Source organism: Manis pentadactyla, chromosome 3 (assembly GCF_030020395.1).
Source record: "Manis pentadactyla isolate mManPen7 chromosome 3, mManPen7.hap1, whole genome shotgun sequence".
Lineage (NCBI taxonomy): Eukaryota > Metazoa > Chordata > Mammalia > Pholidota > Manidae > Manis > Manis pentadactyla.
In genome coordinates this window covers 187,857,333-188,145,690 of record NC_080021.1, presented here as the reverse complement: position 1 = coordinate 188,145,690, position 288,358 = coordinate 187,857,333, and the positions used below count along the sequence as shown (strand labels likewise).

Genomic DNA, 288,358 nt, shown 5'->3' with positions numbered 1-288,358 from the left:
CTTTCCTTGGCCTTTGTCCACTTTCAATAATTTTGTAAGCACTTGATTCCTTTATTAAATTCCTTCCTACTTGAAATACCTTGAGCTGTCTTGTTTGTGACCACACCCTAACTGATACATGCATGCACCCAATGGTAGACCGGGGATGGGGGGGTGTGGGGGGGAGGCTGGTCACTCTAAGGAGGAAAGAGGAAGAAGAGTGTGCTGGTAGCCAAAACAAGAGTAATCGCACTTTCCTTGGGAAACAATGGGAAGTAAATTCAGTTAGGTGGGATGGGGTCAGACTATGAAGGTGTTGAATACCAGGCATTCAGACTTAATGTATGAGGAAGAAGGAAGCCTGGTGAATGATAGCAAGGGCCACATTTTAGGGCAACCAGTGGTGGTATGTACAGGACAGATTAGGGCACAGGCAACAGAAAGGAGGCAGTGAGGTGTCCTAGAATAGAGAGATGTGAAAGCACAGAAAAAGGTGCATCTGAGAGATGTGTGAAAAGAACATACAGGATATTTTGGTATATTGTATTTAGGGACTTAATAATAGCTATTGTTTATGAAGTTACAATGAATGATACATCAGATAATGTTAGGTCCTTTACTTATATTAGTTAAAGTCCTGCAAGGCAGAAATCATCTACATTTACAAATGGGAAAACCAGGATTTAGGAATGTTAATTGATATGCTCAAGGTCAATCAGCTAGAGATCAAGAGCCAGGACTTGAACTTGTTTCTGTTGCCCTTCAAAGTTTGAATTCATTCCAAGTTCTGCAATTTGTTTTCCTACCACTGATCCTTTTAACAATCCAAAGGGCAAAACTGGATCCTCAACTGGCAAGAAGGGGTGACAATCAAAAGGGCAAAGCCTTTGTCCCTCTGACGTGAAGCTCTAAGAAGAATACAATCACAAGGAAACAATCTGACAAATCCAAATAGAGGGATATTCTGCAAACAACTGGCCTGGTCTCTTAAAAAATGTCAATGCTGTGGAGAAAAAAGAGACTAGAATACCATTCTAGATGGAAGGAGACTAAAGATGAAATGTGACAACTAAATGCAGGGAGTGACCCTGGATTGGATGCTAAACTGCCCTTCCCCACCAAAAAAGCTATAAAGGACATTTCAAAGTAAACTAGATATTAAATAGCAATGTATTAGTGTTAAACTTCCCAAATGTGATAATTTATTGCAGTTTTGTGGAAGAATGCCCTTGTTCCTTGGAGATGAGCTGAAACATTTAGGAGTAAATCAACACACTGCTTCCAAGTAATTCTGAAATAAATTAGCAAAATTAGAGTGCAGATGTGGAAAAATGCTAACAACTAAAGGGTCTGTAAGGTTGACTGTACTATTCTTGCAATTTTTCTGTAATTTGAAATTTTTCAAAATAAAAAGTCATGGGACTAACAGCACAATAAATGTTAATTGGTATTATAAAAAAAAAATTAAAAAAAAAATTTAAACCAACTAACCCAAATTTTCATTTAGAGTGTGATAAAACATGCCTGTGCTTTAAAACATGCCTGAAAATTAATAATTCTGGAATAGAGTTTTGATTTGTAATAAAATTTGATTTTGATGCAAAAAAAAAAAGTCATGGGGAAATTCTGATATGTACCCACTCCCCCACCCCCCAAAAAAAGACAAGAAAAGAGGAAGGCCTTTAAGTGGAACATACTTGAGTCTACCACTTGCTAGCTGTGTGACCTCTAAGCCCTCATTTCCTCAGCTGGAAATGGTGGTGTTAATGCCCACCATGGACATTTCCATGGGACACTGGGAGATACATTGGTGTGAAGCCTGGAGCATGGTGGTCAGCCTAGCATTCTCAGTATTCACATCTGTTCTCCCTAACTCCTGCCTAACACCCATTTCTTTTCAGAATCCATTAAACTGGCCACTAAGGGAGGTTTGCTCAGGACAAATAAGAACTACCACATGTCTTATAGAGTGCACAGGTGAGGCAACACGATGCCTTGTGGGGACACTTAGTGCAGCCTGCCTGCCAGCCTGCCTGAGATACAGGCTGGCTGACTATCTGAATATTGGACCAAGGGGACAAAAGTCAGAAATGTCTCCTCCCACAACTTGGTAGTCCATGCCACAGATCAAAGCTCAGAGACTAGCCAGAGCTTCTCAAAGTGAGATCATTGGGCCTATCTGAGCAGAATCAGCTGTAGTTCACATAAAATGCATATTCCTGGGCCCCAGTCCGATCTAAACTGGATTCTCTGCAATAGTTCTGGGGATGTGCATTCTAACATTGTTTTCTACATGATAATGAGGCATACTCAAGTTTGAGAGCCCTGACCCACACCATGGACATGGTAGATGTGCTATTTTATAGTAAAATTGGTCTACTGGGGAAGTAAATTCCTGTGGTTAGAACCTAATAATAAAATTAAAAGGGATACATGCCACAAAAATGTCCACAAATGGGAGCAAACAGAAATATAAATCGAGCGGTACATAAAGATAAAAGTGTGAAACTCAGGAAGAAAGCAACGTTTCTCCTCTGGGCTTTGCTAGTGCCAGACTCAAAGTATGAGAACGAAATGCTACCCCAGCTGTGGTTGAGGAGGGCTCGAGTCTAGAGTCTTCAAATCCATCACTGTTTGCACCTTAGAACTAAAATGATCAGAGCTCTGAGGCCCTCACAAAAGGAGGCCCTCCAGTCCCCACGACTCTGGGAAGCTATACAAACCAACAATTCCCTCCTCTGGACATGTGCAATAAGTGGAATTGATCCCATAGGGTCTTGTAAACTCCAAGATCTTCAGAAATTCTAGTGACTGAGAGGCTCCCTTACATTCTGCTTAAATCTGCTTAGCGCCTTCCCAAGCTGTGCCCACGGGCCTTACAGGACTCTCTCTGGGGTTGCTCACTCTGGTTTCTCACTGGGGCAAAAGCAGCTGACAGCGGTCACCTAGTTTCCCTGTAGCCTGGCAAGGGCTTGTTAGTGGAAGTCTGATTTAGAAGGAGGCTCCTTTCTCTTTCGGCCCAGGAGACAAGATCATTTGGCCATGAAAGTTATCCTCTGATACTGAGAATCCTATATTCTAAACCAGCTCCTGAAAGGCATTTACCCATGGGGTCTGAGTTATTTTGGGAGACTCAACATCCTGCAATCAACCCTAGGGAGGGGAAGGGAAGGACAGACAATTGGGTAGCTCCAACCTCACCCAACTCCCAAACTGAGACACAGGACAGAAGGCCATTTGCAACTTTAACTCTTTCCTGGCTCTGGCTAAGACCAATGCATTCCACTTCAGAAAGACTCAGATGGCAACATGGTAACCATTTTAGTTCTAGAAGAAACCAAAATGTAGCAGGATAAAATTATGCATGGAATATGTCTTTAAAAAATTGTCTTTAAATATTGCAGCCTAAGTAAAAGGATGGAAATTGCATCAGAAGAACATTTTGTGTGTGTGTGCTTTAACACTGAAGAAATAAATCACTTTTCCAACTAAAGAGTTTAAAGTAATATTTCACCTTTTCAGGAACTCCAGAGTTTGTTTTGGAGATGAGGAAAATCAAAGTAAACCTTCAGATTTATGATTTTATACACTTGCACACAAAGTCATTCACATTAGAACTCAGTTAAGTGTAATATTTGAGTTATCAATGCCTGCTGCCTTATGCCTTCCTTTTAAATTGTTCTCCACAGTTTGCAAAGCCCTTGTGGTAGAGCAGGGTTGGGCTAACATCCGGCCTTGCACAGGAGAGGTACTCAGTGGAAGGAAGGGAGAAAGGGAGGCAGCAAAGAGGAGATTCTGCCATGATTCTACAAGAGTGGCAAGTGCCCTTTTGCGTGTGGAACGTCTAGGGTTTCTCAGTGGTATGTTTTATGAAGGCCTGCAGTGATAACTCATATTTAAGAACCATGATTTGTTGGATCTCTATTGTATTCAATTCCACACACATTCACTCAGAGCCTAGCATTTGGCAGGCACTGGAGAATCCTGGGGGTGGACAGAAATGAATAATGCACAGCCCCTACTACCTGCCTTCCAGATGTCTCTCAAGGACAGGAGAGTCACACATCCTGGATAGCTGGCATCCCTGAAACCAATCAAATTATGACTGTGAGACTCCCGTTGCAGAAAACCTGATGGTGCTGGTGGGCTTGTATTTAAGTCCTCCTGGGCTGCAGAAACATGCTGCTCTGTTCTTGATCACCTCTTGCTTCTTAACACAAAACAAAGCAAACCGAAACAAATATAGACTTCCTTCTCTACCTCTGACATCACCTTATCCAATGTGCCTCAGCTCTGGCCTTCCCTGGTCCTGGCTCCTCACAAAAGCAGTCCCTGACTCTACCTAACCAGCCTTGGAGATACTCCTGATTCTCACTGACCCCAGCCTCCTTGGTCCCTGGGCTGACCTACAGCCCCCAAGCCCTATCTGGTTCCTTTCTACCCCACTTTCCACTTCCTCCTTGCCATGGACTCCACAGCCCCTTCTGCTGGGCCTTCAGGCTGCCTGACCCAGAACTTTATGTCCTCAGACCCCTCTGACCCACTTCTGGCTCTTACTGGCCTAATTTGTCCTACTGCCAATAAGGTCCCCATGCCAATGGTAGTCTTGAAGACTGCCATCAGACTGGTGTTTGGGACTGAAAAGCTACTGCACTCAGTGGGTTTGCAAACCACAATTTATGCTGCAATTGCCGGAGGACAGGCAGTTTGACCATTAAGATGCATCACTGCAAAACAATTCAACTAATTTGCTTTCCTTGCACTCACTTGTAGACCAGGCCTCAAAAGACAGGGCCCTATTGTTATCAAAGGAACTTTCAAATTGCTTCCAAATTTTAGCTATAGCAGAATCACCTGGAGGGCTTACTGGGCCACAACTCCCAGTTTCTGAAGGTCTGGAAGTCAGAAAGACAATTTGTATTTCTAACAGGTTCTCAGGTAAGGCTGATGTTTTGATCCAGGGACCCCAGTTTGAGAACCCCTGGTCTAGTCCAGTGGTTTTCAAAACTGCCTGCACATCAGACTCACCTGAGGAGTTAAAAAAAAAAAACTACAAATGCCTGAATCCACCCTCTGAAATTCTGATTTAATGGGTCTGGAATACAGACTGGTCTCCAGGAATTGTATAAGCTCTGTAGGTGACTCTAATGTTCAGCTAGGGTTGAGAATTCTGCTCTCATTTCATCAGCAGAGACTGGGCTAGGGGTGGGGAGCTCTCCTAATCCCTAGCAGGGACCCTTGAGTAAGATCATCAGATAAAATATAGGGCACCCAGGTAAATTTGAATTGCAGATAAACAATTAATATTTTATTATAAATATGTCCCAAAAATTGCATAGGTGTCCTTTTTTTCTTACTCCTGTTTTGTTTTTTCTAAATCTGGCAACCCTACCCTTAGACGCTTCCATAACACAGAATGAAAAACAATGATCTCGCAGCTCCCATTTCATAAACATTAATACCGAGACCCCAGAGGTCACCTAGGAAATCAGAAGAAAGCCAGGATAAGAACTCAGGAATCTCAACCTTACTCCAGAACTCTTTTCCTTCCATCACACTTAACTGCGCTAAAGACATTTAAAGCTTTCTCTTGGTGGGGGGTTATTGTCTATTGCCTGGAGGTGACTTCAAAGACGTATGATTTCTGCCCTCTCTACTCCCGCCCCAGTCCTCACCTCTACACCCTCTTTTTACTGTTACAGGTATCACAGAGGCTGTCCTGGAATTTGGCCATTCTCACGGCCATATTGTTAATGCCACCTCAGAGAGGAAGTGGATTGGAAGTGGTACCAGCCAGAGACAACTGTGAGGGAGAGCCCATAATTGGGTAACACAAAGAGAAGTGAGATTTGGCACAGGCAAACTATAGGCAAAGCATGTTGGGAGAGGACTGCTTAATCTGTAGAGACACTTGCAATTGTAAATTCTCTGGGAAAAGATCAAGGCAGCAGCATAAACAGCTCAATTAAACTGTCGGCTCAATGCTCAATGTGCCATAATGGTCACAACACAGCCATTAATCTAGGTATAGAGGATTATCTTTTGACCCATAATGAGATTTCTAAGATTAGTTGTACCTGAGGTGGAGGGAACAACAGAGCTGGCTCATTGACACAGGACAGGCTTGTATGTGTGCATGACTGGGACTTGTGTGGAAGGGGCTATCTGGATGCCACAACTTTCCTGGAGTCCCCTCTGGATGATGGGAAGCCAGGGATGAACCTCATTCTGCTTCCTCTGCTTAAGAGACACGGTCTAGAACAGAACCCCAGGACACATCTATTTTAAAAATGCAGCAAGCCCGACAAGCTCCTGCCTCCAGACCAAAGCTAACAGACACTAGCACCACGTCTGAGGCAGATAGAGATACCAAGCTTTAGTTCTCTGCCATGCTACCCCCTATGATCAACAACTCACATTCACTCATTCATTCCACAAATAGTTACCACGTGCCTACTAGGTGTCAGGCACTGTTCTACACACTGGATATGCAGTGAACAAAAAGCAAAGGTCCCTTGCCCATTATGGAGCAAGACAAAGAATAAACAAGGAAAATAGTGAAATGTGCTGTGTGTGTGAAATAGGACTGAGTGATACTCAGAAAAATAAAGCAGGGAACAAGGAGAAAAGTGTTGAGTGGGGAGAACAATTCTAGTTTTGGTGCCCAGGGGATGCCTCACTGAGCATGTGATGTTTAAATGAAAACCTTAAGAGAGTGAAGGGTGAGCCATAGGGACAGCTAAGGGAAAGAATTCCAGGCAAAGGAGATGTAATATAAAGGCCCCAAAGTGAGAGAGAGTGTTAAAGAAATAGTAAAGAGGCAGCCTGGCTGGAGCAGGAAAAAGGACAGTATAAAATGAAATTGGGAATTTAAGGGGACAAGATCATTTAAGACCTTACCCATCACTGGAAGGATTTTGGCATTTACTATTAGAGAAATGGGGACTTAATGGGAGATTTGAGCAGAGGAGGGACATAAACAAATTAATTTTTAATAGGATCACTGGCTGCTGTGTCAAGACATAAGCAGGAAAATGGGTAAGAGGCGCCTGCAATGATCCAGGCAAGAGATGAAGGGTATTAGACTGGGGAGGGAGCAATGGAGGTGGTGAGAAGGGCTAAAATTCTGCATATTCCTTGCTGATGCTTTGAGTAGAGTTGGAAGGAAAGGTGTCAAAGATGACTGAGGGTTTTTGCTTCAGATCTTCATTGAGCATTAATGACTTCCAAATCCATACTTCTAGCCCAGACTCTTAACATTTGATGGACTGAACTGAAAGAAGTAGATGCTTCCTTTGGGTTGGTGGCACCATGTTTCCAGGCCTCCTACCAGTGGTAGAATCTACCTCCAGATAATAGGAGGATGCAGAGAAAAGAGTTGCCATGTCCCCACCTTGCTCTAAAATGAGAATGTTAGACAGGCAGAAACAGAAACCTTCCAATAAGAAAATTGAACACAAAGTGGGGTGAGGGTCGGAGACAAGAAACTAAAAACTGCTGAGAATGATGGGCATAGTGTTGAGTTTGTGATGTCAAGACTGGGTGCCAATCTCAGCTGTGCCTCTTGACTCAATATCTTCCTTCACTGGTCCCAGTTTTCCCTCTGTGAAATCGAGTAGCTGGCTCTCTGAAAAAGAGAGATTGTCCAGTTCTAACCCTCTGTAGTGCTCTGATTCTTTCCCTATAAGTCCCTGTCTCCTTAAACCATGCAACACACATACTGCTTCTCCAACATCGTCCTTAGGAAACTTTTCTGGTTCCCTTCAGAATCTGAGTCTTATAAGGTGTGTTTCTACTAGTTTCCAAAGAAAATACCCATGCTTTTTTTGCCTGCTTGAAATAAATACTACCTTAGTCCAGGTACCCCATCTATAAACTGGAAATAACACCATACTGCAGGGATGCTGAGCAGGGTTAATTATATACAGAATGTGTAGGGGGTGAGCAAATACACAAGTGCTCTGAAAGTTCTTGGCATAATACTATAGCATTACAGTAATTTTGTCTTGCAAATTATACCCCAGCCGAGGCATCACATGGAAAAGTGGGTCTGACCCCATGGCCCGCTGAAAGCAAAATGGAAAAAATAAGTTATGAAATATAACTTCTCTTCCCAAACCTTTGGAAAAGGAAGAGATAACTCTTCCATGTGCAACCCACATGCAGAGAACAAATTTCCAGATCCTGGAGAGGACTTTCTTGTCCGAGTGGCCTGGCCTGTTGCCAGGATCTAGTTGTTCCTCCTTCCAGAGCACAGAAGCAGAGATGGAAAGGGAGGAAGCCAGACAGGATTTGTGGTTGGCTGAAAGGTGGGGCTTATGATGAGGATGCCTTGCCTTTCAGGTTTTCTATTTGGGCCTCCCTTACTTGAGGGATAATTAAGTGCTTATGTAGCAGAGTAGTGATTTAAAAGGTAATTTGAGATATTTAAGTCTAGGGATACCCAAAATAAACTTCTTAGCCCAGCTTAACTTCTGGGTCCCCCCCACGATCTGCGAGACACATTACTCTCTCTCTTATACACACACTCCCTAGATTATTTCCTATGAAATGCTAAATTAGATCTCAGGCAATGAAGGGGCTGTGTAGTTGGTGATGGTGTCTGTGACTGTGGCAGGTCATATTGTGCATTCGGAAAATTTAACTGGCTCATAGAGGATGGCAGTCTTGTCTGACCAGAGAGAGAGGGCAAATAGGTTGATCCTGAAGAACAGTCTGCAGTCAATTCCACTGCATCCCCCACATACCCCCACCCCATGTATCTATGGGTCAGAGCACAGGCTTCAGAGTAAGACCTGAGTTGGAGTCCTGGTTCTGTGTGGCCTCAGGCACAGGAAGAAGCAAGTTTTCCAGCTCTCCATGTCCAAAGTCTGACTGAGTTTGCCCTGCACCTCCAGCATAGCCAGGGTTGTGTCCTGGCCAAAAAAGCCTCTGGCCTTGCTACCCCTCCCCCCCCAATAAGTCCCACTTTTCCTTTACAGGATACTGGGAAAAAATAGACTCCAAAACCATCCATAATATACAGATGGCAAGTGAAGATTACTAATGATTTGGGATACCATTAGTATATCAGCCTTTTTAGAGAATTTCTCAGATCTCAGGTCTTAGTTCTCACACATTAGGGTAAATGATGTTCTGGGACTTGCCCAGCCAAATTCAAAGGAGCAACGACTCTACTGGCAGTTACCTCATTTCCAGACAGCTCTTCTGTCTCAACCGGGCATGCTGCCTGTCAGGAAAGGCTTCACTGAGCAAGCTGTGCCCCCCTGCCTTGGCCTCAGTTTCCTGACTTTCGCTTAATAATCAAAGGCAGTAGCAGGCAGGGAACTGGCATCCAGGCCCACCTGGGTGACCTTCCTCCGGGTGTTAGGTTGGTAGTGAACAGGGATAAGTCCCGACTTCCTCAGAGGTGAAATGATAGCAAACGTACCGACCTCCCCTTAGCTTAGCTCCGGGGTTGGTGAGGGGCGGGCCCCTGCCGCCTACCCAGGCCGCGTCGGTCATCCGGATTGCTCATGCACTCAGCATAGATTCCTCCGAATATCTGGCACTGGGGGCTCGAACCGGAGTCTCCGTCCCTTTAAGAAGGGGATAAACACCCTGTCCTTAAAGGGTCTTCAGCACCGCATTTCCTCTGCGCAGGCCACGCCGTGAGCTAGAAATGTTTAGTGTTAATCCACCTCCGCACCTCACCCCAACAGCGGGGATCTCTGAGGTGCTCCAGCGCGCCGGCCTCAGGAGATGCGGACGGGTTTGGCCTCTGCGCGCTGCCGGCTCATGCTAGCAACCTCTCGCCCTAGGCGGTGGTGGGCAGCGAGCAAGGCGGGGCCCGCAGCGCCGCGGGACCCTGGCGCTCTCAGGCGCGACCCGGGGGCTGGCGCCAAGGCGGCCGCGGGAGGTGGCGAGTGCTGCTGCGGAGCGGTGAGCGGGAGGAGGTCGCGAGCGCGAGGAAGGCGGGGCCTGGACCGGGGTCTGGCGGCAGGGCCCGTGGGGCGGGCGGGGCGGGGCCTGCGGGGGCGGGGCGCGCGCGCGGGCCCGGAGGGGGCGGGGCCGTGGCGCGGGGCGGGCCCTGGCGGCCGGAGTGTGACACACGCGGCGGGTCGGGAGGCGGCGGCAGCGGCACGGCAGGCGCCGCCGGGACGGGCACGGGCGTGCGGTCTCAGGCGGGCGCCGGCTGCCTCCCTCCGTCGCTCGCTCGCTCTCCCACCCGCTTGCTCGCTGGCTGTGGGGCCGGGCTCGCCCCGGCGCTCTCTGGAAGGAAGAAGGGGGGCCGAGGAGGCTGACAAGTTCCCGCAGCAGCCGCAGATCCCGGCCAAGGCAGAGGCTGTGGCTTCGACGGGGCAGGAGGGCGCTCCGCAGCTAAGCGCACGGCTAGAACGTCGGAGGAAGGGGGCACCTGAGCCTTTCTCTCTCCGCGGAGCCGCGGGCCGGGATCCCATGAGACGCGCCCGCGCGGGGCACGAGATCCGAAGCCCGGGCGACGCGCGACGGAGGCGGAAGGCGGGGCTGCAGCTGCCGGAGCTCGTGAGCGGCCGGCAGGAGGCGGCGGAGAGAACTTGAACTTGGCGTCGGAAGCCGGCGCCCCGGACGCCCCCAGCCGGGGCAGGGGCGCCGAGGGACCTGGGCGGCAGCGCTGCCCCCCGAATGGCCGCGGCGGCGGACCGGGCTCCCGCGCCGCGGCCCTAGGCGGCCTCTCGCCATGGCCAAGTGGCTGAACAAGTACTTCAGCTTGGGCAACAGCAAGACCAAGAGCCCCCCGCAGCCCCCGCGGCCAGACTACCGCGAGCAGCGGCGCCGGGGCGAGCGGCCCTCGCAGCCCCCGCAAGCTGTGCCGCAGGCCCCCGCGGCCGCCTCGGCGTCCTGCGGAACGGCTGCCGCCTCCTGCTTCTCGGCCTCGTCGGGATCGCTGCCCGACGACAGCGGCAGCACCAGCGATCTCATCCGCGCCTACCGCGCACAGAAGGAGCGTGACTTCGAGGACCCCTACAATGGGCCCGGCTCCTCGCTGCGCAAACTGCGCGCCATGTGTCGCCTGGACTACTGCGGGGGTGGCGTGGAGCCGGGCGGCGGCCAGCGCGCCTTCTCGGCTTCGTCCGCGTCGGGCGCCGCGGGCTGCTGCTGTGCCTCCTCCGGCGCGGGCGCCGCCGCGTCCTCGTCCTCGACCTCGAGCTCCCCGCACCTCTACCGCAGCAGCAGCGAGCGGAGGCCCGCCACGCCGGCCGAGGTGCGCTACATCTCCCCCAAGCACCGGCTCATTAAGGTGGAGAGCGCCGCGGGCGGTGCGGGAGATCCCCCGGGGGTCTCCTGCTCGGGCGGCCGCACCTGGAGCCCGACGGCCTGCGGTGGCAAGAAACTGCTCAACAAGTGTGCTTCCTCGGCCGCGGAGGAGAGCGGGGCCGGCAAGAAGGACAAGGTAAGGCACCCTTGGCCTCTCCCGATGTTCCAGAGCCATTGTTGTGCACAAGGAAACTGAGGCACAGCTCTGATTACGAGCCCCGTTTCAACTTCAGGCTAGGACCCTGGAGTCAGGGCTCCCACGCTGCTTCCCTGTTCTGCCCCCTTGCACGCGCTTTCCTCTGGATCGCGGGCCTTCTGACAGTCTGTTTGCTGCTGCTCCCAAAACGTCCCATCTCTGAGCCCACAGTCAGGTGCCCTCTTCGGAAGTAGCCTGACGAGCGCGTCCCGCCCTGCCTCGTCCCGGAGACACCCAGCCCGCCCTTAACCTCCGCCCCCCAGGGGTTAAGTCAGAGTCAGAGCTATAACGGACTTAAAGGAGAGTTTACTCTTCTCTGCCCTTCCTCCCCCAACTTCTCCCACTCTGTAGATGGGAAACTGAGGTCCAGGAAAGGACTCGCCCGCTGTTACACAGCATTCTAGGTGGCAGATGCGGACCGGCTCTCTCTAAACGTGTATAATGTAAATCCCTGGCTTGCCCTGCCCCGCCCCATCCCCAGCGCCAGGTTTACAAATCCAGGCGGCCTATTGTACCCGAGCTGCACTGGGAACCCCCCCACGCGTGCTTTTCCGGTTGAGATGCGCTCCTCTGTCAGTTCCCTCCGTCGCGCACGAGGGGGTCCGTCTTTCAGTCTGGCTGGAAAGAAACCCACCCCTGCAATCCTCACCTTCTTCCTTCCTGACCCCACCACACCCCATGCTGTCCCAGGGTTAAGGGGGGCGACTTTGTGACAGGTCCTCTCCCTGAGGTATCATGCCATCTTGATCCCCCCAACCTTTGAAACAGGCCAGTTAATTAGAGACAGACTGGGCCCTCTCCTCCCCCTTCACACTCCTGTGACACCGTCCCTTCCCCCATAAAATAGTACTTGTTCTGTCTACTTTGGCGGGAGGTGGGGGGGAAGTGTTTTGATTACATCTGAGGCCCAGTGCCCTGTGATGGCTGTCAGGCCACTGTCCCTCTTGTTCTCCCCACCTACCGCCAGCCTCCCAGAGGTAAACTTTTGCCCAGGTGTTGGCTGGGAGAAAACTGATAAGAGTCTGAGTTCCTTTTAGAACTGGATGTCCAGACAGGAGGGAGACAAGCTTCTACCTGCCAGCTGGTGCTTGGAAAGGGATCTTTTTTGTTTTCCAGGTAGGAGGAGTAGGGATATGTCCCTCCTTTTATTTTTCTGCCTGGCTTCCTGCCCTGGAGTTGCCATATTCCTGAAGTATCCCATCCCTACTGGGTCTGCTGAAGGTGAAACGGGCAGTGTGTGGAACCTCCCTCTGGGGCCACTTTGGGGAAGCATGGACTCTGGGTTTCCTAAGCATCCAGGATGCCTCCCCTAGATGAGGAGCTGGGAGCCAGGTGGCCACCCAGGTACTGCCTTGGGGAAAGGGGTGATTTTCTCTGGGAGTGCCCAGGATCATGAGCTTAAGGTTGATCTATGAGGGAAACACCAAAAGGGCTCCCTGCTGTCTTACGTATGGCTTAGGCTTGGCTAGGTGCTGGCCTGAAAAACCCTGAAGTTCTTGGGTACGGAATATGTGAGGTAAGCCTGGCCTAGCAGTGAAGGATTCATAGCCACCACAGTGCTGAGCTCCCTGTGTCCCCCCATTGTTACTCCATGACTACCTCCCAGGTGGGCAACTCTTTCTTTCCCAATGCTTGTGGTTCTGCCTGTTCACTAAGCCTTCTTTTATGGTTTTCAAAACTTTAGTAATTATTTATCCTAATTACAATTCAAGTTATTTCAAATACTGAGGAATATTATGTTTTATAGCTGGAATGTTAAGTGTGTGAAGACTTGGCTTCGGTTTGCCCTCAGGTATTTCTCATAGGTCTTCTCTGTGTCCTTCCCTGCTGGGTGCTGGAGGGCCTCTCAGTGAATGCCCTGGCCCAGCTACAGCATGCATGAGTGCTGTGATGGGGACTTGTGTTAGAGGAGGGCTGAAGCTGGGGGTGGTCAGGGAAGCCCGTTATTCTGGGGGAGGAGTGGGGACCATTGTTGACTGCAGAAGAGAAACTGGCACTTCAGGGGACTGCAGGTCCCTGTGGCTGGAACTGAGGGGTTAGAGTTGGGTAGGATCCCAGAGAGGCAGCAGGACCTGGGTCAGGGAAGACCTTGTAAGCTAAGCACAGTGAGGGCCAATGAAGGCATTTAGCTGCTAAATGATGTGAGCAGGTAGGGTTTTTCTGAAAAAGATCTCTCTGGGCTGCATTCCACTTATTAGGTTATGACTTTGAGCCCTTTGATCTTTTGAGAAGTTGTTCCAATCCCAGAGATTGAGATATTGTGGCTACCAGATGTTCTTTCTAACAAGGAGTGGAGACAGTCAGCAAGAGTCACACTACACAGTTGTTCTCAAACCAGCACCGGAAGGGCTGGTTAAAACAGATTGCCAGGACCACACACCAATCACAGTGGCTAGTATCAAAAAGCCAAGAAATAACAAGTGTTGGTAAGGATGTGGAGAAAAGAGAACCCTGGTACACTGTTGGTGGGAATGTGAAGTGGTGCACACACACTGTGGAAAGCAGTATGGAGGTTGCTCAAAAAACTAAAAATAGAAATAGCATATGACCCAGTAATTCCACTTCTTATGTACCTGAAGAAAAGAAAATCACTAATTCAAATAGATAAATCCATTCCTATGTTTATTGCAGCATTATCTACAATAGCCAAGATAGGGAAGCAAACTAAGTGTCCATTGATAGATGAGTGGATAAAGAATATGTGATATATATGTATACCATAAAATATTACTCAGCCATAGAAAAGAATGAAATCTTGCCATTTGGGACAACATGGAATGGACTAGAGGGTATTATGCTAAGTGAAATAAGTCAGACAGAGAAAGACTATTACCATATGATTTCACTTACAAGTGGAATTAAAACAAAACAAAACTAATGAACTAACAACAGAAACAGACTCATAAATACAGAGAACAAAATTAACAGTTGTTAGAGGGTAGGGCAGGAACCCATAGGGCTGTTGAATGCCCCGCTGGCTACCAGGCCCTTTGTTTGTAACATTGGTCCTGAGTGGAGAGTTTCTGTGACATTGAAGAGAAGCTGCTTTCCACAAATCTCCATTCATGGCTTCCACTGCTCCTGCCATGGCTTATCTCCTGCCTCCCTCAGTCTCTGTCCCTCCCTCTGTCACACACTTAAGCATCTTTCTGTTCTCTCATGTGAGTCCTGAGGTGTACATGCACGTTTCCTCAGCCACCACTAGCATCCAGTCTTGGGCATTTCCCTTTTAGAATCATGTGCAAGAGGAACCGTGTTTTCATTTAGGCAACTTGATCCTGCACTTATTTTGTGCCCAGAGATCTCTCGGTATGAGGGTGAGCTAGGAGCAGAGGGAGATAAGGGCTACAGAAGACTTGTCAGTGGTCTCTGGCCTAAGCCTCTGGAGGAGATCGACACACATTGTCTTTTCATCGTTTGTTTCCCAGTGTTTTTGTCTTGGGGAGTTGATTGAGGTCCTCACCTAGAAGACAGCTTTGAGCTGAATGTAGACATGGGAGTGGAATCCCAGTGCAGGGGGAGGGGTGACAGTAGCCTGCAGTAGCACTTAACGTGTCAGGGCTGTATGTGTGCCCACATGTGTGTGTAAGTGTGTGCATACATGTATATGTGGGCATACATGTATGTACGTGTATATACTAAAGCTCAATACAGAGTGTGTTCTTGGAATTCAGAGCTTTTTTGCAATGGGCCTCACTTGGGGAATGGGAGATGACAATATGAGATAAGTGGGGGCTGAGTTTGGACCCCACAGTGGAATTCTTAAAGACAACTGAGCCAGGAAAGAGATGGACTCAGTCATGGTTGAGGAGCATCAAGACTGTAAACAGCTGCCATAATCTGGGAGAGATGGGGTCAGAGTTAGGGGACAACTGCAATACAGTCCACATGAAAGACAGGGCCTGAGCTCCTGGGAAGAGAAAACAAAACTTTAGTAGGTAGAAATGTTATTCTTTCAGACTGTCTTTATAAAAAAGTAGTGATGACAAAGAGGCTAGTGACTTGGTAGGTCCCCTTTTGTGCAGCCAAACAGCTCTCATCCAGTTTTATTTTCTGCTGAAGTCTTGTTTCTTTTATCATAGTTGTAGTTAACTAAGAAAGTCAGGATGCATCATGACATCAGTTTCCTGAGTTTTGAATACATGCTAATGTGCACTAGCACTTTATATTTGTCAGCATCCACAGAGTTAAGTTAAACAAAATGTTTCCTAAGGAATAAATAATATAATGTCTAATCTTTTTTTTTTTTTAAACATACAGCAAGTAGGTTCTGAGAGAACTGCTAAACAGGAGGAATTCAGAGAGAGAAACTGGTGGCCCCCTTTCCAAGAAGGAAGCTTCTTAGTTTGCCTTTGAATACATCATCTCAAGGTCCAGTCTGGGAGAATGATACAGTTAATGAAACAATATGGCAACCTGAGGAATACTAGACAGAAATGTAAGCAAAGGGCTGGGAAGGTATCATCTCTGCTTGGGAAGTCAAAGAGGGCTTTCAGGAGGAGGTGACATTTAAGCTGACTCTGGAAGGATGAGTGGGAATTTCCCAGGCAGAGAAATGAGGAGGAGGAATGTCCATGCAGAAGGTGTAGAACAGTTTGTGTCAAGGCCTGGGGGCTTGGGAGAGACTAGCAGGAGGCTCAGCAGCGCAGGGCAGTTGGGGTGGAGGACTGCAGAGTGAGGCTGGAGCCACAAAGGTACGAGAGTGCCTCATGCTATGCTGGGAGTTGTGGCTTGTCTTTTGGTCCTTTTCTCATAAAATCATTAATGTGTGGCTTGACTGAACTCAAACATGAGTTGTTATTCATTTCCATTTGGTTAATGGCCACATTCTCCAGTTCTTAGAAAGTAATTGGAAAGGTAAAAACCAGACTTGGGAGCTGTGGTTTGGCTTGGGACACTTTCTCCTTTGAAGACCTGTCTCTTGAAAGTAGTGCAAGAGAAATGCTGCTTATCAAATCCAGTTTTTCCCACTGATTTCCCAGAAGACAAAGATATTCCCCAGGCTTCATGCTAACCATTTAATTGTAATTTAATGCTCACAATCACCCTAGAGGAGGTTTAGTTACTTTATCAGTTCGCTATTGTTGCAGGCCAGATTACCCTAAAACTCAGTGGTTTTAAACCAAGGGTTAGCAAATTTTTCTTAAAGGGCCAGATAGTAAATATTTTTAGGCTTGCAGGCCAAACATCTCCATCTGTTCAACTCTGCCACTGTATCTTGAAAGCAGCCATGGACAGTATAGAAATTAAATGGCCTTGCTGTGTTCCAATAAAACTTTATTTAGAAAAACAGGCAGCCTGTGGTCTATAGTTTCCAACCCCTGCTTCAGACGATAAGCCTTTATTATTGTCCATGAGCCCACATGTCAAGTGAGTAGTTTTTCTGTTTTCAGCTGGGCTCACTTAGGCATCTGTGGTCAGTGTGGGGTGGGTGTGCAGCCCTGCTGATCCTAGTGGGGCTTTCTTACGTATTTGGGGGACAGTTGCTTTAGTATGGCCCTTTTTCAGGCAATTAGGCTCTGCTCCATGTGGTTGTTCATCTTCTAGCAGGCTAGACTTGTTCATCTGATGGTGGCAGGGTTCCAAGAAAGAACAGAAGCCTATAAAGTGTCTTGAGGTTGGAACTGGCACGCTGTCCCTTCTGCTGCATTCTGTTGACCAAAGCAAGTCCCAGGGCTGGCTAGGATTCAAGGAGAGAGGAGGGGCTGCAAGACCCCATGGCAAAGGGCAAGCATACAGGCAGGCCATTAATCAGAACCTTCAGTGCCATCCACCTATCACAGGTGGTATTACCCCCTTTTTACTGATAAAGAGACTGAGCTTAGGGATAATGACTTGCCTAATGTTACATAGCTACCAAGTGACAGAGCCAAGGTCACACCTGTGCAGCCTGAATTTGAAGCCTATATGCTTTTTATCAATTTGTTCCACTATTTTCCACAGTCTGAATGGAGATCATAAGACTGATATTTTCTGAACTGTGTTGTGTGTCTCCTCTTCCCCTCTCTTAATGTCCCTCTTGCCTCTCTACCCTAATTCCCATCCCTTTCATTTTAGTCTTCAGTGGTCCCCAGAAGAGGCCCCAGTGCCAGCTTTTCTCTCTCCCTCCCTCATCTGCCTCTTAGTTCCATAAATGAGATGTTAATGCAGCACTTGAGTTATTTTATAGAGAAATTCTGTGCACAGAGTTGGCGTTTCCCAAGGGACAGCTGCACAAAACATGTGTCTTGTAACTGTCATGTCTTCTCACTCTAACACCAAGCATTCTCTCCCTCCAAGGATTGGTGAGGCTGTATGTGCTGTTTTAGGAAAAAATTGGTGGTACTTTGTCCCTTGTCAACAAGTAACCTAAGTTTCCTTAAAGTAGATAGGTGACTGTCCTCTAATCTAACAATGTCTGATTTCCCTGGATTTAATCCCCTAGACTTGACCCTGTCCTCTCATGCCCCCAAAGCATTTCTGACCCATAAAATGGGCATTAAAAGGCAAATTTGAAACACGTGTGGCTTCCTCTGGTTATTTAGCAGAGCTGACCTTGCCTGTGGTCAAGTACTCCCCTGGATATTTGAGCTTGGAGCTGACTTTCACGCCTTGTGCTTGAAGAGCCAAGAGGTAGGAGTAGTCTACATGGCAGGGTTAGATCATGTTTGGCCCTAGAAAGGAAATTGGAATTTGTGGCTTTGAAGCAGAGAGCTGGGATACTGACTGGGTGATGGCAGCACCCCTACCTCCAGCTTTCTAATGTTGGATAGAGGAGTGGGAATTTTCTCAAGGGGATGGAGACAAAAGCTGCAGTGGTCTTTGCCACCTGACTTCTTAAGTTCTGTTTGGCCTTTGTTGACTGAGGAATTGCCATAGAGTGATGTGAATATAGGGATGAACCAGGAGTGGGTAGTGCCTGCCCATAAGCAGCTTATCTTCTGGTGAGGACACAGGAACCAGGGTTGGAACAGATCGTTATTTATCTATAAACAAAGTGGTGTAGATAAGCTAAGAGCCATCCTGGTACAGAGGCTGTTCTGGGAAGAGCCTTGGTTCCATAGAGCCAAAGGAGAAGCACAGTGAGGAGTGTTCATTTCAACTGAGGGAAGCAGAGAAGGCTTCCTGGAGGAGGAAGCATTTGATTAAAGAAAGAGTAGTCACTTGAACTGAGGGAGCTTTCCACAATATTAGCCAGTAGTGCCATTGCACATACTCTGAGTCAGGCTTTATATTCATCAACTCTTTTACTCCCCACCAAAGAAGCCCTTTGAGGTAGGTGCTACTATCTTTACCATTTTACATGTGAGAAAACTGAGGCACAGAGAGGTCTAACTTGTCTAAGGTCACACTGCCAATAAGTGGCAGAGATGAGATTTAAAGCCAGTTCCAGAGACTTTGTTTTTAACCACCTCACCATGCCACCTCAGACTGCACAATCTGATGCCTGAATTTTCTCTGCCTTATTTGTGGCTAGACTTAATCTTACAAAAATCTCATGTTAGCATTGTAGGAATGACTGATTGTTACATTTATGTAAGTATTCCACATCTTGAAAGGGCACTTTCACATCCATAATTAATTGGATTCTCAGTCACTCTTTGAGGAAGATATTGTTAAGCCCCATTTTACAGATGGAAAAATTGAAGCTTCAGGGAGGAGTAGAGCATGTCCTGTCACAGCAGGTACTAGCTCAGCCAGTGGCAGTTATGCTGGGGTGGTGTGGAGGTAGCTTGGCCAAAGCTCCAGTCCACAGGAAGGGTGACAGCCTGATTGATTTCCGGTTCTTTCCATGTTTTGATTCTGAAATGCTTTACTGAGACCATTAAGGAGCATCAACAGAGGACCTTTCTTCCACAGTGGAATTTTCCTTCTCTTCCTGTTTGGTATTTTCCAGTAATATTTCTATTAATGTTTCACTTTCAGAGTCACTAACTTCCTGAGAGTTTGTGCTTTCTCAACTGCTGAGCCAGAAAGAATTGAATTTTCCTCTAAATTATTCAGTTCCTTTCCATTTTCTCCAAGGGGAGCTCCCTCTGGATTTCCCATTATGCCGTAGAGGAAGGATCTTGGAGGTGGGCAAGGGATGAAGACAGAATTAGTCAGGGCTCTGGGGAATACTCAGGCTCCAAGTTTTCCAAACAGCACTTAGAGCAATGGTCAGAAAGGGGCTTCCCCAGGGCGATGAGGGGAGAAGTGACTTGACAGGTGGGTGGACCGGGCCACTGATGGGTCTTTACTTACCTGCTGGGCTCTGACAGCCCATAGATACCAAGTCCTTCTCCGCATTCATCCATTCAACAGACATTGTTGAGAGCTGGCTACATGTTGGGTATTGTTCTGTTTAGGTGCTGGGGTTATAGCAGTGAACAAAATAGAGCAAAATGAGTTTGCCCTCTCATGGGAGAAGCCAAGCAAATATAATATGTCAGGTAGAGAATGTGGAGAAAAGTAAAGCAGGCTGGAGGTTAGGATGGGCCAAGTTTGGGGTAGGATGCTATTTTAGATGCGTGGTCAGAGAGGCCTTTGCTTCTGGGTGCGATGGCATGCTTCAGGGAGGTGAGCAGAGCAGGTGGGAAGGAGGTAGGGCAGAAGAAGTCTGGGAGGTGGGCCACTGAGACACTGAAAGGGTCTATCACTTAACTCAGGGTGAGACAGGAAGTCGGTGGAGGGTTCTGAGCAGAGAAATGACAGATTCTGACTTGGGTTTTGAGAGGATCACCCTGATTACCTAGTAGAGAATAGACTGGAGGGGATGAGTGATGAGACCAGTTGGGGGACCTGCAGCCACAGGGACTGGGACACTAGCAGTGGGTGACGCAGAGACCAGAATGAGGATGTGTCCTGAAGGTAGAGCTGCAGGATTTCCTGACAGATGAAATGGAAGTGTGAGGGGGGAGGTGAGTCAAGGATAAGATAATTCCAAGGTTTTGGCCTGAGCATCCAGAAGTATGAGTTGCCATCAGCTGAGATGGGGATGACCCCAGGAGTAGTCACAGTTCAGCTAAGAGGTTTGATCCAGCAACTGAGTCCTGGGACTAAGAGCAAGACATGTTCAAGCTGTGAGGCTCCTGAGAACCCAGAGAAGGCATGGGTGGCTTCTGTCTGGGGCTGGGAAAACCACCCAGAAGTGGAGGCCATATAGGAGGTGTATCCAGAGGAAGGTGTAGATGGTGTATCCCAGACAGAAACAGTCCTGTCTGCAGTGCCTGAGATTGGAAGGGGGTGCTGCTGTGGGCATGCAGGCATGCCCAGAACATATAGGTATTGCCTTGGTGTAACTTCATGTGATAGAGGAAGGTGGCAGAGGGTGGGGTGTGAAGGACCTCATCCGCCCCTGGTCTGAAATTGTCCAGTTCTCCAAATTCAAAAGAGGCAGCCTGCTGTGTTTGTTGCATGCCTGAGCTGGGCACCATGGAGGGTGAAGATGAGTGCCATGGGTAAGTCTTCAGAGAATGACTAGAGGCTGCCTGTTGTACTAAGTGCAGAGCGTTTCATCACTGAACACTTGTGATTGCTGGGGAAGCTCTCCCTTATATGGGGCTCACCAGTACATGGGCTACAGTGGGGAGCAAACAGAAGGAGGAGGAATGGAACTTTCTTGGCTAACTTCTAAAGCTGAAAATGACGAGAAAGTTCTTAACAGTGGAACTTCACTGTTTTGTCGGATGTGCACTCCCAGAGAACCAGACAGTCCCATAATCCCTCCGGTGCATTCCAAAGCCATGCATGTGATTTGGGGCCCGTGTGGCATTTGTGGAATGGTGCAGCCCCTACCTGCCCTTCCGTTTGCGGCAGTTGTGAGTTGGCTGTCTACTTAGGCAGTTGTTCAGTACTGCAAGCTTGGATTTTTCAATATTATTTCAGTGTTTATCTCAGTGTTAACTTTTTTCTTTTCCTTTTAACAAAACTAACAAATTTGGTATAGAAAATGCAGATAAACAAAAACTAGGAAACCAAGTCTAATTCTGTAATTCAAAGAAACCACCATTAACATTTGTCTTTTTCCACTTAGCCTTTTCCCAACACACACACACATATGCACACACACACACACACACACACATATACATTTTTTTCTCCACAAATATTAAGTAAAATCGTATCTCTTTTATTTTTACTTAAAAACAGAAAGATGTCTACATTATCTTAAACATTCAATAACAGTAATTTAATATCTGCATAGTATTCTGTTTGCATATTTAGGCTCTCTCTAGTTTTCAGCAATTTAACAGTGCTGTAATGAATATTTTTGTAACTTAATTCTTTACATAAATCTAATTATTTCTCTGGGATTAATTCCCAGAAGGAGAATTGTTGGATAAGAGGTAAAAATTTCGATGCATACTTTCAAATTGTACTCTAGAAAGACTTTACAAGCTTATGCCTGTTTTACACTAATGGCATTCAGTTTAATTTGCAATTTATTGGGTTACTTGTATATATGTGCATTGACCATTTGTTTTTCTTTGCTAAAATTGTGTACTTATATCTTCTGTTTGTTCTTTCTACTGTGGGGTGTATCTTTTTATTGATTTGTAAAAGCTCTTTGTGGATTAAGGGTGGTAGCCCTTTGCCTGCCATTTAGGTTGCAGAATATTTTTTACAAGTTTATAATTTGCCTTCTGGTTCTGTGTCTGGTGACTGTTGTTGCTTACACTCAATTGTTTTCCGTAGTTAAATCATTCTCAATGTTCATCATGATTTTTTTAAGTGCTTTGCTTAGAGGAGTCTTCCTTACCCCAATGTTTACCTATTTTTGTCTTCTTTTTAATTAAAGTATCATTGATATACAAACATATTAGTTTCAAATACATAACACAGTTCAACAGTTACTCATATTATTAAATCCTCACCCCCTCTAGTGCGGTTACTGCCTGTCAACATAGAAAGATGTTACAAAGTCATTGACTATATTCTCTATTTACTACTATCCCCATGACCAACTTACATTATGATTGAGAATTTTTGTGCCCCTTTATCCCCTTCCCCATCTGGCCCCTACCCCATGGTAACCAGTAGTCAACTTCTCAGTGTCTATCAGTCTGCTGCTGTTTTGTTCCTTCTGTTTTGCTTTGTTTTTATATTCCACAAATAAGTGAAATCATATGATATTATCTTTCTCCACCTGGCTTATTTCACTGAGCATAATAATACCCTCTAGGTCCATCTGTGTTGTTGTAAATGGCAGGATTTGTTTTCTTTTTATGGCTGAATAATATTCCATTGTATATACGTCCCACGTCTTCTTTATCCATTCATCTATTGATGGACACTTAGGTTGTTTCTACATCTTGGCTATTGTAAATAATGCAGTGATAAACATAGGGGTGCATGTATCTTTTCAAATCAGAGTTCTTGTTTACTTTGGGTAAATTCCTAGAAGTAGAATTACTGGGTTGAATGGTATTTCTATTTTTAGGTTTTTGAGGAACCTCCATACTATTTTCCACAGTGGCTGTACCAATTTACATCCCCACCAACAGTGTAGGAGGGTTGCCATTTCTCCACATCCTCACCAACACTTGTTATTTCTCATCTTTTGGAGAGTGGCCATTCTGACTGGTGTGAGGTGATATGATACCTCATTGTGGTTTTGATTTGCATTTCCCTGATGATCAGAGATATGTAGCATCTTTTCATGTGCTTGTTGGCCATCTGTATGTCTTCTTTGGAGAAATGTCTGTTCAGGTCCTCCACCCATTTTTTTTAATTGGGTCTTTTTTTAATTTTTGGTGTTGAGGTATAATTTCTTCTAATACTCTGATTGCTTCTTTCTTTCTCTTTCTCTCTCTTTTTCTCTCTCTCTCTCTCTCTTTCTCTCTCTCTCTCTCTCTTTCTCTCTCTCTCTCTCTCTCTCTTTCTCTCTCTCCCTCCCTCCCTCCCTTCCTTTTCTTTTTTAACACTGAGGTTTTAATCTGTCTGGAGTTTGATTTCAGAATATGAGGTAGGGTTTTAATTTTATTTTTATGAATGACCATTCTGTGTCTGGACGTCTTCTCCTCATTGCTTACTCTATGATCTGTCTGTATTTCTTCTGGTGCCTTCATAGACTTAAATATTTTGACTCTGTGTCGCCCTGACTGTGTTTAGATCTAATTAGCTATTATGATAATGATGATTTCACCTTGTCTTTATGAAATGACACTTTTTATCTGCAGATACCCATGTGCTTATTACACATTCAACTCTTGACACCTGAGGGAAGTATTAGACTTCATCTTTGGATGCCAGACCTGACACTGTGGGTGGAATATGAGGCCAGGAAAACCTCAGCTTACTGCCAGTGGACTTGGCTTCTCTCTAGGATCAGTGGGCACTGTCTGGATATATTTGGGGCAACCACTTACTGTGGTCTGCCCTGTCTCTGTGGCCTTATCTGGGTGTGTCTGTTTCAGCTTTCAAGTGGTAACCTTTGTGGAGAAGGGGATGCAACATCCTATCATCTGTGCAGAAAACGTTTTTAGATACCTACCATGCTCCAGCACTGGCCTGAGTCCCACAGAAAATCGGATGAGTAAACCCTGGTGCTTTAACTCAGAGCGCAGGAGAGGATGTTAAAAAAAAGCCCAGAAATACTTCTGAGGCAAGACAGAAAAAGTTCAAAGCCAAGATAGAGAGATAGGTAAATGATTAAGGAGAAAAGAGAAGCACTGGAGCCTGAGGTAGTGGGGAGACTTGGCGTTCAGACTTGAAGGATGGGTAAGACTTGAAGATGTGCTATGTGGACACTTCATTATTTTGGGCATTTGAATTTTTTCCACACCTGACAAAGTCCAATTCAAGTGATACAAATTTACAGAATTCTTCCCTCTCGCCCCCACAACCTTTTCTGTCCTGCATCTTCAATCAGTGAGAGACCCTTTCTGAACCCCTGTTGTGTGTTCCTCTTTTTCTGGCTCAGGCCAGTGTCAGGGTAATCCATCCTGCAGTGTCTGCTGTGAGGTTTGTGACATTAATGAATTGGTGTTGACAGAACAGATTAAGTCCAGGAGTGTTCATGAGGAATAAATCAAGGGAAAAAAATGCAGATTTTTGAACACTGGTGAACATTTCTGTGTTCTAAGAGGCTGAAGGTGTTTACCTAATTCACTGTGTGTCACATCGTGTCACTAAACCCTAGACCAGCTTAGGTAGCATATTAGAATCACCTGGAGAGCATTTTTGAAAATACTCAGTTCCCTGGTCTCTACCTAACTACGGTTTCTGGGCATCAGTATTTTTGGAAGGTCCCAAGATGTTCTGATATGTAGCCAAGGGTTAAAGTGGCTGTCCTGGACCTTAGTTTGGGGTTCCAGGGAAGCCTGGGGATCACCCAACCCAGCCCTTCTTCATCCATGCTTGTAAACTTATAGTGATGAGGGGATTTGTCACCTCCCAGGCTACATAACCACCCACTCCTTTGCAAAGCTTGGCTTGAAAGTTTTGTCTACTGTTCACTCCAGTTTAATACAGGTTTGTTGAGTACCTGGTGTTTACAGGAGTTCTGCTGGCTGACTTCTTTCTTTCTGTAGATTCTTCTGTTGGACTCTCTGAGGTCAAGTAGAGCCGGTCTAACTTTACTTCTACATGGGGACCCTCAGATGTGTGATCTTATCTTCAAAGGCAGAGGGAAGCTGCAGGCTGTAACATTTCCCTGCAGAGCCAGATTCCCAGATAGGACAGCAACTGCAAAGGGCAGGACCCTCCAGTATTACAAGTGTAGGGGGCACTGATGGACCCCAAGCCCAGGAGTTCCCTGGGCAGGCATTGGCAGGCTGGAGCAGGTTCTGAGTGGGTAGCTAAAGGTGGCATTAAGGAGTTAACCATACCTATGCATGACTGGAAGGGGAGCAAATTTAGATTCCCAGGTGGATTTTGGGGTCTCAGAGCAAAGAGAATTGGGGGCAGTCAGGAATAGATTCCAGTGGAGCAGGTGGGATCTTGCCATCCAGGACCTCTAGCCCTGAGCAGGTAGCAATTGGAGCAGAAGTTGCCTGGCTGAGATAGCACATTGTTGGGGGGCCAGGCATTCTTTGTCCTGGTTCTTTGCCCTTTTTGGAGAGTAGCCAGTGAAGCCACACACTACATGTCTGTCCTAATGTGGGTGTTATAATAATAGATGGCATTTCTGATGACTAACTCTGAGCTCACATCTATGTAACACTTTGTATGTATGATCCTTACAGCAGGTCTTTGAGGTGGTCCTTTTCTGGCCATCATCTTCAAAAAGTGGTCCTGTCTTTATGTTGATGGTCAGTCTGTGGTTGACCCATGCTTCCCTGCAGTGGGAGAGTAGAAATGAAAACTCTACCTGGATCACTACTCTGTTCTAAGTGCTTTATGTGTAACTCACTGAAACCCACAACACTCCCTAGAAGTTCAGTTTTATTAAGAGTTAATTTTACAGATGGGGAAACTGAGGCATTTTGTTTTGTTTTGCTTTTAGTACCTTGCCGTAGGTGACACAGTTAGTAATGAGCAGGGCTGCAGATGGTGGGGTCAAGCCCCAGCAGTTAGTCTGGCTTCAGTGAGAGGGGTCAGTTCTGTATCACCTAGTGGTCCCAAATCCGTGAGGCTAGAGCCATTTAAAAACTGTTGTGAAAAGGTCTGGTTTGGACCAGGCATTCTCCTTATGTGTTCTCAGGGTAATGCTGCCAAAGGAGCATCAGGAAGGCTTCATGGAGGAGGTGGCATGGGAGCTGGGTCTTTAAGGATAGGGGAGACTTGGATATTTAGAGATTGGTGGATGTGAAAAAGGTGTCCCAGGAGGCAGCCCTGTGAATGGTCTCGAGTGATGATACAAGATGACTGTGAGCAAGTACAAGGAAAAGGATGCTGGAATGGGAGATGAGGCCAGGTGTTGGAATGCCTGAGGGCAGAGGCCACAGAGTCTGGTCTTTATTCTGTAATTAATGAAATGTGGTGGAGCAGAGAAGTGGAAGGGCCAGATCTGTGCTTTAGGAAAACCTGTCTGAAGCCTGAGAGGGTGGGGGAGGGGCGGCCTAAGCTGTGCCTGGAGGTGGGGGCCCCCAGTTAGGAGGACGGCAAATGCTTTATGCAGAGGCAGCAAGGGCCTGACCCCAGTATGCATCTTACGCTCTGAAATTATGTGACTGACTGCTCAGGGAGCTCTCAGGTGACACTGGTCAATGGAGGGAAATTGACCAAATACTTGTTAAGGGGATAGATTTTTCTGATTCACTGTTATCAGTAGCTGAGATGCCCTTTGTGGGAGTTGGTAAGTTACCCAGTCTACCAGAGCATTTGTCCACATTTTGTTAGAGACAGACTGTGATTCTGGGGGTACCAGGGCCTGGCTCAGGAATGGAGGTATGTCTCCACCTGCAGTCCTTCTGGTTGGAGAGCTGGGCAGGAGGAGGACTCCTCAGCTGTCTGTTCTGCAGAAACATGCAGCAGGAAAGGGCAGAGCCACCAAACAGCCCAACCATGAGAGAAGTTGTGTGGGTGAAGGAGATGGGGGAGCGGGCAGTGTTTGTTCTGGGCGTGGGTACCACATAGCTTGTCATCTGACCTTGAGACCAAGGCTCTGCTCTCCCATCTGATAGCACGACACGGAGTTGGAGGCCTTCTGTGATGTCCAGGCAGACCATAGCAGGTAGAAGGAAGCTACAGTAAAGCTGCTGGTGGTGTAGTCGGGGCCTCAGAAGAAGGGAGTGTGGTATTCTGGCTGATGCTGGGATGCTGACCTTTAGAGGACATCCTTCACATGGAGAAGCTCTTTGAGAGGCGGTAAGTGCTCAGGAGCCTTCAGGTCCCTAGAGGGGAAGAAACATTAGCCTTGATGAAGATGTTTGCTGGGCCCAGTCGAAGAGCCCCCAGAGGATCCCCAGCCAATTGCTTCCTCATTCACTGCTGAATCAAAAAGACCCCTGTGGCTGGCAGAACATGCTTTCCAAGACCAGAGGAGATGCTTTGTAAATAAAGATCCAGGGATAATGTGTCATCAGTCCAGCTCAGGCCTCTTGCTGCACCGCTTGGGGCACGTGCTTGGGAACTTCGGCTGTCAGTCGGCTCCTGCTTATTGAGCTTCTGCAGAGCTCAGATCCATCTGAAAGCCATCTGTGGTGTGACTGTGAAGTGACAAGAGGGTGGGAATCAGTGTCATCACTTCCCAGTCACCCACAGGACGGCTGAGAACATTGTCAAGGCCCAGATCACTCATGTAGGCCTTGGGCCTGAATGTTGTCAAAGTGCAGACACCAAACCTGGGCATGCATCTGGGTTTGTTCTCCCCACTGCTTTGCCCCATCCCAGTCTGCCCCTTTGATTCTGATTCTTTATCTCTGCAGACTAGGGCAAAAGTGGGCCTCTTTTGAAAAAGCTGAGGAATTTTTCTTCATCTAGGCAAAAGCTTTGTTTTGAGGAGTCCTTAAAGATTATTAGACATGAAGCCCCTAGAGGAAGCAGAAATTTCTGACAGTGACAGCTCATAGAGAGATGCCCATTAAGGAGTTTGGAAGTAAGAAGTTGTAGTCAGTGGATGGGGGTAAGGGCACATCCTTGATTTTTTTTTTTTTGTACTATTTTTCTCTCCCTGAATTAGAAATGCCTTTTTTGTACCTGTCTGATCCTTTGGGGTTTGATTATTAGGCCAGAAAATACCATAACCCCTTTGCTTTTGATGGTTTCAATAGGTTTTACCTATTTATTTCTCTACAGCCTAGCAAGCACCACACCAAGAGTATTGGATTCCTTCAAGTTCAGCTGCTTGCAGTTCTGTTTGTGCTCAAACATTTCTTATTCTGAAAGTAAATTTTAGTTGTATACTTTCATTCATTCAGAGAGTCATTTTATCTTGGACATTCTGACAATCGCCTTCTCACTAAGGCTGGAAAAGAGACTTTAGATCTGTACAGGGTACCAAAACAAAGACATTAATATGTTCTTGTTTTCCCCAACCTTTTCTTTAAAATATTCAAAAAAGGAAATCAGAGCTTTCCTTGTAAGAAGAAGCTGCCCTTCCTTAGAAGACCTGTATATTTGAATTTCAAAGGCTTGTTTAAATGTGAAATATAAGGTCATTTTACATTCACAGTCTAAAAATCAGAGACAGTGAGACTGTCATTATTAAGTTTATTCCTGTAGCCATTAGAGGCATGGCATTTTCTCTTTAGTTCTTTAGTGGTAAAAGAAAACCTTCCCCATTGCTGAATAAAAGACACTTGAACCTGTTCAGTGAAGGACTGTGGCATTTCCCTTCGGTGGTCTGAAGTTGGATGGTCAAAACATTGACAAGCATTGGCAGGTGGGTCCCAAATCACAGCATGCTGTGTGTACTGAAGATTGTTCATGCACTTCATTTGGAAGTACCCTCCCAGTACCTGCTCAAACACTGGCCTAGGGGCCTATGAGAGAAGCAGTGTGAGCCAATGAAGGAACACTTCAGGCTAAGTCTGGGTTCAAGTGGAGAGTGCATGACGTTGGGTAAGTCACTTAACCTCTCTGAGCCTATTTTTTGATCTTTAAAATGAGGGTTTTCATCCCTATCATGAGGTCAGCCAATAAGGCTGCTGTGAAAAGACTTTATAAGTCAGAATTGCCCTAAAAATGTTGTAGTCTTGGTTCCAGGTCACAAAGAGTGACAGGAAACAGTGAGGGAACAACATGGAGAAGTTTAAACTTTGTAGCTCAGTGACCCAGTAGTTCTCTTCCTAGGAATTTATCCTAAGGATAGAGCAAAGAGAGTTGCAATGATTTAGTTACCAGCAACCTGCCGCATCTGGAACAATGAAAAACTGGAAATTACCTAAATATCCAGCCATGGGAAATGGCTAGTGTGTGGCACATGCATATAGTGAAAAGGAATGCAGCCAACTAAAACTGAGTTGATAACCGCAGAATAGTCAAGAGGGGAAATTCTCACTAAGAATACTTTTTAAAAGTAGGACATAAAAAACAATATTTGTATACTCCCTCTACCCCATTCCCATCTACATATGTAGAAAAAAGCCTGGAAGTAAATTGGTTGAACCAACTGTTGAATGGTGGTTATCACTGGAAGGTTGGATTTTATTTTTAAACAAACATTACTTAATCCCAAAGGTATACTTTTTTCCCACCTAGTGATATGTCAAGCATAAAGGGAAATGAGAAGGTGAGCTAGTGCAGGCTGTCTGCCTCCCAGCTGAGCTCTTGCTCAGCCATCTGAATGAGTTATTGAGCTTCAAAGCCAGGGCTGAGAGTGTCTCATTGTGTTGGAATGTAGGCAATGAGGATCACAGGAAGTGGTGACAAGCCCTTTGTTATATAAGCTCACCAGTCTTGCTCATTGGTGCCAGTGCTGGCCCTCGGTGCTTGGTCAGAACATCATCTGTCTGTGTACATGGTCACAGCCTTAGCCTAGGCAGGGGCCTGTTATCGGAACTATGTAACCAGGCACAGGAAGCACAGTTGCACAGTCTCTTGCTTAAACTTCTACTGTCGCATTGGGCTATTCCATGAAAGGTTTCTCCTTTCAGGCCAGAGTGGAGGTATTTACTGGAGTTATTCTTGACGGGGGAATATAACAGGGATTTTCCCTCACACCCTTGGGAAAAATCTATCCTGCCTGCCTCCAAAAGCCAAAGCGTTGTGCTTTTCATATGCTTCTTGTTTCTCCATTTCTTTTTGTCTGTGCTGTTTTCAACTGTGGTCTTGCCAAAGGAGATAGCCAGGAGGGGGTCCATTCCCTCGGGCTGGGGATGTTGCTGCTCCAAAGGCAGATTGCAGTTTTTCCCCTCTGTTAACTTCCCTGTAGGAGGCAGGCAGAACCGGGCCTTGTACATGACAGGTGCCCAGTGATGCCTTGCAGTCTTGAAGAACTTCCTGTAGGGAAGGGTGTGTGTGTGCATGTGCTTATGGGTAATAATAGTGGAATAGTGGAACTAGAAAATACCTCACTCTCATGTCTGAGATTATAAACTCCTTTTTATTGATCACCCATTGTATGCTATACCCTGCTGGGTGTTTTAGCTGTATCATCTCACTGTTATCCTCCCAGGAACTCTGCAAGGAGGATTTTCCCATTTTTACATATGAGAACAGACTCAGGGCAGGGGACATGGCCAAGACCTATCAAACCTCCATGCTTTTATTGACATTCCTATCTTACTGGATACCAGGGACTCCAGTTCTTGAGAACTGGTACTCATTTTTTATTGACCTCTGCAGCTCCTCACTCAGAACCTGGAACATTGTAGCCACTCTGGATTAATTAAACCTTGAGGTTCCAAGGCTGGGTGACTTTGGACTAGTCCCATCCCCTCTCTCTGGTCCACAGTGCCTCCATTTGTAAAATAACCAGGTGTTATTCTGTCATCAGACCCTATCTTTTTCAAAGTGTTTACAAGACAGCCAGCCCCAAAGAGCCATCCCTAGACCACAGGTTCCTGTGGAATGCAGCTGGTCTTGTAAGAAGTAGTCACAAGTCACTGAGGCTTTTTTTACTTTCAGGCTGAGGTCCAAACATCAGATGACTGTTGTCCCCAATTAATAAGACATTAGAAATAAAGTTGAGCAACTTCATATTGAAACTGTATTTCTCACTGCAATTTCAATTCAGTCGTGTTTAAGGCATGTGTCCTGCCTCTGGCAAGTTTGCATATTCATTCCTTAGTGTGATCACCCACCTTTTCACCTGAATTGGTTTGGAAAAGCCTTGGGCAGTTTCCAGAAATTAAATCTGCTGTGCAGGATGGAAGATTTACCACCCCAAGATGTTCATAGAAATATGTGACCTCCAGGGGCCCTACTCAGAGGAAGCGCAGAAGGGCTTTGGGAAAAAGTATGTTGCCTCCCAGGGTGGCCACTTATTCTTGTTTGCATATGTAAGTAAGTTCCCATGGGCTTAACACAGGGGTCAGTGAACTTTCTGTAAAGGGCCAGATGGTAAGTATTTTAAGCTTTGGGGACAACATGTTTTCTGTTGCAGCTACTCAGTTCCACCCTTGTAGTGTGAAGGTGGCCATAGACAATACATAAATGAACAGGAGTGGCTGTATTCCAATAGAACCTCTGGTCTAAAACTTTAATCGTATCTCTTCATAATCACAGCCCATGTTGACTTGTTCTCTGTTTTATACATACCTGTTTTGACCTTCTTATTGTATGGAAGTCCCCCCATTCCTGCCCTTTGGTTTCTTGCAAGCTATCTCTGACCTAGACGTGCTATAACATCTTTAATCAATACTTAGTTGCCCAGAAGTTGCCCACATTCTCATGTCAAAAATTATATCTTTTAAAAATGCACCGTTTTTTCCCTACAACTGTTGTCCTGTATAGGATCCCTTATATAGTCTGGTTCATTATAAAGGTCTAGGAAGTTGGTATAGTGTCAGATTGCTTACCGTTATTACTTTTTCAAATGCTGTCAGAAGAAAAGCCGCACAGCAGATACCCCATAGTGCTTGAGTCTCGACTTTTCTGGTTGCTCCTTTATCTTCTGTCTTTCAAAAGTGACTCTGAACATGTCATTCCTTAAACACTCCTCATGGCTTCTGTCGTGTCTAAATTCTTTAGCGTGATGTTCAACTGACCTTGACCTCTCTGAAAGGCCAGTCAGTTGAAAACCTCTTGCCTTCCCATTGGATTCAACCTACATGCCCTTGTGTCCTTACATGTATAGTACCTTTTTCCTCTTCACCCTTCCCGGTGCATCTCAGCTCTCACCCCTTTCAGGAGGCTTCCTGATCTCCCACCCTTCCTTTTTCCATGTGCCCATGCCTCTGAGGCAGGAGCAGCCTCACATGCCATGGCTCCCAGAGAGCAGCAGTGAGGGCGCCTCATGCAGGGCCTGACCTGGCAGGGGCCCAGGAAGGCTTGTCAGAGTGGCCTCACAGAGGTTGGTTGAAGGCCCAGTGTCCTCTGAAACCCCCAGAGTTCCCAAGCCTCTGGTGAATCCAGCAGAGGGAAACACCTGAAATCTCAGTGCCCTCTGGAGCAGCCAGCACACTTTAAATTATAGGCACCTGTAGGGCTTCCACCAGGCAAGTGGCTTTGGTGTGGTGGTGAGACTTGTGGGTGAGCAGACAGGTGGGTATCTGGGAAGAGAAGCTTCCTCCCTCTTCAGGAGCAGGAGGGAGAGATGAGAGTAACAGTTACCAAGTACTGAGCACCTCCTGTATGCAGAGCTCTAAGCTAGAGACTTGTATGTGATCTGCACAGGCTTCAGGCTAGTTATGACTCCTTCAGTATCATAACTGGCACATAGTAAGTGTTCAACAAAAATTTTTTAATTAATAAACCAATTAGGCTAGAAGGAGGTTTTTCTAGGAGGATTTGTTGTAGACAGATTGAAATGCCACAAATGCTATACTAAGGAATTAACTGAGCCTTCCCCTGTAGGCTTTAGGGACTCAAGGACAGGTTTGTGCAGGGAGGGATGTCTGCACCACCTGTGTCGTGCTTACCCCATTATTTGCCCTTTCCGGTGTGGCTGAGGTGCCAGATAATGAGGTGTTGCGCTGCATAAAGCTTCCTTGTGCCGGAGAGGCAGAGCTGGCCTTGAAGCCAGTTGGCCACCTGCCTCCTCCCTGTAATTTATGTTCAGTGACAGGTTGGAGTAGACTGCTAGGCAGACCAGGGCTTGCCTGCCTCTCTAGGTCGCCGCCTCAGCTTGCTGGCTGCGGCATAGGGGCTGTGGCCCTGACGCAAGGCCTGCCCCTCTGAGCTTTCCCTGCTGCCAGCATGTTCTGAGAGGATTAAAGGCAGTGGCCTGGCTCTTCCCAGAACTTGCTGCCTCAGTTGATGGTTCCTATGGCAGGGGCAGGGGAGTACCCTTGACCCTCGATTTCTCTCCCACCATCACCCCCATCCCTGCTGCACTGTCCCAGTCTGTGTCACCTTGGGCTTCTCCTGTCTAAAGGCAGCTGGCCCCACAGCTAAGTGGTTTTGCACCCTCTACCCCCAGAGACCACTTTCCACGGAAGATGCAACTCAGTTTCAGATTGGGAAATGCAGAATTAATATGTCAGTTTCTGGAATCTAAAGTATGCAGATTCATAGGCGGATATTCTAGCAGTTCATAGGTGGGTATTCTAGCAGTTCAGTACCCTGCTCGTGTACTGGGTAAGACCCCTGGCATGGGCACAGTGGAGAAAGCAGATGGCCTTGTGGAGTAGGTGGGGAGCAGCTGGAGGGCAGGACAGCAGCCACAAGGCGTTAACACACCACAGCCAAGTGATCCGGGTTACAGAGACATCTGATTGATTGGTCCCGGGTGGGGGATCTGGGCGGGTTCCTTGGAGGAAGTGGGGGTAGGTTTTAGTCTGGCCCTGAACAGTGGCTGGGGCAAGAATGAAAAGAACTCTGAGCAGAGGGAGCATCTTGGCCAAAATCATGGAAGTTGGCCAGTATAGGGGAGGTCTGGTGGGAAAGTCGTGGGCCTGGAGCACACCGTGGGAACAGGTTGGGGCTGTGGGCGATCTGGCAGAGGGGTGCGTTTGAGTGGCCAGAGAGTGAGGTGTGGGGTTCTGTAATGTGATAATGGATCTTAGGGGCCCCTGGCCAGGCCTGTCTCACAACAGGGACCCAGGGAAAAACGCAGGGCCTAACTCATGGTGGAAATTAACAGGAATCTGACGTCTAGGCTGGGCCACGTTGCCCCAGGAAAGCCTATGTTTGGCCAGGCTGGAAATGAGCCCCTGCTGCTCTGGCTGTGGCATCTGCTACCTTGGGCTGGCCTTCGGAGGGCCTGTCAGCACTTTCTGAGGGAAGCCAACAGATGGGCAAGATGGAAATGCCTCTCTCGTGGGGACAGCCCCTCCTGATACTCCTGGCTGAAGTGGGAGGCAGAAGAACCTGACCCCTCACATGGGCACTTTATAGTCTGCTCTGGGCCCTCACACTGGTATTGTCTCAGCTGCCCCAGGAGGCAGAGATTGGGGATTCCCAGTTCCCATTTGAGGACAGAGAAGTGAATTGTTTGAAGTCACCCTAAAGTCAGGGAGCCTTTGAGCAGAGCTGGGCCTCCCCACTCCCAGCCAGTATATTATTAGTCACCACACAGCATAGCCCCTCAGTAATTAAAGGGCACTGCACAGTTTGGAGGTGAGGACAGCTGAAGATGGTGGTTGATTCCTGGCTTCACTAATACATGCTAAGCTCCTACAGCATGCCAGGTGCTGTGCTAAGCTCTTCTTTGCTTCATTCTTGTGACAGCCCTTGTTATTCCCAGTGAGGAGACCAGGGCCTAGGAGTTTAAGTAACTTAAGCAACAGGCCAGCACGGGACAGACATGGCATTTGATCCCAGATTGTCCCACCCTAGGGCCTGCTCTGACCCAATACTCCTTTGTCTCTATGAGGCCAGACTTGGGCACAGTCCCCTCGTCTGCCTGGCACTTTTAACATGCTTTATAATTAGAACAGACTGCAGCTCCTGCTGATGACTTCCCCATGAGCTCCATACTTAGAAACTCAGGAGAAAATTGAAGCATGAGAAAGGAAATAGGTAGAGAATGAGGTTTTTCCACTAAAACTCAAAGCACTCTTTATGAAAAATGTGTTTGAAAGCAGACTTCAGCTGGCTATGTTTTTGGCAATTGGCAGACTCTCACCAAAATGCTTTCTCTGCTGTGCTTCATGCATTCAGTACCAGGCCCCACCTATGAACCTATTGTGGAACACAGCTGACATCGTATTCCTCTGGTAAAAGCACAACTCTGATCTGGTCACTTGGCTTCTCAGAACCTATGGGGCTTCCCACCTGAGCCCAGGGGTGGTGTGCCATCTCCTCTGGGAGACTGCCCAACCACCACGGCACCATCCGCCTGCCCACTCTCACTGGCCGGGATAGCCTTTCAAGAGACCATGTCTCATCTCCTTCAGCAGAGCGGCCAGAGCTTGTGGGCCACCTCACCCCCTCTGAACTCCCCTCTGCTACCCCACACTGGGCAGGTGCTCATGCATGTCGGAGGAAGCTGCCCTTCTGCAGCTCTGCTTCAGTAATGTTGGCCTCATGACATTTGTGTGGCTTCACACACATGGTATCCTTTACTCCTAACAACCCTCAAGTGCCCATTGTCTATGTTTTTCCCCATGAGGTTGCTGAGAGTTGCTCACGGTCAGACACATTGCCCGCCTTATCAGACCCATCAGACCGTCGCCCAAGCAGAACTACAACCTGTCCTTTGCTGGCTCTCTCTGCATCTCTCTCTGAACCTGGAAATTCAGCCACTGTTTGCATTTCCTTGAGGCAACTGAGCCTGTGGGGAGAGAACTGCAGGAGGGGTTTTAAAATTTCTGAGGGCAGAGAACAGGCCCCATCCTTTGCAAACAACTACACTATAAGAATCAGGCTGCTACTAATAGTCTTGTCTGCGGTACAGCCCTAGAACGGGCCCTCAGAATCTGAACCAATGATTGTGGCTCAAAATAAAACTGTGGCCCAGGGTTTGGTGGAGGGCAGGCACAGGCTGCCAGGTTCCTCTGACAAGAGCTGCCTGGCAGAATTCTGCCATCTCTCTCCCGCCTTCAGCTGCAAGCTTACCCTGAAGAGGGCTTGTCATGTCAGAACCATAGCCCTCGTCAAGGTGGGCAGTCAGTGATCGGCTGCGGGCCCGGAATATCTTGGACTTACAAGGAAGCTGAGCTTCCCTGAGGTGTTTCTTAACATTAGAGCTCTTTCCGGGCGACTCTGGGTTGTGCGGTCAAGTTAAAGAGGTTGTTGAGAAAGCCAGATTGGCATCTACAGGAAGTAGGATTACAAGAGGACCTTGTGGCTTTGTGACCTCTGCTCTGTGGATAGAGGAGGGGGAGGGGAGGGCACAGGGTCGTAAAATCAGTGCTCAAGCCAAGAATCACGGAATCCATTCATTCACACACTCCTCTGCCGCAAAATAGGATAGAATCCTCAGCCCCCCTCTCTTCCATTCTTGCAACCTTGAAATCTGCGGTAGTACAAACAGGCAAATGGCAGAGTGATTCCTGTATGGTAATAAAGTCTTGCACTTGGCTTTCTCTTGGACTTATCATTCAAAGGGCACTTTTTTGTAAAAGAGCCCATTATGTCAGTTTTCTTCTGATTTAGATGCAGTGACAAATCAGAATAAAGTTTTGAATTTTTTTTTGACTCCAGTCACCTGGGTTGGGAAGATGTTGGAGACAGAAAGGTCTTACAGCATTTGACAGAGCACTTTTTATCTTAAGAATGCTTTCCATCATCCTAACAACAAATTATCCACATTTTTAAAGGGAAGAAAACAGTCTCTGGCAAACCCTTTTCTGCGTTGTATTGTCCTGGGGCCTTCATACCCTCTACCAGTCCAGCCTGGTAAGCTTCAGGAGTTGAGAAACATATTCTTCACGGCTGACAATCCGTCTCAAAAACTTCCATCTCCTCACTTCCTGTGGCCCCTTTCCAGCCTGCTCTCTCTGCCTGTGTTTGTTCTCTTTTGGTCGGACACTCCCGCCCTGGTGCTTTGTCTGCCTTTTTCTCCTCTTCTTGTCACCTTCCTGTCACCACTGCCCAGGGTGGCCCCTGCCTGCTGTCACTCTTGTACACTGAGTTTCTTCTTGTTCCCAGGCAGACCTGCTGTTTTCCTTCGCTGCATGACCTTGGGAAAGTTTCTTAACCTTTCTGAGCCAGTTTCCGTGGTTGTAAAATTCTTTTTTTCATTTACCGAGCACCTTACTGCATGCCTGCCCTGCATTAGACACAGGTACCAGAAGGATGAGTGGACGTAGGTCCTGCCTTGGAACACCCACTTTAGGAGAGCTTAATAATAAGCATAGCACAGATGATTTCATGAGTGTTTGGGAAGAGCAAGTGGCACTCTGACTTGGAAGGGTTTTATAAACTGTAAAGTACAGTGCACATGGAAAGAGTGTTGGTTACTGGGGCTCCTGGGTTCATTTTATGATAGGACAAGACTTGCCTTGTGGCACTTTTAAATCTGGAGGTCCCTTCAGGTCTGTGCCCACCTTGTTCTGTGGCCGCAGAGCTCTGGCAGGCATAGAATGCAGATCAGGGCATAGGGTGGGATCTGTACAGCGAAACCCAGACTGTAAAGTAAGGGAGGAGGAAAGTCCTGGGAGCTGTTTAGAGTTCTCCAAATGTGGTTTGACCTGATTTTTAAAAACTCTTATACAGCTTGTTAGGAGTTAGTGAAACTGCTTTTAGTCAGCGGGAAACGAGCCAGATTTTTTTAAAAATCTTGTTAAAATGTGACAGGATGTGAAATGTCACTTCTTAGCCCCTCACAGCTATTTGTGAGCCTGTGTCTGTCCTCATGACTAGCCTGGGATCTCCTGGAGGAGTGCAGTGGTGTCTCAGTCTGCTCCCTGTCCCAGAGCCCAGCCCAGGACCTGCCCCAAAGTGGGCCCAGCAAGGCTGAGTAGAGGTGCAGACAGAACTACAGGGCTCAGAGGAGGGAGAGCTCACTTCTAGCTGGGGTGGGAGTCCCAGAGGTCAGTGCGTGGGGGCCGAGTCAGTGATGATAAGGTAGCAGGAGACCCTGTATTGCCAGATACTGAGATGGGCTCTGTTATTATTCCCACTTTACAGATGCAAAAACCGAGGCCCAGAAAGGTTAAGCAAGCTTCTTAAGGCAACACGATCAGCATTTGAACTCAGACCCAACTCATGAGCCAGAGCCCCTGTTCTCAAGCCCTGTGCCTTGGAGACTAGGTAGAATTTGAGTGAAGAATAGAGAAGGGAGTACCCTCGGAGGGCCTGCCATAGGCAGGGACCCATGAAGGAGAAGCTGGGGGCTAGTGACCCCTGCCTGGAGGGGGGCCAGGGAGAGGATGAAGTCAAGACCACAGAGGTGGGACAGGAAATTCCTGGAGGACATGGGGCCTCTCCTAGCAGCCGTTTCTCATATAGGCTGGCAGACGTGAGCCCCATGAGCTGGCTCTTCCTCCAGTTCAGCAGGACACTTCTCTGAGAAAAGAGAGGGCTCTCTGAGGTGTGGTAAATAGAATTGATTTTTCCCTGACCCCTAACTCTCTGGATCTGCTTCACTCTCTCTGCAGGGAGGCCTTCCATTAATAGTCACTTAAAAATCCTTTGAGCATGACAGTAAGAGCCAGACTCTGGGACAAAGCAGCTGAGCTTGAACCTGATTGAAACTCACTGCCTTGGTGACCTTGGGCAAGTTTCCCAGCTGCCCTGTGCCTCAGTTGGTGCATCTGTAGAATGGGGACACTAAGAACTACTCCATGGGGGTTTTCGGGAGCATTTAAAGAACTGAGCATAGCCTCTGGTAGCTGCTCTCAGTGCTTATTGTTATCATGCTGCTCCCATCCTTGCTCTCAGGAGCTCTGACTGTCCCTGTGGCTTCTTGGAGAGGAGGGAGGGTCTGGGACACAGGCTCTCTGGCCACCTGCACAGCTGCTGGAAGGCCAGGGGTGCCTGGGTTTGCCTTGTCTGCCAGAGTGAGTTTACTCTGTAGACGTTGAGATCATCGCTGCCAGTGGCTGCCTAGCCTCAGCCAAGCTCTTGCAACATTCCCCAGGGCTCTGGGGGGGTTCCTGGTGCCCAAGTCTTGCGTGTTCAGAGCTCTGAGAAGGCAGCACGTTTTGGCAGGTCCTTAGTGGTGTCATTGGTAAAGAGTTTCCTGTGGCTGCGCTTGCTAGGACTTAGGAAATACAGTTTTTACAGTCCTCTTTTGTTCCTCCCAGATGCTAATAAACTGTTTAAACTTTGGTTAAAATTCTGCTTCTCAAAAGAAAGGGAAATGTTTTGGGAATTCTGGTCTCATGTTTGAAATCATTGAGCATTGGTCTGGGGAGAGGGCTGGGTCTCGTGCATTAGCGTGGTTCGGGTGAATGTGGTTGGTATTTATTTCTCCAGGTTCCTTGTCTTTCTGGGACAATGAGCATGAGCTAGAAGGCACCGTCAACCGAAGTTCTGGGATGGCAATTGGGCCCATCTGTGTCTGCTGTGGTGCAGAGGAGAGCTCATGGGCCAGGATTCCTTACTTCTTGACTCATTGTATGATCTTGAGCGAGTCACTTCCCTTGGGCTGGGTTTGTGAAATCTGTGGGTTATTGTGAGATACCAGTGAGATCACACATGCTTCCCTCCTGCTGGAGACCAGGGATTCTTAGTCTTGGCTGCACAGTACAGTCACCTGGGGAAGCTTTCAGAAAGTTCTGGTCCCAGGCCTCTACCTTGGAACATTTAAATTGGATTTAGGTCAGAGCTCAGGCATTGTTGTTTTGTGAAAGCTCCCCCAGAGATTCTAATGTACAGCCTTTTGAGAACCACGGGACTAGACCAGAGGTGGGAGACTGCAGCCCTTGGGCCAATTCAGGTTGCTGCCTATTTTTGTGAATAAAGTTTTATTGGCACATGGCTGTGCTCATTCATTTAGTTGTGTGTACGGCTTCATTTACATTACAGTGGCAGTTGAGTTGAGTGGTTGCCACAGAGACTATGTGGCCTGTGAACCAAAATACTTACTTTCGGGCTCCTTACAGAAGAAATTTGCTGACCTCTGTCACTCAGCTTTCCTCTCCTTGAGGGCAGACACTGAACTATGTATTTGTCCTTCTATCCCCAGGACCTAGCCCACCATGGGCATTGCTGAATTCTAGGACAAAAGTGGTTTGGATCTGATTCTGTGCTGCTCACACCCAGACCTATCAGATGCTCTTGGGGGAAGAGGCCCTATCTATTTTAGCTTGGGCTGATCTGGGCCCCCCACCCCCGCCTTTGAGCTGTCCTGGAGGTGCTGAGATCACACCCAGCTCCCAAGTCTCATCTCTACCCTGATGGTGAAGCCACCTCTCAGAGGACAGGCGTGTCTAGCCTTCCACCCTCACACACTTGGGAAATGAGCCAGTTGTACTACAGAACAGCACCCTTTGGGTCCTAAAGCCAGGATAGCTTTGGGGCTTCTTAGGGAAGTGTGAGAGAGAAATATACTTTTTACAAGGTTGGTCCAACCCCTTCAACGTCACTCCTATGCTTTGGGGTACCTTAAAAATCCCAGGAGGAGCATAGAATTTCCAGTGACAAAGTATCTTGGTCTAGGTCCTTCTGCTGACTGAGTGTTAACCCAGGTTCTGCCTGGAGATACCTGTGGCAGGAAGCCCAGTGCCTCCCCAAATACCCTGTTTGATTTTGAACAGCTGTCTGATCAAATATTCTTCCTAAAACTGAGTCAGATTCATTTCCATAACCTCTATAGATTGGTCCTCATCCTGTCCTCTCTGACCCCACAAAACACATCTGCATCCTGTTCCAGCGATTAAGTGCCCATCCTACACTGCACACACACACCCCTGAATCTTTAAAAATATAGTTCTCCTTCGTCTCTTCAGTTATGCTCATGAGACATGGAATCCAGGCTCTTTATTATCTTGGTGGCATCTCTTGATTAAAGTACAGGGCCCAGAGCTGAATGTGACTCTCTAGTGGCCCTCAGATTTGTGCAGACCGGAGGGAGACAGTCTCCTCCCTACTGGTGGAAGTCATAAAATCACACCACTGTCAACACAGCCAGTGAGCAGGTTGGCTTTTGGGAAGCTGTGTTAGACCATGTGAGCACAGCACCACTTTAATAAAGGTCCCAGGCAGCTGAGATCCCTGGGTTCTTGCATACCTATGGCAAGTTATGGCATTATTGCTCCCTCCTGCCCACCTGCAGTTGTCTCTGTGGAGTGTCAGAGGATTTCCCAAAGAGCTCTCTCTTCCTTCCTGGCTTACCCCAGTGTGAGAGGCACACACCCAGCCCAGCCTTCACCTGGCAAATGGGAAGTGTGGTTGTGAGAGAGCTTTGTGGGCCCTAGTTTTATGACCCTGCTGGGCCAGGAACGAGGTTAATATATTTAATTGTGAAGGGTGAGCCCCATTATTACTCCAGCTCATTAATCAATGGTGGAACCTGTTTTACCTGTTAGTCAGTGTGGGGAGTTCATGAATGGGAATCCAGTTTTCTCTTTAAAACCCAAGCTACCTCTCCCCTTCTTAAATCCAAGAGGTGGTTCTGAGGAGGGTGTTGGTATTTTACAGCAGATTTTTCTTAGGTGGAAAAGGCTGGGGGCAGTCGTTAAGGGCCCTCCCTGCCTTACTCACCAGAATAGGGGTGTGGGGAAGGTGGTAGGAGCTGTGTAGGAGCCCAGGCCAGCCCGTACACCTGAAAAACCAGGACTATAGCAGCTCCAGTTACAGGACCCAGGTTTGATGGGGAGCTGGAGACCATCTGTTTAGACTTGTCCATAGATCAGAGGGTAGGCAAGACAGAAATGTGGGGAGAGGTGGGAGTATAGCCAGACCAGTCAGGTGGACCAAGTCTGAGCCCTTCCAAAATGGCTTGTCAGCTGGGGCATTGGTTTAAATGTCTCCATGGAGTACATTCTTCTGGGGTCTGTGGGCTGAAAATACCCCTCACTCCCGGTCAGGTGGCCCAAATCACCTGTGTTATCCCCAAGAAATGGGCATCATGGGACACTCATAAAGGTGATAAGGTGCTCCCTTATCTTAGGAGAGCGCTGCTTGAAGTTCTTCTTGGAACCCCTCAGGCCCCCTCACCGCCCCCGCTGGCTGTGAGGGCCCAGCGGTATTTCATGCCGCTGCCTTGACTCCGGGGCCCCCTCCTCTGCAGGTGGAACATTGCCAATTTCTCCAGTCCTTTCTGTATGTGTGGACACACTTGGTTCTTTCAAATCCAGCTGGGCCCCTAACAAGATGAAAAATGAACCAACTCTTCCATAAAATTTCATCCCACTTTACAATGAGAAAAATGAGACTTACTTTACAGTCATCTTTGAAAATAGCAGTAACTTACTGCATGCTGGGCACTGCGCAGGCACTGATTTGTTAGTGAAGCAGGGGCTGAGGTCTGGTCACCTTCCTGTGCCCACTCCCTGCTTATGCTGAGTGACATTTCTATGTGCAGAGGCTCAGGTACATGGGAGGGGAGCCCCAGGGCCTCTCCACTGCCTCATGGCTGCTATGAACATCTTCAGAACAACACTGGAGTTCGTTCCCTCTAATGGAAGGATTTGGCCGTTGCTGTACTGTACTATTTTTGGTGGTGGGTTGGAGGGAGTAGGAGGAGGTGGGATCCCCCAGGCAGGAAGGATGAGGCAATAGAGGGAAATAATTGCTAGAAGCCTCGCTTGCAGAGCACAGGCTGCATGCAGACGGAAGTGCTGCTTCCCTAGGTGTGGCCCAGGCAGGTTGCAGGTGTGTTCCAGTCACAGGGCAGCTGAGGATGAGGAAGGGAGACTTCCAGCGCCCAGCTGACTGGGGAGTGTCAGCCATCGCCCTTGCCCAGGGTTGGCACATCTGAGCCAAATTGGCAGAGCTTTCCCTTCCTTTCAAATCTCCCTTCAGAGATTTCCTTCTGCTGCAGGAAGGAACCCAGGATATTAGAAAGTCGTGCAGCAGCTGTGGGTGGCCTAGAAGAGCCAGTTCTGGAATGATGCCGGCCAGGGTTGAAACCTGCACTGCCTTGTGTGCTCTGAGGCCTTGGGGAAACTACTAAACCTCTCTGAGCTTTGATTTTTCTCATCTGAAAATGATGTGTTAGGAAGATGGAATAAGACGCCATATATAAAAGCACCGTCAAGTGCCTGGTGCACAGTAGGTGCTCCCCCATTCTCAGCATCACCTCTGAGCCTCTTGCCAGCCCTAATCCTCTAGAGTGCTCAGGCACCTGGAGGGGCTGTCCAAGGTTCTTGGGTCCTGGAACCAGAGGGCCCTAGTCTCTAGGAATCAATCCCTGTGAGGCATGCATGGCCACAGGTCCCAGTGGGGAAGTGTGAGAAGAGAGGAATGTCTCGTGACAGCTGCGTTATCAGCCAGGAGCCAGGCTTCCCGATCACTTGATTACAGCAGCAGTGGATCAAAGTTCGCTCTTTTGAAATTGATAAGCTGGGATTCTATTCAAGACACCTTTGCCTCCCTTGAAGGATAGAACATTTCCGGTGACAGGTGGTTTATGACCTTCCATTTGGAAGGGATTAATAAATTCGGTCTACTTTGGGCCTAATTCACGAAGCTGCTACTGTCGAGTGCTGCGTTGGTATTTCATAGAGACTGTCCCCAGTGGTGGTCTCAAATGTGCCCTTGGAGAGAGAGACACTGGGAAGGGAAGAGGGGCAGAAAAGCCAGCACCCGTACGTAAGTCGTAGATGTGCACTAGGCTACTGAAACCCAGTGGAGGGCATAATTTTTTAAATGTTGGAAGGACTGAGATGCCTATATTATCCAGTGCTTGCCCCAAAAGCATAGTGATCTCCAGAGGAATTAGAAAAATGTAAGTTAGGGAGTTTTTTATAAAGCTAAATTCATTCACTTAAAAGGGCTCTTCTTTATTCTCAATTTCCTTTTTACTATTTATTGTTGTTGCTCTTTCCTTAGAAAATGTTGGTGAGGACAGATGGTAGCTGGGTTTCTTTTAGTGTTGTGATCCTGTGTCTCTCTCCCTTTTCTGTTTTGTAATTTTAGTGGTCCATGAAATCCAGAATTCTGGCCCTTAGGACCCACTCTACTCTTCCCATTTTGCAGTTGGGGAAACTCAAGTCCTGGCAGGGAGTGTGACTTAGCTGATGATGCCTGGCTGGAGAAAGATTAGATTTTAAGCCTCAAGCTCCGCATGGAAACTCACGGATGTGGAGGGATCCCATCAGGATCAGCTCCATAATCTGTGAGGCTCCCCCAGTGCACAATTAGAATGCCCAGGGCCTCTGGTTCAAAAATTCTTAATAATTTCAAGATGGTGACAACAGAGCATTAAACCAAGTGCAGAGCCCTGTGTGACTGCACAGGCCACATGCCAGTGGAGCTGGCTCTGGGCAACACATAAAGCCGAACTCCCTGAAGTACTGGCATGTTAAATAAGAGCCTGGAGTACTTAACCCAGGAAATGAAGTGCATCGGAGCGGGCCTTTGAAATTCCCTGAAATCCCCACTTAGAGCATTTCCTCTGCTCTCCACCGCCCTCTGTGAGGAAGCTTGAGGTTGGAGGAAGAAGCCAGAGGGGGAGTTATAGAGGCGGGGCCTCTTACAGAGGGGCGGGAGGAGGCAGGGCAGGCCGTGTTTAGCTGGGCTCTTTCTGCCTTCTCACTTGTTGAGTGTTTGCTGTGGTGGCTCCATATCACCAGGGAAGGGTGTCGCCCATCACTGAGGACCAGTGGGTCTGGGTTCACCTGTCAGGATCCCAGGACGGACCTGTAAGGACTAGGGTAGGCGGGGCAAGTGCTATCTTACTGGAGCAGCCTGGTGTGGAAAGGGTCTGGCAGGTAACTGAATTGGTGCAAATGACCAGAGTTCAAGGCCGTGGCTGTTGGTCCTACCCTTGCTGAGCTCCACTCACTGGACCTTTGTTTGGGGAAGACTACAGCCCTTCTCTCTTTGCCCACCAGCCGTCGTGGAAGCATGCATCTGACCTTGCAGTACATCCGGGAAAAGCCAATGAAGCACATGTGGGTCTGTTTGCCTTTGTGAACAGGCATGTCTAGGTACAGATGCACATGCTAGGCATGTATCTATATACTTACTTATTTTATTTACTAAACATTTAAATGATGCTCACCTTGTGCTATGTGCACAGTTCTAAGTGTTTGACAAATATTAAGACACTTCTTCTCATAGCAACTTTATAAGGTAAATTTTAATATGATTCCCACTTTTTAAGTGAGGAAGCTAAGGACAGAGAGGTCAAGCAGGTCATGTGACTTGCCAAAGGTCGTGTGGTCAGGAAGTGGCAGGTACTTGAGTGAAAACATGCTGGTTTATGGTGCCCTAAGCACAAGAGGCTGCTCATCAGCATGGACAACAACAGGCTTCCCCTTGGAGAGAAATAGCCCAATAGACCCTCTGTTGATTCATTAACTCACTGACTCATCCACCATTTACTTGTACTTCTTTTTGCCAAGCTGGGACTGGACAGGGGGTGTGAGGTTGGGCAGAGCCAGTGGGACCACCCTCGGGCAGCACCCCAGGGTTTTTGGGGCAGAGACTGCCATGGTCTGAAACCATTCACGTGTTTACAAATGAGGCATCTGGGTAAGGAGCAGCAAAGGTTCCAGGACTGTCAGAGGGGAGGCTTTAGGAATAGGGAGGGTATGGAAGAATGTGTTCCCTGAGCCTGGAAACCTCATGGTCCTGTGCCCACCAGTTCATCTCCCAGGTGCTGAAGCTCTTGATCAGAGAGGAGCCCTTGTGGGACAGAAGATGACAGAGAGGGAGAGAGCAAAAGTGCATGTCTACATGCACTGTACTTTGCTATATAGATACACCTTGGAGAGGTGGGTGTTACATTTTAGAAAAATGGAACCCTCCGATAAGTGCTGTTTTGAAACCTGGTTTTTGTCAATTGCTGAGGTGCCAAGAATAATTTTTTTTTTAATCAATGAAGATTCCGTAACCTCTTTCATTGGCTGCATAGAGGGTGTCCTCAGGTAACTCACTCCATCCTAGAAAGGGCATTGCTGGGTCAGAATTTTCTCCCTGCTGCACTTCTGGTTGTGGCCTGAGCCATAAGTGTCTGCACAGAGGAGATTTGTTTTTAGATCATGGTAGGAAAGGTGTCATTGAAGGCTATTTGCTTCTCTGTCTGTGGGGTTGTAAGCCAGCACAGGTTGCCAGCATCCCTGGCTGCAGAGTGGGTGAAGTGGGGACATTGTGGTGCTCTGATACTCAGCTAGCCAGTGGTAAGAGGCTGCAGCCTGTCCACACGCAGACTCACTGTGGTTCAGTCTGCGCCCCCCAAGGCCTTCGCAGGTATTCATGTGGTGCAGTGGCCCACCCATTGGACAGCAACCTTGGGCTGTCCCTAAAGCTGCCACACTGGGATTGCAGGCCTCTGCAGGGACTAGTGGTTCATCAGGGTCCCCATTTGCTTTTGTCCAGGTGCTTCTTAAGGGGCTGCCCACTTTATGTCTAGGCCAGGGGCTCCAGACCAGGAGAAAATGGCCCACAGTGTGGGGAGACTGCCTGTACTAGGGAGGGTGGCTTCAATGGATGGCCTAATTCTGTAATTCTGTATAGTCCCCTTTACATTTGCAAAGCCATTATCTTCTTGAAACCCAGGAGGGTGATGGGATAGGGAGCTCCTTCTTCCCATTTCACAGATGAGGAAACTGAAACTCAGAGGGGAGTAGTGGGAAGGCTAGGGCCCAAGTGGGACAGGAGCCTGGGTGGGTCTGGCTGGCCCTCCTATTGCTTCAGTTGGGGTAAAGTTATCAGATGGGACCTCTTAGCTTGCCTCCCCCGCTCTCCATGAGGCTCTTCCCAGCCCCAGGCAGTCAGTTTGGTCAGGCCCCACCAAGTCCCTCCTGCCTCACCAATCTGGCCATCTCCAGCTGGCTTGAACCCACACCTCTGCCTGAGGGCTTTGTGCAGAACCAGGGATAGGGACGGCCTCCCTTCCCACATATGCAGGCAGGGAAGGCGCAGCAGAGAGCAGCCTCAGCAGCAGCCCCTGGCTGTTGGTTGGTGTGAACTTGCCCAGGCTCCTTCACCCTTGGGGAAGTAATTCTGAGAGATGGGCTGTGCGTGGCTTTCCAGAGTTCCCCTGGTGGATGAAGCTCCAGTTGCCTACCTTGTAGCTGATTTGATTACACAACTTTCTGCTGCCATCCCTTCCTGGCCCATTTTCCCACCCCTCGAAAGTGTCAGTTCTCAAACAAATCACTTGCACCTGAAACTAGGCATCAAGGTCTGCATCTGGAGGACTGCAGAGTAAGGTGTAAGGTACACAGCCTGTGGCATCTCAGAGATGAAACAGCATCCTTTCCACATTTTCCAGCGCACTAACCCTTGCCAACACAGAGTGCCCACTGTTGTTACCTCTTGGTCCATTGACTCAGTCTCCTCCTATCACAGGAGGAAGATGTTTTCCCAGTGACAGTCAGAATGCTCAGGCTCCAAAATGGTAGGAGACATTTCCAGAGCTCCATAGCTGGTGAGAAGGCAGGAAACACTGAAGCTCATGTCTCTGAGTCCAGTCCCACCCTGTTTGTCCCTGCCTGCCGGCTCCCAGCCAGGCCTGTGCATAGCTAGGATTCCGGGCAGGGAATGAAGGGGCCCTCACCTGTGCACTCACTCCTCTTGCCTGCCTGGCATGTGCCTGCTGAGTAAGTCCCACCCTTAATCATGCCTGCCTTCCCCAGGGAGCTGGAAGAGGGCCGGGGAGCAGGCCCACCTTTGTTTACCAACGCAGCATCCCAGTTCAGAGCTCGTTGCCTGGCATGTTTGGGTAGATATGATTGAAGGCCATTGACACCATTACAGATGGATGTGACATTGCAAAGCTCTGTCCCCAGCAACTTTCCTATTTATTAGATGTTGCCAAGTAAAATGAGAAAAAAATGCTTTGGGGTTCAGGGATAGTTTCCTAGCTTAGAGGACTGCCCATGATAAAGTGTTAATTGAGGCTTGGTTACTGGAAGATTTGAAAAGATGACATTATTTTTAAAAGCGAATCACCATTTGTTGAACACCCACTATTAAGCTGAACATAATTGAGAACGCTTAAATACAATGGTGGTAATTATGGCCAATGCTGCATGTTCTCAATAAAAAGGCAGTGACTTTTGGGGGAGGGCCACTCTTCAGGCTGCTCATGTCTTAAATATGCTCAAGCCTGCCTTGCAGCTCCCATGTTGGAAATGCACATGAATCATCCTAATTGGCCCTGTTTGGAGAGAAATGAGCCTTCACTTAGTAACAGGGTCCTGTGCCATTGTCAGCGATCACATGGGCTGCACCAGGCCCCAGTCCCTTCTCCCCTGAATTTCAACTCTGAGCATGGAGCTGGTGCAGAGAGAGTCCCCCTCTCCCAGCCACTCCTGCTCACTCCCTGGTCCTGTGTGGGCCATGGGGACCTGGTTTTTAAAGACACATAGCCCTCAAGAAGGCCTTTGGCTTGTAGGCTCTGCTGTTTTGCCTTACATACTTTTCCTGTGAGTACACTGGAGAAGTTGTTCTACAGTACAGTCTTTGGTTTCTGTGAGAACGCCTAACGGGCATTCCCAATCCTTTCTTGGAAAGGGAGCGGCAGACAGGCCTGCTATCAGGAACAGAAAAATGACTTGAATTCAGCTGTCCAAAACCCATTTCAGAAGCAGGCAGGCTATAAATGCATAAGTTGCCAAATGACTTAGGTTCTTCTGGGGTTGAGGTTTGGTGGGAGTCTGGCTTTGTCACCCTGCTAATGAGCATTCTGTTCCTGGATAAGGTGACTTCCACAAGGCCCTTCCCCTCTCCAGGCTTGGTTTCCTCCCCGGAAGGTGAGGGTATCCATCAGGCCGGATGATGGGGTTGAGATGATGATAGTCACCCCTGACACTTTTTTTTTATTGGAATATAGTTGATAGGCAATATTATATTGGTTTCAGATGTACAACATAGTGACTTGATAATTATATACATTACTAAATGTTCACCAAGGAAAGTGCAGTTTCCCCATTACCATACCAAGAATTACAATATTATTGGTTATATTCTCTATGTTGTACTTCCATTTCTCTGACTAAGTTATTTTTATATGTCTAACATTTCTTGAGCACTTGGTATGTGCTGGATCCATTCTAAGTAAGTATATCACTTATATTGGCTTACTTAGCCCTTGCCCCCATTGTCTTATTAGAGGAAAGGAATCTGAGGCCCAAGGAGATGAATGACTTGCAGAGCCATTTTGTGTCTCTGCTTTTGATGATACTTTCTTCTACCTTTCCAAAGTGCCCTGAAAAGGAAAGAAGAAAATTTGATTCTATCCTTCTTGACCCAGGGCTGGTCTGAGAGCATTTTCTAGGCAGTGGCTGCAAACCCCAAAAGGAGCACAAGCTCCTTCTTGAGCAAGAAGCTTGAAAGAAAAGTCTGTCTAGTAACGGGTCCTGCGCCATTGTCAGTGATCACATGGGCTGCACTAGGCCCAAGTCCCTTCTTGGGCAGGTGGGTGGAAGTTGAGGGGCTTTGCAGGGTGGTTGGGCACTGCTGAGCCAGTGTTCCTGGGGGGGATACAGGGAGGCTCAGGGGGTTACCCACAGTGGACCAAGCCTGGCCTGGGGCTCGCCTCCCATTGGGAGCTGTCCGTGGGGATGGGTAGTGGGCCTTGCAAGAGGTTCTAGGGGGCTTTTCCCAGGGTGGATGATTTTGGTGGAAATGCCCTGAAATTTTTAGAATGACTTTAAGAGAAAAATTAGGTAGCCATACAGGTATTGCAAAACCAGTATGGATCTGTAAGTTAGGAAACATTTGGTTACCTATTTCTGGCATTGACATTTAACCATTCCTCACTCCCCATTTCCCTATCTTGGGGCCTCCTGCTCCCCAGTGGATTCTTGCTTTTCAGATTGTGAATGGTGGTGAATGTTGGGATACCATGTGAGATTTCCTTTGCGCAAATTACACACGTAGAAGTCTGAAACTCACCAGATTAGATCATCTCCCAGGGCCCTTTTGGCCCTGACTTCACATGTCATGATTTTTCTGTCCTCAGGAGAGATGCACTGAATTCTCTGTCCATAGGCCCTGGTTGAAACTGTAGGATTGAGCTATTTCTGAATTCAAAATAATACCTCCTGCTGCTTGAGAGCTGCTGAGAAGCCTTTCCCTACCACTTACCAGTGAGGTTCTGGGATAAATAAAAGGCCAGGCTCTGCGCCAGCAGCCTCCCACCCAGGACCCACAGCCTTCTCCACAGGGATAAGCTGAAGGAGGGTGGGGTGTGTGTGAGTGAGCAAGAAGAGGGGTGCCAAGCAGGCAGGACCAGAGAGGAACTGACAGAGGCTGTAATTTGGGATGCATTTTTCCTGACATGTTGGAGCCTGCAGGTGTCTAGGCAAGCAGCTGTGGCCATGGGAGGGGAAGGACTGGAAAGACCAGTGAAGACCACTTGAAACACCCCTTGCCTCCTGACATGCAGGGCAGGTAACTGGCTGGTCTGTAAAGAAGTGTTTCCAGTAGAGCACCCAAGGTCTGCTCAAAAAAAATAGATGGCAGCTGTGGGTGGAAGGCTGCTTTAGTAGTGACGGATTTTCCAGGTGACTGAATTATGAAGTTGTGAGCTCCCTGCCACTGGAGGCATGTGGGCAGAGCATGCATGAAAAAGAGGGCTTAGAACTTTGAGGTCACTCTGCATAGCTGGGTCAGACCTTAGAGAAGAGAAGGGGAACTAGTCCTAGGTCCAGGATGAAAAGTGTCCCACCCCCAACCCCGCCCCTGCCCATCTAATTCCCAGGAGTTGAAGCTGAATGCATGAATGTAGCTAATTAATCTTCCCCAAATTAATTTCCTTCCCATGTCAGAAATGATATATTGGCATATGTGTAAGGAGAGTTGGCCTATGATGGTCCAAGCAGGGGACAGAGAGGCAAGCAGAGGACGCTTGGTGGTATCTCCGCATGGGGTGTTGTCCCCACAGTTTGCAGGTGTTACAGACCAGTTCTGTGGACCCCTCAGCCCTGGACATGGGCTGCCCACCAGGAGCACCCTGCCGGCTCAGCACATAGCTGGCATGGCCCTGAGGATCCCAAGAGGTTCTGCCTCTTAGCCAGGTACCCCAACAGGAGATGCAGCTTACATAAAACATGCAAGGGGAATAAAGGATCGTTCCCAAGAATTTTTCTTTTTGTGGTTGAGAAATATAACAACTATTGTCATCCAAATGGCAGCCAGGTTTTTCTGTGTAATCACTGAGGCCCTCTACTGGGGTTTCTTCTCAGGTCTTTGTTTTGTCTTCCCCACTAGATTTTCAGCTTCTTGTGGGCAGAGACCCCACTTGCTTCTGGGACCCTGGAGGTGTCTTTTCTTTATAAACCGTGGACCCGTTTTCAAATCATCTCATTATTTGCTCCTCACGACATGCATGTGAACCTGAGAAGGCAAACAGTTTTGCCCCATTTCGCAGATGAATCGCTAAAGCTCAAAGAGATAAAGCAGGTTGCCCAGAGTCCCCCAGCGAGGGTGTAGTAGAGCCAGCTCCGCTCAGAACTCTGTCTGGGCTGTCTCTGGGCTTGGCGCTACCACCCACCTTTCTGTGTTTGCATAGCCCCGGGCAGCTGCTGTAGCTCCCCTGCCACTGGTCAGCCTTGGGGCTTTGGAGATACCACATGCCTTCTCACTAGGGGTCCTGCAAACAGCCACCCACCTGCCTGGGCATTCCTTGAAGCTGGGGTTCTGCCATGGGGCAGCTGAATCTGTGCTAACAGCACAGACAGTTATTATCCAGTTAGCTGACCTCCACCTAAAGCCTCTGCTCAGACACCCAAATGGAAGGCGCTCCAGTTCCCAGGCAGCATGTCCCTTTGTTGGCTGTTAATGCATTCCCTGACTCACCGAGTTCACTTCTGTATAGTTCCTGGGTCTGTGCAGAACATGTGCCCATTGCCTCTTACCCAGGCAGCCCCCTGGTCATTTGAGGCCCTCTCCAGACCCCAAATCCATGTTTTGTTAATGCCATCTCTTGGTCAGCATGGCAACAGAGCCTCAGTTGTGGGGACATAAGCCTTATAGGGCCTGTATCACAGTGGGTCCCAAAGGAGGACCAGGCCTCCAGCCTGCTCAGTCCCCAGATGAAGGACAGAGGCATGGAGCCTTCTGGCTGCAGCTGCCACCTCATGCCCCTCATGGCATTTGCTCACCTTCAAGGAATCCTCCTGGCCTCCATAGTGAGGGCCAGGGCCAGGTTGCCTGTGCTCCTGAGGGCTGTGTGGCTTCTGGGTTTCAAGCAGGCAAGCCAAAACAAAGTGCCCCAGGCCATCCTTCTCTTTAAACTGGCTTAAATGCAAGGGGGCTTAGTCTTAACCTGGGGTTCCTGACCTTTCTGAAGCGTGTCAAACTCTGTGTGGGCATATGTAAATGTGACAGAGTCACAGCTTCATCAGTTACCGGATTCCCAAAGAGATCCATGACCCCCAAACTGTTAAGAAAACTAATATACAGTCTTAAGGGTGAATTGATGAGGAAATGGTCTAACTGGGACAATGTAGAACATTCCCAGGTGTGTACATATGCAGTTCGTTTTGGAAGAGAACAGAAAGAAGTCATGGGCCTCTAGAAAGGACCCAGGAACTCATGGGATGCCGCTACCTTGCTTTTCAGAGAGTGAGGGAGATTATCTTGCCTCATCCAGGAAGTGGCTGAATTCCTACAGACAGCAGAGCCCACAGAGATGACCATATGTCTTGAAAGAGCTGCCCGTAGGTTGGTGGGATGGTGCAGGTCACCCACTCCTGGAAGATGGTGGCTGCTTCACCTCTCTTGTCCCTCCTTTGTAGCAGTTTGAGTGATTTGAGCAGGGATGCTCTGTATTTCAGCAGTGGCTCCCCTCTGCAGCCCCACCAGCCTTACCTGGAGCTGGGAGATCTTCCTGGAGAATTTGCTGAGAGCCAGCTAGACTTAGCCTAAAAGGGTCTATGCTTTTGAACGGAGAACCATGCAAGTCCTCACAGCCAGGACCAGTGTCAGGCCCGGGCTCCCCACATGGGCCAGCACAGTATCTTGCCTGCATATAGCCCTCCCCTCTCCTGCCCAGGCCATATTGCTCAATCCAGGGCCAACAATCAGGATTGCACAGAGGAGGCTATTACCTTTGAGTCTTAGATTTTGGAGACAGACCAATACATGTTGGGTCATCTCTTAACTCCAGTTGACCCCCAGGGAGGAAGGCAAGAGAGAGTTGTATTTAGCACTTAACGTTCTTGCTTCACTTTAATGAACAAGGCTGAGAAATATCTGGAAAAAGTGAAATTCCAGAGTACTATTTAGAGGCTTAGCTTTAGACTGGTTCAGTAGAGGGCTCACTCTAGCTTAAAGTTTCCCAAACTTTCCTTGTAAAAATCACCTGAGGTGCTTATTAAATTTACAGGTTATTTGGTCTAGGAATCTGGCTTTTTTAACAAGCATTCCAGGCCATTCCTTTGTTCAGGCAAGTTTGGAAAACAGTTTATCCACTGTAACAGAAATTACCTGTTAAGAGGAGTACCTTTTTAAAAGTTCAGTTTTTATTATAACACATTAGTATCTTTTCTGTATTTGAAAAATGTGTAAACACTACAGACAAGTCTCCTTTAATTTCCTCTAAGCACCCAATCACAGCCCTTCCTTCCCCACAGAGGAGATATCAGTTTGAAGTGTTTATCTCCCGAGACTTTTTCTTTAAATATAGATAAAGGTTTCTGTTTCATTTTTTCATAAAAAGGTATCATATTGTAGTTATCAATATACATTCTCCTTTCCATTCAAAGCTATCTTGGGGAGAGCTATATTAGTGCATATAGAGTGACTGCTTTTCTTTTCAACCTGCTGCATGATATTCCATAGTGTGAACCTGGCATGGTTTATTTATCAATTCCCCTATTGATGAATATAGCAGGTGCTTGCAGTTTCTCATTATTACTTGTTCCAGTGAGTGTCCTTACCCATGTCTCCCTGGACACGTTTGGGAATAAATAATGAGAGGTGAGTTGCTGGGTCAGGCCGTGCGCATTTTTGGATTTTAATAGATTCTGCCAGAAGTGATCCTTCAGAGTGGCTCTGCCAATTTGCCTTTCCACCTAGAGTACATGGAGAGGATCCAGGCCTCACACAGGTGCAGCTGTCTCACAAAAGCATATGGCTGTGTGGTCAAGTGGCAATGGCCACCTTGCTCTAGTACATCCCTTTGAGGATAAGCAGGAGGACTACTTCCTGTCATAAAGCTAAATCCCCAAGATAAAAACACCTGGGCCACAGACTGCTGGAAGGGAGGGACCAGTTCTGCCCATCAATGTGTGCAAACCAGCCAGGAGGCATGTGGAGCCAGCTCACAGCCTTGTCAGAGAGGCGGTGAGCATGGTGGAATTCTAGAAAGCTCTGGGTTGCAATGGGCCATGTATGAAATAAGGGGAAGTTGGAACAGGTCTCTCAGGAATCCCCAGTTCTGCTGCTTTATGAGCCTGTGAAAGGCTTTTCAAGGCATTGCGCTGACCTGGGGTCTAGTTTGTTTGGAAGCAAGAAAAGGTTTGCCTGGGGTTTAACCATAACCCTGCTTCTTTTTTGGAGATGGGCCAGAGCACCCATCCCAGGAAGCCAAGAAAGTGAATGTGGCCCATTGGTAAGGCAACTGCACTCCGACAGCTTGTCTTTCTGCTGTGCTTAGCTCCACGGTGGCGTGGTGGGACCAGCGGCCTGCATTCCCTCTTATTAGCTCTGTTCCTGCCCCCATGGAACCACAAGTAGGCCACATGGAGTCCAGTGCCCTGTCAGATCCTTGCCAATCCAAGATCAGAATCAAGGAAATCTCATGTGTCCCGGTGGCCCAACCTGCAGGGGAGGCTCAGCTGGATCGCTTTTGGTTGAATTGTTGATTTGAGGGACTTGTTCACTACTTGGGATATTTTAAAGCAAAGCAGAATCAACCCCAATGGAATCCAAACTTACATCTGGGGAAACTCATTCTCTTTCCTTTTAACTCAGAAAATCAGCAGCCTTCACTCAAGCACCCTGCGCTGCAACCCTGACTTACAGTGTGCCCTGGTCTGCCTGGAGAGTGTCTCACTGCTCAGTGCTTGTGGCTAGAGCCTGTGGCATGTTGCATGGCACTCTGGTTACCTGCCCCCTCAGCTCTCCTAACACTTGGTTAAATTTTTACTCCCAAAACCAGGACATGATTTTACAAAGGTCAAACAGCTCTGTGAGTGTTTGCTGAGTTTCAGGTTGCTCAAACCTCAAATTCCCTCCCCTTCACCAACCTTACTTTGAAGCTGGAAAGCAAATTGATTAAATATACATTTTAGGAACCTTCCGATTTGCTTCTTAAACTAACAGAATTCTAAACTTTTTTTTTTTCTTAATGGAAGGATTTTCAGCTGTCAGCAGGTATAACTGGAACCATATGTCTGCAGAGACCAGGGGCTTTTCCTGGTTTTAGGATTTGTAAATTCTTATTGAAACGGAAGTAAGCAAGGCAGGCAGCTCGGGGCCTCGTGACAGCCCAAGCTCAGATCTCATTTTAATTAGAAAATACTGATAGTGCCTGCTGAACCGAAGGCCTCCCAGAGCTCCTGTCCCAGGGTGAACAAAGATTTGGTTTATATCCTGCAAGCCTCCGTGTTTGCACATTGCAGAGCACTTCCGAGAGGAGCTGGAATGTTGATTTCTAGATTATGGAGACTGCAGCCCTCTCCCTTCCCAGCTAATCCCCGAAAATGATTTTGTTTTCTTGGAGAAATATTTGCTCCCTTCCTTATTGCAGAATAGATGGAGGATGTTCATGTTGCAAAGAGACAATAAGGAAGGCAGGAAGGCGGGAGAGAGAAATGAGATTAGATGTCACCCACAGCAGGTTCGTCATTTTCTCCTTTTGGACTCCTGATCCCTTGGACTCTGAGACACAAAACCCTATACCGGATCAACGACTGAGCTGTTCTGTTTGACAGTGGTTCATGTGTATAATTTTCTCTCTAATGTGTTCTGCAAATGGTAGGGTGGAAATATCAAATGAAAGCCATCACCAGGCCTAGCTCCCCCCCACCCCCATCTGTCCCCTGCCCAGTGTCATCTGAGCTCACAAGTCTCAAGAAAGGCCATGGTTACAATGTCAGCATCAGGCAGCAGCCCCTCTGGGACTCAGAGCCTGACCCACAGCGTGATGAAGCACTGACAGAGCAGTGGCCGCGGGGCGCACATGCTCAGTTGGTGGGGACTCCAGCCTTGGATCTTTCACCAATAAGCATGCTCTTCTTCAGGATGCAATGCCCTGTGTGCTATGCCTCCCATCAGCTTCCGGCCACACGCCAGTGACAGTACTGCTGCCCACTGTCCCTCTGGCATCACATTCCTGGCAGCTGGAGGTCACTCGCTCACCCTGCTGGGGCTGCTGCCACAAGCTGCCATTTACCAGGCAGACAAAGGGGGGTTTTCCCTTCCTGTGGGTTTACTGGCTGGCCCCTAAGATGCCTTACATTCCAGGAGCTGGGAGAGAAAGGAAGCTCCTGTGGTTTCTAATTAAACCCACAATTTAAATAACAATTCATGTAGCGCCAAGGGTGGAGAGAAAGGCTGACCTGTCCCCTCCCAAAAGAGGCAGCTGGGTGGCCCTGGTTGGGAGGTGAGGACTTGCTCGTGGCCAGATGTAAGACCAAAGGGGCAGGTAACTCAGCAAAAGTCACAGCGAGTTTGTGGTGAAGCTGGGGTGCTTCGCAGGGGAACAGGCTTAGTGGGTTCCTCTCCTTTACCCTCTGGTAAGCACGGCCCTTGTGAAGGTTAGGAAGTAAGAAATGGGAGGAAACCTTGCAGTACTTCATTGTAGCCTCCAACTGAGAATTTGCAACCCTTCTCCAGGGAAAACATGGCAGTTTTTTTCTGAAGTGTTCGGCTCTCACATACATTCTCATACGTCTCCCTTCCCTCCCCCACTATGTACCCCCAAGTGACTTCCTCTGTTGTGGAACCTCAGTGTTTTCTGGAATACACACAGGTTAAAGAGGTCAGGAAGGGCCCTGGGAGGCAGAGGACCTGGCAGAGGGTCTTGGCTGAGCTCCTGCCCCTCTGGACCTCAGTTTCCCCACCTTTTTTTGAAATGTCTTCCCATTTGTTGCTTCCAAAGCCCTTTCTGGCCCTGGCAGTCTATCCAGCCATCCTGAGCTGCTGTTATGTTTTCATTGGACCTGTCTGGGGCCACAGCCATCTTTGTGGTGCATTGATCTCATCAAATTGTTGTCTTATTACCCACAGCATGATTGTGTTCCAGATTTGGAGAAAATGGAACACTGAACATAATCATCTCTAGAGAAGCTCTTCTATGCCTCAGCCAGCACCAGGAGTGTTATCAGCATTTCTAGGCTTTCTGTGATCTCATTTCCAACTTTCCTCCATTTTCATTCCATTAGATTGAGCAACTCACATTCCCCCAAGACACCCTCCAGGTTCTTGCCTCTGTGCTTCTCTGCCCAGATGCTCTTCTGTTCTCACTTCACTGTGTCCAGAGCAGGCCCCACTGCATGCACAGCCTCAGAGGCCCCTCCCTGTCAATGCGGCACTGACAGTGCGGGTTCTTTTATAACCCCTACAAGAATTGGAACTCCCCGAGGGTGAGCACTAGTGCCCCCTCCTTGCTGGTAAAGCACAGGCTCCGTTTATGTTTGTTGGAAGAAAGCCTGCCTGGCTGTGAACAGAAGTGAAGCAAAAAAGCCAAAGGTGGACTCACACCCCTGCCATCTTCCTCCCTGCAGGTGACCATTGCTGATGACTACTCAGATCCCTTTGATGCCAAGAATGATCTCAAGAGCAAAGTGGGAAAGGGGGAGAGTGCCGGCTACATGGAGCCCTATGAGGCCCAGAGGATCATGACAGGTAAGCAGAGGTGCTAACACAGGGACTCGCATCTTGGCAGGCAGTCCCTGGCCACCCTCAACAAGGGAATGTTTGTGCTTTCCAGGTGGTGGCTGGGGACAACACGGTGTTGCATCTGCACCCATTTTACCAGTTCATGTTTCACCTACTACAGGAAGAACCTGGAAGGGTGCAGTGAAAGTCCAATACCAGGGTACCAAGTATAGTTAGCCAAAATAGGGACCAAGAAGGAAATGGGGAGAAGAGCAGGGAAAGTTCTAACAGGAATTTCTGACTGCAGAAAGATACAATACTTGAGATAAACACTTAGCATGGAGCTTCCTAGCAACCAGGGCAACAAGAGAAACAGGCTGGGTCACCTTGTTTTCATTGTGTAGTAGAAGGGGGTGGACTAGATCAATTGGAATAAAATTATCCCTGACCCCGTACAAGGAAATTTTTGTTTTGGGGATGGAATCAGCATAAAGAGCCCTGTTTCTACATGGCAGGTTTATTGGAAATACAGAAACTTTTTACTATGGCTGTTTTCCTATTGGCCCTTGATGGTAAAGTCTTGTCAGAGCAATTGTGTGGGGCCCAGAAGAATGTTGCAGGGTATCCTGAGGGCCTATTTTCACCAGGATAATACTTGGAGTATCTTCAAGTGAACAGTTATCAGATATCACCCATCTCGGACAGACCTGGGGCCTGGACAGGGCTGTGGGGATAAAGCGCCACCATGGGGGTCCTCCTGGCTCAGGAGGACCCGTCCAGGGACAGAAGAACAGCTGTGTGGGTTGGCCCCCTCTGATCCTGCACAAGGCAGGAATGTGAGCTGGGGCACAACATGCTGCACAGTGTGGGAGGCTGACCAGGAGCAGGTTGAGAGTCAGCCCAAATTTTGAGGCCTGGTGAAATGGTGTCCTGTTATGTCTTGGAATTTGGGATACAGATGCCTCCTTCTGTGGCCCACTTACTGTTTGTTTGGTGTTCATGTCTGAGTACTTCCTCTTGATTCTTCTTGAGTTAGACTAGGAAGGGAAAGGAAGCAACATTTACTGATCACTTAGTATATGCTGACCTCATGCCCAGTATTAACTCACAGGGCTGTGGAGACCACATGGACAGCTGCTGAAGGATCTGGGTGCAAGTCCAGCCTCTGCTTCCAGTACTCTGCCTCATGTTCTGCTCCTGGACAGTGATCCTCTGGCCACTAGTGTGCCCTATAGAATACTTAGCCACTTGGTGAAGGGCCAGGGCGGGACCGATTGACCAGAGGGACTTAGGCCAGACTTCTGTAGGGGCACGCCTCATGCTCACTCCCATTTCCTGAGCTCTCCTGGCAAAGCAGCCTTTGTGGGAGGCAAGAGGCAGAGAGCTGAGCATGTGTCTGGGGCTGGGCTCCCAATGAGGGTCAGCCTGCTGTCCTCCAGCAACTCAGAGAAGCTGGGGTGCTGGTGGAGTCTTCACCTCAGGACTGCAGTTACATCTGCTCCCATTGCCACATCCCATCAACCCAGCCCACGTCCTGTCACCTCCACCCACGTCCCATCATCACCCACCTACATGCCATCACCACCTGGCTTGGCGAAACACCAGCTCTGTGGGAGCACCAGGGGCCATGCCGGTCTGGGCCCAGCTCCCGCGCTCAGGGCTGGTGGTGGCTGTGGTGGTGCTGCAGCTGTGGCCAGTCTTAGCATTCAGCAGGTGTCAGTTTGGTCTTAAGGAGTAGTGGATACGGGAGACATTTCAGAACCCTGGCACTTTGAGGGCAGCAAACTATCTTTGAGTTCATCCAAACCCAACAGCCTCACTATGTGGATGGGAAAACTGATATTAGGGAGGGAGAGGGACTTGCCCAAGGACACATGGTAAGTTGGTGGCTGAATGGCAAGTGTGGCCTGTGCTTGGCAGGGCAGTCTTTGGGGTGGAGTACTGAAGGAAGTGTAATGTTTGTGTTTGACTCTAGGGTATCCGGGACATGAGGAAATGGCAGGAGCCATCTGAGGCTGGAGCCCTTGCCAGGTCCCAGGCTCTGCACTGGGCTCTTTGACATACATACTTATTAAGCCTCACCACTGTCCTTGCAAAGGAGGCATTGTCTCATTTTACAGGTGAGGGAAACAGGACAGGTCACTTCCCTGGGGTCACACAAGTAGAAGTGAGGGTCTCAGACTTACATCCAGGGAACATGGGTGCAGGGGCTGAAGCATGGGAGGTGAGGAGGGGACACTAGCCTTTGCAAAGGGCCCACCACTCCCTGCTGTCTTTGGCGTGGAGCCGGTTTCGTCCCGGGTGCTGCCTTGGACCTCAGTGTTGTGGAGCCGATTAGCTAGGTAGAACTGTCCTTGGGACTTTGGCTTTTTAATGAGGGACACCCAGAGGGGATAGGTCCAAGACAAGACAGTTTGATTTAGCTGGAAACCTGTTAAAGATCTCATGTATTCTATCTCCAAAGAAGCATCTTTCCATTTGCTGCTCTGGGCTTTCTTCCTCGCATGGAGGCTATGCCCAAATTTACCCATGTTTTTTGTTTCTTAAGGAAATAGGTGATTAAACAGGACATTTTCTAGTTGTAATGACCTTGTTACAGCTCCCTTTGACTTGGAATTCTTTGTGTATAATGTCACTGAGTGACTGATGGCAGGGCTGGGGGCTGGGGTGAGCCATTGACATGTAAATGTCCCAAGAAGCAGCTCACCAAGGGGCATGAAGCTCCTGGGGGGGGGCACAAGGGCAAGATGGGGGTGGGGAAGGAAAATGTGGGAGACAGAGTGTAGCAAGGGCTGGCATAGAACACATTATGTTCCATCTTTTAGGGTGACCTTTTTTTTTGATGCTGTAACATTTATGTGTATGTGTGCACATAACTTCTAGTAACAGGACAGGCATCCCTGGTACATAAGGATAACACTGCCAGGAAGAGCATGCCCTCTTGGCCTGAGACAGTGTGCCTCTCTGTATGGATGTGGAAGGAGCTCAGGCTGGAGTCAAGCAAATCTGGGATGGCCACTTGCCCCCTGAGCGACCTTTAGGCCTCAGTTTTCCCCTGCAAAGCACTAGCCTTAGAGCGGGCAGTTAGTAGTACTCCTAGCTGCTTTTGACTGTGAACTGGCTGTTTGACGTTGGGTTGCACGTTCTGTGCCTCTGTTTTACCTGATTATGGAGTTAGAGGTCAGTAGCAGCAGCAACAACATGGAGGCAGCTGCTGAGTTCTCTCGTATCTGTTCATAGTACTGGTCAATTCTCACTGAATCCTCACCATCCTTTGAAGTAAAGGTGCCCATTTTACTGATGAAGAGAGTATACTGAGGCACAGAGAGGTTAAGTAACTAACTAGCCCAAGGAACCCAGCTGGGTAGTCAGCTGCGGGGCTGACTGCTGAGGACTTGCTTTAACCACATGCAGGACATTCTCTCTAGGCCCCGTGCAGCTCTGGCACACTGTAGCTTGGTTGTCAGCCCTGGCATGGCCAACATGGCCTGTGATTAACTAATGAGGTTTTGTTCTCTGTGCCCCTGGCTCCATGCATCAGGTGGTAGGGAGCTTTAGGGGGAGGTATGCTTTTTTGAACAGAGAACCTGGCCTCGCCCTGTGGGCTATGGCTGGGAGAGGGTGGAGAGGCACGGGCTCCCATCACCCCCTTTCCTTTGTCTGCCTCAGTTTCCTTCTCCACAGACCTGCGTCACCCACAGGAATTCAGTTCTGGCTAAGGTGGAGGCTCAGCTCTCCCCACAGAACCTCACAACCCAGATACCCATGGATTTCCTGGGCCCCACTCTCTGCCCCCACTACCCCTCTCACCCCACAGGTGAGCTCTTCAGGTACCTCCTTAATGCGTGAGGGCTCTATGAAACCCAGTTGGAGAGTTAGTGAAAAACTTGACTTTAATAAGGAGGGAAGCTGAGGCTCAAAAAAGTAATAATCCTTTTGAACATTCTTTTAACTTATTAAATGTGAAGCTCTCTTGTGAGGCAGTGAGTTGCCCATCCCTAGAGGTATCCAAGCAGAGGCAACAACCAGCATTGCAAGACGACATAAAGGTAGTTAAGTCTCAGGTGGGTGGTTGGCTCAGGTGACCTCTGAGTTTGGTGTCAACTCTGAGCTCCTAGATGTCATGATTCACTGTGTGTGCCTCATAGACATGCAGGACCAGCCCCATTAAGGGAGCAGCTGAGACCAGCTGTGAATAGGAGAGGACACGGTCAGGACTGGCAGCTCCCTCTCTCGGTGCCAGCCTGGCTTGCGTTCACTGTTTAGTTCCAGCTCCCCTTTTCATCTTGCTTGGCCCTTCTCTTGAGGTCAGATTGTGGTCTGGGCCTTCTCTGTGCTACATGGGCCTCAGTTTCCTCTGTGTACATTGAAGAGGAGGAATCAAAGCACTCCTGGGTTTCTTTTCAACTCTTGTCCATGTATTTGGTGGCCCTGGGTCAAGCCTCCCTTTGAGCCAATAGAATCATGCAGCTTCTCTCCAAAGCCCTGCCTGGCAGCCCATTTATCCTTCTTCCCTGTGTCTTGATCCTAGGCCCAGATGTGTGGAGACCTGCTTGTGCAGTGGGAAGGGCTCTATGCTCCGAGGCTGACTCGGGTGCCTGAGTGGGTCGGGAGGCCCAGCCTATTGAGGGCCACAGTGTCCTCAAAAGAGAGCACAGAACGCAGATGAGAGTCTTGGGTGAAAGAAAAAGCCTTGTACATGTGCATGAGATCATTGTTATTAGGGGGTAGAGGGCCTCTTTGTCCTTCCTTGGTATTCTGTGCTGTTGAATCCCTGGCCAGCCCCTGCAGGGAGCCCTGCCCACCTGGAGGTAGGTGGGCAAACCAGCAGGACTGTGGGGCAGGTGGTCCTCAGGCCTTGGATGGCCTGGCCTGGAGTGCTAGCTGTGCCCTGTTGTGTTGAGGACTGGACCGGGGCAGCTAACTGCCACTGCCTCAGGAATACCCATGAAGCAGGGCGAAGGGCTAGGCCCCAGGTGGTTAGTGGTTGGTGCACGGAGGTGAGTGGGTGAATCTCCTGTCGAGGAGGGACAGTGATTTCCAGTTTGGGCGATCCAGGTGGGATGGGAGGCAGGTGGTAGCGGTGGTAAGAGGTGGCTTTGGCAGTCCAGGCAGGAGGAGGAGCTTGAACCAAGGCAAGGAGGTGTGAGACCTTTTTGCTGGAGAGGAGTGGCAGGAGATGGGGCTGTGATAGGATAATGGTAGGAAAAGCTCATGGGGCAAGAGCTTGTAAAAGCTGATTGGATCATCAAGCCCTCATCAGCCTTAAGGCATGTAGTATTTCTCAGCTGGGGTCCTTTCCCCCCCCAGGCCTTCAGCCCCAGCAGTTCCCAGCAGCACCCAGGGTGGTGGGGCCGGGGATGGTGGGCATGAGTTTTTGTGGAGGGCTTCTCTGTGTGCCGGGCACTGCTCCAAACACTTTTCCATGGTGAACTCATTTAATCCTCAGAAGAATCCTGTGAGCTGTAAATACTTCTATCTACCCCATTTTACAGATGAGACAACTGAGTATCAGAAAGGTTAAGATGCAAGACTAGGGAAATGAGTGCTCTCTGGAGCCCTCGCCTGCAGCGAGAACCCCCACATCTGTTCCTGTACTCCCGGAGGGTCTGCAGAAGTACTCGGGAGTCTCGCAGTTCCTTCACACCCCTCTCTTCGGGTGACTACCTCCCCTGCCCCCCACACACACCCTTATAAGATTGTTCAAAGAGCCATCTCACAGGATGAATCACATAAGCATTAGTTGAAAGTGTTTTCACATAATTTTTAATATATAAGCAATTATACATTAAAAAGTCCTTAGCATGTTTTTATTATTAAATAAACTTTATAGCATAATAAGAGGAAATTAAAAGAAAGCCAGTTCATACAGAACACCGCTACCCTGACGTGGCCTTTTTCCTTGCTCACAGCTTGCCTTCTGCCCTTTTTAATTCTTATGTGCTAGTAGGCCTGCTCCAAGCAAAGCCCAGGCACTGGTTTTACAGGCAAGGGAGGGACACCATTTTGTATCATCTCATCCCCTGATGTGGCCTCTTCTAGTGGCAAACTTTTTTCTGAGCGAAGGGTGGTATGTACCATGTTGGAGTCTCTGTTCTAATTGTGGCCTTTTTCAGAAGGAAGGAGGCAGGAAATGTGGTTCTAGCTCTGGCTCTGCCCTGGTCTGCTGTGTGGCTTGAGGCAGGTTGCTTCCCATCACTAGGCCTCAGTTTCCTCAACTGGAAACTCAGATTTTGCTTTCTTCCCTGGGTACCATGAAGGTCCCTGCATCTGTCATCACCTTGGGCTTTTCCAGCTGCCCTAGTCAGAACTGTGCCTCTTCCCGCCTTACCCCCACCCCTCCACGTGGCGCCAGCCCAGGTTTTGTCAGGTTGTAAGGAAGAACTGGCCCTGGCACCCTCCCAGGAGAGTGTATGCTGCCTTCTCTGCTCTCAGGACAGGTAGGGTTGGAAGCTGCAGGTCTGGAGCATAGCCAGGCTCCAGAATTCCATTCAAATGCTTCTCAGAGAAGGGGGCCTCGGAATCTTGACTGGGTGTCAGGAGGCAGTCTCTGGCCACCCTACTTGAGATTTTCACCCTCATCGCATTTGCCACCACCTCTGCCCTCTGGTTCGAGGCAGCCCTGTTCTCCCTGTCCTCCTGGTAGCTGAGAAAGTAAAGGGCCTTTCTGTCTGGGCTTCTGAGACCAGGCCCTTCCCAGCTGCACAGTGCCCATGGACTCCGCTCCCAGGATGTCCGTGCCTCTTCCTTCCTCACCTGGCCTGCTTGGCACAACTCTGCTCAGCTCTGCTCCCCTAACTACCCTGCATCCCTTCTCTCGCCTCCTCCCTGGTCTGCCCTCCCCCAAGTCTCCTCAGGCTTCAGCCTGTCTTGATGGTCACCCCTCTCCCCTGGACTGGGGAGGTGTTTGGAATGGTCCTTGAAGAGCAGTCCTTTCCACACAGGAGCCCAGAGAGGGGTGTGAGCTGGCCACGGTTACATAGCAGCAAGCCTAGAGCAGGTCTCCTGACTTCTAATCTTGGGCTCTTGGACTTGTTTTGAAATGTTTTGAAAGCTACGCTTACGCCCTCTTGCCTGGCAGATAGAAAGCTTGTCATGGGCTTGCAGAGTTCCCTGGCTGGTCTATCATTTACCAGAATGACTTACCTACCAGACAGGAAGGAGATAATCAAGTGTAAATAGATTTTGTATTAGTCACCCTATGACTTTCCTGTTCTTGAGAAACAGCACGGCTCCCACACCCAGCCCAGTGGTGCTTACCTGCTCAGCTCCTGGCCCAGGGAAGCCAGGCAGGAGGGGAGTAGGTTTCCATGGTGACCAGTGGGCCCACTCTGGCAGTGCGTCCTATTCTCTCACCCCATATGCCTCTTCGCCTTTTGACCCTTGACACTGAGCTTGCCCAGCTTTTCAGGGAAGTTGCAACAGGACTGGGACAGGCCACAGAAAGCTGACAGTCACCGACAGCACACCTGTTATGTGCCAGATGTAGGTGCCCCATCTCATGGGGGAGGCTGACAAGGACCCAGACAAGGACTGACGTCTGTAGTGTAAAACAAGCCAAGGAATGATACCATCATGGCCTACACGGAGAGCAGAGCCACACTTCAGGTCATGACTCAAAGTGGCCTTCTCAGCAAGGCTTTCCCCAGCCACTTACCTTAAATTTCAGCCCATCCCAAACACTTGCCACCCCCTTCTGTCCTGAATTTTTTTCCTTAACACTGATCACTATTTAGCGAATGTATATTTTACTTAGGCTGTATCTTGTTCATAGTCTGTCTGCCACTATGTTGTGGGCCTTATAAGGTTAGAATTTTGTTCCCTGCTAGAGTCTTACTTAGTACCTAGCACAAAGGAGATGCTTGGTAATGGTTGTTGAATGCATGGGTATATTAATTAATCCCAGGGACCCAGGGCTGGTGGGCAGATGTGCTGTCCCTTCAGGATCCCAGAGACCTCCCATCCTCTGACAATCACTAGATCTGGAAAGTCCAAGTTTAGCCAGTTGCTAAATGGCTGAGGGTGGTGGGTGGAGGGGAAGAAACTGGCTTGGCCTCTGGATGAGAATTGGATGGGAGTCAAGCCAGAGACTCTTGTGCCTTGCTCTGTCTGGAGACTAGTTCTGTCTCCACACTGGGGGACTGCGTGGCGGTAACTGGTTGTGCCTCTTCCCCCCACCTCCCTTCCTGAGCTGAGAGCTCCTTGAAGGAAGGGACTGGGTCTTACTTATATTCATGTCTCCTCCGGGCCCAGCAAATATTCACCAGTTGGATGACTGAGTGTAGAATACAAATATATGGTGAGTAAGTGAAAGAAAAGGGAGCCAACAGTAAAGGGCTACCCATTGGAAACAGCTTTTCCCGTTTTGCCTGGTCACAGGGCCTTGGTCAGGGAACAAAGAGGGATGCACTCATTCACTGGATGGGTGTTTGCGAGCATCTGCTCTTTGCTGGCATTGTTCTGTGCTTCAGGACGTAGGATGGTCTCCCTGCTGTCTTTCGGGGCTAAGAGGCACAGCTGCGGCCCAGTGGCTGGCAGCGTGCTCCTCCTCTTCTTGGCCTTGGTGCAGGAGCACAGACTTGGGGTTGCCATGGGTTTCCCTAGAGCAGCAAGCACTGTTTTGTGCTGCTGGCGCCCAGCCTCATAGGTGTGAAGGCTCAAGAAGCTGATGGGAATATCCTGCTGAGCACTTGGCAGCAAGGGCCCAGGCCCCCAGGAGCACAGCCCCTAACTCCTCTTTTCCTGGCAGCTCTGGGAGAAATAGTCATTCTCCCAAAGGCAGAGATAAAGGAACAGGAACGTGAAGTAGAGGAGCTTACCTCCCCACCCCTGCCCCTTGCCTTTCAGAACCCCAGAGAGATATTAAAAGACCTGAAGGTAAGACACTGAGGCAGATGGCTGTCCAGAAACAGACTCAGGGAGACTCCAGTGGCATCCAACATCCACCCAGCAGCACCCTGTGTGGGGCAGAGCGTGCAGGCTGTGGGGAGGCACTGCGTGTTCCTTAGCAGGCGTGTGACACAGTGAGGAAGTTGTTAGGAAGTCATGCCTTCCTGGGTGTGTAGGATGGATTAGAGCAGAGAGAAGAACGAGGCAGGGAGACCGGTTCTATGTCTACAACAGTCATCTAGGCCAAGGGGCTGAGGCCAGAGCCAGGGCCAAGGATGTGGGGTGCTGGAGGAGGGAGCAGGTAGGTGCGGTGGAAGAGCTTGCCAGCAATTGTGGTGCAGTGGGAAAGAGAGAGAAAGTAGCTGGGATCCTGGTGAGTGGGAATATGAGAGGTTATCCAGATCTGAAGGTTCTAACCCAGGAGTGGAAAGAAGGTTCTTCCCAGGAAAGAGTCAGAGGGTTCAGATGTGGGTGCCTTTGCAGTCATGTGTTGAAGAGGGTGCTGGACTCGGCTCAGAGAAGGGCCCTGAAGTGCCCCAGTGCCCATGGGGGTCCTGGGGAGAGGAGCTGGTTTGCAAGGTCTGTCCAAGGAGACCACCAGCCACAGTTCCTGCCCCTCCAGAAGTCTGAGAAGGAGATTCAGTGATTTTCCCTATACCCTATTATTTGACTAGGTAATTAGCACCCTCCTTTATCTAGGGCTCAGGCTGGATTTCTGGAAGCTTATAGAGAGGACAGAAGGCTATATTTAAGTGTGCCTTTTGTAGATTATGCCAGGAATCTCCCTAAAGCTCTGGGAGGAAGCAGTGTGATTATTTCCATTTTGCAGATGAGAAAGCTGAGTCATGGAGGCTGACTAGAACAGTGTTCCATTCCAGGGCCCCCTCTCCCTGTGGGGTCTCTGCCTGGCAGTAAGAGGAGGGGATGCTGAGTAACAACAGGTTTTTATTTTTTGATGCAATCTTTCCACCTAGGGGGCAACTTGGCAGGTGCCCGAGGTTCAGTCCTCCTTCTGGGTAGTCCTGCCTTTCAAGAACTCTCTTTTGGCTTGGTCCATGTGTTTTCATGTGATATGCTGCCTCCAGTCCTTTTCCAAAACAGGCAGCATTGAGCATAAATAAATAAAATGCCACTTCTCTTACCCTTTTAGAACACAGGCCCATAATTGTACCTGGCAACCTAAAAAATGATACACTGAAAGAAGGGTCATCTGCCAAGGCCCAAGCTTTGCTGTGGGGCCTCCCTTTTCTAGCTGCCACATCATTCCTTGGGCAGTCTTGCTGATACAGCACTTAACACGTTGCATCGTGATTTATCTGCTAGAACTGGGGGCCCCTGGTGGGCAGGAACTTGCCCTCAGACTGTCGGCACCCTGTGTTTGAGATTTTGGCCCAGAACTTTCCGGTGAAGAATTTCCCCAGGTCAGAACTTGCTGGGTTTGGTGGAGTGTTGTGCAAATTAAGGGCAAACTCTTCCCCAAAGAATAAAGGTTCTCAGGTCCTCAAACTAGATCTCATCGTCTCCCTGGCTGGCTCACCTCTCGGTCCTGCCCAGTGGGTCCACATGTCCCCCTCTCTGATTCCGGGCTTAGGGCTGTTTGCCCATCGCTAGGTTCACTCCCATCGCTAGGCCTCAACGTCTGCGTGTGGGAACTGGCACGTACACCCAGTGTCGATGAACCCAGCCACAGAGCCCTCCAGGAAGCCCCCCTCTCCAGCACCCAGTCGCCAGACCTGGGTTCCGTTCAAGTCTTTGCAGTATCCTTGTGCCCCCTTCACCTACTCCATCTCTCCCCTTCTGGCTGGTGCCTGAGCCTCGCCCCCCTCACATGACCAGCCTTCATCATGCCGTCTCCAGTACTAGCCTCTTGCCTGCCAAAGCTGGGACAGCCTCTAGCCTGACCTCATCTGACCTTTGCAGCCAACGCAGGCCTGGTAAAGAGTGGAGCTGGGGGGGTCTGTCTCCTGTCAATTTCTTCCTCACTCAGCTCCATCTTGGCACCTTTGCTCATGCTCTGGGCTCCCCTTTGAACCCAGCCTGGCCTGCCAGTTCAGGGTCACCTTCTCCTGAAGCCTTCTGCCAGCGTCTGTGACCTGCTTCTTTCCCCAGACTTCCACAGTTCTGTAATCAGAACTGGACCAGTCAGCATTCAGTCGGACCCCTGCTCTTCACAGCTCCCCTCCTCAGCCTCCCTGAAGTCTACGGAGGTAGTACATGGGATTGTTTGCATTTTACTGGTGAGAAAACAGTAGAGGCTAGCAGCTCCCAGACCATGAGGGAGAATTTCTGGCATCCTGGGAGCTGTGTCCCAAAGGACAAGCAGGAGCAGGTCATGTGGTTGGAGGGTCAAGGGGAGGACCCCCAGGCTAAGGGAGCCCCATGGGGCTGAGGATGGTGGAGACTGAGATAGATGGGCAGCTGTGGGGTCAGACTAAATAGGTCCATGGGGCCAGCTCCTGCCCTCCCCAGTAACCACAACAAAAAAAGCCAGGGTCACCCCAACAACAACTTTATACCCCATCAGAACTGCAGATAGCCAGTGGGTGACAGCAGCCCTCTCACCCTCTACCCCCACCTTCCTTGTACTCTTTCAGGGTTTTATTCCCATTCCCTCCAGAGCTGCTTCTGCTGACAGCCTTTGCTAAGCCACAGAGTTAATACTGAGCCCAGCTGCCGTGGGGGAAGGGAGGTAGGATAGCTGGGAGGAGGGGGCAGTATCAGCCAGGTAAGGTGAAGGAGGGGCATCCCCACCCTTCAAGGTGAAGCTGAAGAGGGGGCTTTGCTGGGCCTCAGTTTAGCCCCTACTGTGCTGGGAGATGGAGCCCCCTGGGCCTGTCCCCAGGAAGGTCATTCTAGTGGGAGGTGCCCATAGGACCTGTAACTGCAGTCACTGAAGTATGTCAGGTGTGGCCATAGAAGAGTGTACCTGTGGGCTGCCAGGGAGGGTGTGGTTTGGTCTGCTTGGGTGGGATCATGTGGGGTACTAGTCGGGGAAGGGTGGTAGGAGCAGAGGTCACATGGGGTGAGGCCCAGACCCATGCTCTGAAGGTGGGCTTGAAGGAGAAGCTAAAGGATGGTGGGGTCCTGACAGACCCCCAGGAAGGCCCTTGTGTTTTGGTTAGGGGGTTAGGGGTCCTTAGAATTGTGAGCAGCACCCCGCCCTCCGAGCAGGGCCGTAGGCTTCTGCTTGCCCACCTCTACCCCAACCTCGTCCCCACCCCAGCCCAGCCCATTGTGCAAAGCAAAGGAACCTTGTTGACTTAAACCTCAAAGAAAACTAGGTGGTGTTTCCATTATTTTCATAATTTACACCCAGAAATTAAGAGGAAGAGTTTGTTTGTTATTAATAAACTCAGCCTTTTACCCCCAGACTTGAAACTAATTTTCGTCTGGACCCAGTTTTGCTAAGTAATTCCCAAGGCTGTGAGTGCTAATGAAAAGCTTCGGGCTGCCTTTTGGGCCCCAGCCCACGCCCCTCACTCAGTCCCAAACATTCACAGAAGTGTGGGATCTCGGGGCTGAGACCGAGGTGGAAGCTCAGCTCCACCTCCCCAGGGCCTCACAGCCTCTGCAGGGACTTGCTGCCAATTCCTGGATTCAGGGCAAGTGGTGCTGCTGACTTGGACCTGTACTTTGTGTGCGGTGCTGTTTGAACTGCTCCAACTCGGGTGTTAAACCTTTCCCCTCTCTGGAAATCTTCCTTCACAGAGTGAGGATTTTAGAGCTAAGCAGACTGGGGGACTGTGTGGTTACCCCCTTATTTTATAAGTGAAGAAACAGAAGGCATGTAGGGGTGTGTGGGGACTGCCCAGTGAGTGGCGGCCCCCTTCCAATCCTTCCAGTCCCCACAGTGTGGTTCAGCAGCTGTTTGAAGGCTTCCTACAGACAGTGTCCCCTTGTTTCTGGGAGTTCGTCACCTATACATAGCCCATCTTCTCTCCTTCATGTGCTCCTCAGGCTTTACAGTGGACGGCACCCTTGAGAGCTGTCATCTCTACCCAGTCATGGGGGAGGTGGAAGCAGGCCCTCCCCCTGACTTCCCTGGCTGGACCTCCATTGAGGTGGGGCCATTGCTCTGCCTCCAGGGTCCTGTCTTTTCCTTCTCAGGGGCTAAAGAGTCCCCAAGGAAAGCATCTTTATTTCAGGAAATCTGTAGGTTTGTGGAGATTTCTAATATTGTCAGATTACTTGGCCCTTCTCTAATTTTTTCCAGGACTTTAGTTATCAGTCGTATGTGCAGGGTTATTGTCATAAGTTAATAGTTACATCTCCTTTTACTGACTACAAAGTGCTTTCCCAGACATTATCTCATTTCATCCTCATAACAACCCTGGAGGCAGCCCTGTTCTCATTGTTAAGATAGAGACACCGCAAACTGGAGAACTGCAGCAGCCTGCCCAGGGTCACCCAGCAGCAGTGCTGGGCAGGAGCCCCAGTTCAGGACTTCAAATCGTGGTGCTTGTTTTGCTGTGTCACCTCAGTCCTTGTTCCCTGCCCCTTTCTTCACTGCTCAGAGCCTGTGCTCTGAGCCAGGTTCTGTGGGAAGGAGACATGGACAATAAAGATGGTCACAGCAGCTCCTGCCCCCTTGAGCTCACAGGCTGGAATGGGAGGGGACCTCTTATGAACAGAGGCTTCAGTGGGTAAGTGTGGAGAACTGCTGAGTGCTTGAGTCCTTGGTGGATGCTGGGAGAGGAAGCCCTGTGTGCTGTTGAGTGTGTGGCCTCTAGGGGAGTTAACCAAATTTTCCAGAGCCAGCCAGCCCTCCTTTCTACTCTTGGGCTGCCTGTTGTCCCCTGTGTCCCCAACACCTCATTGCATCTTACAGTGAGGCAGGACTGCAGAGGACCCAGCTCAGAGTGTCTGACTCAACTCTCTTAGATGAGGTTTCCAGGTCAAAACATCCAAAGGGCTTGGCCTGCAGAAGCCGCCTTGGCTACAGGATGGAGCTGCCCAGGCTCTCCCCCATCCACAAAGAGCCTTGTGGGTTTTTCACACACAGGGCGAGAAAGGCACAATCATATTTGGAAAAAGCCCTGGGTTTGACACTCGCTGCAGAGCTATAATTATCGTCTTTAATTACACGACAGGGCCTCTGCCAGGGAGACGTGCTTGACGATTATCTCCTCTCCTGACAAGGGTGGTTCCATCTCCCTTTGTAAGTACTGACATAAACACACATGCTCATTTGAGATTTCAGAATTATGAAAGAGCTATTCAGAGTTGCCTACCAAGGACCCCTGGCTTCTTTTCCAGGAGAAATGGGTGAGCCAGCTATAAGCCATGCAATAGCGTTCCTGCCTGCAGCTTAAAATGACACCCATTTACCTCTGAGTTGACTTGATCTCTAAAAGTGGAAAATCAGTTTGTTTCTGATGCTAAAAAAAAAAAAGGAGAACAAAACTCTTATTACCAGGGAACCTGTATTTAGAATACAGATATAACTTTCTCAACTATAACAATGGTAAAAGATAATGCAACTAAGAAATGGGTAAAAAATCTAAACAGATATTTCTCCCTGACTCCTTGCCTTATTCTCTTTCTGCCTCTGTTGCAGGGTTGTGGACATCTATTTTCGTGTCTCCTTGACATTCCCCACACAAGTCTTGAGTACCTGGGGTGACAGAGAGGAGCAGAAACCCCCACTCTGGGAGTGTGGATAGTGTGAGGGCCTGGCTAGTGAGGGCCCAGCCTTGAGAGTTCATCTCCCTAGCTTTGCAGAGCTGGGACTTTACAGCAAGAATCTTGTAAATCTTTGAACAGCCAAACAGAATAGGGCTGGGGTGGAGGATGTGGTAGGGTTAGGGGGAAGAAGCCTGGGCTAAAGGACTCATGAGCTGTCCCCCTGGGGCCTCAGTTTCTCCAACTCTAAAGTCAAGGCTCCAACCTAATCCTGAGGTGACGTCAGTGCCACTCCCTCTTGTAGTGGTGATAGCAGCAGTAAGACACACTAGAAGGGCACGGATCCCACAAGGCTCAGGGACACGAACTCCCACAGACGGAAAGCCTCCCATGTGCTGGCCGTTGGGGTTGCCTGAGTCTTCAGGGGCCTTTGTGAACAGACCTCTGCAGACCTCTGCATGGCATGTGGTGCTTGGTGTCAGCATCTGCCACTCAGCACCCTGGAAACCTGTTTGTGAGCCGAAGTCATGCTAGACTCCCTGGGGGAATGTCTGCAGGGAGGCTGCTTCCGAATGGAGCATAATTTCATTGTGCTGAACTCTCTTTAAAAACACTTTTTTCTAATGCATTTTACAGGATTGTCATTTTTGCTCATGCATCATGCTAGTGGAGATGGACAGCCATCGAGCTCCTGGGTATTGGGGAACCTCAAATCTGCGGTGCACTTTCCCCCTCACAGGGGGGAGCTCTCGGGGGATGGTGGAGCCTAATAGGAGGTTCAGGGACCAAGGGAGGGGCCACGTGCCAGTCCCCACTCGCCCTTCACTCCCACTCTCACCAGATGATTCTCCCAGGCATAGCCTGTTGGGGTTACTCCTGCTCAGAGACCTTCCCTGGGTCCCACAGATCCAAGTCCAGACTTTCCAGGCCTTCCTCCAGCTGCATCTCCCTCCACACTCCCCTCTGAGGGCCTCCGGCAGCACCTCTAGCACTCGTAGCTCTCCTGTGATGCTCCTCACTGTGGCCTCCTCCCAGAAGCCTTCCCCTAAGCAAGCCTCTGTCTCCTCCAGCAACCAGGGCAGGGCCCAGGTGACTTGGGTGGTTCTCCAGAGCCCAGCACAGGCTAGGACTCAGAAAGAACTTGTTGAAACAGGATGAAAATGGGCCTTTCCTCTGCATCCATCTTAGCCTTAGCTTGAAGTTGGTTTAATGACTGCAAATGTAATAATCAGTTGGACTGCTAGATCTCCTGTTTGTCCTTGAAAAATGAGTGGCGCACACACACAGAAAGATGTTTTTTGAGGCTATTCGAGCATATGGCCTCCTGAATTTGAAAACAGGCGACACAGAGACTACCCGTCTGGCTCTGGGGGGAGATGTCATAAGTCTCTGGGGCGTCTGCAGTTCTGGGAAGTCTGCAGTCTATGGAGCCATTTGAGGGCGGGAAGCCCAGGCCAGCAGGGTAGCAGTCTGGTCTGACCCCGGCCCCAGAGCGTCCCTCCTTCCTGCCTCTGAGCTGCGGCTGCCTGCTGCTGGTCACTGGTGCCTTGGAATCGTAACTGCGATCTCAGAGCAACAGGAATGCTATAAATCCCCACTGTATTTCCCTTTACAAGGTGGGAGGTGAACAGGGTGTCACTGTACAAGGGAAAGAAGCTCTGCCACAGCAAAATGCAGCAAGTGCCTGTCACATGGCTTTCCTGCCTCCAGTCTGTTGGCTGTACTCAGTGGGTACCATGAGCCAGGAGGAACGTGGCTTGTGTTCACCAATACACCACACCACCACCACCACCACCCCATTTCAGGGCCCTCTGCCCCTCAGCAGGATCTCCTGCTGTGATCTCAGTTTCCCAAGACCCTGTTATTCTTTGTCCCGCTTGCCTCTGTCACACAGTGAGAAGCTTCTCTCCACCCCAACATTCTGACCTTTAGCCTTGGGATAAAGAAGCAGGGATGCTGCAGCTTCCGTCTCTGTGGCTCAGGCGAGGGCTGAGGGACCTCTCAGGTCAGCCTCAAAGATAATATGATTAGGGGTAGGATGGCAGTGCTCCAGGGGAGTTTTGTCCATTCAGCAGTCACTTTGCAGCCCGCTGTGTCAGGCACCAAAGACACTGGCATAAATGAGAGCCGGGGATGGAGTTTAGGATCCAGATCAGGCACCAAAGTACCTTGGACTCTACTTCACGGGTTGGAGGTCCCACAGAGATGGTGTGCTCACGCAGGTTCTGAGGGAAGAAGAGGCAGGAAAGGCTTCCTAGGATTGCAGTTTGACCCAAGTCTTGAGAGAAAATCAGGCCAGGAAGAGGGGACAAGCATGGTGGCCCTGGGACCCACCAGTGATTTCACAGGTGCTGAGCTGGTTCTTGAGGGAGCTCAGAGGTGGGGTGCTGTGTAAGGGAGGGAAAGGGGTGGCCTTGCAAGGGGTGAGACAGCCTATGCCATGCCCAGAAGTGAAGACAGCAACCCTGAGTGGCCTACGTGGCTGCAGCAGCATGGTGTGTAGGAAGGTGTGTGGCTGCTGGGTTGTTTCACATCCAGTTGATGGGGGGCTTTCTGAGCCCCTGGAAGGAGTTTGGCCTTTATCCCAAGGACTACAGGAGTTATTGAACATAAACTACCCCATCCACTACTCACCTCTCAGCTTATCTTTTCCCTGAATCAAATCATTGAGTTCATTGAGACCCCACTGGTACCAGGCAGGCACTGGGCCACTTGGTGCACATAGATCGGCCCATGATAAGAAGTTGAGGACAGAGAGTCACATGGTAGTTAAAGCCAGAAAGAAAGAAATGTCTTAAGGCCTTATGTGATTAATTGACGTGTGATTTGGATGGATAGTCAGGGCTAGAGGGGGAGCCTGGTACACAATGCCTCCCCAGGGGGGTTAGGGTGCTGCAGTTGAAGGAGGTGAGATCAAAGCCTTGGGGTGTTGAAAGGAGCTGAAAGGAAAGGTTATTGCTGGGGGGGGGGTGGGGGGGTAGGAACCTGAGGGGGTGGGCAGTGGAAGCAGGCCCTGACCTTGGCCCGGGGCCTGAAAGAAGGGACATGCCGACATTTGTGACTCTGAATCTGCCCAGCATTCAGGGGATGGGGAGCCTGCCAGTATTGTACAGATAAGGGTTTTAGGCTCTTACTTAAGTGCTAGTTAACCTACTGAATATTTTTAAGAACTGCTGCATTGTTTAGGTCCTTAAAGCAGGTCTAGGCAGTCAGGACAACTACATCCTATGCAGCCCCTATGCTGCTCCCTCCTGATCCAGCGGAGCCCCTGCTGAGCTCTCAAATCACATGCAGGAAGCAACCTGGGAAGCTTTTCTCAGTTGTAAGGACAGAGGTGGGTTAAGGACAGAAGTGGGCTTAAATCTGAAGATCCTCCTAAAAACTGAGATGCTCAGTTGAGCCTGTGGAAACAGGAGGCCCCCTGCATCCATGCCCACCTGCAGACAGTGGCAGGCTATGGGCACAAAGAATGACTGCAGTCATTCCAGCTTGGACAGTTTTCAAAACAGCCATTTCAGGTTGTCCACCATATAGAAAAATCTCCATAAAGCACCCCAGTACATCTCATTTTAAACAGCAGGAGCTTCCTGGTGAACCCTGGAAGAGGAATTAGTTGCAAATTAAACCCTTAGGAAACAGAATGATTTGACCTATTGTATAGAACTGTTGGATGTGAGCCAGTTGGATGTTGAAAGACATCTGCCTAAGATGAAGATTTGGCTCTTAGAGTAATTGATCTTAAGCCATTCCTTCTGGCAGATCTAACAGAGTGCAGTTGAGGGTCTTAATGACAGCGACCTTCTCCATGAAGCAGGTAAGAATGATGGGGAATCAGCCAGTTCTCTTTTGGTGTAACTAGGGCCTCTGCACGTGCTTGTGGGTTTTCCCGATATGTTTGTTCCCCCCCTGGTTCTGAGTACCCCTCTTTTCTCTGCTGCTCCTCCCCATTCCCTTACAATATTACTCCCGTTATTAGTGTACTTGATGTTGTCAGTGAGGAAAGCAGGCTTGGCAGAGGGAGTCTTCCTCCGACTGGAGGATGAATATGATTTTGATGGGCTTTAGTGACAGGAGGCTCCTCAGCAGGACCCCCGAGGTCCTGCCCTCCCTTAGGCTTGGAGCATGCTGTGACCACCACCTTCAGAGGAGCATTTTTATAGACCAGCAGCCAGTGGCCAGGGGCCGCTGGAGGTCTCTATTGCCTGCCCCTCTGAACTGGCAGCCGAAACTTCTCCCAGTCAGTGGTGGGCAGGTGGTTGAGATATCAGTCCCAGAGGCCAACAGGCTTAAACAAAGAGGCAAGCTTGCACCGAAGCGGAGTCGAGAGATTCCTAGGCAGGATGGGACCTCCCCTGGGAGGCACGGCCTCTTTGTCACACCAGGATGAGCGGAGCCCCCAGTCATGTGGCCTGTGGCTGGTGCCTCCCGACATCAGGAGGACGTGAGTGAAATCTGAAGTACGTGTCTGCATGGCGCTGCTGTAATGTGACAGCTGCCGCCTCCCCCCCCCCCCCCCCCCCCCGCCTCCCCTTCTCCTTGCCGCAGCTCTTGCCACCCCTCCCCCATTTCCGAGCAAGGAAGCTTGTCTTGCAGCGCCGACTCAGCTGTCATACCACATCAGTTTTTGTAGGTTCCCAGATAGTGGAAAAGTGCCAAACTCAAGCAGATGATATAGTGAAACACTCAGGAAGAAAGCTTTGGTTCCAGTTATTAGGGGTTCATACAGAACATAAAGGTACTCCTTTTCCCAGAGCATTTCCAAGTTGTTCAGTGGTGGGTGCCATACAAAAAATGGATCATGTTTCTGAACCCTGGAATCAGATCATGCCTTTTCTGAACCTTGTCATATATTGCAGGGTCCTTCCTTTTGGGGGTAAATATTGAGAATATTGAATAGTGAGATGCTGTTTGTTCAGCATCAGTGAAAGACACTATACACAACTGATATTATGAAAGAAATGAAATGAGATGTCCTCTCCTTGTGGACATAAACCTATTGAATAGCAAGTCATTTATACCAGCAGTCAGCTAGAAATAAGGTTGTGTGTCTATCTGTTCATATGTATGCATGTGTCACTCTAATCTGTAACATCTGCATAGGGTTTTATGGTTTACAAGGCTGTTTTATATCTTTTGTCTGGTTTTATTTTATAACAGGCCCATGAAGTTGATATTAGTATTCTCCCCACTCCACAACAGAGGATGCCAAGTTGGGGCAAGTCACTGCCTATAGGGTGTGAGCTGGTAAATGGCAGAGCCAGGGCTTGAACCTAAGTCTTCCAAGTCTGGTTCCAAAATGTGCATACCGATTGCTAACATATTTGGCACCTCGGATTGAAGTACTATATTATTGGGGGAAGTGTGAGGTTAATAATTTGAATTATATTTGCATTTATACCAAGATGGCCAAGGTCTGAAGTGAGGGATGGGGCAGAAGACAGTAACATTCAGTGCCCAGGGCTCAAGTCTAGTGACATCAGTTGGCTGTTGAGCTAAAGGCCCAGAGAAGTTGGAGGACTCACTGAGGTCACCCAGCTCAGAAGTGGCTGGCTGATTCCATGGATACTTGCTGCTCTCTCCCATTGGACTTACATATGGTATAGCCATATATAAATATAAAATGTAGAAACATTTTATAAGGGAACAACCTGAAAAAGGGTGATTGAGTAAATACGTGAACAACTGAGGTCAATCGGCCGCCTAACATTTAATCACTTTACAGATGAAGAAGCTACCAGGAGAGGCCGGCCCAGGGTCTGCTGGCAGTGTGTGGGCCGGGCTCCTGCGTCACAGCTTCAGACAGGCCTTTGGGCTCTGTGTTTTCTACAGGTCTTTGAGCCAACAGATAGGAATGCTCTTGGGGTCGAGCTCAGTGCTGTCTTGTCAGCTTCATGGTTGGAAGAGAACCTTCGATTCCAGATGACAGCAACCCCTCCCTACCAAGTGAGTCTGCAGCCTCAGGCTCACATCAGAAAGTCTGTATTTCTCAATGGTGAGTCCACATGAGTACTCCCAGTTATTTTTAGGTGGGACCTTTACATTTTCTGTTTCATACCACTTCAGTTTCCCTGCCTAGCTGGGGTTCTATTTTCTGTCTAGCAGTAATGTTGGAGCTGCCTTATTTTTAGCTTGGTTCATTTTTTTTCTGTGTGATTTCCTCTTTCTTCCAATTTAAGACACACTCAAGTAGGCTTCCTTTCCCACCCCACCCACCCCATCTCTCATTCACTGGTCATAAGACTTAATCCAAAAGGCAGGTGCTACGCCTCATCTCCTTCCAGGCAAAAGGAAGAGGAAGAGTCTTGAGCAAGCCTCGATTATCTGTGGCGACATGGACTGCTGCTTGTCATTTTATTAACGTCTCTTCACCGGTCCCTCAGCCTGTGGCACACATGCATCTGAAAAGAAATGTTTCTGACCCCTACACCCTACCCACCTCCCAAACTCCAGCAGAAGAAACTGCTGACCAGGGTGGGTGGGAGGCTGTGAGGTGTTAAGGCATTAGGCTGCTAGAGGGCCTAACATGTGACTGTGTGATTGTGCATGTGTGTACCTATATTTGTACATGTAAGTGTGTACATACACATTCAGACTCTGGTGCTTCCAAGACCCTGTTTCCATCTCTGGCACCTGTAGCATTTGATTCTTGCTCTCAGGGACCCTACAGATAACACTTGCCATAGGGCCTGTGGTTGATACAGTATATTGTCATCGTTTGGTTCATTTATGCCACCCTGTGTGCTCTGGCATGGTAGCAATGAGAAGGCAGCCTACAGTTTGAGGAAATTGGCTAGGGGGGCTAACTGGATCATCCCCAGGCACAAGGTTAGGTGTGGTCCAGCAGACCTGGGGTCCCTGCTCACTCCTTGGCCTCTTTAGAAGCTTTTGATAGCTCCCTGTTGCCTTACCAATAAAGTGTTAGCCTCTTAGTCTGGCAGTACTAGAGCAGATGAGACACTTAACTAAATAGCCAAAAGACTGTATTTTTACTCTGTGAGTTTCTCTAAGGGCAGGAACCAAGTTTGATTGATCAGCGTTTACCCATAAACCAGCAACACGGCTGCTTAGGAGGGCAAGTGAGTGAAAGAATGAACTAGCAAAGCTAGTTGCCGTTTCTGGACCTCCTCCTTCACTCCCTGTAAGCCCTGTGGGTTTCCAGAGTTAGGGTGCACGGTCCCGTCCTGAAGCACATTTCTTATGTTAGAGTGTGGAATCCTGGTTCAGTCCTGTGGGTAAGAACTTGTGCTGCTTGTAATTCCTTCGGATCCCCTCTGCAAGGAGCCTCCTTTCAGGAGGCAGCCTCTTCTGTAACTGGGCATTAAGGTCTAGATCCCATTCATCCCTGAGTACTTGCCTTCCCCAAAGGGCATTGCTATCATCATCATCAGGTTGATTTTTAGTTCACAGCTTGCTGATCATCATTGGTTGATGGGAATTACCTTGATTTGTGTCTCAGAAGAAAAGGTACGAAGCCCAGGGAAGAGTGGGGACCCATTGCAGTGAAACCGTGGGTCCCAAAGACTGATGAGGCCTGTCCTCATAGCTGTGTGTTTTGGGAAAGCTTTTGTTGTTTATGGTGCTGAGACCATAAGTAACAGTTCTTTCACATGTCTTTAAAAATTGAGTGCCTCCACAGATGACCAGGAATATGCTTGGGGTTATGTTATAATTAAAATGTACATCTTAGAATTAAAAACCAAAGCATAATTTCCTCCAAACTCTATTTCCTAAATTTCAAATGTGTAAACATGACAAGAAATGGAAATTGTTTAGAAACAGTCGCAAAAGCAAAAGCTGTTGCTCTAAAGCCTGTTCCACCGGTATTTTAAGTAGATGATGAAGGAATTCCACAGGCTCACTGCTTCTCGACAGCAGCAGGGAGGATACAGGCAGTGTGCACTGATGAAAGCAGGTGTGGCACATCCCAGCTCCTCCATACGACTTCCCTCACCGACTTTTCCTGTTGCTTGCCTCAGTTCCTCATCTGTCCTGGAGTTAATATAAAACTCCTGATACAATGCCTGGTGCAAAGTAGACTTTTAATGAATGCTGTCACAAATCGTAGTAATAAAGAGGATGGTTTTCTGTGCCCAGTCAGCACATGAAGCTTCCTTCTACATTTAAAAAAATTTACTGTGGGCAAGAATATTCGACATACAGGCAGATAGAAAATAAAAACTAAAATATCTTGCCAGAGACAGAAGTTGTTAATAATTTGTGTATTCATTTAGACCTTTTCCCATTCACTTATAAAAATATATATCTCTACATACTACAGAAATTTTTCTACATAAATGCTATCATTCTAAGTATCATTTCACGTCACAGATCTTGTCCTAGGTCATTAGTTTCTTTGAATGGTTCTATGATGTGACTAGCACAGTACATTCCCCTCATCACAGACTTTTAACTTGTTGGCAGATTTTCATTCCATTTTATAACAAACATCCATGTACATTTATTTCTGCATGTGGATCTGAGTATTTCTGTAGAAGCAATTTCCAGAACTTCAAGCCATAAGGTATTTAATTTTTGTTAGAGCCACCAATTTTATCTCTGAAAAGGCCATTTCCAGTTCATACTCCCTCCACCAGCCTATGCATACCCTTCCCTTCCTAAATTAATATTTTTAAAATATTTTTTTGTTTTGAAAGCTAAATTTGCAAAAGGCTGTCTATGTTGTTCCTTCAACCATTATTTACAGAGCATCTGTGGAACCTGGTTCTGAACTCAGAATCACAGGAATATATCAAGATGGATTGGATTTGAACTTGGTCTTCAGAAGCTGTTGTGGGTATGGGAGCTGAGCTTGTAAATGGCTAGAATGGTAGTAGAGAGTCTCAGGGTCCCTGGGCTGACCACTAACACTGAGGACCTGGGGTTAGTAAGAGATGTCAGGGACACCTTCCTAGCTTCTTGAAAGGAAGTGCTAATGAGGGTGTTGGATTCATCTTGAGCCGCTGTAGCACCACTAGCACGTTTTCGGGATTCAGCATATGGTGTCCCCAGTGGAACAGAAACCTGGGACTTGGAGCTCTGGGGCAGCAGCATTTCAGGCTGGGGCACCACAGAGGGAAGCCCGTTGGAAAAGGGTGAGATGGCTGTCCCCACCGAGAGTCTCAAGGTGTCTCTGCTTGCATGTCCCAGGCATTGATGATCCCTTTCACATGGAATGGAATCTCTTCAGGACACCTTTTTAGGGGCTGTTCTTATGTTTTCCATCATAAAGCATTCATTATCCAGATGTTTCCTCCCAAATAATTCTTGAGATGGTTGTATGGATGGTGTAATCTGTAATTGCTGTTGACAGGAAAGAGCCGCTTAAAAGTAGTTCTGAACAGTGGCAGCTTTCAAGTTCCTAATTCTTATGTGTAGCAGCATCCCACACACACCTCCCCCTTCCCCAGTCCTCTTTTAAACAAACAAAAAGATTTCATCGGGTATTTTCGTGCTGTGTCACTGAGAAATTTAAGACATGACAGTAAAATTGGAAAGACCGATAGGGTAGGAATCATGCTGATTTCTCACTCTGTGACTTTGTCAAGTCTCTTCAATGCTGGATTTCCCATTTGCCCATAGGGCATGCCATCTCTGCCTACCAGGCTCTGCCTACAGTTCAATGATTATAAGAACCAAATAACTCAAAGGGTTTTGTGAACAATAAAGTGCTATATAGAATAAGGAAGTCTTGCTATTGGTCTTTTTGTTAAATTTGGGTTGGCCTGTGGCAGGTGGTCACAAGTGGGCCAGGTGGGAATCCCCACCGAGATCCCTGATCTCAAGTTGGCTTTGCTGCTGTTGTCTCCTGAGTGTGGGATCACAGGTTCCTCTTAGGGGGTTGGTACTTGGCTGCACCCCTGTTCTTCAGGGTCAGGAAAAGTGTTAAATGCCCTCTGTTTGTGATAAAGAGGTTTTCTTACAGACCCAGCTGTCTGTGTTGATGCCCAATCTTTGCAGGAACTGTTTCTTGAGAAGGGGAATTAGACAAGTAGCCTGTCTTAGGACCACATGCTAGGCATGTGGGGAAGGACTCCTCATAAAGGCATGTATTAGTCAGGGTTCTCCAGAGAAAGAGAACCGATGATAGAAATTTATTATGAGGCCTTGGCTTACACAGTTCTGGAGGCCAGTGAGTCCTAAGATCTGCAAGGTGGATCGGCAAGCCAATGACCCAGGAGAGCCTCTGGTGTAGTTCCAGTCTGAAAGTCAGCAGGCCCAAGAACCAGGAAGAGCTACTTCACTTGAGTTCAAAGGCAGGAAAGAAGACAATGTCCCAGTTCAAATGCTGTCAGGAAGGAAGAATTCTCTGTTAATCGGGGGATGGTGAGTCTTTTTGGTCTGTTTGGGTCTTCAACTCATTGGATAAAACCCACCACACAAGAGAGGGCCATCTGCTTTACTCACTCTACTTATTTAAAGGTTAATCTCATCCAAAAACACTCTTATAGAAACACCCAGAGCAGTGTTCTACCACATATCTGGGCATGCTGTGGTTCAAATCAAGTTGGCACATAAAAATCAGTCATCATAGGCCAGAAAGCACAACTTTGTATTGGATAGAGCTCATACAAGCGGCTTCTCATTGTGTATCATGGTTGAATTTGGGAGGAGTTTGCTGGAAGGCGGTTAGGATGCTGAAGTCAGGGACCCCACACAGGCTGGTAGGATGGGTGCTCTTGTGTATGTCCCCTTATCCTTCACATGCTGGAGCCCCAGTGCTGGAACAAGAAGCATGTGTAAATGTCCACTCTTAGTACAATCAGACTGAGGGACTCTGGAGCCAGAAAGGCCTTTGAGATCATCTGTTTCACCCTCTCCTGCCTCACCTGTGAGGAATCTCAGCCCCCATGGATCAAGCAGCTGTCCAGGGTCACAGCCGGTGAGCGGAGGGCCAGGCTGGTCCTAAGCTGGCAGCCTCGTCATCACCACCCAGAAGGCTGGGGTTGTCTACAAGTCCCTGGGGGGATTAGTTCCTCTTGAAGCAGTTCCAGAGCAAGGAAGGCTGTGGCTGAGAGCTTGCCAGACCTCAGCAAGTTGCTTCCGGCTGGGCAGCTGCACCAGGCATGGGGCACAATGCCAGCAACATCCCTCAGCATGAGGCAGTGACCTCATGACCAGCCCAGGGCTGCCACCACCACCAGATGGGCACAAGTGTGGTGTGACCAATTCAGCTGCAAACCTGGCATGTGCCAAGTCGTGCTGTCAGGTATGGATTGGGGAAAGGACCATGCCTGGAAGAGGGTCCTGGCTCTGCCCTGGGAAGCTGGCACCCTGCACCTGATGCCAGTTTGTAGTCAGTCACATGCTTAGGGCCAGCCCACTGGGATCAGCAGCATGTGTTGGCTGCCCCTCTATAAAGATACAGAATGTGCTTGAATACCTCCAGCTGATCAAATCTCTTCCTCATGATATCTCCCTTTGCTTTCCTCCCAGACCGCCTAACCACAATGATTCCTGTAAAGATCTGTATATGGTCCTAGTCAGATAGACCCCAGAAGACTCAAGTTACCCTCATGAGCAAACTCATGACCAGAAGGAGGAAGTTACCTACCTGCTGTCATTCGTCACAGTGGAGCCAGGACTCAGCTCTTCTAGTGCTAGCTTCTCTTGTTGAGCTGAACACACTCATGCTATTTTGGACCTGGTCGAGTGGAGGGAGCACCAACTTGGGTTGGAAAGGTGGTATAGACAGCAGCATGGCTAGGAGGTTGGGCTGCCTTTCAAGTGCCAGTATCAGTGGCCCCACTAACAGAGTTGAGAAAGTTAAATGAGGAACTGAGTGTAGTGCACTTGGCATATGCTGCCCCCGACAGTGTGGACTCGGCCCTCAGTCCTTCTCAGCACACACTGAGAGCTGAGCCTTTGAGACTGCCTGAACCACTCAGCTTATCTGAGCTGCAGATTTCCTACCGGTCAGTGTGTGTGTGTGGTGGGGGTGGAGGCGGTGAGGGTTTAGGGGCAGTGTTGGGTGTGGTCTTGGCTCCTCCAAGCCTTGCTCTATGGTTCAGTGAGAACAGACAGGTGACACTGCTTGGTGAGGAGTGTAGCTGTGACTCATCCGGCATGAAAGCCTGTCCCCTGTGGCTTTATCACATTAGTGTGACCTGAGGCCTCTCCGGAAGCTGAGGCCTCACCATGTCCAGCAGACTGGAAGATAGCACCAGTGGGGTGGCTAGCCCTCTTTAGAAGTATGGTCAGTCAATATTCAGAAGATACAGGCTGGACTTGAGTCTGGCTCTGTTTGCTGAGGCCTGGGGCAATCCCAGCTGGGCCTTGGCCTCTGTCTGCAGTGCACGGGACACCTGCCCTTCTCAAGGGTGACCTGAGGATGCTGGTGCCACCCCAACCTCTGCCCCTCATGCCATTGGAAAAGCTCACGTTTCCATGTTTGGGTGGGGGCTGTCTGCAGGAGTACGTGTTTCTTTCTAGAGTGCTTGGCATGCTTTGTCCACATGTTGAAAGGGTGGAGCTCTAATTGTTTGGAGAGTCAACCTTCAGTTCATCAGCAGCTGATTGCCGCACCCTGGTATTTCCTGCTGGCCTCTAAAAAGGCCTTTTTTCGTCAAAGCACAAACCTGATCAAGGCTCCTGGTCCACATTTTCCAGTTTCCTCCCCATTCGAGTCTACACCCCTCCTCCTGGCATACAGGGCCCTCCAGTCTCCTTTAAGTAGCCACTCCTCACCCCCTCTGGGCCCAAGGCAACTCACCCTACTTGGTTTTACCCCAAACCCCACAAGCTTCTCTCTGTCCACGACTTTACTTGTGCCTGTCTTGCCTTGTTGCCCTCACTCCTGATGCCCTTGTCTTCACCTTCTGTCCTTCCCTCGAGTGCACTCTGCACCTGGCCTGCCATTTGCTAAGACACCAGGTAGGTGAGGAGCCTCCTTGCAGTAGGAGTCTGTGAAACGCCACCTCCCTGAAGTTTCTCATAATTCCTGGGACTACATTTGCTCTCTGCCTCTACCAAGCTGCTCTGTCCAGTATGGACAGGGCACTTGGGCCCATTAAGAACTGGTTCAGTCCCTGTGGAGCCTCGGAACCTGTCTGAGCCTCAGTTTCTGCACTGTAAAACTCAGTAGCACTTGCCTCTCTGCATTATAGGGATGAAGAATGATGGACGGCCCAGGCCCAGGCCAGGCCTGTCACAGACAGCTGCTCAGTGACTTATGACTGTTACTCAGTGCTTGGGGAGCGTAGTGGCCCCATTGTGAGTTCTGTGCAGGAGTTGGGGCCTCATCTAGCACCACAGGAGTGCTCAGCCTTTGGCCTGCAGTGCACCTTAGCACACAATAAAGGCTCAGTGGATGTTTGAGAAAGAAAAGCAGGCAGGTTCCCCCTTGCCTGTGAATTTGGGTCTTGCAGTTTACATAGAGTCAGAAAGCTGTCTCCTGAGAAAGTTGCTGCTCTAAATGGAGACTCATTTACACACCGGCTTGAGCCTGGGGGCAGCGAGTTCACCTCTGGGAGTCTCCACAGGGGATGGCAACAGAACTCAAGCCTACAGCTGCTCAGAGGCCTTCGCACGCGAAGGCAGTCCCTGGTGGAGTACAGAGGGACAGGCAGGGCGGACACTTTGGGCCATAATTGCAGATAGCACCCAGGAGATCTGTGAAGAGGCCCGAGTGCCTTTTAAATTGTGAGGAAAGCATATGTGGTGTCATCGGTTGTGCAGGCTCATCTCCCCTCTGGTGCCACAGAACAGGGGAGCCCAGGGGAAAACCCTATCAGTGGACCGATGACCAAGAGAAGGGAACAAACTGGCCTCCCTGACTCAGACCTAAGCCTTCCCCTTGCCCTTGGGCTGAGCATAAAGAGCAAGTGGTACCGGTTCTGTGGGCAGTGACAGGCCTGCTCTGCTCACTCCCGTGCGACCGATGTTCTTGTCCCACACCCCCAGCTTCTGCAGAGCTCACCCTCTGTTCCTTGGGTGTTTCTGTGCACACCTGGAAAAGAGATGGTAAGAGAACTCCAATTAGTGCCCTGGCTTCTAGGCAGCTCCGGAAACGGAACTAGATAAAGGAGGAGGTGGGACCTCCTGCTTGTGTTTGGTTGGAATCCATCTCTAGGCTTCGTCTCTGACTCTCCCTTCCATGCCCTTGCTGGCCTGCAGCGTCCGCCCAAGGGGACCCCTGCTGCCGTGCACCAGCACCTCGGCCTCTGAGGAATACCTGAATCTAGGCATCTGTTGAAGCCCCCCAGCTAGGAGGAGGGTCTTTCTCCAGCAGCTGTTTTAAGAGGTCAGATGGGGAGAAGAATGTCCCTGTCTTCCCCGTGATGTTGTGCTGGGTTTGGATGTGTGTCTGATTAGTAACAGCCACCCACCATTCCTCTGGAGCTCCTAGCTCAGTCTCTGGTGCTGGGTGTGCTTTTTAACGCCACTGTCTGACCAAAATAGATGCCCTGGCAACCAGAAGATTAAAAACAAGATGGTCTGATAAAATTAGAGGTGACGGGAAGCATCTGGGAAAGGCAGGAGGGAGAGCCCTGTTCCCAGAGTTAGGGCACCAGAGATCTCTATCACTTTCTTCTCCTCCTCAGGCCTCAGTTTCCCCACCTGTAAAATGTAACATTTAAATTCCTGGTCACTGAGACCTCCCCCATGTGTTTCATGTTGCACACAAGAGTTGACTGACAGCGGGGCTCCCAGGCGGAGGCGTGAGATTGCCAAAGCAGCAGCTACAATCGCAAGTTGTGGATCCAAAAATGGAAGTAGACTCAGAGGTTGTGTTGAAACTCTTCCATTTCCAGTGCACGGTTGGCCTGTCAGATTTCAGTAAGCAGGCCTTCTGTGGCTCTGGGGGACAAAGGGCGATCTCAGAGGAGGAGGGGTCTTGGGACGACCCAAGGAAGCCCCAGCTTTAGTAACTGGATAATAGTGACATCCCTGGAGTACCCTTGGTGCCCTTACTCCGGCGCTGTCCTAAACACAAATGCTTGTGAATAAATTTAATCCTCATAACATCCTTCTGAGAGATGAGGAAACTGGGACAACTTGCCCTGGGTCCCCTGTTGGAGCCAGGATTCAGGTCCAAGCAGGCTGGTGGTATCAGTGTTTTCAGCTACCACACTGTGTGCTGTTGAACCTGATGCTCACCTGGACCCAGGGTTTGCCTCTTTCCAGGTGGCCAATGCATCATTCTAGTAACACGGTCCTAAACTCTGAGTCTAGTCCACCTGCATCCCTGGCATCTTGCGCACAGATGCCGGTGACTTCAAAGCAGTGTGAGAGAGGTCTGATGGCACAGCTGGGCACACCCACCACTGGCTGAATAGATGTATCTTGGGCTAAGAGGTGGCAGGGCCTGGGAATAGAGGCCTCCTTAGACCACACATCCCTACTGAACTCAGCCACCCTGTGATTTGGGATCTAGTGTGGATTCTCAGACAAGCCCAACTGGGAAAATTAGAGGTAAGGGGCCTACAGGCCAGCGTCTGTCATTTCCAGTTAGGCTTCTACATGTCTGTGCCAGTCTCTCCCCACCCAGCTCCACCCTGCCCAGAGGTTCTAGGTACCAATCCTTAGACACTTGTGGGTGCTGTCCTGTGGCATTCAAAGCATTTCCACCTGCCTTTAGCTTCCTCTCCCACTGGGTACCTGGACAGTCTACCTTCCCCGTGTACACCTCATGCTTCCTGGCCCTTTGCCTCTGTTTCTGATTTTTCTCCATCAAATGCCTGTTTTCCCTGCCACATCACTGTGCCGTAACTGCATGTCTTAATTCTTTAAGGCCTTCCCAGGTTTCCCCAACTGAGCTGGGGTGTCATGTCCACTCCCTGTTGAGGAACCTGAGCCATCTCTGACTGTGTTGGGAGGCTCTGGCCCTCTGTCACTGAGGGCTCACGGAGGCCCAGGACTGTGTCTTACCCATCTCCATCTAGCTCTCATGCTGGGCCATTCAGTAGATGCCTGGCTGGCTTGGAGGACGAGTGGACGCCGGTGCCGCTGGAGGAGGCTGGGTACGCCGGGGGTGCACACTTATTTCCTCGACCTTAGTCTCCCAGAGTGAAGCCAAGCACTGCCCTCCTTTTTCCTTTCCTGAAGGGAAGGTAAAGAGGTAAAGAAATGGTTTCTTCTAGACTTCTTACTAGTAAAACATATTTACCATAAAGAGTGTTAATGTATTTTATCATTTAGATGTGTCCATCTGCTTTCAAGTTAAAGATCTGAGGCTGTCCATAATAAAAAGAAATGTATCTAATGAGGCTGTTCATCATAGTGATCAGAATCCTTGTAGAAGGAAGGTGACTGAATCTAGCAGTATCTAAGTTAACATAGATAGCTATTAAAGTTAAGCATCAAAATTAACTCTGAGCTTCCAGGTAGCCAAAGCAGAGGAAAGGGGGTGGGGATTTGGGAGGCACGGAGTTGGTGGACACTGGAGTAGAGGGCAGCTTGTTGCCTGTGGACTTTGGGAGCTCTAAATCCTGGTTAGATCCGTTCAGGAGGCCCCTGGTTTATGCCGAGCTCCTTCCCGGTTCCCCGCCCAGGTGATGCCCTACTCGTTTGCCAACACCCTGACCCTTGCCTCTTCACACGGCCTCAGTCCTTGGTCACCACACCTGCCTCATTCACCTGGCTCTGTGCCCTTGGTGAATGTGCCCAGGGTCCCTTCCAGTCCTAACATTCTCTGTTCTAAAGAAAGTGCTCTGTTTTTGTTGTTTCTTTCCCCACATGTAGTTCCACTTGAGAACCTTTCTACTCCAGAGGACAACAGAATTCCCCACCCTGTCAATTTAATGTTTCTGTTCCCTGCCTAAGAGGCATGAAATCACAGCCTGCCAGCTGATATTAAAGGTCATTTTCCATGAACTTATAGACGGTGATGTCCAGATAACATGTGACTTAAAACATACGGTGCCAAGCTCCCGTATTAGCTCAGTCTCTGGACCATCACAGACCGGTCCGAGTAATAAGGAGGAATGGCCTGGTCATTAAGCAGGAGATGGCGAGCTGGGCTGGCACAAAGGCCGTTGACTTCCTGGGGCTCTTGGCAAACCTCTCCTGGGAGAAAAGATGCTCTCTAATGGGCATTTTCTCAGGGAAATGCAGCTGCTTCCAAACACTCACAGCTCCTTTACAGGAGCTTAAAATTGTACTTACTTTCATGTGTTTCAGTCTTAATTACGTTTTTTCTTTACTAGCATCCTTATTCATTTAAAACAACTTTCAAAAAAAATTATGCAGTAATCCCTTCCTCTGTACACAGTAGCAGTTTCCTGTATCAGGTTTTTGGCCTCTGATTCACGTACATCTGTACTTAAACATGGCTGTCATCAGAGGTTAGATATTATGGGCCAAGTGTGCAAGTGGTGATGTTATTAACAATTCCTCAGCAAGGAGTAGAATTCCTTTGGGGCATTGTTCACATTTCCCGGGACTTGTTTAGAAAGTCCACATTATACGGTTTGCTCAACACATAAACAATCTGTATTTTCCTTTTTAATTTAGCATAATGTCATGCATGCTTTTCCATGTAGCTATTCAGATTTATCATTTTAATGGCTGCTTAATATTCCATCCAGTTAGCGTGCCATAATTTACTTAACTGTCCCCTATTGTTGCAGCCTTAATGAAAATTTGAATTCACCATGCACTACAGGAGGAAGCTTGTTTTAATGATTACCATTTTAACATCCCCTGCCTTAACTGCATGCCATTACTAACCCAGCTTTGGTAAGGCACAGATGCTCCTGGAACAATAAATTCTGTATGAGAGGTATATGCACAAGTCCCTCTGATTTAATAGCTAATCTGTTCACTGCACATGTTTTCCTTTCAGTCTGGTATTTATGTAGAATATCCATCTCTTCTGAATAATATGTAATACTAAACTATGTGCATTTGGCATGTTGTTCCAGGTACTTTATCACTGTTGTCAGGGACTTTCATAAATTAAGTAGAATTTGGGGGTAAACAGGGGTTTCTGGCTATCAGTTGCCATTCATTTATCCCTACATTCACTCAATATCCATTTGCATCCAGGCTCTGTGAGGGGAAGAGAACAAGAATACTCCCCTTCATTGGGACCCCACAGAAATGCATCTGTGAGTTGCTTTGTGGTGCCCAGGATTAAATGGCGACTTGCACGCAAAGTACTTCATAAACTGTAGAGTGCATGTTAGTGGTTGCTGCTTCTGCTTGTGAAGTAGGATGAAAAGGAAGTGGTTTTCCTAGGTCAGTGCCTCCAGGTACATTCCCGGTGTCCTCAACCCTCAGAATTCTACAGGGACAGGAGGCTAAACTTCAGGCCTTAGAACCAGGACAAAAGTGACATGGATGATGACAACTCCACAGAGCAGATCAGATAGTTTGGTAGAGTTAGTAATTTACTGAGTTGTCAATGGTACTTTACATTTGGTCTTCACCTTAAAGTGACCATGTCCTACTTTTTATAGCTCTTGTCTTTTCCTATTCTCCCCCATAAAAAGGAAAGCATCATCCTCAAAACTAATAAATGATCCCAGTGTACTCGTAGGACCCAATAAAGCCATGTTTGGCCAAAGTATGTTACATCTTCTTAGGGGAGACAGGACTTTAGGTGGCTGGAGAACCAAGTAGTAAGAAGGTTTTCCCTTTTCTTTTTCTAAAAAGAGAAAGTCATTACTTGCCAGAGAAAGTGACTCCATTTGCTGCTTGCATCCTCTACCAGCAGTTTCAGTATTTGCACATGTCCCTTTCTGCAGAGGGAAGGCAGGCCTTAGGCTAGCCACCCAGCAGGGAACAGTACCTACCTCCTTGCTTCTGTTCTCATTTGTTCTTGTTATGTTGGTCAACTATTTTTGACAAAGAATAATGGCTTATGGATGTGATGTGAAGTTTCCTTTTTAAATGAATTTATTGACTCTAAAAATGAGGCAACATAACTAAAAATGGTAAATAACTCAGGTGGTACTCAGAAACGGCAAAATCATGAAGTTGGTATGTGACTAAAGTGAAGTTTGGGAAATACTACCATAACTTTACCTAACGTAGCACTGACAATGGCTGGCGCAGCATCAGTTGGCCTGTGTTGTATCAGGGCATGCATATGGGGTGGGATTTGTGTCCTCCCCACGAGCTGTCCTAGGGTCAGGAAGCCCAGCCTAAAGGCAATGCTCTTGGTCGGAAGGGCTGACATCCCTCATGTGTTTTGTCAGCTGCTCTTCAGGGCACACGACTCCTGTGGATTTCTACCATATCTTTATGCCATTAGAACTGTGATTTGAAGAATGCCTTGAGTCCTTTTAAGCAGATCACTCTCAGTGACCCTTACCCCTTTTGTATCCAGCCTCACCTTACTCCCACCTCCCTGGACCCAGTGCTCCAAAAACTACACAGTGAAAAGGCATTCATTCAATGGAGTATTATTCGGCCTTAAAAAGAAACAAAATTCTGAACCATGCTACAGCATGGAAGCCCCTTATTATAAACACTATGCTAAGTGAAGTAAGGCAGTCAGAGAAAGACAAATATTGTATTGTCTAGGTACCCTACATAACGGTACCTAGAGTAGTCAAGTTGTGGAGATAGAAAGTTGAATGGTGGTTGCCAGGGGTTGGGGGAGGGAGGAATGAAGAGTTAGTGTTTATGGGTTCAGAGTTTCGGTTTGGGAAGATGAAAAAGTTCTAGAGATGGATGGTGGTGATGGCAGCATAACAATAGAAATATACTTAATGCCACTGAATTGTATACTTAAAAATGGTTAAAGTAGCAAATGTTATATTTCATATATATACATATATGTATTTCACACACACACACATACACACACACAGTAAAGCAAGAAAGTAGGCAGTGAGCACGTTCTCTATAGCCTCAGTGTCTTGGCTTGCCCTGGTCCTACCACAGCCGATGCCATCCCTCTCCTGTTTGCACTTGCCAGAGCTGTCAGTTCAAAGGTCATCTCTCTCTACTCCTGCCTCACCCCTCACAGGCTCTGCACTGAGCCCCTTTGCCGCAGAGTATTATGGTGATTTAGGTGCCTGTTGTATTTCTTTTAGAAACAGTGGACTTCCTGAGAGCAGCCTCTGAAGTGAACCCTCCCTTCCCCATGCAGACCCACACACAGTTTGTATTTATGATCAAAGCAAGTAAAGTGTCCTAGTTTGACTAGGACGCACCTGAATGCAGCATCCTAGCATCTGTCTTCCATCCACCATTGGCCTCTTGGAGATGAGCAGCCGCTGAAATGAATGTTCCGTCTGGGGCCTTATCTGGACCGGCAGTCACCCCTCAGCCCACACTGGGGCCAGGCAGTGGTGTCCTCCCCCGAGGATTAAGAGCTTTCCCTTCTCAGAAGAAGTGAATGTGCACATCTGCTCTCAAGTTCCTGAGATGTGCTCAGTGTGTTAGCAGACAGGCAGGCTCTGGGGGAGGTAGAAACATAGGGAAGGGGTTGCTAATGGAGCTTTGTAGGGGAGGAAACAGTGAACCTGGGTCTCCTGGGAGGAGGCTCTTGGCTTGTTAGGCCTTTGAAATGGATATATGAGCTGATGAAAACTTGAGGATCGCTTGGCCCAATCTCCTCATTTTTCAGATGGGGAATGAAAGTCCACAGGATGGGGAACAGACCTAGTGGAGAAGACCCCCCACTTGCCTGTATTGCTAGGTGCTGAGAGCTCTTCTGAGCTGGTGTCAGAACACACCTGGAATATCATGTGCACCTCTGGATCCTGCCCTTGAAGACTGCAGCGAGAAGGCAGATGGCTGCGAAGAGATTTCTTCTGTCATTAGGTCCAAGAACCTGAGATCTTTGTGAGGAAGCCTTGCCTAGTGAGAGCAGAGACACTGCCTTCAAGGGGTGGGGGAAAACAAACACGGAAAGGGGGCCTGTTCTTCTGCTGCCCTCAGCTCCTTGGCTGGCGGCTCTGAACTCCTGTGGGTGTCACCTGGCAGATCCCAGGTGAGGAAGTGTGTGTTGCACACTCGTTACATCTCTGCTTCCGTTCTTTTTGCCTGCAGAATTTCAGAGGCAGGAAAGTGTCCGGTCCCAGCACAAAGGCATCCAGTTATATGACACCCCTTATGAACCAGAGGGCCAAAGCGTCAACTCGGACTCAGAGAGCACGGTCAGCCCCCGTTTGCGGGAGAGCAAGCTGCCCCAGGATGACGACAGGCCTGCTGATGAGTACGACCAGCCATGGGAGTGGAACCGGGTCACCATCCCAGCTCTGGCAGGTAAGGTTTCAGTGGCTCTGCTCAGAGGTGACCTCTCATCTGTATTTGACATTCAACTTTGGTAAAAGGAGTAAATGCACTGGTCTCTGGCATGCTCAGTGAGCCAGGGGGCTTCTGATAATGTGCTTGGGCTATGCTGTCTTCTCGTACAGCCAGGCTCCTCATAGATGATGAGAGTCTTAGAGGGAAAGGAAGCCAGGCCAAGGGGAAATACTGGGTCTGGCTGCTAGGGTCTCAGTTCCAGTCTCCCCGTTATTCAGAGACAGCCCAGATGATCTCATTGCCTGGCTCTGTTTTGGTCCTTCTGGGGATGCTTTAGCTCACTGAGGCCAAAATTTAAGATTGCAGAAGCAGCTTTCTTAAAAAAGAAAAGAAAACCCATCTGCTGAGCAGCTCCCATTGGGCCTGAGGGAGCTCAGTGCTTCCATCCAGTCATATGGTTATGATAGGCTGGCACGCAACCAGGGCTGCTGTGTTCTCCCAGCTTTAGCACTCATAGAGTATAGTCCATGGGCACATCCTGGACCTCAAGGGCTGACCTTTCCCCTAGCCAAGAGCCCCTTGAGTGACTCAGGTACCTCCCCTCCACCCCACTCTGAGACTGGGTGTCTGAAATCTGGGTGTCCGTCATGGTACATAAACTCCTCTCCCAAGGCCTTTTGGAAAGCTACCTGCCACATGCATTACAGGTCTTAAGCTTATGTTCATACCCTTTGATGCTAATCCCAGTCCCGAGGGTCCATGCCAAGGTTATGGAATTCAGAAAAGGCATTGTTTATGATCTTGACCGATGGGGAACAACCTGAATGTCCAGGAAATAGGAATTGGTTAACTGGAATATGTGCAGCCACTAAAAAGTGAAGCTGACAAGGAGTTTATAACAACCTAGGGAAATGCTTATGTTTAACGTGGAGAGGTGAAAAGCCAGATGAAAAAATTTCTTATGCATCTAAGAGTTTAGCCATGTGAAAAGAGAGACATAGAATAACTAATTCTTACCACATTAGAAGGAAACTTTTATTTTTCAGGTTCATTTTGCCTCAAATCTCCCCGCTTTCATGCACAACTAGACTCTTCCTCCCTTTATGGTCCCCAAGAGTGAGGCCTCTGCCCCACCCCCAACCTGGTCCCCCCAACTGGTGGTCTAGCAGCTCCTGCACATACTCCTCGCAGTTCCCTGGACAGTCTGTGCAGATCCCATTCCTTCTGCCCTCCTTGCCATATCCTATCTGGAAAAATCCTGTGCCTCCTTCAAGGCGCAGCTAAACGGTGCCATCTGTGAGCCCTCCCTTGTTTGTAGCCATGCATCCACGGGCTTCCTTACTACCTGTCTGGGCCTCTCCAGCTTCCTGCACTCAACGCTCGTGGCACTTCTCTCACTGTCCAGAGTTGGTTCTGTAGGTGCTGGTCTTGCCCGCAGGCTGTGAGCACCTGGCTGAGAGCCAGAGCTGAGAGGCGTCCTATGGCTGAAGGTCCTTGGTCACCTCAGGTCTCCCCCTGTATTTCACAACTCCTGTTTTCCCTCACCGTGAGGGAATCCAAGGACAGCCCCTGTCCCCTGGCATCAGAGGCTGTGCTCCTGCTAGGTGCAGGTGAGGAGCACCCTTCTGATTCCTGGCCCAGGGTGACCATGGAGTGAGGTGGATGGGTAATGAAGACAAGTTGAAACAGCTTGATTGGATTGCTAAGGTGCTGCCATGGTCCCTTTTGTAAATCCAGAAGTGTGGCTGCTGAGGAATGAGGGGAAATGTTCCCACCTGAGTCACTCGTGTGTGTGCATGCCTGTGTGTGTGTACCTGTGCACACACTGTAGCAGGTCATTGGTATTTGTCATGGAGCATAGCAGTACTTGGCTAGGCCCTGTCCTCCTTATTACAATACTGTTTGAAATGCCCCACCATTTTTCTGGACCCCCAGGAGCTCCCTGTAATGGATCCGGGGAGCCTGAAGTACAAAATACGTAACTAGGGATTGTCTGTGGGGGGCAAAGTTGGCTGGGCAAAATCATTACCATCCCTTTCTACCGCTTGCATTCTCTGCTTCTGCATGGTTAGCCTGGAGGAGGAAACCTGGGCAGTGTTTTCAAATTTCCAAAGGGTATGGAGTGTGAGGGACCCCCAAAAGGCAGAGCAGAGCCCACTAAGGAGGAGTCATAGGTATTTGGGGTCCAGGTGAGTGCTAAGAATTTACACTTGGAAGCATGTAATGAGCTTCCCCTCCCTGGGCATTTGCAAGCAGAAGCTCAAATGATGACTGAGGAGTTTGCCCAGCATGTCAGGTTGGGCTCCAGCCACCTCCAGGGATGCTCCCATGCTTCAGGACCCCAGCATGGTGGTCAGAGCCCAGGAGCAGGAAAGGCCTCTGAGTTGCTATCACAAGTGTCATCTGCTCAGTCTATGAAGCACTTCCATCTGTGCTTGCTGCCTCTCAAAGTGCTGGCCTGCATGTGCTCATGAAAAGAGGTGCTTCTCAAAGGGACGCTTTGGTGCTCCCCACTGCACCTCCAAGCGGCCTTCGTGGAAGTCAGACCTTTCCCATCTCAGCCAGACTCTGGGGACTGCAGGCTCAGGAAGGCTGGATTATCACTTCCTGATTGTCATGAAAATAGCTGTGGCAGGTATGAGGTGGTCCTAGCTTCTTGGGATGAAATTCTTCCCTCTCTCAGAATTCTGCGGCTAGGTGAGTGAGAAATAGCATAAGCTTTCCAAAAAACCCTGGGCCTTCACCACCTGCTTACCCTCCAGGAAGCTGATGGTGGCTTCAGCCAAACCCCCGCCCTCCCCGACCCACCCAGGCCAGGGTCCCAGCGCACACATAGGGCCTTTGTTGATCCCAGCCCCCAGGACAGATGCTCAGTCAGGATTCACTGCCCACTGCGAGGAACAAGCTGCAGCCCCGCCGTCCACAGAAAGGTGGTGTGGCTTCCATCAGGCTGTCAGCCCCCTTCCCACCTGCCTCCAGAGCTGGCTGGACTCAGTTCCTGGCCTGCTTTGACTCATCCCCCTGGGAGTCTTTACAACAATAAATTGCAAGGTCAGCAGGTGAGTCTAGAAATGGTGTTCCTGCCTGGGCCCCATATATAGCTCTAGGCCTACACAAGGGCTCTGTGGAGCTCCCTGCCCAGTGTGGAGCAGGAGGGGCAGCGTGGGGTGGTGTTCGGGGCCTGACCAGCAGCCCCTGGGATTTGTGGCAAAGATTGTGAGTTGGACAGCTGGAGCCCGCACAGGAGGTGGCCATGCAGGGAGGGGCCACAGACCTGGATGGACAATCCGGAGAAGCTGGCCTGGGCTCATGGTGGCACAGATATTGGTGTCTTCACTTCTCTGAAGAGCCATGGGGAGGACAGGGATTGAATCTGTCCTAGGAGTCTCTGCTCCTGCACCCAGGAAATGCATCCACTGCAGATGGTCCAAGTGAGGCTTAAAGGGAACTGCACAAGGAAAGTGCTGGCATTCCCTGAGCACATTCTGTGTGCATTATCTTATTTCATCCACCCAGCCACCCTCTGGGAGATTAGATTCCTCCTTCTCCAAATAAGGAAACTGAGGTTGCTAGAGGAGAAGAAGCTTGCCCAGAGTCCCGTAACAGTGAGCTGCAGAGGTGAGATTTGAACGTGCAAGGTCCGACTCCAGAGCCTAAACCCTAACCCAGTCGATTTCGGGGTTCCCTGCTGCTATCCAAGATGCTGCCTAAAATATGATTGGAGCCCTCACCCTCCCAGAGCCCAGAGGAAATGTCACATGCCTTTCATCGCCCTTGCACCAAATTCTCCTTAAGTCTGTGGCTGGTAGGATACTTTGCTGGAATGGTTCCAGCTGAGGATTCTGCAGGAGCCCAAGTTCTGGAGGGTCTGCCCCTGCGTGGAGGCAGTCAGAGCCATCCCACAGGCTGGTCATGCTCTGCTGCCTCTCAGCTCAGGGAAAGGCCCCACACCATCGTATCGCATTCCCCCTTGTCCATCTCATGAAACTGAGGCCCAGAGAGGGGAGGAGAACTGCCAGGCCTCAGCGTAGAGCCCATCGGGCCATACACAAAGGATGGATCAGCAATTCCTTTCAATCCAGTAGGTTAACTCCTATTAATGATTTGCATTGCCTCTGAGAAGCCAATGATCAGAGTGCTTGCTGGAGGAGTGGTAGGAGAGAGTGTGAAGGGCACCCTTGAGATGCTTTAGAGAAATAAAGTTATTTCACTTTTTTGACTCACCATCTGAAAATTTGTCTCCAGTGAAGCTGCTTTTCAGGCAATGTCCTGGGTTCAGCCAGTGACAGGTCTGCCTCCCGGCAAAGATAGAAGACAGACACATGACTCAACATAATTAATTCACGTACTTTTCTGTTCCCCACTAGCTCCTTGGCGAATGTCTCTGTCCTGGAAAGCTCAGGACAGTGTCTTGCAAACCGGGAACCAGTGTGCCAGAAGGAAGGAGTCATATGATCCCAAATTCACATGCCAGCCCCACCACTCACCAGCTGTTCAGTCTCACCGAGCCTTCATTTTCCCATCCATAAAATGGAGATAATCACACTCCTTGTCACACTGGATCTCTGTGATGATCAAGGGAAAAGATCTAGATGAAAATACTGTAATCCCTAAAGGGCCACACATGAGAGAATGGTTATCAGTGTTCAGGGAAGACTTAAAATTGTTAAATTTAAATTAAAACAGTATTGCATAAAGAGGTCCTTGGCCCAGAGAACCCACTACAAAGCTCGTTCCCAGTATGCCCGGCAGGGAGAAGCAGAGAGGGCAAGGAAAGCCACGCCTCTGTATGATGTCCTGGATTCCAATCCCAGGGATAGTTCTCACCATGAGCCACCAGCTTCTCCATTCTTCTTTTAGTCCCTCCTGAGGATTGGGCCACTGGTCCCTAGGTGTGAGCAAGTTCCCACTGCTTTGCCCCTCTCCCCATTCCAGCTTTGACATATTTGTAGATTGGTAAGCGTGTGAGATGGAGTCACCTGCAGGAAGCATTAAACACATTGCTGGGTCCCACCCACAGAGTTCCTGATTCAGCAGCGTCCAGGATATGAAAAAATTTGCATGTCTAACAACGTCTCAGGTGTTTCTTATGCTGCTGATCTGGGGATGCCACTTTGGGAACCTAGAGTGTAGTCAGTGTACACTGTGTGTTAGGTGCTGGGGTCAGGGTGGAGCCGGGGAGGGCATGTTACATACAGTTCAGCTAGGGTGGTAGGAAGCCTGCCCTGGCATGACCAGGCCCTTCCCCAGCCTCATCCCAGGTTGGGCTGGGACCCTTCTGTGCTCCTGCCACATCCTGTGTGGGTGGACACTGACTGGTTGATTCTGGGACAGCCACTTACGCACTTGTCACTGTCAGCTTGGGTAGTGCTAATACTATGTTGGTCACCCCTTAGGCAGGCACTGTCTTGAGTTTTAATGCCTTCCCAACCTCATCAAGGGAGGCTAAGAGTAGAGAAAGAAAAGGTAGGGTCTTATTTCCTAAACAATTGTGAGTCATCTCTGAGCCAGCTCAGCTGACTAATAATCCTAGATAAGGTAAGGGGGGATTGGACAAAGGGCAGGAAATTTACATCAAATGAGCACCAGTTATGAAGCTGGCATGGCTTAGCTCTATGAAGCCCTACAAGCTGGGGTGCTCTCATTGTCATCACCCAGATGACAGTACTCAGGCCCAGAGAGGGTGAACAGCTTGCTCTGACTCACAGAGCTAATGCACTTGGGCCAGTCTGAGTGCAAAGCCTTTGCTCTCTCTACTGCCGCGTTGCCATCTCCAGTGTGGGAAGAGCCGGTCTGAATATTCCCTTTACCTTGTGCTGATGCAAGGCAGCTTGGGTTGCTGCTGAGCAGAAGCAGTTGTGCCTATTCTGTGCTGACCTTGTAACTTGTCACTATCCCATCAAATGCAAATGCTTCGGAGCGGGTAGCGCTGTTGTTGTGCACATCAGACACTCCTCCAGGCTTGCTGTTCCCCCCAAGCCCCATGACCTGTCCATCTGCACTCAGAGTAGACAGGATTGGTCTCTGCAGAAGGTTTTCTGGGGACTCTTAGACCTGCCACCATCACCTAGGGAGCCCAGTCTCATTCCACTTTGTCCGTATCAGTGGCCCCCTGGGGGTCCCATGATGCTTCCTGCCTCCTGCACAGCTCCCAGAATGCCTTGGGCCTGCAAGGAAAATTAACAATTGTGTTTGTATCAGGAGCTTTTTGCTATGTAATGAGTAACAGTTGTAATTAATGTTTAACATGTGTGAACAGCAGGTCTGTGGAGAAAGGGGGGGTTTAAAGGAGAGAACTGGGATCACTCTTCCTTTAGCTAATATGTTACTGAGGGGCAGGTTTTTCCAGTTGGGTTTTCTCTTTGACATATGAATAGATTTATTTAGTAACCAAAACTAAAAAGAAAGAAAAATACCAGTGTTTAATAGTTTTGATTCATCTGCTAATTTTATTGATAGAAATGTTCTTCCAAGTGCCTCTGTTGCCTGTGTGGAAAAAAACCCACAAAGATTTGATAGAATATCTTTGCTTTTCTGTTTGGCACATCAGAGATCTTCATGTGAATGGAAATTTTTAAGTTCTGTGAGGCCAGAGACTCCGCCTGCCTGGCCCCCACCTGGGTCCCCACCTAGGTCAGTGCTTGGTACATAATGAACACGCAGGTATTTGTTAAATTATCGAATAAACAAGATCTCAGGAAAACCAACGTCAGGGTCTCTTCAGGACACTGAAATACATAGGTAATCGTGCAGCCTGCTCACATAGAGATGGTTTGTTTTCACAGCACTCTTTGATGCTCTACCTGTCTTCTCTCCAAATGAATCTGGGGGTCTGCATGCAGAGTGGCACTTTTGAGTGGCTGTTGACTGCCGTCATAGCCATCTCTGGTCTGACTCCCCGGGAGCAGCTGAGAGTGTGTCCCTGCCTGTCGAGAATTGGTCCATGAATCAGCATGCCACGTTGTCGGTGAGGAGACTGGTGTGCCAGTGGGTTGCAAGTGGCCCTGTGATAGGCTTGTCCCCTCCTGTCACTCCTCCCTTCCCTCACTGCTGTCTGCAGAGGACTGGCAGCAGAAACATACAAACAGCTGGGCTGAGGCTTTGGGGCTCCCGATGGGGAGAATGTTTTTCCGTAAATGCTCAGCCTGCTCCCTGCAGGTCCTCTGAGGCTTGTGGATGGGAGAAGAGAACCTTTCCCGGGCCCTAGGATTCTAAGCAAGTATCTGTAGGTGTCTGCAGGTGAAAGTGTCTGTGGACATGTTGCATCAGGCATTCTCTTTGTGACAGGTGAGCCCAGCCCAAAACTAGCACAGTGCTCATAAACTCAGGTGCCAGAGTCATGGGGTCAGAATTTAAAGTCCTGTGCTGCCACTTGCTAGCTGGGTGACCTGGGGCATGTTGCCCTGCTTCCCACATCTGTAAAATGGGGTGGTAATTGCTGCTGAAAATCAGGGGCACAGTGGGTGCTCCATGGATCTGGCTTTTGGTAATTGGTATCATTGAGCACATGTTGCACCGTAAACAAGATTTGTGCTGAACTCGTTAGAGGCCTCTGGGATTCAGAAGACTTGGGTTCAAGTACAAGTTAAGTCTGGCTGTTGACTTGGAGTAAGTAAGTCCCTATTCCAGCCCTCCATTTCTCATCTATAAAATGGTATGATTAGTGAAGATGGCTTGCTTCTGAAGCTGTGAATTTAGGCCTCTGTATTTGGGTCATTTCTTCATTGTCATCAGGATTTATCCTTAAATTTCCTGTAGCCAAACCCGGCCATTGGGGTAGGATTTTTACACGAGGCAGTGGTATACCTGGTTCCTTTTGGGGTGCAGAATAAGAGGGCAAAGCCATGCCCCTTGTGCCAGGCCCTCCTTCCCTAGCCCAGGTGTGGGTGTATGTGCATATGGGTAGTGTTCCTCGTGCCTGCCACACAGCCTGCCAGGTATTCTGCTTCTCGGGGAGTCACCGCTGCCTACCCTTACAATGAGGACCTCTGTTCTCAGGCACCTCCCACAAGATGTGGCAGCGTGGTGCCCTGGGGCCTACATGTGTCTGTGAGGTGAACACAGCGGCCTCTTGTTGGTAATCCTAGAAACGCAAATCAAACATTTGCTGGGCAGTTTGTTGTCTTACAGCCTACCTGGAGGCACAGTTCTCCCTCACTGGGCAGGAGGAGGAGAGGGGAGAGTGAGGCCTGCTCTTGAACTGGATGGGACAAGGGGGCTTTACCTCTCTGAGCCATAGTTTTTCCATCTGTAAAATGGGAATTCTTAGAGTTGTCTTGCTGTGAGGAGCAGGTGAAGTGACAGAATATGTTTAGAAGGCTGAAACAATGGAGGACCATCCTCATGGGAGTAGAGTTTTAGGCAACTTGTTTGTTGTAGATTCTGGGGCTCCTGTGGCCCACCCTGCCTTCCCAAACCAGTGCAGTCTGCCCCCTTGCCTCCTCTCAGGAGCTCACAACTGCCCCAGCAGGAGCCCCTCTGGACCTTTAACCCCTGCCCTCCCTTCTTCCGTTTTCCCCACAGTAACACACACCAGAGTTGTGGACTGGCTGTCAGCAATGTGGAGAAATCAGCCCCAAGGACTGTGCACAAGGGGCCTTGGACCTCCATTCTGTTGTGTGCCCTCGTGTTCTCAGAGTAATAGCACATCTGTGAACAAACACCAGTATGGGAACACTGTCCAAGCCCCTCCTGTCAGCCCCATATGGTTTACAAACGTGGCCCATTTTCATTTCTGCCTCATCCACAGAGGGCCTAAAGAAGCCTCTTCACTGGGCCAAGAGCTCCTTGGCAGTTCTCAGCAGGCAGGATTGGGGGAAGCCTTGCGGGGGGGTGGCCTTTGTGCCAGAACTTGGAAGATTCTAGATGGCATACAGATGGAGCAGGAGAGTGGTCACTGCAGGCCTAGAAATGGGAAGCATTGGAGACAAGGTGAGTGAGATACAGCCCCCACCTGACCAACACTGCCAGTGTTCCTCCCCGGAGAAGGAGGACCCAGGGGTGGGTGAGCTGGTCCCCGTGACCCACAGTCCACTGCTCGAGCCTCAGCCATGCTCCTTCGGTTGTGAGACCCTGGAAGGAGTTCTTTCTTACCTCCTCTGGGTCCTGATCCCTCACCCATCACCCCTACAGTGGCAGGGTTATTACAAGGATCAGAGCTAGCGGGGTGCCTGGGTCACCACTTTCCCTCATTCGCAGTGACTGAACTTAAGGACTGATGGGCATAAAATCTGTAATGCAAGTAGGAAAGGGACCACCAGCATCAGAGGCTGATCTGGACGGAGGCAAGACCTCCCAGAGAGTGGGGGGCACCTGAGTTGCATCTTAAAGGATGGTCATCAGAAAAAGATAATCAAACCAGAACTTTTGGGAGGACATTTGGGGCATCACAGAAGGGCCTCCTCACCAGGCACAGACTGGTGAAGTCGTTAAGCCGGCCACTGTCCCACCGCCACCAGGGTGTGGTCCCCATCATCACAACTAAGTCAGAAGGACTCCCAGGGCCTGGTCCTGCCCACCTGAGTCCCCCCTCTTTCCACAGAACTCTGACTTCCGTTTGTAATTGCCTATAGGTGGAAGTAATTAGGTTCTGTCATTCTAACGACTGGCAAGGGTGGGCTATTTCTTTTCTCTAAATGCAGATACTCTTCTGAGGGCTTGTGCCTTCTTTTATCTTTTGCAGAAAATCACTAAATTAAAAGAATTGCCGTTTGAAATTGCAGATTAAAGAGAAACTTAATTAGAAAGAATGAAAGCAGTTGTGTTTGGAGCTTTTGTTCTTAACATTACCCCCCCTCTGCTGCTGAATCACTGCACTTGGAGTTTGTATATTTTTATTTTAGGTGAAATGATTTGCCTAATTAAGCCTGTCATTCATCACCACCTGTTCCCTCTAAAATATATGGCTATATTATTAAGTTTGCAAGTGAATGTATAAATTAATTCTTCAGGGAATTACAGTGTTGACTGGGATGTTATTAGGTTTTATCCAATTTATCTGGTATGAAAATGGATATTTTTTCCCAATAAAGTGAAGCAGGAACTCATTAAGTTTCATCATTCCGTCATTGGTTGGGCACCTTTTGTTATGGGCATGTGCCAGGCATGGGGAATATGGAAACAGGTGGCACAACTCCTGCCCTTGAGGAGCTCATGGGGAGCCAGACAAGGAAACTGGTGATTAGGGTACCATATGCTGGACTGAGGTGAGTCTGGAGCAGGGGGTGGAGTGAGGTCAGGGAAGGCTTCCTGGAAGAGGTGACACTGAAGTGCAAGTGGCGTAGGTCAGGTGAAGAAGAGGCTGTTAGAAGAGGAAGGGAGGCATTATGGTAATTCAGGCAGAGGATGCAGCCTGCAAGGGAGTGTGGTGAGGCTGGACAGGGCGTTGCTTGAGAGGAGCTTGGGTTCTTTCCCCAGTCAGTGTTCCATGCTCCATGCATCTCGAGTTCTCACCTTCTGTGTAGTGGGACTTTATGTTGACAGAAATCCCTCAGTTCTGATTTTAGCCAGTGGAGCCACAGGTTGTCAGAGGTGAAAGTGCCTCCCAACTCATCGGTTTCTCCTCCTCAGCCTGTGGCCAAGCGAAGCCTAGACCCTCACATTCCACCTAGCCCCTTCCCACACTGGGCCACTCTGCTGCCCACCTTGGCACAGTTAGCCCCTAGGAACCAGAAGGCCTGTGAGCTGCCTCCTGTCCATTCCTGACAACCGGAAAGTTAGCAGAGGGGACGCCTGGTGGAGAGGTGCCCGCTGACCCCATCCCCTGCTGGGCCCCAGATTGCCATCTCAATGGGGCATCACACATGGGTCTGCCTTGACTCAGCTAGGAGCGATCGAGTCCTGTGGCAGTCACCTCCTACATCCATCCCTCCTATCATTGAGGGATTTGGCCCCCATCACCTTCCCAAACCGGTCTTCCTGCCTCCAGGGTTGCCTCTAAACTCACCCTCCATCAGTAGTCAGAGAGGTCTCCAAAACCCATCTGAGGATGACATTCCCTAATTTCACCATCCACAGGCTCAGGACAGCTCTTTAGAAAGGGCCTCTGACCGGTCCTCACCTGTCTACCTGACCCCTGTTGTTCACCCCTACCCAAGGTCACCCATCCAGGGCTCTGCAAGGTAGGTGGCTTAGGTCAGAACAAGCCTCACTGCCTCTCCCTCCCCCCCTCTCCCAAGAACATATACCCCACTTGACTGGTGCCATGAGTGCTGGTGTGGCTCAGCAGAAGCCCCGCTGGGAAGCCACGGAGGGTCCCGTGAGGATGTGTACCAAGGCCCCAGCTCTGGGCTTCACCCCCTCAACCCCACTAGGAGAGCTCGGCTCATCAGCCAGATGCCAGAGGGCTTTCTCAGATGCCCAGTCCCAGCACGGGCTCCCCAGAAGGGCCTAGTGGTCACTGCTACCCTGTTCTCTGTTCCTTTGGTTGGATGCAGGTCAGAACTATAGCTGGAGAGGAGGCCAGGAGCCCCTGCTCCCCGCCAGACCTGGCATCTCAGGCTGTGGGTGTCTCTAGGTTGGAGTTTGGCTTCCAGCCTGCTCTCTCACGAAGCCTGATTGGAGTTTTCCTGAATAATGCCGGTCTCATCGTTCTGGTGCCCAGGCCAAAAGCCTGTAGTCTCCTCCATCCTCTTGTTCCTGCATTCCACACTGAATACACATACCAGTCTCTGCCAGCATCTGACTGCCTCCTGTCACTGCCATCCACATTTCCAGTGCCAGCCTGACCTGCAGAGGCTTCCTCACTGCTCTCCCTGCACTCGCACTCTCTCTCTCTTAATTATCTTTTTTTTTTTAACAGCAGTTTTAAGTTCACAAGAAAATTGAACAGAAAATGCGGAGAGTTCCCGTATACCCCTGACCTCCATCTCTTTCAGCACAGCAATCCTGTTACCATGTGCCAGGTCAAAATCTTCTTGATGAACATCTGAATGGCTCTGCATTTCTCAAACTAAAACCAGAGTCGTTTCCAAGGGCTTGACCATTGGTCCTTCTTCCTCCTGCTCACCTCCAGGCGCCCTGGACTGTTGTTCTCAGTCACCACAGGCATGTTCCCACCTCAGGGTCTTAAACTTGCTCCTCTTTTTGCCTGGGAAGTCCTTCTCAGAGATGTCCGCATGGCTTGTCCCTCCTTTCCTTCAGGTATTTATCCAGATGTCACCCTTCAAGAGGCCTTCCCTGCCCTGCTTCCGATATTTCCACTGCACTTGTCACCAGGTGAAGTGCTGTAGATGTGGTTGTTTCATTCCTTGCTTCTCTCCTCTCTCGGACTCTGAGCTCTGTAGGCAGGGATTTCTGTCTGTTTTGCTCACTGCTGTTTCCCCAGCCTTGAACTGTCCCTGGCACATAAAAAGGAATGTTCAAGAGTGAGACAGATGGGTGGATGGCCTGCTGGACCCGTTACATCACAACAGTGTCCACACACACACGGGTCCAGCATGTCTTCTATTGGCAGGAACCTCCCTTCTCACTGTTTCCTTACTGGTTAATAGAGTGACTTGGAAGGTTGGAAATGCTTCAGAGTGCTGATGGATGATCTTGCTCAGTGGCTGAGACATAGAACGAGTTCATTCGCATTCCTTGGTCCCTGTGGACAGCACATCCCCGCAGTTAGCTGGGCTTTCCCACCACCCTCATGAATGTTGAGGTTGATTGCTGTGTGTCTAGTGAGGGTCAGAGGGTAGCTCTCCATGTCTGTGCTTGCCTAGTTAGGAGGGAGATTTCTGCCACTGCACGTCTGTGGCTCTGCAGCTGGACATGACTTTGGGAACCTCGTTCTGTGGGCCCTGGGCCAGGTTATTCAGCATGTGTGTGTGCTGGGCCCTGGGAGGTATTCTCTCATCTGGTCTAAACAGTGGCCTGGTGAGGCAGGAAATGGGGCCTCAGAGAGACTCAGTAATTCAGACACACAGCTAGCCACTGGCAGGCTTAGGAGAGGAGCTTAGGCCTGTTCTGAAGCTTATGTGAAGTGCCTAGTACTGTGTTGAACAGACATAATAAAATAAGTATTTATAATAACAGTGAGCATAGACATGCCAGGCACTCTGCTAAGGGTTCTGTGTGTGTGTCACCTGATTGAATCCTCACAGCCAACCCCTCATGTGGGTAAGGCCATTATCCCCTGTTTTTGTCAGAGGAGGCAACTGAGGCCCAGGGAGATCACTTGCAGGATAGACCAGCTGGTGTCCAGGAACACTTCTGGCAACTGTACTTTAGCTCAGTATTTTCTGCTCTTAGTTGAGTATCTCCGGGGTCCTGCCCTTGGGAGGCATCCTCCCCACGACTGCAGGTGTGAACAGCTCATCAGTCCCAGAGCAGGAGAAAAGCAAATGGGAGGGCCCAGGACCCATCCCCACCCCCACCCCACCCCACTGTGCCAGCAGTGCCCCAGCCTTGACCAGGTCCTGGGCCCAGGACAGGGCTCACTGCATGGGACCATGCAGGGAACCTGAAGCAAGAGGAGCAAGCAGATGGGGGATGCAGCAGCACCCTTGACTGGAACTCTGTGATTCCCCAGGAGGAGGGGGCAGATGGAGCCAGTGAAGCCCCAGGTGGGGTGGGAGAATGAGAGGAGGAGGAGAGCAACTTGGAGGCAGGTTTTTGGTACAAAATGAAGAACAGCTTTCTCCCCTGAAAACTGCACAGAGGACTGAGCCCCTCAGGAGTGCCATGTGCACCCCTTGCTGGAGGATGTGGGGGGATTCCTTTGGGGTTAAGACTGAGTTCAGTGGCCTCTAGAGGCTCATCTAGCACCTTGAATGCACTGCCAGGCTCTGATGCCACCTGCATGTCCTGTTTTAGGAAGTCCAGATCCTTTGAGCTGTGTGTGTTCATTGCCTGAACTCTTCCTGCGAATTGTAAAGCCCTAACGGGAGCGGTCAGCTTATTACCTCACTCAGTAACTCCTGGGGCTGAGCTCCGGGTGACCGTGAACTTTCTCTCCCCCTACAGCCCAGTTTAACGGCAGTGAGAAACGGCAGTCATCCCCCTCGCCTTCCCGGGACCGGCGGCGCCAGCTTCGAGCTCCTGGAGGGGGCTTCAAGCCCATCAAACATGGGAGCCCTGAGTTCTGTGGGATCCTGGGAGAAAGAGTGGATCCTGCTGTCCCACTGGAGAAGCAAATGTAAGTTTTAGAGAGCAAAACCCAGCCTTAGCTCCCACTGTGTAGAGTCACTGTTAGGCTCACAGAAGGTCAAAGCCACCATCAAGTCAGTGGCAGAATGGCATCAGAGTGCACATCTCCTGATTCCTGTGCCTGTACTCTCTCCCTCCACACTGTGCCACCTCCCTTTTGATGATTAGCAGAAGAGACTGCAATATCATCCACCGCTTCACCCCTCACCCTTACATCCTAGTTTCTATTTTATCATGGCTACGAATGAGTTTTTGAAAAGCTAAGTCTATAGTAAATCCTGTCCTCTAATTGTAAATTAGATTTGTTTTCTAGCTACAGTGATATTTTTGCTCCACATCTGCTTGCTATTAGTTGGGCAAGGCCTTGACACTCTTGATTGGGGTTTTCTTGGCCCCTTTGTTCAGAGATTTCCCACCTCCAGTTGGTTGCAGAGTCCTGTCCCTGCTGCCCCCTTTTGTCCCCACTCTCCCCAACACTGCTGATCAGGCCCTCCTTTGCCGCCCCCGCCTTGGCGGTGATGATCATCTCCCTCCTCTCTCAGGGTCTCACTGTGTGCTGGTCCCTGCTCTGCTCTGACACCTTCAGTGGCTTCCAGTCACTTCCAGGATAAAGCCCTATCTCCCCAGCCTGCCAATTGCTCTATGAATTGCCCCAGACTGAGTTTTCAGTTTCTCACCATTCCACAGACCTGGACTAGAGCAAGCTTCTCCAGGAACTAAAAGGTAGTCCTGGATCTTGCACTAGTACCCTCAAGTGTATCATCCCCCTAACAAGGGAATGTGCGATAAATAGGGTTATCATCCTCATTGCATAGATGCAAGGTGCAGAGTGTTGGCTAGGATCTCATGGCTCAGTGCAGACGTAGGATTCGAACTCCAGTCCTGCGACTCAACCCTTAACTTCCCTTTCCTCCTACACATGCTTATTCCCCACCCTTTGCACACACCTGGTACACAGTAGGCACTCCATAAAGTCAAGAGATGAGCTGAACCAAGCCAGCTCCTCATAAGACTCTCGTATGTATCACATATTATATTAGTCTCTCCCCGGGGGATTCTGGTCTCAGCACGGCCAACAGTGCATCCTTCACAGGTCATGCTCACTCGATGAGCAGGATGCATGTTTTCCAAATGATGTCATGTGCCCCTTTTTAAGCATATGCTATCACTTGGGAGCTGCAGGCTCTGTAGTGATAGCCTGTGCCTGCTGTGCCAAGCACACAGCGGGGAGCACTTCCAGCGGGTGTCATGTTAATCATTTTTCACAGCCAGGCAGTCTGGGTGGTGGGGTTTTCTTATTTCTGATCAAACGCTGCACTTTGGAATCTACAAACACATATGATCCAGAGACGCCTGAGAGCTGTTCAGAGGGCATACTAACCCAAGGTCAGCTGGCCCACCTGCCCTCTTCCCACCCCTGTCTTCTCATCTCCCCAGGATTATTCTGGCCTGCCCAAGGCCCTGACTCGTCACCCAAGAAGTGTCCTTAGGTAAAACCCCACTTTCAGCACAGCCTGATGACCCAGGCAGAGGATCGTCTAATCCCTGACCTGGGTTGATGATGCCTCAGAGTTCAGGAGGCAGCTCCACATCCCAGCACAGGGGACAGGGAGGGGGCTTTGATGCACTGAGGGCGCACCTCAGGCCTTACAGGGTTGTTGAGGATGGGCAGTCACACAGCTGCCCCGGTGACCATACCACCTGCTTTCCCTCCCGAGATAGTGGAAAGGTTGCTCAGAGACACTCCCCGGGTCCCTGGGGGCAGCCCACCGCCCCCTCCGTCCTACATCATTGTTACCATAGCATATGTTCTAGTCACAAACTAATTAAAAGCAAATAAATAAAATAATTTTGACCCAGTATCTCTAGTCCTTGCTCCTAAGAGAACATAAGCTCCATCAGGGCAGGAACTTGTCTGGGTCACCACCATGTCCACAGTGCTGTAGTGCAGTGCCTGGCATACAATAGGTGCTCAGTAAATAACCATCCAGTGAATGGACAAACTTCCCAAAGAGCTGTCAGCAGCCCTTTCCTGCCTTCCATCACCTCCCGTTCTCTCTTGCCCACCACAATCTGCTTCCCTTTTCCACCCAGGTCACCAGGTGCCCTCTCTTCCCTCCATGGCACTCAGCCTGGTAGATTACGCCCTTCCTTTGAAGATACTCTCTGCTCTTGGCTTTTCTGCTGCCTTCCTGGCCACTCCTATCTCCCTAACTGGCTGCTTGCCTCAGCTTGGCCTGAAGATTAGACTGTCCAGGACTCATTTTCCAATTATGTGCTCACTCTGGGTAGCCCCTCTGGGTCCTGGTGGTGATTCACCAGTGCGAATGTCCTGCCCACACCTCTCCCGAAACTCCCAAGTCCTACATCCAGCTTCCTTGGCATCAACCCTTGGCTGACGAATGGGCATCTCACACTTTGGCCAGAACTGGGCTCCCGATCCTCTCCTGGATGCTCTTCTCTCCCAGCTTCCCACCTTTGTAAACGGCATTTTATCTGTCCAGCTGCTCAAGCTAAAACCTGGAGTTGTCATATTTCTTTCTTTGCCATACACCAGCATCGATTTCATTCTAAGTCCTGCCAGTTCACCATCCAAAATAGAGCCCAAATCCATCCATTGCTCTCATTTCAGGGGCCACCTCCCGTCTGGACCACTGCAGAAGCCTCCTAACTTGTTTTCTGCTTCACTTCCTCTCTACCCCTCTTCAGGGCAGCCTGGTTGACCTTCTGTAAGACCATCCAGACCATCCAGAGCAGTAACAGCTCTGTTTAAAACTCCCATTGCCCTCCTCTATACGTGGACTGAAATCAGACTTCTTCCCTTGGCCCACAAGGCTTCAGGGAACTGGGCTCTGCCTCTCCTCTACCCTTGCCCAGCACCACTCCCCAGGCTCATAGCGCTGGACTATTCTTGCTGCCTTTCTACTCTGTGAACTCCCCAAGTTCATCCCCACTTCAGGACCTTTGCACTTGCTGGTTCTTCAACAGAAAACATGTTTTCTTTTGCTGTTTATGTGATTGGCTCCTTCTCACAATGCAGGTTCTCAGGTCAAAGGTCATCTCCTCGGGAGCTTCCCCTGCCCATTCATTCTAAAACAGGCACCAACCCCCACTCCATCACTGCCTTAGCACAAACCCAGAATTCCTATATAGCACTTGTCACTATCAGAAATTGTTTCCTGAATCTGTTTGTTGACTCTCCATCTCCCAGCATCAGCCCCATGTAGTAAATACTGAGTAAATATTGGGTGAGCTAATGGGCATTGGATGGACTGGATGGCAGTGGTTAAGTTTTCTTAATCCCCGTGATTCTAGCCTGACTGGCCAGCTCCTCAGAGGCCAGCACATCATCAAGATGGCCTCCTGCCTAGATTCTCTTCTCAGTCCAGGCAAAGCCTGCTCAGAACAAGCAGTTGGCCCCCAGCCCCAGCATAGGACCACATAGGCCCACCCTTTCTCTTGGTGGCCAGGCTCCTGACAGGGTGGCCAGTGGCTGGTCCCAGCCCCCCTGACGTAGTGTCCTTTGGCCCTGCCCCCGCAAACTCGGCCTGGGTGTCCTTTGATCCCCAACCCCAAGTCCCCTGCCTTTCTCTTGCATGGCACAGCCAGAGCAGCCACGGAAGGAACCGGCAGCTTGTCCTGCTTCCCTACCAGGGGTTACCCTCCCCGGCATCCAGAGCCCCCAGAGGCCCACCTGCCACCACTCCTCAGAGCCGGCTCGCGCCTGTGCTTGGGCTGGACGCCAGGCAGCACTTCCCTGGAGACCACTTCTAGGCCTTTCCCTGAGGGCAGCGCTGCTTCAAGTTGCTGGAACTTGTTTCCTAGTAAACCGTTGTCGTCAGCTCCTGGGGAGTGTGTTACACAGGTGAAATTCCCTGGGAAACAACCTTGCCAAGTCTGTTAACTCTTATTTCTAAAGTTGGCTCTGTCCTTGTGCAGCTTCATTTCCCAGTCACAATCCTGTGTTCCTTCTAAAGCAGAACTGGAGCCTTCATGTCTCTGAAGTGGTTTAATTATGGCAGCCCATGCCATCCTCCACTTCACATTCCTCTTAATTTCTGTGTAAGTTCAGAAGGGAAGGCGGGCCTCTGGTCTGCGTGCTCACCCGCCTCTCCCCTCCAGGTGGCTGGGCCTGGGCCAACCTGCCGTGAGCGGTCACCTCCTGGGCAGTCGGCATGCTCCTTGGGCAGGGACACACACATCTGCTTCCTAGTCCTTGCTTTCCTGAAGCTGGTTGGGTTTTTTTAGCTTATAATTATGTTGTCGCCACTGCTGCTAACTGTTGAGAGCACTGCCGTGTGAATGCCAGAACACGCACAGCAGAAGGCAGTGTGACATTTTTCTCTAAGCAGGGCATCTGTCACAGAGCTGTCAGAGGTACTGTTTGCTGGGTGCTTCTGGGTCAGGGCTTGGGGCAGCGAACCAACATAGGCTTAGGAACTGAAAATGCAGCCTATGGGGCAGGGGGTGGGGCAGCAGCCTGATGGAATGGGAGCTGGGGAAGTTACCCCCAACCACCCTCTGCAAGGTCAGTCTTCCATGGGTGCTCCTAGCTGCCATTGATTGAAATCCACTCCATCCCTGGCTCAGACTAAGCCTCCTGTGCATCATCCCATTTAATCCTCACTCAACCCCAAAATGGTGGTAGAGTGACCCTAACTTGGTAGAGAACAGATGCTTAACCAGGTTCAGTTGCTTTCCCAGATCACCCTGAAACATGACCCAGCCTCGACCGCCCACTGCCCCTGCTTCTCTTCCTGGCCTGTCTCTTGCCACCTTCCCACTTCTCCTCAGAGACCGTTACACAAACAGAAACACATCCCGAGTGTATACCCACAGACCGGTGCCTTATGATCTTCACTGTTCCACTGAAACTGTACCTTCAACTCTTCCATTCTCAAAAATCAGTGTTCCTGTTCCCCTTTTGCCCTGCAGTTGGGGACCATCAGCCGTCTGCCACTGTGCCTCCCTCTGACTGTGCCACTCACCATGTGTTGCTCAGAAGGGTGGTACTGGGATTCCCACAGCCTGATCAGTATGGATTTTCTTGGCAAGAGCACTGGTGTGGCCACCCCATCCAACTGCCTGCTTTCCCGAGCAGTGACCGCCTCCCACTTGTCCTGCAGGTGTCACAGAGAGTCAGCACATGTCCTTCCTGTCAGCACCTTCCGATGGCTTCCATGTCACTCAGACAGAGAATGCCAGAGCCCTTGCATGTGTGCAGGGCCCCCTGACCCCACCTTGCCTTACTCCAGCCATGCTGGCCTCCTTATTGTTTCTAAAACATTCTGGGCCCTCTTGCCTCAGGCCTTGGCCTTTGCCCTTCTCTCTGCCAGACACGTTCATTCCAGCTGCTTTCCTTCATGGCTTCGTCCCCTACCTCCTTCAGGTCCCCACAGAAATGTCACTCTTTCTGGAGGGCTTCTCCAGCCACTGCCTTAAATAGCAGTCCCTAGCACAAGCTCCAAACCACACAGCCCTGCTTCCTTTCCTCCACAGCACCTACACTAGGATGTGAGCTTTGTGCGGGAGGAGACTACGGGTTTGTGCACGGTTCTCTCCCCAGGATCTGGCATGCAGCAGGCACTCGGTAAATATCTGTTGAATGATGGAGTGCATGAACACACATGCACACATGAACCTGCCTTGTAATGAGGAGGCCTGGGACGTGACAGCAGCCCTCTGAGGGGGCTGAGCCTCCTCACGGAGGAGTGGATTTCAGAGTGTCAGCTGTGGGGGTCCTATCCCCACTGGGTGTGACCGTCTCTCTTCTCCCCAGCTGGTATCATGGAGCCATCAGCAGAGGAGATGCAGAGAACCTGCTACGGCTCTGCAAGGAATGTAGCTACCTTGTCCGGAACAGCCAGACCAGCAAGCATGACTACTCCCTCTCCCTGAAGTGAGTACAGCCTTGTTCACCTGCTAAGCCTGCTACAGCAGCCGCAAGCGAAGCACCTCCTGGCCCTTGTGTCTGTGGCAGAAAGACCTGCCAGTGTCCCCCTGGGATATTTGCCAGCATGAGTTATTTCAAGCCTCGGTTTTTCAATTTGATCTTATTCTCCCGAGATACAGAGGAGTTTTTATGTGCTCTGTTTCTGCCTTCCTAGAAGAGGAGGGGCATTTTTCTAGGATTTGTATTAAATAACAAAGAAAAGCTTTCACATCTGCTGTGAGCTAGGGGCTATATGATGCTACCTCATCCCTCTCTCAAATCTCACAACAGTTCTTTGATGAGAAACATCCTGTCCCCATTTTGCAGATAAGGAAACTGAGGCTCAGAAAGGAGACATGTCTGGCCCAACAGGCAGGGAGCATGCTATTAAGACAAGCTGTTTTCTTTCCCATGGTACTGCGCTGTGAGAATGACCCTTTCCTTATATTCTAGGTTACTGTTTGGCAGATCTGATCTTTATATGCCCCACAAAGGCTGTGAGGAACACTGGGAAGAACCAGAAGGAATCCTACTGGTGTTATCCCTGTGGCCTCTTTGTGAAGCGTCAGGTCTTTCTGACTCACAAGGCATTGGGATAGGGAACCCCAAAATAAGACAAGGGTTTTTTGGTTGAGCGCTTCATCATTTCGTGCTGTTACTGGATGGGACCTAACAAATTGTCTAAAACTGACTTTTCAGATAGGAAAATGGAGGCCCAGAGAGAGCAGGGATTTCCCAAGGACACACTGAGAGGTAGTGACAGAACTGGGGAGTAGACCCAGGCCCTTCAGCGAGCACGACCACCAGAAACAGTGAAGCCCGCTGCCTGGCTGCCTCTGCTGTGCTCATCATTATTAGAGGCCATGTGATAAAGAGAGGGCCTGCTGGGGTGCAGCTGTCAGGAGAGCCCATGTGCAGGCCAGCCGTGTGGGGAACAGGATCAGTGCAGCCCAGGAGCGAGAGGTTGGCCTGTGCTGCCTGCTCAGGACTGACCCCACATGGTCTACTGGGCTCTGCCCTGAGGGGGACGGTGACAAACTGCAGAGCACAGGCAGGACCCAGAGGCACTGGAGCCCTCCTGGAGAAGACAGGGTGTGCAGAGACATGGTAGGAACCACAGGCCTCTCAAGGACTGTCGGGGCAGAAGGAGCAGACACGGTTGGGGTCCCAGATGGGGGTAGTTATGGGCAGGCGCATTCTAGCTCAGTCTCAGCAAGAGAAGAAGCTTTCTAACAGTCAGAGCTGATCAAGAATTAGAGCGACCAAAGCGCCTGCAGAGGCAGTGGGCATCTCTTCACTAGGGGTGAGCAGCCAGGGGCTGGACGGCCGCCTCGCTGGTGAGGATGTCGGGGGGATTTCTAAGCAGGGCACTTGGGACAAATGGCTCCCGCATACATCATTATTCACCATCAGACCTCATGGCTTAAAGCACCAGTCCGGTTATTGCAGCTGAGGAGAATCCGGTACTAAACCACTGCTGGCCTCTGGGATGCTGATATGGAGGTAGCCAAAGCCAGAGGGCTGCCACTGTATTGAGCAGAGGGTAGTGGAGGGGGACAAGTGCACACTGCTGGCTGTGCAGACAGGGCCTAGAAGGTCCTCGACTCCCCGCTGCCCCAGGCAACCCCGTTTCCTCCATTCCTCTCTCACTGTCCAAGGTAACCTAGCAACTCCCATCTGCACCTTCCTGCCTCACAGTGAATTGCACTCTTCCTGGGCTTCCAGAGGTGAGGGAAGCAGGTGACGTAGGGGACAGGGCGCCCGGAACACCACCCTCTCCTGCCCACCCAGGCAGCCTGCCCAGTCCTGGCCTTCCTCAGCACAGTACTCATCACACTGGCAGTCTCTGAGCTCCTCAGTGAATCCCCTTCCTCCTGGAATCCCTTTGTCTGGAGGGGTCTTCCACAAATACCTGATTGAACACAGCAATGAGTCGGGGATGAAGTGCCCCATTCCAGGCCTAGCTGTTCCTCCACAAGGGCCAGGGCCCCATCAAGCACCCTGTTTATTCACTGGGAAGTGCTGACTCCCTGCACTGGGCAGGCCAGCCGGACCCTGGAGCCACATGGTGACCCCCGCACGGCCTACCTGCAGGGGAAGAACAGCCTCCCGAGTACCCCGGATGTGCCAGGGCTAAGGCACCAATGCTGAGCACAGGAGTCTCGAGCCAGTTGAGGAAGTAATCAGACCAGTAATACCTGGAGAGTTCATTTCTTAATCCCTTGGGCAGCGCGCCCTCCACCATGCAAACCGGCCCAAATGCCCCTCCCGGGTGGGTCTCAGGAAGAGTGTTTCCATCACAGCCCCAAGAGTGTAGTTCCCTTTGGTCCCCAGTCAGTAGGCCCCCTCTTGAGCTATGGCCAGCACCTTGAATCTGTTTTCACAGTAGCGGGCTTGTAGTCCTGAGGGCCAGGCTGCCTGTAGTAAAGGAAGAAGGGGCTGGGCTTCCCCATGCCCTGACCCTGTGGCCTTGCCTGTCACATGACCTTTCTGAGCATATGAGTCACAGCCTCATCTGTGCACAGGGGGTGACAGTGCTGCCCTTGCAGAAAACATCTTTAGCCCAACCAGTACAGTATAAACATTATCTTATATTATTCCCACCCTGCCTCTGCTTTCCTGGGTTAGCCCTGTAGTTTCATCGAAGGCCACCCTTAATGGCCACAGAAAGGACCTGTTGTCCAGAGTTCTGGGCAGAAGTCCTGTCCTGCCACCTGCAGCTCACTATGTGACCTTGGATGGGTTTCTTTCTTCTGGGGCACAGCATCCATACCTACCCAGTGAGCCCTCGACTCTGATGGTTGCTAAGGATGCCTCTACCCTGGTATCAAGGTGTCTGTGACCCTCCTGGTTTCCCCTGTCCTTGGGCTCTGCCAATCCCCTGCACCTCCCAAGCCAGGGGAGGAGGTGGAGGAGACCGTGCTAGGAACCCAGATAAGAACATTCTGCCTTCAGGCCTAGGTTTTATCTTCTTGTGTCCATCCAGTTGGATTTGGTCATCAAGAACTGTGGTTTGGATGATGGGTCTCTGCCCATGGGTGCTGGGGGTGGAGGGTTTAGCTTTGCATGCTGGTCTAGAGCCATTAGATCCCACGGATCAGACAAATGGTCTCATCCGGTCAGCTTCCCCTTGAAGCCCAAAATCAGCTAGGCCATCCTGTGGCTGGGCATGGCAGCCTACTAAGGGGATGTGAGCTTATTTCCCAGAGCAGCCCCAGTTGCCACTGACCAGACCAGCTGCCAGCCAAGGAGAGACACCTGATATTAATCACCTCGACCACAGCGGAATGGCCCTGGTACTGAACATCCCAGCTTCTTGGGGCAAGTGCCAGCTTTGCCAGCCACTGCAAGGTGCGAGGTCTCTCAGAGGCCTGCCTGGTGGGGCAGGGTGGGGATTGGTGTTCCCCTCTCATGGTGTCGTCAGGAACCTGGTGCACATGGACATTGGAATCCCAGCTATGTTTTCATATGAGCCTTGGGTCCTGCTATGAAAGTATTCTAGGGTGGAGAAAGGATTTGGGGGAGTCTGACCTCAGAGGACAGGGCCCTCCACCCCTTCCATCCTTCTCTCAGCAGGTGTTTATGAGAGCCCTCTGTACCAGGCACTGGCAGGGAAGCAGAGAGAGAGCTGAGGTGGGAACAGCTCGGTCCGGGCTGCAGGTGCTCATGTCTCACCCGGTCAGCCTGGGCCCCGTTGCAGGTCTATACCTGAGAACCGTATGGACTCAGAATTGAATGGGTCTGGGCGGTCCCTGCCTCAGAGGGTGAGGAAAAGCCAAGGGGGAGGTGTATGTGGGCCTTGAGGAGAGGGCAGGGACAGCAGGTGGGATCTCAGGTGGAGGGGCCTCCCAGCAAAGCCCGGGGATGTGGAGGAGCCAGGACAGCTGTCATGCGTCATAGGAGCTGAGACTCAATTCTTAGTGATGGGGCCACGGAAGTGCAAGGTCCACTCTCAGACACCCACCTTCACATGTAAACCCCACTCCCTCCTGACCCTGCTTCCCTGCATATCCCCAGCACCCTGTATTTTAGAGGCCTGCGTGTTTTCCCTGGGACAGCCCCGTGGTGTGGCTAGGGCAGAGGTTACGTCCTCTTCCACACCTCGGGAGAGGCAGCTGAATGCCCTGCCAAGACCAGGGTGGGGGCAGTGGACTCCTAGCCCAGCGTCTTCTCACCCCTCCCAAGCACCCCTACCACTGGAGCAGAAGGTTGTCAATGTCAAACCTGGAAATGACCTGAGAGGCCCATCTAACCCAGGCTCCCTCCTGCATGGGTGGAGAGACTGAGACCCAGGGCGTTGACCTAAGGCTGCCCGGCTGGCAGCTGACCTTACTGACAGTCAAGATGGTGATTGCTTCATTCTGTGGGGACCAGACAGATCCTTGCAGTGGCCCAAGCTGCCGCCCACCTGCCCCTCCACCTCCTACACCCATGGCAATGCAAGGTGGTGCCCACACTCCCCACCCCATCACCTCTCAGAGTCCCCTCGTGGCAGATACTTCCCACCTGGAAAGCAATCTTAGAAAGATCCTATCTAATTGCTTTTGAATACTGCCCTTTTCCCTTCATCCCTGCAGAGCCCTCCCTCTTCCACACCTACAGCCTGACCTGACAGGGCAGCAGGTCCTTCGGCTCTTGGCTGCTAGCAGACACGTTGGCCCTGGCACCAACCACTGACTCCTGGGTGCACTCACTCTAGCCTTGGGGAAGCAAGGGTTGAGCCTTTAGAAACTGACAAAAAAATTTCACACTAACACAGTTTCCTGTCTGGAAAGGCAGGCAGTGGGAGAAAGGGATGAAAAAGTCTTGAAAAATCTCATTAAAAGGATTCTTCAGGCATTTTGGACAATGAATGACTCTGCAAGTTCTAGTTTGATGAGTTTTTGCAAAGGAATCTGGACAAGATGAGGGAAAATGGACTTCAAAGACTGGAGGGTTTGCAGCTGTGGGGGGCAAGGAAGCAGGGAGGGTGCCAGGGCCACTCTCCCCATATGCAGAGCAGAGTCTCTGTTGGGCCTAGCCCTGGGAGGGGGCTGGTGGGGTGGCACTTACAAGGCCCTGCAGGGACACAGCTGCTCCTTTGACAAGGGCCTAGCCCAGCTTTTTTGGGGGCAATTAGAGTCCCAGTAGGGGACGTGGCCCCAAGGAGCCCCTCACAAAGGGGCTTTCAGCTTTTACGTCCCTGAAGGCAAACTGCACTGCATGCCTACAAGTATGGCCCAGATTCTGACCTCAGGAGATGCTTCTAGGGTCTGGCCTGTTTCCAGGCTGTGACTCAGACTTGATTGTTCAGGAGCCTTCCTCAGCCCCCATAAGCTCTGCCCCATTCAACCTCATTTCCTGGGCTTCAGCCCTCCTGGAGCTGATAGCCAGAGGGGAGAGAAGTTACTTACATCTGTAACTCATATACTCCTAGACATGTTTAGGGCTATAAAAAAGGGAAGGAACCAGAGAGCGGGTATTTGAAGGAAGATTAGGTCTTAGAACTGTGCACAGGGCAGAGGGGGGATGAATGGAGGCAGGGAAATGCAGGGTCTGTGTAAGGAGAACAAACACTGGTGGGAGCCAAGGAGAGGTGCAGCCCCGGTCACCAGGCTGAGGATTTGGGGCTCTGTCCTGTAGGGCAGCGGGCATCCCAGAAGGTGTTGAGCGGTGTGCAATCATGTCCTCAGAGCTGTATTCTAGACCTTTGGTGAACCAGGCTGCCCCATGAAAACTGTCAAGGAAGCAAGACCATTTCTGTCTCCCTCTGCCCCCAAACATGCCACTCAAGCTAACAGTCCAAGAGGTGGGGAGGCACGCAGCATATGGGCAGACGTCCCAGAGGGAGATCCAGGGCAGCCCTTCCAAAATGCAGAGGTAAAAACACAGGCTCTGCAGTCGGAGACACCTGAGTTTGACTCCTACCTCCATCTTTTACCTGCTGGCTAATGCAGGTGACGTCAGCTCCCTGATGATCACCTGGAAAACCATGTAGGCCACTCTCATAAAGCTGTTTTGAGGAGTCATACAGCTTAGCAGGTAAGCCCCATGCACGGCCTGAAGCTGGTCCCTGCTCCTCCCAGCTTTCCCCAAGCCTTGAGGGATTGCTGTGGGGGCACACGAGCTATGTCCACTGCTGGATGACTTGGGCAAGTGCCTTTCCCCTGCACCCACAGAATGAGGGTTTGGGGTTCTGTCAGTAAATTTGCTTCCTGGTTAAAGCTCCACAAACAGGGCAGGGTGCCTTCCCCCTAGGTCCCAGGGATGTGGGAAGGCTTCATCTCCTCCAAGCAGGGGAGGAGGCTGCTGGACAATTGATCAAGAACACACCGGCTGCTCTGATTGCTTAGTGACACCCTTCTGGTTCTTGCTCAGAGCTCCAGTTTGTGCTGACTTCCGGGCAGTCAGTCTTCACCCACCGAATGCTTCCTTGGGCTCCAGCGGAGGGTGGTGGGTGTAGTGGGGCCGGGCGGGGCTGGTGGGATGCCTTCCAGGGGCACTAGAGACACCTTTCTGTTAGAGTTGTTTTTCTTTCTTCCCTTCCCTCATTGATTTATGTAGTAAAGGAGAGAGTTTTCAAATGGTAGGCATGTCTCCGTCTGGGCAGGTAGGCGAGTGATTAATCTTAGTTTGTTGCGGCTGACAGCCAGGAGCAAGAAATAATAAAAGTTTGCAGGGTAGGGAGGGGTGGGGGGTGAGGGAGGGCTGCTTGCCCTTCATCCATCAGCAGAGAGCAGACTGCTTCCCTCCATCTTCTGCGCACCCCTTGTTGGGTCAGTCTGAGGCTCAAGCACTTGGCTCCGTGGTAGCTGCCCTCTCCCTCATGTGAGCCCCCACGGCAGCCTCTCAGACCACAGAGGGACCCCCCCTGAAGTTGTTGAATTACCTGCACAGCATCACCTCCAGCCCCAGAACGCCTGGACTCCCATCATTGGTGTCCCTTTTCCCCAGCCCTGCCCCTGAAGGCGAGAATTCAAGGAAGGCAGGGGTGTGCAACCCGGGGCTCTGACTGTGCCTCTGTGAGCCACCGGGTGGTATGAGGGCTAAAGGAAGGAGGTATAGGAGAAAGAGGTGGGGGTCAGGCTGGCTCAGGGTTAGCTGGCTTTGACCCTGGCACCCAGCAGCAGCAGGAGGCAGTGGGGGGCAGTGGTTAGCCCTTCCTGTGGGAGAGATAGGGGCTTTGACATGGGCCTTGGAGTATAAGGAAGATGAGGCAGCTGGACTTCGGCAGGGTAGGAGCTGCCCATGCTGAGGAAGCAGCAGCCCAGGAGACGAGAGAGCTTCCTGCTTTCCAATCCACAGTTTCCAGTATCTCCCACCACCAGCATTCACCCTGCCCCCAGAAGAGAGGCTCTGAAGCAATCTGGCTTGGCATCTTGCATTCCAGCTCTGCCACTTACTAGCAGGATAGTCTTGAGAAAATGGACTTACCATCTCAGCCTCAGTTTTCTCATCTGTAAAATGGGTTTTACAGGTGTAGTAACAAAGAGGCAACATACATGAAGTGTTCAGCATGTACACAGCATGCAGTTAACTGCTCAGTCAGTAAATGAGTTTGTTAGAGACTTTGGAGAGCCACAAGTTGCTAAGTGGAGAGCTTGGGGTAGGCCAAAGCCTTGCAGGTTATCTGGGTCTGACCTAGAAGTCTCTGTCCATGCCCACATTCATTCTTCTTATGTGGTGGGATTCTAGAGTGCCTTCAGGCTACAACTCCAAGTCCTGCATTATTACTATGACTGAGACTTCAAACCACACAGAGCTAGAGTTAAATCCAGGCTGCCCTCTTCCTGGCTGTGTGACCTTGGGTAAGTCCCTTGATCTGTCTGATCCCCCAGCTCCTCATCAGTAGCTGCAGATGATGACCATTTCAACAGGCATTCCTTTTTGTCCTCTTCATTGTCCTGCTGCCCCTCTAACTTTCCCTGTGCTTCTTGAGACATTGTGAGTTGAATGTGGGTTGTCATCAGAACTTGGTCTGCTCCTTCATTATCTCATAGGGGAGCATCTTGGTGGGAAGCCAGGGCAGCAGCTCTGGTACACTGGCCAGAAATCTTGGGATTTAGGGAACAGAAAGAGACTTTTTTAGATCACCTGACCCAATGCCCTATACAGGTAGAGAAACTGAGGCCCAGAGAGGGGAAGAAACTTGCCTACCACCTCCTTGCTTCCCAGCCAGGCCCTTTTTTCTGGATCATTTGAGTCAGCCTGAGACCAAGAGCTCAGTGGGTGGGGGGATTTACATCTTTTTTCCCAATACTTGGAGGATTTCACATCTTTTCAGGGCTGATGGAGCAGAGCAACAATGAATTTTCTGCTCAATTAGCATGCAATGTGTTTTCTCCTTCTAAAAGCTTTAAAAGAAATGCTGCAATTAGGAGCTGCTGCTCTAAGCAAAGCAGAGACTCCTGAATGTTCTTTGCAGGGGACTAAATGATAACAGTGAACTTTAGAATTTGCAGGATAAAAGGCCATACCATCAAGAGACACCACGAGAAATAATGGACAGCATTTCCCTTTATTCAAAATTACTGAGAAAATATACCGTGCCAATGGGAAGACACTTCCAAGGACACTGCCCTTGTTGTTAATAGGGTGCCTGGCCTGGACTCTGTGCCTGGTGCTTTGGTAATGCTTGGAGCAGTGGGGGTGGGAGAAGGTGGAAAGGGCCCTGGGTTGGGCCCAGAAGACCAGGTTTCAAATCCTGTCTCTGCCTCTGATTAGCTGGGGGGCCCCAGACTAGTCACAGACCCCATCCTTTCTCAGAGGCAGCCACAGTTTGGGGGTGCCCCATGCTGTTGCAATTTCAGAGTTGTGGGGCCTGGGTTCTGGTTGCTGAGATGCTTTAGTGAGATGATGCTTGTGAGGGTGCCTGGCATGCTTGCTGATACTCAGGAACATCAAGCATCCCTGCTGTACATTCATGTGCTGAGAAGGATGGTAACATTACCCTCATTTTACAGATGCAGAAACTGGGGCTCATGCTGTCACAGCAAGTGAGTGAAGCACTGTGCATTTAATGCAGCTCAGTGGCCTCTTTCTGCCCTCTGGAACTTCTCCAAGCAGAAACACCACACACCCCCACCACCACCCTTCTTCTCCATCTGGGTCCAAGAAGCCCAACCAGGGCCCAAGCAGGTGTCTGGATAGGGTGGCCCCATAGCTGAAGCCTAATTTTCTAAGCAGGTCATGAGCCATAAGCCTGTTGCCAGGCATTTCTCTGACACCTTCCCAAGGTAGTGATGACATATGGAAGGCCGGAGACCCCAAAGTTCCTTGCATTGGCTTGTGGAACCCTGAAAATGCTGAAGTGTTCTCTGGCTGTGAAGTGATAGTGTCAGGCTGGGTGACCCAACTCTGGGAGTCCCACTTTCTTCTCTGGGTTCAGCCCTCAAGGAGCAGAAGCTAGGAGCATCTGGGGATCTGTTGGCAGAGAGGGAGGCTAAGGCCAGTTCAGAAGGGACAGTGGTGGCCTCCATAGCTGGCAAGAGAGAGGTTTTCAGAAACCCTCTTTGACCATGGATGTGTCTGGAAGGCAGGTCAGGAGTGAAGAACTGGCTGCTAAGGAGGCTATAACAGCTCAGCGAAGGTCTGGGCAGCGAGAGTGGGTAAGAGAACGTAGTGGTGCAGCTGACGAGGTTAAGAAAGAGTGAGGGCTCAAGGTCCACTTCCAAGTTTCTGAGCAGCTGGGAGAGTGGTGGCACTACCCACTGCAATGTGGACATGGAATGATCAGTTTTTTAGTTTTTTTAAATTGTCATTGATATACAATCATATGTTGGCTTCAAAAATACAGTTACCCTTATTAAATCCTCACCCCCACTAATGTGGTCGTCATTCTGTCAACATAGCACGATGTTCCAGTCATTAACTGTGCAATGGTCGGTTTTGAAAACACCCAGGAAAGCTTCCCTCCCTAACTCTGCTGCCCTCTTCCTACTGCCACCCAGAGCCCAGAGGCCAGAGGCACGTATGCTCACACTGCCGGCCTGCTCTCTGGAGCCTGGCGGCGCCCAGCACGCCCATGAAGGGCTGGGGTCCCTTCTGGCCCGCCTATTCCCTCCTGGGCAGACATGCAGTGTGTCGCCTTTTGCTCCCCTGAGAGCTCACTGGTCCCCTCCAGTGCCTGAGTCACCCTGATTACACTTCCAGCTGGTGTTTAATTAGCTCATATCAGCCTGCATAAATCTGCCTGTGTGGTTCGCCAGCCAGGGGAGGCATTCCAACTGCCCGTCCGTCGCCAGGAAACCTCTCGTGCCCCAGGACAGCTTCCCTTCTGAGGCACTGGGTGGTCTCTCCAAATGAGAAAAACATTTCTTTCCAATCACATTTCTAACATCTTGTTAATATGCCTTATTTAATAATATTTTTGCAAAAGCCATCTGCGAATGACTTGGTTGGGGACTTGGGGAGGGCAAATGGAGCGCTGCAGGGACAGGCCAGGGTAACAGATACAGACCTCGTTATCTGCCATCAGTGAAGGGGCAGCAACATGGAGAAGGGCTCAGAGGACCGGGGCCTGAATCCCACCACTAACACCAGCCATGAGGGTCACCCTGCAAGTCGATTCACATCTCTGAGCCTCTCTGCCCTGAGGCTCAGGGACACAGTGGGAGTGAAAGCTCTTTGTAAACTTTGAGAGGCTGTACAAATGTGGTGGGATTATTTGCAGAGCTTTTGTGCTTACCTCAGGAAAGTATTTGTGGTCTTATTTTGCAAAGCTTAGGTAAATAACTCAAAGGCCCCCAGAGGAAATACGACCAGCCTCCCGGCCCCCACCACAGAGGCATTGGCGGGGCTTGCACGACCAGCCTCATACAGTAAAATCCCAAGATGCGGGGTTTGTTCTTCCCCACGGCATCAGGCTGTTCCAACCAGAAGAAGGATCTTGAATCACCTGGGTCAAGGCCCTGGCTTTCAGATGGGAGAAACATGTACTGGAAGGGGAAAGGACCTTCCCAAGGTCCCAAGGCTGATTGCTGGCAGTCCAGATGTCTCAACTCCCATCCCAGGGTTATTGAGCCCCGTAGCCCTGTATCTTCTTCTCCATAAACATTCTTGATAATTGAGGCAGATTTATAAAATCAGATGTCAGATTTTATAGCTCTTGTTTGCTAAAGCTATAAAAATGATGTTTTGCTGTATATGAGTGTACGTATGTGTGTCACTCACATACTTTTCACTTTGCTGGGGCGGAGGCCACTCCACTCCTGGTTCTTAATGCCTCCAAGCTTCCCTTTCCAAGGAAGCTCCCCCGGTGAGCAGCCACCATCCTCCTTCCAGCTGTGGGTGCTTTCTGCAACTTCTAATGCTTTTTTTAAAGATTACTTCACCCAAGAGGAATATTAGAAAAAATGGGTTTGGCAAAGCTGGCTTATTAGAAATGCTTTAATTAGAACTTTTTTTTTTTTCTGATTTCCTTTTGAAAATCCACATGTTGCTCCTGGCCCCAAGGGGCTTGGGGACCAGCCTGCCACATTTCAACACAGACTTTCAAGACAGGCCTGACAAACAGGTTCACATGGCAGTTACCACCACTGCGTTCCTACCATGCACCGGGCCTTCACCTGGGCAGAAAGACCAAGGCATATCAGACTAAGCTCGTGTTCTGGGCAAGGGTACAGGCGGATTGTTCACTGCTATGATGGAGGGAGGTGTGGCAGAGAATAAGTGAGCAGAGAGGAAAGTAAATCTGATGGGGCATCTTGAAGACTTCCTGGAGGAGGTAACATTTGATCAGGGTCTAGGAAGATAACAAGTTATTAGGAAGTAACAACAAGGTAGAAGGGTGGTTAGGTTTAGGATGGAGTACTGCTCTCTGTGCTGTCTTTCTCCCTGTGGCCCCAACTTTCAATTCTCCCTTTTACATAAGCCTCCATTGACCATGTGACCAATAATATCATGGGCAGAGATGTGCCTTACAAATGCTGAAGTCCTGCTCAGCACTCTCTGGTTCCCCACAGCATCCCCACTTCACTCTTAAGGAAAAAGGCTTAGAGCAGCAATGGGCTTACCTGTGGCCATATTTGCCCATCATTTATAGCCTGACAGGTGTATACCCCTCCCGGGCTGAACATAGGTTCCAAGTGGCAAACACATTTACATGGTGCCAGGCAGGCTGTTTGCAGTCCTAGGTAACCTAGTGATACAAATTGATTTGAACAGACTTCTACAGTGTCCTCTGAGGCAGGTAGGATTATGCCAATCACAATGATTAAAAACTTGAGGCAGTACCTGAGTTCTGACATAAATGATGATAAAACCACCAATGTGACGAATGGAGGCAATAGTGGGATACAGGTACATCAAAATTTCAGATCCAGTCTCCAAATATTAGCATAATCCCGTTTTGAGTTCAGGTCTTTTAGGCTAGAAAAATTGTTTTTCTGTCCTGAATTGTTTTAATCTTAACCAAAAAAAATCTTCTGTAAAGAAATTAGGGTTGAATGTTGTAGTATTACAGGGGCTGTGCTTTTAAAAAGCAATCAGTTCCAATAGTAACTTTTTGGAGCTCAATTACTTGCAGCCATGCTGAAAAAAATTATAATTAATGTGGTTAAACCCTAGCCAAATAATAAAATGAAAGCTTTGTTGTGTATCAAGGCAGAAATCAATTTCATTAGAGAGCAAAGAGCCGGAGATTTAATATTGAGAAAATTCTCCACCCTGTGGACAGAGGTTGTCAAGAAGCTGCTGGAATGAATGCCCAACATGAGTCGATTCGCCCTCCAGAGCCCAGATTCCTAAGAGCTGTCAGTGACCTTTGAAAATTGCATTTTCAAACCTTCTGAGTATGGTCAAAGCCAGTGGGCTTTTGCTTCTTAATATTCTTGGACCCATGTCCTTTTTGTTTTGATCAAGAGGTGAGTGTTGTCTGCATCTGATGATACTGGCATGTCAGTAAGATCCTGTCCTTTGGGCTCCGGGAGGAGGTGAGAGAGTGAGATGGACCCAGGAGGTCAGCAGGTACTGAAAAGGAGTGCATCAAAGACTTGAGATGTCCACATTGATGGTGGAGTCATGTCCAGGACAGCAGGACTGATGGCCAAGCAGGACAGACCCACCAGGGACACTGCCCAGTTGTAGGCCCCCTGTGTATGAGAAATAGCAGCAGGGGTGACCAGGATGGGAAAGGACAGGAACGTCTGCCCTGGGACAGCTGTCTCCCATTCTCTAAGGGGCTTCCCAGGACAGAAGCAGGAGCTGGGGCCTTCAGGAACCAAAGCTTGGGGCTGGGGCTACCATCAATAAGCTGCACTAAGTCATATTTCAGCTCAGAACCTGGAAGGACTTTCTTATGGGCAGAGCCATTGGAGGGGTTGTCTTGGTGGGAAATAAGCTCACCGACATTGGGGGTAAGCAAAAAGGCTGGACCCTAAATGTTGTGAATACTACAAGGGAATTTCTATCATGAGATAGAACTAGAATGGTAGTCCTCAAACTTGAATGTCACCAGAATCTCTAGGAGAGCATATTAAAAGCAAATTCTGGTTCCAAAGAGGCCCATGGAGCCACAGGCCCAAGTGCCCAGAGACTCTGATGTGGGCATTTGGAGGCATATTTGAAGAAACTGTTTTTGAGAAACCTGGACTCCTTTACCGGCCCTGCAAGTCCGGGGCATAACGGAAGTCAGTCCTTTTGTTTAATCCCTGAATAGTCTTTCCTCTCTCACTCTGCAGTGTGAGCATCCCCTCCTGTGTGCCAACCTTCAAAGGTTCAGAGTTTGCAGGACCTCAGGGGTCATCTAGTCCTGTCCCCTTGTTGTACAGATGGGGAAACTGAGGCCTGAGAGGGCAGGAGCCAGGACTGGGACCAGGTCCCTGATGTCCAGCTCAGAGCTCTTTTCATATGTTTTCAGTGGACTTCAGGGAACATTGTAAAACTACTCCGCATTTCACAGATGAAGAAAGTGAAGCCCAGATTCCTAAAGACTCGGGAATTTTTCTACAAAAAATCACTATTACTTACAGGATTTGCAAAAGGCCAGGATGTCTGGGTAGCTTATAGTCAACCATGTGCCTTTGAAATTCCAGGGAGGAAAACACTCCCCTCAGGTTAGATGCAGGGTTGCTGAGCAGATCTGTTTTAACTTGCAGTTTTTAAAGGCCCCTCTGGATTTTCCTTCTTCACTTTTTTTTTTTTTTTTTTTGGTAAGTAAAACTCTAAGGTGAATCAGGTGCTCTGTGGGTAAGTCCCCTTCCTTGCTGTGCTAATGAAGCCCTTGCTCAGTTAGCAAAGGAAGCTGCCCCACCAAGACAGGAGCTGGGCAGGAGGATAGTGCCAGCAAGCTCTGGGCTTTAAGGCTGCGGGTGAGAGGGGGTGGGAAGATCGCTGCTTCCTTCCCCCTGCCTGCATGCCCCCCAACACTGCCTGCACCTGTCTCAGCCCATCACTGCTCACTCAGAGTATACAAAGACTACTGGTAGTGCCCGAGAATTCCCTACGACTGATGGCGCAGGGGGGAGGAAAGAGGGGGGCATTCTGACCCCCGATTCACTGGAGAATGGGAGCAAACTGTACCCTTACTGGTCCTGTGTCATCTATGAAATGAGGGCAGGAAACCAAGTGATCTCAGAAGACTGCCGTTGCCTTGTCTCCCTCCGAAATATTGAACAGAGTGACACATACAGCAGGTATTTCATAAGTGCCATAGACCATCTGTGATGAGTATTTTTTAAGCAAACTTCTTTCCTCATCTTTCCTGTTCTGTTTTCATGTGGACCCTACTGAGTAACAATATGCTTTCAAGAGGGTTGTGAAATACCACTTGATGTTTGAGGAAATTGATCTCAGGGTCACCCGGTGACAGAGCTGGGGTCAGAACCCAGGCCACCCACCCCAGCCAGGCAGGCTGGCCATCCGTGGCTTCTGGGCTGCCAGCATGGTCATGAATGACAGACCAGACAGACGGGGAGACATGCTCGGTGCTCAGCCCGGACAGCAGGGAGCCAGCAAGACAAACCAGATGGGCAGCAACTTGTACAAAAGTCCCTGCAGAGCGGGTGGGAACAGAGCCATGTCAAGACCCTGAGCCCTGCGCCTGCTGGCCTTGCTCCTGCCCTGCCCAAACTCAGCACAGCCCTTGGGGTGGGTCCTTGCAAGCACCCTTGCACGGGTGGGGAAGCTGAGGCCCAGAGAGGCACTGCTCAGCAGCAGGGTGGGGATTCGGGCCAGGCCTGGGTGACCCTGAGCTGAGGTGATGTTTGCTTGGCCCTCATGTCCTTCATTGCTGTCCTGCCTCCTCACCCCGGGGTACTCCCCTGGTCTCCCTCTCCAGCCTCACCTGGGCACCCCCACCCCCGCAGTTTCCAGCTTCCTAGCTTTGCCTATAAAAGCCATCCCCCCCCATGTCTTCTCCTGGCAGCTGGTGCTTACCCTCCAGCCCCTGCCTGGGGCCACCTTCAGGGGTGCCATGTACCGCCCCCATCTGCTGGTTGGGAGTGAGTCGGGGCTTGGTCCTTCGAAACAGCCTGGAGCCCTTTGCAGCCAAGTTTGGCAAATTCTACTTCTCCAGCAATGGGAGGCTCACTCCCTGCACTGTCAGCCTTGATCATGAAAACCGTCGTGTCTGAAGCAGGAGGATTTTAATCATCTCCTGTGATTAGTCTTCTGAGAAAATTGGCCAAAGTGGGTTTGTTTTGACCTACCTGCTGTTTTGTATGGCACAAAACAAGTCTTAATGCCTCTCCATGTTTGCCAGAGAGGTATCTGCCGACTTTCCTGCCTAGAGATGGCCTTTTTTCATGATTTACTGAAGACCCTCACCCTGAGCCGCCAGTTCAGAGCTTGAGAAATGCCCACACGTCTCAGGAAAGCTAATCGCTGCCGACGCATTTATTGAAAGTCTAATTATTTGGTTGTAAATCAAGCCATTTAGCTCAGCAGCATTTACAGTTAGATGTTTGTTGGTAATAACTTGGTGTGCTTGTCACTGTGAAAGCCATTTCAGAAGGCAGTGGGCAGCATCCAGGTATTTGCCATGTGACCTCGTAAGCCTCTTCCCCCAGCTCCCCTGACTGCTAGAACATCTCAGCAGGAGGGGACCTCCACGCCCCCCACCCATGCGCTGCACAGTTGGAGAACCCTGTCACACAGCCAGAAGGACTCACATCCTGGTCTCCCAGTTTGGAAAGCCCTGATGTCCTCTCAGTGACCCAGGCAAGTTGCTCCTCCCTCTGGCCCTCGGTCTTCTAATCTGTACAGTGGGTGTCCTGCAGGTAATGCCAGCCCTCCCAGCTTCTTTTGAAGCCACAGGTTGGTCTAGTCATGGACCAAGGGCAACAGCAGCTATCAGTGTTTATGTGCCAGGCTTCCAGGCCCTGAGCTGGAAGCTCACAGCACATGCAGATGCTAACCCGCACACAGTAGGACCCTTGGGATCTGTGGACCAGATTTGTATCTCCAGAAAGCTCCCTCACTTGAGATCTGAGTATTTCTTTCCTGCCTCAAGTCCAGGGCCCTCCTCGGAGCATGCTTCTCTGCAGGCTCTCACCGGTGTTTCTGGAGCGGCTGCAGCTTGCTCACAGGTGTGGCGAGGAAAGTTTCTCTGTAGACACATAACCAGCAAAATACCCTCTCTCTCTGGAGGTCAGAGAATGTGGGAGGCAGAGCCCACGTTCCGAATCACACAGCCATCTGCCTGCGGAGGCAGCAGTGCTGGCCACAAAACGGGGTGTGGCAGGAACGACCTGTTTTGCAGACCCCTGGGTGACCATGGAGGTAGGACACATCTTGTAGTCACCCTCCAAGCTGGCTCCCTTGGGGTGTCCCACAGTCACAGCAGGTTGGCATTAGAGCCAGGCCTGGAACTACACCTCTCCTCCACCACCACCACCACCACCCCATTAATTCAGCACAAACACCCATGTCCATCTCTACCCTGACTAGAGAGCGTGCCTGTGGGGACAGAGGAGCCCATTGGTGGTCTCATCCCCTCTCCATGCTGAGCACAGGGGACCAGTGACACCTTCCCTCCCCAAGACTCATTCTGCAACCAACTGAAGGCATTTCAGATGCACGTCTCATTCTTCCTCTTCTCTTCCCAATCCAGCCCAATGTAAGATTCAGATGCTGTCTTTGCACAATGTGAGATTCAAATGTTTAATTAAAATGACCCCATAAGAACAGGAAGAGTTGCAGCCACTTAGAGATCTGCTGGGCCTCAGAGCAGGGAGGGCCTAGGTCTCTCATTTGTGTTTCCTTTATTTAGGCCTGGGCAGGGGACACTGGCTGGCTCAGTGGCCCCAAGAATGATTTCTTTTAGAATCCCAAGGAAAGAAGGTTTGACCCATTCCTCCCTTAGGCAAGACCCGAGTGTGAAGCAGGCACTTGGTACAAAGTACCTGCAGGGGTGACCCTCTGGGCATTCCCCCTGGCCCTGCCCTCCCTAAGCTTGCTCTGCTGCCCCTCCAGGGCTCGTGTGCTGGATCAGACAGAGGGACCAGTGTGTCCGGCCATGGAGGAAGCAGCTTCCCCTGGCTGGGCTGCCCTGGGGAACAGGGTGGAGTAGACATCGGCCTGCCCTTGGGAGTTAGTCCCTAGGGGAGGGTGCATGGGGCCTATTTCCCTGGCTCAGGGAAGACTCTCACTGGATGGGTAGACAGGTGGGCAGAGTGCCAAGCTGTGTGCCAGGCATGTGCTGAGGGCTCAGAGCAGGCAGTAAGGCTTGGCCTGCTGAGAAATGTCACAGTGAACAGAAAGGGTTCCAGACCTTGGCAGTCACGCAGGGCTACAGGCAAACATCACTCAGGGCCGAGCAGTGGCACGTGAGGCTGCGGTGGTAGCTTTAGAGTCACTGAAGTCCTGGCCGGGTTGTGTCCTGAGGGGTGAGGCACAGAACCCCCCCACCCCAGCCTCAGTTTCCCCATCTGTACACTGCTATGGGCTTAAATGAGGACAAGTGGCAGCAGGTCAACTGGGCACCTGTGCCCAGGGCGGGGGTGGGGGTTGCTCGAGCAGTGTGTGGGTGCCATGCATTCTGCAGCGAAGTGGAGAGCCGTGGGTGGTTGGAGCTGAGGGACGATGTTCTGGGGATGCCGGTCAGGAGAGCAGCTCGCAGTCACCCTTCAGCAGACGTGAACCGGAGACACCTCTGTGTTTGGGTTCCTGTCGCCGGGTCCTACACACCAGTCCCAGAGGGCAGTTTCATTGCTGCCTTCTGCATAAATATTATATGCAAGTATTTTTAAGTCATTTCATCATGAAAAGAACCAATTTAACATAACTATTACCCAGGATTCTTCATGAAATATGCATCAAGCAATTAGGTCTAAAAGCGAGAGGTGAGTCCTCATACTCTGCTCGGCCCGGCAGCTGCGGGCTGAGTGATGTTTTATTAAAGCCCATGATTATGAGACGAGGTGGGGCCTGTTATTAGGCCCCACGCACCAGGCATGTTTGATAATCCCGGTGATGAGGAGGTGCTTTTTGTGATGATAATGAGCGATCTGAACGCCGTGACAGCCCCAGCGCTGCCAGCCTTACAAGGCTCATTAGACAGGTCACCCACCGGAGACACCCCTAACTGTGACTCTGCCCTCACAATATGTCCTATCAAAGGAGACAGGGGCTTGGCAGGTGGCTGCAGCCTGTCTGAACTCCCCAGGGGCCAGTGCCTTCCCAGAAGGATTGCGGGGGGGTGGCATGGCCTGGGACCCAGCCCACCTTGCTGTGAGCTTTGAGCCAGAGTGTTGCTCTCTGACCTCAGTTTCCCAAAGGCACCAAAACGGTGAGAGGAGGTGGCTCCTGGGTTACTTGTTGCTCCAGAAATGCTCTGTCCAGAGCAGCTCCAGCATCCTTGTGCATGCTGGGCATCTGATGCACCCTCTGCTCTCCCTAGAAATTTTAGTATTTTCTCTTACACTGGGTGTCTTCTGTGTAGGATTGGGAGTCATTCAAGTCACCTCTGGCAGCTGCTTTTAAATCTTCAACTTGTTAGGTGGCATCTCACTCATGGGGATCTCGTGACCGATGAGGATATATTATTACAACACTTCTCTTGGGTGTGTGTTGACAGGGCTTTACCTGACCTTTGCATCAATCAGGGTTTGACAGATTGTCTCAAAAAGAAAGCCTGCTCATCTCCCAGCACCCGCCAACCCCATGTGATGGGCCACCATCTGCAGTCCCTGGGGTGGCCCTTCAGTGCTAGCCTCTGTGCTGCCTCTGATGCACTGTCAGCCCTGTGGGTCAGGCATTTTGGGGGCAGGCTCAGGGTCAAGGAGTCACCTGCCCAGGGTCTGAGGTCCGGGGCCCAGGCTCTGTGAGATGCCTGCCAGGGAGGGATCTGGAGCATGGCTGTTGACACTGTGGGGTCCCAGGTCAACCACCCCCCCATCGGAGCTGCAGTGCTTGGCACACAGCCTGGCTCACAAGGAGTGCCCAGCAAACACTAGCATCCAGGCCAGTGCCCAGTGAGAGCAGGACTGGGGGCTGGGGGCAGCAGGGGAGTGGGGCATGAGGCTGCCTCCAGGCCCCTTCCTTCGGGAAGCCTTCATGGAGTGGGCAGCAGGTTCTGCTTATGCACACACAATCCAGCACCGTGGGCCCAGAAGTGCCATGAGAGGCCATCTAGTTAGCCTCGCCAGGATCCACGAGGGGCAAGAACAAAGCCCAGTGCCACTTAAGGATGGCCTGAGGTCCAGAGAACTACAGGGCACAGTGCTAGAGCCCAGGGGACGGGCCATTCCTGAGAGCGTCTTCCTGTGTGGGGGCCAGCCTGTGGGCCTTTCTCCCACTGCCGAGGAACGGTCAGGCACTGGCCTGGGAGGGGGGAGTCACAGGGCCTGAGTTCTCTGTACCTTGTGACTGGCCTGCCCTCTCAGCACAGCCCAGCCCGGGGGGCGATGTGTCCGAGGAACAAACAGTAGGCCTGGAGAATCCGGAGGGATGTCAGGGAAGTGCTGACAGCGCGTATCTGTTGAGGTGGAGATGGCAGTGTGGGGTTGCTAATACCTGGTGGCCATTCCGAGCCTGTGGCCTGGAACAGAGGAGCCTCAGCTTCCTCCCCTGGCCCTGTCACCTGCTGCAACCATCCCAGCCCACTTCCCTGGCTGGATGTCTTAAGAACAACTGGTGTGAAAACATCCTGTTACCCCGTAAAAGTTACTTTGCTTAACCTCCTTAAAAATTAAAATCAGGTCCCTTGCAACTTCAGTGGTGCAGCAGAGCTCTGGAGGTCAGACCCTGCCCCTGCTCTCCCCATACACACCCCTTCTCCGGACACAGCTGCGTCCATGACCTTCAAGATCACAAAGCTTCTAACTATTCCCCGTTTTCTTAGCCACACAATTTCAGTACTCCGTTCGAGCAATTACAGCCCTTTCCAAACCGGCACAGATTTGTGAGCTCTCCAGTGTGGTGGGTAGCTGGGTCTTCACTCACAGAGGTTGTACATTTTTCACTTAATGTGCACATCGTTTCCTTTCTTAACAGCTTAAGCAAGTGCGCCTCCTGCTTCTCAAATGTGTCGAAGCAATTCCCCAATGAAATGACCCTTCATTGAGGAGCAGAACTTGCCACAGGCTCTGTAATTAGAACATTGTCAGCCTTAAAAAATCTTGATTTAAATTTCAGTTCTTTACAGAAATTATTCTCTCTTGAAATGTAATTGCTCTCCGAATGATTTCCTTTAAGCCAAGGGTGACATCTCTAAATACATTATTATGAACAGATGTATTGCTCAGTGCCTGCACTTCATTAAGCATTTGCTCTGCCATTTGAAAATGGTCCTGGAGTCCAAATTGATGCATTAATAGAGCAGGCGCTGGTAAGCATGGGGAGCCCAGTTCTGACTGGCAGGGATGCGTGTAAGCCCTCCAGTGCCCCTGCGAGAGCTGCGGAAGCAACAGGAGCTGAGCTCAGAAAAGGCTGCAAACCTGTGTCCTTGTGGAGTTCTTAGCTTCCCTGTGGGTGGGCAAGAATCTCCTGGAAGTGAGGCCTCTAGGGCTGGTCACAGTTATCAGAGCCCAGCTTTCTCACTAAGTGGCAAACAGTAAATCAGACTGTGCTTTGGAGACCAAAGCTTCCACAGGTGTGGCAGCGAAATCCTAAAAGGCCAGGCTTGGAGGTGAGTAGGCAGGGAGAGGGGCATCTGGGCAAAGGCAAGTTGACCGAGGGGTGAGTGATCCACCATGCCCGGAGCCCTCGGTGGGAGGTGGGCCACTGATGTCAGTGGCCTTTGCTGACCATGAGCTGTGCCCCCCAGCACACTGGTGCAGGTGCCAGGTTACAAAGGTCATGAGGACAAGGCTCTGCTCTGCTCTCCAAGGAACCCACCCACTGCCCTTTTCAGCAGACAGCGGCCATGGTGGGCACATGGCTGGGCCCTGTGCTTTGGAGCTCTGAGGGGAATTGGGAAGATGGAGAAGAAATTACAATTCAGGAAGGCAAGTGCTCACAGAGGTTTCAGTATCTGAGGTGAAGTCAGAGAAAGGGAGGGCCTCTGCTTGTGGGAGCCTGGAAGACTTCCTGGCAGAGGAAACACTCAGACTGGGCCTTGGAGAAGGAAAACAGGGTTCAGTGCAGGGATGAACTGCTGTACAGAATACAGTGTCCCCACATTATATTGTCTAAAACCAGTCCCATGGCTCATGAGGATACAAGGGGGGCTGGGAAATGTCATTCATCCCTTGCTGGGCAGCCCCTTAGTGACAGTTCGGTGCTACTGAAAGGAGGCACCAATTTTTGGAGAACAGTTCACCTGTCATCTCTGCCTCTGTTTCCTCATCTGTAAACCCCTGCTCACTTGGCAGGGCAGTAGGTACTTACACTTTTCCACTGCCAGGCAAGGATAAATACTTGTCTACATCAGGAACAGGCAGAAGAGTCAAGTTTGGAGGGTGGTTGGTTGGTTTACCTGCAGGAAGCCGCCTGCAGCTCTGGAGGTCAGAAGGCACAGCAATGTTTGCTGCTGGTCCCTGGGCGGATGCTGGGACTCGGGGAGCAGCTCCTGGGTGCAGCTGCATTTCAGCTGGCCCTGGGCCATGGTCCTGGCTTGGACAGGTAGCACTCGCGGCTGCTTGCAGCTGGCACCGCTGCTGTCCCAGGCAGTGAGGAATCCTCGAACCCGTGCAGGATTTGGTCAGATGGAAAAGTTCTCTGGGGTAATGAATATGAATACATGCCACATTCCTGTTCAGTGCAAGACTGAGTGGCTCTGAGAAATTGCTCTCCTGCTCCTCGCCCCCTGCCAGTCACCTCTTCCTGAGCAACGCGGCCGCCTTGGCCATTCTGCAGATCCTGATAACCTCTGTGTTTTGTTCACAGGAGCAACCAGGGCTTTATGCACATGAAACTGGCCAAAACCAAAGAGAAATACGTTCTGGGTCAGAACAGCCCCCCATTCGACAGTGTCCCAGAAGTCATCCATTACTACACCACCAGAAAGTTGCCCATCAAAGGCGCTGAGCACTTGTCCCTCCTCTACCCTGTGGCTGTGCGGACCCTGTGAGCAGACCAGCCCTGGGACAGGCCCCGGACTTGGAGGAGCTGGAGACCCCCTCTCACCAGCCCGGCCACCGTTGGAGGCCGTGTTCAGTTTGTGTCGTGTGTATGGTACTGGCACACCACTGCATGTCTCTAGAATGCTGTTGCCACATGTGGGGGCTGGAGAAGGACAGAGGGATAGCCAACATGCCAGCCAGCCCCCTTCCCCACCCCCTCCTTGAGTTTCTGTGAATTAAAATATTTGCAAATCCAAAGAGATGCCTTCCAGGATGAACAAAGGAGAGCAGCTCCAGAAGGGTGAGGGGCGGGCCAGAGCCCCTGGGGTGCAGCTCTTTGTTCTACAGCTGTCGTGAATTCACACCTGTGTGTGGGGCGCAGTTTTCCCACCAGGGTCTCACTAATGCTGGGAGACAAATGCGGGTTCTCTGAGAGCTCAGCAGGCCCCAGAGTCCTGCCTCCCGTGTGAGTGTGAGCGCACAAGTGAGACAGGTGTAAGTAAGCCCACTGATCAATCTACTTTTAGTCACTCAGTGTAATCATTAGGAGATCTTCAAGGAATCATTGTGCAGCCACGGAGGATTCAATTATTTATGAATAGGGTGTGTAAATAAAATAGTCATTTAATATATATTCTTATCCTTTTTTATATATATACCACAGAGGATCTCTGAGGCGGGTAGTGCTAACCTGCTGGTTTCATTCTGAGAGCAAGGTGTGTCTCCTCCCCTGGGCATTTGGTGTGGCAGGCCCTGGAAGGCGGGCAGGGGAGGAAGGCAGAGCGCCCAGCTCAGGGCTGAGGCACAAGGGTTTTCTTTGCCCCCCTGAGAGTCATCCTGCAGGCCTTGAGCTCCATCCAGATGCTTCATTCAGGTTCCAGCAATGGCAGCTTCAAGTGCCAACCTGTGACCCAAAAAGCAGCCTCTTCCTTCTGCCTACAGCAGCCTACAGTGATGCAAGTTGCCGTTAACCCCTTAGGTGCACAGCGCTCAGTCTACAAAGGGCTCTCCCCATTATCTGGTCCTTGCCCCCCAGTGAAGCATTTAACATGTGGGGAAAGGGGGGCTCAGAGAGGGAAGGTAACTTGCCCAAGGTCACACAGCTCATGAGTAGAGGAGGCTTTTAAGCCCAGAATGGCAGACCCATGCCAGTGCTTTGGCTAGGCATAGCCTTGCTGTCACCCTGCACCTGCGGGAAGGCAAATCTTGACCCCTCAGGGGACATGGAGCCCTCTCCATCATCCATACTGCTTCCGCCAGGTAAAAACCCCACAGAAACACCCATAATCCTCTTCCTCACCCCAGTCCTTGACAGGAGCAGAGGTTCATAAGGCTGTGAGGTTGCTGTTCAGTTCCCCTGCCTCTCCCACCCACCACCATGCTACAGTTAAATGTGGATGGAAGGAACAGAAGAATCCCACCCAGACGCATGAAAGGCCTGGCTTCCATCTCCTGCAGGAGGTGCGAGGGATCTAGCTACAGCACGGGTTTCAGCACCTTTGCCAAGCACACGTCATCCCACCTGCCCAGGTGGTCTGTCCGAATGGAATGGAAGTGTGGTGACCACTGTCCGCAGCACGAGGGGCCAAGTTTGAACATCACTAGCGGGTCTACATTCAGCATTGCCAGGGCTTCAAAGATGATTCAGGCTCACTGTGGAGGTGCAGAGACAGAGGCCTAGTAAAGGGAAAGAACTTGCATGGCCAGCTGGCATCTGTCAAGCCCAGGCAGAGCAGGACTGAAAGCCATGCCCCTCAGCCATGGCCGCTGTGGATTTCAGCAGTTTGTGGCCAAAGCTGTTTCTTTGCCAAACAGTCTCTCTGCCCGGTGCGGCTCTGGGGTCATCCTGGGTGCTGGTGGATCTGACAGGCCGACTGGCCTCGTGCTGACCTCACTGGCACAGCCTGGGCCTAGTCTCCAAAGACAACCCTGACCTTTCTCCTGTTTGCATTTTCCAAAACAGTCTGAGGTGAGAGTACCTGGAGTGATTCACCACGTCCCCTTTTTTCTTTTTCCTTTTTTGTTATTGTGAATGAGAAAATGAGAGAGGAGTTGGCACTTGTCTTAACAGAAGTGCCAAGGAGACTGGATCCAGGAGTCCCGCTAGAGGCTGGGGACATGGGTGGCGGCCCCCTGCGCGGGGTGGGCAGGGTGAGACCGCAGTAGTCGCCTCTCCCAGCCGACCCCGACTCCCACACGGCCCTTACTGGGCTGTGCGCGGGGCAGTGCAGGAGCCACTGGCCTTTCTCAGTAGACAGTCTTCTGGAGCAAATTTCTCTTTAGAGAAGGCTCTGTGGTCTCAGGAAAAGGGAGACCGCTTTGCCCTCCGGCCCTGCTTTTGCTCTTTTAAGGGATTCCTGGGCCCTCCTTCCTTCCCCTGCTTCCATCCTCCTGAAGTTTTCCTTGGAGGTCCAACCTCCAGCTGCCCCTTAGGGACTGAGGCCGGCAGAGGAGCCGGCTTACAGGATGGGAGCTGCTGAAAGGAATTTTTTCCCTTAATTTTATGAACCTCTCCCTCTTCTTCCTCTAATTGTGACTGTTTCCTCTGTCGGCGTGTATTCATGTTTTCTTGGACATCTAACAATTGGAACAGCTTTTCCCTTTCAGAAACGTTTGCATTCAGGTTACTGGCGTTGGTTTGGTTTTTGTTTGGGCTTTTTTTTTTTATCTGCTGCCAATTAATGGGGGAAAAAATGAGCTGTATTTCTCTGAGGCAAAAAAAAAGGTCCCTGCCACACAATGCCTCGCCCGCAGCACTGCGTCTCAGAACACAACCTCCAGCCACTAGCAGACCATGTTGCTCAGAGCCACAAGAGTGGTTTTTTGTTTTATTTTCCTTTCTTTCCCTTCTTTGCCGGCTTCATTATTGACCATAAAGCCCCAACCACTTCAGCGGCTCTGTCCTTGAGCTGAGGAGTCAAGGGCTTTTTTGGCACCCCTCCCCCCAAACAAGATGGTGTGTCTATAGAAAGAAAGGAGCCTTTATGGAGAGAGAGGTTCACAGAATAGCCCTTCTAGGAAAAGTAGAGAAAGGCTCCCGGTCTTCAGGAAAGCTGGGCCGATTTGAGCTGAGCTGTGCATCTCACCCCAGGGCAGCCGTGGTCCGGTGTCCCTCAGTGGCCCCCATGTGAGCAGAGGGGCCTGATCTAGCTTCCAGCCAGGGTCTCACATGAACAGGTTGGAGCCCTTGGCACACGCTGTTCCTACTGCAGTCACAGGACCCAGAGATACCCTTTTTTAATATTTTGAACACCAAACCTGACTGACTCCCCAGGATACTCAGAAGTGAGTGGTTGACATCGCTTGACCAAGGGATAGACATCCGGGCTCAGCATTTGCTCTCAGACTCCAGGGACAGTGTGAGCAGAATCCCAGCAGACGGGACAAGCCGGCATTGGGAGTCAGCCTGTGCTGCCCACGAAGTGTCCCGGCTGGATCAGGCAGGCCTCTGGCAAACTGCCATGTCTGTCTTTCCTTCATCCCTTCCAGAACTGGTGACCAGCAAAGCCCAGATGGGACAAGTTCAGAGGGACCCAGCACAGCCCAGAGCCTTAGATACAGGAGCCCTTTCCAGAACACCCCAGAGACCCACTCAGGTGCCCTCTGGACACGGGTGGCTGCCCTCAGCCTCTCCTTCCCCTCTCTTCACTGTCAGGAGCCTTGTGCTAGCCACCAACTGCTAAAAAAAGTGTCCTGAAAAGCTCTAATCCTGTGTGATAACCTGTATAATAACATATGTTTAATGTGAAGCTTTTAATATACAACTGTCTTGTTTAAGTGCACCTCACTGAGTACTCATGTTTCATTTCTTTAAAGCTGCAACCGTGTGCCTCAATCTAGTTTCTGCTTGTAGAGGCTGAGGTTCTGCCATCATACCCCAGGTGGGTTGTTACAGGAAAAATGGAACCTTCCTGCTTCCTAATTATGAGGAAGGCAGAGCCCTAATGAGCTCGTTAAATGAAAACAAGGTAATTCATTCAGCAACATTTGTTGAGTGCCCACTGGTCCTCAGGCTTGGAGGGTGCAGAGAATGGGACCCAGTCCCCTGCCCTTAGGAAGTTTTCAGTGTCAGGAAAAGCAAGCAAGCAACTACGTGATACAGAGGGGGCCCAGGGCGCTGTGGGAGCCCAGGGGAGAAGGAATGGAGGCTGCACACAGGCGGCAGGAAGGATGAGCACTGGGTGTTCTGGGCAGAGGAACAGGTGGCGGGCCCAGCAGGGAGCGTGGACAGGCCTGGATGGTGTAGCCTGCCGCAGTCCATGGCAAGGCTGCTGGGCCTCCAAGGGCTTCTGTGGATGCAAAAGAACAGCAGGGCACACAAGGAGGAGCCATTCACCTCCGCCAGCCAGGAAGCAATTCTTGGTCTCGCTGAAGACAGGAAGACGTGGGCCTCCGGTTTTCTGGAGGGGTGAATACTGAGGTGAGGGCACAGCCGGCACGCAGCGCCCTGAGGATGCCCTGTGCAGCCTGAGGCAGGGAGGGCGGGAGGGACGCAGACCCAGCCCCTCACACAGATGGCACCTGGGCCGCGCAGGGTTCCCCAGCACAACAGGAAACCTGCTCCCTGAGCGTCGCCCACCCCCACCTCATCCCAGAGGAACTCGCTGCCTGTCCCCTCCCTTCCCCACTCCCCCCCGGGACTCAGGCTTTGGTTTTCCTCTCCCCTCCGATATTCCAAGGACCAGGAACCCACACCTCCGACTCCCACGCCCCTCAGAGCATGCCCCCCACCCACACACAGAGGGCTTGCGTGGATGCCTGTGTTCGAGGGGATGCAAAGCCCTGGCATGTCCCTGGGCCCACCCAGGGGCCAAGACAGGGCAGTGCCGAGACCAGGAATCTCCTGAAAGGGAAGGAGAAAATGGCTTGTGGTCACCTCTAAACGCCTGTCTCGTATTCCGGGGAGTTTTTAAAAATTTCTGTTTCAGTTCAATTTAACAAACACTGAGCATGAAATGGGCCTGGGATGAGCCGGTGACCTGGAGTGGGAAGCTGAGCACAGGAAACATCTTCCTCAACCAGAGTCAACAGGAAATGGTAGGCGGCCAGACCCTTGCCCCACTGCATCTCTGCACAGAGACCCAGCAGCACAGGCCAGAAAGAGGTCCAGAGAGGGACAGACTTGCTCAAAGCCACACAGCCAGTCTGTCTCCACATGTCTCAGGTGCTTGAGGGTGACCAACTCAGAGGGTCACCTTGGCCTTGGCAGCTCTAAGAAGACAGGGGTAGGGGTGGGCATTCTTCTTAGACAGAGTTTATGAGCCAGTTCCTTCTTGCTGGCTCCCCCCTGAGTGGGAGCGTCCCAGGCCTGCAGTGAGTGGTGTGATCTCTATTTTGGGGGGTTAATTTTAAAGGGCCTGGTCTAACCAGGCTGATGTCACCCGTGTGGTTCTGGCGCCCTCATGTGGTTCTCTTCAGCATTGCAGCCAGCCCCAGGGGAACCCGAGGCAGCTCCAGGTCACCTGGATTGTCACATAAAGAGACACTGAGGCCCTGAGAAGGAATAGGCAGACATGTAAACAAATAAGTGGCTGGCCAGGTGGCGTGGTGGAGGATGGGTGCTGGAGGAGAGGAATGGACAGTAGAGGAAGTGACCTGAGCCAGGCGTCACATGCAGGGAGTAGGAGCATCCCAGCGAAAGGAGCCTGCGGAAGGGAACGCTGGGAGAGGGGCTCCCTCCGGTTCCAGTCCAGTGCTTTCAACTGCCTTCTAGCTAAAGCCCCACTAGATCATGCTGACTGACAAAGGCCAGGTCTTCTCAGTACAGAGCAATGGTATGCAGTACTTTTATAAATTACTGACTTACGAAAAAATTAATATTTACTTACTGAACCAAATCACATTTCAGGAAGATGTAAAGAAGAAAATTAAGATTACCCTAAACTCAAAGAAAAGCACTATTAACATTCTGAAGTATCTCCTTGATCTTTTTTTCTCTATGCTTATGTACAATTTTTCCCCAGCTTTATTGATATATAATTTACATACAACATTGTGCAAGCTTAAGGTGTACAACATGATGATTTGACACATGTATATATTGCAAAATGATTACCACAATAAAGTTAATTAACACATCCATCACCTCACATAATTGTAATTTTGTGTGTGTGGTCTAAGAACATTGAAGATCTACTGTTTTTCAAGTATATAATACAGTACAATTAACTATAGTCACCATGTTGAATATCAGATCCCCAGAACTTACTCATTTTATAACTGGAAGTTTGTGCCCTTTGACCAACATCTCCCCATTTCCTGTCCCTGCCCAGTTCCTGAAAACCACCATTCTACTCTCTGTGTCTATGAACTGGACTTTTCTCAGACTCCACAAACAAGTGATTTCATACAGTATTTGTGTTTCTCTGCCTGCCATTTTATTTAGCATAATGCCCTCAATGTCCATGTTGTCAAAAATGGCAGAATTTCTTTCCTTTTATGGCTGAATGATATTCACCATATACATACATACCACATTTTCTCTATCCACTCATCTGTTGGACTTAGGTTGTATATGTTGTTTTAAATGAAATTGAGCTCATACTGTGTGTTTACGTAGTTGTATACACTCCATTTTCCATTTAAAATAGTGTCATGTGTTTTCCCTCATGTTATTAAATCTCCTAGGTTATTATCTTTTTTTCTTAGTTGCATGATATACTACTTTAATTTATTCAAATTTTTGTATAACCATCTCAGCAGAAATCACTATCCATATTTCTATTTTTTTTTCTTAAGGAGAAACTTATAGATGTAGCATTATTGGGTCAGAGGCTAGGTATATCTTTAATACTTCTCATCCTCTAGAGAGACAAATTTATCTTCCAACCCCATGTTTGGAAGTGCCTGCAAAGAAAAGCCATTTGTTGCATTAGAGGACTTTCAGCAATTTAGACTTTGCCTACTCCATGAGACATAAGCTAAGCAGTTTCCTTTCATCAAAGACAGCCTGAGTTTAGGCATGAGGGCCATGGGGGCAGGACAAGAGGCTGCCTGGGTCCTCTTGGAGGTGAGCAGTCATCCTAGTCTGCCCAGGACTGAGTGCTTTCCAGGATGCACGACTCCCAGTGCCCAAACTGGGAAGGCCCTGGGCAGACCAAACCAGTTGGTCACCTTTGCTACCAGATCTGGCATAACGCTGAGCAAGCTCCTTGCCCTTTGCCCCTGTCAGAGTGACATCCTGGGATGGGGGCCTGGGATGGGGGACCCAGTGAGACTCAGAAGGAGCCCTACCCTCCTGAAGTTCAGCAAGAAGAGGAACAGCTGCCACCTGTGGGAGTGCAGAGGATGGCCCAGGCTCACATGCTAACTCCATCCTTTCCAGCTGTGTGACTTAGACAAGATGCAAAAAACTTCAATTTCCTCTACTGTAAAATGGCATGAGAACTAACCTCATAGGAATATTATAAAGATTATATGCAGTGTCAGATGAGCACCTTAGCTCACCTTATCTTCGTCAACTCTCAGGTAATGTCAGCCAGATAAGCTGAGTTTTCATAGGAAAATCAAGGGCCCTTACTGTCACAGAATTTTAAAGAAAAGAGGATCTGGAGTTCTGGGAAGGCTTCCTATAGGAGGTGAAAGTGGAGTCCATTTTACAAAATAAAAATGCCCTAGCCCTACCGAGTGTCTGCTAAGTATCAGGGATTAAGATAGTCTTCCCAGTGATTGGAGCCCAACACAGTCCCCTCTGTTCCCCACCTGGGCATCTTCTGATATCCCATCTTTGTTGTTTAAGTTAACACTAATTGTGGATAAAATGAGAGTTCCTGTGGCCAGGATTCTCACCTGGCCATGGTTGACTAGCTCACTGCACACCTGTGGGCAAAACATGGCTGTTGACTCTATAAAAAGAGCTCTGCCCAGTGCTCTGGGCACGACATGGTGGCAGGGTTGCTAAGGCTGCAGAAGAGCAGAGCAGAGGCCAGAGGCCCAGAGGACGGCAGTGCGGACAGAGGGGCCCGGAAGTAGAGACCAGCTTGCTGCACGCAGACTCGCTCTGAGTGAAGGGGATTTTAGTGACTGACCTGCCACCTGCAAATAAAGTTGGGTATAACACTTTCACCCCAAGAACGTTTTGCTATCATTTTCTTTGGTCACACTGAATCCATAGCGGACTTGCCTGGGGCTGAAACCCATTGGCAAGACACTAACATATTATAGTTATTATTTAAATAATAAGCACCTGTTGTGTTTACTACTTTAAAAATTACATTTGTTGTTTACTTGTATATTAAACCTGCTTATTGTCTTTATTGTTTAAATATGAAGTCTCTGCCATGTCATTCCTGTTTAAATATGAAATATGTATCATGTTCATTATTTGTCTCCTCACTAGAGTACAACTAGAATGTAGATCACATAGGTAGGGACCTAGGGGAGCTCCTGGCACATAGCAGGTGTTCAATAAGTATTTGTTAAAAGATGTAACAATGATAAAAATTTACATTTATAATGGGCTTACACTGTGCTCCCTTCACATTGTGCATGCATTGGTCTCCTGTAGTGAGACACCTACTGTACAGACAAAAAACCAGGGCTTGGAAGGTGAAGTGAGTGCTAGGAAAAGCAGAAATTAGATTTAGCTGTGGGGGCCAGAGCTCATGTTCTGTACCTCACACCCCAGAGGAGGGGCACGGCCCATAGTGAGTAGGGTCTAGAGGGAACTGCCTGGTCCCTTCTTAGAGCTTTGGATGGCCCAGTTGCTGAGCTCCCTCCACACCCCCATGTGACAGACATGAACCTCCATCATGCCGGCTCTGACATCCCTGGCAGCCTTCCTCAGGGACTCAGCAGGTGGGCACCAGGAAGGACCCTCATTCTGAAGAAGGGGATATTGAGGCTCAGGGAGGAGCTTTGCACCAGGTATACAGCCAGGAAGTGGTGGGTCTAGGATTCAAACCCTGGCATTGTGGACCTTCCTACATCTAGTTCAGTGCTTCCCATATTGTGCATCATAAGCCTCACACATGCCCCTTGTAAACTATAAATTCCCAATCCCTTCCTCTTGAAGGTTTTGATTCAGTATACCTTGAGTGGTGCTGGGAACCTCTCTAGGTAACAACCTTCTCATGGGGGTCTTATGATCAGGGAGTCCCAGGTAAAGGGCCAGTCTGCCTGCTGCCCTGCAGTTCACCATCCACAGATCCTTTTCCCAAGTGCCAGGCACCAACTACTAACTGTTCTCAAAGATGGTGGAGGTGGTGGGGTCCTAACCTCACTTCTCACTAGGTACTAAAACATAAACAGGTCATGGGGCTTCTCTGAGCACACAAGTTATCTGAAAACAGAAGAAATAACTATCATGCAACTGCTTGGAAAACCCAGGGTATTGAGCAAATGTTTGATGTTGTTTTATTGACTTGGCCTTTGCTAGATAAAAACCTGTTTGTATTTCACAAGTATGTGTCATTTAGCTACCAAGCAAAGTGTCCCATGATCCCACCCAGAGGTCTGAGCCCTGACAGCTATCAGGGAACATAGGCTCTGCCCATAGGTATGCTTGGGACAAAGGAAAAGTTGGGAGACAGGAACAAGGTCAGGAATAATGAGAATCCTGGTGTCTCCTTCCTTAGTCCTTCCTGTCCCATGCTTTTTCTGAAGCCCAGCTTGTTGAAATGTTAGTCAGTTTTTGTGGGTAACCTCTCCCAGGTAGTCTTCCAGGATTGCAGATAATGTATTTTCACTCTATGGACACTCACAGCCTTAGTATGTGCCTGTCTCAAGCGCCGAACGTCTCTCTTTAGGACTGGATCCCAGTCTCCCCTCTGGGCTGCAGGCTCATTCATTCATACATTCCTGAGCCCCACAGACACCCCGTGTTTCAAACTTTAGGTCACTATTATGGGTCAGTGTCTTGTGAATGGGTTTCAGCCCCGGGCAAATTCACTATGGATTCAGTGTGACCAAAGAATTGACAGTAGAATGTTCTTGGGGTGAAAGGGTTATACCCAACTTTGTTTCCATGGTGGCAGGTCAATCACTAGAATCCCATCCACTCAGACAGTCTGCATGCAGCAAGCTGGGCTCTGCCTCTGGACCTGTCCTCGGCGCTGCCACCACTCCAGCCTCTGTCCTGCTTTCCTGCAACCTTGCAGCAGTGCCACCGTGTTGCCCAGAGCACTGGGAAGGACTCTTTTATATAGAGTCAATAACGACGCATTGCCCACATGTGTGTAGTGAGCTAACCAACCAGGACCAGGTGAGAATCCTGGCCACAGGAACCTTCATTTTATCCACAGTCAGGATGTCAATTTAGAGATATTGTTTCCCAAAACTGCCTGAGAAGAATTGCCTGGGGCTTGTGTTAAATACAGGTAGGCCAACTATCCTCTCCCTGGAAATTCTGATTTCATAGTAGGTCTGATTTGGGACTGGGGAGCTATTTTTTAACCAATCTTCCAAGACCTATGATCTAGCTTCTCATTCTGTAAAATACATACAAATCACCTGGTGATCTTGTTAAATACAGATCTTAGTTCACTAGGTCTGGGGCAAGCCAGGAAGAATCACTTCTAATAATCTCCCAGGTGATGCCCACGTTACAGGTCTAGGATCACAGCCTGCTTGGCCAGGTTTGGGTGATTCTTATCCTTAGGCATGCTGGGAGAAGCAAGGATTTTGTGCTATTCTCAACCTCAGCACACCTGGGAGCTTTTAAAACTTACTAAGGTCCAGGTCCCACTGCAAATCAATTAAATCAGAATCTCTCAGGACTTTTGGTTTGCTTTGCTTTGGTTCTTAAGGCTTCTCAGATAACTCCGATGTAAAATAGAGCTGAGACTCACTGACTTAGTGGGTCCCCATCAGCATGAAAATAAATTAACGAATAAATGGAATAGAACCTCCTATAGCCTTGTGGTGTAAAATCTGACTCAGCTATGTGTTTCATATACGCAGATCATGTGACTTGCTAGAGGAACGTGGGTTTGCCAATGAGCGGAAAAAGGGAGCACATCCTGGAGTTCGCAGACCAGCCCTGGGGACAGAGAGCTTGAATGAATTCAAGGACCCCTGCCCTGCCCCCCTCCCAACACCGGCTGACAGCGTGGTGAGGAAGCTCTGCAGCATCAGCTAGTGAGATTGGGGTCAGGGACATCAATAGCAAGCCTCTGCGTAAGCTGAGCAATGAAGCGTGAACAGGACTTTGTCATGAAGCAGGCAGGACCTACGAGCAGCAGAGGACAAAATGTACACAGTTTGGGGACATGTTACCTGCCCCACCCCTGCAGCAAGCAGTGGGGGGCTGTATGGCTGGAACCTGGGGGTGTGAAGGGGAGTGGCAAAAATAGGCCCAGATGATTGCAGAGGCTTGGGAAATGTAAGCTAAGAGAAAGGAAGGTCACTGACCCCTTGTAGGGTTCGAACCACCGCAGATGACTTTATCTGGGCAGAGCCACTCACAGTAGCTGGAACGCCACTGACAGCTTGCACAAAGCTGTTTCTGTGGACATAAGGGAACATGGAGCCTGAGGGCACGAGACAACTTTCTAGAAAGCATTTTGGTGAGGGGAGGAGTGGAGGGTGCTTAATCCAAGATCCATCAGCAACATTCCCATGTCCCTTTTCTCAAGATCCAAGACCCCCTCCACCAGAATTTTATTTGGGCAAATATCCATTTTGCCAAGTTCTGAACAGGAAGGCCAGAAACAAGTCAGACAGCTTTGCCCTTGTGAGCTGTCTCACTAAGGAGAGGGAGACACCTTCATGGATTACTGTAACATAAGACAGGCTGTTAGAACTGTCCCAAACTTTGTGCTCTGGGAAGACAAAAAACAAGAAATCAGTTTTGCTTGGGTTAATTAGAAAAGGCTTTTGGGAGGAGGAGGCGACATAGGGTGATTGGTGAAGAGACATTGGTGAAAGGGGGATGTGGATAAGGTGAAGGTTCCTATGGCCAGGAGTCTCACCTGGCCCTGGTCGGCTAGCTCACTACACGTGTGGGCAATACATTGTTACTGACTCTATGTAAAGAGCTCCGTCCAGTGCTCTGGGCTATCACGGTGGCACAGCTTCAAGGCTGTAGGAGAGCAGACTGGAGTGGGGGCAGCACCGAGGACAGAGACTAAGACGGCTGTGGGGGTAGAGAGGCCCAGAGGCAGAGACAGGCTTGCTGCACACAGACTCGCTCTGAGTGGATGGGATTCTAGTGATTGACCAGCCTCCGTGGGAATAAAGTTGGGTATAAACCCTTTCACCCCAAGAACATTTCATTGTCATTCCTTGGTCTCACTGAATCCATAATGAACTTGCCCAGGGCTGAAACCCATTGGCAAGACAAGGGAGAAAGGCTGAAGGAACACAAAGATTTGCAAACCTTTGAGGGTTTGCACATGGCTGAAGTACAGCAAGTGGTTGGGGATAAGGTGAACAGATGGGCAAAGGGGCCAGAACACAGACAGCTCTTGGGCCAAGTTCAAGCGTTTGGATTTATTCGGGAGGCAAGTGGGAACCACTGGAGGTTTTTAAGCTGAGGAATGAGATGATCAAAGTTGGGTTAGAGGATGTTATCTGGCAGCTGACGTGGAGGCAGGAGGTATAGAGGGCAGTTTAAGTGACTGAAGAATGAAAGAGTGAGTGGATGAGGACAGAGAAATGTAAGGCTAACTTTATGATGAACCTCTGAATTAGAAGGTAGAAGGTTTTGATCTTCACTATTGATATACCCAAAAAAGAGCCAATTAAGGGCCTGGGGGTTTCTGACAAGGAGTTTGAGGGGCAGCAGCCTGCACTGTAGCCTGCAACATAAAGGAAACGGACTGGCTCAACTCCACTTAGTGCTCCTGTTGGCTTGGCATTTCCTTACTCTTTTGAGTATTGTCCCAGTTTGGACTTAGCTTAAATATTTTCCTCCTCTTCAGGATTCACCACAGGACAGTAACTTCTCCGTTCCTATCTGAAATGAATTATCTATGCTTCTGAACATGATGGATGCCTGCCTGATTTATTCATATTTTGAATAATACATCTGAACATAACTTCACCCAAGACAGGGCAACCACAAATTTGAGGTGAATGCCTTGTCATTATCCTGTGGGGCCCCAAATCTAACCTGCACACTTATTAGATGTCAGGTGCTAGTGTCTGACAGTGAAAGATTTGCACTATCAGCCCCCAGGTGACCTTTACAATCTTATCTCCTGCTTCTGTGACTTTCTCCACTAGTCCAAATTCTGTTCATGCATCCTCCACGGCCCAGTTCAAACCCTTTCTGCCTCATGAATCCGTTCCTGGCTCGCTCTCTAGGGGAAAGCTCTTTGTGCTTCTAAATGTCCAGAGTCCTTTGTTTTTATATCTTTTATTAGACTCTCAGCTCCTTCAAGAGAGCTTAGGCACAGTAGCACACAGTAGGTACCTCAGTAGAGTGTGTGATAAAATTAGGTAGCATGTCTCCCATAGCCCAAGAAGCAGTTAAACAGACCACCTCAAGCAGACCACACATATTTTGAAGTCAGTATCTACGAAGTGCTCTTTGGGGGAAAGGGGCAGGGAAAGCTATCCAGCTACAGCTTAAGCTCTAACACTTCACTCCAGTGGAGTTGCCTATCCAAGTAAAGTCTATACACTGCACATATTTGACAAACTGACAAACCTCCTGAAGAGCCTCTCCTCTTCAGGCTGACCTTTCCCTTTCCCTCAACCCCTCCCATCCATGTTGTGTGCCTTCCAGTTTGCAAGTTAGTCAGATCATTCCCAGTGGTTCTTATGAGGGCAGAGGGATGCATGCAAGGCAGGTGTTATTTTTCAGACAGAGATGGGGGGGGCTCAGGGACAGTGACTTGTCCAACGCCATTCCCATGAAATGTCGGGACTATGACTTGACCTAACTCCGGGTCAGTGGAGTCCAAAAACCAAACTTGTCTGAGGTTGGAAACAGGGTTTAAAGTCATTTGTATGTCCTAAAGCACACACACAGGTATTCTGAAAATTGCGGTATCGGTAGCTGACAAAAGGCCACTCCGAGGGTTTAATGGAATCTAACCAAGGCTACAGAGGGGAGTTAGACGAGGCACTTTTAAAGTGTTAAGCTCACGCGCTGGCCACCCACAACCGTGAATTCCCATTGTTCCTCCCGCAGATTGCACAGGGGAACGCGTTGCCCGCTTGTGGCAAGGCCAGGCCACCGTACGGCACCAAGCGTCTAGTACTGCGACTGGCGGAGCCCCAATGCCTCACGACAGATGTGATGGGTGACCCTACACCTGCCCCGCCCCAGTCAACCGTAGCCCGCAGTAGGGGCGCCGTCCTTTGACTCCGCAGTAGCGCAGAGGCGGCGCGGCGGCGTCTCCCTCACGTGATCGCACTCGGACACCTCCCAGCGCGTCTCGCTACGCCCCGCGCACTGGCTTCGGTCAAGGTCTGCGCCTGCGCGGCCGCAGGCTCGCGGGCTCGCCGACCTGCGGGCTGGCGGCTACTGAGCACCCGCGGCGATGGGTGAGTGCGGGAGGCCGGCGAGGGGGAAACAAGGGGTGAGTGCGGAGGCGGGAGGGAACTCCCTCTGCGTTGAGGTTGTGGAAGTATCGCTCCGCCGCCCCCGCGCGTGCGCCGTCCGGGAGGGGCCGGCGGCCGGGGCCGGGGAAGCTGCCCGCGGGGGCGCGGGTCCGTTCTCGGCTCCCGGCTGTCCCGCCTCCGCGGGGCTTCGCTGGTCCCGGGCGCCGTCTGGCTGTCGGAGCGAGCTTCCCGGGCGGGGAGGCAGCGCGTTCATCTGGGCGCGCCCCGGGCGGGGAGGCGCCTCCTGGCGCTGACGAACCGCAGGGCGCGGAGGGGCCGGCCTGTGCCTGCGCTCGGGGCCGAGCGGCTCTGACGGCGCTGGGACGGCGGAAGGGCCCCTGCCCCCCGTCCCCCGGGTCTGGGGTTCCGGCATTCCCGAGTCTATTTCAGAGTGTGGGAGGCGAAGGGGGCCCTTTCCCCTCCCCGCTGTTGTCACAGATTGGGGAAATGGTCTCCTGGAGAGCGGTAAGTGCAGCCACTGCTAGGTAGGGCTTATTCTGCGACACCATGTTGCATCGCGCTGTAGGCGACTCAGTTGTAGGCTTTTTTGGGGGGAAGGGGCGGTGTTGTTAATTGTAAATCTCTGTGCCGATTTTTTGGTATTAAGCTTAGCTGGACGGAGCATGTCGATGCTTGAGTTTTATTTACCCTTTGGGCATAACCTTTATTTTGTCCCTTACAGCTGAACACAGCTGGTCTTAATTTCCACCTTGTTTTTCTGACTGTAAGCTGTCAAAGAGAAGCCCTTAAACTGAGTGTGTAATGATCCCGCATGTTTGAGCCTCCTGCGCCCTTGCTTTGAAAGGATTCAAAAGGTGCAAGGACTGGTATCACATCCTAGTGGTTTCAGAGTACGGGTTAGGCGCTTTGGGTCTGGAGTCAGTGCATCTCAGGGAAAAATCACAATCTGTTTATCTGTACGAGGAATGGATTTACCTGGTCGCTCCTTTGGTAGATTAAAGTAAACCCAGAGAAGTGGGTTTTTGAATTAGAGACTTTGGTTTATATTTATATTTATATTTATATTTATATTAGCAAGATAATGTCATAAGTAGGACTTGAACCCATTCTGCTGAATGCTGTCTGAGATATGCTGACTTAGGAGAGTTCACGTCCTTTGAGAACTGCAGTCAGCTTCTTTACAGTTTTTGCACAAAGACCTTTGGGCTGGGTTCATAGCTGGGTCCTGCTTATCCATGTGGCTGTAAATTACAGTGAGTATTTAGAGTTTACTGTTTTCTTACGCCACAAGTATTTGACATTTGCACCTGCTTGATAGTCAACTCATTAACTTTATTTCCTTTTGAGACAGGTTAAATATTTTAGATGGCAAACAAGTGTAAAATTATGTTAAATAAATTTTGCAATAAATTCCAAATAATTACCTACATTAAAGAATTTTAATATAGAGATCATTTAGCAAATAAATTTAGCCATATTTACAGTATAAACATGCAAAATCCTAAGGCACATTGCCACAGAATACTGTGCACACTGTGCTTCCTTTTATTGCTTCGTTAAGAACCTATTCACACCATTCACTCCAGGATGAAACTGGAGGGAAAGCTTTAAATCTGTGAAATCTGTGAGGGTTTCATTACATTTCTGTTTCCTGGTGTCCAGGCCTATTCTTTAAAATCTGAGACTCCAAACATACAGTAATGTTATTAAAATTTCTTAAAATAGTTCAGTACAGTGGTCAATAAAATGACTGGCTGACTTCTGTTAGCCACGGTTTTCTGTTTGGTAACAGTCCCCATTATTATGATAAGTCATAATAAACTAGATGAAATAACTGTAATTTGCAAGATTTTGGAAGTAGTTTAAGTACCATTCCAGTAAAATAAAAAATGAATACAGATAAAATTTTCAGGTATACAGATAACTTATCAAGAAACATACATCGTTAAAAGCTTGTAGATGATGACTTTAGAATACTATATATTGTGTGTTCCGTATGTAAATATGAATTTTTTTACATTCATAAATTGTCTCAGTGTGTTATTGTATAATCACATATGTATTCATCATAAAGTTTCTATTGATTTTAACATCGTTTAGTCCTGAAACTCTGAAGAGCAAAGCATTATATAGATAGAAAGCATTTCTATGCTAAAATTATTTATTAATGTTGGTTAATCTTAGATTGCCCAGCATAGTACTAATAAAAGTTTTTAGACTCATCTGTCAGCTGAAACATGGGAAGTAAGGATGCAGAAGACTAAGTGATTAATAGTCATCAAACTCTGTACCCTGGCAAACTTCTCAAGTATCTGTAGAACTCTTTTTTTAAACTAAAAATGCATTTTTTCTTTAATTGGTTAAGAGCACAAAATGTAACAGGCAGAAGGTTTTTTTTAAACAAATTTAAAAACTGTTTTTCCCCCCAATTTTCCTCAAGTCAAATACATATACACACACCCACAAAAATGGTTCACAAAGGAAAGCTGTTATACACAAGTAGTTGTATCTTGAATTAAAGGAAACAGCTGTTGAAACAGGAATTAGCCCAGTAAAGTCAGCAACAAGTTAACAGTTGTAGAAACTGAGCCTTCAGAAGCTGCCCAGCACAATCCTGCAATGTGTACCCTACTAAAGTACTGCTAGCTATGAAGTAGTAAGTCTGTACAGCTTTTAGCAAAAAATGCTTTTCCAGGAAAGCAAATCAAACAATACAGTCAGTGGATCAGTGAGGCTACAGCTGGGTATCAGAGCCATAGCTTTTCATATCTGTGCCATAAAACCCTATTTATGCAGAATGGACTAAAATTTCAGGACAAAATAGCAGTATCTTAAACATTTCTTACTTTATCCATTTTAAGTTCTCTGTTTCTTTCCCCCTCACCCTGCATTTCAGTACAGTCCAGCAGAAAGATGGCTGCTTTTTGGATTGGCTGTTTTATTTTTCTTTCTGTAGTTAGACTGTCATGGAGCCTAGATATTTCAGGCTCTTATGCATCTGTGATCAGTGTCCTGCTGTCATCAAAATAGGGTTGGTAAACTTGGGGCTTCCTATAGTGGCCTTGTTTTCCCACCAGTGACATTCAGCTTTAGGGTGGATTTTTCATCGAACCATGGTGGACGGGACAGTTGCCATCTATCAGTATCCATCCCTGTTTGATCTTCCCTTTGGGCCACAAGAATGATGCTCTTCTCCTGAGCGTAAAAAATATGATAAGACACACAAAGCCAAATGGGCTTGGATTCTGGAAAGGAGTTCATATAAATCAAACTCAAAGCCACCATGTCAAAGAAATGAGATGATACAGATGAACCATCAATTAGACCAAAATTATCCACAGACTGTCTTAAAAAGTAATGAAATTTTGCTCAAAAGGAGATACATAGCCTTACACACTCAATTTAGGAAACAATAAATAAAAATTAGCATCTAACTCAAGAAACTAGAATAAAATAAATCCAGACAAAGCCAGAGAAGAGAGAGAATAAAGAGGAATAACAAACTTAAAAACTGAAAAATAGTAAAACTGGTAAATTCCAGAGCTAGTTCTTTGCTGGAATAGGAAGAATATAAGTTAAATAAACTGACTTCTCTGCTCAAGAAAAAAGGGAGTATTAACTACACAGATTAGAAGTATTTTTTAAAACAGTAAGAGCTTTCTTTATAAGACTATGTAAATAAACCAGAATTTTTTTTTTAAAGAAAATCCGGTTATCAAAATTGTCTCCAGGAGAGAGAGCCTAACAGACCAGCAGCGATGGGAGGAATTGAAGTTACCAAAAGCTGCCATCCCCCAAAACACCAGGCCCGAGATTTTATATGGGCCAGTTGATCAGTGAATGTTTCTGTGTCATGATGATTTATTTCTCTGTATAATCGTGAAACTGCTAGGACTTGGATCATGAACACTCAGATGACAGAACTTCCTGTTTCTCAAATCAAAATCCAGCGTTATGCTTAACAGTAATGGCTAGCATAGTTCCCACAAATGTCAGGAAAAATAGAATGTTCACTGTTACCATAATATAACTTTGTTAGGAAGTATTTGTTAATCCAATAAAATGGAAGAAAATGCACCAAAAAAACCCGGAGAAATACTAGGAGGATTCAGTATGTTGGCTTGTCCTAACCTTTATGCACGGGAATTGGTAGCTTTTTCATATGCAGACAAAAAGCAGTTAGATAATTAATTGGAAGGAAATAGCCCATTTGTAATTGACTGAAAAGATAAAATACCTAGACATAAGAAATACTCAATGTCTATATGAAAACATTTTAAAATGCTACTGAAGTTTGTGAAAAGATACAAGTAGACATCATGTTCTTATAAAGTAAGGTTCAGTTTTGCAAAAGTGACTGTTTTAAGTTTTACAAAGTCACTTCCACTATAACATACCAACAAGATTTGGGGGAGGAATATGACAAAAATATACTAAAGTTTACCTGGAAAAGTGTGTAAACCAGGAACATTGGTAATTCTGGTAAGAGTACAGGGGGAAACCCTACTAGATAATGAAATCTATTCTGATGTACAGTAGGTTAAAGCAGGTGGGTACTAGAGAAGAAATACAGTACTAAGCTAGTGGTGAACAGAATGGAGTGCAGAAATAAATGCAAATTCCCATGGGTGTTTAGATCATGCTAACCAGTGATGAAAATTCTTCAGCCAGTTTTTTTAGGCAACCTCTTTCTTATCTTTGCCTCACTCTTACACTGAAATTCCAGAGAGGTTGGCAGTATGGGTGATAAATGAAACCGCAGGAGTTATCGAAGGGAGCATGGATTACTTGTTTACAGTTTTACAGTAATGAAGGCCTTCTAAGGTCACAAAACCTAGAAGCCAAGCTCAATAGATTTAATATCCAAATAAAGCACTTCATTATCACAAAAATGATAAGTGGGGAAAATATTTGCCACAATTTGATCAATATAGCTAGGATTATTTTCTTTATATAGAAATTTTACAAATGAATTTAAAAAATGGATAACACGAAAATTTATAGTGAAAGATTTTCTAGTGTTCAGTAAAAATGAAAAATGCTGAGTTCCATTAAACATTTTTAAATGACAAAATGAGGGTTTTTTCCCCCCACTAATCAGATTGGCAGAAATTACAGTTTTAATACCTGGTGCTGGAAATGGTAAGGAAACTGGTATTGGCTTTCACTTTGTGGAAATGTAAATCACTGTAAGCGGTCTGCGGGCAGTTTGGAGTAGCCTTCAAATGTAAATGTTTTTGTCTTGGAGCCAGAAATCTCATTCTAGAGATTTACCCTACAGATAGATACACTTGCAAGAGTTCACCCACGCAGAGTAAGGGTGCAAGATTCCCCATTACATCATTCAAGAAAAGCAGAAAATGAAAAAAATGAAACAAAGCAGTGACCATAACCAGAAGATAGAATAAATAGCATATATCACATCCATTGACTAGACTCGGTAGAACAACGTGTAGCTCTTCAAAACAGCAGGGTGCCTCTGTGCTGTTCCCAGGAGTTTGTGACTGCGTTGTCACGTTCCTTGCTCTGTTCACTTAGCAGAATGCTCTTCTGTGTAGTTTTTAAATGATGGGTGGGTGGGTGGATGGGCGGGCAGGGGCAGAGTGAGTGTGACTAGGGTCGGGCTGACATACTAGTCTGGGGAGATGGAGAGGCCCTCGTCCGGGAGGAGAGGATGTCTATATATTTAAATGATTTGCAACTTTACTTTTCTCTTAGAAAAGTGTTCTCTTAAAAATAAAAAAAATCTTTTTAAAATGTGTATTTTTAATGTGTAAATTTTTTCCTAAAATGTTGCATACATTTTTTTGTGAATTTCTATTTAAATGGTTTTTTTATTGACTCTTCAGGCAGCCCAGCTCCAAAGAATGTGACCTTTCTTAGTCAAGCATATAGGTGACTATGCTTTAAAGCCTAACTGCTTTAAAACCTGCCAGAAGTAGAAGTAATTCCTCTGTAAGAGCCAGGCCTTACTTTGGTTATTTAAATTGCAGTGGAACAAATTTTCAGAACACCAGGGGACAGTTTTTTACTGTCCCTTTATTCCCCATGCATGGAAGTACTAAGCAAATAGAAGTCCCACTGCTTCCAGCCCTCTGCCAAAAGTGGTTTCTTTGGGTGAGCAGTGTTCTGGCCCCCAGGGGTGGTATGGCTCCCCAGTCTAGGGTGGATAATGAAAGGTTAGGCCTCTGGCACTGTCAAATTCTGTAGCTGTAACCAGGTGACTTGGTGGGAGGAAGAGTTTCCTGACCCTTTGTATTACCTCCCTCGGGCAGACTTTGGGCCTGTAATGGTGTCCAGGCATAATTCTTCTCAACCAAGTGCAAGGTCATTTTTTCTAATAGAAACATGATAGCAAGTCAATTAGAACTCCACAGACTTAGGGCCGATGCTACATTTTCTTCTTACTGTCTGTTTCATAGGAAGAGAGCACACAGATGTTGGTGCAACAGCTTCAGGAAAATAGTTCTCACTTGCTTCACATATGAAAGGAAAAAAATAGTACATAACAGTGTCAGGAAGTCTTGGAATCTTCCTGAGGGTCTCTCATAATACAGGTCTGAGCCTGCTTCTCCATCCTTGTCTGCCGCCCATAGTCCCCCACCCACATGCTCCAGTAGGACGTACTTGAGTGAATCCTCAGGAATGTCATACTTTGTAACAACGTGGATGGACCTAGGGGCTGTAACACTAAGTAAAAAGCCAGGTGGAGAAAAACAAATACCATATGATTTCACTTATTTGTGGAATGTAAAAACAAAGAAAAACAGAAGTAACAAAACAGCAGTAGCCCAGACACTGAGAAGTGACTAGTTACCGCGGGGGAGGGGGTTAAAGAGGCACAAGATCTCAGTCATAGGTTGGACACTGGATGGAAGTGCTGCATGGAGACTATCCAGTGGTTTTGTCACATCTTCTTGTGTTAACAGATAGTAACTGCACTAGTGGGGGTGAGGATTTAATAACAGTGTGTGAGTGTTGCACCACTGTGTTGTGTACAGTATAATACTGTATGTCAGCCATACCTCAGTTACAAAGAAGTAAAAACTAGAGCAGCGCTGCTGCTCCTTTGCCACAGGACCTACACCCAAGCCTGTGCCACCTTAGCTAACGAGCTCACCCCATGCACGTGGAGCTCTGCCCAGAGGTCATATCCTGTCCTGTCCCTCCCTCTAGGCCGCTAGTTAATGACCTCTTCCTCTATGGGGCCCTTATACCTGTGATTGCATTTAATCACAATGTAGTCTAATGTTAGTCTGTCTTATCTCCGCTGAGGCCAGGGTCCTCATTTATTTCCAGTCCCTGACTCTTAGGGGAGTGCCTGGAACTGTAAGGAGTTCAATAAGTTAGTTGAATTTAATTCTCCAAGTATATTAAAAGGCTAGTGTAAGAGCAGGCAAAGAAGAAATTCCCAGCAAGCCAATGAAAGTCGTCTTGACATGTTATCCTGTAAGTCTGAATGAGGCAAATATAAAAAATATTTTTACTGAAAAGAATTTAGGGAGGAAGGAAGTAATGGGAAGGTTGGCGTTTGTTGAGTGGCCCCCGACTGCACCGTTTACACCTGACATAGCATACCCCGCAGCCCGCTCGCGCTCCAGGTGTGTGGGGCGGAGGGCGTGCGTGGGCCGCGGTCGCAGCCTCACGCAGGTGCAGCGCTGCGCCTCTGGTCGCTTCAGGACCTCGTCTCATTGATCTGTCACTTGGCCTTTTGTTGTCCTGATTAGACCTTCATTATTGTCACTGTCTCTAACTTCTGAAAGCAGAGTTGAATAGACTGAGACAAATTTAACTTGGGAAATACAACATTATTATGAAATTTAAAAATACAAACTCATTTTAGCTTTTTTATATGCATAGTGATAAAAATAGGCTTATGCAATCCCAGTAAAAAATATTCTTATTTTCTGTTTTCATTTTATTGATCAGGAAAAAGCTCTCTGCTATCTAAAATTTCCTTAGCACCATTAAAATTCAAAATTAATATGCTGAACCATAATTACTCATTAATTTTTTATGTCTATGACATCCCATCAGATGTTACATACTCACCAATGCAGTGTGTCCCATACTGTTGAGTGTTTACTTTTTATTCAGTGTTTCTGTTAAGAGTGTTGTTGTGAATATCCTGTAGTTGAATCTTTGAGTACATATTGTGCTGATAATTATTCCCCTAGGCTCTCTTCCTGGAAGGGAAGTGATGGCTGTGCATGCGTGTGTTCTGTGTTTTCAGTGCTACCTACCTGGCTCCTGCAGCTGCAGCTGCTCAAGAACTGGTGCTTTCTGAGTCTTCTTTGTGCCTCAGCTCTGCACTGCACCTTCTTGGTGCTTACATTTCTCTTCTTAAAGTCTGTGGTCCTGAATGCTTGTAGTACAGCATGTGTGTAGTACGCAGAGGAAAAAAAGTAAGGAACCTGGGTTTCCTTTTCTTTTGTTTTTTTGTTATAAGTCCAAGGTCTAGATGGTATGTCTGACCTATTTTGTTTTTTTAATTTACTTAACCAGGCCCTTACATGTAATCTTTTCTGGTGTGGTAAAAATCACATATCATAAAATATACCATTTTAACCTGTTTTAAGTGTACAGGTCAGTAATGTTAAGTGTATTTACATTGTTATAAATATACCTCCAGAACTTCTTCATTTTACCAAACTGAAACTATACCCATTACACAATAACTCCTTATTCCCCTCTCTTCCAGCCTCTGGCAACCACCATTCTACTTTCTGTCTCTATGAATTTCACTACTTTAGGTGTTTCATTTTTGTCTGGACTGGCTTATTTCATTTAGCATAAAGTCCTCAAGGTTCATCTATGTTGTAGCATGTGACAGGATTCCCTACGTTTTAAAGGCCACATAATATCCCCTTGCATGGGTATACCACATGCTGTTTATCCATTCATTCAGCAGTGGACATTTGGGTTGCTTCTGCCCCTTGGCTGCTGTGAACATGGATGCACAGATACCTCTTGGAGGCTCTGCTCTCAGTTCAGATACCCAGAAGTGGAATTCCGGATCATATGGTAATTCTATTTTTAATTATTTGAAAAACTTCCTTGCTATTTTCCAGTAGTTGGCTGCACCATTTTACATTCCCACTGACAGTGCACAAGGATTCCAACTTTTCCACATCGCCAGCCACACTTGTTGTTTTCTGGTTTTTCTTTGTCTTTCTTTTTTACTAGTAGTCTTCCTAATGGGTCTGAGGTGATACCTCATTGTGGTTTTGATTTGCATTTCTCTGATAAGGTATATTGAGCATCTTTTCATATGCTTGTTGGCCATTTGTATATTTTTAGAGAAATGTTTATTCAAGTTCTTTGCTCGTTTTTTAAATTTGGTTAACTTTTTGCTGTTGAGTTAATGTGGTCTCTTGCTGTTAAGGAATTAAAGTCAAATTTAAAATACTTAGCCCGATAGATCTAGAATACAATAACATTACCTTTAGTCCCCAAGTAAAGGTTATTCCTGGGATGTAGAAATTGTTTGGGATGATCCAGTTATGTGGATCTTTTTGGGGGTGGGGTACAGGGTGGAGGGGAATCAGACTTTGATGACTGGCAGGGAATGATCTTGCCTGTCTTAAGACAGCAGATGTGTTCTGGGGGTAGGACTTTGCCTTAGTTCCACTCAGTGGACTAAGCCTGTATTTAGGCTTTAAATCCTATTTAGCATGGTTCGGTGTAGCCACTTTCTGTCCCAGGGCAGCCTCCCAAGTCATCATACCACCTGCCATCTGTGGTATGATGGCAGGAACATGAGCTCTGGAGTCAGTCAGACTTTCAAGATGCCAGCTTCACCAGTAACTAGCTTCGGACCAAGGAGAATATTGCTTTTTTCATTTGTTAAACTGGGGAAATAGTGTTCACTTTATGGAGTTGTTTGGAGAATTAAATATGTTAGAACATAGTGTATAGTACAGTACATACCTGCAGGCCTTCCTAGACCCTTTTCTCCCAGCTTCCACCCCCCAGAGGGTATGCTTGGGGTCTCTGACCCAGGTCCCGCAGCATGTATCACTGAAAGTATTATGCTGTGATGGAGTTGTTCACCTTGGCAGTCTATTAGATTGGTAGTCCCTTGTCTTTGAATCTGTAGCACTTAGTGGGGAGTCTAGTTCAGGATATATACTAAGAAACTGAGTGGGTGAATGCATGTCTTGTGTTTTATTTCTCACAGGAAGACTTTGACTCTATTTTGGAAGGGCAAGGGTGTGTGCTGCCCTGCAGCGAGGGCAGTGTGTGTGGATGAGTTCAGTGCTTCTCAGGTTTTTTGCTCTCTTTACACTTTACACTTGGACTCCTTTACACTTAAAAATTATTGTGGACCCCAAAGAGTCTTTATTTACATGGACTAATATTCATGATCTTAGAAATTAAAACCAATTTAAGGTTACTAATTCACATAAAAATAACAATGAGAAACCTATTACATGTTAACATAACACATTTTCATGAAAAAATTATTTTCCAAAATATTAATGAGAAGACTGTATTTTTACAGTTTTGCAAGTCATTTAATGTCTGGCTTGGAAGATAAGTGAGTCTTAGAGCTGCATATTCCGGCTGTTGTCAGAAGTTGTTTTGGTTGAAGTATACGCAGAAAATCTACTTTCACATAGATATGTAGTTGGAAAAGGAGGGACCTCTAGGGGTTCTCTGAAAATACTTTTAAGAACTACTGATCTAGTCTAAAAGGGAAAATATAAGAATGTGCAGAGGTTGGAGAAAGGATAAGGGAAAAATTTCATGTGTTTAGCACTATATATAAAGGTTTAACCTGTTATCTTACCATTTGTAGGTTAAAAAAAATCCTTCATGAAGAAGAAAGATCTTAAGCAACATGATGGATTCAGAAGCTCATGAAAAGAGGCCGCCAATCCTAACATCTTCAAAACAAGATATATCACCTCACATTGCAGATGTCGGTGAAATGAAGCATTACTTGTGTGGCTGCTGTGCAGCTTTCAACAATGTGGCCATCACCTTTCCCATTCAGAAGGTCCTCTTCCGGCAACAGCTGTATGGAATCAAAACCAGGGATGCAGTACTTCAGCTCAGGAGGGATGGGTTTCGAAACTTGTATCGCGGAATCCTTCCCCCATTAATGCAGAAGACGACTACCCTGGCACTTATGTTTGGTCTGTATGAGGATTTATCTCGCCTTCTCCGTAAGCATATCAGCAGCCCAGAGTTTGCAACCCGTAGCATGGCCGCAGCCCTTGCAGGGACTACAGAAGCCATTTTCACTCCACTGGAACGAGTCCAGACATTGCTGCAGGACCACAGGCATCATGACAAATTTACAAACACTTACCAAGCTTTTAAGGCACTGAAATGCCATGGAATTAGAGAGTATTATCGAGGCTTGGTACCCATTCTTTTCCGTAACGGGTTCAGCAATGTCCTTTTTTTTGGCTTCCGGGGTCCCATTAAGGAGCATCTGCCTACGGCAACAACTCACAGTGCTCATCTGGTCAATGATTTTATCTGTGGAGGCCTATTGGGTGCCATGTTGGGAATCTTGTTTTTCCCAGTTAATGTTGTAAAAACTCGCATGCAGTCTCAGATTGGTGGGGAATTTCAGTCTTTTCCTAAGGTTTTCCAAAAAATCTGGCTAGAACGGGACAAGAAGCTGACAAATCTTTTCAGAGGTGCCCATCTGAATTACCATCGGTCTCTCATCTCTTGGGGCATAATCAATGCTACTTACGAGTTCTTGTTAAAGATTATGTGAAAGAAATTATCAGTTATGTGCCATTTATCAACTAAATAGAACCTTCTAAGAAGAATGCAATTTGGCCTCATTCCTAATTGGCCAAATACCAGGCAGCATCGTAAGTCCAGGGCACAATGAATGTGGGCAAAGCTGTTTTCCTTAAGCACCACCAAATTCAGATGAAAGGTTTCACTAGGGAAATTTGAGGTTCTTTTTTCTTTTTTTTTTTTAAGGCCGGGGTTGGTTTTTGTTTTGTTTTGTTTGATCATTGGGAATTTTAGGCTGAAGGCCTGCTTAATAATAGCTGCCTCTGTGATGGCTTTTGACAAGGAAACTAATAGCCAAGATATGATTCCTTTCCCCAAAAGTCTTTGAAACCTTCTGTATTGAAACATAAGTGGCCATGACCAGCTAGAGAAAAGGCCCTTAAAAGGCCTTGTGGGGTCTCAAGCTTATTTCTGTTACTCCATTTCTTGCCTCTCTGCTCTTAGGAGTTGCAAAGGGTAGTCTTTGTTAAACTTAAGCACGTACCTGGCAAGACAAAAGAGCAGAACAGAGAAGAAAAATAGCTTATTAAGCATAGGCATGAAACGTGGTAAGTTGCTTGTATTAGTTTTGGAACTGAGCACCTGTTGGGATGGTCACTAGCTAGACTATTTCTGTCAGACATGGCAGACTCAAGCAGCTAATGAAAGCGCCCACTTTTCTGTCTAGGTTTGAAAGTTCTCTGTGTAGTTTTGAATGTGACTTTAAACCCTTCCAAAATACACTTATGTTAGTGTCACTTATTTCATTGCCAAAAGAGGTAGAGAGTTAATTTTGTTACAGGCATTTCTTCCTGTTAGGAAGTTTCATATCAATTGCACGTAGAGCAAACTCTAGCTCAATCTCTTTGAATTATTGTTGCCGTCTTAGTGAAAAGCTGAGGGTCCTCTTCTTTGAGTAGTGCTTTGTCATAGTCATATATCCTGTTGCCTTGAAACTCCTTTTAAAACCTAAACACTTCCATAAAAATTCTGTTTTGGAAGTCTATTAACAGGAGCCCAGATTTTTTTTTCCTGGCTTTTAAATGATACAAGAGACCAGCAGGAAAACACGTCAGAATAGCTTTCACCCATAGTGCTAGCTATCTTTATCTTATTCTTGAAAATAGACTTCTGTTAGGATTTTTACATTTTGGGAACCCAATTTTGTCATTAAAACAGTGAGACAGTTTGAGATGATAAGACCTAAATAAAGATACTTGAAGGGTTAATTTTAAACTCCAGAAATTGATAACAGTTGGACAGCATACTAATAGACAAAAACTTGTCAAAAGAATCTGATTTTAAAATATTTTTTCCAGGTAAATAAGGCAGAATGACTCATACCAGTTGAATAACTAATAAAACATTCAAGATGTTGTAGAAAAGTACTTTATCAATCTTTTAAAAATCCACATCTGTAAATAATATGTAATATAGATTGCCAGCATCCAGTGTGGCAGAGGAGGTAGTTAGGTTTCTCACTATCAGTTTGTCATCATTCTGGGTAGTTGCATATGAGTATGATCACTTACTGACCAAAATAAAATCAGGGTCTTTATAGTTTACTCAGTTCATGGGCAGATAGTCCAAAAAAGATGTTTACCTCTAAATGCAGTAGGACTGGTCAGATAGAATGAACCCTTTTCCAACTGTGGAGGGTAAGGAAGCATGTGGCAGGCAGCAATGAAGCTCAGTAGCTTTACAACAGCTCTGTTTGACAATGTTGTGCTGAGAATTGCAGTTCTAGAAACCCAGGTGCAGATGTAAAGATTTCAGAAAATAAGAATTTGACACCATGTAAATGTGAGCAGCATCCTTTGGCTTATTGAATAGTCGGAATCTGAAGCAGGTGGAATTTCAGAAATGAATGAGGAGAGCTCTGGTGCCTCGTGCCCTCATTCACGTGTGTGTGTCCCCCTGCGTGCTCATGGCCATGTCGAGGTGCTCAGCACATGGCAGGTGAGAGCCTGGGCTCATGCTTTGGGGATTGGCGTCCCAGGGCTTCCTTAGATCGGTACACTCCATGCAGGTGATAGAAACCTAAGTTCTAAAGCACTTCCGTGACATAAGAATTTTGAGGAGGGTGCTTTGGCTTCTGCTGTCTCAAACGTGGCATTTAAAAACAATAAATATTTTTAATGGTTTTAACTTATATTTTTGGATTTCTTTGTCAGTTTTTACAGCTTTTGAAGACCAAACTACAAATCCATTACCATGCATGGTTTTGTGTTGTCCTATAGACTTCTTAATTAACAAAAAATTCAACAGAACTTGTAGCCAACAGCTTTATCTGAACTTTAAGTCAATATGTTATTAGTAATAGATTCTAACTATTGTTTTTACCTTCAGTATGAATTTTGAAAAGGTAAACATGATTGAAGAACTGTTTAAAAGCTTTAAAAGTGGCCTTTCTGTTACATATGTGGTACACAAGGCACTTCTGGTCTTGCCTCTATTTCATGTCTGATGCCACAGAAGTATGTTATGTGTTCTATATTTAGCACACGTAGAGTGGTATGAGCCCTCAGGACTGCACCACAGAGTAAACACAACCTCTATATGGTGGCAGATTTGTATATTTTTGTTTCATTTGTTATTGGAGACAAAGTTATATTTTTGTCTCAGTCAATATTCATCTTACCTAATGGTTATATAACCACTTGCTGTATATTGTGAACTGTGCAATAAAACAGAATTGTGTATATATAATCATCTTTGGAGGCCTGAAACTCCCTAACTGAATTGCAGAGGTAATACTGTTACAAGCCTGTGCAAACAGATAAGGGAGGGGGAGACATGTATAAGTGGGGTCCAGAGGGCTTCACAGTCTGCCAGTCGTGCGGACCCGATGCTGTCCAGAGTGGATGCAGTACTGTAGTGTGAGGGGTAGGCAGTCAAAGGGAAGGTGAGACGGGAGGTCACATTTGAGGGAAGGGAAAACAGGCTGGATTTCTTTTAAATGAAAATAATTGTTTTCTTATGTGCATATAAATGCATATCAAAGACTTGAACAGGCATTCTCCTTAAATTTGAGGATTTTTAGTTGTCAGTGCTGTCTATAAAGTTAAGTATTTGCTTGCCTGAATGGCTCCCAAATTGTGAGGGAGTCCCTACATGTTTCCGTTTCAAAGTTTCATTATTATAAGTGGTTTAGCACACAAAACTTTTTATTCCGACTTTTGTGACTGAGTTTAAATGAAATCTGTTAAATGTTTCAGAGTTAACATGCTTCTTCTGCTCATTCTGTTTGGAATAAAGTTTTTTTAAGTCCACCCTATCTGGTCTTCTCCTGTGGCTGGGTCAGGGTCCCCAGCGCTCCCCTTTCCTGCCGCAGATTGATCTGTTGTCTTTTTGTTGATAAAACATTCAGCGCACTACTTTGACTCCTAGCAATTTCACCGGTGACTTTGCAGATAGAAAAATCCTTCATTTACGTGTCGTCTTTGGTCAAGAGGAGGTCCAGATAAGTTTCTCAAATAAACTTCCTCGCTAAGTATAAACTGTCTTGGTAGATTCAGCTCATCCATATTTCTGTTGTAACAGTGTATCTTCAGGTCTTACTTACCTCCAAACTCAATTGTCTGGATGTTTGTGCTTTGTGGGTTTTTTATATCTGCTTTTGACTTCATAGCTGCTCCTTTCTGTTAGGAGATTGTGGAAGCGTAGCAGCTACATTGCTGGCCTACATGTCCATTGTAAGGGGTTCTCTGTCTCTAGGGATAGTTGAGGTTGCTTGATAAACACTAGATAGGGGAGTTGTTACCATAATGCTTCTAAAACTCCTGTTAAAGGTAGAAATACATTATCAAAATATTCTAAAATTTAGAATTGATAAAAGGGATGTTTTACATGTCTGGTGAAGTGTCATTTAAACTGTGTACAGCAGCCCTTAACGGACTGCAGAATGAGGGGAGTACTAGGGAGAGTTCCTCAGGGTGTTTGTGAAGGGCCCAGGCACTCTGCACAGCTCCGGAACACTTCAGTTCCCCAGAGCCTGGCTTCCAGCCTGATCCAGAAAGCATCCGAAGTTTACAATAGGGAACTTTTTTTCCAGACGAGTATATCTGATTTTTTTTTTTTTGTATCATTAATCTACAATTACATGAGGAACATTATGTTTACTAGGCTCCCCCCATCACCAAGTTTCCCCCACATACCCCATTGCAGTCACTGACCATCAGCGTAGTAAGATGCTGTAGAATCACTACCTGTCCTCTCTGTGCTGTACAGCCTTCCCTGTGCCCCCCCCACATTATACATGCTAATTGTAATGCCCCCTTTCTTTCCCACCCCCCTTATCCCTCCCCTCCCACCCATCCTCCCTGGTCCCTTTCCCTTTGGTAACTGTTAGTCCCTTCTTGGGTTCTGTGGGTCTGCTGCTGTTTTGCTCCTTCAGTTTTTTCTTTGTTTTTATACTACTCAGATGAGTGAAATCATTTGATACTTGTCTTTCTCTGCCTGGCTTATTTCACTGAGCATAATACCCTCTAGCTCCATCCATGTTGTTGCAAATGATAGGATATGTTTTCTTCTTATGGCTGAATATTCCATTGTGTATATGTACCACATCTTTATCCATTCATCTACTGATGGACACTTAGGTTGCTTCCATTTATTGGCTATTGTAAATAGTGCTGCGATAAACATAGGGGTGCATCTGTCTTTTTCAAACTGGGTTGCTGCATTCTTAGGGTAAATTCCTAGGAGTGGAATTTCTGGGTCAAATGGTATTTCTATTTTTAGTTTTTTGAGGAACCTCCATACTGCTTTCCACAATGGTTGAACTAATTTACATTCCCACCAGCAGTGTAGGAGGGTTCCTCTTTCTCCACAACCTCGCCAACATTTGTTGTCGTTTGTCTTTTGGATGATGGTCATCCTTACTGGTGTGAGATGATATCTCATTGTGGTTTTGATTTGCATTTCTCTGATGACTAGTGATGTGGAGCATTTTTTCATGTGCCTGTTGGCCATCTGAATTTCTTCTTTGGAGAACTGTCTGCTCAGTTCCTCTGACCATTTTTTGATTGGATTATTTGCTTTTTGTTTGTTGAGGTGCCTGAGCTCTTTATATAATTTTGGATGTCAACCCTTTATCGGATCTGTCATTTATGAATATATTCTCCCATACTGTAGGATGTCTTTTTGTTCTATTGGTGGTGTCCTTTGCTGTACAGAAGCTTTTCAGTTTGATGTAGTCCCAGTTGTTCATTTTTGCTTTTGTTTCCCTTGCCTGGGAAGATACGTTCATGAAGAGGTCACTCATGTTTATGTCCAAGAGATTTTTGCCTATGTTTTTTTCTAAGAGTTTTATGGTTTCATGACTTACATTCAGGTTTTTGATCCATTTCGAATTTACTTTTGTGTATGGGGTTAGACAGTGATCCAGTTTCATTCTCTTACATGTAGCTGTCCAGTTTTGCCAGCACTATCTGTTGAAGAGGCTGTCATTTCCCCATTGTATATCCATGGCTCCTTTATCGAATATTAGTTGACCATATATGTTTGGGTTAATGTTTGGAGTCTCTGTTCTGTTCCATTGGTCTGTGGCTCTGTTCTTGTGCCAGTACCAAATTGTCTTGATTACTGTGGCTTTGTAGGAGAGCTTGAAGTTTTCTTGTAGTTTTCAGGGTATAGGTCTTTCACTTCCTTAGGTTAGGCTTATTCCTAGGTATTTTATTCTTTTTGATGCAAGAGTATATCTGATTTTGAAGTAGAAATAAAGGCTAAAATAGGGTTTATCTAAATTACCAACTCCCTTCAATCCTATTGCTGTGACAGTAATATTTTCTTAGGTGAAATGATCTCTGTCCTGCTGTCCTTAGCCTCACCTCCAGCCCTCCAGCCCCAGGAACTCCTGTACCCTTGTAGCCTTTACCCAACCCGAGTCCCTCTGCCCTGAATACAGTCTTTCCCCAAGTCACTCAGTAACTTCTACTGAGGCCATGTAATCTCAATTCCAATGTCACTTCCTCAGGGAAGCCAGTTCACACTTTGAGGACTAAGTCAGGTCTCCCTCTTGCATGTTCTTATGCCACTAACGTCAGTTTTTCATAGCACTTACTTGTTTTAATCCTATTGTGATTATTTGATGTGTCACCCTTTTTGAATGCCAGCTCCATAAGGCAGGGATTCTGCCCTAGTTTCCACTCTTTCCGGTGCCGGGCACAGTGCCTGGTAGATAACTAATAAATATTTCTTTGAGAATCAATCCAGCAGTGCCTGCAATGGGGTGTGGGGGGGACTTGATAATATGGGTGAATGTAGTAACTACAATGTTGCCATGTGAAACCCTCATAAGATTGTATATTGATAACAATTTTAAAAATCCAGCATGAAGGGACATGTGGGTATTCAGGATCAAAGCATTCTGGAATATGCAGTCTGACCTTTCTTCCTGGATGGGTCATGGAGGCTGTTTAAGGAAAAAATTTTACACTGCTTCGGCTTCTGTAATGAAGTACTCTAGACTGGGTGGCTTAAACTTGCATTTATGCTGGGAAGTCCGAGACCAAGGTGCTCGCAGATTTCCTGGTGAGAGGCCTCTTAAGCATTTGGACTTCTCATTGTGTCCTCAAAAGGCAGAGAGGGAAACTCATGACCTCATCTAAGTCTACCTCCCAACTGCCCCACCTCCAAATACCATCACATTGAGGGCTGGAGCTTCAGCATTCGAGTTTTAGGGAATACAACCAGTCAGTCCATAACATACGAGCCGAATAATTGATGAGACTGTTTTTTATGCCCCTTAGCCTTTAACACTGTCAGCTATCCTTTACTCTGAGAACATCTAGCCAGTCTGAGAAAAAAATTGTGCAAGAGTCACAATTTGAATGTACAGGCACGCCGTTTCTCTTGTCCCTCCTGGCACTCTTTGTGAATTGTGTACTCAGGCAAATGAATTTGTGAAAGGCAAGAAGAAAGTATTCTTTGAAATAGTGTGTCATAGACTACTGTAGAAGCGCCGCGAAGGCGGTGACTTGTCTTAACTGTTTAGAGCAAACTACTTCTGTAGTTGCTGTACTTTTCATCCTCAACAGAAGTACAACAATCAGTTCAGCTACTTTTTAGGAGCCAGTCATTATTCAGTTACTGATGGATAAGGCAAATTACTTGCTCATATAGAATATGGCAAAAAAGGGGATGCACTTAGTTACATTGAGATGCTACCTTTTTGTTTCAGATACTAGGAACAAGAAACCTCTACCAAGGTCATATCTACAGTAATAGGTGGCTTCTGGTATACAGCTTTTCCTTTCCTTTGGGCAAAAAGCTCCAGAACTTTCCTAGTGATATCATACTTTTCTGGGAAGAGTGATTGAACAAAAAATTTACAGGTTTTCTTGGGCTCCCCACTCCTCACTCCCCACTAAAAAAAAACCAGCCATGGAGTTTTGAGGGTGACAGCTAGTAGGAGAAAGTGGATATATGTGAGAACCAAATACTTTTCATTTGTGATTTGTGTGTAAAAACATGAAGGTAAAGAGTTACGTGAGGAGTTGAGGGCCTGAGCTTGGCGATGTCCTAGGTGTGATGCGCCTTGAGAATGCTGACGCACAGATTAAGGTTCTGCATTGCTGTTTGGAGCTCTTCAAAGGCTGTGATCCAGGAACAGAAAAGCATGTTTTTGTGTTTGGCAGCAATACTAAATATGTTTGAGTTTATATCAACTCAACCCGAAGAAAAACAATCCCCAATTTCAGTTTGTGTCTTTTATGGTTTATTTACCAAATAATGCTTTATATCTGCTCAGTACTGTAACACTGCCCTTTTAAGGACAAATCATTTTGAATTATAAGATTCTGGACTTGTAGAAAATACAGAGCATTGGATGCTGGTGACAATTTCCAAGGTAAAAATTTAAACCTCCCTTGATTGCCTGCTGGTCCCCAGGCTGGCATAGTTCTCTGGCATGTGATCACTGCCTCAGCCCTGGCTCTCCGTGATGTTCACGCTGTGTCCTTCAAAACAACGTGAGCTCCTTGATGGCAGGGACTGTCTTTCTGATCTTTGTATTCACAGACTAGGAGTTCTCAATGAATGAATGAATGAATGAGTCAACAAATGAATCATAATCTGGTCCTAGATGTTGTCTTTATCACTATTATTCTTCCTGTTTCAGAGACACTTGGAAATTTTTAGAAATTTGTAAAACATCATCATGGGGAATATATGATGTATTATTCCATTTATGTGAAGTTCTAGAAGAGGCAAATCTATGGTGGGGAAAAAAGAAACTGGTTACCTTTGGGAGGGAGGGGGAAGAGCCCTGGGAAGGGGCGTGAGGGAAATTTCTGGGGTGAAGGTGGTAGTCTACATCTTGATTGGGGTTTGGGTACACAGGTGTATACATTTGTCAAAACTTATCAAACATAGCTAATATTTGTGCTTTTTTCCGTGGTATGGAAACTTTTCAAGGAAAAAAATACTGAACTTTAGTGATATGTACAGTTGAGTTTTAGAAGAATGGGTCTGTACCCATCTGCAGTTTATCCAAAATACATAAAAATATTTAGATGGATTGATAGATGGGTAGAATTTAGATATGTGATAAAACAAGCATAGTAAAATGTTCATGGTTGACTCTTGGTAAATGGGTGTTCCCTAAAACTTTTTTAACTTTGCCAGGTATTTGAACATTTTCATAATAAAATGTTGAGAAAAAGAGAGTTTATCACAATATTTGATGTCAGCAATATATTGAAATACTCAGTTCTTTTAGTATGCGCGATGTTCCTAGAATGCCATTATGTCATAGGATAGATACTACAGAAACACTTGCTGGCGGGGAATACCAGCCTGTGGCCTGGTTAATTCCCTTGCCTTCCCCACTGGTGGTGACGGTGTGGCAGCCACCTTCTTCCTCTCCTCAGGCCCCGAATGACCCCCACAGATCGTGACAGGGCTGGTATATAAAACAGCAGCTAATCAGCTTATTTTTTTCTTAGGACTTTATACCTCTCCTAAGTGAGGGGTATACCTGCCCCTTGAAGGGACCGTGCTAGGGATCGTGATTTTCCTGCCAGTACACTGCAAATTTCAATGAATGCCAGGAAGTTCTTTTTAATTTTATACATTTATTAAGTACACAGACAACTAGGTAGTAACTGTGCAAGTGTAAATACAGTGTATTCAGATCTGATACTTTGTATTTAACTTCTAAAAACTAATTCTTTCACAATGAAATTTGGATCCTTCATTTTGCCCAGACAAAAACTAATCTTTTTTTGTTGAAGGGCTTTTCCAAGTTAATGTCAGTGTGTGTAGCAGTCTGGTGTACCCATAATTTGACCAGCTTTTAATGAAAACAGCTATTTCTCCCCAAAATGTCAAAAGACAGTTTGAGTTGTCTATGCCCTGGTCAAGGTTTGTTGTTCCTTTTCTGGATTTATTGTTACCAGCAGTTGCAGCTATTTACAGCTCACACCAGAGTGTTTAATTCTGTAGCAGCCCTCATCTTTTTGAGTTAGAAGATAAGCCGCACACCACCAGGTCTGTTCCTGAGAAGGTAAGATGATATTAGCTTAATTAACTGCTCAGTAACGTGAGTATGTTAACTTAGGGGAGCCTTGGCTCTCACTGGCAGAGCGACAACCTGACAGTGTCCTGAGAGTGGTGTGGCTGCTTGGACACATCACTGCCCATCTATAATATCAGCCTCCAAAGTGAAGATGTTCTGTAAATTGGCTTATTTTATTTACATAGAGATCCATGGGATCTATCATCCATGAAAAAGTAAACCCTAAATGCGTTTTCTATATCCATAGTTCCCAAACTGTGGTCCCCAGACCTGCAGCATCACCTGAGAACTGGTTAGAAATGCAAAATTGGCTCCCACCCTGGACCTGTGAAATCAGAAAGTGGGTGTGGAGCGCAGCAACCTGTGGTTTAACAAGCCCTCCTGATTCTAATGCACACTGGAGTTTGAATTTTGCCAGAAGGGAAACTGCCTGGAGGAAAAAAGTAGACATAAATTTGTTTTCACCACTAAGTTTGTGGTAATTTGTTATATCAGTAATAGGACACTAATATACACCATTAATTCATTAGTGTTAATACATGCCAAATTATCTCCTTTTAAATAAAAAAATTATTTTTAAATAGCCCTAAATGTCAGATTAATAGAAATAGTGATAATCAGTGTGAAGGTTAGTTAAATCAGTTTGTCTAGATTGATTGCACAGAATAATTGGAAATGAAAGGATTCGCTCTTTTCTATTCAGTGACTTACCAGAAAAAGTCTCTAATATGGCTGTCATTCTTCTAGTGAATTAAAATAGTATGGTATAATGAACCACTGATCACACTATTACATAAATGACACAAGAAAATGTCTTTCTAGGGAACACTGAAAAACAGATTTGAAGTTTACATGAGAACCAATGGCCATACAGCCTGACAAAGTAACAATTCATCATCTGTGCTTGCTATTGGTATGAATCTCACTAAATAACTGATTTCTAAATCGCTATAAAACATGATTCATATTGAATAAATTTGTAAATGGCCAGAGCATTAATGCACAGATGTGAATGAGTCAGATCTTAGTAAATGTGTTTTCAGTGTAAAATGCCAGTTCTGTGTTTTAAAACAGTGGCCTTCACAAAATGAAATATGCATGTAACAGTGGAAGCACAAGATGATCCCTAGAAGTGCAGGAGGTAATGCAGAACTTTTAAAAAATCCTTTTAAACTTTCATTTTTCTCTGTTTTATAATGTACTTTATAGATCAGTGTAATAGTGTATGTGTGTGTATGTATATATATATATAACTCATAGTCAATTCTTGGGAGTGTATTCTCTAGTTATTTTTCTGATATGTGATTAAAAAAAAAATTCAGAAGCACTAACAATAAACCATCAATCAAGCCACTGCCTCTGTCACAGCCTTATGCTTGACTCTGGTCTAAAAATTAACACCTAAGTGATTTAAACAAAAAATTTCTTACTGCTAAATGCAAGTTGCTATCAACCTTTTAAACAGGTTAACCACACACAAAAAGTATGCCAGAGCTTTAAAAGTAGCATTTACTTTTAAAAAGCACATTATGAGGTAGACTTGTGCCAAAATATTCAGTGCATATATTAATAAAAGGGTTATTAAAACCTTTTAATTGTGTTAGGTATGTAGATAAATTCACCTACAACTCTACATTTCTCAATTTCAAAATCTCAAAAACAATTCCATTGAAAAAGTAAAAGCCAGTTACATTTTTAGAAAGCTCTTCTAATTCTGAAATGAAGAACATTTGATGTGTTAAAAAATTTGTCAGAGTAGTTTTGCTCTAATTTTAGATTTTAGAAGTTATTTTACTAAATCATTCACTTTATGGCTAGTTTTCAGCGATTTTTATACCAGAGGTTAGTAAAAGATTCTGTAGTGCTTATTCTTTCCACCATGTCAAGATAATAATATCCAAGCAGTTCCAGATACATAATTTGTGAGCCTAGTGCGAAATAAAAATGTGGGCCCCTTGTTCAAAAAACTAAGAACTTTGAGATGACTTCAGAGCATTAATGGGGCTTTTCTCAGTGTGGGATGCTATATGACTGCATACATCTCACATCCATGAAGCTAGCCCTGAATTTAAGTCTGTTTCAGTTGAGCTATGGAATACCAAAACCTTAGTTATCTTTGTCCTTTGAGTCCTTAATACTGGAATAGACACATAGTAGGGATGCAAATGTTTGTTGAATGAAAAATTGAGTCTTGTAGTTTTCCAGATCATTAAGTGCTCAGTTTTTAAATCGTACTTTGTTGAATATGTTCATTATAATAAATTACGGATTCTCTAATACTGAATAACTTGCACATCACATTCTGGCTTCATGGAAACTTGAAGCCACATATGGTAAAAATTCATTTGATTCATTCAACATATATTTATTGAACAACTATTCTGTCAGATCCTGTACCAGGCACTGGGATACAAGATAGAGAGTTCCTGCTCTCAGGAAGCTTACAGTCAGGCAGAAAAACTTACAGCACCTCAGAACTTAGTGACAAAACTCTCTGGTGTTTAGTATATTACCTGGAACATTCCAAATTTCCTGAAAATATGAACCTAAATTTTACCAGAAAGCATAGTTTGGAAATGGAAGATGCATTGAAATTTAGAATTCAAATACTCAACCTTTAATGTAAAATTGAAATTAAATGAGGAAGACATTTAGGAAAGCTGAAAATTCTACTTTACTTTGTACCAACTTAAATTTTAAAATTATTTTATTATCTCTGGGTGACATTTTCATTTACAGTGACATTTACATATACATATGGGAGGTGTGCATACGTGAGATGTGTTCCTTGGAGCTTTTGATGAAACCCGTATTTCTATCACTAATCATTTACAACTAAAGAGAGCAGCATACAAGTATATTTGAGACTTTCCTTTTGATAGTAATTTTCATTATCATCTGAATGGGGGAAATTCCTAGGAGTCATCTTCAGGGTATAAATTTCTGTACAATCTTATTCTGCAGTGAGACTAAACTATTCTTTGTAATAACGTGTGATAATTTAAGCATGTATTTTAATGGTTATTGACAGTTTAATGGTATCAAAGGTACTCTAGTCTACATGGATTTTATTTTCATTGTTTTTTCCACGTACTCTTTTTTTCCGTTAAAAGCATGAAAGACCCCTGGGCAAATTCACAGCCTTTGTTGTTGCTTCGCATACTTTGGTACATTGCTCTTTATTCCTTCATCTAGCAGCATCCTTAGTTTGTAGTATTTTACTTAGTGACAACTGCAAGAAATCACTAGTCTGAGCTTTAACTGGGAACTTGGTTATTCAGAAGGTTCTCGTGAACCTGTCAGAAGGAGGGTAAGCAATCAAAAAAGCTGCCTCAAACACAGCACCCAGAGCTTGTGCGGCTCTTTAGACACTAAGCAGGCTTGGCTCTTTCATGGCCCAGCTCGGAACAGATGAACACAGCGTATTAGAAGGAAGTAGGGAGCATGTTAAAGGCAGGCATATTCATAGTGTGGTAGGAGACAAACTACTTATCAAATATAAATTTTTTTTTGAATTAAAAAAGCCAATACTAGCAATCTGAGGTAAATGATATATACCTAGGGCTGAGGGAATTAACTTTATAATAATTGGTATTAACTCATATTTGTTATAGCCCTTTACATTTTATGAAGTTTTTTTACACACATCAGAACTCATTAGATATTTGTAATATACCAATATAGCTTTTACTTTTCATGAAAAAGTGAATTATACTGAGCATGCTGTTTATGAAGGCAGGAGGTATACTAACATATCTGAAAGACTTGCATCAAAGATAACTACAAGTTAAAATTTTGGCACTTAAGAGATATGCATTAGTTACCAAAAAATGCCTATCTCTGCTTTCTTTCATGACCAACACAGGTTGTCACCGAGCACTCTCACAGTTCTCAGTGACTGCTGGTCACTCAGTGGGGATGATTGTCATCATCAGTGACTTATCAGAGTACTTCTGCTAAACACAAGCTTAACAGATACTTGTGGATGCCAATACCACATATTCTGACTAATGGGAAACACTAGGCTTCTAAAAAATTCTCAGCGTGTTTCCTATATTGCACTTTTCTAGAAAACAAAACTTTAACCATGATATAATATAATGTGATCTTCATTTTAGACATAGGAGCAGGGAACATGTGATCTACCTTTTCCTAAAATTTTTGGTATAGCCTCTTTTCAGGGATGTAGCAAGTAGAAATAACAAAATACACGTTCTTTGCACTTCTGTGAAAAAAGACGACACATATTTTCAAAAGATTAAAATAGAGGTCTCTTCTGCTTTAACCACTTCATTTTCACAATTGAAAATAAGGAACTACTGTGTAGTTGATGTTCCTAAACTCATTCAACACAGTGTTGACATAAATATACTGTTCTGCAGAAACCTTGTAAATTTACACTATTTACCAATAATTATACATTATACCAATTATAATACACTTGACAATTATCATGAATAAAAAAGGCTAAATAAAATTTAGAGTAAAATACACCAGATTAGATTTTATAATCCAAGTGAAATGGGACCTTGAAATTATAAAATGTCATTTCCTCCAGTAGTATTCCTGATGCCCTTTAATTCCTTGGTTAATATCCTGATTTTTTATCATGACCACACCTCACAGAGGACAAAGGTAACAGTTTTCTTCAGTTTGCTGGCTGTTAAGTTTTAATTCTCATTTGTGTGGCTCTATTGTTAAACAAGACTCTATCCTCTATTTTTCTTAATTTCATAGCTACTTATCCTGCTTGCGGCTTGTTAGTTAGGATTGGACTGCATGTATGCCCTGCACTTCCTGCTGTATTAATTCTAATGGAAATTGTCAGTCTTGTAAGTGTTCTTTTATGTGGTGCAGAAAATAAGCCAGCTATGTAATAAAGAACTTCCAGAAGATGCTAAACAAATAAATTAACAGGTGAGCTTATCGTCCTTTACAAACTAAAGGGCAAAGTGGTAGAGTAATAACCATGGGCTTTAGGCTAAAATGGCCTGGTGTGAATCCCAGTGTTGCTACCTGATGCCAGCTCTGTGACTTAAGGTAAATCTCTTAACCTTTCTGTCACTTCCTCCAAAGAAAGCTGGTGCTCATGCCACCTACCTTGCAAGGTTTTTGTGAGGTTTAGAAGGAAAGTATGTACACCATCTAACACATAATGGGTTGCTCTATAGTGGTTAAAAAATCACAGACTCAAATTGAGAGTTGGGCAACAAGTGGGCCCAGCGTCTGACATGGAACTCTAGCCAAAAGGGACACAATTTATGGAAACTTCTTTTAATTATCAATACAATTATTGTACTTTGTAGCTTGTTTTATTGTTAACATTGGGTGTTTTTACCTCCAAATATTTTAAATATATAGTTTTTAAGATTATGGAAAACCTATGTTTTCACTGTACTTTGTGGTAATGTTTTTGATGACTAAAAAACATCCAATTTTTTTTAAAAGCAATGGTAAAATGATCTAATTTTTAAAATTTGTCCTAGAGCCAATATTGTTCCGAGCGAGATGTAACCTCCATACATGTGTGTGAATGGCTGTCTGGTCAGTCCTACAGAGAAGTGTCATTTCTGTTTACGTATTTGGGTTCCTTAAACATTTCTGTAAGATTTAAAATGCTTTTTTTCTTATGGCTGGAATTCCCAGCATCTATTCGCATGCTATCCTTTTTCAATCTACAGGCCAGTTTAAGGGTATTCACAATAATACAGCTTAAAGTGTTCATAAGTCATTGTTCTAATAGCCAGCATAATACAATAGAAATTGCCCTGAGCAAAGAATTGGAGACTTGAATTCACGTCCTAGCTTTGCCACTAATTTTGCAGGATGACTTTAGACAAATTACTTCTCTCATTTGTTGAATAATGAGATTGATCCATTTTAAGTTACTTTCTACCTCAAAAATTTCTTTTATTTACTTACTGTTTTTTAAATCATCAAAACACCTTCTCAGAGTTATGTTAAGCACTGATGGGAAGAGAAGTATTTAATAATGTTTAAGGTAGTGTTTTTTAAACTGTGAATAAAGATTACTTGGGGTTCTTGTTAAAAATGTAGATTCCTGTCCTCACCGTGGCTGAATCCAAGACTCCTAAGGTGAGGGCCAGGTTTCTGTGTTTTTCACAAGCTCCTCAATGATTATAATACACCCTAATATTTGAGAACCACTGGCCTAAAAGAATGTGGTCTAAGAGGTAAAAAGCTAGCATGTGGCTTCAATTACTCTGGCCTCTGGCAAATCCCTTCAAAACACAATACCGTTCAAAGTGCAGGAGACTAGAAGACTGCTTGCTTCAGCAGTCAGCCTTGTGCTTGACCCCTGCTTAATGCTTTTTACTTGCCGTGTACTAATAAAACACAACAAAAGTTCTGTCTGGCAGTTCTTGAAGACGGCTGCAAGCTCCCCTAACAGTGAGAGACTGCAGCTGTGCCACCTGGCTCGAGGAAGAAAGACAAGTAAAAACAACCTCTCTACTCTTGATTCACCCTTTATCTGGCTGAGAAAACAAAGTCTAAGCCACACTGTTCTCCTCACTCTGTGGCCAGAGAGTGGACTTTTATCTAATAGCTCAAACCTCTTCTATACAGTAGAAATGACCAAAGCCCCATCTGTCTCTTTTCCTTCTTAAAGCTGTTCACAGGAACAAAACACCAAGTAAGACACATGCTGGAGATTTTTAAATCCATATAAATAAATTACAAAGAGAGGTGGTAATATTTTCTCTAAATTTAACAACAAATTCCCTCATGATGAAAAAATACGTGTAATTTTAACAGGAAATTTAAAAGACATTTTGTTACAAGACTTAACAGTTATGAGAATAATGCCATTCATTATCTGTGCTCGTTATAGAGAAACGTAACAGCAACTTTAAAAGGCCAGGTATACTGATACGATGAAATTTCTTTTTCAACAATCAGTATGCCAACATCAAACTTCTGGGTTTTATTCAATACTAGTATCACAGGTTTCTCCTAACCCAACCAAAACTCCTGCCAAATGTCCACAAAATTCACACCAAAAACAAAAACAGAAGAACCTTGGCGAGAGCTACCATGCACAATCACCAGAAGAGCCGTCGCTCGGCGCCCAGGTGAGCAGGAGCCGAGGCGTCGTGCACAAGAGGCCGCTTCGGAGGCCGCCTGCGGGCCCCTGGGGCGCTGGACGCCCGAGTCCTCGGGTCAGGGGTGTTCACGGACCCGTAAGAACCAGGATCTTGGCCCAAACTTTTAAGATCTTCTAAAAATAAAATACTTCACCTAAATTGAAGTAATTTATAAGTCAAACAGCAGGAGCAGTCCTTACTTGATGTACGTTGTGCCTAAAACTTTGGCTGGTACAAAGAAACCCGCCCGCTGAGGCACCCTGAGGCAATCTGACAATGCGTTGGAGAGAACTTTGTCGTCAGTACCACGTCTTTATGAGAGTACAGGGAACGGGTCACCCGCAAGGGGCTGGCTTCTTTGGGCAAACAGTCAATCAGTTCACTGCACTGTTTGTCAAATCCCAACAAGCGAATCCCGTAGCCATGTGGGGAAGAAATCATTCGCCCATCAGGGCTGAAGCAAAGTTCTTTGATATAACCCCTGCCTACGTTGGCTTCTTCAATGTAATGAGTCAGTCGTAGAGAACAGCGAGGTGAGACAGGTCGCACAGGCGCTCCCTCCTGGAATTCATAGACACATGTCCACTAGATGGGAGAGAAAGATAAACCAAAGTTACACAGCCCCAGAAAATGCTACAGATACGCCTTTTAAAAAAATGCTCAACAGAATGCCAAAGCCATAGAAGTGCAAGAAATCATTCAGATGAATGCAACCCCCTCCAAACTAACGCGTAGGGCCCATACCTTCTTATCTTTATAAACTAAGGTTATTCTCTACTATGTGCACCAATGCCTTTTATTCCCTGAGGTTGCTGTGACTTCTATAGTAATAATTCCTTTTTCCACGAGTAACAACAATCTTGATATTTAAAAAATTCTAAGGTTAAGACATCCAAGCCCTATAATACCTCTCCTCTGACATACTTCAGAGGCTCTTCTCTCCTTCTTTTAGTGTGGCATCTAGAAATATTGAGACTCCTGCCTTCCAGAGTGGTGAGAATCCTAAGGTTATATGAGGCATTTTCTGCTCATCATCAGTTTAGTCCTCTCCTTTCCCAAATATTCCCCTGGTTTTTAAAAAGAGAAAATTATCATATTCAGTTGGCTTAGTGAAACTTCACATTTAGCCAGCTTGGCTGAAACATCTCAGTTCTATGTTTACTATGCATGGGTTTTTTATAATAGATGAAGGAGGCAAGAATTAAGAAGATGAGGACAAGCTGAGCTGGTGATGCTTTAAAGTCCTCTCCGGCCTGCCACACTGAGGCTGCAGAGGAGGAAGAGGGCTTCCCAGGGATAAAGGTGCCAGGAGCACACGCGGCAACGGCCCTCATTTGATCAGCCCTGTCACAGGCGGACAGCTGCTGCCTGTACCTCCTGATCATCAGTGTTACTGGAGCATCGCAGAAGAGTGGCCCAGCCTTTTGGATGCAGCTGTAAGGACGTTATGCAGTTTCCACGGTCTCTCTCACCAGGAACTTCAGGGGTTAAGACTTCAAGGCTATTTCGTGGCGAAACTCCTGAGATACAAGAAAATTAGGATGTGGGATTGTATTATCAAAGGATTAAAGCGCTCATCAAAGCTTTTTCTTGCCAGTCCTTCACCTGCCCCATATGCTACCACATGTGGGAAAAAAAAAAACACAGTGCCACAAAAATTCAATCATAATGTAAGTTGGTCACAGGGATAGCAGTGCAGCATGGAGAATATAGCCAATGAATCTGTAACATCTTCCTATGTTGACAGACAGTAACTACGCTAGTGGGCGTAAGGATTTAAATATGGGTAACTGTTGAACCACTATGTTATATACCTGAAACCAATATAAGATTGTATATCAATGATACTTCAGTTAAAAACAAAACAAAACATGGTGCCCCTTAATATATGCAGGTGAGGGAATGCAGAACTGTATGACTAAAGCTAAAAAATGCAAGGTACTGCAGCAGGAATCACCAATGACCTAAGGCTAAGGCATTCATGTTGACTAGGGGTCCTTTTGATTTGATCTCAGAAGCAAAGTTACGTGACAAAAGTTAGGGCATGAAAGGAATCTGGAAAAATAAAAGGAAACAATTCTCATCTCAATTGACACCCCAGAGGACCTGTGCTCTCTGCTCCACAGAAGGAAATACTTGGAAGCCATGAAGACTCCCTTTACATAACTAAAAGGCTATTGTGCAGCAGAACTTAGGGCCCCCAAGTCCAGTACTACAAATGACAAACAGACCTACAATTTTGGAGGTGAGGAAGGGCACCTCACACAGAGGCAGGTCAAAACAAGGGGTGGGCGATACTGCCAATCATATATATTCTGGTACTCTGCTATGGCCTCTCATTTCCTTCTATCTCGTCCCCAGTGATAGTGAATGCTACAGGAAGGCACTGTCTCTGATAGGAGCACATATCCCTCAGGTACATGGAGAACCACTTTCATAGACATTGTAAGCAACCAGCTTAGAAATTTGGTATCAGCAGAAATATCTCAACATTTCTTTACCTGTGGAAGGAGCAGCTTTGAAGATAATGAGCTCCGTCATGATGACCTTTTGTGAATTGTTTCTCAATAGAAATGCTACCGATTTTTAAAAATTAAAGTGTCATTGATATACAAAATTATGATGGTTTCAAATACACAACACAGTGGTTCAGTATTCACCCATACTATCAAGTCCTCACCCTCCTTATTGCAGTCACTGTCCATCTACATAGTAAGATGTTACAGAGTCTTTAACTGTCTTCTCCATGCTGTACTACCTTCCCTGTGCCCAACTCATATTGTGACTGAGAATTATTGTGCCCCTTAATCCCCTTCTCCCTCCACCCTCCCCCACCCCCTCTCCTATGATAACCACTAGTCCCTTCTAGGTGTCTATGAGTCTACTGCTATTTTTTTCCTTCTCTTTTGCTTTGTATTTGTTTTTATTAAGGTGTCACTGATATGCAATCTTAAAAAGGATTCAATTGAGCGACATCGTGCTTACTATCTTCACCCATATTATCAAGTCACCCCTACACACCCCACTGCAATCACTGTCCATTAGCCTAGTGAGATGCTACAGTTACTACTTGTCTTCTCTGTGCTATACTGCCTTCTCTGTGACCCCCCTACATTATATGTGTTAATCACAATGCCCCTTAGTCCCCTTCTCCCTCCTTCCCCACCCCTTTCCCTTTGATATCCCCTAGTCTCTTCTTGGAGTCTCTGAGTCTGCTGCTGTTCTGTTCCTTCAGTTTTGCTTTGTTGTTATACTCCACAAATGAGTGAAATCATTTGGTACTTGTCTTTCTCTGCCGGGCTTATTTCACTGGGCATAATACCCTATAGACACATCCATGTTGCTCCAAATGGTAGCATTTGTTTTCTTATGGCTGAATAATATTCGACTGTGTATATGTACCACATCTTCTTTATCCATTCATCTACTGATGGACACTTAGGTTGCTTCCATATCTTGGCTATTGTAAGCAGTGCTGTGATAAGCAGAGGGGTGCATATGTCTTTTTGAATCAGGGATCTTGTTTTCTTCAGGTAAATTCCTAGGAGTGGACTGACTGGGTCCAATGGTATTTCTATTTTTAGTTTTTTCAGGAACCTCCATATTGCTTTCCACAATGGTTGAACTAATTTACATTCCCACCAACAGTGTAGGAGCATTCACTTTTCTCCACAGCCTCACCAGCATTTGCTGCTCCTTGTCTTTTGGATGTTGGCCATCCTAACAGGTATGAAGTGATATCTCACTGGGGTTTTAGTTTGCATTTACCTGATAATTAGCGATGTGGAGCATCTTCTCATATGCCTGTTGGCCATCTGAATTTCTTTGTTGGAGAACTGTCTGTTCAGATCCTCCGCCCATTTTTTAATCAGGTTATTTGCTTTTTGTGTGTTGAAGCATGTGAGTTCTTTATATATGTGGGACCTTAACCCCTTATTGGATATGTCATTTACAAATATATTTTCTCATACTGTAGGATGCCTTTTTGTTCTAGTGATGGTGTCCTTTGCTGTACAGAAGCTTTTTAGTTTGATGCAGTCCCATCTGTTCATTTTTGCTTTTGTTTTCCTTCCTGAGGAGATGTGTTCAGGAAAAGTTGCTCATGTTTATATTCAAGAGAGTTTTGCCTAAGTTTTCTTCTAAGAATTATATGGTTTCATGACTTACATTCAGGTCTTTGATCCATTTTGAGTTTACTTTTGTGTATGGAGTTAGACAGTAATCCAGTTTGATTATCTTACATGTAGCTGTCCAGTTTTGCCAAAACAAGTTGTTGAAGAGGCTGTCATTTCCCCATTTGTATATCCATGGCTCCTTTATCATATATTAATTGATCATATATGTTTGGGTTTATATCTGGGCTCTCTATTCTCTTCCATTGATCTACGGGTCTGTTCTTGTGCCAGTACCAAATTGCCTTGATTACTGTGGCTTTGTAGTAGAGCTTGAAGTTGGGGAGCATAGTTCCTCCAGTTTTATCCTTCTCAGGATTACTTTGGCTATTCAGGGTCTTTTGTGATTCCATATGAGTTTTAGAACTATTTGTTCTAGTTCATTAAAGAATGCCATCGGTATTTTGATAGGGATTGCATTGAATCTGTAGATTGCTTTAGGCAGGATGGCTATTTTGACAATATTAATTCTTTCCTATCCATGAATACAGAATGTATTTCCATTTCTTGGTGTCTTCTTTAATTTCTCTCATGAGTGTCTTATAGTTTTCAGGGTATAGGTCTTTCACTTCCTTGGTTAGGTTTATTCCTAGATATTTTATTCTTTTTGGTGCAATTGTAAATGGAATTGTTTTCCTGATTTCTCTTTCTTTTAGTTTATCATTAGTACATAGGAATGCAACAGATTTCTGTGTATTACTTTTGTATCCTGCAACGTCACTGAATTCAGTTATTAGCTCTAGTAGTTTTGGGGTGGATTCTTTAGGTTTTTTTTTTATGTACAATATCATGTCATCTGCAAACACAGACAGTTTAACTTCTTCCTTACCGATCTGGGTGCCTTTTATTTCTTTGTGTCATCTGATTGCCATGGCTAGGACCTCCAGAACTATGTTGAATAAAAGTGGGGAGACTGGGCATCCTTGTCTTGTTCCTAATCTTAGAGGAAAAGCTTTCATCTTTTCACTGTTAAGTATGAAGTTGACTGTGGGTTTGTCATTTATGGCCTTTATTATGTTGAGGTACTTGCCCTCTATACTCATTTTGTTGAGTTTATATCATGAATGAATATTGAATTTTGTCATATCTTTTTTGTATCTATTGAGATGATCAAGTGTCTTTTGACCTTTTTGTAGATGTGGTGTATGATATTGGTGGATTTTCAAATATTGTACCATCCTTGCATCCCTGGAATAAATCCCACTTGATCATGACTCATTATCTTTTTGATCTATTTTTGAATTCAGTTTGCTAATATTTTGAGTATTTTTTATCTATGTTCATGAGGGAAATTAGTCTGTAATTTTCTTTTATCGTGGTGTCTTTGCCTGGTTTTGGTATTAGAGTGATGTTGACCTCATATGAGTTTGAGAGTATTCCCTCCTCTTCTACTTTTTGGAAAACTTTAAGGAGGATGGGTATTAGGTCTTCTTCAAATGTTTGATAAAATTCAGTGGTGAAGCCATCTGGTCCAGGGGTTTTGTTCTTAGGGAGTTTTATTTATTACCACTTCAATTTCATTGCTGGTAATTGGTCTGTTTAGATTTTCTGTTTCTTCCTGGGTCAGTCTTAGAAGGTTGTATTTTTCTAGAAAGTTTTCCATTTCTTCTAGGTTACCCAATTTGTTAGCAAATAATTTTTCATAGTATTCTCTGTTAATTCTTTGTATTTCTGTGGTGTTCATAGTGATTTTTCCTTTCTCATTTCTGATTCTGTTTATGTGTGTACACTCTCTTTTCTTCTTGTTAAGTTTGGCTAGGGGTTTATCTACTTTATTTTCTCAAAGAACCAGCTCCTGTTTTCACTGATTCTATTGTTTTACTCTTCTCCATTTTATTTATTTCTGCTCTGTACTTTATTTTGTCCCTCCTTCTACTGACTTTGGGCCTCATTTGTTTTTTTTCTATTTTCATTAATTGAGTTTAGACTGTTCACTTTGGATTGTTCTGTCTTGATGTAAGCTTGTATTGCAATTACTTTCTTCTTAGAATGGTCTTCCCTGTGTCCCACAAATTTTGGGTTTTCATTAGTTCCTGTTTTCATTTGTCTCCATCTATTGCTTGATCTTTGTTTTTATGTGGTCACTGATCCATTGAGTATTTAGGAGCTGTTGTTAAGCCTCCATGTGTTTGTGGGCTTTTTTGTTTCTTTGCATAATTTATTTCTAGCTTCATACTTTTGTTGTCTAAGAAGCTGGTTTGTACAATTTCAATTCTTCTGAATTTACTGAGGCTCTTTTTGTGGTCTAGTATGTGATCTATTTTGGAAAATGTTCCATGTGCACTTAAGAAGAATGTGTATCCTGCTGCTTTTGGGTAAAGTGTTCTGTAGATGTCTGTTAGATCCATCTGTTCTATGTATTGTTCAGTGCCTCTGTCTCCCTACTTTTTTCTGTCTGGTTGATCTGTCCTTTGAGGTGCGTGGTGTGTTGAAGTCTCCTAAAATGAATGCACTGCATTCTCTTTCCCCTTTAATTCTGTTAGTATTTGTTTCACATATGTAGTTGCTCCTATGCTGGGTGCATAGGTATTTATAATGGTTATATCCTCTTGCTGGACTGACCCCTTTATCATTATGTAATGTCCTTCTTTGTCTCTCATTGCTTTCTTTGTTTTGAAGTCTGTTTTGTCTGATATAAGTACTGCAACTCCTGCTTTTTTCTCCCTATTATTTGCATGAAATATCTTTTCCATCCCCTCACTTTTAGTAAGTGTATGCCTTTGGATTTAAAGTGAATCGCTTGTAGGCAGCATATAGATGGATCTGGTTTTTTAATCCATTTTATAACTCTATGGCTTTTGATTGGTGCATTCAGTCCATTTACATTTAGGGTGATTATAGATATGTACTTATTGCCATTGCAGGCTTTACATTTGAGGTTACCAAAGGTTCAAGGGCAGCTTCTTTACTATCTAACAGTCTAACTTAACTCATTTATTAAGCTAATTCAAACACAATCTAAGGATTTTTTTTCCTCCCTTCTTTTTCTTCCTCCTCCATTCTTTATATATTAGATGTCATAGTCTGTACTCTTTGTGTATCCCTTGACTGACTTTTGGGGTAGTTGATTTAATTTTGCATTTGCTTAGTAATTAACTGTTCTACTTTCTTTACTGTGGTTTTATTACCTCTGGTGACAGCTATTTAGCCTTAGGAGCACTTCCATCTATGACAGTCCCTCCAAAATACACTGTAGAGATGGTTTGTGGGAAGTAAATTCCATCAACTCTTCCTTATCTGGAAATTGTTTAATCCCTGCTTCAAATTTAAATGATAATCTTGCCAGCTAGAGTATTCTTGGTTTTAGGCCTTTCTGTTTCACTGCATTAAATACATCATGCCACTCCCTTCTGGTCTGTAAGGTTTCTGCTGAGAAGTCTGACGACAGCCTGATGGGTTTTCCTTTGTATGTGATCTTTTTTCTCTCTCTGGCTGCTTTTAATACTCTGTCCTTATCCTTGATCCTTGCCATTTTAATTATATGTCTTGGTGTTGTCTTCCTTGGGTCCCTTGTGTTGGTAGATCTGTGTACTTTCATGGCCTGAGAGACTCTATCCTTCCCCAGATTGGTGAAGTTTTCTGCAATTATTTCCTCAAACGAGAGTTTCTATCCCTTTTTCTCTCTCTTCTTCTTCTGGCACCTCTATAATGTGAATATTGTTCTGTCTGGATTGGTCACACAGTTCTCTTACTATTCTTTCAGTCCTTGAGATCCTTTTTTTCTCTCTGTGCCTCAGCTTCGTTTTCCTGTTGCTTAATTTCTATTTCATTTACCATCTCCTCTACTTCATTTAATCTGCTTTTAAATGCCTCCATTGTATGTTTCATTTCAGATACTGTATTTTTCAGTTTTTATCTTTGTTGAAGTCCTCCCTGAGATACTGAATATTTTCCTGTAGCTCTGTGAGCATGTTTATGATTTGTATTTTGAAATCTTTATCAAAATTGGTGAGTTCAGTTTCACTTAGCCCTCCTTCTGGTGTTTGAGGGATTTGGGTTTGTACCAGATCCTTTGCCATTTCATATTTCTAATGATTACCATGGAATAATAACTTTGAGTAGGTGGCACCCTCTAGTGCCCAGAAGGTCTATTCTCTGGAGCTGCCCAGCAATTGAAGCAATGGCAGAAGTCACAGGTGATTGGCCCCAGTGCCTACCAGGAGGAAAGAGGTCTTTCCTGATTTCTGGCCACAGTGCCTGCCTCCATTGCCAAGGTCAGTGGGCTTAGCATGCAGGGAGGAGCCTCTGCATTACACCCCTGTAGCTTCTGTAGGCAGAGCTGCCCTACAGCTAGCCTGGCATGATGGCAGGGATAGCAGGTTTGTGAACCAGTGCTCCCTGGGAGGATGGAGTGGCAGGCTATGTATCACCATGGGGGGCCTCAGTGCTGCATTGCCAGCCATAGGGATGGAGTGCCTGAAGCTCTTGAAAGTTCCCAACCTGCCAGGCTGCATGTGCTGGGACAATTTTGTCCACCTATCCTTTCTCTTGAGCAAGCTCTGTGTAATCCTTGCCCCTTTAGCAGCCCTCTCACTACTGGGAAGTCTTTCAAAGTGCCTGCCTTTGTCCTGGAGCAGTGGGTTATGGGTACCTGTTCTCCACAAGCAGCTGGAATCTCAGTCTCTCCAAGTATTCTGCCTTTCTTTGCCTTCCAACCCCACTTATCTCCAGAGCACCAGGTAATGTGGGATTGTGCTCCTGGAGCATATCTCCAAGGCTGGGCATTCAGCAGTCCCAGGCTTCTACTCCCTCCCTGCTCTGTTTCTCTTCCTCCCACCGGTGAGCTGGGAAGGGGGAAGAGTTTGGGTTCTGCCAGATCATGGCTTTGGTACTTCACCCTTTTCCATGAGGTCTTCTCTTTTCCCCAGATGTAGGCCATCATCTGTTGCAGTCTTCTTTCCAGTAATTCTTTAAGGATTAGTAGTATTTGCTGTATTTTTGTGTTATATGTGGTTTTTGGAAGGAGGTTTCTGCCTCACTTCCACACCGCCATCTTTTTTTCCCCATCTATTTTGCTTTGTTTTTGTACTCCACAAATAAGTAAAATCATTAGGTATTTGTCTTTCTCTGCGTGGCTTATTTGAGTATAATACCCCTAGACACATCCATGTTGCAAATGGCAGGATTTCTTTTCTATTGCTGAATAATATTCCATTGTGTGTATCTACCACATCTTTTTTATCCATTCATCTACTGATGGACACTCAGGCTGCTTCCATATCTTGGCTATTGTCAATAGTGCAGAAATGCTATATTCCTTTAAATGATTCTCTTTAGGTTGCTACAGCACTGACTTAAATCTGTGAGGCTTCAAATTACATTGTTACAACCAAACTATACCTTAATAATCACTTCATATGTGACCAAACTTAATAACAATTTTACAGAAAAACACCCCAATTCAAATAATTAATTTTAAAATCTGTAACAAAATTGGGAAAGAAACCCATTCCTATTCTATATACATAGTTGTGGTTTTTAAGCTGGTTCTTCAAGAACTAGCAAAATTGGGGAACCACCAGGAGCCAGGGTGGACATGGGGTGGGGAAGACAATAGGGTCAAGGACCTTCCTAATTTCACCTGAACTGGAGTTACTCTTTTATTTGTGCTACATCCTTAAGAATCCACAGCAGATTTCATGTTAAAAAAAGAATTCTAATCCTGAAATGAGTTGGAAAGCCTCAACTCCATACACATATGCCACAGTATGGTGCTAACATTCTGACACCTGAAAACCCAGAATTTCCAACATTTAGAGCAATGTTACCTATAAACCCCACCTTCCATTCTTTTTCCACTCCCTGATTTTCTTCCTTTCTCTGCCCAGGCTCCCCAATCACCATCCCTTCTCCCATTCCCAATTCTCTATAGCATGAAACTGCTGTACAGTTTTGTTTTTAGGTTTACCACTGCAATAAGCAAACATGTCAACTGTTCTTCTTAAGTTTTTTTCACATGGATGGTTTAGTTCATAAAGATTTTTTTCAGTAATTACTAAGAGCCTTGGCATGTTTCCCATGGCCAAAAATAGAAGGACAAGAACAGTTAGAATATGCAAATTAAGTTTTCTGCTACAAATCAAAGGAGAAATGTTACACATATTGGCATAAATCTTTAAAATCTCTTAAGGTTTAAAACTCTAAATTTAAACTTAAAGTGAAATAGCACAATCTTCAACATCCAGAGAAAAGTAGATAGGCTACAGGTTAGGTTAGGAAGGGCTCTCAAACCTTCTTGCAAAATAATCACATATGCATTTATCAAGCATTTACCAGATGAGGCCACTCAGGGAAAACACAAATTAGAAGTCTGATGTATAGAACCTCCCCTAAATATCTAGGTAGGAGATATGCTTATCTACAAAAGGTGACCCAAAATTACAAAAAACCGTATCTGACTATCAGCTCACAAAGAGGATGGCAAACAAAAAGTGCTGCAAGAGCTCAGATGTGGATTGGTATGGAGAGGATGGTAGGTGAAATCTGATTGACAGAAAGCATTCCAGTGAGGAGGTGGAAGGAATAGGCTAAGTAGCTAGTTCTGCCAGAGTGGCTAGGGAAAACCTGACAGAAGCAGAATGAGGCCAGACTGCAGCTCACTTTATCCTAAAACCCTCTGAGGCTGTCAAGCATCGTTGAAACAAGGAAATGGCAGAGCAAACAGCCAACCAGCCTGGAACCAGGCAACTTTCATAAGCATGTGATAAACTCAACACCTTTGAAATTACTGTCATATGCATAATCTCATTTCATTAACAACCTTGATTGAAATCTGTATTCCCCAACTACTACTTCTCCACACTAGACCAAACTAAGTCCAGGAAATAAAATCAAAACTCAATAAATTCCAACAAAGATTAAGCCCAAGATACTCAACTCTAGAGACTGTGGTTAGCTTTTTGAAAATGAAGGCCAAGGGCCAAGGAACAACTTAACCTCTATTGGTTTTTATTTGTACAGATTAAAACTAAACCAAAGAAAGCTATTTTGTAGAATCTGTTGTTCCAAGATTATTAAATCCAACTTTTAACCTACCTTCTCTCTGTGAAGCTCGTGACATGTGCTTCTCAGATGAATTGGAATCACTGTGATGACAAGGTGAACCAGAAACTCTAGTACCAGATGAACTTGACGAAGTGGTCAGATCTTGAAAATACAAAAAATTCTGACAATAAATCTGGCAAAACTCTGGTAGTGTCTCTTAATTTTTCAATCAATTACTTGAATCATATATACTGTGAAAATCCATCTGAAACACAGCAAGAATATGTCCACTTAAAATTGGCATGGCAGCTCTTGGAAGGGTTCTAAGCCCTAGTCTCTTTCTAAAACCTTGTATACCTTTTATGTGACTTGCTTAAGTGAAATACAAATGTAAAACCAAATCAAGAAAGAAGCACTTCTGGCTTATTATTTCTATAGTGATTTAATGTTGTTTAATGTTAGAATCAGACCCAAACATCAGTCCCATTACTGAGAATATGAACAGATCCTTCTTAAAGCATACCAAAAACTTGTATTATCACTCTTGAAATTATGTGAATATTATCTTTGAAATGAAGTACTAAGTTTGAAATACAAATCTGTGGAAAAATAAAATAAATACCAGATTCACTGAGTTTGATGTATTACTCCAAATAGCAACATCTATTTCATCACATTTTTCTAGGGGCCAACACTTCTGTGGTGATTCTTTTTAATCTAATTCCCTTTCATATTAATAAGTATCAGAAATTAACCTTATAAGACAGAAAACCTTCTTGATTTCTGAATCAAAAAATGCCAACTAGACCTTCTAAATCACTACTACTCAACAAGTTGGTTATTAACATTTAACCTACAAAAAAATCCTGAACCTGATTGTACTCGCGTATTTATGAAATCCCTTGCATTTGAGTTCATTGTTAAAACCAATTTCTACTTTTAGCAGTGAAATTGGGAAAATGCAGGCCTGTACATTCCCAAAGGGGTCTTCAGAAGTTGACCTGTGCAGGCAGGAGAAAGAATCCAACCATTAGAACCTGATTTTTTTTTTTTGTATCATTAATATACAATTACATGAGCAACATTGTGGTTACTAGACTCCCCCCATTATTAAGTCCCCACCACATACCCCATTATAGTCACTGTCCATCAGCATACTAAGATGCTATAGAATCACTACTAGTTTTCTCTGTTATACTGCCTTCCCCGTGCCCCCCTGCCCACCTACATTTAGAAGCTGGTTTTTAATCTCAATTCATGAACAGTATGTATTCCAAATGCTTAAGTCTCTTTTTTTCTGGGCTCCTGTTCATAAACACAATATTACAAATGGTGGGTATGTTCCTGGATCAGCCCTTATTCCCAAAGGTAGATGAAATACAGTCTCTATCACATAATATAGACAACTGTGGTGTCAAAGTTTTTCTGAGCCCCAATTTCACTTAAGTCTAATGGGATCAGCAAAGAGAGAAAGAATCAGGGCTTTAGCAAGACGATTTTTAGGGGTCATAAGATAAGATGGCACCAGCCAACTATGTCTGGACATTGGGAAGTCTAAGATATGATATAGATTGAAGACAAATTCTTTACCAACAATAACTTAAAAGCTGCCAGGTTCTAGGACTTAAAAAGATTGACAACTACCTTGGGCCATCACTAATTTTTGAGATAGTGATGATTTAGAAGTACTGATGGAAGATTTTCTGGCTAGCAGAGAGCTAAAAGAAAATATTTTTAGAGTTAGCAACCACTCTTCCTAGCTCATTTTTGAGACAAACTAATGCTATGTCAGAGATACATACAGATCATTCCACTTTTTGGAAAAAAGTTCTTGCTGAGATTTATAAAGAAGGTATTTTACTTTTCTTCCCTTCCTGCTCTCATTCTCAGAAAGGAAACATACACCGTGTCTGAGATTCTTTGGGAAACTCTTAAGCAAAAAAGAAAAGCTTACCTGAACTTGATGTAGTTCTTCTTGCTCTCAAAATGGGATAGCTGCCTACTTCTAAAGACTTGGTTAAGTCAAGATCATGCAAAATCAAGAGATACCCAGAGGACGTTGAGATCAACATTTTGGAACAATCTGGTGTTAATCTCATTCGCATGAGAAAACGAGTGTGAAAGAACTTCTTATGTGGACACCCATCTTCTGTACACCTATGGAGACATCAAACCAAAAACCTTGAGTCATCATAAATGTAAGGATTCAGAGGTAGTCATTTTTTGCCCTTCAAATTAGCATCTGTAGTAAGTGTATGCTTTGACTTACGGCCTTTTTGCTCACCATTCCTTTAGTCTTTAACTTTCCTTCTTTGGATTATTCTCATTATTTCTGAAGTATATTTTTTTAAAGTGACTTTGTTAACTCCCTCACCTTTTATTGTTCTGAAAATCTTTACTACACTCTTTTTTTATTATAGGTTTAGCTGAGCCTATAACTTTAGATTGGTAATTATTTCTTCCTGAAATTTGAGGATAATATTCCACTGACTTCTGGCTTCTGCTGTTTCTATTTTTTTTTTGGCAGTTTCTTTTTTTAAATTTATTTTGGTATCATTAATGTATAATCACATGAGCAACACTGTAGTTATTAGATTCCCCCCATTCTGAAGTTCCCACCACATATCCCATTACAGTCACTGTCCATCAGCATAGTAAGATGCTATAGAGTCACTACTTGTCTTCTCTGTGCTATACTGCCTTCCCTGTGCCCCCCCCATGTTATGTGTGTTATTCATAATGCCGCTTATTCCCCTTATCCCTCCCTTCCCACCCATCCTCCCCAGTCCCTTTCCCTTTGGCAACTTATTCCATTCTTGGGTTCTGTGAATCTACTGCTGTTTTGTTCCTTCAGTTTTTGCTTTGTTCTTAATGCTCCACAGATGAGTGAAATCATTTGGTTCTTATCTTTCTCCACCTGGCTTATTTCACTGAGTATAATACCCACTACTCCATCCATGTTGTTGCAAATGGTAGGATTTGTTTTCTTCTTATGACTGAATAATATTCTGTGTAAATGTACCACATCTTCTTTATCCATTCATCTACTGATGGACACTTAGGTTGCTTCCATTTATTGGCTATTGTAAATAGTGCTGCAATAAACATAGGGGTGCATATGTCTTTTTGAAACTGGGATCCTGCATTCTTAAGGTAAATTTCTAGGAGTAGAATTCCTGGGTCAAATGGTATTTCTATTTTTAGTTTTTTGAGGAACCTCCATACTGCTTTCCACAGTGGTTGAACTAGTTTCTATTCTCACCAGCAGTGTAGGAGGGTTTCCCTTTCTCCACATCCTCGCCAGCATTTGTTGTTCCTAGTCTTTTGGATGTTTGCCATCCTAACTGGTGTGAGATGGTATACCTCATTGTGGTTTTAATTTGCATTTCCCTGATAATTGGCAATGTGGAGCATCTTTTCATGTGCCTGTTGGCCATCTGAATTTCTTCTTTGGAGCGCTGTTGCTATTTTTAAGTCTGCTATGAATCTAATTGTTACTTTGGATAATTTAATCTTTTCTTGCATTTGGGTTATCTTTGTCTTTGGAGTACTGCAGTTTTCACTCTGATATGTGTCAATTTTTATTTCCACTTATCTTTATAGGGATCCATTTTACTTTCTAAATCATAAGATTCAGTTATTCATATTTTCTAGAAAATTCCTCTTTATTCCAATATTGCCTCTCATCTATTTTCTCTGTTCTTTTGGAGCTCCAAATAGATATATGAACCATTCACAACTGACTCCCTTTTTTCATGACTGCTCCTTCATGTGCTCTTCCTCATTTCCGTATATTGCATTCGAAGTAATTTTTCAATATCTATCTTCCAATCTATCTTTTTAAGCTGTGTCTATTCTGCTACTTAAACTGTTCTATGTTTTTTTAAATGTCCATAGTTGTATTTTTTACTTCTTTAAGTTCTATTTGGCTCTTTTGCAAACCTGCCTAGTCTTTTTGATAGATTTTTACTCCTTGCCTATGTTTTTTCTCTTTATTTACCTTTTTGTTAATTATTAAAATTGTGAACTGTATCCTACCTACAGAAAAATATATAAATAAAACACGTGTTGAGTTTAAAGAAAAATGAACACCTGTTGCTTGTCACCCGTGTAAAGACTTTAAAAGTTCCCTCAATTTCATTTCTCTGTAGCATCTTTCAGTCAATATTCAATGCTTCAAGCATACATTGTTTTTTCTTATCTTCTGAGAATCAGTAGACTTGCTTAAATTTAAAATTTTCCTCTCCCTATATAGTCTTCTTCCAAATTATCTCCATTTGTGTATGTCTTTAGAAGCTTTTCTCAAATGTCTAATTATCTGTAGATTTCTGCTCATAATTAACAATGGAGAACTAAAAAGCTGAGTGGGAACTCTGAGTGCAGGGGTAACCTTGAGCTTCCTTCTATATAAAATGGCCTATAAAGACATTTTTTGAGGAATCCCTAATGTCAGTTATCTTTGGTTCATTAACTGGAAAAAGGCTGAGGATCTCTGAATTCAATATTCAATGTGCAAATGGTCATTCAGTCCCCCTGATGTTGTTAGAGTAACCAATCCTTCAATTGTGTCTGGCATCCTTCAACAAAGATATTCTATGTTTTACTCTTTTGTGAGAATAAAAATTGAAATTTCTGCTGAAATGGGAGGAGGTCAATTGCTCAGAGGTATGGGTTAAGAGAGGAGATGTGGAGTCCTTAAATATCTTTCACTTGAATCCTCCCTTCAGCTACCCCTTCTGCAGAGTACCCAGATTTGCCAGTTCCTATGACTTTTGAGGATTTTGTATAAATTGTGTTAAGTTCTTAACTTTTCCCCACTGCCTGTTTAGGATTGGTTTTCTTGCACTTACTAAGTTTTTTAATAAGTTGTTAAGTCAGTTGCGACTCATGTACCTGCTTTCCAGATTTTATAATTTTATTACCATTAATTTCCTATTTCCCCATCTTTATGAGTTTAGATCCTTTATTTTTAAACTTGTTTATTGTAGTTTTAGAGGAGTCTTCTCATCAATAGACTTTATTTAGGTCTTATGATGACTCAAATGAAATTTTACAATTTTCTCCATAAAGGTTACACAAATCCCCTGTTGTAATTTATTCCTGGTACCAACTAAAATTTTTAATTACTAAAAACTACATACTTTAAAAAATTTTAATTAATATATAGGAACACTACTGATTTTTACAATTTGATTTTATATCTGGCAATCTTGGTTAGCTCTAATTCTGATAATCTGTCAGCAGAATGTCTAAGGTTTTATAAATCACGGGTCAGAAAACTGACCTATAGGCCAAATCTGAACTACTGCCAGTTTTTATGGAGAGTTTGTTGAAACACAGCTGTACCCATTCATGTATTGTCTATGGCTGCTCAGAGACCACATAGGACACAAAGCCTAAAATATTTATTACACAGTCCTTTATAGAAAGTTTGCCAACCTGATACAAATCATAGATATCACCTACGAATATATTTTTTTCCTTCCAAGCCTTATATATTAATTTTACTGTACCAACTAAGACCCTGCCTCCCTCCACCCCAAAACAATGGTGAACAGTAGCAGTAATAGCAGGCATGTTCTCTTCTCCTTCCTAATTTTATAGAGAAAACTTCTAAAAAGTTAAAAAATATGCTGTAGGTTTTGGTGTATACTTTAGATGAGTTTCCTTCTATTTCTAGTTAAGTAGTAGTTAGTTTTTTTAACAGTTTTATTGGTGTATACTTTATATACCATAAAAATTCACTCATTTTAAGTTAAAAATTAATTTTTCATAAATTAAAAAAGTGCAATCATCACCATCAGATTTTTATTTATGTATCATTAATATAAAATCACATGGGCAACATTGTGCTTACTAGATTCCTCCCATTATCAAGTCCCCACCACATACCCCATTATAGTCACTGTCCATCAACGTAGTAAGATGCTATAGAGTCACTACTTATCTTCTCTGTGCTATATTGCCTTCCCCGTGCCCTCCCCATGTTATGTGTGCTAATCGTAACCAATACCATCCAATTTTACAACATTTTCATTAATTTCATCCTTGTTGTAACACATATTAGTACTTAGTTCCTTTTCATTACCAAGTAGTCTATTGTATAGATATACCACAATTGTTTATACATTTACCAGTTGATAGAATATTTGCATTGGTTCCATTTTTTGGCTATTATGAATAATACTACCATAAGCATTCCTGTACCAGTCTTTGTATGGACATATGTGTTCATTTCTCTTGGGTAGATATCTAGGAGAGGAATTTCTGGTCATAAGATAGCTCTATATTTAACATTTTAAGATATTACCAAACTTTTTTTCTAAGGTGGCTGAACCATTTTACATTCCTACCAGCAGTGTCTGAGGTTCCAGTTTCACCACTTTCTTTTTTTAAAAATTATTATTATTTTTAATTTGGTATCATTCATCTACAATTACATGAAGAACACTATGTTCACCAGGCTCCCCCCTCACCAAGTCCCCCCCACACCCCACCACAGTCACTTCCATCAGCATAGCAAGATGCTGTATAATCACCACCTGTCTTCTCTGTGTTGCACAGCCCTCCCCGTGCCCCCCCACAACACTATACATGCTAATCGTAATGCCCCCTTTCTTCCCCCACCTTATCCCTCCCTTCCCATCCATCCTCCCCAGTCCCTTTCCCTTTGGTAACTGCCAGTCCATTCTTGGGTTCTGTGATTCCGCTGCTGTTTTGTTCCTTCAGTTTTTCTTTGTTCTTATACTCCACATATGAGTCAGTTTCACCACATTCTTGCCAATACTTGTTATTGTCTTTTTTATTAGAGCCATTGTTGTGGGTGTGAAGTGGTGTCTCATTTTGGTTTTGACTTGCATTTCCTTTTTGACTAATGATGTTGAACATCTTTTCATATGCTTATTAATCATGTGTGCAGCTTCCTTGGTGAAATGTCTATGCAAATATTTTGCCCATTTGAAATTGCGTTGTGTACATTTATGTGAGTTGCAAGAGGTCTTCATAAATTTAGACACAAAGCCTTTATCAGATGTGATTTATAAATATCTCCCATTTTTATATGTACTTTCTTAATGGTGTCATTTGATATGCAAAGCGTTTTAATTTTATTAAGTGCATTTTATCAATTTTTTAAATCACTTGTGCATAGATGTTGAATGAAGATATACCCCCATGTTTTTTTCTAAGAGTTATATAGTTTTTGCTCTGTCATTAAGGTTGAAATCCATTCTGAGTTCATTTTTGTGATGTGAGATAAGGGTGTAAATTCATCTTTCCCCATGTGGATATGCAGTTACTAAAGTGCCATTTGTTGAAAAGCCCATACATTTCCAAACCACTGAATTACCCTGGCACCTTTGTTGAAAATCAGCTGACCACAAATACAAGTGTTTATTTCTGGACTCTCAATTCTGTTCCCTTGATTGATCTGCCTTTTGTATACCATTATCATGCTGTCTGACTGGCATCAAGGTCATACTAGCTTCATACATGAGATAAGGAGAATTCACTCTTTTCCTAGCATCTGAACTGATTAATAAAATTGGAATGTTCTGTTTCTTGTAATAGTTGGTAGAAGTCACTTGTAAAACTGACAGACCTGCTGTTTTATTAGCAGATAGGTTTTAATTGGTTATTTTCCATTTCTTTAATGACTGTGGCAGAGGTTATTTAAATATCCTGGATATATTTAAATAAGCAGCACTGCATGAAAATTAGCCAGTCATAAATGATGCAGGTGGTAGTGCCTGTTACTGGGTCCTAAAATTACTCTACAGTGTCAGAGGACTTCAACTACCAGATCAGAGGGAGACCTTGAGGGAGGCATTTCTAAAGAGGGGCCTGGGGTGGTCAGACGACTCCAGAATATGACACCTCAGGATGGTGGTTACTGATCAGTTATAGAAGTTCAACCTTTTAACAACCACTTCAGCTGAACTAGCACATTTTGGTTAAATTTCAGACTATTTCAGGTTGTCTATTCCTGTCAATTTTGCTAGGATATATTTTTTGAGTAAATAGTCTCTTTCATCAGTTTTCAAGTATAATGACATAACGCTGATCTTATTATCTTAGTCTATATTTTTATTATCTCCTTTCTCATTGCTAAGATTATTTGTGTCTTCTCTTTTTTCTTGATGAAGCTTATGAGAGAATTGCATATTCAATTAGCTTTATCAAAGAGCAGGCTTTTAAAGAACTATTGTGTTTTCATATTCAATTTCACTATTTTCTTTTATCTTAATTATTTCCAGACATCTAGTTTTATCAGATTGATTGTTTTTTAAATCTTTTTGCAGTTTTTTGAGTAAGATGCTTTAGTTCATTACATTTCAGAGTATCTTTTGATTTTACTATGATTTCTTCTTTGATGCACGAATTACTTAGGAAATGAGTTCCTAAGTCTCCAAACATGGGAATTTTTAGTTACCTGAGTTAATTAAACTGTACTGAGATCAGGGGAAATGGTTTGTGTGATAACAATTCTTTGACATTGGTTGAAAGTTTATAGTGCAGCATTTGCTCATGTTTTAAGTTTGCCTCAGAGGCTATATTCACTATTTTGGGGGAATAGTACTCTAAACATGCTTAATAGACCAAGCTTATTAATAGTAACTAAAATCTACTATAGCCTTACTAATTTTTTGGTCTGTTTTATCAATTAGTAAATGAGAATGGTGTTAGTATTTTCCAGTGAGGTGGGGATTTTCACCTTTTTCTTGTAATTCTGTGCATTTTTGCCTTTCATGGTTTGAGGTGCACCTATATTATCAGGAACATACAAGAAAATAATTTCTTTATGTTCTAGTGAATAAGCCTTTTAATATAGTGCCTTTTTGTCACTAATAATACTTTATGCCTTTAACTATTTTATCTGCTATTAATAAAGATAAAATTGTTTTTCTTGGAGTTGGAAAAGGACTTCCTGTTTTTTTCCCATCATCTTACTTTCAAACTCTGTATGTTTTAGGTTCAAAAAACATATAGTTTGGTTTTATTTCAGGTTTTTATTGGCTGTTGTTTTTGTTTAAGACTTCTTCTTTTTTAATTCAATCTAGTTACCTTTTAGCTAACTACTTTTGTCTGCATATTTATTGTGATTACTGACATCTGAAATATCTGCTTACCATATTTTGTGCTTCCTAATTTACCTGGTTTTTAAAAACTGAGTTGGCCCCCATCTTCTCTGCCTCTATTGGATTGATCATGTTTTATTAGGTTTTTATCCTTCTAATATGGACGTTATCATTTATATTCCTATTCAAATTTTATTTCTAAATTTTAAAAATTTACTTCTAAATTTTAATTGTATGCTTGTCTCGGTTTACAAATAATCAGTAGTGGTAGATCGAATATACCAGCACCTGAACCCACCTCAACCCATGCACACTCTGAATCTACACCTACACACAGAGCAATTCATCCTCATGAAGAACTGAGCCCTGAGTAAATACCTTCTGCACAATGAGGGGTAAAAATATCATATTTAAAAATTCCAGGAGAGATGGAGACATGATATGGAGGGAGCTCCACCCCCAATGCAGCCCTATAGTAGGGAGAGAGATCACTGAAAGACTGGAATGCAGACTGGCCTACCACGGGGCACAGAAAAAAAGCTGCGGTTTGGAGAGCACCCAGACTATTTGTGAAGAAAACCGATTTTTAGAACTAAAGCACCTGCCAAATAGAAGACAAACTATTAGAACTCTCCAAGACTGGAGGTGCTGGTGAGTGCCACTGGTCATGCTAGGGTGGATGGGAGCAGCGTGAGCACCGTGGTTCACATTCCCCTTGCACACTTGTGGACAGGAGCAGGGTCAGGGTGCATACACCAGCTCCAGACAAGACAGAGGCGGCCCGCTCCTGCACCCACACACCCCCATCAGATATCCAGCAGTCTCAACAAGATGCCACTAGTGTGATATGCATGCAGATTCACCTTACCTGCATCCCTTCCATCTCTGGCCACCTCATCTGCATGGCTCCAGCCTGGTGCCAACCCAGACTGCATCCATCCTGTACTGCACTCCTTATCCCAGCTACCCCATTAGTATATCCCCACACAGGAGGTACCCAGACCATGCCATTCCATCCCTGCTAACCCTGCCAGTGAGGCTCTGGTCCAATGCCCACACAGGAGCCCCCCAGATTACACTCTGTTGACACCAGTTTCCCCACCAGCATGGCCCCAACTGGTGCCTACTGGGGAGACTCATAGCCCATGCCCACCCAGCCTCTAGCCAGCCAGCCAAAACAACGAGGCACATGCAGTCTCCCTAGGGGTCATTCCTACACAAGGCCGCACCTTCAAGACAGAAAGGTATGCCTTTTGCTTAACCTACAGAAACAAACACAGAAAGTCAAATAAAATGAGGAGACAGGAATATGGATGAAACAAAAAAAAAAACAACAAAACTTCAGAAAAGAACTAAATGCAACAGAGTTAAGCAATCTACCTGATAAAAGGTTTCAAGTAATGGTTATAAAGATGCTTATGAGATTTGAAAGAAGACAGGATGAATTCAGTGAGAACCTCAACAAAAGGATATAAATACAAAAAAGAACCAATCAGACAGGAATACTATAAATAAAATGAAAAATACACTAGAGGGCATCAACAGCAGATTAGAGGATGCAGAACAAATCAGCAATTTGGAAGACAGAGTAATGGAAAGCACAAGCTGAAGAGAAAGCAAAAAAAAAAAGAAATGAGAATAGGTTAAGACATGACTGGTACAACATCAGATGTTCTAACATTCACACTTAAGAAGTCCCAGAGGGAGAAGAGAGAGAGAAAGGGGTGGAAAACTTATTTGAGGAAATAATAGCTGAAAATTTCCCTAATTTAGGGACACAAAGAGACATACAGGTCCAGGAAGCACAGAGAATCCCAAATAAGATGAATGTAAGGAAGTCTGCACTAAGACACATAATAATTAAAATGTCAAAAATTAAAAACAAAGTCTCTTAAAAGTAGCAAGAGAAAAGCAACAAGTTACCTAGGAGCTGATTTTTCAGCAGAAATTCTATAGGCCAGAAGGAAGTGACATGATATATTCAAAGTGCTGAAAGGGAAAAAAACTTACAACCAAGAACATGCCACCCAGCAAGACTGTCATTCAGAATTGAAGGAGAGATCAGGAGCTTCTCAGATAAACACGTATCAAAAGAATTCACAATCACTAAACCAGCCTTACATGGAATGTTAAAGGTACTTCTTTAAGAGGAAAAGGCCATAACTAGAAGCAAGAAAATTTTGGCAAGAAAAAATTTCACTGGCAAAAGCAAACAGACAGCAAAGGTAGTAGATCGATCATTTACAAACTAATAGGAAAAGTAGTAAAATCAACTACTTCTACAAATTAGTAAAAGGAATCACTAAGTAAAAAGATGTAAAAGAAGACATCATGTACATAAAATGTGAAGAGAGTGTTTACAATGTAGTGCTCTAAGAATGCATTCAGACTTAAGCAACCATCAACTGAACATAGACTGCCATATATTAAGACATCATATATAAACCACATGATAACCACAAACCCAAAAGCTATAACAGACATATAAAAAAGTAGAGAAAGGAATCCAACCGTAACACTAAAGACAGTCATCAGGCACAAGGGAAGAAAGCAAGAGAAAAAAGGATCAGAAAAAAATAACAAAAGCAACCAGAAAACATTTAACAAAATGGGAATAAGTACATACCTATCAATAATTCTTTTAAATGTTAATGGATGAAATGTTCCAATTAAAAGACAGAGTAAATGGATAAAAATACAAGACCCATTTATATGCTGCTTACAAGAGACTCACTTCAGACCTAAAGAACATATACACTGAAACTAAAGGGATAGAAAAAGACATTTCATGCAAATAGAAATGAAAAATAAAAGCTGGAGTAGTATTTATATCAAACAAAACAGACATTAAAAGAAAGACTGTAACGATAATGGGGGGAATCTAGTAACCATAATGTTACTCATGTAATTGTATATTAATGATAACAACAACAACAAAAAAGACTGTAACAAGAGACAAGGACATTAAGTAATGATTAAGGGCTCAATCAAGCAAGAAGATGTAACAACTGTAAGTATCTACATACCCAACAGAGGAGCATGTAAACACATAAAGCAAATATTAACCAGACATAAAGGGACAAATGATATAATATAATAATAGTAAGGGACTGTAATACCAAACTTACATCAATCCAGACAGAAAATCAATAAGGAAACAGAGGCTGTGAACTATATATTAGATCAAATGGACTTACTAGAAATATACATAGCATTACATCCAAAAACATCAGAATACTCATTCTTTCCAAGTGCACACAGACATTCTCCAAGGAAAATCATGTTAGGTCACAAAAAAGTCTTAATAAATTTAAGAAGACTGAAATCATACAAAGTATCTTTTCCAACAACAACAGTAAGAAACGAGATCAATTACAAGAAAAAAACTGGAAAAAAAACCAAACACATGGAGACAAAACAGCATGGTACAACACAACCAATGGAGAATGAAGAAACAAAAAAGGAAATTAAAAAGTAGCTGGAGGATAAAGCCAAAACACAACAATTCAAAATTTTTGCAATGCAGCAAAGCAGTTCTAAGAGAGAAAGTTATAGCATTACAGGACCATATCATAATACAAGAAAAATCTCTTGATAAAAATTCTCAACAAAGTGGGTATAGAGGGGACGTGTCTCAACATAATAAAGGCCATTTATGACAGACCCACAGGGAACATCATACCTAATGGTGAAAAGGTGAAAGCTCTTCCTCTAAGATCAGGAACAAGACAAGGATGCCCACACTCACCACTTTTATTCAACATAGTACTGGAGGTCCTGGTCATGGTAATCAGACAAGAAAAAAAAATAAAAGGCATCCAAATTAGTGAGGTAAAAGTAAAATGATCAGTTTTGCTGATGACAGCATTCCAAATACAGAAAACCCTAAACACTCCACCAGAATACTACTGGAATAAATGAATTCAGTAAAGTAACAGGATAAAAAATTGATATACAGAAATATGTTGTTTCTATATACGAATAATGAACAGGAAGAGAAATTTAAAAATCAATTGCATTTATAATTATATCAAAAATAATAAAATACCTAGGAATATATTTAACCAAAGAGATGAAAGACCCATACTCTGAAAACTGTAAGACACTGAAGAAAAGAAACTGAAGACACAAATAAATGGCAAGCTATCCCATGCTCATGGATAGGAAGGATTTATATTGTTAAAATCACCCACACTGTTCAAAACAATCTACATATTCAATGCCATACCTATGAAAACACCAATGGCATTTTTCACAGACTAGAGCAAATAATCTTAAATCTGTCTGGAACCATAAAAGATCCTGAATAGCCAAAGCAATCTTGAGAGAGAACAAAGCTAGGGATATCATATTCCCTGATTTGAAACTATAGCATAAAGATACGGTAAACAAAACAACATGGTACTGGTAAAAAAAAAATAATACACAGATCAATGTCACAGAATAGAGGGCCAAGAAATAAACCAATGCCTTTATGGTCAGTTAATATTCTTCCCAAAAGAGGTAAGAATATACAATGGGGAAGACAATCTCTTCAATAAATGGTGTTTGGAAAATTGGACAAATACATGCAAAAGAATGAAAATTGAATACTGTCTTACACAATAAATAAGGTCAAAATGGATTAAAGACCTAAATACCTGAAACCCTTAGACTCATAAGAAAACATAGGCAGTAAACTCTTGAAAACTGGCATTTCTCATTTTTTTCTGGAACTCTTCTCAGGCAAGGGAAACAAAAGAAAAACTAAGTGGGACTGTTTCAAACTGAAAAGCTTCTGCACAGCAAAGGAAACCATGAACAAAATGAAAAAGTAACCTACTGAATAGCACCATTAATTATCAGGGAAATACAAATAAAAACCACAAGAAGACACCTATCAACATGACATGACAAGAAATAAGAAGTGTTGGTGAGGACATGGAGGACAGGGGACCCTCACGTACTGCTGGTGGAACTGTAAACTGGTGCAGCCACTATGGAAAGCAGTATGAAAGTTTCTCAAAAGATTAAAATTAGAAATATCGCATGATCCTGCAATTTCACTTCTGGGAATTTACCAAAAGAGAACAATATCACTAACTCAAAAAGATACATGTACTCTTAAATTTATCACAGTATTTATAATAGCCAAAATATGGAAGCAACCTAAATATCCACTGTTGGATGAATGGATAAAGAAGATGTGGTACACAGATAGAATGGAATATTTATTACATGGCCATAAAAAAGAATGAAATCCTGGGGAGAGGATTAAAGGTGGTGGCATGAGAGGTGAGATAGAGGCCTCCTCCTAAAACTGCATATAATACAAAAATATAATTAATACAACTAATCCTGAAAGAGCAACAGGAAAGAAGGCTGTGCCAGACTGCACACACCTGGAAAAAAGAACAGACCTCATGGAACAGGTTAACATACCAAAGCTGTGACCCAGCAGGACCCAAGCTCTTCGCCCACCCCAGCTCACCAGCAGGAGAAAGAGAAACAGAGCAGGGAGGGAGTGGAGGCCTGGGACTGCTGAACACTTACCTCTGGAGATCTTCTCTGGGAGCACAAACCTATATTACATGGTGCTCTGGTTATTAGAGGGATTGAAAAGCTAAGACAGGCAGAATACCTAGAGAGACTGAGATTCCAGCCACTTGTGGAAAACAGGGGTCCATATCTGGCTGCTCTGGGAAAAAAGAAAGGCGGGTAGTCTGACACACTTCTTAACAGCAAGAGGGCTGCTAAAGGTACAAGAATTGCACAGAGCTTACTGCTCAGGAGAAAGGACAGGTAGACAAAATTGTTCGGGTGTACTCTGCCCAGCACATTAGGAACTTTCACGATCTTCAGATGATCCAGCCCCATGGCTGGCTACCCAGTTCCAAAGAACCCAACGTGATAGCCTGCTGCGCCTTCCTCCTGGCCAGCCTGCACCTGGCTCGGAAACCGGCAACCTCTGCCCTGGCATCAGGGCAGCCCCGCTGACAGCAGCTACAAACGCAAAGCATACACGCTTACACCTGTGTGTTAGGCCCACTGGTTCTGGCAGTGGAAACAGGCATAGCAGCCAGGAAGCAGAAAACAGCTCTTTCCACCCCCAAGGAACCAGCACCACTCCCCTGCGACCCCCAACATCGTTCCAGGGGCTGAGCAGCAACAGAGAGTAGAGCTTCTGGGAACTAGAAGGCACCAAGGAAAAATATGAAACAACAAAGGAATCTGGTTGAAAGAAAAATCCTACATATGCCAGAAAAAGAGACAAATGAAACCAATTTCATGAATCTTCCTGAAAGAAATTTAAAAATAAAAATCATAAACATGCTCATGGAGATACAGAAAAATATTCAAGAACACAAAAATGAATTCTGATTGGATATCCATACATTACATAACACAGTATCAGAAATGAAACATACAATGGAAGGTTTTAAAAGGAGATTAGATATGGTGGAGGAGACGATAAATAAAATAGAAATTAGAGACAAGGAATACAAAGAAGCTGAGGCACAGAGAGAAAAAAGGAACTCTAAGAATGAAAGAATATTGAGAGAACTGTGTGACCAACCCAAACGGAACAAATATTCATATTATAAGGGTACCAGAAGAAGAAGAGAGAGAAAAAGGGATAACAAGTTTCTTTGAGGAGGTAATCGCTGAAAACTTCCGCAATCTTGGGAAGGAGATAGTCTCTCAGGCCATGGAGGTGCACAGATCTCCCAACACAAGGGACCCAAGGAAGACAACACCAAGACATATAATAATTAAAATGGCAAGGATCAAGGATAAGGACAGACTATTAAAAGCAGACAGACAGAGAAAAAAGATCACATACAAAGGAAAACCCATCAGGCTGTCATCAGACTTCTCAGCAGAAACCTTACAGACCAGAAGGGAGTGGCATGATGTATTTAGTGCAGTGAAACAGAAAGGCCTAAAACCAAGAATACTCTAGCTGGCAAGATTATCATTTAAATTTGAAGCAGGGATGAAACAATTTTCAGATAAGCAAAAGCTGAGAGAATTTACCTTCCACAAATGATCTCACAGTGTATTTTGGAGAGACTGCTATAGATGGAAGTGATCCTAAGGTTTAATAGCTGTCACCAGAGGTAACAGAACCACAGTAAAGAAAGTAGAGCAGTTAACTACTAAGCAAATGCAAAATTAAATCAACCTCCTCCAAAGTCAGTCAAGGGGTAGAGAAAGAGTACAGAATATGATACCTAATATGTAAAGAATGCAGGAGGAAGAAAAAGGAGGAAAAAAGAAAAAAAAAGAACCTGTAGGTTGTGTTTGTAACAGCATACTAAGTGAGTTAAGTTAGACTCTTAGATAGTGAGGAAGTTACCCTTGAACCTTTGGTAACCACGAATCTAAAGCCTGCAATGGGAATAAGTACATACCTATCGATAATCACCCTAAATGCCAATGGTCTGAATGCACCAATCAAAAGACACAGAGTCACTGAATGGGTAAAAAAACAAGACCCATCTATATTCTGCATACAAGAGACTCACTTTAAACCCAAAGACATACACAGACTAAAGTGAAGGGATGGAAAAAAGATACTTCATGCAACTAATAGGGAGAAAAAAGCAGGAATTGCAGAACTTATATCAGACAAAAGTCTTCAAAACAAAGGAAGTCACAAGAGACAAAGAAGGACATTACACAATGATAAAGGGGTCAATCCAACAAGAAGACTTAACCATGATAATTATCTATGCCCCCAACACAGAGACACCTACATATGTGAAACAAATACTAACTGAATTAAAAGGGGAAATAGAATTCAATGCATTCATTCTAGGAGACTTTAACACTCCACTCACTCTGAAGGACAGATCAACCAGACAGAAAATAGGTAAGGAGACAGAAGCACTGAACAACACATTAGAAGAGATGGACCTAACAGACATCTATAGAACTCTACACCCAAAAGCAGCAGAATACAATTCTTCTCAAGTGCACATGGAACATTTTCAAGAATAGATCATATACTAGGTCACAAAAAGAATGTCGGTAAATTCAAAAACACTGAAATTGTACCAACCAGTTTCTCAGACCACAAAAGTATGAAACTAGAAATAAATTACTCAAAGAAAATGAAAAATCCCACAAACAAATGGAGGCTTCACAACATGTTCCTAAATAACCAATGGGTCAATGACCAAATAAAAACAGAGATCAAGCAATATATGGAGACAAATGGCAACAAAAATTCAACCTCACAAAATGTGTGGGATGCAGCCAAGGCTGTGCTAAGAGGAAAGTATACTGCAATACAGGCCTACCTCAAGAAAGAAGAACAACCCTACATGAACAGTCTAAACTCACAATTAACGAAACTAGAAAAAGAAGAACAAATGAGGCCCTAAGTCAGTAGAAGGAAGGATATAATAAAGATTAGAGTAGAAATAAATAAAATCGAGAAGAATAAAATAATAGAACAATGAAAGCAAGAGCTGGTTCTTCAAGAAAATAAACAAAGTAGATAAACCCCTAGCCAGACTTATCAAGAAAAAAAGAGAGTCTACACACATAAACAGAATCAGAAATGAGAAAGGAAAAATCACTATGACACCACAGAAATACAAAGAATTATTAGAGAATACTATGGAAAATTCTATGCTAACAAACTGGATAACCTAGAAGAAATGGACAACTTTCTAGAAAAATACAACCGTCCAAGGCTGACTCAGGAAGAAACAGAAAATCTGAATAGACCAATTACCAGCAATGAAATTAAATTGGTAATCAAAAACCTACCTTAGAACAAAACACCTAGACTAGATGGCTTCACTGCTGAATTTTAAACATTTAGTGAAAACCTAATACCCATCCTCCTTAAAGTTTTCCAAAAAGTAGAAAAGCACAGAATACTTCCAAACTCATTCTATGAGGCCAGCATCACTATAATACCAAAACCAAAGACATCACAAAAAAAAGAAAATTACAGACCAATATCCCTGATGAACATAGATGCAAAAATACTCTACAAAATATTAGCAAACCTAATTCAAAAATATATCAAAAAGATCATCCACCATGATCAAGTAGGATTTATTCTAGGGATGCAAGTGATGCCAGGGTTCTTGTTCACAAAACCGAAGAATGAGCTTCACAAACACTCAAGGTAGGATAGCAAGGTACAGGTTTTTACTCAAAGATAAAGTGAAAGGACAGAGCCCCTGGCTCATGCCAGGAGGGGACAAAAGAGTCTGGGTGGTGCACTGTCTTGGGCAGATGAGGATTTTTCGAGAACATGAAAAAAGCTTAGGGGTGTGGACTTATTAATTGGTCCTAGGATATTTACAATTAACTTGATATTAGTAACCTCCTGCTCTGTTGATTTCTCCCGAGGATACTAGCATCTTGGTCTGGGGGCATATAAAAGAAGGCCACCTACTCAGCCCCCAAGGTGGGCTGCGATATTGTTTGCTAAAGAGTAAGTTAAGTGCAATCTTATCTTTAAAGTGGAATATTTCTTGCCTTTTACTGTGTTATGGCTGGGCTTGCATGCTAAATTAGTTTGCCCAGTTTGCAAGATCACTTTATCAGATCTGAAGGAGGAAAGACAGCACATAGGGCCTTTTAGCATGTTAAAGTGAATCTTACACATGATTAGAAATGATTACCACAAAATAAAAATGTGTTACTCTTCTTTACATGGGGTACACCAACTGATCTCACTGAAGAATGACTCTAGAGCTGAATGTTTAACACAGAGCTTTAGTAGGGGGTTTCCTTGCATGTAGTTATGTTGCTCTGACTGCAAATATCCTGCCTTGCTTTTTCCGGAGGCCCTCACCTTACTCTGACTACACCCATGGTCCCTGCCTTAAAAGGATAGTACACTATTAGAAAATCCATCAACATCATCCACCACATCAACAAAAAGAAGGACTAAAACCACATGAACATCTCCACAGGTGCCAAAAAAGCATTCGACAAAATTCAACATCCATTCATGATAAAAACTCTCAACAAAATGGGTATAGAGGGCAAGTACCTCAACATAATAAAGGCAATATATGACAGAGCCAACGCCAACATCATACTTAACAGCGAGAAGCTGAAAAACTTTCCTTTAAGATCGGGAACAAGAAAAGGATGCCCACTCTCTCCACTTTAATACAACATAGTTCTGGAGGTCCTCACCACAGCAATTAGACAACACAAAGAAATACAGGTAATCCAGATTGGTAAGGAAAAAGTTAAACTGTCTGTGCAGATGACATGATATTGTACATAAAAAAACCCTAAGGAATCTACTCCAAAACTACCAGATCTAATATCTGAATTCAGCAAAGATGCAGGATACAAAATTAATACACAGATATCTGTTGCATTCCTATACACCAACAATGAACTAGCAGAAAGAGAAATCAGAAAAACAATTCCATTCACAATTGCATCAAAAACAATTAACTACCTAGGAATAAACCTAAGCAAGGCAGTGAAAGACCTATACTTTGAAAACTACAAGAAACTCATTTGAGAAATTAAAGAACATACCAATAAATGGATATACATCCCGTGATCATGGATAGGAAGAATTAATACTGTTAAAATGCCCATCCTGCCTAAAGCAATCTACAGATTCAATGCAATTCCTATCAAAATACCAACAGCATTCTTCAATGAACTAGAGCAAATAGTTCTAAAATTCATATGGGACCACAAAAGACCTGAATAGCCAAAGCAATCCTGAGAAGGAAGAATAAAGCTGGGGGTATTATACTCTCCAACTTCAAGCTCTACTACAAAGCCACAGTAATCAAGACAATTTGGTACTGGCACAAGAACAGAACAATAGGCCAATAGAACAGACTGGAGAGTCCAGATATAAACCTAACCATGTATGGTCAATTAATATACAATAAAGGAGCCATGGACATACAATGAGGAAATGACAGCCTCTTCAACAGCTGGTGTTAGCAAAACTGGACAGCTACATGCAAGAGAATTAAACTGGATTATTGTCTAACCCCATATACAAAAGTAAACTGAAAATGGATCAAAGACCTAAATGTAACTTATGAAACCATAAAACTCTTAAAGTACAACATAGGCAAAAATCTCCTGAATATAAACATGAGCAACTTCTTCCTGAACACATCCAGAGCGAGGGAAACAAAAGCAAAAATGAACAAATAGGAGTACATCAAAGTAAAAATCTCTGTATGGCAAAGGACACCATCAACAGAACAAAAAGGCATCCTAAAATATGGGAGAATATATTTGAAAATGACATATCCGACATGGGGTTAACATCCAAAATATATAAAGAGCTCACCCACCTCAACACACAAAAAGCAAATAATCCAATTAAAAAATGGGCAGAGGATTTGAAGAGACAATTCTCCAAAGAAGAAATTCAGGTGGCCAACAGACACATGAAAAGATGCTCCACAACAGTAATCATCAGGGAAATGCAAATTAATACCACAATGAGATACCACCTCACACCAGTTAGGATGGCCAGTTTCAAAAAGACTAAGAATAACAAATGCTGGCAAGAATGTGGAGAAAGGGGAACCCTCCCTACACTGCTGGTGGGAATGTAAGGTAGTTCAACCATTGTGGAAAGCAATATGGAGGTTCCTCAAAAAAATAAAAATAGAAATACCATTTGACCTGGGAATTCCACCTCTTGGAATTTACACAAAGAATACAAGTTCTCAGATTCAAAAAGACAGATGTACCGCTATGTTTATTGCAGCACTATTTACAATAGCCAAGAAATGGAAGCAACCTAAGTGTCCACCAGTAGATGAATGGATAAAGAAGATGTGGTACATATACACAATGGAATATTATTCATCCATAAGAAGAAAACACATCTTACCATTTGCAATATGGATGGGTCTGGAGGATATTATGCTCAGTGAAATAAGCCAGGCAGAGAAAGTCAAGTACCAAATGATTCCTCATTTGTGGAGTATAACAATGAAGCAAAACTGCAGCAACAAAACAGCAGCAGACTCACAGACTCCAAGAAGGGACTAGTGGTTACCAAAGTGGAGGGAGAAGGGGATTAAAGGGTATTATGTTTAGTACACATGGTGTGTGGGTCATGGAGAAGACAGTGTAGCATAGAGAAGGCAAATAGTGACTCTGTGGCATCTGACTGCAATGGGGTATGGGTGGGGACTTGATCATATGAGTAAATGTAGTAACCACATTGTTTTTTCATTGGAAACCTTCATAAGAGTGTTTATCAATACCTTAATTAAAAAATTAAAAGACATAGGCTGCAAACTCTTGAACATCAGCATTAGTCATTTTTTTTCTACATTTTTTTATATTGGTATCATTAATATAAAATCACATGGGCATTACTGTGGTTACTAGATTCCCCTCATTATCACATCCCCATCACATACCCTATCTTCCCCATGCCCCGCCTACATTATGTGCAGCATTAGTCATTTTTTTCTGGATGTCTCACCAGGATAGAGAAACAAAAGCAAAAATAAACAAGTAGGACTACATCAAACTAAAAAGCTTTAGCACAGCAAAGGAAATTACCAGCAAAACAAAAAGACTATCTACTGAATGGGAGAATATATTTGCAAATGATATATCCAAGAAGGGACTAATATGCAAAAGATATAAAGAACTTAAGCATCTCAACATAAAAAAAAAAATCTAGTGCAATTAAAAAATGGGCAGCGGACCCAAAGAGCCATTTTCCAAAGAAGACATACAGATGGCCAACATACACATGGCAAGATGCTCAAATATCACTAATTATCAGGAAAATGCAAATCAAAACCACAATGAGAAAATGTCACTCACACCAATCAGAGTGGCTAATATCAAGACAAGAAATGACAAGTGTTGACAAGGATATGTGAAAAAGGGAACCCCCCTACACTGTTGTTGGGAATGTAAATTGGTGCAGCCACTATGGAAAGCAGTATGGAAGTTTCTCAAAAAACTTAAAATAGAAATACCATAATTCCACTAGACCCAGTAATTCCACTTCTGGGAATTTACCCAAAGAAAACAAAATCACTAATTTGAAAAGATACATGCACACCTATGTTTATTGCAGCATTATTTACAATAAAAATATGGAAGCAACAACAACAACAAAAAATGAAATCCTGCCATCTTTTGTATTAGATAGTGACAACATGGATAGTATTAGAGGGTATTATGCTGAGTGAAAGAAGTCAAAGAGAAATACCATATGATTTCATTTATATGTGGAATCTAGAAAACAAACAAACAAACAGACTCATAGATACAGAAAAGAGACTGGTGGTTGTCCTTCGGGAGGGGGAGGAGAAAATAGGTGAAATAAGTTAAAGGGGAAAAAAATTGGAATGTTTGATATCTTATCTCGGTGATGGTTACATGAGTGTATAAACATGTTGAAATTCATCAAAGTGACACTAAGATTTGTGCATTTTATTTTATGTACGCTAATTTAAAAAAAGAAACAAAAATAATCAGTAGCTCTATCTTCTGCTCAAACATGCATAGCTAGAAATTCTTAAGAATATCCCCTCTCTTTTAATGAGACCTTACAAAAAGTATTTCAGAAATGATTTTTGTGTATTACTATATTGTTGTTTTACCATCACTACTAGCAGATATGTTTTAATTATTTCTCAAACTTTTTAATTGTTTAAATAATCAATTTCTCTATAAGGTGGTATTTTATTGAAATATTTCATAACAGAGGCATTATTGACATTTTATTTTATTTTTAATTTTTTTGCATTACTGACATTTTAGAGGGCAGCTTGTCTACTATGCAATCTGTCCTGTGTTCTACAGGATATTTAGATAGTCTGATCCCTGACTAAATGCCAACAGAAATCCTGTTCTCCCACAGTGACAAAACTGACGCACCACACATTATTTCCAAACATTCCCATAGGGATCAATACCACTCCACTTGAGAAACTACTCTTGTAATGCATGAAAACAAAGTGCAAAAATTACAAAATAAATAATTTAGAATTGAAGTACCAAAGAATGAAAAACATTTCAGTTCCACACAAAAGAAATAACAAAAACATTTTTCCTTAAATTCAGGAAAGTCATCTTATAAATCAGTTTTCATCATTAACTATACTACTTGGTTTCCTTCCCATATAATTTTCTCCAAAGTTTTTAGTTGCAGTATATGACTAAATGCAAGTAACCAAAGATGGAATCACTTTTTGATTGTTTTCCTAAAGCCAGATTCTTTCTCCTAAAGAGATACGAAAGAGAAAACAGAACACTCAATTTGTTTACCATCTTTAAAAAACTGTTTTTGTTAATTATCCTAACATAGTCTCCTATTCACAAACCTGTTGGTGTCCCAAATAATGACATTTCCGTCAAATCCTGATGTTACTAAGAGTCTTGTATTAGTATCATATTCGATGTTCTTCACCCAGCTAGTGTGACCATGTAAAGTGCATACTTTGGTGTTCAATTTTCTCAGATCCCATAGTGCTATTGTAGTGTCATCAGAGCAGGTAGCAAACAGCCGGTTATCAAGAAATCTACAAAGCAGAAAAGAAAAACTGGTTTATGTAATCTCTTATTAAAGAAAACGGTGAGAAACAGTCTCTATATTCAAGTCTCTCTAATCAAGAAAATTAAGTCTCTCTAATCAAGAGAACAAACAAAATAGGATTATAAACTGTATAAACCCAGTAAATTCTGATATACAATAAATAGTAAATATAATTCACATAATTACAGGGAAGTATACTATGATATATTATGATTTAATGAAGGTCACATTGCAATTTTATCCATTTTCCTTATTGACTTTTATTTGGAACTGGAAATAGAGTGGGTGTTTGGAGGATAGTGCTAGAGAGAAAGAAGAATTTTATAATCTATATAGGAAACACAAATGGTAAGAGACAATTGAATAGGCAGCAGGAGATTTTGAAAACTTGATTGATAAGGGAGACATGTTACATGTAAAGGGTTCAAAATTGTGAGAAATGTTTATTACAAATAAAGTCTGTTCCTATTTAGATTACATTTACAAACAAAAATTGCTATTAAAATGCCATACATTTTATCTGTAAATTAAAGACACTACCCCAATAATCTTACTTAGCAATATTTTACTAGGGCCAGTCAAGATTACAAAATAAACAATTAAAATACTCTATAATTCAGACTTTTAATTATTTGACACTAATTTCTCAATCCTTAGTGAGAAAATATTTTACACAAACATTTAAAAAATAACAAACCAATTAATCACAGTTGAATTTCTGCCTAATTCAGTATTCAGATGCTTTCTCTAACACATGCTTATATGTAACTTCCTAATCTCTTGAAGAAGAAATGGATTCTGCAGCTTCTTCAAAGATAAAGTTATATATAATTATTTCTATCAGAATCAACATCAATATCCTCAATTATAATGACCTTCCTGAAACTTAACGCACTTTAAAAATTCCTGGCCTTTGTATAGACTGTTACTGCTACCTGCAGCCACCTTCCCCCCAACTCCTTGTCTTGGCTAACACTTGCTCTCTTTTTCACATTCAACTATCATTCCCTCCAGCAAGGCTTCCCTCTCTATCAGCCTGGGGTAGGTTTACCAATCTTCTAATCCCCCAAGCACTCTATACTTTTATTGTAACAGCCAAGTCACAGCCTTACACTGTAAGAAATAACTTTACAAGGCTATAAACTCCTTGAAGGCAGGTACATAATTCATGGTTAGATTAGCAATACCCAACACACACAGTGCCAGGCACATAATAAGCACTCACAAATATTTATTAAATGAACACATGAGATAGAAATTCATTGCCTAGTGGAGAACACATTATAAACTCATAATTATACAAAACAGTTGTGTGGAATAAGCAAAGCAAAGACAGTGGTTAAGAAAGACTTCAAGGTAGTGTCATTTGAACTGACTTTAAGAGATGAGCAGTAAGTGGTCAGGGGTTAAGCAAAGGTACAGAGGCATATAAGGAGATGCTGTACTCTGAGAGGCAACAGCAGTTAGGAGTGCTGGGTGTGAAAAGTAGAAATACGAAAATATATCATGGACTTATTCTATAGTGACTTCCAGTAACTCCTTCTTAATTGTAAATATATGCGCATTGAAAATATTTCTAAAATGGAAAAAAATCCACCACAAAAAATAACCAGTTATTGATATTTAGCCTAATTCCTGTATTTAAAGCCTAATATGTCATATTTTACAATGTCATTAATGATTTATTGACAAAATCATTCTTAATGACTGAATAGCATTTACTGTATGAATGAACTGTAATCTTGTTCTTTTTTTAAACTTAGTATGTGACTGTTGGATTTAAATTGTTTCCAATTTTTTACTATTAAAAAACACTATGATGAACACCTTAACAAATATTAATGACATCCCTACTTTTGTCTAAGTATATTCCCAGAAAAATGTATTGCTAAATAAAAAGATTTTTTTTAATGTAAGGCTTTTGTACTTGACAAGATAAAAGATGGCGGTGTGAGAGCTGAGTCAGAGGCCTCCTCCTAAAATCACATATAATATGAAAATATAATTAATACAATTAATCCTGAAAGAGCAACAGGAAAGAAGGCTGTGCCAGACTGCATACACTTGGAGAAAAGAACAGGCCTCACAGAACAGGGTAACATACCAAAGCCGTGATACACCAAGACCCAAGCCGTTCCCCAACCCCAACTAACTGGTGGGAGGAAGAGAAACGAGTGAGGAAGGAGTGGAGGCGTATGATTGCTCTACACCTAGCTCTGGAGATCCGCTCTGGGAGCACGAACCAACATTGCACGGTACTCTGGTGATTAGTGGGGTTGGAAAGCTAAGACAGGCGGAATACCTGGAGAGACTGAGATTCCAGCTGCTTGTGTAAAACAGGTCCATATCCGGCTGCTCTGGGTGGGCAGTCTGAGGGACTTACTAACACCGAGAGGTCTGCTAACAAGGTAAGGACTGACAAAAGTGTCCAGGTGCAGTCTGCACAACAGGTTGGGAAATTTCACAATCGTCAGGAACTCCATCCCCCTAGCTGGCTACGCAGCTCAAAGACCCGCCACCGTGATATGCAGCCTGATGTGCCTTCCAGCCCGCACCTGGGTTGCAAACTGGCAACCCCTTCCCTAGTGTCAGGACAGCATGGCTAACAGCAGCTACAGACGCAAAGCAGAGTGGCTTACATCTGTGTTAGGCCCACTGGTTCTGGCAGTAGAAACAGGCACAGCAAACGGAAATCAGGAAACATCTCTTTCCACCCCCATGGAAACAGCACCGCTCTCCTGCGACCTCCAACATCACTCCAGGGGTTGAACAGCTCCAGAGACTAGAGTTTCTGGGCACTAGAGGGCGCCACACACAAATATGAAATGTCAGGGGAACCTGGTTCAAACCAAAATCCCACAAAAACAGGAAGAGGACCAAGTAAAACTGAACTCATCAATCTTCCTGAAAGAGATTTCAAAATAAAAATCAAAAACATTCTCACAGAGCTCCAGAAAAATATTCAAGAACTCAGGGAGGAATTTAGGATGGAGATCCAATCATTAAGGAACATAATGGAGGGTTTTAAAAGCAAATCAGATTAAGTGGAGGAGACAATAAATGAAATATAAATGAGAGAAAAAGAATACAAAGAGGCTGAGTCATAGAGACAAAAAAGGATCTGTAGGAATGAAAGAATATTGAAAGAACTGTGTGACTAACCAAAACAGAACAATATTTGTCTTATAGGGGTACCAGAAGAAGAAGAGAGAGAAAAAGGGATAGAAAGTGTTTTTGAGGAGGTAATTGTTAAAACTTCCCCAATCTGGGGTAGGAGATAGTCTCTAAGGCCATGAAGGTGCACAGATCTCCCAACACAAGGGACCCAAGGAAGACAACACCAAGACATATAATAATAATTAAAATGGCAAGGATCAAGGATAAGGACAGACTATAAAAAGCAGACAGAGAGAGAATGAAGATCACATACAAAGAAAAACCCATCAGGCTATCATGAGACTTCTCAGCAGAAAACTTACAGGCCAGAAGAGAGTGACATGCTATCTTTAACACAATGAAGCAGAAGGGCCTCAAACCAAGATTACTTTATCTGACAAGATTATCATTTAAATTTGAAGGAGGATTACACAATTTTTAGATAAGCAAAAGCTCAGAGAATTTACCTCACACAAACCACCTCTACAGTGTATTTTTGGGAGACTGCTATAGATGGAAGTGTTCCTAAAGCTTAATAGCTGTCACCAGAGGTAATAACACGAGAGTAAAGAAAGTATAGCAGTTAATTACTAAGCAAATGCAAAATTAAATCAACCTCCTCCAAAGTCAGTCAAGGGGTAGACAAAGAGTACAGAATATGATACTTAATATGTAAAGAATGCAGGAGGAAGAAAAAGGAGGAAAAAAGAAAAAAAGAACCTGTAGGTTGTGTTTGCAATAGCATACTAAGTGAGTTAAGTTAGAGTCTTAGATAGTGAGGAAGTTACCCTTGAACCTTTGGTAACCACGAATCTAAAGCCTGCAATGGAAATAAGTACATACCTATTGATAATCACCCTAAATGCCAATGGTCTGAATGCACCAATCAAAAGACACAGAGTCACTGAATGGATAAAAAAAAACAAGACCCATCTATATTCTGTGTACAAGAGACTTACTTCAAACCCAAAGACATACACAGACTAAAGTGAAGGGATGGAAAAAAAATATTTCATGCAACTAATAGGGAGGAAAAAGCAGGAGTTGCAGTACCTGTATCAGACAAAACAGTCTTCAAAACAAGGAAGTCACAAGAGACAAAGAAGGGCATTACACAATGATAAAGGGGTCAATCCAACAAGAACATAGAACCATGATAATTATCTATGCACCCAACACAGGAGCACCTACATATGTGAAAAAAATTCTAAAGAATCAAAAGGGGAAATAGAATGTAATACATTCATTCTAGGAGAATTCAACACTCCACTCATTCCAAAGGACAGATCAATCAGACAGAAAATAAGTAAGGAGACAGAGGCATGGAACAACACATTACAACACATGGACCTAACAGACATCTACAGAACTCTACACCCAGAAACAGCAGGATACACATTCTTCTCAAGTGCACATGGAACATTTTCAAGAATCGATCATATATTAGGCCACAAAAAGACCATCGGTAAATTCAAAATTATTGAAATTCGACCAACCAGTTTCTCAGAACACAAAGGTATGAAACTAGCAATAAATTATGCAAAGAAAATGAAAAATCCCACAAACACATGGAGGCTTCACAACATGCTCCTAAATAACCAATGGATCAATGAACAAATAAAAACAGTGATTAAGCAATATATGGAGACAAATGGCAACAAAAATTCAACCTTGCAAAATGTGTGGGACGCAGCGAAGGCTGAGCAAAAAAGGAAGTATATTGCAATACAGGCCTACCTCAGGAAAGAAGAACAATCCCATATGAACAGTCTAAACTCACAATTAACGAAACTAGAAAAAGAAGAACAAATGAGGCCCTAAGTCAGAAGGAGGGATATAATAAAGATTAGAGTAGAAAGAAATAAAATTGAGAAGAATAAAATAATAGAAAGAATCAATGAAGGCAGGAGCTGGATCTTCAAGAAAATAAACAAAATAGATAAACCTTAGCCAGACTTATCAAGAAAAAAAGAGAGTCTACACACATAAACAGAATCAGAAATGAGAAAGGAAAAATCACTATGGTCACCACAGAAATACAAAGAATTATGAGAGAATACTATGAAGAATTACATGCGAACAAATTGGATAACCTAGAAGAAATGGACAACTTCCTAGAAAAATACAACCTTCTAAAGGCTGAACCAGGAAGAAACAGAAAATCTGAACAGACCAATTAACAGCATCAAGATTGAATTGGTAATCAAAAACCTACCTAAGAACAAAACATCTAGACCAGATGGCTTCACCACTGAATTTTATCAAACATTTAGTGAAGACCTAATACCCATCCTCCTTAAAGTTTTCCTTAAAAGTAGAAGGGCACGGAATACTTCCAAACTCTCTCTGAGGCCAGCAGCAGTCTAATACAAAACCAGGCAAAGACATCACGAAAAAGAAAATTACAGTCCAATATCCCTGATGAACATAGATGCAAAAATACTTAACAAAATACTAGCAAACTGAATTAAAAAATACATCATATCATCCATCATGATCAAGCAGGATTTATTCGAGGGATGCAAGGATGGTACAATATTAGAAAATCTATCAACACTATCCACCATATCAACAAAAAGAAGGACAAAAACCACATGAACATCTTCATAAGTGCCGAAAAAGCATTTGACAAAATTCAACATTCATTCATGATAAAAACTCTCAACAAAATGGGTATAGAGGGCAAGTACCTCAACATAATAAAGGCCATATATGACAGAGCCAAAGCCAACATCACAGCGAGAAGCTGAAACACTTTACTTTAAGATCGGGAAAAAGACAAAGATGCCCACTCTCTCCACTTTTATTCAACATAGTTCTGGAGGTCCTCACCACAGCGATTAGACAACACAAAGAAATAAAGGGCATCCAGATTGGTAAGGAAAAAGTTAAACTGTCAGTGTCTGCAGATGACATGATATTGTACATAAAAAACCCTAAGGAATCCACTCCCAAACTACTAGTCCTAATTATCTGAATTCAGCAAAGTTGCAGGATACAAAATTAATACACAGTAATCTGTTGCATTCCTATACACTAACAATGAACTATCAGAAAGAGAAATCAGAAAAACAATTCCATTCACAACTGCATCAAAAACAATAAAATACCTAAGAATAAACCTAACCAAGGATGTGAAAGACCTATACTCTGAAAACTACAAGACACTCATGAGAGAAATTAAAGGAGATACCAATAAATGGAAACATATCCCGTGCTCATAGATGGGAAGAACGAATATTGTCAAATGGCCATCCTGCCTAAAGCAATCTACAAATTCAATGCAATCCCTATCAAAATACCAACAGCATTCTTCAATAAACTAGAGCAAATACTTCTAAATTCATATGGAATGACAAAAGACCCCGAATAGCCAATGCAATCCTGAGAAGGAAGAATAAAGGTGGGTGGATTATGCTCCCCAAGCTCTACTACAAAGTCACAGTAATCAAGACAATTTGTTACTGGTACAAGAACAGACCCATAGACCAATGGAACAGAATGGAGAGTCTAGCTATAAACCCAAGCATATATGGTCAATTTATATACAATAAAGGAGCCATGGAAGTACAGTGGGGAAATGACAGCCTCTTCAACAACTGGTGCTGGTAAAACTGGACAGGTACACGCAAGAGAATGAAACTGGATTATTGTCTATTCCCATTTACAAAAGTAAACTCGAAATGGATAAAAGTGCTGAATGTAAGTCATGAAACCATAAAACTCTTAGAGGACAACATAGACAAAAATATTCTGAATATAAACATGAGCAACTTCTTCCTGACGCATCTCTTTGAGCAAGGGAAACAAAAGCAAAAATGAACACATGGGACTACATCAAACTAAAAAGCTTCTGTACAGCAAAGGACACAATCAACAGAACAAAAAGGCGTCCTGTAGTATGGGAGAATATATTTGTAAATGACATATCCGACAAGGGGTTAACATCCAAAATATATAAAGAACTCACACGCCTCAACACCCAAAAACCAAATAACCTGATTATAAAATGGGTGGAGGATATAAACAGACAATTCTCCAAAGAAGAAATTCAGATGGCCAACAGGCACATGAAAAGAGGATCCACATCACTAATTATCAGGGAAATGCAAATAAAAACCACAGTGAGATATCATCTCACACCAGTTAGGATGGCCAGTTTTGAAAAGACTAAGAACAACAAATGCTGGTGAGGATGCAGAGAAAGGGGAATCCTCCTACACTGCTGGTGGGAATGTAAGGTAGTTGAACCATTGTGGAAAGCAATATGGAGGTTTGTTAAGAAAAAAAAAAATAGAAATACCATTTGACCTAGGAATTCCACTCCTAGGAATTTACCCAAAGAATATAATTTCTCAGATTCAAAAAGACGTATGCACCCCAATGTTTACTGCAGCACTATTTATGATAGCCAAGATATGGAAGCAACCTAAGTGTCCATCTGTAGGTGAATGGACAAAGAAGAAGTGGTACATATATACAATGGAATACTATTCAGCGATAAGAAAGAAACAAATCCTAACATTTGCAACAATATGGAAGGAGCTGGAGGATATTATACTCAGTGAAATAGGCCAGGCGGAGAAAGACAAGTACCAAATGATTTCCCTCATTTGTGGAGTATAGCAATGAAGGAACACTGAAGGACAAAACAGCAACAGACTCACAAACTCTAAGAATGGACTAGGAGTTACCAAAGGGGAGGGGTGTGTGAGGGTGGGTTGGGAGGGAGGGAGAAGGGGATTGAGGGGTATTATGGTTGGCACACAGGTGTTGGGGGGATCATGGGGAAGACAGTGTAGCACAGAGAAGGCAAATAGTGACTCTCTGCATCTTACTACACTGACGGGCAGTGACTTCAACGTGGTATGGATGGGGGGGGGCTCAATAATATGGGTGAATGTAATAACCACATTGTTTTTTCATGTGAAACCTTCATAAGAGTGTATAACAATAATACCTTATTAAAGAAAAAAAATTTTTTTAAAGTAAGGCTTTTGATACATATAGCCAAACAGTGTTCAAAAGAACATACCAACATGTAGTTACACCAGCATTTAGGAGATTGTCCATTTCTCTAAACTTTTGCTGCAGAGATATTTTTTAATTCTGCTAAGGGCTACGAAAAAAGCATCATCTTTTTTCTAGTTGAAACTTTCATTTCATTTTTTTGTCACGTCATTTTTGTTTTTGGTATAGTTAATGTACAATTACTTGAACAATATTATGGTTACTAGACACCCCCTATTATCAAACCCCACCCCACATACCCCATTACAGTCACTGTCCACCAGGATAGTAAGATGTTATAGAATCATTACTTATCTTCTCTGTATATACTACCTTTCCCATGTCCCCCAACCCCTGCTACATTATGTGTGCTAATTGTAATGCCCCTTTTCCCCCCTTATCCCTCCCTTCCCACCCATCCTCCCCAGTCCCTTTCCCTTTGGTAACTGTTAGTCCATTCTTGGGTTCTGTGAGTCTGCTGCTTTTTTGTTCCTTCAGTGTTCACTTTGTTCTTATACTCCACAGATGAGTGAAATCATTTGATGCTTGTCTTTCTCCGCCTGGCTTATTTCACTGAGCATAATACCCTCTAGCTCCATCCATGTTGTTGCAAATGATAGGATTTGTTTTCTTTTGATGGCTGAATAATATTCCATTGTGTATATGTACATCTTTATCCATTCATCTACTAATGGACACTTAGGTTGCTTCCATTTCTTGGCTATTGTGAGTAGTGCTGCAAAAAACATAGGGGTGCATATGTCTTTTTGAAACTGGGCTGCTGCATTCTTAGGGTAAGATCCTAGGAGTAGAATTCCTGGGTCAAATGGTATTTCTGTTTTTAGTTTATTGAGGAACCTCCATACTGCTTTCCACAATGGTTAAACTAATGTACATTCCCACCAGCAGTGTAGGAAGATTGTCCTTTCTCCACATCCTCGCCAACTTTTGTTGTTGTTTGTCATTTGGATGGTGGCTATCCTAACTGGTGTGAGGTGATATCTCATTGTGGGTTTAATTTTCATTTCTCTGATGATTAGCGATGTAGAGCATCATTTCATGTGCCTGTTGGCCATCTGAATTTCTTCTTTGGAGAAGTGTCTATTCAGATCCTGTGCCCATTTTTTAATTGGATTATTTGCTTTTTGTTTGTTGAGGTGCGTGAGCTCTTTATATATTTTGGATGTCAATCCTTCAATTGGATATGTCATTTTTGATTCTCCCATACTGTAGGATATCTTTTGGTTGTACTGATGGTGTCCCTTACTGTACAGAAGCTTTTTAGTTTGATATAGTCCCACTTGTTCTATTGCTTTTGTTTCCTTTGCCCAGGGAGATATGTTCATGAAGAAGTCACTCATGTTTATGTCCAAGAGATTTTTGCCTATGTTTTTTTCTAAGAGTTTTATGGTTTCATGACTTACATTCAGGTCTTTGATCCATTTGAATTTACTTTTGTGTATGAGGTTACACAATAATCCAGTTTCATTCTTTTACATGTAGCTGTCCAGTTTTGCCAACACGAGCTGTTGAAGAGGCTGTCACTTCCGCATTTTATATCCATGGCTCCTTTATCGTATATTAACTGGCCATATATGCTTGGGTTTATATATGGGCTCTCTGTTCTGTTCCACTGGTCTATGTGTCTGTTCTTGTGCCAGTAACAAATTGTCTTGATTACTGTGGCTTTGTAATAGAGCTTGAAGTTGGGGAGCATAATTCCCTGTGATTTATTCTTCCTTCTCAGGACTGCTTCAGCTGTTTGGGGTCTTTTGTCGTTCCTTATGAATTTTAGAACTATTTGCTCTAGTTCACTGAAGAATGCTGTTGGTATTTTGATAGGGATTGCACTGAATCTGTAGATTGCTTTAGGCAGGATGGCCATTTTGACAATATTAATTCTTCCTAGCCAAGAGCATGGGATAAGTTTCCATTTAATTAGTGTCCTCTTTAATTTCTCTTAAAAGTGTCTTGTAGTTTTCAGGGTATAGGTCTTTCACATCCTTGGTTAGGTTTATTCCTAGGTATTTTATTGTTTTTGATGCAATTGTGAATGGAATTGTTTTTTTTATTACTCTTTCTGCTAGTTCATTGTTAGTGTATAGGAATGCAACAGATTTCTGTGTATTAATTTTGTATCCTGCAACTTTGCTGAATTCAGATATTAGATCTAGTAGTTTTGGAGTGGATTCTTTAGGGATTTTTATGTACAATATCATCATCTGCAAACACAGACAGTTTGACTTCTTCCTTGTCAATCTGGATGCCTTTTATTTCTTTGCGTTGCCTGATTGCCATGGCTAGGTCCTCCAGAACTATGTTGAATAAAAGTGGGAGAGTGGGCATCCTTGTCTTGTTCCCGATCTTAAAGGAAAATCTTTCAGCTTCTCACTGTTAAGTATGATGTTGGCTTTGGCTCTGTCATATATGGCCTTTATTATGTTGAGGTACTTGCCCTGCAACCCATTTTGTTGAGAGTTTTTATCAAGAATGGATGTTGAATTTTGTCAAATGCTTTTTCAGAATCTATGGAGATGATCATGTGGCCTTTGTCCTTCTTTTTGTTGATGTAGTGGATGATGTTGATGGATTTTCGAATGTTGTACCATCCTTGCATCCCCGGGATGAATCCCACTTTATCATGATGGATGATATTTTTGATGCATTTTTAAATTCAGTTTGCTTATATTTTGTTAAGTATTTTTGCATCTATGTTCATCAGGGATATTGGTCTGTAATTTTCTTTTTTTGTGGTGTCTTTGCCTCGTTTTGGTATTAGAGTGATGTTGCCCTTGTAGAATGAGTTTGGGAGTATTCCCTCCTCTTCTACTCTTTGGAAAACTTTAAGGAGGATGGGTATTAGGTCTTCACTAAACGTTTGATAAAATTCAGTTGTGGAACCATCTGGTTCAGGTGTTTTGTTCTTAGGTAGTTTTTTGATTACCAATTCAATTTCTTTGCTGTTAATTGGTCTATTCAGATTTTCGATTTCTTTCTGGGTCAGCCTTGGAAGGTTGTATTTTTCTAGAAAGTTCTCCATTTCTTCTAGGTTATCCAGTTACCATAGAATTTTCCATAGTATTCTCTCATAATTCTTTGTATTTCTGTGGTGTCCGTAGTGATTTTTTCTTTCTCATTTCTGATTCTGTTTATGTGTGTAGACTCTCTTTTTCTCTTGATAAGTCTGACTATGGGTTTATCTATTTTGTTTATTTTCTTGAAGTACCAGCTCCTGCTTTCATTGATTCTATTGTTTTATTCTTCTCAATTTTATTTATTTCTGCTTTAATCTTTGTTATCTCCCTCCTTTTACTGACTTAGCACCTCATTTGTTCTTTCTTTTCTGGTTTCACTAATTGTGAGTTTAGACTGTTCATTTGGAATTGTTCTTCTTTCCTGAGGTAGGCCTGTATTGCAATATATTTTCCTCTTAGCACGGCCTTCACTGCATCCCATAGATTTTGTGTTGTTGAATTACTGTTTTTATTTTTCTCCATATATTGCTTGATCTGTTTTTATTGTCCTTGATCCACTGATTATTTAGGAGCATGTTATTAAGCTTCCATGTGTTTGTGGGCTTTTTCATTTTTCTTGTGTAATTTATTTCTAGTTTCATACCTTTTTGATCTGAGAAGCTGGTTGGTACAATTTCAGTATTTTTTAATTTACTGAGGTTCTTTTTGTGGCCTAGTATATGATCTGTTCTTGAAAATGTTCCATTTGTACTTGAGAAGAATGTGTATCCTGTTGCTTTTGGATGGAGTGTTCTGTAGATGTCCATTAGGTCCATCTAACATCTTGTTCAGTACCTCTGTCTGTTTACTTCTTTTCTGTTTGTTTGATCTGTCCTTTGTGGTACATGGTGTGTTGAAGTCCCTTAAAATGAATGCATTGCATTCTATTTCCCCCTTTAATTCTGTTAGTATTTGTTTCACATATGTAGATGATCCTGTGTTGGGTGCATAAATATTTATAATAGTTATATCCTCTTGTTGGACTCACCCTTTTATCATTATGCAATATCCTTCTTTGTCTCTTATTACTTTCTTTGTTTTGAAGACTATTGTGTCTGATACAAGTACTGCAACTCCTGCTTTTTTCTCCCTATTAGTTGCATGAAATATCTTTTTCCATACCTTTACTTTCAGTCTGTGTATGCCTTTGGGTTTGAAGTGAGTCTCTTGTAGGCAGCATATAGATGGGTCTTATTTTTTTATCCATTCAGTAACTCTGTGTCTTTTGATTGGTGCATTCAGACCACTTACATTTAGGGTGATTATCGATAGGTATGTACTTATTGCCATTGCAGGCTTTAGATTCGTGGTTACCAAAGGTTCAAGGGTAATTTCCTTACTATCTAACATTCTAATTTAACTCACTTAGTATGCTATTACAAACACAACCTAACGTTTCTTTTTTTTTCCTCCTTTCTTCCTCCTCCATTCTTTGTATGTTATGAATTATATTCTGTACTCTTTGTCTATCCCTTGGATGACATCTATTTAGCCTCAGAAATACTTCCATCTATAGGAGTCCCTCCAAAATGCACTGTAGAAGCAGTTTGTGGGAGTTAAATTCTCTCAGTTTTTGCTTATCTGAAAATTGTTTAATCCCTCCTTAAAATTTAAATGATAGCCCTGCCAGGTAGAGTATTCTTGGTTCAAGGCTCTTCTGCTTCATTGCATTAAATATATCATGCCACTCCCTTCTGGCCTGTAATGTGAAACTTTTATTTTTTAATAAGCTTGAACTTTTTCCATATTAAATGGTAGATTAAATCTCTTTTGTGAATTGCTATTCATGTTCCTTGCTGACTTCTCTATTGCAGTATTCCTATTATTGAGTTATAAATTCTCTTTATAGTAAGGATAATATACCTCTGTTTTTCAAATACAGTATGTTGAATATATTTTCCACATGCATTTCTCTTTCAATATGGTTTGTTTTCTTCCTATATCAAAATTTTAATCATTTTATTGTCCAATCCATTTTTTCTCTTGTACTTCTTTTCTCTTGTACTTCACCTTTACTACAGAGGTTTTTAAAGTAATGTTTCAATGACTTCTACATCTAACAGCCTATATGATTTTTAAAAATACAGTGACAAAAGGCTACTTAGAAAGTCAAACTTTTAAAATAAATTATCATCAGAAGATCATCTTCATACATTTGAACAATTTAGGGGAAAAAACTAAGGTATTTTATTTAGTGTACAGAAAATACTAAATGCACATATGGAATCATAACCCCAGTGGGATTATCTGCTGTAGGTTACAGTAGTCAACCCTGGAGGGTTTTAAGCAAGAGAGTGACACAATTAAACAAGAGTTTCAGAAGGACCTCTGAGATAGCTAGGTTCCAATAAGATTTTCATAAAAAATAAAGTGGAGGATCAGTTTTTAAATTTTTGTCAATAAGGTCACTGAAAAAATGACCTTTGTTGCATGAAAGGATATTTTAATACCAATAATGTAGAAATAATGTATAATCTTGGAACAAAAGCAAATAATTTTGAACTGAATGTTTACATTAATGAAAAATTTAATACTTTGAATCTGGTTTTCTTATTTTTGCCTCAAAATATTACCTGTTAAGTATTTTTGTACTGGAAAATCATGGGTAAAGAGAGTAGATAAATTTAAAAAATTAAGAATGTAGACCAGGAGACCAATTAAAGCATCTACAACAATTCTTATCCCAAAGTAAGCAGATTCAGAGAACGTAAAGTGTCAGACAAGTCCTTGGACATCTGGTCCAGTCTTCTCAAATTAATACTTAGTGTAGCCTAGTAAGTTAATAACTAAGGTTTTTTAACTCCACAGTCCCTAATAAACAGGAAATACTTCTTCACGCACATTGAAACCTATGTGTTTCTAAATTAAAGAACCTCTCCATACATGTCCCCATCAAACCCCAAATGACTATGACAGCTCTGGATAAACTGACATCTGGATAAATTGAAGTCTTCATTATCAGAGGAAAATTGGTAAAGGTATATAAAAGCAATTGAAAGAATTTTCTTAAAACAGGTACCACATTTCATTGTAGAGGCAAAAGTATTGCTAAGTTTCTATCTTAAAACTAAAAATGAAGAAAATAAACCTTTTTACATTTAGTTCACTATATGAAAATCATTAGAACAAGAATAAATTAAATGTTTGGGTTTTTTTGCATGATCTTTCCAATGAAATTATGACAGCAGAATATGACATTCTTATTTCATATTTGAATTTTTTCCTAAAAGAGTGTCATTTCTGTATAATGTTGAAGAGCTTTATCAATTTTCCCTAGGGCCTTTCCTTAGTCCTGTGAGATTTTCACATAATTCTTTGAAGTGTCTATCATGTCATTATTTTTGTGATTTTCCTTTCTCTAACTGATAACTAGTCTAACTCTATCAGATCTTCATTTGCCAATGATCTTATAGGTACTTTACTGGTTCACTAAAATCACTCTGAGGGTTTTGCGAAATCCTTTGCAAGATAAGAAATTTCATGTTTCCAGTAATAAACACTGAATTTATATTATATTGCTTGAAATACAAAAATCAGGAAAAGACCAACAAAGACAGTGGGAGGGAAACATAGATTCTAGAATATTTAAATGGTTACTGATTTTTAAATTGCCACATCACTAAGTAAATATTCTTATGATAACCTCAGTTACCCGTAACCTTAGAATGGGGTGGGGAGACTTTGTTATTAAGTGGACTTTTAAATTACAGAGTCCTGGCTTCTCAGTAAATGAGAAGTAAGCCTATATAATTGGCTTCAGAATTTAAATTACATACTTTCCCTAACTATGAAACAATAGAAAATACTCTCCACAACTGTCAATATTTTTATTTTATAACGTAAGCAGACCTCAAAACAGACATACTAGAAGAAATTACTGAGTGCAACATGCCATCGAGAACCAAACAAAGAAATGCATGCCCACATCTCTGAACAGTAGTAAAGTGGTCTAAAGGAACTGATTATGAATTCCAGCTCTACCATAATGGGTAGAATATCTGTCTTACATAGGAATACTGTGAGAATTAAACAATATAATGCATGAAAAGGGCTGCACAAAAAGTTTGGTACATGGTCAACACTCAAAAAATGGTAGTTAGTATTATTAATACATAATGCACACTTAAGCTCATGCCAGAGAATCTGTGAAATCCTCACTCAAAACTCTTAAGTGACATGGACTTCTTGAAGAGGCTCAAAATCTGTTTTTCTAACCAACAGATAAGAAGCAAATTCAAATTTATAGGTAATGGGGTATTAGAGGAGGTACACTGATAGCAGCAAATAAGAGCTGACATTGATAAAGAACAGATTCTAACAGCAGATTAGTCAGAGGTCATTGAGTAGAGCCAAACAGCTCAATACCTTTTTTCCTTTTGAGGTAAGAAATTTAAAAATTTTAAATTAGAAACATAGGAAAAATTATAAAGAATATAACAAATACCTGTGAAACCCACCACCCAGCTATATCAAATTTTAACATTTTCATTATCTTTCAGATTTTTTTTGAACAGTACACAATTGAAGTACCTTGTATAACCCTCCCGAATCACATTTCCCTCCCTCCCTCTCCAGAGGGAACCACTATCCAAAATTTATTGTTCGTCATTCCCCATGCAAGTTCTTAATACCATAAATTTGTAAGTATGTACCTATAAACAATTTATAGTTTTGTTTTGCATTCAATTTATTCTGTAAATATTTAATGAGCACCCACTGTGTACTAGGCACAATTCTAGGTGCTGGGAATAGAGCAGAGAACAAACAGACAAATACATGCCCTCATCAAGCATATTATGTTTATATATTTTCAAACTTTATATAAATGGTATCACACTGTACAGCTCATTCTACAGTTTGCTTTTCTGGCTCAAATATTAATTTCTGAGATGTATCTTAGATGCTGATACTTCTAGTTCATTTTAACTGATGTATAGTATTCCATTGTGATTATACCAGCATTTATCTTCCTCTTGATGGAAATTTGTTTCCAACTCCTATTACTAACAATGCTATAATGATCCTTCTTATACATCTCCTTGTTCACACATGCTTTGATTTCTTTAAAAAAACTGATCTTCAATTTTGCCAGATATTAGTAAATTGCTCTTCAAAATAATTTTACCGATTTATACTTCATCAATAATATCTAAAAGTTTCTATTTCTCAACATCTTTGCTAAGAGTTGGCATTTTTTAATTTTTTAAAAAATCTGCTTTTCCATTATAACTATAAGCTATAAAAATCTTTCCATATTTATTGCTCATTTTAGTTTCTCTTATGTGATTCTCTCTCTGTTTTGTTCCAGGGTGACTATCTTATATACCCTGTAAAATAATCCTTTCTTGGCTATGTGCACTGAAAATATCTTCTTCCACTGGCCTATAGCTTATCTTCTCATACTGTTATATCTTTGGTTACAATGAAGTTTTAAATTTTAATGCAGTTGAGCTTATCTATCTTTAAGGTTTATGCTTTTTTGTGTCTTAAGAAATCCCTTCTCATACTTAGAACTTTAATATATTCCATATTTATTCTGAAGCTTTAAAGATTTGCTTTCATAAATAGGTCTTAATCTAACTGGTAGTTATTTTTAGTTATGGTATGAGAGAGATTTTATTTTCTATTGTGATACATGACAAATTCTCTCTTTCCCATTTTCTCCACCACTGATTCATAGTGCCCCTACTATCACATATGAAATTTTCATATACACATAGGTCTGTTTCTAGAAGCTCTATTCCACTGATCACTTAATCTATCCTTGTTCTAAAACTGATAACTGGAGAGAGGAGTACTCCTACCGACTTAGTCTTCTTCAAAATTGTCTCAGATATTCTTGGCACTCTATTGTTCAGTATCAATTTTAAAATCAATTAAGAACACAACACTGTTGGTATTTTGATTACAACTGCACTGAATTGATGGGAACTGCACTAACTTGGGAAGAATTGACTTTGCCTACAGAGAAGATTTGCATTTGTTTTTTTGCAGGTACCTGGCAGCACTACCATCCTGGCAATTTAAAATACCTGGCTGGCTGGTTTTGGACTATATGATACTGTGAATTTGGGCCCCACACATGCATGAAGATGGGCCTGTGGTTAGAAATTCAAGAGATTTTCTGACACCCCTCTACCCAGTTCCACAGTCTAGATGAACAAGGTGATTTATTTCTAGAGCAGCTTTATGCTGTAAGTGTAGTCCTTTGCAGAGTTTTCTACTAGATTCCTCACCTTAAATTGAGTATAGAATTAACTCTCCTGTCCTTTACTCCACATACCTGTCATGTGGAGTAGCTCAAGGTCACCAGCATTTGGCAGGTGCCTCCAGGGTAAAAGCCAGCTGTTTACTTCTTTTTGTTTGTTTGTTTACCTGTTAATACTTCTTTTCATTCCTGCTTCCACTTCATTTTTTATTCCTGAGTCTTTTCTTTCTTATCAGCCCAACTATTACTTTTAAAATATATATTAAAAAAATTTTATCCAGCATTTCTAATTTTAGTAGAATGGTTGTTCAGTATTTTAAAATCTTTTATAGCCTAATTTCTACCAATTTGATTTACTGGTTTTGGATGTAAGTGTATTAAAATTTCTCACTATGATTATAGACTTGTTCATTTTTTATCATTCTGTTTTTGCTTTGTATAGTTCAAGTGGCATACAACTTCATGATTGTTCTATCTTCTTGGTAGATTTTTCCATTTATTAATATGTACTGTTGCACTTCTCTCTAGTTAAAAGTCTTTGATCTTCCATCTGTTCAGTAATGGTAATCTACATCAGTTCTCCCATTTCTGGGCAGTTTTATTTTGGTATCTCTATAGAGTATACAGATGTTTTGTTTTTTATTCAAATTGCTGTTTCTGTGTCTTTTAATCAAGAAGATCAACCCACTTATTCTTACTGTGAACTACTCATGTATTTGGAGCTATTTCTTATTTTCTATTTATCATCCTTTTCCTTTGCTTTTTATTGTTTACTCTTTAAAGCTTTTCTACCTTCTACTGAACTTAACAAGTTTTCAATACTTTTTCCCATCCCATCTGCTGGTTTGAAATCTACACACTGTATTTCTACTATTTTAGTTATGGCTTATTTTTTTTCATTGTATGTATTTAACTATTCACTGTTTAAAAGAAGTCTAAAATTTATTTATATTTTGATCTTCCTCCTGAACATGATGTGGACCTTAACATGTTATACCTTTCCACTAAACAAAACTCCTCCATACATATAACCTATTTGTTGTTACTATCTTCAACTACACTGTTCAATTTGATAGCCATTAGCTACAAGTGGCTTCTGAGTCCTTGATACGTGGCCACACTAGATATACACACTGGATTTTGAAGATATAGCATGAAAAAAAGTAGAATATCTCACTATTTTTTATATTGATTACATGTTTAAATGATAATATTTTACACATACTGGGATAAATAATATATATTGCTAGAAGTTAATTTTACAATTTTTTTAATGTGATGACCAGAAAATTTTAAATTACATATGTGGCTAGATTTACAATTCTGTTGGACAGTGCTAGATTTTTAGCTTTGTGTTCAATGTATCCCCCCAAAAAACCCCTAAATTATCATATTTCTATTAATATTTAACAGCATTTATTATTTCACCTAACTAAAATTTTTCATTCTGAAATAAGTTTTCCTGGATATGATATGGTATTGAAATATGTATGGAGGAGTTTTGTTCAGTGGAAAGGTATAACATGTTAAGGCCCACATCTCTTAGTATCATCTGCTGCTAATGAGAAACTTTCTGAATAGTTTAATTATCATACCTCTGTAGATAATCTGACTTCTGACTTTGGTGGCTTTTAATATTTTATCTTTGATATTCTGGAGTTTTCACCATAATCTGTCTAGATGCAGATTTATCATCAACCTACTTGACATCCTAGAATTTACTTCTGATTCAAGGATTCAGTGTCTTCTTCAATGCTAAAAAATCTCAGCCTTTGTGTTACGTCTTCAAAAATTACTTCTTGACCAATCATTGCATCTTTTTCTGTGATTCTTATTTTATACACACACACACACACACACACACACACACACACACGTTGAGATCTCTCAATTAATTCTCTATGTCTTTTAACGACTCTTTCGTATTTTTATCTTTTTTCTGTGTTCTGGGTGAATTTTTTAGTACTATTTTCCAACCCTTTAAATTCTTTCATCAATGGTGTAAAGTATAAAATTTATCCATCTATTGAGCTTTTTACATACCAACTACAATTTTAATTTCCAAGAGTTTTCGTTGGTTCTTTCCCATATTAACCTGTTCTTGCTACTTCTCTTTTGTTTCATAATTTTGAGCTTTCTCTAAATGAAAAGTATCCTCTACTTCTTGTGCATCCTAAAAATGCTTTAAAGTCTTTCCCAATCAATGGAATACCATGCAGCCGTTAAAAAGAATAAGATCATTCCAGAAGTACTAATATGTAATGATCTCTAAATATGTTAAGTGGAAAAGCCAAGGTATACAATAGTATGTGTAGAATGCTACCATTTATATAAAAGTGTATGTATATGTGTATGTATATGCTTGTACATGCATAAACTCTCAAAAAGGGTAGCAAGAAATTGGTAATAGTGGTTGCCTCTGGGGAGGGGAACTGGGTGGCTAGGGGACAGAGGTGGGAGATAGACTTACTTTTCACTGTTTACCCTTTTGTACCTTTGAATTTTGTACCACGTGCATGTATTACCTAGTCAAAAAAAAATAAATATTTTTAAAAATAAAGTCTTTGTTGGACTACTCCATAAAATTAATTTTATCCAGAGAAAACGCCTGTTCTAGTTACTGATTTTATTATATTAATATTAGATGTCTTCATGAGTTTCAGAATTTTGGTTATAGGCTCATTTTGAATAAGAAAGGTTTTTTATTTTTTTTTCCTCTTTTCCCATATTAATGGTTTTATGGTTGCCCCCACTTGAATTTTTGGACTCCTAATATGCAAGTAAGCCTTATAATGACATTAAGGTCTCCATGATGATACCAGAGTTATCACATATGTTCAACCACTGACTCAGCAATGGCTTCTTTCAGTTCCTACTGAGGCTGTGTTACTATCAGCTAAAATCCATAGCCCTAGGTAGTCAATAGCTTTTTCCTTTTTTCAGCCTTTCACAAATGGGACAGACATTCCAAACAAACCTCTGGCTTCATGCAGTAACTCTGGCTGTAGTTCCTGCTTCCATGAAGAACTTTAGCACTTTTGATTCCTTACAGGAGGAATCTACCACTACATGTCAGTGCCAGACTGAAAATGCAGTGAGCATGTGGTTTCAACCTTATGAGAGCTTTGTGCCTGTGTTCCATTTCTGGCCCACAAAGATGTTTATGTGGTTTCAGAGCCTGGCTACATTTTTTGTGCTATTTATTCTATTGTTCTATGTGTTTGGATTGGAGCATACAGGTTACATAAAAATTCAGTATGCCACCTTGATTAGAAGTATTTCCACATTTTTTTTGAATACTAAAAGTAATCATTATGAAAGTAATATAATCTCATTAAGTTTAGAAAATAAGAATTACTCATAATCCATTCCAACTCATCCACTATTCGCATTTTAAAATATTTAACTTTTTCTTCTGCATATTATATTTAGACAATTTATATATTTTTAAAATTTCAACCTCTATCATCCCAAGCATTTATCCACGTTGATGTATAGTCTCTGTGACCATCATTTAAATGACTGTATATTAATCCACCAAGCTGTTCAACTGTTACTTACTTCCTACAGTATTGAGAATTTAAGAAACCTCCAACAATGCTATAAAGAAGTTCTCTGTGCATATGTGTTTTCTCCCCACAATAGTCTGATTTGGAGGTGACGGCAGTGAGAGAGGCTAAGCAATGAGACTACCATAATTCTGCAGAGATTGTTGCCCAAAGGCATTACAGGACTATCATAATACATGGCTGAGGTTCACAAGATGGCCCTGATATATAAAGAAAAAATGTAAAATCATATGCCAGTGAAAGATGCATTTCAGAAAGATTCCAATCCAAAATGGTTAACAGTAAATTTTGTAATTAAAGAATGAAGTTTCACAAGGGGTAAGATTCACAATTCACAAACGTGTATCACCTACACTGATGGACAAGGCATTACAAATTTCCACTAATTCCCATAACAGAATATTTTGAGTCAAACTAATAAAGTTTACCTTTTCATTGTAATACTAACCTGATATTATTTACACAGTCTTCATGAGCTTCAGAAAGTGTTTTTATGTGCTTTGAAGATATAGGGTCAAAAAGCAGAACTTCAGTTTGTTCACAAGCAACTGTCAGCACTGACCTGAAAGCAAATGACACATTTCTCTTGTTTAGTTTTTTAGCCTACTTTGGTTATTGATGCTCATTTATTTATAAGCACACAAGCTATATGAATACCTTCATTTTTCCCATCTTAGTAGCAAATATTTAAAAGACTGACACTCCACTGCTGGCAGTACAGGAAATAGTACCCTCATACATTATGGTGGAATGTAAACTAATACTGCTTATGCTTGAAGAGTACCAGTATCTGTTGAAAGTTTAAATGTGCATTCCTTCTGACTCAGAGATTTTTTTCTGGGAATTTAATCTAGATAAATAATCATTTATAAATACAAAGAAGTATATATGAAGATATGCATCACTGTAAGGAGAAATTCAAAGTAACCTAAACATGTATGAAAAAAAGGAATGATTGACTATATAAGCCATCCATTGTACATAATACTTTGCAATATGGTGCAACATTTACAAAGAAAGGGATAGCTTCATATGAATATGAAAGAACTCCAAAATATATTTTTAAATGAGAAAATCTGATTGCAGAAAAATGTACATAGATGAGGCAAGTTTGGGAAAAAAAATCATACACAACAAAATTATATATTTATTTATCAGTATCTATTAAAATGCTCTGAAAAAGGTCTGGCATATATCCTATCAAACCAGGTATAGTCAAAATTTTATCTTTTCTTTTATGATTTTGTAGTATCATCTCTTGTTTCAGCCCATCCCTATTACAAAGTTGTATTTTTTAAAGCCTTTTACAAGTCCCATTTTGATTTCTGAAAATCTATTGTCTTTTCTTTGTTTTCATTAAGTTTTAGTTTTCTGTGAGCACTCATCTTGCAGATTCGTGTCTAGCAAACAAAACCTGGAGTCTTTGAAACTGCAGGTCTTCCCGATTTATAGTTCCAATAACAAATAGCATTTTGTATATTTAAGGTGAAAGTGCATAAGACAGAATTTTAAATAGCCAAACTTTGCTATTCAGAACAAACATTTTAGATAAAGAGAGAGAGGGGAAAAAATCTACTAAATTGAAATCTTTTCCATATTTAGTAATCATGAAATTGTCCTCTGAAGTGTGGATAAATCTGTTTTTGAAATATCTAGACTTCAAAATTTTAATAATATCTGAAGGATTTTTGTGCTGGTTGATCATAAGTAAAAATATTCAAGTTAATAACTGTAATATTAGAAGATATATAAACAGCCATTTATTTTTAAGAATGAACTTTTTTTGTGCATAAAAGTCAATGAATCAGTGATTCCGGGAAAGGCTTAACCTTAAACATGTAAATAAAAGATCTATAAAACTGACAGTCATTGTTTTAATATAGTACAATCTATGTTTGTACATGTCATGATTTGCAACTCTAAAATGGGTATAATTTTTCTCAATATCAAAGTCTATACTTGTCTCATTGGCTTGAAATGCTATCTTTATTTTATATGTTTTGTTTTTGCACTCTATTCTGTTGCATGCAACACCACCAGACTATTTTAATTTCTAAAATGTTTGACATGTGACAAATCAAAATCTTCTCATTACTTTATAAACATATTTGGGAGGGCTAATATCATGCTTTCTCTTCCAAATGAATTTTAGGTATATCATGTCAGGTCCTACTAAAAAATCTTGTTGGTATTTTTACTGAGATGCACTGACTTTACAAGTTAATTTGGAAGAATTTATGACATACAATATTAAAGCATCCCATCAGTAATATGTATAATTTATACTCAAAATTTTCTCAGCAAAGAGTATCTTAGAAAATCTTAGGCCTCTGAAAATCCTTACACATTTAGAATCAACTTATCAAATTAAGTACACACACACACAAATCTAGCTGTGATTTTTAATTGGGATTGTAATATATCTATAGAAAACTTTGCATAGAATTGGTGTATTTACAACATGGAATCTTCTAATCCATGAACATAGCACATCTCCATTTACTATGGAGATTTTCGACATATGGGTTATCCCTACCTTTTGTTAAAGTTATTCCTGGGTACTTGACTTTTCTATGCTTTTGTAAATGTTCTTTAAATTTTGCTTTATTGCTGGTGTACAGAAATGCAACTGATTTTTAAAATATTATTTATCCATCAATTTCGCTATTTAATACTTTATCTGGAGGTTATTTTAGGTTTTTTTTGTTGATAAACCCATCAGTTACAAACAATTGCTTTGTTCTTTTTTATCACTTTTTCTTCTTGCTGCCCTGGCTACAACTTTCAGTACAATATTGAATAGAATATTAATACTGCAGGCACTCTTGCCTTGTTTCTGATCTTCAAGAATACATTCACTTTTTCATCACTAAGTACAATGTTTGTTTTGCAGTTTTGTTTTGTTTTGTGGTAAATTCCTATTATTGGATTAAAGAAGTTCTCTTCCTCAGATATGCTAATTTTTCATTAACATATGTTAAACTGTATAAAACATTTTCCAACATTTATTGAAATATTCAGTATTTTTCTATATGTTAACGTAGTGATTGACATTAGTTTCAAATGTGAAATCAACCTGTCATTTCTACCATCTTGCTAGATTCAGTTGGTTAAAATAAATGAGTTCACATCTCTTTCCCCTCTACTGTAGATCTTGGTTCTGCAGTTTGCTCATTGTTTTCATTCTCCAATCCCTTCAAACATGAGCTTTTAATATCTTACATTAAATATTTTATATTTTCTCTAGCTTTTCTAATTATTCTCAGTCAGAGGGTTGGTCCAAACCACCTTCTCTGCTACTTCTGGAAAACTACAATTTCTATACATCTTGCATCTGAAGTTATGTCCTCCTTTCATTCTGAATATTGTTTATTTGGGTATTCTCTTTACAATACAATGAGTGTTCATCATTTTTACTTTCCTTTCATAGACAAATTTTTCCCACTGTTTCTACTGAATTTTTAAAATTTCACTAATTCTACTTTTTGACTGTATTTCCTTCCATTTTCTTCAGACTTGCTATTAGTTTGCAGATAACGTCACTACACTTTTTCTCTTTCTTGAGTTGGATACTTAATTCATAAATTTCCTTCTCTTCCTTTCCATTTTATTACAGACTATAATTTTCCTACTAAGTACTGTTTTACTTATATTCCACAAGTTTTGAGTTGTGGTATGTGTGTACATATGTGGTACTTTCATTATCATAATTTAGTTCTAAATATTCATAATTTCCATTATCATTTTTTCTTTGGCCTTTGAGTTATTTATATATGTTTCTTAACTTTAACATACATGAGGTTTCTCTAGTTATCTTTTTTGGTATTCATTTCTAGTGATCACATTGTACTGAGAAACCGTACTCTTGATAATCTTTTGAAATATGTGCCCTTGTAAGTGAAAATTCTGTAAATCTTCCTTGTATATTTGAAAAAACAAGCATGAAGCAGCTGTTACATATAGTCAAGTGTGATATTTAAAAACGTTAAGCATTCAAGAGTAATTTAAATTATGAATAGAATTTTAAAAATATTCTAAGTAAACTTGTAGATTATTTAAGTGCTTTCCTCGTAGTAGTAATTATAACTCAAATTGTTCAAATTATTTTGGTAATTTCTAATATTTACTAAGTCTTAGAAATTGTACCCATAATCTTTTGTTTGACCCAGATACCTTGTCTGAACTATGAACTGGCATAGAAAATTACATGAAGCCCCTCCCAAAATTTCCACATTAAATAGGTAGTCGTTAAGTAACTTGTAGTCTTGGTAACTAAAAAATCACTCTTAACATCAACAGAATTGGGGCTGAATCTTCTTTTTAGCTTTTGCTGAAGTAACAGTATGTTAAAAAAATTTTAACCCTTAGAGTGTTTGCTGTTAACTTTGCATATTCAGTATGTATTCAGTTGTATTACTGTCACAAAAATAAATTACAAATACATCATATTTAATATCAAACATATCCCTCAGTCCAGAGGAGAATGCAATATACTATATAAGAGCATAAACCATGGTACAGATCCTTTGTTTAACAATCTTTCTGCCTCTCAGTTTCCTCAACTAAATGTGCCTAGTACAGAGAAGATTTGTGTTGGTGGTCATTTTCATTAATAAAATGAGTGTTGTTAATGCCCATGGTGGGCATGTATGTAGTCTGTGGGTTTGGCAAATTTATCCCACTAAAAAATGGTGAAATTCAATAGGAAGGATAACATTAGGGATCTGCCTCCCAGAAGGCATTCATCCACAAACCATCCCCTAGGACTCACTCATCTCCCTAGATTCTATCCCGCCACTGGAGTGCACACTATGCAAGGAGTCAGTATACTTGGATGGTGCCTAAGGTAGTGCTACTACCCTCATATGAGTGCCCTCTTCATTTCTTTGGATTTCACGAGAGGCTGCAGTTTCCACAAATGGCCATGTGAGAATGACTGGAAGCGTGCCTGAGAAAGGCAGGCAGCACCACACTAAGGGAAGCTAAATGGTCACTGGGCATTTGCCTATGGATTTTTTTGTATGGGTGAGGAGCAATTAGCTTGCTGTACCCATTCTTAACTCTTCAGTTGCTATATAATGCTCTGGGAGGTCTCAGAACATGCTGAAGCATGAGCAGGGCACTCAGTGGGCTTGGGCAGTAACTAACTATCAACCACTATAGACATATAATATTTTAACAACTGGTACAGCTGTACCAATGTGTACTATCTGAGTATCAGGCCTGAATGCAGCATTCTACACATGCTCTTTAGAGCAAGATTTTAAGTGTTTATATCTTATGTATCCTTATGTTTATGTCTGCCTGATGAACTGAGGTACACTATGATGTGTACTAAAGTCTTCCCCATGATGATATATTGGTCTGTTTTCTCCTTGAAGTTATCAATTTTTTATTTATACATTTTAAATCTAAAAGACTCATTCAAGTTCACAACTGTTGTATGTTTCAGGTGAATTGAGCTTTTATCTTCTGAAATGACCTATCTAGTAATTTTTCTGCCTTAGCCTATTTTGTATATTAATACAGCTTACCAGATTTCTTTTGTTTAGAATGTGTTTGCCATCTTGTTCTCTATCCTTTTGAACATTCAGTACTTCCATATTTATTATATGTAATTAGTAATATCTGGATATATTTTCAGCTATTTGTTGTGCTTTTTATTTATTATACCTCTTCTTTCCCTTTCTTCTCTTGGAATTTTTTTTCTCATTCCATATTTTTTCCTCTACTAATCTGGAAATTTATTTTTTCTTGTCTTTTGATGGTTACCCTGAAAATTTTAGTATGCCTACATTAAAACCTAAAGTTAATATATAATAAAGGAATTTAGGACATCCCTTCATAATTGATATGCTATTGTTGTCTTCTCTTCTAGTTCCATCTTTGTTAATCTCAAAAGACAAAATTAGATGCAGTTTTACATACATACTTTCTACTTTGTTCATCATTCATTCTAGCTTCTTAAACCTTCCAGTTGAAAACACTTTCTTCTCTCTGATCTTGGAATTCCATTATGGAAGGCCTTTGGCAAACTCACTGAGTTTTGTTTGTGTGAATATATTATTCACCTTTGTTCTTAGCAAGAACAAATAATCTGTGTTTGGTATAGTCATCTAGACTAGCAGTTTCCCCACCCCCATCATACTAAAAATAATCACTGCTGTCCTCTAATTTACACTATTCTGATGATTAATTGGCTATCACTCTCAGAGTCACTCCTGTGAAGGTCTTTCTCTAGCATTTAAGATTTTATATTTGTTGTCCTGCAGTCTAGGGAGGAGTCCTGCTTGGGGTGTATTGAGCTTCTTAAAATCATGGCTTGGACTCCACCCCAAAACTACTAGAACTGATATCGGAATACAGCAAAGTTGAAGGATACAAAATCAACACACAGAAATCTGTGGCTTTCCTATATACTAACAATGAACCAACAGAAAGAGAAATCAGGAAAACAACTCCATTCACAATTGCATCCAAAAAAATAAAATACCTAGGAATAAACCTAACCAAAGAAGTGAAAGACTTATACTCTGAAACCTACAAGTCACTCTTAAGAGAAATTAAAGGGGACACTAACAGATGGAAACTCATCCCATGCTCGTGGCTAGGAAGAATTAATATCGTCAAAATGGCCATCCTGCCCAAAGCAATATACAGATTTGATGCAATCCCTATGAAACTACCAGCAACATTCTTCAATGAACTGGAACAAATAATTCAAAAATTCATATGGAAACACCAAAGACCCCGAATAGCCAAAGCAATCCTGAGAAAGAAGAATAAAGTAGGGGGGATCTCACTCCCCAACTTCAAGCTCTACTATAAAGCCATAGTAATCAAGACAATTTGGTACTGGCACAAGAGCAGAGCCACAGACCAATGGAACAGACTAGAGAATCCAGACATTAACCCAGACATATATGGTCAATTAATATTTGATAAAGGAGCCATGGACATATAATGGCGAAATGACAGTCTCTTCAACAGGTGGTGCTGGCAAAACTGGACAGCTACATGTAGGAGAATGAAACTGGACCATTGTCTAACCCCATATACAAAAGTAAACTCAAAATGGATCAAAGACCTGAATGTAAGCCATGAAACCATTAAACTCTTGGAAGAAAACATAGGCGAAAACCTCTTAGACATAAACATGAGTGACCTCTTCTTGAACATATCTCCCCGGGCAAGGAAAACAACAGCAAAAATGAGTAAGTGGGACTATATTAAGCTGAAAAGCTTCTGTACAGCAAAAGACACCATCAATAGAACAAGAAGGATCCCTACAGTATGGGAGAATATATTTGAAAATGACACATCCGATAAAGGCTTGACGTCCAGAATATATAAGGAGCTCACACACCTCAACAAACAAAAAACAAATAACCCAATTAAAAAATGGGCAGAGGAACTGAACAGACAGTTCTAGAAATACAGATGGCCAACAGACACATGAAAAGATGCTCCACATCGCTAATTATCAGAGAAATGCAAATTAAAACTACAATGAGGTATCACCTCACACCAGTAAGGATGGCTGCCATCCAAAAGACAAACAACAACAAATGTTGGCGAGGCTGTGGAGAAAGGGGAACCCTCCTACACTGCTGGTGGGAATGTAAACTAGTTCAACCATTGTGGAAAGCAGTATGGAGGTATATCAAAATGCTCAAAACAGACTTACCATTTGACCCAGGAATTGCACTCCTAGGAATTTACCCTAAGAACGCAGCAATCAAGTTTGAGAAAGACAGATGCACCCCTATGTTTATTGCAGCACTATTTACAATAGCCAAGAATTGGAAGCAACCTAAATGTCCATCAATAGATGAATGGATAAAGAAGATGTGGTACATATACACAATGGAATACTACTCAGCCATAAGAAAAGGGCAAATCCAATCATTTGCAGCAACATGGATGGAGCTGGAGGGTATTATGCTCAGTGAAACAAGCCAAGCGGAGAAAGAGAAATACCAAATGATTTCACTTATCTGTGGAATATAAGAACAAAGGAAAAACTGAAGGAACAAAACAGCACCAGAATCACAGAACTCAAGAATGGACTAACAGGTACCAAAGGGAAAGGGACTGGGGAGGATGGGTGGGTAGGGAGGGATAAGGGGGGGAGAAGTAGGGGGGTATTAAGATTAGCATCCATAGCGGGGTGGGAGAAAGGGGAGGGCTGTACAACACAGAGAAGACAAGTAGTGATTCTACAACAGGTTGCTACGCTGATGGACAGTGACTGTAAAGGAGTATATAGGGGGGACCTGGTATAGGGGAGAGCCTAGTAAACAAAGTATTCGTAAGTATTCGTCATGTAAGTGTAGATTAATGATTAAAAAAAAAAAATGCAGTTCCTATGTGGTGACCTCTAATGAGTTCTACACAATAATATAAAGGACATATAAAAGTGTAGGCAAAGGGTCTGTTTGTGTTTATACAGAGGATCAAAGCCTAATTTGGCTACCCCGAAAATGAACTAAGAAACGATATGAAAGAGAACTTCCAACATCAGCACTCTCGGGAAGACTCATGCCAGAAGATGATCATCAAAAAACCCCAACAAAGATCCACGCACTGCTACAGCTGTAGATGCACTCATCCCACCAGCTCCTGGACTTGCCATGGGAATGAAGGAGATATCTAAGCTGGCCTGTGCATACAGTAAAACAACAAATTTGACTGGATCTATACTGTTGGAACTCAACCAAGAATTAGGAGAAGTGCAAATTGTAGCGCTCCAAAATCTTACAACTACAGACTATTTACTGTTAAAAGAACATATGGGATGTGAACAGTGCCCAGGAATGGGTTGTTTTAATTTGTCTGATTTTTCTCAAACTATTCAAATTCAGTTAGATAATAACCATCATATCATTGATAAGTTTTCACAAATGCCTAGGGTGCCTAACTGGTTTTCTTGGTTTCACTGGAGATGGCTGGTAATTACAGGTATGCTTTGGTTATGTAACTATACTCCTATTATGTTAATGTGTGTGCGCAATTTAAGTAGTAGCTTAAAATCTATACATGCTGAAGTTACTCTACAAGAAGATATGTCAAAGAAATAATCAATCTTCCCATGTTTTCTCCCGCCTGCTACTTCTATAGCTTTTCTTCTTCCTTCCTAATTACAACGAATTCTTAAATAGAATTCGTGCCTCATATCAAATTTACCGAGTATCATAACTCCTCCAAGTGGTAAAGATACCTCAAGACAAATGCTGGGCATAGAAGCCACAGGGCATAAATATGCAAAGAAATAAAAAGCTAACCATTTCAAACAATAAGGCTTCTCTCTCACTTACCAACTTAACATTTCCCTGTGTGGCCCCGGAAGATGACTGGTTAGCCAGAGACGGGTAAGATTCCTCAAGGGAGGAACAACCTAAGACAGGCACAGTCGCTGGGGGGTCATCAGGTGAGAAATTGGGGATCAACAGAGGTGAGGCTTAGAACCTCACCCCCCCTGTTCTGAGAGAAATCTTCTGCATATGTGGATGTTTTATTGCCCTTGTCTAGCTTGGATTAACACATAGTCTACAGGCACACACCTGATCATATACATTTGCTCTCTTACAACACTAAACTATGTTTTCTACCTTTATGTTGTATCTACCTACCACTTCAGCATCTTATTAAAAATAATAAAGAGAGAAATGTGGTATCCACATATAAATCAAGTATAAAAATCAAATGTGTATTCATATTTGAACTGACTGTTTATAGTTCATAATGCATGAGCAAAACCAAAAGTTTCTGTGATGACTGCCCTTGTACTGTTCACCATGTAACTTATTCACTATGTAAGAATTTGTTCTCCATGTAAGAACTTGTTCGTTATGCTTCAGAAGATTGGAGACTGACGAAAATTAGGCTTGGGGTGGATTAATGATTGTGCATTGAGCATTGACTCCCCTATACAGAATTTTATTGTTGTTAACAACCATTTGATCAATAAAAATGAGAGATGCCCTAACAACAACAACCAAGAAAAAGTACACACTTCCAATTGTAAAATAAATAAGCAACCGGGATGTAATGTATAGCATAAGGAATATAGTCAAAATATTGTAACAACTTGGTATGGTGATAGCTGGTACTTAGAATTATCATGTATATAAATGTTGAATCACTGTGTTGTACACCTGAAACTAATGTAATGTAATACTGTGTGTCAACTACCCTTCAATAAAAAATAATTATCTAAAAAAAAAAAAAAAAAAAAAAGAATGGACTAACAGGTACCAAAGGGAAAGGGACTAGGGAGGATGGGTGGGTAGGGAGGGATAAGGGGGGGAGAAGTAGGGGGGTATTAAGATTAACATACATGGGGGGGTAGGAGAACAGGGAGGGCTGTACAACACAGAGAAGGCAAGTAGTGATTCTACAACATTTTGCTATGCTGATGGACAGTGACTGTAAAGGGGTTTATAGGGGAGACCTGGTATAGGGGAGAGCCTAGTAAACATAATATTCGTCATGTAAGTGTAGATTAGTGATACCAAAAACAAAGCAAAAAAAAAAAAAAAAAGGGCAGTTCCTGTGTGGTAACCTCCAACGAGTTCTACACAAGGGTATAAAGGGCATAGAAAAGTGTAGGCAAAGGGTCTGTTTGTGTTTATACAGAGGATCAAAGCCTAATTGGGCTACCCCGAAAATGAACTAAGATACGATATGAAAAAGAACTTCCAACATCTGCACTCTCTGGAAGACTCATGCCAGAAGATGATCATCAAAAAACCCCAACAAAGATCCACGCACTGCTACAGCTGTAGATGCACTCATCCCACCAGTTCCTGGACTTGCCATGGGAATGAGGAAGGAGATATCTAAGCTGGCCTGTGCATACAGTAAAACAACAAATTTGACTGGATCTATACTGTTGGAACTCAACCAAGAATTTGGAGAAGTGCAAATTGTAGCGCTCCAAACTCTTACAACTACAGACTATTTACTGTTAAAAGAACATATGGCATGTGAACAGTCCCCAGGAATGGGTTGTTTTAATTTGTCTGATTTCTCTCAGACTGTTCAAGTTCAGTTGGACAATATCCACCATATCATAGATAAGTTTTCACAAATGCCTAAGGTGCCTTAGTGGTTTTCTTGGTTTCACTGGAGATGGCTGGTAATTACAGATATGCTTTGGTTATGTAACTATACTCCTATTATGTTAATGTGTGTGCGCAATTTAAGTAGTAGCTTAAAACCTATATATGCTGAAGTTACTCTACAAGAAGATATGTCAAAGAAATAATCAATCTTCCCATGTTTTCTTCCGTCTGCTACTTCTATAGCTTTTCTTCTTCCTTCCTAATTACAACCCTTAAATAGAATTCGTGCCTCATATCAAATTTACCGAGTATCATAACTCCTCCAAGTGGTAAAGATACCTCAAGACAAATGCTGGGCATAGAAGCCACAGGGCATAAATATGCAAAGAAGTAAAAAGCTAACCTTTTCAAACAATAAGGCTTCCCTCTCACTTACCAACTTCACATTTCCCTGTATGGCCCAGGAAGATGACTGGTTAGCCAGAGACGGGTAAGATTCCTCAAGGGAGGAACAACCTAAGACAGGCACAGTCGCAGGGGGGCCATCAGGTGAGAAATTGGGGATCAACAGAGGTGAGGCTTAGAACCTCACCCCCCCTGTTCTGAGAGAAATCTTCTGCATACGTGGATGTTTTATTGCCCTGGTCTAGCTTGGATTAACACATAGTCTACAGGCACACACCTGATCATCTACATTTGCTCTATTACAACACTAAACTATGTTTTCTACCTTTATCTTGTATCTACCTACCACTTCAGCATTTTATTAAAAATAATAATAATAAAGAGAGAAATGTGGTATCCACATATAAATCAAGTATAAAAACCAAATGAGTATTCATATTTGAACTGACTGTTTATAGTTCATAATGCATGAGCAAAACCGAAAGTTTCTGTGATGACTCCCCTTGTACTGTTCACTATGTAACTTATTCATTATGTAAGAATTTGTTCTACATGTAAGAACTTGTTTGTTATGCCTCAGAAGATTGGAGACTGACGAAAATTAGGCTTGGGGTGGATTAATGATTGTGCATTGAGCATTGACTCCCTTATACAGAATTTTATTGTCGTTAACAACCATTTGATCAATAAATATGAGAGATGCCCTCACAAAAAAAAAAAAAAAAAAAAAAAAAAAGGACAGACTTCCAATGGTAAAATAAATAAGTAACCGGGATGTAATGTGTAGCATAAGGAATATAGTCAAGATATTGTAACAGCTTGGTAGGGTGATAGCTGGAACCTAGAATTATGTATATAAATGTTTTATCACTGTGTTGTACACTTGAAACTAATGTAATGTAATACTGTGCGTCAACTACCCTTCAATAAAAAATAATTATTAAAAAAAAAAAAAAATCATGGCTTGGTGTCTTTCCTCAATTCTGGAAAGTTCTCAGCTATTACCTCTTCTAATAGTTTTGTTGCCCCATTATCTATCTCATTTTCTTCAGAAACTGACCAAATATATGGTATGCTCTTTCTACGTTCCACATCAGTAAAACTCCTTCATATTTTCAATCTTTCTTGTCTGTATTTTGGATAATTTCTTCACTTCTGTTTTCCAATACACTAGTTCTTTCTACAGCAGTGCCTCCTGTGTTTACTCACAGAGGACGGCTTGAGAAAGTCCCACCTATTACTATCAAATCTATTAAAATTACCAAATTTCCTTTTTCAAAATGTCATCTTACGAGGCGATAGACTTATTTTGACAATGTTGCAATTGCTTGATTTTTTTGGAATTCTTTAGAAATTAATATCCTTTCTTCTTTAATGCCAAATTCTTTCTAGTCTGGTCTTTATTAAGTTCATGACTTTAATTCTTCTCCTCTGTGTCACCTTTCCCTTTGTGTACTAAGTCTTTGTAAGTGACAGTGGTTATGGTACCCAGTAAACTGAGGATATGAGAAATTACCTCATTTAATACAGATATGTCATTTTTCTATAAAATTACTTTAAGTCCTGTAAAAATTTGGGGCATACTAATAGATGTCTTAAGGACACTAAAACATTAAAATATTTAACTTTTTCCACTCTCGCCTTGACATAGATGAAGAATGGCAATGTGCAATGTTGGCAAGGGTATGGGGAGAAAAGGCACTTTCCCAGTGTCTGACAGGAATGAGAACTGGCACAATCATCATAAACAGCAATTAATAATAGGTATCCCAAGTCTTCATCACCTTTGACTCACTTTAGGGATTTAGCCTAAGGACATAAATTTAAAAATTTTGTTTATACATGTTTCATTTAAACTAATGAAAAATTTTAAGTAACATTTTAGAAATATATTAACACAGATAATTCACAAGATATTGTATGAAAAAAAGGCTACAAAACAGTATGATTCCAAGTTCATACTAAAATAAACATACAAAAAAATTTCCTTGGAACTTAATCTCTGGGATCATAAGTGATGTTTAGCTTCTTTTTTGGCCATTTATTGTCTAGGGTTTTCTACAGTGAGTGTGTATGTTAATTCTGTAAACACTACTGGATTATTTTAAGTGCCAAGGTACCTAACCACCTTTTATAAAAATGTTTCTATGGGAAAATGTAGTCCAGATTCAAATAAGAACTATCAGTAATATATTCCTCATTCTAACAGCAATGGGAAGGGGAATTCCTTCTTCATAACTCATTCAACCCCTCTCACCTTCTACCTAAAATGCCACCTCCAACGAGAAGAAACAACTACTTCTGAAGACTGACAGAATATGTAAGGAGAGGTATGGAGGAGAGGAGCTGGGATATGGAGGAGAGAGGAACTGAATGTTAATGAGGAACAGACTCCTGGTATTTGGGGAGGAGCTTTAGGAGTAGGGTTTGGTTAGGGGAAGGAGTGGGGAGAGAAGGTTTTATGAATACACTTCAGCGAAATAGTTTCTCCTCCCACCAATTCTCCCTTTATTTAGATGCATATTCACTGTTACAAGTTCCACCCAACTATTGTGAGGGGAAACTCTAGAGATCCAAGCATCCAGTGTGAAACATTTACATCAGTGAAATGAAAGAGGGTGTACCTGCTCCCAGAGATTCCAGATCCTGTTGCATTTCTCCTTCCATAGCATATTTTAGGTCTTTAGCAAAGTTTTTGCTTTGTTAAGCTATCATCTTTCAGCTTCTCTAACATAATGTACTGTCCCTCCAAACACAGGTCCTTTGACATACCAATTCCTTCATCTGAAATAATTCTATCCCCTCCCCAATCCTGTCTTGACTAATTCATCTTCTACTCATTTTTCTGATCTTGGTTAAGGATCACTTCCTCAGGGAAATCTCAAACGCCTTAGTCTATAATGGGTTCCTTCAAGCCTTTATCTCAATTTTTAAATACACATTATAAATTATTTAGTATGGTTATTAATATCTGACTAAACCAATAGGTCCCAAGCTCAGTGAAAGCAGTGCCATGAGCTGGTTTTGCTCACAACTGCAACCTTTGTACCTGGAACATAGCAGGTGCTCAACTAGTATTTGCTGAATAAATGATGAACTGAGCAAATGACTGGAATCCAGAGGTCGGGTGAGTTATAGTATGTTGTATCATGGTGCGGCTGTGGGTAAATGTCTTCCTTTGATTGCTATTGAACTTGTGCGTGTACTCGACAAAGTTTTAAAATATATATTATTTTGAAAATTCCCCATAGCCCAAAGTAAACCAAGGCCAAACATGGAATATTTTAATCAGCCAGGAAAACGGCTGGATACCCTTAACAGAAGCATGTAGTCTAGCCTGGGAACTTCATAAATGCTCCATAAGACACCTCAATGCAGTGTCTTAGTGTCTTACAGAAGCAAAGGAACACACACTTTTCTCTCAGCGTAAGTCAGGCACGGGGTACAGGTAACCTGCAGGCTCCCTATCCTTGACACAAGTTTAGGTGAGAAAAACGCAAGCCTAGGGTGACAGGGAAGAATGGGTATTCAAAATGTATTTACTGAGCATCTACTGTGTACCAGAAAAGTCTAGTTTTGCACTGGCCCTGAAAGACCTGCCTTGTGACTTTAGGCATTTCTCCTTCGCAGGAACATCTGCGCCTCCAAGGTGAGCAAATGAATCTCGCGCCTGCCTACCTCAAAGGGCCGGGGTGGGCCTGCAACAGCCACAGAGCGCTTCGGCAAGTGACAGGGGTTATGAAGGCCAGCAAACGTCGACCCAGGCCGAGCAAGCGAGCTCTGGGCAGCAGCCCACGAGCAGCAGAGCCAGGCGGAGGTGGGTACCCGCCCTCCGAGGGGCCGCGCTTACCCGTCGGGCGAGTACTCGAGGTTGAAGACTGCACCGTGGGTGCGGGTGCTGAGGTACACCGAGTCCGCGGGATGGATGGAACCGTAGAGGTTTGTCATGGTGCGGAAATTGTCCCGCGCCGGGTCCACGCACAGCCCGCGGCCCAGGCTGCGCGCTCTCAGCCACCCGAAGAGCCGGGCGCCGGGGCCGCCCAGGCTGGCGCAGAAGCCGTGCTGGCCCCGGCTTCCGACCCTGCAGTCTGGCCCGGGTCGCCGGCGCGGCGGGGAGGGCGGCGACAACTTTCCCTGGGCTGCAGCAGCTGAGGACTCCAGAGCCTCGGCGCACGCGGCCGGGGGCAGCGAAGGGGCGCCGGGGCAGCGCGGGCTCCAGGAGGGCGACGGGGGAGGGACTGCGTCAGCCCCGGGCGGTGGCGGCGCGGGCGGGGAAGGGAGCGGCCCGATGACTGCCGCCCGCCCTCCGTTGGGTGCCGGCTCCTCAGCCCCGGCTCCGGCCGCCTCGTCCCCTTCGGGACTACGAGGCCCGAAGGGAAACATGACCGATGCACCCGCCCCCCGACTCCCGCCCGCTGCCCCGCCGGCCGACACCTCAGCGCTCCCGCTCCAGCCGCCACTTCCGGCGTGCGGCGGCCTAACCCCGCCGGCTGGGAAACTCGCGTCACCCCTTGGCCACCATCTGCCCGGGACTACGAAAGCGGGGACACCGCCCGACCGCGGGTGCCGCGGCTTTTCCTCCCGGATCTTTGCACTAAGATGAGCGAAGGAAAGAAATTAACGATATTATGTGCAGGGTATACAAAGTAAGTGGCATGGAACACTGCTTACTCAGCGTGGGACAGGTTAACTCATGCATTAAAAAGCCCTAGTCTGTTCAGTGCCTGGAAAATGGGGCCTATTGGTGTCCCGTATATGTGCCCAACTCCCTGCTACTTCCTGGTAGGTCAAGACTTTATCGAGACCGGAGACTTCCTCTCTAAAGGAAGAGCATATATCCAGCCAAGAGTCACTGAGCGGGGCTGAAGACCTGAGTTAAATCAACCTTACAAGCAATAAAACCCAGGGTCAATCCTGCTTACATCTGCTAGGCAGGGAGGGCATGGAAGGCATGACGGGTTGACAAGGACTGACGTGTTTCTTGGGGAGGGAAGGAGAATCTTCAATTAAAAGAAAGTTTGAGGTAGGAGGAAAGGTAGATAAAAGAACTGGTAACTCTTCTAGGCCTTGATCGTGAGCTGTGCTGCAGAAAGCATACATGTAATTAATGACTGAGGGTAAATCTGGAGGAAGGGAATGAGATTCAGAGGGCTGAACGAACATTCAGCAGATTCTCCCACCAATTAAGTTAATCCTTCCACCAATTCAGCTATCCTGTCAATGAGCTGAATCGAAGAAGGGTGAGAAGCAAGCACCCTGAGTTCAGAGAAGATCAAGGCAGCCATTCCTCTGGAGATATTCCTTATTTTGCTCCCACAGAGCAGAAGGGGCAGGGGTCTTTTTTTTTTTTTGTATATGTATTTGTATTTTATTTATTTGTTTTCTTTTTTATTAAGGTATGATTGATACACACTCTTATGAAGGTTTCACATGAAAAAACAATGTGGTTACTACATTTACCCATATTATCAAGTCCCCACCCATACCCCAATGCAGTCACTGACCATCAGTGCAGCAAGATGCCACAGATCCACTATGTGCCTTCTCTGTAATACACTGTTCTCCCCGTGATCGCCCACACCATGTGTACTAAACATAATACCCCTCAATCCTCTTCTCCCTCCCTCCCCACCCGCCCTCCCACACCCCTCCCCTTTGGTAACCTCTAGTTCATTCTTGGAGTCTCTGAGTCGGCTGCTATTTTGTTCCTTCAGTTTTGCTTCATTGTTACATTCCACAAATGAGGGAAATCATTTGGCATTTGTATTTCTCCACCTGGCTTATTTCACTGAGCATAATGTCCTCCAGCTCCATCCATATTGTTGCAAATGGTAGGATTTGTTTCTTTCTTATGGCCGAATAGTATTCCATTGTGTATATGTGCCACATCTTCTTTATCCATTCATCTACTGATGGACACTTAGGTTGCTTCCATATCTTGGCTATTGTAAAAAAGTGCTGTGATAAACATAGGGGTGCGTATGTCTTTTTGCATCTGAGTAAATTCCAAGGAGTGGGATTCTGAGGTCAAATGGTATTACTATTTTTAGTTTATTGAGGAACCTCCATATTGCTTTCCACAATGGTTGAAATAGCTTACATTCCCACCAGCAGTGTAGGAGGGTTCCCCTTTCTCCACATCCTCACCAGCATTTGTTGTTCTTAGTCTTTTTGATTCTGGCCATCCTAACTGGTGTGAGGTGATAACTCACTGTGGGTTTAATTTGCATTTCTCTGATGATTAGTGATGTGGAGCATCTTTTCATGTGTCTGTTGGCCATCTGAATTTCTTCTTTGGAGGACTGTCTCTTCATATCCTCTGGCCATTTGTTAATCGGGTTATTTTCTTTTTGTTTGTTGAGGTGTATGAGTTCTTTATATATTTTGGATGTTGGCATTTACAAATATATTCTCCCATACTGTAGGATGCTTTTTTGTTCTGTTGATGGTGTCCTTTGCAATACAGAAACTTTTTAGTTTGATGTAGTCCCATGAGTTCATTTTTGCTTTTGTTTCCCTTGCTCGAGGAGAAGCTTTCAGGAAGAGGTTGCTCATGCTTATATTCAGATGTTTCCCTATATTGTCTTCTAAGAGTTTTATGGTTTCATGACTTACATTCAAGGCATTAATCCATTTCGAGTTTACTTTTGTGTATGGGATTAAACAATAATCCAATTTCATTCTCTTGCATGTAGCTATCCAGTTTTGCCAACACCAGCTGTTGAAGAGGCTGTCATTTCCCCACTGTATGTCTATGACTCCTTTATCATAGATTAATTGACTGTATATGTTTGGGTTAATATCTGGACTCTATTTTATTCCACTAGTCTGTGGCTCTGTTCTTGTGCCAGTACCAAATTGTCTTGATTACTGTGGCTTTCTAGTACAGCTTGAAGTTGGGAAGCGAGATGCCCCCTGCTTTATTCTTCTTTCTCAGGATTGCTTTGGCTATTCGGGGTCTTTTGTGGTTCCATATGAATTTTAGAACTATTTGTTCCAGTTCGTTGAAGAATATTGTTGGTATTTTGATAGGGATTGCACTGAATCTGTAGATTGCTTTAGGCAGGATGGCCATTTTGACAATATTAATTCTTCCTAGCCAAGAGCATGGGATGAGTTTCCATTTATTAGTGTCCTCTTTAATTTCTCTTATTAAGAGTGTCTTGTAGTTTTCAGGGTATAGGTCTTTCACTTCCTTGGTTAGGTTTATTCCTAGGTATTATATTCTTTTTGATGCAACTGTGACTGGAATTGTTTTCCTGATTTCTCTCTCTGCTAGTTCATTGTTAGTGTATAGGAATGCAACAGATTTCTGTGTATTAATTTTGTATCCTGCAACTTTGCTGAATTCAGATATTAGATCTAGTAGTTTTGGAGTGGATTCTTTAGGGTTTTTTATGTACAATATGTCATCTGCAAACAGGGGCAGTTTAACTTCTTCCTTGCCAATCTGGATGCTTTTTATTTCTTTGTGTTGTCTGATTGCTGTGACTAGGACCTCCAGTACTATGTTGAATAGAAGTGGAGAAAGTGGGCATCCTTGTCTTGTTCCCAATCTTAAAGGAAAAGCTTTCAGCTTCTCACTGTTAAGTATGATGTTGGCTGTGGGTTTGTCATATATGGCCTTTATTATGTTGAGGGACTTGCCCTGTATTTTGTTGAGAGTTTTTATCATGAGTGGATGTTGAATTTTGTCAAATGTTTTTTCAGCATCTATGGAGATGATCATGTGGTTTCTGTCCTTCTTTTTGTTGATGTGGTGGATGATGTTGATGGATTTTCTAATGCTGTACCATTCGTGCATCCCTGGAATAAATCCTACTTGATCATTATGGATGATCTTTTTGAATTTGGTTTGCTAATATTTTGTTCAGTATTTTTGCATCTTTGTTCATCGGGGATATTGTTCTGTAATTTTCTTTTTTTGTGGTGTCTTTAGTTATTTAGGAGCATGTTGTGAAGCCTCCATGTGTTTGTGGGATTTTTCATTTTCTTTGTGTAATTTATTTCTAGTTTCATACCTCTGTGGTCTGAGAAACTGGGTGGTACAATTTCAATCTTTTTTAATTTACTGAGTCTCTTTTTGTGGCCTAGTATATGATCTATTCTTGAAAATGTTCCATGTGCACTTGAGAAGAATTGTATCCTGCTGCTGTTGGGTGTAGAGTTCTGTAGATGTCTGTTAGGTCCATCTCTTCTAATGTGTTGTTCAATGCCTCTGTGTCCTTACTTATTTTCTGTCTGGTTGATCTGTCCTTCAGAGTGAGTGGAGTGTTGAAGTCTCCTAGAATGAATGCATTGCATTCTATTTCCCCTTTTAATTCAGTTGGTATTTGTTTCACATATGTAGGTGCTCCTGTGTTGGGAGCATAGGTATTTATAATGGTTGTATCTTCTTGTTGGATCGACCCCTTTATCATTATGTAATGTCCTTCTTTGTCTCTTGTGACTTTCTTTGTTTTGAAGTCTATTTTGTCTGATACAAGTACTGCAACTCCTGCTTTTTTCTATTAGTTGCATGAAATGTCTTTTTCCATCCCTTCACTTTAGGTGTGTATGTCTTTAGGTTTAAAGTGAGTCTCTTGTAGGCAGCATATAGATGGGTCTTGTTTTTTTATCCATTCAGGGGCTCTATGTCTTTTGATTTGTGCATTCAGTCCATTTACATTTAGGGTGATTATCGATAGGTATGTACTTATTACCACTGCAGACTTTAGATTCATGGTTACCAAAGGTTCAAGGGTAACTTCCTCACTATCCAGAAGTCTAACTTAACTCACTTAATATGCTATTACAGACACAATCTAAGGGTTCTTTTCTTTTTCTCCTCCTTCTTCTTCCTCCTCCATTCTTTATATATTAGGTATCATTCTATACTGTTTGTCTATCCCGTGATTGACTTTGGGGATAGTTAATTTAATTTTGCATTTGCTTAGTAATTAACTGTTCTACTTTCTTTACTGTGGTTTTATTACCTTTGGTGATAGCTATTAAACCTTAGGAACACTTCCATCTATAGCAGTCCCTCTAAAATAAACTGCAGAGATGGTTTGTGGGAGTAAATTCTCTCAGCTTTTGCTTATCTGGAAATTGTTTAATCCCTCCTTCAAATTTAAATGATAATTTTGCTGGATAAAGTAATCTTGGTTCCAGGCCCTTCTGCTTCATTGCATTAAATACATCAGGCCACTCCCTTCTGGCTTGTAAGGTTTCTGCTTAGAAGTCTGATGATAGCCTGATGGGCCTACCTTTGTATGTGATCCTATTTCTCTCTCTGGCTGCTTTTAACAGTCTGTCCTTATCCTTGGTCTTTGCCATTTTAATTACTGTATGTCTTGGTGTTGTCTTATTTGGGTCCCTTGTGTTGGGAGATCAGTGGATCTCCATGGCCTGAGAGACTATCTCCTTCCCCAGATTGGGGAAGTTTTCAGCAATTACCTCTTCAAAGACACTTTCTATCCCTTTCTCTCTCTTCTTCTTCTTCTGGTATCCCTATTAATGTGAATATTGTTCCGTTTGGATTGGTCACACAGTTCTCTCAATATTCTTTCATTCTTAGAGATCCTTTTTTCTCTGTGTGCCTCAGCTTCTTTGTATTCCTCTTCTCTAGTTTCTACTTCATTTATCGTCTCCACCATATCCAGTCTGCTTTTAATTCCCTCCATTTTGCTCTTCAATGATTGGATCTCCTACCAGAATTCATTCCTGAGTTCTTTTTGTACCTCCATTAGCATGTTGATGATTTTTATTTTGAACTCCCTTTCAGGAAGATTCATGAGGTCCATGTCATCTTTCTCAGGAGTTATATTAATTTTACTCTGTACCAGGTTCCTTTGGCATTTCATATTTGTGTATGGTGCCCTATAGTGTCCAGAGGCTCTACTCTCTGGAGCTGCTCAGCCCCTGAAGCAATTTCGGGGGTTGCAGGGGAGTGGGATTTGTGCCTGGGGGGAGGAAAGAGCTGTTCCCCGCCTCCCGGCTGCTGTGCCTGTCTCCACTGCCTGAACCAGTGGGCCAAGCACACAGGTATAAGCTTTTGTCCCAGAGCAGCTGGATATGGATCCCTGCTTTCCACAAGCAGCTGGAATCCCAGTCTCTCCAGGAATTCTGCCTGTCTTAGCTTTCCAACCCCATAATCATGAGAGTACCATGAAAGCACCATGAAATGTAGGTTTGTGCTCCCAGAGCAGATCTCCTGAGTTAGGTATTCAGCAGTCACAGGCCTCCACTCCCTCCCTGCTCAGTTTCTCTTCCTCCCACCAGTGAGCTGGGGTAGGGGAAGGGCTTGGGTCCCGCCACGCCACAGCTTTGGTACATTACCCTGTTCCGTGAGGTCTGCTCTTTTCTCCAGATGTATGCAGTCTGGCGCAGTCCTCTTCCCTGTTGCTCTCTCAGGATTAGTTGTATTAATTATATTTTTGTATTATATATGGTTTTAGGAAGAAGCCTCTGTCTCATCTCTCACGCTGCCATCTTTAATCCTCTTGGTTGTGGGTGAAAGTCTTTTTTATGATTAACAAATAATGTCCATGACCCACAACTTCTGGCTGCAACAGATACTGAATAGAAACCCTCTACTTGACCCCCAAGTTATGGCCAATGGCTAAAATTTTATGGTCTATAAAACTCATAAACATTCACCAATGTTATTAACTTATTAAATAAGTAAAACTCAATTTTAAAAGCTTAGATATTCCAAGGTAACTAACAAACAGTTCCATAAGAAAAAGAAAAAAAACACAAGCTCTGCAATGAGAGTTTGTGCTGGCACAAGGTAATCAGATTTCACAGTTCAGGCAATTCAAAATTAATACATTGTGATTTCAAAACTGATTAAGAACTCTTCACTGACAATGTAGAAAATCTAGAGAAATGAGAACAAAAACATTTTTGTAGGTTTGCATGTATCTCTATCAATTAGATAATCAGAATGGTTCTTGAAAAGTTAAGCCAAATACTTAAGGCAGTGGTGGTTGTAATACACAGAACAAACCATTAATTAATGTCAGTTTTTTTTCTTATGCTTCTACTTAAAATGTGAGTGACCACTTATTTCAAATAATTTTTACTAAAACCTAAAATAAGAATAAATTACATAAGGACTAAATTCTATTGAGATGACTATGATTTTACAATCCTTCAATAAAAAAAATCACTGGAGGTTAATGAACTGAGAAGGCATTAAAGATAGAACAACTTTAACTGTGTCTGCTCCTATTTACCTACTGCCACTGAAAGCCTTTAAATACAACCACGTTAACAGGGAATTGATTTCAAATCACAGTCTATATAGACCAAGTTCTATGTAACACTATCTTTGAAAGCTGAAAATATTTTGAATTGAAGAAACTCACAGATATTAGTTTATCTGAAATGTCTAAAGCATCCTCTGAACTCTTTTGCTTATGCTCTTTTTAGGTCACAACAAAAGTAAACAACTGACAAATGTTTCTTGAAATTGGCAAAGATCTCTCCTAGGCCCAGGTATCACATGTCCCTGTATACCCCCAGCACTTAGGATCTATTTCTTCAAGCAGGAAGGGAGCAAATTTACTTTCTTCTCTATCTATTAACTAGACATTTAAAAAAATTTACTTCCTACCTGATGTCTTATAATGCACCATGACTGAAATGTAAACACTGGCCTTTCTATTCAGACTTTTATACTTTGGTAACAGTGGACTTACCCCTGATGTCTTTGGCATCATTGGTTCTTCCCATCAAATAGAATTCTTTGTTGGGAACAAGATCAACAAAATGAGCAAGGTGGTCGAACATGGCAAAAAAAGCTGAAATGGCAGCTATATCCCAGTTGTCTTCTCAGTTGAAGCCATGTACCTCAAAGCACTTCTGAAATGGTTATCTTTTCTGTCATCAGATCAGGAAATAAGAAGTGCAAACTCCAGAACTGCCTTTTGCCAAACAGGGAGTTCAGACCTCCTCCAGTTAACACAGACCTGCAAGAAAACACATAGTCAGAAGCAGAATTTCTATTCATCACTATACAGCCAATAACACACAAGACCTAACAAAGGAGGCATTAATGGAAAAAAAAGAAAAACAAGGTTAAAGAGGCAAAAGGCCAAAATCAATGTTCCAGATGGTTGAGTATCTTGGTTAAGTTCAGTTGAATGCAAACCTGGAACTCTGGCTCAGCACCACCTCTGGCAAGAAGACTTCTTTGCTTACTCCAACTACAAGCACCTCTAAACAGCTATGGCATCAAAAACCTCAGAACCAAGGTACAGAAACTCTAAGTACATGAGAGCTCTAAATCCCAACCTTTTCATATGAAGAAAAATGAAGCCCAGATAATGATATTCCTTTGTCCCCAATTAATCCCAAACAAGACATAGTATTTGCAAAAGTAATAGGTGATACTTAGCAATTACTATGTGCTAAGTATGTGATCAATGCTTCATATTCATTATCTTATTTAGTTCTTATAAAAATTCTAGGAAGTAGTATTTTTTAAATTTTAAATTTTTTATTTTTTGGAGTAGTATTTTTATTATCACCCTCATTTTATTGGCAAAGAAACAGAAGCACAGAGAGGTGAAGTGACTTCCCCAAGGTCACACAGCTAGAGTGGCAGAGCTGGAATCTGAGTCCAAGTGTATTGGATTCCAAAGACTATACTAATATTCATTGTCCTTGCTGAAGCACAATACTGGAAACCACAAAATGTCTAAAAATAGAAGAGTAGTTCAGCAAACCCTGGTGTAAGAGCATACCCTATGTTCACTTAGGAGGCAATGCCTGAGAAACTAATCTGGGAGCAAAGGTCTGGCAGTTAGGCAGGAGGCTCTCAGCTGGGAAAAGGGGATGCTATACCTATCTTGAAGTTACCTTCAGGCTGGCAACAGAGGCCCTCAGGGAACAGTTTGCAAAGTCTCCGCTTGGATGATATCAGGGGCGAAAGTTGTCAGGTGGGAAGACAGATAACCAACCTCAGGAATAAATACAGAGAACAGATGTTTCTGTTCCCTGGCCCAGAGTGTCAAGATTCCACTGCAGGGATCAGTAGGACTTTGTGAGTGTGGTAACAAACCCATGTTCATTGTGTCCATTTCTCTGGGAAAAATTAGCGTGACCTCTGACACTCAAAGGGCCTGACTTTGGATGAAGCCAGGAGAGGGTAAGCTTTTGGCTGGGGAATGGAGATCCATTTCATAACCAGTGTTGATGTGAAAGAGTGAATTGAGCAGTTCCAATATGAGAGGCAGAGAGGCCCAGACTTGGGGCTAACAGCAATAATTTGGGCCCATTAGGGATAATTAGTGGACTTGATTCATATTGTAAAAAGCAAACAGTATGATGTAGCAGAAAGAGTGCGAGCTTTGAAAATGGACTCTGCCACATTGTAGTTGCATGTCCCATGGAAAGCTGCAGCTCTGAACCTCAAAGGTAAAATGGTTATAATAAGGCTTAATTTAAAGGGTGAGCTGTGTGCATTCAAGAGAATGTCTGCCAAGTATCCAGTACCAGGTCTGGTACAAAGCTGGGGCTCAGCTAAGCCCTACTTCCAAACAGCACATACACACAGAAGCAGATGGGCAGTGATGCAGACTGGAACTCAAGCAATGAGAAAAGCTGGAAATACGTGTTCTCTCCACCATTCTGTAGCATGGGCTCCGCCTTCCTTCAGGTATGAAGAGGCCCGGAAGCACAGCAGAGGCAGGCACTAACTTGGTCTGAGAGCAACGGGTTCTTTGAGTAGACCCTGTATCAGTCACTGTGGCCAACCACACTGTTTGGACATCTGTTGGCCACGCTGCTCACCCCAATGATGAGTTCCTTGACAGCTCTGCTGAGGCACCTGATGAAGAAAGGGAGAGGAGACCTGTCCACAAGCCCTGGATAGCAGCTCAGAAGAACCTCAGGCTCAGCCATATTTCAGCAACAGAGCTGCCCACCCACATACTTGCCTGCCCATTCACTTTTGCATCCATTCCCAGTCACTCACTACTGGGTACTAGTTTATTTTTTTGTCATTTTATTTGTTATACTTACACTTTCTGAAGGTAACTTGTTCTTTATTTTGTTTAGTTGTTCATTGTGTTCTCCTTTCTAGAATGTTTGAAAATCTAGACACTTTTCTGACTTGTTCACCACTCTATCCCCAGAGGAGTGCTTGACATATGGCGGTTGATCAGAAAGAGTATGTTGAATGAACACTAAAATCCAAGGAACATTTTCTGAGGCCATCAGGTATTGAACTAACACTTTTAAAAGAGGAGGGAAAAGATGAGGCTTCCTAACTTCAGGGCCCTCCCTATTCCTTGGGGTTAAGGACTAGCAGGGAAGGAGAATCCACTTTGATACCTGGCACCATGGAATCTCAATCCTCACATCAGCATTGCAGAATGGGTATTAATACCATTTTACTAGTACGAAAACCAAGGCTTTGACATTTAAGTACCTTGTTGAAGTTCACATGCATTATTTATGGCAGAACTCAGATGTCAATACAGGATGTGTCTCTTCTCACTAGGGCAGAGAAGCTGACAAGGTCCAAGCACTCCTCTTGGGTATTGCCCTTGCCTACACGCTCATCCTGGCTCAGCACTGCTACCAGCAGAAAGAGAAAGAAAGGGGTACCTGTAGGCATACATCCCTTCCCTTTAAGCTCATGACATGGAAGTCACACACATCACTTCCATTTACATATCATTTTTGGTTAGAACTTTGTCATATCATCACATCTAGCTGCACAGGAAGCTATGTGGCCATGAGTTCAGCTAAAATAAACAGATTCAATTACTGAAGAGTGGAAAGCCAGTACTGGGAGACCATCTGTCGCAGTGACTCTCCATGCCCTGACACCAACCTGCCTTCCCAGACTCATTTCCCTCAGCCCCTCTGTATGTTCTGTCTGTTTGAGTTGCAGTGGGTTACATTTTATTCTCCAATGCAATAAGGTCTCATGATTTTTCTCCTCTTTTACTTTGATCACACTTTACTGTACCCTGGGATGCTTTTCTCCTAGGGTACATGGGGATTATTAGGTGAGAAAGAGAGAGAAAAATATCTTGTCTAAACCAATATATCTCTGGGTGTGGATAAAGGCAACCTAAGCTGAATCCTAAGTAAGAAATGCATGATTGCCAGGCTAAAGTCCCTGAACTTTATTCAGGGCACTGTAGGGAGCTATAGAGGGCTCTTAAGCCCAAAGTAAGAAAGATGAGCCAGAGTTATTACCTAACTTATTCCAGTTCTCCACCTATAATAATAAAGTTACATTCAGACCTCAGACTAGAATCCAGAGGATGTCTCAGTCTACTAGTCCTCCTGAGCTTCTCCCTAGCACCACAGGGATCTGAGATTATGTGGGAAGGAACTCTAGCAAGCAGGCACCTGGATCTCACCCAGGAACATTCAGTATCATTTTTAGGTTTACCTGTTTCCTTGTTGCAGAAGATACTGTAATAGGCCAAGAAACTGAACTCCAATAGCTGGTGAGATAACATTTTATATACCTTTGGTAAAAATTCTGTCTGCAGCAAAGGAAAAACTCCAGAGTAATATAAAATGAAAACTAAGAGCCGAATAGACAAACAGTCATCTCTAAATTGTCTGCTGAATGCTAGATGCAATTTTAGGAAGGCCATAGCCCTGGGGTCAAAGTACAACCCACACATACCTTCACCTTTTTGGGTATTGTGTTACTTCTAATGGTGAATGTGATTTCTCTTTGATGTCATTTTATGAAATTTAGAGAATGAATATTACAACTAAACAAATGACACTTCTTAGAATTTATGTTTTGCTGATTTACTATCTTTTCACAGAGGGGCTGGTAGTGCTCATTTATTTCTAAGAACTAAGCCTTGATATAGTAAAATTCTTTGTAAAGTTCTCTCATACATCCAATCTCATTCCTTCTCTATGACTGCAGATAAGGAAACTAAGGCTTAGAGGAGAGTGACTTGCTCAAGGCCATCCCAAAAGTAAAAGGCAGCCTTAGAATTTTGACATTGGGTCTTTAGTATGTTTGCGAATGGGATTCTATGGCACAGAACTGTTGGCTGCTGTGCAGCTGCCATTTCTTCCCTCCTCCCGTGACAACAGACCCTGGATGCTGTTCATATTTCAAGGATGGTTAAACTTTTCCCCAGCTCTACTGGGTGAATCCTGATTGGTCTACACCAATTATGGTGATTCTATCCCACTTCTCAGTGATTGGCCTATGAATGGGCATGTGACACCATTCCCCCAGTAAGAAATGACAGAGAATCAGCTAGGAGCCGCCTTCTCTTTCCAAAAGGATTATGAGGAAGGGGTGTGACCTCCTAGCCCTTTCAGGAGTTGTGCAAGGATGTAATGTTTGCTGCTGCTATGGCCATCTAGTGACCAGGAGGGGACAAGTCTGAGCACAGCGTCATCACATGGACGAAGACACAGCCAAAACAGGGGAATAACCTGATCCTTGATGATAACAAGGAGACACTGAATTAAACAACCCAGGAATCACTGTCTCTGGACCTGCTGCTAAGTGAGACGTTGAATTGTCCTTATTGTTACACCAACTGAACTGGATTTTCTGTTACCTGTAATTGAAAGCACCCTAACTCATAATAGGTGCTTAGGTTCATTTCTGGGCTAGAACACATATTATGAAGAACCATTTATTTACATCAGCCAGGGCAGGGGTCGGGAGGATGAGCAGGTGAATGTGGTGCTGAGGGAGAGGCTGAGTGCACCAAACCTTTCCCACCAGAGCACTTGGGTTTTTACCTTTTTTGTATAATAGATTTTCAGACAATATTTTATTTGGGAAAAAATCTACAAAATTCTACCATCAAGTTTGAAAAACAAAAGTTTAGAGTAAATGTCTATGCTTGAAGAAGAATCTTATACTTTGACACCAGTGTTAAAAAATACCCTCAGGAAATACCCCAGGGATGTTAAAAAACAATATATATACAACCATCTGTTACAAGTTCTAAATGTCCAAGACTGGAAGATGGTGAAATAAAGTAAAATATCTCTATTATACAATATCATACAGCCACTAAAAATAATGTTTTGAACTAGAAAAAATGTTCATGGTAACACAATCTTATTAAAAAAAGAGACACATGTATTTATACAAGGAAAATAGGGAAAAATAAAACACCTAATGCTAAAAGTGGCTAACTTTGGTGGAATCAGGTCATTTCTATTATTTTTGAATTTTCTGCTTATTTAGTTTTTCCAATTTTTCAACATATAATTACAAAAGGAAGCAAAGTACCTCTCACACTTGTTTAAGCAGCTGGCACATATTGATTTTATTTCCACACCACATTACAGTACTAAATGGAACTACAGAACACATCTCAGTTGTAGGTGGGCAGAGGATTGAGGGACCAAAGAAGAATCCCATAATGTAGGAGGCTGTCTAAGATGAGAGAGAAAAAATGTATGTTCTTCTGATTGGGATACAACTGGACCCAAAAGAAGGGTTTGCCCACAGTGGGAATCTGGGGAGACTGAGGCAACCAGTTCCAGGGATCCTACTCTAGCTGACAAAAGTCTGACTGGCTGTGACTCCCTGCATGAGATGAGTTTCTCACCTTCTTTTCTGTCTCCTCCATGAGCTATACAATGTCAAAAGGCAGACAAGATTTACCTGCAGTCACTGATTTTCCCAGGCCACGTAGGGATAGCTCAGTTATGTGGAAATATGCATGTGAAACGTGGATATTTGCAGAGAAAAAAGTCTAGGGAGAAATACATACCAAAATGTTAACATCTGTTCATTCATTAGGTATTAGCTATTTCGCGCCTGACACTGGGCTCTACAAAGAATAAGAACTGGCTGACAGCCTGGCAAGGGAGATAAGTAGGGGCAATACTAATACCTTTTGTTTATTTTCTTTTATTGTTCTCTGTTTTCTACAACGTGAATAGATAGATATCTTCTTAGCAACAACCGAATAGGTTAATTTTTAAAAGGAAACTACTTCTGAGGGCGGAGTCGAAAGGAACTGCTAATTCACGAAGCCTCTCCGCTGTTTCCGAGGTTCCCTGGAGCCCTGCGTGGGAGCCCCCGTCCGGTATCCCTCAGTGCGCCCCGAGACGCCGGAAGTAGATGCTCTGAGATCGACTCAAGGTCACAGCTGCGTGTTTCTCGTACAGATTTGCTCACCGACGACAGGATACTGGTCGGCCAGAGACACTAGTACAACCACCTCAGAGAAGTCTTCCGGACCACAGATAGATTTCACAGACGTAGGTTTCAGGCCAATAGACTGCTACTGCCGGAAACGGAAAGCCTTGGGCGGGCAGGAGATTGGACGCGGAGCCGGAAGAAGCCGGAAACGGTTTGGAAGCGCCTGGGATGGCCAAGGCGGGGGCTGCCGCTGCCGGTGGCAAGGCGCGGGCGGCGCGCACTGTGCTAGATCAGGTAGTGCTCCCTGGTGAGGAGCTGCTGCTGCCGGAGCAAGAGGACGCAGAAGGCCCAGGAGGTGCAGTGGAGCGACCGCTACGCCTGAATGCTGGGGCACGCTCTCGAGTGCGCGTTGTGTGCGGCCCGGGTTTGCGGCGCTGTGGCGACCGCCTGCTGGTAACCAAGTGTGGCCGCCTCCGTCATAAGGAACCCGGCGGCGGCAGCGGTGGTGGCGTTTACTGGGTGGACTCGCAGCAGAAACGGGTGACTGGGGACTCCGGAGGGGGGTACGGCTGTGAGTGGTTTCCCTTCTCTGGGAAGACTTCTCGGAAGAGGCAGGGAAGGAGCCCCGAGCACCCCTCCGCCTCCCTAAGGTTAAGGCTAGCCTAGAGATACTATAGTTTTGTACCCACCTCTGCATCTCTTTTAGAGGGGCCGTAAACAACTTCAGAGAAGGGAGACCAGGAGAGAAAGGAGTCTGGAAATCTTTTCATCCAAGGAGATAAGGACTGTGAGACATAGTCATTGTTTTTAAAATACTAAAGTTCAGAGAGCAGCAGGATTACCTTTTGGGGTGCCAGCGGGCAGAACCAGACTTAATGAGTGGATGTCAGGGAGTTAAACTTCTCTTAAAATAAGAACTTTCATATAGGAGAAATTTCTAACAGTGGAATGAGTGAGGTAAGGTCTCTACGTGCAATGTCCTAATGTGCAAACAGAAGCTAGGACTTGCTGATACGATACTGAAGAGGTATGGGATACTGGCTTAAATGAACACTACTAAAAGTTGTAAACCTGAGTTTATGATGTGATTGATTTTCATTTACTGAAAGTAGCCTGTGATCAAGTTTGTAGCAAGATTGGTATTTGCAACTTGGATTTCAGAATATTTCCTAAATATTTCTAATGACAAACATTGCAAAATAACCACTAAAGACTTGCTTAAGATATCTTCCAAGATATCTTGAAAGTGATTGTCATTTATGGTTGTTCTCTTATTCTGTTTTTTCATAGTACGTCCCAGTGAAAGGAGACCATGTGATTGGCATAGTGACAGCTAAATCTGGAGATATATTTAAAGTTGATGTTGGAGGAAGTGAGCCAGCTTCTTTGTCTTATTTGGCATTTGAAGGTGCAACTAAAAGAAATAGACCAAATGTGCAGGTAATGATGGGAGCCTTTGGTTTCAAAAGAAAAGCATACAAATATCCAGAAGTACTCAGATATCCAGAAGGCCACTTGAATCATCTTATAAGCATGACCTATTTTCCCACTTCACATACGATAATCTCTGAGCATCTGTGTATGCCAGGCTCTGATTTTCTTCCAGTGCTCCAACTCTGGGACCACAGCTACACACTTATTTCACATTTGCTCTTTTGGGGCATGTTTTATCTCTACTGAGTTGAAAGATTTTATCTATTCTCTCTATTGTTACCTGTTATTTCCAAATCCACTGGACAAGGACATAGCCATAGGCTTAGGGAGGAAGGATGGATAAGTGGTGTTTGTTTTACCAGCCACCCATCCATCCTGATTATTAGGTCCTGGGACTAACACCTCACACTTAAGTCATGTTACTGTGCCCAACAGTTCGTTCTTGGAGCCGAGAGAGGAACAGTCTTGTTAGCTCAAGTTTTCAATTTGGGCTTTTCAGGTAGCATAACCACACTCTTTCTGCCCACCTATGCCAGAAATTTGGTGGTTTCTTTGCCCCTTCTCACTCACTGCTTATGTGTCTTTAGATCCTATTTGATCATGTCTCTGATCTTCTGCATGTCCACCCTGTATCTCCATTGTGCAAATTCAGGCTTAGCTTCATCTTGACTAGACTTGGTTCAGTGTTCTCCTCATTAACATCTTGCCTGTACCCTTTTGCCCCTCCATCTAGGCTTTTGATTGCTGACAGCCTCTTACACTCCCCTTTCTCCAAAAAGAAAGATTCTTCAAAGCCTGCACATTCCCATGATGTTATACTCCAGAAATCTGCCCATATCCATCATTGTATCTTCCATGCAGCCATGCTTGAGACACACCAAACTGTTCAAAAGCACTACCGAACACAATTTCTTGCCCTTGTACTTGTGCTTCTGCCATTGCCTCTGTCTGAACTGCTCTATCCCCTTCTCAGCCTATGGAATACTTGCTGTCTTTTGAGACCCAGGCTAAAAACCATCACTGTAAAACCATTCCTACATCTTTAATCATCTTTTTTCCCCCCAACTTGGCTGTAGCACTTACTGCATTCAGTCTTGAATGAATTTTGTTGTTTTTATGTATATCCTATGCTATCCAAGACCAAATGCTTCTGAAAGGCAGAGAATGTTTTGTTCCTCTCTGGTTTGTCTAATTCCTCTCTAGGTCCTGTAGTCACCATAAATAGTAGGTACTTAACAAGTTCACACTCCCATTTCCTTAGTTTCATCACTTTTGAAGTTCAGCTCTGAGGTTTTAAGTAAATCTTGCATGAAGTATTAGTGAACTACCACTGTTCCATTTTGCTTTGAATAATTTTCATACCAAAAGTTTCATCTATACATCTTCTGTAATTCCCTTAAAGCAGTGCTAATAGAACTTTCTGTGACAATGCTAGTGTTTTACACCTGCACTAACTAGTGTATTAGCCACTAGCCACATGTAGCTGTTGAAAATGCTTGAAATGTGGCTATTGCAACAGGAACTAAATTTTAAAAGTCTAATTGTAATGTAAGTTTAAATAACTGCACTTGGGGAACAGCTACCATATTGGACAGTGTAACCCTGGCAGTGAGCTCCCAGTCTGGGGATTTCTCAGTGGGTAAAGGTGGAGGGTAAATGTGTTAATGTTGTTTTCTTTTGAGACTCAACTCTAGAGTGACTATGGGAATCCTGAAGTGTAGCCAGTCTTAGCCTCTGTCTGGTACACTGTAGGTGGCTGGCATCACTGCCTATGGGAAGGAACCAAAGCAGCACCTAAAGAATGCTGTGAGGAGATGAATGTCTTTTAATTATCACTGTAGGTTGGAGATCTCATCTATGGCCAATTTGTGGTTGCTAATAAAGATATGGAACCAGAGATGGTCTGTATTGACAGCTGTGGACGAGCCAATGGAATGGGTGTGATTGGACAAGATGGTCTGCTTTTTAAAGTGACTTTGGGCCTAATTAGAAAGTAAGTCCTGATATCATCTTACTTGCCTGTATTATAATTATACCTTCTTGGAAAGCTTGGATTCTTTGTGATAACATCTAAATCTCCTCAAAGTTAAAAATCAGTATCCTTCTTAGCACAGCTATAAATACATGCATTTAGTCCCATCCTCTCCATGTGACTATATCAGATTCAGATGTATTTGATGGTGTAGTTTGTGTTGATATGGAATCTAGGCTTCTCTTCTAGAATGTCTTCTTTTCCTTATAGCTGATATATATACTCATCTTGAATGTGAAAACTTGACTTTCCCCTTTCTAAATCACTTGAATGTAGATGTAATTTACAATTGTACAGAATCACCAAAAATTTCTCTAAAAATGGAGGCAAAATCCAGGTAGGCTGATAGGATCCTCAACCTAATGTAGATACTCATAGAGGCCCCTGGTCTTCTTTCCTGGTAGATAATAATAGTTCCCAGCGGCAGATTCTTTCTTAGGTGGTTAGACCTTTACCTACCCAAAGCTGTGTCCTATTAAAGGGCTTTACTTCTAGAGCCACTGAGGATCAGAGCTGTCTTGCATGCCTCTTTGGCTACTGTTTTAGACATTAGAGGACCATGCTGTTAACCACGCAGCAGCCTTGTGGTTTGAAGGAGTCAACACTTCTGTCCAAGTACTGAATTTAATACCAGGGAATAACTTTTAGCACCATAGATAATAAAAAAGCTGTAATTGTAAAGCCTAGAATTAAGGTGCTCTGACACGGTAGGGGAAGAACCTTATACATTTGTTGTAAAGCTGGTGACACGGGAGTTTGATTTTTTTTGTAGAGGGTTGCCCACTTTGGTGATGTCTGGTATACTGATAAGTGGAAAGCTGCTTGGAAGAAAGGGGGCAGCCTTGTTCTTGGAGTGATGTTGGTGGGGCTTTCAGTAGCAATGGAGAACTGCCCCAGAAGGAGTATCCTTCTAAAGGAAAGTCAGGTCACACCCTACCACTTTATTAAATTTCATTTTCTTTCTTCTTCATAGGCTGCTGGCTCCAGACTGCGAAATCCTACAGGAAGTGGGAAAACTCTACCCACTGGAGATAGTATTTGGAATGAACGGAAGAATATGGGTTAAGGCAAAAACCATTCAGCAGACCTTAATTTTGGCAAACATCTTAGAAGCTTGTGACAACATGACAGCAGATCAGAGAAAACAGATCTTGTCCAGACTGGCAGAAAGTTGATCTCTGTGGAATTTTTAATGGATTGGTTGAGCCAAGAGACTGTGGATTTTCCGGGGAAAATTTTTTCAGGTGAACCTCTCCCCATGAAATCTTTAGAAGACAAGATGTAAAGGTACATATTGTCGTATTAGTCTTAAAGCATTTTTATAAAAAGTTACTGGTTGCTACCCATGTTCTTGTAGGTGAGAAAAATCATTATAAAATGATGATGTATTTTTTTTTGTTCTTTACAATAAAATTTACTAAAAGAATTGTGGTTTATTTGGTGTTAACTCCCTTAGTTTTGTTAGAGTGCAACTTCTATAATACTGGAAAGGAGCACTAAATAATTATTTTCTGACAACAGTAAAGCATGTTCACCAAAAGAAATGTAGAACACATAAAAAGTATAACGCAAACAACCACCTGTAACCTCATTATTTAGTGGATGAGTCTATAACAGCTAACAATTACTGGGTGCTTACCACGTACTAAATATTGTCCCAAGTGTTTTGCAGGGATTAACTCATTTATTCTTAGTAACTGCATAAGACACTTCTCCTACTTGGAGAAACCGAGGCACAGACTTTTAACTTGGCTTACATTCTCAACCCTCTATGGGATTATATGTTTTCCATATTGGAATTACAGAATTATACCTTACAGACTATTTTGTAGTATACATTGTCCACCTCAAACAACATTTAATATATTTTTTTCACAATTACTAATAAAAACTGTTGCAATGTTTTCATGTTATAGGATATTTCGGTTATGTCCAGTTTTTTGGTTCTATAAGTAACACTACAGTGAGGATCTCTGAATCCAAGTCCAGCCACATTTTATTTTGCTAAGATCATTTCCTAGAAGCCAAACAAAACCTACCTGTCTAGGTTTTGAAAAAAATTGCACAGGTTCATGATAGAGGTAGAGAGGAAATTCTTCCATGCTATTTGGTATCTCCTGGCAGATGATCCGCCTCAGTGGTTCTGGTGTCAGACACCTTCCTGAGAATGTAAGATTTACAGATGCCCAAAGTCTATCCATAGGATGTCCCTTTTGGATGACAAAGATAATAGAACTCATTCAAAATGTTTAAAGACCAAGGAGCATTCTGTATTCCTAAAGATATTTCCTGAGGACTGGACTGTTTTTCAGTAATAAAAAGACACTGATAAAATTTGCCAAGTAATCATAGCTCCTGAGGGATTAAATTCCGAAGGGGAGTGGGTAGAGCAGAGAGGTAACCTTTTGGTTCTTTTGAGATGGAATACGTTTTTCTGAATTTGCTAACAGCTTAGCTTTCAAGTTTACTAACCCAAACTGGCCACAGTACCTGAAGCAACTGTATCTAACTAGGACATGAGAAAAGGGATCACTGAATGTAGTAAGAGGTTATTTAACATGCTTGTGTCAGATGCAATGTATTTTCTGGCTATTTTCAAGTTAGACTTAGAAATACTGTGTTTCTGCTTTCAGGTTGACTTGTTAATTACAAATATATGAAGAATCTAGTTTGTACAAGACTCAGGAGGATATAAAGATATTCCCTCGAATTGTCCTGTTAGGAGGCTACCATTAGGAAGAGAGAAGTCTTCCACACCCATACTCAGAATAGGGGAGACAAGGTAGGAGCCACAGGTGAGAACAAAGTGCTATGGGGGCTTAAATCAGGGCTAGGTTAGGATAGGCTGATCCTGTAAAGCATATGTAACAACTATTACCCAGTTGTGGAAAATCAGCACCATCAGAGGAGGCTAGAGAAAGTCATACAACTTTGTGATGCCAGTTCAGTGAAAATTAAACTGATAGAACAATAATTATTTAATTATATAAGCTATCTCTAAAGAGTAGGTTTTTCACAAGTAGATGTACAAAAGATGAATTAATACATCCAAAGCCATGTAGTTTTAAGGTTAATTTGTTAGGTAAACTTTTAGTCAACATAAATCTGGGCACTTCCTGTGAGCCAGGCACGATGGGAGATACAAAAGAGCATCAAGTATGGTCCCTGTTATTAGTAATTTATATCCTAATGCAGATTCAAGACATCAATAAAGGCATGTGAGTGCCACTGCCACCTTCTCTTTGGTCAAGGCCCCGCCAGCAACACTGCCGCCTGCAGCTGCCCATCACTTCACTGAGTTCTGAAGAACATAGCCTTTTCTGGAAGAAACTCCTTTCTTCAGTGCTTCAGGCCAGTTTTGAGTCTCAAAGTAAGTGGACAGGATATCAAATACTGTTAGAAGGGTAAACAGAAAACAGTGACCACAAAGAAGGAAAAGAGAATTAGTGAATGACAAACAAGAAAAAGGGTGTTCTGGAATATTTCTTTCAGCAAACCTACTCTACACCACACAATATTAGATCCTGGGGAGACAGAGGCAAAGACACAGACCCTGCTTGCCTATAAGGACCTCAGCCTACACTGAGATCCAGGCCTGTGAATAGACTGCTGCAACAGAGAAAAACATGGTCCAGTGGGAACGCAAAGAGGGTCCTTGACATGGCCTAAAAGGGGAAGGAAGCATCCAAGATGACCCTGAACTGAGTCCTGAAGGACAAACAGGAATTCACTGATCAATGAAGGCAGGGCATTCTAGGCCGAGGGAACAATTCCAAGTATTATAAACATAGTTGGAAACCAGGAAGAAAATGAAAAATGGCTCTGAGAGGCCAGAAGGATGTCACAAAGTACATGCAGTAAAGTCCAAGCACAGCAGTCATAGGGGAAACTGCTTCAAGGGCCATTTATACTTAAAACACAATGCAAAGCAGCAGCACAGAACTAACATGTTAAGCGTGGGTCATGTGAACAAACAGTACCTTGATTAATGGCCAGTATCTCTGAGTGATAGTTTTTCCCATTCTGGCATCTGACCATGTATTCCTGGATTGGCAGGCGGGCTGTCTTGAGAGAGTGCTCTCGGGCTTTTTGAAATGTCACCTTCTGTAAATCACAGTCAAGTATTTTTCTTATAAAAAGAATACATAGATATTCTCATTGTAATGTGCATAGCAAATTGTGAGAATCCCCATTTAACCACCACCCAATTTCCATCTGTAATCATAATTAAATGGTAAGTGTATTAAAAATCAGAAGCCTATGGCAGAATAGAAAAAGTTGCAGACACTATTTACCTGTCCCAAGTAAGAAATGGCTTGTGTGGTAACACCTCACTTACTTGACATTCATTTATCCATTAGCTCCCACACTCACTACTACTAAGAACTAAGAAGGAAATGAATAAAAAGAGGCCTATCTGTAGCTATAATCTGCAGCCAAAAGTCCAAGCAGTCTAAACAGAGAACACACCTGGCCCTAACTCATTAAGACCCAATTCTGGATATCTGAAATTTTCAGCTCACAGCCAATTGGTAGCAGCAAATAGATAAAGTAGACAAGTTTCAAGCCAGCTACACCACAACCAACAAAACAGCAGCACAGTGTGACAGCACACAGCCCAGTAGGAAGGGCTCTGAAAGCTGCAGAAAGGAGTCACAGGAAGTCTAGTCTCCAAGATCCTAACAATCTGAGGCTATTAAGGGTTAGAGTACAGAACTGATGTCCCTTTAAAGATGTCCCTGAGTCATGAAATGAAGTTTAAGTTATATTCACTACCTTGTAAGCACTCTGGAAAGATCTACCTATTCATAAGTTCAGAATTAAAAAGAAAGATTTAGATTACTTGGATAATTGATATATGTGGGTTAGGAAGGGGCCTCAATAGTTAACTATTCCACTCCAACCCCAAGCATTGTTTGTCTATGCTCTGTGACTTCTCTCCCAAGTGGCCTCTGACCTTAAATGGACAACTTTTGTGACAGGGAATTCAGTCATCCTGGGGAAACTCTTCCAATTTTGACAGTATGGGTTAATAAAAATTATTCTTGATACTGAGCCAAATTTTCTGTTTTCCCTGAGACTTCCACTCATTTATCCTATTTCTCTGCCTCCAGGGCCACATCAAGGAGGTAAAACGGCCCTTCCACAAGATGGCCATTCAGATACTTGGAGGCAATGATCATATCCCCTCGAATCCTTTCTTCTCCAGACTGTTAATCTCAGTTATGTAAACTCTTCCTTGACTATGACTTAGTTTTGAGTCCTTTCATCATTCAGATCAAACTCTCAATTTTTTTCTAGCTTGTCAATGTCCTTTCATTTATGGTCCTATAATCAACTACCTATCAAGAGTGTGATCTAACTGAAACAGTGTGAAGCAGGCCTAGCACCTTCTCTGTTCTGACACAGGACTGCCTGCCTCTCAGACTCACATGAAACACAATTCCAAGACAGAACTTCAAAAAATGTTTTAAGTAATGCAGTCCAGATGGGATAAAGGTATAGCTATTCAAAGGATCCTCTTTGAAGGATAACACTGCTTTACATATAGAGCTATGATATTTTTTAGGTCTATTCCTTTACAATCATTTTGAACTAGAGTACACAATTCAAAATTAATAGGAGACTTACCCTGGAGATGCTGTGCTGGAGGAGCTTACTGTTTTCTTAATATTTAAATATTTCTTACTGTTTTCTGTTTTCTTAATATTCAAAGACAAAATGATCCCCCTGAAAAAGTGTTCTTAGCTTATTTCTGTGAAGAAGCCAAGCTCTCCAGTAACAACCAAAAGGTTATATACATCTGACAAATTTTTGTGCCAGTTATTTGTCAGTTTTAATGTTGGAGAGATAAAAGACAATATGTTAAAATTGCACATCTATAGATCAAATGCTGCTCACTAACCTTCTAGACTTTTCTGTCTCAAAAAAGGGACTGTCGCTCTGCTATGGAAGACTACCTCTGGTTCTTATGTCTTTTTAATCTCTTCCATCTAAATCAGCCCCCCTGATTATTTTGGTTTTCACTACATAGACTTTTTTGAAAGTCGGTCCAGTTGTTTTGCAGAATGTCTTACATTCTCCATCTGTTTCCACACAATTAAATTCAGTTTACACATATTCCAGTAAGAATACCTCACAGGTGGGATTCCATCATATCAGGAGGCACATGTCACTATAAGTAATTCTAAGTTTGATCATTTGGTTAAGATGGTGACCTCCAGATCACACCATTGTAATGGTATATTTTTTTGCCTTTGTAATCTATGGGGTGATACTTTGAGACCATGTGAATAGCCAGTTCCCCTACAACCGAAATTTCATTCAATCAATTCCCTGAATCAACAAGTAAATTGGGAGTGACAGAATGATGATTTTTAACTCTAATATGCATTTCTCATTTATTAACTGGCATTCCTAAGAGAATTCTCCCTCCTCCCCCTGCCTACATTTTAGATTATTGCTTTGAAGTCATGAAACACTGACAATTTTTTAATAAATGCAATTCAGTCAAAAAACTGTTAAATATGTGTACCTCATACATATATGAAAAAAATACACAAAATACACTCACAAATAAGAAAAACATGTATATAAATATGAGAATATATATTTATATATAAAATATGCTCACATATACTTGCATGATCATAGACTCTATTAAGAGGGATACACAAGAAAACTGGTTGCTTCAGGTGAGAGACATGGGGACAAGGATGAGAGGGAGGATTATTTTTCACAGTAGCCTTTTTTTCATATAAATGTAACTATTGTATCATTATTCATGACTTATGCAATATGATTACTAAATATAAACAAATGCAATCACCTCAACAAATATTTGTATAACAGAAACATATTTAAAAACTCCAAGTATTCCAATAAATTCCAATTCAACAAAAGAAATATGGACAGTCCTAAAGTTGAGATTATGGGTTAAGATTTGTGTCAGAGGGGAAGTTGGCCTAGGAAGGAGCAAACTACTCTCTCACAAAGAACAAATACCTGGTAAGAATATTGGGTCAATGCTTCACTGGTCAAGATCAGAGTTATCCTTGTAGAACTGAGAACAGCAGAGAAGAAAGGAGTTCAGCAACCCCACTTACATAATTATCAAACACTCTAATTCCTGACTGGATTCTGTCAGGCCTGGATTGCTGACATTGGTGATGAGGAAAAAGAGAACTACACAATGGGAAGGCCAGCCTAGGCAGAATAGGCTCCTTGCTCCTTCCTCCTATTCCCTCTGAGTCTTTAGGCCTTTTGGGTAAGATTATGACAGGGCAGGTGCCTCTAAAAGTAAGTACCACTTTTCAGTACACAGTTGCTGGGCCTAAAATGTAGACTTACCTTCTGAATGCTTTCATCCACAAGTCCACCAAGGATGTAAACTTTGTTTGGATCAACATCTTTAAGAGCTAATGAAAAAATGAAGGCCACTGAGATAAAATCTATTTTATAATTTCTAAATCCAAAGAAAATGAAAGCATTATGAATGATAAAATAAACTTAATGCAGAAGAAAACAAAAAATATAATAAATTTGCTATGTTTCTGAAAAGGCCAATTAAACAGACAAACCTTTGGCATATCTAATCAAGAAAAAGTAAGAGACTCAAATTAACATTAGGACTCAGACAGGAGACAAAATGAAAATCACAGAGGAATGTGAAATAATTAGAATAGAAGGCTAAGATCAAGTTAACACCAATAAATTTGAAAATTATGCAAAACGGATGGTTTTCTTATATATACATACCTAGCATTGATCCAAGGAGGAAGGGTCACTGGTGGGGACCAACGAGGGAAATGGGAAGGACTGCCAGATAGCTCACAAGGTCCAGAGGAGGATGGAGACCCTAACTGTGTGCAGCTGTGTGCATGTGGTAGGACATATGCAAAGCATCCAGTGAGATATCCATCCTTAAGAGGTGTGCAATTAATGTTCACTTTTTTTTTTTTTAATGCCTTGGGTGGCTTTAACAAATTCTGACAGGGAGTAAAGAAACAAAGGGCTGGAAACAATGTGCTACATGAATCCAGGTATTAAAGTACATACCATATTCGGAGTCAGGAGTCAGGTACACAAGGGTTTCCAGAGGAAACAAACTAAAGCAGTCTTCTTCTGTTATGTCTAGCTGAAAAGTGCAAATAATCCAATGTAATGTGAACTAGGTTAAGACATAACCCACACTGCAGCAACTAGTTACTGGGCATCTAGTTTCTATCAGGCATGGTTCCAGGTGCATCAAGGGATGCATGATTAACAACCTGCTCTCAGAAAGTGCTTGGGGAAGGGAAGAGAAAGGCAAAGACATTCCACCCTACAAAATGAGACAGAAAGTGGTAACAAGGCTCTAACAGAGACACAGGAAGCACGTCCCAGGACTACAGAGAGGGAATGACAACATCAGGAAGACCCTGTAGTGAAGGGAACACTGGAACTGGGTTTCTGAAAAGAGGTGAGATTGACCTGTACAAAAGGAGGAAGCATTCAAAATGGAGGGAATTACCCCAGGAAGGCACGAAGAAAGGAAAGCAAGGGGGCTATTTGGCCCTGAGAGTGAGTTTGGCTCTAGGACAGAAACCATAAAACACACTTACAGAATTAAAGCTGGAAACAACTGCACTAGAGAAGGACTGTTAAGACAGTAACAGCACCCACAGCTCCTGTGTGGACCCCCCAGGGTACTCTTCACACTCTTTGCCTCCGGGGTGCTCTAGGCAAGGCCACACTGCCCAGTCTCAGTTACATAATGCAGACATGCAAGGGCATTTATAGTGGCCTTTCTTAGGAACTGACTGGATTTCTGCCTATATAGCAATCACTGTATTTATGAGATCCTAGGGAAAGAGTTGCAAAGTAACTCAGTACTTGCTAAAACGCATCTAAAATTCGCATTACTTTCATAAGGATTCTCTCAAATCCAGGTTTCTAATTCTGTACTACTGAGAATGAAAAAGGAATCATGGCATTTCCCCAAAACATTCCTGGAGTATACAGTCTAGCATACGATATACAGGATACAAAATAGTTCTAGGTATTGGTAATATTAGTTTGCCAATGCAGTGGAAGGCTGAAAAATTTGTAATATAAGAACAGGTAAGAGGTTCTAAATTTTTTTGTATTATAATAGTGAAAACATATATACATATACACACACGTGTGTGTGTATATATATATATGTGTGTGTGTGTGTGCATTATATAAACATGAACAAAATATATATATATACTTTTTACATCAAAATATGAAAAAAATTAAAAGTAATTTACCCTTATCCCACAACCTACTTCTCAGACGACAATTCAAATAATATGCAAAATAAGGCTTACCAGGTAACTAGAAAATCCATCATTCATCCTCAAACACTCTTCATACAGGGGGCTATCTGCTGTGAATCCAGTGAGGCAGATCCAAAATGGCCTGTCAGCTTTTTTATTTGATCCATACAACCTCCGGATCTGTCCAGCCAATCTACTTAATTCCTCAAAGAAATAAGAACAGCTTAGGCTGACAACATGCACACTCATTCTAAATTCATTATCGACAAATGGTTACCCAGTAAGTTCACTGACCGCTACTCTGGGAAACTTCATGGACTAGACAGACCCCATTCATGCCACGAGTGAGTATGCACATTCACCCCCATGGCATCACACCTTATAGGTCAAAGTGAAGATAATGATACTAGCCTGGAAATAGTGAGTTAATGTAGAAACTGAAAAGTTCCCCTCCTTCTGGACCTGATATTATAGATCTAATATGATAAAATTGTTCTTTACCTTTTATGTAAAATCTTACCATGTAATGTTTACTATTTATTAAAAAGAGGTTAGATTACTACAAGACATTTTTATACTCCACCAGATAAATGTGGCACTTTCTCTCTAACTCCAGGAAATGTAATAGGATTGAAGTTTTAACTTTCCAACGTGCTTCAAAGAGATCACCATTATAGAAAGGTAGTTTCATAGTATGGCCTAATAGATTTAGTAGAAAAAAAAAGCTTTGGGTTTGATTTAATCTGGTATCTCAGTTGAAGGAAATTCTTGGTTGACCTTTTCAAAGGATTATAGTTAGAGGCTCCATATAAGAACCCCAGATTTTTAGTTTTCCTAATTTCTCTGAAAAGCATGCAAACACTAGCACATACAACAAGGATGCTGGAAAACAGATTTGGTTTTGTGGTGTAAGTCCTAAATTTAAGTCCCAATACTGTGTGTTACCTTAACATCTGGTGAAGCCAGGTTCTTGAATGGCCTAACTGCAAGTTCCTCTCCCAGTTCTGCTCCCTTGGATAAGGTACCCTAGTTAAACAATCCTTTCTATCAGAGGGACCACACATAGTTCCTGCTTATCTCTGAGTAATGGGTTCTAGTTCCCTGCCAGCCCACAATTATGCCAGCAAACAATTACATCTTCCTGTAGGAACTAGGGGGCACCCCACTCTCTTGATACTACAAAGCCTGCTTCCCATAGCTCCTGGTTCGTTCTGTTCCCAAATACAACCCCACATGGTTCTGCATGGCATGCAGTGTCATCCTGCCTCTGGACTGAGTTTATGTGACTAATAAACTGCTATTGATCTTGTCTGTTCAGTGTCAAGTGTCTTATGTTTAGCCATCCCTAGAACCCTAGGGCAGAAATCCCTCTTTCACCAATAGGGTGAATGGGAGACAATTAAAACACATGCATTGCAGGAAGACCTCCCATCAGGTACTGACCCCACAATATGCAACCAGCCAAATACTCCTCTCCCCAGCAGAAGGCCAAAGATTTCATCTCTGGAAAAGTGAACATGAAAGGGTCCACCTGTACTAGGGACACCATGGACACAGGGATAAATGTGTTAGGTTCAAAACAGAAGATAAAGTAAAAATCTGTAAACTGAACCAGAGGATGTCTATTTTCTTCCTGATCCTTTATAACAGCCATCTCAGAACTTAGTAGCCATGTGTGAAAACTAAACACTTCTGCTGGTTTACTACAGAATCACAGAAGCTGGAGCTGGTCATGCTCTTCATGAAAGCATCCTTCTGGATGTCCCTCAGTGAGCAGGAGTTTGGAGCTTAGTGAATGTTCTACCTTCTTAGACATGTGGTGGGTCATACTCAGATCGATACAAAGTCTTGGTCCTGAGTGTTTGGCTTCCAAAAGTCTCTCCCTGGTTAAGGATCTCAGAAAACGTTTGCTGTGCTGGGGGCAGATGCCTAGAGTAGAAATATTAGAAAGGAACAAAAGTGGGCAAACAGAGTAATAATATTCATCAAGAAACAAATCTCCTCAGCTAGGTGAGTGCTCTTTTCATATGAAGAGAAACCTGAAATTTGTGCAAAGCATTCATTCACTATGCAATTTAGGTATCAGAGCACAGTGGTGAGGAGTGTAGACTCTGGAGCACACTGTTAGGTCTACTCAGAGTTTGTTCATTTATTACCTATATGATCTTGGGCGTGTTATTTATTTATTTATTTTTGTAGTGTTTTTTAAAATTAAGGCATCATTGATATACAATCTTATGAAAGTTTCACATGAGCAACACTGTGGTTCCAACATTCAGCAATATTATCAATTCTCCTCCCCACCCCATTGCAGTCACTGTCCATCAGTGTGGTAAGATGCTATAAAGTCATTACTGTCTTCTCCGTGCTATACTGCCTTCCCTGTGACCTACCTATATTATGTGTGCTGATTATAACGTTGGGCATGTTATTTTTCTCTGAGCCTTAGTCTCTTCACGTGTAAAATGTGGATAATAAAAGCAACCACCACTTAGGGTTACCCATGTAAGATTCCTAGCTCTGAGCCTAGCACATGGCACTGAATAAATGTTAGCTATGGTTATCAATCTTGCTGCTTCTGAGGATATAAACACATATGTGCACTGCTTGAAAGGCAGCCTTAAATTTTGCTTTCTTTGATGCTTTGATTCCCAACAAAATAGGATAATAGGCCCTACCTCCCAGATGTTTGCTTTTACCCCAAAACAATATTCCTACTCTCCTAGGAACATGCTGGTACCAGTTTGCTAAGAAATAACTATGATTATATCAGCCACATGACTTATTACCTGAATTTTCTACACGATTAGCTTTTCGTCTTTCTTTTTCTTGCTTTCTTTTGCTTTTCTTTGCTGCCACTATCTTTTCCCAGTGTCTCCGTTTTCTTTGGACATTTTTCTTATGTTATCCAGAAAACAAAATTGTTTGAGAACTTCATAAGCACCAAAAAGGAAAATGAATATTAGAAACAGTTACTTATTTTTTAAATTTAGATATAAAGTTAGGAGAGAAAAAGCATATTAGTTTAAAAAACAATAGACTAGATTGAGTTTAGCAGAAGCAGCGCACCAGAAAACAGATGTGACATGTCCTAGGTCACAGTAAATTTGTTAGGGATGAGGCCTAAAGCAGAGTTTAGATCTCCTGATCCTTCTGAGGTAAAATAAAAAATTCCTCTTGAACATTATTTACTTTTCTTATGATTAAAGGAACTGAAACCTTAAACCAGTTAGCAGGAAATTCATCCCTTGAGATACACCAAGCTCTTTCCCAGTCTTTTTGGTAGCAGTATTTAATCTAATCTCTGGGACACCCCATCATCTCAAAGCCCTTGGTCAGGCAACTCACTGCACTTACCGAGCACCACATTGCACTGCCTGTGGGCATGGTCTCTCCCTCCTCCCGATGCTCGCATTCCACATCAATCTGTAGAAGCTGGAAGCTTTCAGAGATGCCATCTTCTCCTGCGTCCTCTAGGATGACTTCATGCTCCTGCAGCTCAGGGGACTCTGTTTTCCAAGCACTCCCTTCCAATTTCCAGTCCATGTGCTTAGTCCTCTATCCTTTTTACCCAGATTAGAAAAAGGCACAATTATGTGAGACAGTACATTAATTCACTTACAGAGGTATTTCCCTATATCCAAATGACAAATGGTATTATTGTGTTATTGAAGGATAAGTGTGTAAAATACTAACACAGATTTTTTAACTGAAAAAAGCATATGTGTCTTCCAGAGAAATGAGTTAGCACAGAAACATTTCAGTAGTAAGGAAGCCAATGCTCTTAAGGAGACAAGCACAACTCCAGACACCTCCAAGCAATCAGTCAGGATTCACAGCGGCACTGACAGATACCAAGTCGTTCACTGTGTTCTTTGAAATGTATGTATGAGGGTGGGACAGAATGGCAAAAGCCACCTCCCCCATTATGTTTATTTTCAAAACCATTCCTTTAGCAAACATTTAATGAGCACCTACTGTTTGCAAAATCCTGTACTAGAAACATCCTGGGAGGATGAAGAGCTAGACAAAAACATATGGTAGAGAGCGGCCCAAAACCAACGAAGAATTCTTCTAGGTTCTGGTGATACGTCAGAATTAATTTTTCCAAACTATGTATTCCCTCCCTCAACTCAGTTAGGTATCAGTGCTGTAGAAAGCCACAGTCACCAATGGGAATGTTTAATGCCCACCAGAAGTGCTTAGGTAGAACAATATGGAGAACCACTGTTTCAGAACACTTAATGAATGGTGTTATTTCAAAGTGGTGCTTAAATCCCCAAGAGACATAAATCAAGTCTCTGGTCTATGGCTACCTGTCACAAAGAATGGTATGACCACCGTTCATGGCTGCTCATGGGTCCAGTGTGCTGCCTGCCACCTGAGGAACATCTTATCTTCAAAAAAGTAAATCTATGCAAAATGATCTTATGATTAAAAGGTCTATTTATAATGAAAAGTAGTGATCCTCACTCCACCTCTTGTTAACCAGGTGTTTTTACTTCTTCTGGTAATTAACCCTTAACCTCAAATCATAGGCTTACACCATTACTTCTTGATTCAACTTTGAATCTTATCGACACCCTATAAAAACTAGAATTGAAATCACTTAAATTAACCCTTCTTATTCTAGTTACCTTGACCTTTAGATTTTTTGAGGTATAATTTACATACAGTAAAATGCAAAGATTTTTACAAGTATTGCTCAGTAATGAGTGTGTGTGTGGCAAAATACTCAATAAATTTTTGACAAATGTATAGGGCCTATGGTACCCACACTCCCATCAAAATATAGAACATTGCCATGACTCCAGAAAGTTACCTTCGTTCTACACTTTCCACTTCAATCTCCATCCCATTGCACTGCCTGCCAAAAGCAACCATTGTTTTTTCTATAACGTAGATTAGATATGCCTATTATAAAATATCACATAAATGCAGTGTGCACTCTTTTGAATTTGACATTCTCCTCTCAACATGTTTTTGAGATTCATACATGTTGCTTCACATATCACTAGTTTGTCTCTTTTATTGCTGAGCAGCATTCCATTGTATACCACAATTTGGTTATTTTCCTGTTGACAGACATTTAAGATTTTTCCAGTTTGAGGCTATTATGAATAAAGCTGCCATGAACATTCTCACTCAAGTGTTTTTGTGTATATATATATATATATTTCCATATCTATTGGCTAAGTACCTAACAGTGGAATCACTGGGGCACAGGACAGGTATCTGTTTAACTCATAAGAAAATGCCAGCAGTTTACTAAAGTAATTGTACCATTTCATAGGCTGTCAGTTAAGTATGAGAGTTCCAGATGTTCCACATCATCACCAACACTTGCTGTTGTTAGGGTTCTTAATCTTAGCCATCCTTGTGTAATGGGACTTCATTATGTTTTAATTTATATTTCTTTATTAATGATACTGAACGCTTTTCATGCAATTTATTGGTCATTCATAATATATTTTTGTGAGATTTCTGCTCAAGTCCTTGGCTAACTTTTATCTTTTTATTAATGAGCTATAGATGTTTATCATATATTCTGGAAATAAGTCCTTTTTTAGACATGCGTGTTGAGAATATTTTCCCCCAGTCTGTAGCTTGCCTATTCATTTTCTTAACATTGCTTTTCACTCAGCAGAAATTAAAATTTTTGAACAAGTCTAACTTACTGATTTTTTTCTTTTCTAGTTAATACTTTCTGTGTCCTCTAAAAATGCTTTTCAGTGTCTTTCTGTGTCTACCCTAAAGTCACAAAGGTAATCTCTGTTTCCTTCTGGAAGCTTTATAATTTTAGCTTTTACACGTCAGTCTATATCTCAAATTCATTTCTCTAAAGGATAACAGTCTTGTCCTACCTATTGTCCAATGCCTAAAAACAATTTCTTCATATATTTTGCCCAGTTTTACAGTGTTTTGTTTTTGTGTTTTTACTGTAGGAAGGTAAGTCCAATACCCATTCCTCTGTCATAATTACCAGAAGTCATCTTTACTATTTTTAAGAATATTTCTACACTTCTACTTCTCGTTCAACAACCTTAAGTAGTATTCTTTGATTCCTCAATATATTAGGCTGTGAACATAAGTAGTCTTATGTTTCCTTCCATCTCCCTTCTTCCTTTAATTTTCCAACTTTGGTAACTTTACTTTACATTACAAAAGCTTTCATTTTACATGGTGAAGGCAGGTTTTACATTATGTCATGTTACATGACTTCTGCACTTTGCCTATCCCATGCCTGTTTCTAAAATTTGTAAACCAATAAAACCACATTTATAACTATAAATACTACCCACTGCAGAGACAGGTAGTGTGAGAATTACATTTTGTTCTCCAGTGTTTTGACTCCCATTCTGGTTCCTAGAAAACATTTCTAGTGTTGAGTTCACATTGCTTTTTTCTAGTACTCCATCAAATTCTCAAAATTAGACCAAATTTTGGTTCTGTTTTTAGTTTAGACATACTTAACAGGCTGTGGTAATGGAAAAACAGCAGTCTTCATCATGCTTCCCAACTTGCTACTTGTCAGCAGTGGGACAACAGCCAAAGCTCTTAACTCTGCCATAGATTACCTCTATGAGACAGGATAATAATACCACCCAGGACTGCTGCAGAAACTAGACATAATTCATTTACCCGAGATAGAACAAGTATGTATGCATTGAATACTGGCTGTTCAAACTTCTCCAGTGTTGTTCTTTCAGTTTTTCAAAAAAATATAAAAGTCTTCTGAGCAGTTTTGGGTATTCATCATGCATCATATGAACATCTGACCACCAGATGTATTTCTGAAGATGGCCAAGTAAATCACATGCTAGCTTTTCAAAATTACAGATCTGAAATTTGTGTTCACTTGCCTGCCAAGCTGAAGTTTACTTTTGCTTAGAAATCCCTTTTTAAGTCAGTACAAATTTTAATATACTTATTTGTACCACTGACTGTGTCACTGAGTTTAAAGCATGAACAAATTTAATAGTATACATTTCTAGAGAAATAAGGAAAATACCAAGTTATTCTTAAAAGTGCTGCATGTTCACCTATGAGCAGCAATGTTCATTATAAATAACGTTTTTAACGAAAGACCTTCCTTTAGATGACTGAACAAACTTTGTTATGCCAACCATCAGGCATCTTCATTTTTCTGCACTTAAGTATACATAAAAGAACAAATGAAAACTTTAAGACAAACTGGTCCAATACCTAATAACCCCACTAGGGTGAGAAAACAAACACCAATCTGTTGAATGAATGCTAGTTTGTTAACAGCATACGATTTCCCTCCTCTGAATTCCACAGCATTTTGCATTCTTATCTGTGTTTGCTCATTCATTCAGTCAGTAAATACTCACTAGGTTCCTCCTCTGTGCCAGGCTCTTTTGGGGAATGACTGGGAGACAAGAATGTGGATGTCTTATTTGAAGAAGTCCGGCTGAGGAGAAAAGAGAGCAAGCATTAGAACAGCTGCAGGGGTTGCAGAGTTCTCCACTGTTGTTTAGAAAACTGGAACCTCTACGCTCATTTTTTCTCTCCTACTAAACTGAATTCCTTTGCAGTAAGGACTATGTACCTACATTTACCTAAACACTGAACACCTCACAGTTAAAACCTTGCAAACAGCAGCATTTGAATAAAGATTTGTTGAATTGAACCGAATTTTACCACCACCACCCCTCTTCCCTTCCTTCTTGTGCCCCTCCTTCTATCTCAGACCTCTCCAAACTCCTCTAGTCTCTAAGGATGTTTTCCGGACCAGGAACTGGGGATACAGTGAGTTTGAAAATCAGACAAAGGCAACTCCAACCACTACCAGAAGAGTCTGCTGGGCACTAGCAGAGACCACATCTTTTTCATCTTTGCATCTTTTGTGGCCAGCATAAGGCCTTGCACAGAATAGAAACTCAGTAAATATTGAATAGAAGCTTGCCACCTAGTGATCCTCAGAAAGCAATGGTAAAGGTGGGCATCCAGAAGCAGAGATATATTTAATCTGTGAGACATTAAGCCCAGGTTCAGCATTTTGCTTCTTCATTATAAAAAATATGTCCTGAGCCTCCATTACAGGTCCTGTGCCAGGTACTGGGGTTATTCAGTTAATTATTCATTTAACAAATATTTACTAAGCTCTTGACATGTTAAAGATTTGGGGATGATGTTCATTCTGCCTTCATGGGGCTCCAATTATCTGACTCAGCCTTGCATGATAGCTGGTCTGTTTCCCCACTAGATTATAAACCCTTCCAGGGAAGAGGGGACGAGGAATTCACATGCACACACACACCTCCCCTTACTCAGTATAGAGCCTCACAAAATAAAAGCATCCTATGTGTTTGGTAATCATGCCACTCTTCGGCTTAGAACCATGAAGCATTCTCCATTTCACTTACAGTAAATAACCCAAATCCTTACAACAGCCTATACTGATCATTAAGGTCTACGTCCCCCAACAATTGTCCTCTGACTGTCTAGTGGTCTACTATTCCTCAAACATACCAAGCAAGGCCTTTGCGCTTGCTGTTCTCTCTCTCTCCAAAGCTCTTCCCCTAGGTAATTAAAGGACTACCTTCCTAACTTCATTCAGATTTTCACTATCTAGTATGGTACGTATTATTTTTTTGTCTGAATTTCCCCTTCCTATAATGTAAGCAAATGTTCTGTTTGCTTTGTTTACTACTATATCCTCTACGCCTAGAAGAAGGTTTGGCATATAATAAACTCAATAAATCCTCCCTTGCACCCCTATTTCTGAGTTGACAGAGGCCTCAGATATTTTCTAACCCGTCCCACCTGATGAGCATACCCCTGGGCACTAAGTGTGGACAGCCTCTGTTTGCACATTTCCCAGTTTCTCATTCTGCTTTAGTCCACCGAAGCTGGCTCCACTTCTCTGGTACCTTCATCACAAGAACACCTCGACGCCAGGCCTGACAGTACCCGCCTGTGGGCCCCGCCTGGCCCTCTGGCTGCGAGCGAGAGTGGAAGCAGGAAGGGACAGCAACAAGAAGGTAGGTGACCCCAGGCCACACGACTGTTGAACGCCGCTTCTCTGGCGCCTTCTCCGCTCACGAACTAGGCTGCAATCCCAAGTCAGACCCCAGAGCCCCTTTCCCGCCAGGCAACGACCCTCCAGCATACCTGAATCTTTCACCTCACGCGGTGCGAGCCGCTCTCATAGGGCCCCGACTCTAGCCTCACTTCCGGTTCCTGCCCCGCCCCATGGCATTGTGGGAATCGTAGTTCTCAGCCTGCCCCCTTCTCTACAAGGACCAGAGCCAGCAGGCTTGGGCTTCCACATCCGACTCTGGCACTAGGGAGCTGCTACCCGCTGGAAGTGTTACCGCACCTCTCTGAGCTTCGGTTCCCTGTCTGTTAGCTGGGAAGTATAATCCCAGCTCCTTCCCGACTCACAGAGTCGCTGAAGGTGGCCAGGAGCTTTGATGTCTGTGAAGGACTGAACATTGCAAAACTGGGCTGAAACCAGACTTGACCCAGCTTGCAGCCTGGGCACCTTGTCCTGCCCTGGGTTTCCCCACGACCAGCAGGGCCCATGAGCTGACACAGCCCCCCTCACCACTACCTAGCTGTCCAGACTCACAACAGAGTTATCTGGGCTTGAGCAGGTAACAGTGAGTCTAGCCTCTGCCCACTCTCCCTTTTCCATCTCGCATCACATATCCACAGGGAAACTGAGGCTCAAGGACCTGCAACAACTCGCCTTAAGCCATGGCCTGATAAAAACTATCAGCCACTCTTCACTTTATTCCTGCAGTCCTAGGGGGCTCATGCTTTCAGAGAGATCCTAACATGAACGAGCCTGAAATAGCTCCTGCCCAAGAAACCACAGTCCTGCTGGATCCCTCCTCGGCCCCACACTGTTTCCTCCTCTGGACTTGTCTTCCATAGCTCCTCTAGCACCTCCCACTTGGCCCCAGTCCATGCTTCAATCCATCCTTTACCTCCTACTGGAGCATTTTTAAATGCTAAAATGAAACATTCTTTTTCCCTCAAAAGGCTTTTTATAAAACCAGCTCTAATGTGTCTTCTCTGCTCAGAGGCTGGCCCTGCCTTCCCAGTCAGCAGAGCTTGCAAGGTGGCTCAAATTGTCTTCAACAGTTCCCATCACACCTACCAGTTCTTACACACTTTGCACTCAGCCATACTGAATACCTGTCTCCTCTTCCTACCACTGCTCTTTCGTCACTTCACCTTTGAATGACTTCATGGCCACCTCCCCATAAGAAAGGCCTCCTAGCTGGTCTCACTGCCCACTCCCTACCCCCACTTCCCAGCCTCCACCCATTTGCCAAGTGACTATGTGTCACCCTACTCCAAACCATCAGTGGCTTCATTGTCCTTGGATGTAAAATCTCACCTTCCCGAGACCTTTCACAGCTGCCCCTCCAACCTTATCATTTTCTCCAGCTTGCTGTGTTCTAGTTGCACCTGTGTTCTTGAATTGCTTCAAACACACTAAAGGCCTTTGGGGATCCTATTCCCTTTCCTCTCCCTTTTTCAATGGCCGGCTCCTTCTTATACTTTAGGCTTCAGCTTAAACATTCTCTCTTCAGGGAGGCCTTTACTGATCATCTGAGGTAAGAGTGGCTCATCCTATCCCTATTTCTTCATTATCTTTATATCATCTCTTGGTTAGTAATCTTTTTCTGCTTGTTTCTGTGTCTTTCCTACTAATTATAAATTCCTGAAGGGAGTACATCTATCATGTTGATGGTTATATTCCCTGTGTTGCTGCATAGTAAATAGTTGTTGACAGAATAAGTGAGTGATTTCTTTCTCCTTTCTTGACACATCTAAAACTTACCTTCCTGTCTATCAAATCCAGGACACACAGTAGCTACTCAATAAATACATCTTGCCATATTAGTTCTAATTAATGCTGCCTCCTACAGGAAGCCATCCCTGATCACTATCCACACACCCCCCCGCCCCCCATATGACTTTTCTCCTTTGAGCTTTCATAGCACTTTATTTGTTCCCTTTGGTAGCCCTGAGCACACCATGCTTATCCCTTGGATCAGGAGCTTTTGCATATATGATTCTTTCCCAATTACTTATATCCATAATCCTGCATCAGGCATCACCTGGCATGGGCGTACCATTAATGTTCATTTGAAGAAATGAACCAGCCAGTATGACAGTGAGTGGGAAAAGGAAGGAGGAGTATAAATGTCCACTAGTTTCTTAGTCATTAAATAATTTACCCTTGCTTTGGGTAATAGGTCATCCTAGTCTGCCTTTCTCATGTAGGGGGCTGTATATCTCAAAGAAAGTGCTAAACAGGGCAACCCCTCCTGCATTTCAGCTTCTCAATAAGCATTGAGAGGCTTCCCAGAACTTCTGGCACTTAGTACTCCTCATGGGAACTGCAGGGCAAAATACCAGCTCCATGTAGTAGCAACTCAAGAAAGTTAATGGATTTGAAGGGAGAGGAAGCAAAACACAGAAACACACATATGAGTGCCTGTGTTGGAGGCTTCACAGTCTTCTTTCTGCCATTCATGATTATTTCTCACAATAATGCTGAGTGATATTATATAACAATCTCTAGTTTGGGGTGTTGTCATGTTGATAAGAAAATGTATTCAAGTGTCTTATCTAAATAAGGCATCTCTCACATGGTAGTCCTTCACTAAATGAGACTAGTATTCAGGTGGAGAAACAGGCCCATAATGCCTATAATGACACTGCCAGGATTTAAGCCCTGATTGGAACTGTGAGCACCCTCCCTAAAT

General features: G+C 44.3%; 5 protein-coding genes and 1 long non-coding RNA gene across 13 annotated transcripts; 3 read left to right on the top strand and 3 right to left on the bottom strand.

The window, feature by feature from the left end:
• The first annotated feature begins 10,092 nt into the window (after positions 1-10,092).
• SHB (SH2 domain containing adaptor protein B) lies at positions 10,093-136,389 on the top strand. Of its 3 annotated transcripts, none has more exons than XM_036888284.2 (6): positions 10,093-11,392; positions 57,526-57,646; positions 93,074-93,289; positions 107,222-107,393; positions 113,184-113,303; positions 113,790-113,985. In XM_036888284.2, the coding sequence occupies exons 1-6, from the start codon at positions 10,679-10,681 to the stop codon at positions 113,968-113,970; spliced, it is 1,524 nt and encodes a 507-aa protein (XP_036744179.2). In that variant the 5' UTR covers positions 10,093-10,678; the 3' UTR covers positions 113,971-113,985. The 3 variants fall into 3 exon arrangements, with proteins under 3 accessions (XP_036744179.2, XP_057354845.1, XP_036744178.2); XM_057498862.1 differs by lacking the exon at positions 113,790-113,985 and adding an exon at positions 119,273-119,291 and having other exon boundaries at positions 10,096-11,392; XM_036888283.2 differs by lacking the exon at positions 113,790-113,985 and adding an exon at positions 135,582-136,389 and having other exon boundaries at positions 10,530-11,392.
• A 13,622-nt stretch (positions 136,390-150,011) lies between these two features.
• On the top strand, positions 150,012-165,225 carry SLC25A51 (solute carrier family 25 member 51). Of its 2 annotated transcripts, none has more exons than XM_036888403.2 (2): positions 150,012-150,225; positions 161,010-165,225. In XM_036888403.2, the coding sequence occupies exon 2, from the start codon at positions 161,052-161,054 to the stop codon at positions 161,943-161,945; it is 894 nt and encodes a 297-aa protein (XP_036744298.1). In that variant the 5' UTR covers positions 150,012-150,225; positions 161,010-161,051; the 3' UTR covers positions 161,946-165,225. The 2 variants fall into 2 exon arrangements, with proteins under 2 accessions (XP_036744298.1, XP_036744297.1); XM_036888402.2 differs by having other exon boundaries at positions 150,017-150,190.
• A 13,179-nt stretch (positions 165,226-178,404) lies between these two features.
• DCAF10 (DDB1 and CUL4 associated factor 10) lies at positions 178,405-250,249 on the bottom strand. Its single transcript, XM_036888395.2, has 7 exons — positions 249,609-250,249; positions 234,736-234,849; positions 213,119-213,316; positions 191,690-191,892; positions 189,787-189,897; positions 179,954-180,099; positions 178,405-179,164 (listed from the first exon to the last, which is right to left on the bottom strand). The coding sequence occupies exons 1-7, from the start codon at positions 250,139-250,141 to the stop codon at positions 178,796-178,798; spliced, it is 1,674 nt and encodes a 557-aa protein (XP_036744290.2). The 5' UTR covers positions 250,142-250,249; the 3' UTR covers positions 178,405-178,795.
• A 6,032-nt stretch (positions 250,250-256,281) lies between these two features.
• Positions 256,282-263,723, bottom strand: LOC130683013 (uncharacterized). The gene is made up of 3 exons (XR_008996559.1): positions 263,605-263,723; positions 263,373-263,463; positions 256,282-259,577 (listed from the first exon to the last, which is right to left on the bottom strand). It is a non-coding gene; the product is annotated as an uncharacterized LOC130683013 (long non-coding RNA).
• A 345-nt stretch (positions 263,724-264,068) lies between these two features.
• Positions 264,069-268,747, top strand: EXOSC3 (exosome component 3). Its single transcript, XM_036888405.2, has 4 exons — positions 264,069-264,395; positions 265,146-265,295; positions 267,131-267,282; positions 268,295-268,747. Exons 1-4 carry the CDS (start codon positions 264,084-264,086, stop codon positions 268,494-268,496), a joined length of 816 nt encoding a protein of 271 aa, XP_036744300.2. The 5' UTR covers positions 264,069-264,083; the 3' UTR covers positions 268,497-268,747.
• A 1,537-nt stretch (positions 268,748-270,284) lies between these two features.
• Positions 270,285-285,795, bottom strand: TRMT10B (tRNA methyltransferase 10B). 5 transcript variants are annotated; one of them, XM_036888398.2, is made up of 10 exons: positions 285,744-285,795; positions 283,961-284,040; positions 279,963-280,168; positions 279,395-279,503; positions 278,410-278,534; positions 276,657-276,809; positions 275,380-275,458; positions 274,672-274,739; positions 271,302-271,425; positions 270,285-270,714 (listed from the first exon to the last, which is right to left on the bottom strand). In XM_036888398.2, the coding sequence occupies exons 3-10, from the start codon at positions 280,149-280,151 to the stop codon at positions 270,608-270,610; spliced, it is 954 nt and encodes a 317-aa protein (XP_036744293.2). In that variant the 5' UTR covers positions 280,152-280,168; positions 283,961-284,040; positions 285,744-285,795; the 3' UTR covers positions 270,285-270,607. The 5 variants fall into 5 exon arrangements, with proteins under 5 accessions (XP_036744293.2, XP_036744292.2, XP_057354848.1 ...); XM_036888397.2 differs by having other exon boundaries at positions 283,812-284,040; positions 285,744-285,761; XM_057498865.1 differs by lacking the exon at positions 285,744-285,795 and adding an exon at positions 285,409-285,681.
• Between the last annotated feature and the right edge of the window lie 2,563 nt (positions 285,796-288,358).

Excerpts from the sequence above, each read along its gene's own strand:
- TRMT10B (XM_036888398.2), bottom strand. The coding sequence starts at position 280,151 with ATGGACTGGAAATTGGAAGGGAGTGCTTGGAAAACAGAGTCCCCTGAG. Across the intron at positions 279,504-279,962 it reads GCAGTGCAATGTGGTGCTCG|AAAAATGTCCAAAGAAAACG; the intron begins GTAAGTGCAGTG and ends GGATAACATAAG. Across the intron at positions 274,740-275,379 it reads GACTCCTGACTCCGAATATG|CTCTTAAAGATGTTGATCCA; the intron begins GTATGTACTTTA and ends TTTTTTCATTAG.
- SLC25A51 (XM_036888403.2), top strand. The coding sequence starts at position 161,052 with ATGATGGATTCAGAAGCTCATGAAAAGAGGCCGCCAATCCTAACATCT.
- EXOSC3 (XM_036888405.2), top strand. The coding sequence starts at position 264,084 with ATGGCCAAGGCGGGGGCTGCCGCTGCCGGTGGCAAGGCGCGGGCGGCG. Across the intron at positions 264,396-265,145 it reads TGGACTCGCAGCAGAAACGG|TACGTCCCAGTGAAAGGAGA; the intron begins GTGACTGGGGAC and ends GTTTTTTCATAG. Across the intron at positions 267,283-268,294 it reads ACTTTGGGCCTAATTAGAAA|GCTGCTGGCTCCAGACTGCG; the intron begins GTAAGTCCTGAT and ends TCTTCTTCATAG.
- SHB (XM_036888283.2), top strand. The coding sequence starts at position 10,679 with ATGGCCAAGTGGCTGAACAAGTACTTCAGCTTGGGCAACAGCAAGACC. Across the intron at positions 11,393-57,525 it reads GGGCCGGCAAGAAGGACAAG|GTGACCATTGCTGATGACTA; the intron begins GTAAGGCACCCT and ends TCCTCCCTGCAG. Across the intron at positions 107,394-113,183 it reads GTCCCACTGGAGAAGCAAAT|CTGGTATCATGGAGCCATCA; the intron begins GTAAGTTTTAGA and ends TCTTCTCCCCAG.
- DCAF10 (XM_036888395.2), bottom strand. The coding sequence starts at position 250,141 with ATGTTTCCCTTCGGGCCTCGTAGTCCCGAAGGGGACGAGGCGGCCGGA. Across the intron at positions 234,850-249,608 it reads CTCGAGTACTCGCCCGACGG|GTCAGTGCTGACAGTTGCTT; the intron begins GTAAGCGCGGCC and ends ATTTGCTTTCAG. Across the intron at positions 213,317-234,735 it reads GACTGTGTAAATAATATCAG|ATTTCTTGATAACCGGCTGT; the intron begins GTTAGTATTACA and ends TCTGCTTTGTAG.